Source organism: Strigops habroptila, chromosome 1, assembly GCF_004027225.2.
Source record: "Strigops habroptila isolate Jane chromosome 1, bStrHab1.2.pri, whole genome shotgun sequence".
NCBI lineage: Eukaryota > Metazoa > Chordata > Aves > Psittaciformes > Psittacidae > Strigops > Strigops habroptila.
This window is the reverse complement of record NC_044277.2, coordinates 130,073,834-130,317,626: the sequence shown is the minus strand read 5'-3', so window position 1 is coordinate 130,317,626 and position 243,793 is coordinate 130,073,834. Positions and strand designations below refer to the sequence as shown.

Below are 243,793 nucleotides of genomic sequence, written 5' to 3'. Positions count from 1 at the left end.
CTGTTGTTCGCTATCCAAGATAGCATCTTGACAGCTTTTAACAAAGTGTTTCATAACGCAGACTGCTGGGGACAAGTGAAAGAACCAAACCCACGGTCAGCAGTGGAATACATAAAATACACTTATTTCAGGAGTGTATCGAACAAGAGATCTTTATTCTTTCATATTTTAAAAAGTCTGCATTTCAATTTTGCTGATATTATACAAAATTCCCCCATTTTGTCTTCTACTGAATTCCCTCCTCCTCACCTCATCCCCAAAGCTTCTTATTTCTGCAGACTGAGTGACAACCGCTGGTGCCTCTATAGTGGTTATTGCAATGCAAACCAGTATTTAAATGGCCTGCTTTGGCTAAACGGTTCTTTGTTTGCATGTAACTACTTTCCTCATGTTCCCTCCTAACAAATACTCTCTATATGGCTGGAATATAAAGGCTTGGAAGTACTTGAATGGGTAGTCCATCATGTGTTGCACTGAGGATCAGATACCAGGATACATGAAGAGGCTCTTCCGTGTTTTAGGGTGGTTGTTCAGAGAGGGGCGGAAGACAACCATTTCTCATCTGTCTCCACTTTCCTACAAAAACATTACTTTTGTCTGACTTTCATTTTAAGTCAATATTTACAGTACAGTAGTTAAAATACCCAGTCAGGCCGGGGAACTCATCATTGTAGGCAGACTGCATTTAGGAGCTCCCCCCTAAATTAAACATAAATTAAACCATACATAGAACATTTAATTTGATGGCACCCAGAAAGTGTTACAATAGCCAAAACAATCTGAGTATATTTTTAGTGTGGCAAATCACAGTCAGGTTGAAAGGCAAGCTACAGAGGAAAGCAGTTGGTTCATCTGTTTTGCTTTTACCAACCCAAAAACTATAGAGGCAGTTATCATACGCTTATTTCAGCCAGATTACCTGGGCAAGTGAATTTCTTGCTGTCCTGGTCCAGCTATCCAGTCTAGAGGGCTTGTGGAAGCTCACCCACATGCTGCTAGACAGAAACTAGATGTGGAACATGCCTCAGACCTTACCCTGACATCCTCCAGTTCAGATATAGGCATCAAGTGTTCTCCTATTTCTCAAATCCCAGAAAGAGAAGGGTAAAGACACATTTATGCCACTGCAAACACTGAAGGTGCTTCACTGCCAATCCCAAGAGGGCTCTTTAGTGTGAGCCACCTGCAGAGGCCATCCTGTTGAGATGGATGATGAGCAGTTGGCTTATGAAGCGAGAAATGTTCAGATGCAGGAATGGGAAAAAGGAAGGGAACTTTATGAAGTCTGCACCATTCCATTACCACAGCTGCAGCAGCGAAATACCATCTCAACAGGTTTCTGCCGGGCCTGCTTCACATTGCATTGGACAAAGGAAGATTCACAGTGCCAGCAGCATGGGGGGAAGCTGTGCATGGACCTCCACCTCAACTGGTCACCCATCTTTGGGAGCACATCTCTGCTCAAAGGGCTTATTTTCTCACTGAACTACTAAGTAATCATAAAATAAAGTGCCTAATCTAATATCACCCTCCCTGATTAATAAAGGGACACAGAATCATAAGGTGGTCTTGGTTGGAAGGGACCTTAAACATCATCTAGTTCCAACCCTGTAATGTTCAGTTTTGAATAAAAATTAAAATTCTTAATTGAAGAGTACAGGTTATTGAGAGGAAAATAGAAAAACAGTTTCCATGCCTTTGTGTTCATTTTAATTCCTGCTTGCTCAAGAATGGAAGAATATAATAGAATAGGAAATTGCTTGGAGAAAAAATGCTTAAAAAAAATCATATATTCCCATTTTTCCAGTTCAATTTCTGTAATTTTATTTACTTTCCACCCTTGCTGTTGAGAGAAATCAGCTTTGCTTCCATCGCTTCCACCTTTAGATTTTAGAAGTTGTGGCTGCCCCATCCCTGGCAGTGTTCAAGGCCAGGCTGGACCGGGCTTGGAGCAACCTCGTCTGGTGGAAGGTGTCCCTGCCCGTGGCAGGGAGGTGGAACTAGATGATCGTAAGGTCCTTTTCAACCCAAACTATTCCGTGATTCTGTAAAAGCGTATTCCTCCAGACGAGACTGCTCCTTTCAGACTGATGGCTGTTGCCGTGTGAGGAGCGTGCAGGAAACCACCGACGACGCTGGATGCCGCCGGCGGAACCCCCAGAGGACCACGACCTCACGGGAGCATCCCGACAGCCACTACCCATCCCCAGGCAGGCCACACAGGGTGCCCCGTCCCCATCCCGCCTTTCCCGCCACGGCCGGCCGGCTCCACCCCCCGCTCCTCCTCCATCCTCCATCCTCCTCCTCCTCCCGGGGCAGCGCGGGCGGCTCTGTGCGCCATGGTACGGCGCGGCCGGCGGCGGCGGCGGCGGGCGGCGGTAGCGGTGAGCCGCGGCAAGGTGAGGCGGACCGCCGGTTGTGCGGGGCGGGCGGGCAAGGCCGGGCTGCGGGAGGAGGGCGCCGGCCTGCCCGCTCTCCGCCTTCTCGGGGCAGCGGCGGCCTTTGTCCGCTCCCCGCGCCACCGCGGTACCGGTGAGCGCGGAGGCCCGCGGTCCCGCCGGGCGCCCTCCACGTGGCGCGGCGGCTCCGGGATCGTAGAGCGCCGGGGAGGGTTTGGTGGCCGCCTCTGAGGCGGTGGGGAAGCCTCGGCGGTGGTGAGTCCTGCAGCGTGTCTAGTAAGGGCTGATGGGCCAAGCGTAGCTCGTTGGGGAGGAGCTTTGTTAATTAATTAGTGTGTGTGTGTAAGCGTGGGGGTGTCACTTTAAAATGGCTGATTTTGTTTGAGTTGCCTGAGTATACATGTGTGTTGGAAAGCTGGAGGCTTAGGGCGTGCTTCCAGAGAAGTTGTGTCAGCCCCATCCCTGGCAGTGTTCAAGGCCAGGTTGGATGGGGCTTGGAGCAACCTGGTCTAGTGGAAGGTGTCCCTGCCTGTGGCAGGGGGTTTGGAACTGGGTGATCTTTAAGGCCTCTTCCAACCCAAACCATTCTATGATAATGTCCAACTGTGGTCTGGTCCATGCCTGGTGGCCACTTTGATACATTGGGCAGGTTGTGTGGTTCAAGTCTTGGGAAGTGGTGTGGTGAGTCTTCCAGGTAGTGGAAAGGAGTGAGAAGAATGTCAGCATCTCGGTCAGCTCTTGCTGGTGTAAGGTTAGGGCTTTACATGAGTTTCTGTGGACAGGAGGGTTGTAGTGACACTGAAACATCTGTTAGGACCTCTGTCCTTTCAGGTACTGTGTAAACCTTCCACCTCTGTATGACCTCATGCTCTCCATTGGCAGTGTGGAGATAAGGACACTAAAACTCTTTGGGAGAAATCTGATTGACATGGTACAATAGAAGTGAATGACACTTCTCTGGTGCTGTAATGAGAGGCTCTTACTGTCTGATACTCACCTTTCTGCTGCACAGATAAAATGGTGCACATCATGTCCCTTTTGAGGCTCAGCAAAAGGGAGAAGGACACAGTCTGTTCTCAGTGCTCTCCTGTTTCTCATGGAAGCTTGTTTTTGGCTGAGCAAGGCCTTCACTGGCTCTTGCCCCTCTTTGTGACACACTGGTGAGCAGTGGGGATGTGGTGGCGAAGGTTTCCTTGTCTCTGGAGTCATAGGTCATCTGCTGACTGGTGAACTAACTTGCGAATTTGTGCCTCCATTTAAAGCAATAGCCAAGGAAGTCAGCAGTACAAACTCACTTCGGATCACAAGACCTGCAGTTCCATTTCCCATCCCAGGGTCTAATTTCGCAGGTCCTTGCACAGCAGTTTCAGCACATAGAGCTCATTAAACGGGTGCTGGCTGACAAAGCTTTTGCACCCAGAAAGCCTGGGTGCTAGTAATCCAGACATGAAGGGGGGACACGTTGCCTTCCTGTTGTACAAAAGTGTCTTCCTTGGAACGCCAGGGGCTCCTATAGTAACTAGGCACCACCACAGAGGAAAAGGATGCTCTTGAATTATGCAGAATTAATTCAGAAATAGCTGTTACTACTGTTTGAATCAGTGAGAGATTAGATATCACAAAAGAAGAGACAGTAGCAGCTAACAGCGTGTGGACTGTGTTTGCATGCTGATATTCATGTTATTATCAGTGGTTTTGAAAAGTAGGGGTTAGTTTCCAGGTAGATATTGCTTATGGAAGGTAACATTTTAAGTAACCTGCCATGTGATTATGATAGTTGGGCATTCTTTACTGTAGGATAAGTAGCTTGATGGGTTTTAGCTTACTTAATTATCAGTTTAAATGAAGCATTGTAAAAACCATACTCTTCTGAAAATAGCTGAATTTACTAAAATTTCATGGAGTACTTGTCTTTAGCAGTAAGTTGACTGGGGTGAAAATTACTATAACTTTTCAGAGGGGCAGGTGGAACCACCCTGAAAGTCCCGGGAGTTGTTGCTGTGACAGATTTACAGGCATAGGCAATACCTATATCTTCACCATTGGTGTAATCAAAGTATCCCTGCAAAGACTGTAAAACTGTGTGATTCATTTTATCGCTTGTTCCTTCTCTCTGAACACTCACTTGACTTTCACCCTGCTGCTGCTTGTGCCAGGAATATACTGCTCTGGCCAGAAGGTTTCAGGTTTTTTGCTTTGATGCTGTTGAGAAATTGTGGAGTTCTGGGATCTCCTTGCCTTCCTAGATTGCATTGTTGTCCTTGAGTCTCAGGCTGGCTAGTGCTGACAGTCGTTTTGACTGTGCATCTAGTTGTGTGATTCTTCTGCACTGCAGTATGTGACTTCGCCTCTCTTTGCCTTCCACATCACACATTTGTATGATGTTTAAAATTAAGCTTTCATACAATGTTGTTCGCCTTTTATGATTCCAGTGAAAGACCAGGATCTTGACTTCTAAATAGTTTTGGGTTTTTGGTTTGGCACCTATCAAGCATTCTGTCTGGGGCCCTCTATTCTTGTAGTGCTGCCCATAATTGTCAGCCTTGGAGTGCTTCCCTGTTTGGTTGTTATTTTGGGGCTATGAGTTCCAGTCCCAGTAACCCAGTGATCCAGTTCCAGCTCCTGTAACCCTTGAGTGACATGCCTTGGGCTTACCTCAATACTGAGCCTGGGACAAGCCAAGAGGTTTCCCAGTGTGTGTTGAAGGTGTGACTTTGCACAAGTTTGGTTTGCGTGAGTATGCTTTGGAGAATAAACTGGGATAATTTCAGTTTGAACATTACTGAAATTATCTGTCCTCTGCTTCAAATAGGAATGCCCATGCTTTGTGCAAACTTGAATGAGGGGAACACAGCCCAACTGATTTTTTTTTTTTTTTCCCATGGTAGGAGCAAAAAATAAAGAATTACATCTAACCCTACTTCTTCACACAGTATGTTCTCCGAATACATCGTCAGAGAAGAATATGATAGTGTGACAAATTGGCAATGGAAGTGACATATACAAATACCTCTTAAAAATGTTAAATAGGGTGGACAGTGGTGTAGAAATAACTCTGATGCTTCCCACTGAAGCTGTGGGCATGCACACAGGGAAGCAGTTATCTCCTCACAGCCTGTCAGGGAGCTGCCTTGCGGAAGGTCAAGTTGCATCTGTTTTGGATTTGGTATCAGGAAAGTTGCTTTTTCACTTGAGACACCAGAATTATTCTTGTTGGTGTGGAATGTAAAACAGACCACCTCAGGCTTTTCTTTTTCTTCTTGCCTAACAAAGGGGATGGAATTTGTGGGGATAGCGCTAGGAAAAACATTGGTTTGACTGGGGGGGGACCTCAGGTGCCTTTTTTCTCATCACTCGTGGATGTGTGGGAGCATTGCTGAAACAGGTCTGACATCCCTCCCGGCCTCGTTTTCCATCCGTCACCCTTGGTGCCAGACCTGCAAGCCCCCACAGGCATGCACAGGCTGCTGGCTCCCGGTTCTGCAGGAACAGTAACTCTCCGCCATGCAGCCCAACAAATCCTGGTGCATTCCTGGGTGTATGGGCAGTATTTTGTCAAATTTAGAGATGGGGAAACTGAGAGATGGGGATGTCTTGAACCTTGATCTTCCATTGAGAAACAGGGTTGGTTATTCTTGCAGTTGTTGGATTGTGTGGTGTTTGTAGCAGGGAATGCTTTCCGTTGCTTTTGAAAAGTACCTGGTGGGTGTTTTAAACAAATGTATTTTATGTGCAAAAATAACTGAGCTCAATAGGTATAAAATTTCCTACTTTGACTTTTTCAGCAGCAGTTAATTATTTCCAGCTTTTACCAGATTTTCAGTACTTAGCTTTTGTAACTAGTAACTTCAAAAGGCAGTATTTCTCACATCTCTGCAGCATTTCAGCAGATAACTGTGTCTGAACCCGTGGTCTGTTCAGGTTGAAATGATTTCCCTGAGCAAGCCTGCAATGTTCATAACCTTTCTGCCTTTGTCTCTGGGGGTTTAGTGTCAAAAAGCTCTTCTCTTGAAGTGTCTGCATCTTTAAGATCCCTTCCAACGCAAACCATTCTATTCTGTAATTCTACGATCTTTCAAGTGTTTAAACAGATTAACATTTTGACATTTGTGTTTAGGCAAATACGTGTTTTCTTTCTTGGTGTATGCTACTTTGTTGACAGTGTTAAAGTGCTAGGCTCTTATGCTGATTATAAAGCAGTTTCTGAATGTTGTAATTGAAAGTTAAAAATGCAAGTGTCTGTGGCTTCCAGAACTACACAAGAACAGTGAACAGTGCATCACGGCAGAGGTGTTTGGTGCAAGCTCACCTTTGATGTCTGTCTGTTGATGGCAATGGACCTCTGCTGGGAATAAAGTCAAGGATGCTCTTTTTGAACTCCTGGAGTATGCCCACCTCATATGTCGGGTGTTGTCTGTTGTTAGCCTAAGCCCTTTCAGTGAAATGGAGACTTATCAATGACTGGATGAGATTCTTTGTAGTTGGGCTATGGGGAGCAAGTCATAAACTGAAAAAAATTTTTTAAGTTCTGCAGTAAGTTACTTACATCAGTATCTTAGTGTTTGGGAATGCATAAAGATCAAAAAAGGTCTTCTATTGGGAAAGATTTTTTGGTTTCTTTCTTGGTTTAAAATCTGTAATTACACCCCCATAACGGCTCCTCTGGTGCAGATGTAGAAGTAATAGACAAAGAATAAATTAGTTAGGCATAAAGTAATCACAGCAGTGGCTAACTTGGCTGTACAATAGCACAAGAACTAATGCAGTGGCTCCTGGAAGCACTTTATTCATAGCAGTGAGGTTTGCACCTCCTTGTATGTTTTTCCATTAAAATGCGTAGTGCTTCATTTTTAATGCTGCTCTGGACCGAATGAATTACATCATGGCAAGGGAGGTGGATTCTGGCCATTTGTTTTAAGAGGTGGGGGTAAGGGAATATCCAAAGGGGTTCAAATGTGGACAGCACAACTTCTGCAGTGCATTGGGTTGTGCATTATGCTCTTGCTCAAGCAACAGTAAATCAGTTTTGCATCAGTCTACATCAGCTTTATAAAAGCAGAGCAAGAACAAAATTAAGCCCATGTATGCTCATTAGTGTAGCTTGTTTCAGACAGTGAAGCTTTGGTCAAGGTGCTCTTTGCTCTTTTAATGGGGGTGGAATGTTGTCAGCAACATTATTTTTGGAGCCTCCTTTGGGCCATTTGCCTTGGCATAAATAAATAAAGGATAAAATAATAGTAGAAACAATCATTATACAAGACCCTGTATGAGCAGCCATGGTTGTCTATGATGGCGAATAAGGACAGGCTGCTCTTGTTCTGGACTTCATGTTGGGGATTTTTGCTTGAACGTTTAGGGTTGGAATCTACCTCCTTCAGATGAGGAACTGGCCCCTTTCACCAGGCAGCTCTTGATCTCATGTTCGTGAGAGTTAGTGAGAGGAGTGGGAAATCCATGTGTGGCTTTATCACACAGTAAACAGCAGAAAGGCTTCCTTCGATTAAGAGTAGTGTGTGTGATGTGTATGTGTGGTCCTGGGGATGTAGAAGATAGATGTCTGGGTGCTGTTGAGTGATAATGGACACTTTTCTCCTTGAGCATTTCTGAACGACAGAATGGTTTTGCAGATGATACTGGGATGTGTAAAACCGTGTTCTGAAACTTGGCAAAATGTCTTCCGCCTCCATTTTTAAGGCTGGATCTGTTCATCATGTCCTTCCACACACCAAATCCTAAAAGCAGGCTACGTGGGAGCTGTCTGAAGGTGGAAGGCTTCAGGTAAGCCTCTCCATGTAATGAGCTAGCTTGTTACATAGAGAGGCTTATCTGAAGTGCTTGGTGAAGCATGTTGTCAGAGGGAATGGTTGGATGTGGTGATGCGAGTCTCCTTCTGTGCTGGGATTGGACTTCTTGAACTCTGAAGTTGCGAGCTTGGTCACATCAGAAAGTGCTGCTGTCTGCCTTTGGCAGTGCTTCCTCCTGGTGGGCTACATTGTGGGCTTCTTGCAAACGGGAAATGTTTGTGGTTAAAATAGGTTTTCACTTCTTACCAAGTGTTGTGGAAAAAGCTCTGCAGTGGTACTCACAAAAGAGAATGAGTTGCATTGGTTTTATTTTGGGAGTTGGCTAAGTGTCTGCTAAAATATGTAATGGTACTGTTATTGCATGTAAGGGTAAGGTTTCTTTGTACTTGATTAGCATTTTGTTATATTTGAAGGTGTGTTGCTCACCTCTGAGCCATCATTGCTCTGAAGAGGAGGAACAGTGGTGGGTTTCACTATGGATAAAGGGTGCACTGAGCACATGCTTGCAAAGATGAGACACACACATATTTTTACATCTGAGAAGTACTGTTCCGTAGAGTTATACACCCTGCATATCACGTCCCCTCTCTAGCCCCAAATCTGGAGTCTGTATTTAGGGATTAAAACAGTCTGTACTGAATTTTCCTGGAGTTTATCTAAATGAGGCACAGTTTACACATAGCATATTCTGTGAAACATATTTGCACTTGCATAGGAGTATAAAAATAAGTTGAGCTGTTGCTAATTTGAGTTTTCCTAATAAGTTGGCATGTCTGACTCGTTTCTTCTCTCTTGTTTTGAATCAGAAGGAGATACCCAAGGATGTGGCTGACATTTTTAATGCCCCCAGTGACAGTGAAGATTTTCTGGGGTTCCAAGACGATGCTTCCAGACAGAGATTGTTGTCAGAGGGCACCTATGCTAATCTTGATGCCCTGGAGCCAGGAAAAAAGGTAGGAAGAGATTGCTTTGGCCCAGTTACACTTCCTGGGTGCAGTAGTACCCTGAGCCTGTGTCAAGGCTGTGTGAGCTGTAACTTGCAGCAAAACCCATAATTTGCAGTTCTCATATTAAAAATGAATGTAAACAAACTTGCTATATTTGTCAGTGTTCAGTGATTGCTTTTAAAAACTGTTTCATAATATAAAAAGGAAAAAGAGTTTCATTAGAAGGTGAGTTTAAGTGAAGCAAATAGGAAAGAGGGAATTGTCCTGGGCTGGTATGTTCTCTGGCTATGTACAACACTGGACATGCATGATACTAGAGTATCTAGTATCTACATGATACTAGAGATTTGTGAGTATGCAGACTTCAAGGTATTTCTTCCAGAAATTTATCTCAGTTCTGTTTCTGCACTAAAATCACATTTTAGTGGTGACAACCTGCAGAAACCATCAGCTCCACTTGATGATTGTGAGCTTTGCTGGATCTCTGCTCTCTTAAGGGTGAAGTAGCTTGATCAGCATAATGGTTTGATATTTTTTGTTCTCTGATTTGGTAGCTGGCGGTACCAGCTGAATTCACAAGAAAGGAAGAGGACTGGTGTTCTCAAGAACTGTCTTGGCTGCCATAAAATTTAGATTTTAGCCTTTTAGAAGCTTATAATTACATGCTTGACAGCTATGGGCTAATGTGCTAAAAGATACCTTTGTCAGCAGTGCTTTCAAAAAGGTCCCTCTGTTCCATTAATAACAACATTGAAAAGGTGCTTTTTTCTTTTCTTTTTCCTTTTTCTGAGTCCATCAGTCTACCTGCTGAAGAGGTGCTGAAGACAAGGACGATGACTAGTGTTAGCAAAGGAAACAGAGAGAATGAGGCTTGTAGGAGTATATACTATTTCTGAGCCTTTGTAGGCAAATGGCCTCAGGAGAGTGAAGAAGCCATTTGGGGATAGAGCCACAGTCTGCTATGAAGAAAGACAGTGGCTAAAATGTAGTGAAATGGGCTCTAAATTGCTTCATAGTCTTGTTGCAGATAGCAGTACTAGTAACTTCAGAAAACCAGGAGGTAGCTTGCTCTTGTATTTGTGGCTTTGTGTGGAGCAAGAAGGATCAATGAGGAGAGGTAGTGGTGGTATTTCCACACTTGTGCGGGAGACTCAGCTTCTGCTGCCTGCTCGGGGACAGCTGGCTCCTTACTTCTCTCTGCCTTGGTTTCTCAACTTGTGAGATGGAGATTACAACAATGATCTTTGCTACAGAGTATTTTAAAATCCTCTGATGAAAAATGCTGTGGAACTGTTAGGCACTGTTAGTTTAAAATGTGTTACTGGGAACCCCAGTGAGACTTGTTCCAAATTTATGGCTGGCACTGCAGCCTTCCTTAGCATTCCTGTGTTTCCCTTGGGCTGAGAATTATTTTAAATTCTCCATCAGTTTTAAGTTTAACTCCTTTACCACTAAATGGTACACTAAAAACACATTAAGAGCAAAGCAATGGGAAGTTCAGAAAAATTGGGCAGTTGTTGGGAGAGGAGGCAAGGCAAGCTGCCCTGCTAGGGGGTGAATAGGATCTTAGTGCATCAGGTGTTCCCTTGGATACCGATGTGCAAATGCATTAACAAGTAGCAACCTCTGCATGTCTGCTTTTCCTTAGGGCTTTCTGAAATCCTGTTCCCATAATCTCTACACTTTTGTGGACTTTCAGCCATTTCTCCTATAGTTATCCCTGATGCCTGTTTTACCTTGTGTAGACCATTCTTCATGGGTGTAACAGCATAGCACTAAGTGTGTTATTTTTAGTCACTTTAGCTAACAAACAGTTTATTTCTCCCCTCCCCTTCATTCCTCCCTGGAATTTCATGAAAAACCAGAATGCATAACAACTTCAGTTTCCCTCCAAGAAATGCAATTTAACTTTAAAGTAACTTCCCTATTGTGTTTGTTCCTTTCTCAAGCAGCTGCACTGCAGCTATCAACAAAAGAATAAAGTAATTTTGCTCAGAGAAAACTCATTCCAATTACCCATAATAATTTGTAGGAGATGTTTAAGTGCAAAGAAACAGCATATGCAGTAGCTCCCCCCTCCCATTCCCCTGTTAAGTTTTTCCACTCATGTATTGTATCTGTTTTTCACCAGACATTATCTTAAGGTAAAGAAGGGTGTAATTAAAGTCAGGGAAAGGAGAGAATTGAAAGGAATAATAAAGATATTTAGCAAGTGCATTGTATGAAAGGTCATTTTTGTGTCTCGCATGAGAGGAAGAAATAGCAGAGGAAAACTGGGGAAACAAGTGAGTGTTGCTGACTTTCAAGAGGCAGGTGTGGTGTGAACATGGTTTATGTTCCTACTGGGAACAAGTCTTTTAGGAGACTAACAGGGGCAAGTTGGCAGATGGTCTTCTACTAATTCTGACTGGGAGTATGGAAATACATTACTGATTTAGTAAATGCATTGTGTTTAATCGGTATATAATGTGCGTATCGTGAAGAGTGTTTTAATGAGATCTTAGTTCATTTTTCATGGGCTGAATTCTTACTTCCTAGTCTGTAGGCAGAAATTTGGGATCTGTATACCCTAGAATATGTTTGAATGATAAACTGCACCATTGAAACAGAGTTGAGCAGTTGGAAGGTGGAGGGATGTTAGTCAGGCTGTTCAAAGCTCTGTGGTTTTGTGTTGGCATTTTTGTGTTGTCACTTCACTGATGGTGTACCAGCATAAGAAGGAGCAGACTCCATCTCTGAGAGCCTTGAGTGCTGCTGCGGCAAGCCCAGAGGAGAGGCTTTTTTTTTTTTTTTTTTACTGTGTTTGTGGTTCGTATTTTCTTCCATTTATCCTGGGTTCAGCTGTAACAGTTATTTTTCGCCGCCTTAGTAGCTGGTGCAGTGCTGTGTTTTGGCTTTAGTCTGAGAACAATGGTGATAACACACCGATGTTGTAGTTGTTGCTCAGTAGCACGTACCCTGATGAAGGACTTTTCAGTCCCATGCTCTGCCAGTGAGGAGGAGCACAAGAAGCCTGGAGGAAGTAGAGACAGGACACCTGACCCAAACTGACCAAAGGGGTATTCCATACCACAGCACGTCATGCTCAGTATATAAACTGGGGGAAGTCAACTGGAAGGCCAGATCACTGCTTGGGTCAGGCTGGGTATCAGTCAGCGGGTGGTGAGCAATTGTATTGTGCATCACTGCTGGTTATTGTTGAGTTTTTCCTTCCCTTTTTAGCTTTGTATTCTCTCCCCTTGTTATTTCTCTTATCATTATTATTATTAGTGGTAGTTTTGTATTGTACCTTAGTTATTGGACTGTTCTTATCTCAACCTGTGGGGTTTACCTTCTTTCGATTCTCCTCCCCATACCACCGAGAGTGGGGGGGGAAGAAAGGGGGAAGTGAGTGAACAGCTGTGTGGTGCTGAGCTACTGGCTGGGCTTAAATCACGATACCATTCAAGGCCTGGTTTTTTAGATCCAGAAGAAAACATACAACACAGCATGATAATTTACACGTAAGAAAACTGGTAGTTTATTGTCATTGGGTAGTACTAAGGAAGAGGGGAAAGAGGCAAAGAAGAAGAAAGTTTCCCCTCCAAGAAGCAGCTCAGTTAAAGCCCTGTGCTCAAAATGAGGGGAAAAAAAAAAAAATCCTAAGCTAAATAAATTAGTGCTGAAACTGTATGTCTTCTGCCTTTTTCTTTCGACAGGCTTTGCCTGCAAAGCGCTTTCACTTTGCAGTATATGCCGTCTAGTTGGTACCTTCTTGAACCTCAGAACCTGTTTATTGTGACTGTGAGACTACTGTGTATCTGACTGTCTCTCACAGCTACTGGCTGGTGTTTTTACAGGGAGCTCGATTTCAGTCCAGATACCTCACTGAAGAGCTGCGGAGGATTTTCACGGAAGACACTGACTCTGAAATGGAAACGTTTGAAGGCTTCGCTTCAAGCGAGGTAGATGTGAACAAGAAAGGAGTTCTGGTAAGGCAGTCACCTACGTGTGAATGTATATGTTGATTTCTGTTTTTTTCTGTCTCTTCTGTGTAAACCTCCTGTTCTCGTAGGCGTGTTTCTGATACACTGTGATGTTCTTTCTTCATGCTGAAGAAAAATATGTATTATTTTAAAAGAGATAAAAAGCTTTATTTAGTGTAACATCACATAGTAGAAATGAGAACTTCTTCCCTTGCTTGTAGACTGACTGTGCTGGGAAAGAATATTCCTTTGAAGATGACCATGTCGGTATCAGGCTATTAATATGTAGATTTTGTGTTGGTCTCTGCACAGGGAGAAGTGGCGTACTGTGAACTTTTAAAAATGTGTTGGTTTAGGTGAATTTATGACTGTGCCTTTGAGTGGTGAGGCTGCTGCCTAGAGTTAGTGATTTAAAAATGATGTTCTTTGTGTCACAGCCAATAATGTAACATGGGATTCTTCTTGCCTCTAGGCGGTAGAGTCGGACTTGAGTGATGGAGAACGTGATAATTTACTGGGTAGTGAGGAAGAAGAGGAGGAAGAGGCAAAGAAGAAAGTTTCCCCCAAGAGAAGAAGCTTCGGCCTCCGTGTTGCCTTACAGTTTCCCACCAGAAAGTCATCAGAGAAAAAATTGCCTGAACAGGATTTTTCTAACTTACCTCTAAAAGAAAGTGAATCCCTCACACCTCTTTCAAAAGAAATAAGCTGTAAGCGGTGGGATAAACTAGAGGGCTCTGTTTCAGAGTCTGAAGAAGATATGAAAGAAACACAGGAGGAAAGTTCCAGTGCTCTGCTTAAAAGAGCCATGAATATTAAAGAAAATAAAGCCATGGTAAGACTTAAAAGCAGTGGTTTGTCCTCTGACATTTACATCCTAGTACTTAGCTTCAGCACAGTTGAATGTTGGGGTCCCTGCTCGTGCTATGCTGGGACTTTGGGAAAATCTCATGGTGGTTTGTGTTTGAATTTTGCTACCTGGGAAAACCCTAGAGGAGTGTCAGCACCCAGACATTAACCCCTAGAATAGCCTCAAGTAGGACTAGCCTGCTAAGACCAGAACTGAACCAAGCATTTTGCATGTGGATGTGAACAAAGTTACAGATGCCTGAGCTGTAGTATCGTATTCAGAACATGTCAGAAAACCAGCTGGTCCCTTCAAGTGGTTCATGGTGTCATTTGCACAACAGAGTTTCTACTTTTCATTTGTGTCTGACAGATCTGCTGCAGTTAGTGATTGGAAAGCCAGCTAAAAACTGCTAAGGATGATAAATGTAATTTTTCAGTTGTGTGGGATGTGTTTACAATTATGCTTTGCTATATAAGTACTGAAAGTGTGTGTTCGTGTGTGTGTATGTCCGGAAAAGAGAGTAACTGATCATTCCCTAACACTTTTTTCCTCTATTGTCCAACATGCCACCAGCTCTCTTTAATTATCACGCTGCCGTGCAAATCCAAGTTGATGTTGGGTCCTCAGTGGTTCCTTCAGTTTTACTGTATTCCTGGAAAAGCTACGTCTGCCCAAGTACAAGTACACCTCTTGGGTGTGTAGGCCTCCGTGTAAAAACTTGCTTTAGTTTTGTACCTGTGTTTCTAATCTGTTTTGTATCCTCACTGCTGTTGTGTTGGTCTTGTTGGTCTTCCACTATTCTCACATTCCACTCTTCCTTCTAATTCAACCACTGCAAAATTCATTGGCATCCTGGTTGCAGTACTGTAGTGATGTTGAATAGCTCTTGGTAAATGCCACACTGAAGTATTTACTGAGAAATGCTGTATCCAGCTTTTAATTTCGTAATTGATAGGGTGGTCTCAAAGACAGCTAACAGCCTGGGTCATACCTGCTATTGCTGGTTTTTCAGAAGATAGCCTCATCCTGGCCTTCCAGAAGAGGTCAGTATGTTTTCGGACCTGTTAGCCACTGCTTCTGTTGAAATGTACATGGTGCAGCCTGTACATTTTGTCCTGCTGCAGTGCTTCTTATACTGCATACACCATGCTTAGGAGAACTGCACATGGGGCTTAGCTGTTTTATGACCTTGCAAATGAGCGTGTACCCATGTCGCTGTGTGTATCTGCAGAAAGCAGTGGGTATGTAGCATTACTGGCTGTGGTTTGCAGCGTTTATGAAATCAGCACTAGCTGTCATGATTGAAAAAAGGGATGTTCCTAGTCTTTGCTACTAAGGACCACTGAAAAATGATGAGCAAAGTTTCCGTGCTGCAATGTCATTGCTTAAGGGGACACTCACCCTGGCAAAAAGCACAGGTGTATCAGCAGTCATTCAGAAAAATAGCCCACAGGAAACATACGATGGTCTTTTGGGCAGGGGCACCCTGTCTTCCTGCTCTCCCTCCTGTAATGGAATGTGAATTTCTCATTATCGGTCATAGATGTTGTAACCACGTTGTAATGGTTACAACATGTTTTGCTGTTTTGACAAGACTGGATGTTATTCTAGCTAATTCAAAATCCCAGTAAGAATTAATGGGAGCCGTGAAGTTAGTACTGCCTGCAGAGTTTTGCTTATTCGGGGGTAAATTAACTGCTTTTATGAGCCCCACTTAAAGTGCCTCCAGGAAGGTTTCATGCATTTCATGAAAACTTCTAAACACATGAAACTTCATGTGATTAGATATAATTCAGAGTGTATGTGAGGAGTGGATGAATGGTGTTGCTTATTTGCAAGTTTGCAGTGAGTTTTCAATGTGGCATCACTGTTGATTTCAGCTTGCTCAGCTGCTGGCAGAACTGAATTCTATACCTGAACTGTTCCCAGTGAAAACGCCCACCTCAACTCCTTCGGTAAGTCTCTGCTACTGGCTGGAAGTGACAGTCATTTTGCTAGATTTAGGATTAATATGTTTCCTGATGAAATGCTTTCACCATGTTTGTTTTGGTTTTCTTTGGTTTTGGTCACTTCTTTTGTATAGATTTGCTATTGGTCAGTATTTTAAGTACCAGAGGTTATGTGAGGAAATGGAATTTTGTAAGATAATTTATGAAGAAATATGGAGACCAAGATGAGATGCTTCTTTATCGTTTTTGCCCCAGAAATACTGTTGAGATGCTAGACAAATGGTTGTGTATGTGAGAATAAGGAAGAGTAGTTGCTTTCCTTTGAGTTTAGATCCTGCTTATATCCCTCTTGCAGGGTTTTCTTCTAAAATTCACACTTCCCAGCAGAGCTATGCTGGTGAAATTGAAGCACATCAACATGAACCCAGAATGATACTAATAGTTATTTCAACTGACTTTTCTTGACTAGAAGCAGAGATGTGGGAAAATACGAATATTTAGCTTCTGAAGAACTGTGAGAGCTAGCTTCTACCTTAATATGCCATACATAAAATTTTGGTACCCTTCTGTGATGTTAATTGGAATAGAATTTGACTGTTCTTCTTCTCTTTCTAGAAACAGAAGAAAATCCCAAGGAGGACATTTTCAGAAGGCCAGATAGAACGTCGCATGAACCCAACCAGAAACGCCCGTCCACCAGAAAAGTTTGCCTTGGAAAAATTTACTGTGTCGGCTGTCAAGTTTGCAGAACACTTCAGTAGCTATAGACAACAAAACCTCTTGAAGAAGAGACTCAGTGTGGTATTTGCCAGACTTTGATATCTCCAGTAGTCAGCGATTAGGAAACATTTAAATTGTTGGCCAGCACTTAGAGCAGACATCACATCCTACAGAAAGTTAATGAGAAGCTTTGGCTGGGATTAGCTACAGAAGTTGTTATCTTCAGGCCTTCCTGCCTCGTCTTGCACCCATTAACTGGGCTCTATTTGTGACCTGTGTTGTCCAAACATAACAAGGCAGTTATAAGGTCTATTGTTTATTCATTATTTGAAAATTACTAGAGCCCACAATGTAGAAAGCCTTGGAGTGGCAAGGCAGTGGGGCTGGTGGAGGTGACAAAGGAGATCTTCTCTATCTTCAGACTCAGAGAAAAAATAGCAAAAGAGATAGGAGTTATATAGCTGAACTGAGAATGAATGAAAGGAATTGCACCAACAAACTGCTGATGTACTGGTTAGCTATTCAAGAGTTGTAGGTTTTATTCTTCCCAACTTTCTTAAAATCTGTTTTTTTCCTCCCTTGGCTTATGGTGCTCGTTTGTCTTGGTTATGTTTACTGTATAGCTTTTATGAGGAAGTTTGCATCTGCACAGGCTGGATTCCAGTTCTGCTTATAGGAATGAGTGCTTGACATAGTCGAAGCATTATAGAGGGAACTTGGCTATTAAGAAAAGTGGAGTAGCACTGAATGAAAACCTGGGCTAGTAAATAACTATTTTGGAGAGAACAGATCTAGGCTGATCTAAGGTGAAGGATAAAGGAGGTGTTAAAGAGTGGGATAGGGAGAAATCTAAAGATCAGATGAAACTCATACATGAATAGGAGTCAGAGAGAATGATATTTGGAAGATATAAAAAAAGAGCGCTTAATGGAGGACTCCCTTCTAAATAACAAACAGGATAATAAGAAAGGGCTCGGTATGGCAGGACTAACCTAAAACTTCAATAAAGGTTTTTTGGAGGACATTAGAAATTGTCATTGGAGAAAGCAATTAGAGAGTATGCTGGGAAGTTGAAGGAGCAGAGCAGGGGAAGGCAGAAGGTCATAGTTCCTTCTTTTAAGAGGGGAAGAAATGGAGTATGCATTCCCTGCACATGTCTACTCTAACTCTTCAAAGAAAAGAATGTAGCAGAAAAACATGTTAGGGATTGTAGAAATAGAAGTAGTAATGGTGGGAAGGAAGAACACAGAATGAATACTAAGTGGAGTATAGAAAAGATTAGGGAGGAGAGAGAGAGAAAGAGGTGGTGATGATTTGGAAACTCTATTCCCTGTTCTCACTGTGGTCTATGAGCCACCCCCTCTAGCCTGCATACATAATATAAATGAAAGAATTTGTCACCAAGTGTGGTGACAGAATCTTCATGACACCAAACAAAAGGTGTTGAGATGAGTTTGTTTAGCAGGGGAATTGTGGAGTCCGCAGAAGGAGGAGATCATCAAAATATTCATCTCACCGTCCAGTAGAGGATATTACTGAGGAGGACTTGGACAACATTGCAATCACTGTTAAAGATAAAGTCTATGACAAAGTTCTAGTAAGTGGCTGCTGTTCTTGAGTGTGTCCATGTGCTTAAAATTGAAAGTTCTTAATAGTTCACTGGTGTTTGCTAAAAGGTATGCTTTCCTGCATTGGAGAGAGCAGTTTGGCATTATAATATTACACAAGCACAACTTTGAAAGCTTTGCCAGGCTTCCGTGGGCTTGCCTATGCTGGTTGATATGCCCCGCCAACTTTTTCCTCAGCAAGGAAGTGCTTTCTTTATTGAGCTATTAAGTGGGATTTGCTATAGGTATGAGTCACCACTGATGAAAGTCAGCATCCCTTTGATCTCTCATTCTCACTTAGTATAAACGTGGTGGTGGTGGTTGTACCATTAAATAATAGTGATTCCTGCTGCTCCTTGTACCCCCTGGAAATGACATTTCTGTATGGTTTGGGTAGTTTCCAAAGCTCTTGATGAAACTCGTCCTTCCTTTCTTTCACTGAATTTGGCAATTATTAATTGTCTTAAAGATCTAGATGATCAGCTTGCTATTTTGTGCCTCATTACATTTGCAGAAATGAGTCACAAGGTCATTTTCTGAATAGTATTAGCTCTTTCCTAGATAGAGGAAAGGATCAGAACTGCAACATGAGGTTTGAGTTTGAGATTCCCAGTGCAACTGAGGCCAGGCACTGTAAAATTCCTAGCATCTCTCCAGAGATTTATTATAATAACAGAACTTAATGTTTTTAGTGAGATTTTCGTTGCTGAATCTGACTTCTGTTTGAAGTTTGTGCTTTGCTATCAGCAGATATACTAGCAAAGGTCAGCAGTGAGCATATAAGATGTCTTTTGGACATACATGTTTCTCCTTTCCAACTTCAGGGTAGTACTTGCCACCAGTGTCGACAAAAGACAACTGATACAAAGACAATCTGTCGCAACCACGGCTGTGGTGGGGTAAGGGGACAGTTTTGTGGACCATGTCTTCGAAATCGATATGGGGAAGATGTGAAATCAGCACTGCTTGATCCAGTAAGTATTTGTAGGGCTTGGAAGAAAGTGTAATGAATACAGTTTTGTCAATAAGGAACTTATTGCTCGTGATAAGATGGAGCTCAAAGCTTTTTGCCATGAGAAAATCTGTAGTACTGTTAAAACTGACACTGATCTTGTTGGAGCTCAAGTGGAACGTGCTCGACCTGGGTTACAATCCATCCATCTTCCTGCTTGAAGTTCCATTTGCTTACCAGATAGTGGAGGGAAAGCATGACAGCTTTTAAGAAAAGGAATCTGTCCCCTTTCAGAAAAATGCTAATACATTCCCTTTTTTTAATGCTCTCAGTAATGTGGCATGCAAAGCAGGATACCTAGAAGTCTTAGGGTTGGTTCCCTTTTCTCTGTTGTCCCCCAAGGCTCTGAGCAAGGAGGAAGCGCAGGCTGCTGCTAGAGAATGAGGCATGTGGGTACACAAAGAACTCTCAGCAGAATAAGCCCTCCATGTGCTCAGCTTGTTCTGGGGCCTCCTCTCACCCACGTCTGCTTTAGATCTGGGCTTCTGGGCTGTTCTGAAAGACAGTGGAGAACTAATGGCTCTGATTTACTAGCCCAGTATAGCAATGGCTGCAATTCCGTAATGCAGGCTGTTAGAACCTGCCTCTCTGTTCAGTTGCTGAGCAGCTGGGAGATCCCTGACTTCATGTAGATGCTGGATAATTCAGCCCCAGGAGTCATGCTATACCAGCAGGCAGAGCCAAAGAAACCTGTCACAGGGGGTGCCTGTCTTTTGCTAGGCAGTTTGCAGCAGTCAGCCTAGCATAGGTGAGTTACCATTAGGCATTCCAGATGCCTTTTGTCTGTTTGAAAATCTATACTGAGTACATCAGAGAACCCAAGTCTTCAGAGTTTAGAAGTATTTAAGCAAACTTAATAATTTCTTTAATCCTGCAGAATTTGGAAAATGTTTACAAAGTTGGTTGGCTGGCTGATTGATGGAGGTTTTTAAAACCTCGTGTCTGAGCAATGAGAAGGTGACTATAACCTCTGTAACCTTACTGATGTCTTGCCTTTACTCCCTCTTCCACCCTCACCCCCTTGCAGGCCTGGATCTGTCCCCCTTGTCGTGGGGTGTGCAACTGCAGCTACTGCCGCCGGCGGGATGGGCGCTGTGCCACGGGCATGCTCATCCACTTGGCCAAGTTCTACGGCTACAACAATGTCAAGGAGTACCTAGAAAGGTGAGGGCTGTGCCCCATGGTCATCTCCTTTTAAACTGTTGTAGCCCTTTAAACAATACCTGACTTCTGTGGCCTGGAGGAGATCCTGGACCTGTGCAAAAGAAATTTTTTCGACTTGAAATCAGGTTCATTAAAGTGAGTCATGTTGTCTGTAAACAACTGATTTCCTTAAGAGATTGAAATGCTTTTGCTAATTTGAAATCTGTATTGATTGCTTGGAGCATATAGAAGTGCTATTTTGGAAGTTGTTGTCTTCATCAATGGTAATTGTCCGAAACCTGAGTTTCCTAGAAAGCACTAACACTGTTTTCTCACATTTTCTAGTTTACAGAAGCAACTGGCGAATGACAATTGAGAACTCTGAACTCAAAGTGTGCCTGCAACTGGTTAATATGTTGACAATATTTGACTTCAGAAGGTTATTACTATGTTTTATATAAGATAGAATTGTAGGGTAGAGTATATGCATTTCTTTGTTCAGAACTTTGATTGGTGTGGTCTTATGCAAAAGATCTCTCAGGAAAATGTTTTGGTAGAGAAATCTACATGCACAGACCTATATGTTAAGTGAAGTGAAGTGGCACTCTTGAACTTTGAGTGGTTAATTTTTAATAGAGCTACACAACCACATGATTGAGAACTTGGTCAATTTGAGCAATATTTTTATTTATATAATTGTGCAAGTTTGCAGAAAGGGTGTTTAATAACTACCTGTAAAGCATATCCTGTCTTTAAAGAAACAAAACGCCCTTTGTGTTCCAGCTTGACCCTAAAGATTCAGTTTTCCAACTCTTGTTTTCTGAACCTACTCCTGCACCTGTAGTTTATGGAACTTTCCATGCAAAGGAAGGAAGGGTACTTTTATCTGAATGCCATAATATTTCAGCCAAAGCTGATGCAACCTACCAGTGGGGGGATGATTTTTTTTTTTGTATTCCAAAGTGCAATTAATAACTGAAACATGAAAGTGGAAGAGTGTTTTATAAAAAAAAAAAATAAAAAAATTTAAAGAATTTTAAACATCATCCCAATAAACAAAATGAATTGTTCACTTGCAGTTTTCATGTGATGTATCTGCTGCCTGAACCAACTACCTTACAGCAGTTGGTAATTGGGTAACTGGTTTAAATCACAGAGTTCAGGATTACTTTTTTTAAGTACAATTCATATTTAGATGTTTTTTTCGTATGTACAACCAAACTTTCAAACTTAGTTTAAGTGCAACATGTTTGTATTGCAGTATGGTTATGTTAAAATTCTTGTAAGATACATGTTTCATTTTATGTAGAGAGAATAAAAAGTAATCAAGAGGAGTAATTTGTGAGTTGAACTACACCCAGATGCTGATGTTTCCCATTTACTTTCCATAGCTGGTGTAATGAAGGAATGCTTGCAGATCAGTAATCATTATGTGGAGAAGGACATGAACACAACACTGACAGATGAGAATATAACAGCATAGAGCACACAGAGTGTTATAGGAAAGATTGTGGGTTTAGGAGGCAAATCTGCTCTAGCTGATTATGAAAAATATTTATCTCCTTTTGCTTTAACTACAAGGCAGATTAAGAAGGCAGCATATAGTAGTGAAAGCTTAGTACTAAACTGCCATAAATAAAGCTACTTCTGCTACAGCCCATTTAGGTGGCTTCTCCTTTACTCACTTTTCAGAGCGAAAGTCCAAACATAAGTTGGCCCTCTGCTTTTGGTTTTAGAAACTGGATGTTCATAAACATTCTTAGTTTCACTGCAATCCACTGGAATAGCCCTCACAAAAATGACTGGCAAGTCAATGCCTTGAGCCAGTTCAGCTATGGTCCCCAGCTGGATGTCCCTCCTGATGCCTACAGTAAAGATAGGCACATGGTATACATGGTGTTCTATAGTGCAAGACCAGAATACCTCAGATTCAAAGAGTTGTTTATTGCTAAATACTTGAAGCTATGTTTAAACATACAGATTAAGCGTAGACTGTTTTTGGCCTGTTGTGCGTCATCTCTTTGTGTGAATGTAGAGACGAGTACATAGCTGCTTCTGGGAATGGATGTCTGGTTTCATCAGCATGCCCTTTCATTGAAAGCAGGGACTGGAAACTACTTATATTTGGGACTTCGAGTATGCCTGTGACTGAATGTGCCTGTCAAAGTCAAGTGCTCAGATTTTCTCCTAATGCTTCACTAGTTTATGGTCAAGTATTCCAAGAGGTGGAGAACTACGCTTGGAGTGTTTAGCACATGTTTGATATATCACTATGCAAACAGGTACTTCAGTGTAGTTAAGACAGATGAGTCCTGTGCTGCTGAAGGGCTATGCGCTTTCTGAAAGCTGCTGGGTTTGCTGTGTTTGTGTTTGTTCTTCTAAGAAAGTAGCATATAAAATGTTGCAGATGCTTGTGGATTTTTAGAAGTGTTTATGTAGCAACAGGAAAGTTTGTCTTTGCAAATACCAACACAAACACAGAAACTGCAGCTCACGAAGTTCCTTGATACCTTCCTCATATCCAGAGGAGGAATGAACAGCATTGCCCTTCGAGTGACAGATTCAGGTTACCATTTCAGAAAAGTAACAGTCAAATGCCATGCTTGTCATTGCTCCAGTCTCCCATCCTGATTTTCCGCTTGGGGCTTACCTGCTGTAGTAGCAACTCCCTTCCAAAAAAAGGTGCTTTCTTTTTATTACATTCAGGTCTGGTGAAGCGTATGAGTAATGATGATGTTTCTCTAATTGCTGTGGAGTCATTCACCTTCTGTCTAATTAGCTCTAACTCAGTTGACAGCCTTTCTAAGTTAAAACTAAAATCACATTTTGACTGCGTGCCTTAATTGTCATTCCTAAACTAGGTGCTTCAGTCTCAGCAAACTACAATGTTTATCCTCTGAAAGCTGTTAAAAGAGGGATTGCAGCTCAAAAGATGAACATGATTTCCATTCAGGGACAGCCTACAACCATGTTACAGCTACTGCAATAATTGTCTGCTTGGAAACCTAAATGAAAAATCTACTGTTGTCATACTTATACATCACCCACTTTGGTATATCGATATATCATGCTAAGACAGAGTTCTTTTTTGCTTCTTTGTCTCCCCAGTGGCCTGTAAGTATTATGGCCTAGCAAATGAAAAATTCAGAGTTGTTTAGATCCGTTTATTTAGAACTGACAACTTTCTGCCAAGGTGGAAGAGAAAACAGCAGAAAGATGATTTTTTAAATAGCTTGTTTGTATTTTTGTTTTAACTGCAACTGTGTAGATGGCTTGATCCAGGTTACCAACATCTGGTAACTACTAACCCTATTCTGCACCTCTTAGAGCTGCTGAAAATTTCTAGGTGATCAGTATTGGGGTAAAAACTAAAGTCTCTGGAATAGTCTTCAAGCTTCTGAACCTCAACTAGATTAGAGTTGCTGCTTTACTACAATGCAGACCTTATCATAATGAATAACTATTCCATTTCCAAAAACAACAAAAAGCCCCAAAATTTACCGAAGAACAACAGTAGTGTTAAAAAAGTCACTTGCCTTCAGCCTGAGGTCCAGCTGTTTAAGAGACCTATGGATCTCTGAAAGGAGAACGTTCATCCTCTCACACTCTTGAAGGCAAACAAGGGTGTAGAGGCTCCAGGCAGTAGTGTTCTGCGTGGTTCCGCTATATTAAACTCCTTGGGAAGCATCTCCAGAATATCATCCAGGACATTCTTAACCTGTCCAGACCAATACAAACAGAGCCATTAGAAATCACTGCAAACAACTCATTTTGACTCTTCTACTTTCAAGTCTGATTTCTTCTCCAGGAGAGAGCAAACATCCTATTTTCTTAGGCAGATAAAACCCAGAGATTCTCCCCCACCTTTGCTGTCTCTTTGGCAACAGCATTGAGAGAAATGACTGCAAACCTGTTAACACTTAGCAGCTTCTATTTAGCTTTATATTTTCAAGTAACATCCACCCCCTGTGAGAGACTGATCTGAAATCAGACTCCACTGTCCATTGCCTCAAAGATTGGTATGAGAAGCTGAGATGGAGTTCCACCAATCCATTGTCTCAGAGATGGGTGGGAGGATTTGAGATAAGACTCCAATATCCATTGCCTGGGAGAAGGGTGTGAGGAGCTGAACTGGGACTCCACGGTCCATTGTCTGAGGGATGAGTGGGAAAGAGCTGAGATAAGACTCTTCTGCCCATTACCTCTAGGACTGGTGTGAGGAATTGCTGCCCATTATCCCAAGAATTGTGTGCAGTTCCGAGAGCTGGCTGCGAGACCAGGGAAACTGATCCACCAGGAATGTGTAATACATGACATGAAGAACATTAGCACTCATTATAAAAGGGGGAAAAGGTAATCACAAAGAGGAGCCATTGCCATGAGGATGACTCCAGAAGGACGCCTCCGTGAGAACACTCTCCACTGATGACTACTATGGACCCTGAGGTACACCCTCCATGAGACATCGCCATGAGGGCAACTCTATCAGGACACCTCCAAGGGCACCTTAAGGGGACAACTCCAGAAGGACACCTCCACGAGGACACCCACCTCTGACGACTACTACGGACTCTTGGAGGACACTCTGCTCCAATACCGACTACAAACTCTGAAGGACTCCTACCACCCCTGATGACAACAGATCCCTGGGACAGCACTGGATCCACAGTGGTGGCTCTCTCTCTCTCTCTGCACTCCAAATCCTTGCTTCATTTCCATCCTTTTTCCAATCTGTCCTATCGCTATCCCCTTTATTACAATAATTTCCCTTTCTAATAATAATTGTCTTTTTGTAATAAACCAGCTGATCAATTACGGTACTTGCACTCGTTTGCGTCTTAATTTCACTCTTGGGATTACAAACGAAACAGAGTCTGACACTGGGGTCTTCTCCAATCGGACCCTGACACCCCCAAAGCAAACCAACATGTCAACACTGGGCTTGGGATTACTGCTGTTACAAGGATGAACCCTGTGATTGCCTTGAGTTTCAGTTGTGTGATTAGTATTTTGTATTGCTACAGTACCTAATAGCTTCATCACCCCCTCCACCACCCACAGTCATTACTATCTTGGGCGTTAAGACAAAATACAGTGCAGACACAAGCACACACGTCTCACCCCCAAAAGGAGCCCCTCTCCGTCCCTGCAGGTCTACTCTGGAACTGAGATAGAACATAAATGAAGAACAATTCATAATGGTACTAATGAGCAGGAACAGAAATCACAATGTCAATGCATCTCGGTCTCCATCAACCCTAGCTTTGGCAGAATTAATGATGAATGTGATGTATGTAATTGTCCACGCTCCCTCAAGTGGACGGGAACTGGAAGTGAAAAGCACAAGCTCCCCCTGGGAATTGAAACATTGTTTGGTGTCCTGGTTTCAGACTCAATCTCAAAAAGGGACTCTTGTGGTTTAAGCCCAGCTGGTAGCTCAGCACCACACAGCTGTTCACTCACTCTCCTCCTTTCCTCCCCAGCTGGGATGGGGAGGAGAATCAAAAGAATGTAAATCCCATGGGTTGAGATAAGAACAGTCCAATAACTCAGGTACAATACAAAACTACTACTAATGATAAGGGAAATAACAAAAGGAAAGAATATAAAACTAAAAGGGGAAAGGAAAAAAACAATAAACACAAGTGGTGCACGATGCAATTGCTCACCACTCGCTGACCGATACCCAGCCTGACCCGAGCAGCAATCTGGCCTTCCAGGTGACTCCCCCCAGTTTATATACTGGGCATGATGTGCTGTGGTATGGAATACCCCTTTGGCTAGTTTGGGTCAGGTGTCCTGTCTCTGCTTCCTCCTGGTTTCCCGTGCCCCTCCTCACTGGCAGAACATGAGAGACTGAAAAGTCCTTGATTGGGGTAAGTGCTACTGAGCAACAACTAAAACATAGAATCATAGTATCATAGAATTGTTAGGGTGGGAAAGGACCTTAAGATCATCTAGTTCCAACCCCCCTGCCATGGGCAGGGACATATTGCACTAAACCATGTCATCCAAGGCTCTGTCCAACCTGGCCTCGAACACCATCAGGGATGAAGAATTCACGACTTCCTTGGGCAACCCATTCCAGTGCCTCACCACCCTCACAGTAAAGAACTTCTTCCTTATACCTAATCTAAACTTCCCCTGTTTAAGTTTGAATCCATTACCCCTTGTTCTAGCACTACATAACAAAGAGTTCCTTCCCAGCATCCTTATAGGCCCCCTTCAGATACTGGAAGGCTGCTATGAGGTCTCCATGCAGCCTTCTCATCTCCAGGCTGAACAGCCCCAACTTCGTGTTATCAGCATTGTTCTCAGACTAAAGCTAAAACACAGCATTGCACCAGCTACTAGGAAGGAGAAAAAAATATCTGAAATAGCTGAAACCAGGACATTTGGCTACTTACATGCAGAGCTTTCATATTCCCTCCTGCAAAACGTCCATAATCTGATGGTGGTAAGAGGAAAATAAAGAGTGCCAGAGGAAAAGGAGAGAGTAAACAAAGGGATGGAGAGCTGCAGAATAAGAGTGGCAGTCGTGGGGAAGTTTAACTCTGCTAAGGATGAAGAGCTGAAGGCTTAGTCTCATGATATGCCAGTTTTTGGGGCATGTGGACGTAGTTTCTCGGGTCTACACTCAGAAAGGAAGAAGACAGCAGGCTCTGGTAATAGAACTAGTTGAGATTTCTGATTGCATTTTCCTTTCTTGCTTATCCTTTATTCATTTAATCTATTAAGCACAGCACCAGTGCTGCTCCATGCTTAAAACCCCATATTTGACATTTTTCTGGAATCAATTTGGCTGGGTGTCTGAGATATCTTGTCCATGAACTACAGTGCCTGAATTCACACCGTATGAAGTAACAAAGCTTATCTTTGTGTTAGGGTTGGTCCCTTTAACTCAGCATCTGAGAGCTTATAGGTATTAATGTTACTGTTGTGCTAAACTCCAGCTTTGGTACAAGAGAGGTGCTGAGGCTCTAGATTCACCTTTTCAGACTACCAGAAATGTAAACCCCCCTGAAAACCTCTTCTTCAGCTGCTGCTTGCAAGGGAAGTCTCTTAGAGTAGCCGCATGGCTCCTGCTCAGGAAGGGGCCAGGAAGGGGAGTGGTGGGAGAGCACTGTGCTTGAGCTGCTCTTCCGGGCATGGAGACCTTACACATTGCTACTAGGCTGTGCTGTCAACGTGGCAGAAAGAAGCCAGGACCATGAGCTGGGAGGGACTTCCTACATTTGGCACAAATGTGAAGGAACAGGGAAGCTTCCCAAAGACGATTTATCACATAGGAAATTGGAACAAAACACAGGGGCGAAGACTAGACTCACTAACTCAATCAACCATAATCTGTTTTAGGAAGTTAGTGTTGCTGTACTTGTTCATAAAAGCACATTAAACTCAAAGTAAAAAAGAAACAGTCTGATAACAGGTTAAATTTTCCTCTGGTCCAAATTCCTCTGGTCTAAATTCCTCCCCAGTGCAGTACATTGCAGAGGCTGGCACATAGTCATCACTGCCATTAACACTCAGCTGATCTTTGCTAAGATTTGATGAATCTTTTTGTTTTTTCCTAGAAATGAAGTCTCTTGCTGAAATAATACAGCAAGATATGTGCTCCCTGTGTCATTAACAGCGCTGACAACAGACCAGATGAAGAACTTTACTTTGTCCTCCACATACAGGCCTGATCTGCCCCTACGAATGAATTCATGGGTTGCATTTCCAAAAGAGTTTCGAAGAGGTTATCTATTCAAGTACCCCATCTCAGCATTGGGGTGCCAGCCATATAGTACAGGGCTTTCAGATGGAAGCATTTTATCTGTATATTTATGGTGTCCAACATAATCCAGATTGGGTGGGGCAAAGCCTGGTGCCACAGCCAGTTCCCCTTCAAGCTCTAGTAAAAGAATCAATAATGTTACTGATAATGCTGTCACCAGTTCTTGAAACATTCTTCTGCATCTACAAAGAGATCTGTCTGGAGTCTATGAACATGACATCTATCTGTTCTGATACAGTGGAACAGGGTTACCAAACTACATTTAGCACAGTTACTATTTGCATAATTTTCTGACTTTCCATTTTCTGCAGTATTGAAATACTGTTGCTGCTTCCTTCATGAGGATGCCTGAGTCTATTTTAAGCACTGTCACTACGGAGGCGAGTGTATTTTAAGTACTGAATTTCTGCATCCCTTCAACACACAAGCGAGGATTATGATATCATTTTGCACATGAGAGTTTGAGACACACAAGACAGAGTAACACAGGACACCTCTGGGAGAGGCAGGATTGGAGCCTCAACTCACCTGAACCCCCATCCTAATACATGAACCACAACATTAATGTTATTTCGTGTTGCTAATTAGGGGCTTTACACAACACATTGCATTCATAATAACCTTAAAGAGATCACACGGAGAGACAGGTAGATGAGACAGTGAAGTGGAGTGTGGAAGTGGGATAGCACATGTCAATATATGAGCAATCTCATCTTGTCAGAAACAATGATCCCATTCCACTTCCCACAGAAATGGTGCCAGTTAGAATATTTCTTTATGTGTTGATGTTCCTTCCTTTCACAGTTAGGACATTTCTTTATGTGTTGATGTTCCTTCTTATCTCTTCTGCCTGGCTGTTAACACTCAGGAGCTGGAACAGAAAAGAAAAACAAGCTACTCCACTACATCTCTCCAAATGTAGGAGTCTTGCACAGGGTTTTGCCCTGCTGCTTTTGCCTCAATGAGATAGACAGGGGCAATAATTTGCACAACAAAAAAACATTAAGGTCTCAATCAGCTCAATATTGAACCAAATACTATTAACTGCACCATTCCTACAGAACAGACAGACCCTACCCCTGTCAGGACATTAGAGATAAGTCTCAGGATTTTGGAGCAGCTCAAGAATTAAATAGGTATACAGAGGGCTATGATGAGATGTACTTTTGGTGGGCTGCCCTCCTACTGATAACATCACATTTATTTTCTGGGCTTCCCCAGCTCCTGCACTGTAAGGACTTCCCTGGATTCAAAGTTTCTCTGAACTTATTGTCATAGAGCTGTCTGGGATTTAAACCAGACTTGCAAGTTGTTTTTGCTGGAAAATATTTCTGGCTCTAAGTGGTACTTTTCACAGAAGCTATTTCTTCCTAATGCTGGGTCCACTCTACAGAAGCACAATAAAATTTAACAGCTTCTGGCATTTAGAACAGTCAACAACAAGCTGCTGCTCACAATACCACCAGTAAGCGCTTATTTCTGAAGTCATTTTGGTTCTGCAACCAGCCATTTACCTGCGCCTGAACCTGCATCACTAACCTCACCCTCAATGAGCTATGTCTTAAGATGCCACTTTGAAGTAGTGCCGAGGTGTTGAAAAAAGCCCTGTTATTTACCACAAGTGGAAGATCAATTCTGTCAGACAATCTGTACTTACCAGTCTCTCTGCTGGCACTTAAATTGCGTTTTACTGTATTTGTGGGAGTCATGCACACAGAAGGAGACAGTGGGTTACAGAGGTTCATAGCAGGAACTTGCTGCCCTTCTGTCCTTATGACAGATCCCAGATGAGGTACAGCAAAGCTGACATATAGTGGTTTATTCTAATGCACCTCTTGGAATGAATTTAAGCTAAAAAAACTCATTAGTAAAGCAAACAGGTAAAAGAGAAGGTAATCTCCCAGCAAACACAAAGCGCTGGCACTGATGAAAGGAATTGCTATCCTGTTCGCATTCATTTGGCAGCCATTCAATGAATGATTTTCTGGTTTTGCTGGTAATTCAAGGCTCTAACATTTTCCAATTACGGCAGAAAGCTTGGAAAGATATCTCCCTGTTTAAAATACCAGTGGATCCACGCTCGGGGTTGGGTCCCTAAACTTTCCAAAGGCCATACAAATAGCAGTGATTCTGCTCAGGTTTCACCACCTATACTTATTTTACAATTATTTGAATGAAAGTTCAGGCTTGTGAAGGTTAATGGACTGCCTAAACTGGAAGCAGTAATTCTTTACTTATCTATAGGCTAGAGGCAGAGCCGGAGCCGGCAGGATGAGCTTCCCATCATGGCCCTGCGACCTCAGCTGTCATTTGGAGAAATCAGCCTCCACCGAGGTCAGGAGTACAGTGGTGTTTAGCCTTTCCATCTCCATGGCAACTTACTCTTGGGCATCTTCTTCTGAGCAGTTACTTCCAATTGCCTTCATCTGAGTGTGGCTCTTTGACATATGAAAACCCACTCGTTAGGGACTGAGGAGACACCAGCAAGCTCATCTTGCTCACAACCAAAAGGCAGCTTCAGCCGCATTGCCAAGGGTGAAAAGTGCACTTTCCCCAAGTTAGCCAGACTCTGCAAATGGCCTGCTCACACATAACATGCTAATTTGATTTTTTTTCCTCCTTCTCCCAGATAAGCTTTTTGCCTTCGGATAATGAAAAATAACAAGTCTGGAAAGGGCACTTGAAAAATGTCTTGGTTGTTTTTAGCAAATTGTGTACAATCAGCTCTCTAAAGTGGCTAGTTCAGCAGCTCAGGAGAAGCAGCCAGTTTTTTTTCTTTATTTCTATATATACACACATATGCACACACTTCTTTTTATATACATACACATTTTATATATATGTATGTATATGAAAGTAGATTAAAGTAAGTTTCCATGCAAGACTTTTAAGAACTGAAGTTAAAGCAACATTTTTTTCTTTTTGTATTCTCAAAAATTCTAACATTTGTTTCTGATTAGAAGCAACTTTGGCAATCTTGGACTCATGGATGCTCCACACACAGTGCTGTCCAGGACCAAAACCCAATAGTGAAATTCAAATAATTCAGTATATATCAGCTGGTAATAATCTGACAAAGCTACAGAAACAGATGTGTGAGAGGGTGGTGGAAAATGAGAAACAGTCTTACAAACTGTTTTCCCTATTTTGGAAACAGGAAAATGCGAGGAAATTGATAACATTTCCTTTTTAATACTTTTCTGGAGAAGAAAGCATGCAAACAGTAAACATAAGTTTTGAGGATAGTTCCATTCTGGACTGCTGTAACTGCTGAGTCTATCAGTTATGCTAGTTAAAGTGCACTTCCATAGAAGATACTTTCCTATGCTCACCTAGACCTTTCTAGATGGCAGCAACTTAAAAGAGAATAGTTTTATTAGGAAAATGGAAACTTCAATGTACTTTCCCCCAATGTCATTAAAATAGCTATATAAGCAGTATTACAAAACACTGAATTCAGGTTGCCAAGTAAGGGTGCTTGCAAAAATACTTAAACAAGCAAGATGCTAAGTCACAAACCCGTGCAGACAAAGTCTGCTCATGTTGAATCACTGTGCTCATTGCAAGTTGGAGAATTTATTCCCCCACAGCCAAACAAGACCTTGGTACAGGTGGGGCCACATACAGGAGAAAGCTTGTGCTCTGCTCCACAAGGCTCCAGTTCTGAAAGACAACTTTCTCTTAGGTTGAACATAGTATATACATATTTAAGAGCTTCAGGCATATATGAAAGTTCTTACCACAGGTGGGCTGATGAATTCTTGCAGATATATGCAGACCCTGCGGTCCCAGGCATCAGTGATGTGGCCTCAATACATGATCTCGCCAAAGAGGTAACACAAATATTCCCATGTAACCTACCTGGGGGAATAGAATGCATCATTGAATAAAACAAGTCAGCTTTCTAAAGGACAAACCAAAGCTGCTCAGAATAGATGCTGTTAAGAGAAACAAAAGAAATTGAAATACTGCCTGTCAGAAAGCTTCGTAGTTGTATATTCACATTGCTAGGTTTTGTTTGCTTAGCAAATAACTATATTGAAACACAGATTTCTTTTATTTCAATCCAGTGAGAGGTATCTATAAATATTGCAATAAAAATATGAAGTTTGAGACTAAAATTCAGTAACGGTATAAAGTGTATCATCTGAGCCTTATGTCATGTTTTCTACCTTATCCCTTATAGAAAGCTTTTAAGAGAAAAGTACATTTTCAAAACACTGCATGATATAAAAGAACATAACTCATTAACAAGTGCATGTATTTTCCCAGACAGACCTTTAAAAACATAATCCTCATAAGTGACAGGAAGGTAACCTGCTGTGCCTTTCTTAGAGGAGAAATAAAAAACTTGTATCTGATTGCAGTCTTTTATATCTCCTCACTAGGAAACACTCAGTAACTGAAATTCTACATTATTTGAATCTGGGAAGTATTCAAGAACTTCGGTAAAAATTGAATTAATATTAATCCCATTACTACCACATCGCATAAGCATTATGGTTATTGTAGAACTCTAATCATAATGCCACTGTTATAGCATGTGGTTAACAGTAGTAAAACATTTGATTCGAGGAACTACTGTCTTTCTCTTTTATTTGGCTTCACAGAGTTTGAAGCTTCTTTTTCGCTACCCTTTCGTTTGCAAAATATGTCAGTTTGTGATGAAGCCTTTCCAGACAGGAACCTTTACGCCCCAGGGGCAGTATTTGCCTCCCATCAGTTCAAGTAAAAACTTAATTATAGGCTTTAAATATTGCACGATGTGACAGAACAGAACAAGTAAAATAGTAGCAGCTATTCCAGCCTGCTTGCTACAAGTACATTTCAATTTGAATATGTGAAACTCTAATCCATCTTTCTTTTAAACTGGTTTGAAGAGAATGAAAAAAGAAGAAAAAAAAAAAAGAAAGCCACTGGAATATAATATGCAATGCTGCATGCTGGTGATGGGAAGCCTGAACAGACAATCCGTGTGAAAAATTCCAACAACTTGGATTTAGAATGAAATGTTCTTGCAGTTAGAATAAACCCGCTTTTCTCTTTGTTGGCAACATTTAAAGTTATTCTAATTTCATATATATTTATATCAAGAAATGGCTTTTTCCTTTGTGTTTTAGAAGAGTATATCAATATTCCAACTCAGTACAAGCTCGTTCAGCTGCACACTTCTGGGGCACTGATTACACTGGGATAATCAAAGCTGGTGATATAAAAGAGACATTTTTGCTAGTGTGAGAAAACTGAGGGGGTTGCTTTAGAAATATTTTGGGCTGTCAGGTTTGCATAATTGCCATTGTACTCTCTAGAAAACTGGTCTGTTGAACTCAAAAAACCACTGAGCCATCGCTCAGTGAGTGGATGTGATGAGGATGGAGTTCACATCCCCCTCACAATGTCAATCAATAACTCCATGAACGTGTGTGGGGATCAGAAGGCAGAGGGGAAGAATGGAACAATGAGGCAGGATAAGGCATATTCAGCTGAGGAGACCTTAATTTTCACAGGTGAGTGTGGTGGAGTTTGTCTTAGCAACAGGAAAATGAGTTAAGTCAAACTGAGATGCAAGAAGAGTAAATATTCACAGGGAAGCACCATAAACTGGTACAAGTGATTATGGAGTTAAGGCAATTTCCACTAGCTAGTGGGCTAGCTCAGGTTTCCCAGCTTATGCTTTCTATATCAATCTTTAATTGGCTTAAGCAAAGTTGTCCCAAAGGGATACTCAACTGGGAGATTTTTTTATTTATAAATCTGTATATGATATGTGTGTATATATATGTACACACACAGTCATAAACATGTGTATATACATACAAAGTCACATTTTAAAAACTATAATCTCTCTTCTCCCTCTGGTATCTCTGTTAAAAAAATGCTTATAAAGCCACAGGGTAATGTATCGCTAACCAATGCAATGAGAAGAGCCAATAAGTCCTCCCTGCCATCAGAATCCTCCCTTTCATTAATTAGCAAAATTAATTATCCAGCTTATGAATTCTGGTTTGAAAAGAACAGAGCTTAAAGCAGCAGGATTTATTAGCAAAGAAAAGTAAGGGTTGGAATAAGGTTATTTTATAGACTTGTTTTCTAAATGGGAAGCATTATTAAATCATCACTATAAAATTAAGCAATTATTTCACTATGACACCAAATACGACAGAAAGGAAAAACAGTTTCATGTCCTATTAGCTAAATAAAGGTCAGTAGGGGTAAGAAGAAAAAAGGAAAATTAATTTCTAAGAGTAAATACAAGTTGAGAGATATGGAGAAAACCATGTCATCAAGGGGTGACATTTCCCTCTCTTTTTTTCTTTATAAATATCTCTTAAATTTCTTTAACTACTAGAATGGGAGGATCTACTTAGTACTATCCTATATCATTCAGTAATAAATAATTATTGCCTTTATTTAGGCATTTCATACACAGAAATTACATAAATGACCTCAACTGAGTATTTAAACTATACAAGTGTGAAATATGCTGTAGCTCAGAAATAAAATCACTCATCTACCCTTAACTTTGACTCAAGGGGAACATTATTGAGAAAGTCGCAACAAGGTGGCATCCTTAATACATAATAATGACACATGCAGGAAATGCACCATTATTTATACATGTGACGTGCTGTAAATTGCTTCCATCATCAGAACTAATTGTAGTGATTATTAATGCAGTGTTATGAACTGTCAGAATTGCTGTATGTAATTACATTTGTGCAAATGCTTCATTACCTGCCTAATGAATTTGGCATATATGCACATGTAAACCACTGTTTTTGTTAACATAATGAAGGGCATTTTTTTCCCCCTTAGCTACTGATGTGGAACTGGTTTGACCTATATTACAAAGTTCAAGCATCCAGTGCCAGAAAACCCCACATACCCCTTTGATCTGGTTTATTTTCATACTTGGCAATAGCATCGTATCATGCCAGCCACTTAAATAGGAGTTTCAGAAGAAAGAACTGTCCCCCACTCATTCAGTACAAACAGCTGACTGAGCTGGAATGACCTTGGTGTGTGGTTACCTGACCACTGCTTCTTACCTTCATAGGGGTCTCTAAGTAGTTGCAGAGGACAGCTATATAGATGGCAAGATCTCTAGCACTGAACGGGTTCTTTCCGTTCCAGCCCCAAGGGCCAAACTGCAGTGTTGCAGCAACATGGTGTGAAAATAGTGCGGAGGGAAAAAAAAAGGGCACTTCTAAATTCTCCTTCTCTGGTACACAGTTCAAGGGTATCCTGTTAAGGACAAAAGGAATACATTTATCCAGTTAACAACCAGCAGTGTTATCTATAGCGGTGCCTGCCTCAGCTGCTGAAAGGGAGCACTCATAAGCCTGGAGTTTGAAGGAGAGTGAGAACCAGGTTTCTTAGTGATCAGTGACTATTAGGCAGTATTTTCTGTAGTAATTCCCAGATGCAGAAGTGTTGATGTGTTACCTTTTTATTTCCAAATGCCCCTTAGAAAAGGAGAACCGTTATGCTACTGAAACCAATAAAAATAGAGACTTTAACTAGAACTCTATAAATTACTCAGATAACCACTACAGTTTCCTAGCATAAATCATCCACAGGTTTTATCCTAAGTTGCCAGTTTAACAGGTATTAAAAAGCATACTATTCCTTCAAATTTTACACTGTTTTCCAAAGAGTCATGTTTGAAATTAAAGTTTAATAATGCATTTTTTGCCTCCTTTGCTTGTAGTGGTAGTAGAGAATCTCAGCAAGATGAGATTCTGTGCAGGGCTTCAGGGTTTTTAAATTACCGAGGCAAACTATTTGGCATTTGCCTATAAAACATGCAGAAATTAATTCTCTGTCAGTTTCCTATAGTCTATCTTTTAGTTTCAGAAGTAATTGATGTTACAAAATTACTTTCGATGCCCTTTTAAAAACATAGATCTGGAAGGAACTTCAGAGGGATAAATTCATAGCTATCAAAAGGAAATAGGTCATCCTGAACTGAACAACAGGTAGCAAAGCCTGAATAAAGGTGAAAAGTTTTATGTATGGCAAAAAACCTCCTTAAATCAGAATCCTGAGTTTAACTGTGAAAAATACAACACAAGCTTCTACGCTGGAGAAAACCACAAAACATTCCACCTGGATTAGGCATAGTTTGATTTTCTTATTACACCCCTACCCCTAAAATTAAGATACCTTAACCAGAAACATAGTAATGATATGAAAGACAGTGTCTACACAGAAATTTGCAGTAAGCCACAAACAGTTATGGCTCAAAATAATGGAGGAGAAAAGAGAGTTCTCAAGTATCAAGCTTAGAAATTAGCTAATTAAAATACATACATATATATATAAAAATGAATTTCTTCACCTGAACACAGCCTCCATTGAGACAAGAATATGTATGGACTGACTTTATCAAAAACTTTGTCCAGCTTTTTCAGCTTTCCATTAAAAATATAATAAGGTACAAACCCCATTAAAAATATTATTTTATAAAAAAAGAAGAAAATTGCTGCATTAATAGTTGTCTGTTTAGCTACAAAACCACAGCCATTCTTCCTTTCTCAGAAGTATCTTTCCAGATCACCTCATGCTATCAAAATCTATCAATTTCTAGCCAAGGTAGCTTTGAAACAGCTGTTTTAGTGCACAACTCTTTTTTTCTACATATTGGTTAGCAGAATTCCCTTCAAAATAAACTCTTACCCTTTTCTCTTACCCTAAGCTCTGCCTTCATGTCTCCTATGCTCAAATAAATACATACTAATATATTGCTGAAAGGCTAACGGGTACAGTTACAGTTGCATTTACAATGGTCTGCTTTGCTGAGATGAATAAGCTGACTAGTACAAAAAATAAACTTGAAAATTCTTATCTCCTGCCATTTCTTGATATGTGTTGAAACAGCAAAAGTACCACCATTAGCTTCTAAAGTTTCAGGCCTTGATTTTGAAGCTAAGGAATATATTATAAATTCAGGATTAAGGGATCTCGAGGTGTGGGTGTTAACACATGTCAAGATAAGCATAACGCAGCAGACACCTGGACTCTACTCAAATTCCCTGTAGAAGTGGGACCTAAGACAAAATATGTCCAATGCATAACAGGAGCAAGACTGAAGAACTGCTAGACAAAGAAAAGTGTTTACAGATATCCTGCTACTTAAAAAATACATTTCAAACCACTTCAGACCCTAATAATCTTTAAGGTTCTTAATTTCTGACGACAATGGAAAGTCATTGATAGATCAGAGAAGTGAGTTATAATGGAAAAGTGTCTGCCTCCAAACCACCTACCGGTGAAATATGGGAGTATCAAGAGAAAGGCTTAAAATGTGCCTGGGCTACAGCTGTTTTCACCCCTCCTTTAGCTCACACTTTTATTTGTTAGAGTACTTGCACTTTGACTCAAATTGCAGCTCAGCCATGCAGTTTCACTCTGGCTTTTCACTGCTGTGCCAGAACCTGCTGATTGCACTGGCTTCCATCTCTGTGCAGTGCAAAAGGAATTACGGCTCCATATACCAGCCAAGGAACACGACATGTCAGTCATGCTCTGGCTGCTGCACCACTTTATCAAGAAACCCGCTGAAAAGGTATTCCCAAATTGTTCCTTGACATGTGGAGAAAGGAATAGGGGAATGGAAAGAGAGGGAGACTTTCATATCACACCACATTACATATCAGGCTGGCGGTGCCTACATTTTCATATAGACTATATCCATCCACTGCAAAGTGGAAGTGATTCAAGCTTTAATATAATAACAAAATAACCATTTGATATATCAGATGTCTCAGTTTGAGAAATTATTAAGAGTGACAGAAGAGTTAAACCTGTTACCAAAAAGTTTCAAGCCAGTCTTTCTTCTGTCATTTTACTAACCTCTGTGCCAACTGGTTTTGCTAGGTCTGAAGCCAAAGCAATTTTTAAAGTATTTCCCAGGTCATTCAGAATAGCAGTGTTTTTTTAAAACACCTAATTATACAGCCCCTAGCCTCCAACAAAATGCATGCTAAAATACAACATCTTTTTGCTCCAGGATCTTTTTTTAAACACAAACATGTAGGGTTTTTTGGACCAAACCCCAGAAGACTGAGGCTTGAGAAGCAGTGAGTACATCCAAATCCCTCAAGCTCCAGCTAGCTTAGCACCATTTGGGATTTGGTCCAACAGCTTTATGTAGTCTCCTTTCAGAATTTCCCCAATCCTTCACTACCAAGAATCTTTACAGCAAAACCATCACCTCCCTCCTGTCTCAGAAGCCAGGCATAAAGGGCTGGAAAATGGAGCAGGTCTGTAACACCAGAAGCCTCCCAGGTGTTCCCCATGTATCCCTGTGGCTTCAGACACGCAACATTGCTGACTGAGAGCCTCTGCCATCTCCCATTTTTTTGCCTTGTCCCCAGAGCAGCTGAGAACTCTGAAATTTCCCTAAAAAACATCTCTGTTCTTTCCTTCACAACAACATTTCAGCACTCACTAGCAGAAAAGCAGGGTCATTTTCAGACTGCGTGACTAGCTTACTTGTGCGAAATCTGGTTAAAGAATCCTTCCAGTTTCCCTGTTGACGAAAGGGTCAGTTTGTGCGTGTTTGAACAACACCTAGCAAATCAAGGCCCCTCACTAATCCCTCAGGGATTTTATTTCAGCTGGCGGCAACACTAAGTCTAGCCTATCCCTTCATTTGTTGCAGGCAACTTGGCTGGCAGCCAAATGTCACTGAAGTTAAAATGAGGAGGGAATCACCCTGTTCCCATGACCTCCTTAATATCAAGGCCTGGAACATGCATTTCTTGTTTGGCTTCAGGGCAAAGGGATTGCTACAAATGTCCATTGGCTATTTAGCATAAAGTAGCATTAACAACTGCAGTGCTCCTGTCCACTCCATTGTTGCGCCACAAACCGCAGCTCACCAGGGGATTGCACAGATCTTTGTGTGTGCTGCAGAGTGGGTTCTCAGTCCATACAATGCTGGCCAAAGCTGCGGCTGCTATCTCAGAAAAGCAGCACTCCAGGGTTAATTATACAGCTTCCCAAGGGGCAGTCAGACCCATTTCATTCAAGTCTTCATTATGGCCCAGTCAGTGGAACAGGAGCTCTTAATTATGTGGGGAAAGCGTATGTCTGAGGGCAGTCCTACCTACCCGCCAGAAGCTTTCTGTTGTATCTATCTCTCATGTTCCTCCTGGGAGGGTGAGGAGTGTTCAGCAAAACATGACATACACTTTACTAATATGTTTATCCTGTTTCAGTCAAAAGCAAAAAGGAGCAAGATTACTAGCTGTTTAAAACTTTTGCTCTAATCCACCGCTTGTTTTGTTTGTGTTCTGGGAATATCCCTCCAACTGAGGACAGCCCCTATCTGAAGGGTTGTTTGACACTCACTTGGAAAAGAACCTGATGGTCGTGTCTGGCAGCCTTTCCACATGCCTCCTCTGCAACCATCTCCTGCCCTTGTCCTATAGAGGTGTTAAAATCTTCCAGAGTCTATAGTGAACTCAAGTTTTTTGCCTGTAAAAGAAATAACTGGGGAAGGGTGAGTGACAGAGGGGGAGGAGACAGGAAAATCTGCAAAGCAGAAAGGAAAAAGAATGATAATGCCCCCAATAATTTCACTATCACTTGTGCAATGCATATTACTTCATCTGAAGCACTTCACTAAATCCTTACAACTTCAACAAGCAAAATTGCGAGCTCTCAACAGTGGCCTTATTGCTGGTATTAGAAAAAGCCTGCAGAAATCTGTTCCCTTGGTTTTAAGATAATGAACCTTTTGACATTTTGATAGATGCTCGGCATTGTTACTGAGCTTTAGAAACTCTTACAGGGGGTACAGAGCAATTCCCTTATGAAAAAGAGAGCAACATGTGGTAGATATCACATCAGTTTTTTAACTGATTGGTTCAGTGGGTAAATGCACAAGCCTCTCACCTTGTGAGACCTGAGTTTAAATTGAGCACAGTGAGGTCACAGCCGTATTAACCTGGTATTCTCACTATTGTCTGCGGGGAATAGTAATCCTAAGTATAAAGCCACAGAGCCCTATACAATTGAATATAGTTTGTATAATGACCATTATTTAGTCACAGGGGGCACAAGATTACATGAGCATGGAGAAAATTGCTCTCTGGCCCTCGTCTAGTCAAAAGGTAGAAAACAGTACAAAGGAAACCTGCATTATGCCAAACAGAGGAATACTTGGTCTGAAAATTTCTTCATACTATAGTGCTTATGGCCTTACACTTTTCATCCACCCCATTTACCATGAATATGGGGGAAGGGGAGCAGAAACTTCAGAACTTGAATTTTCTGCTGAAAATAAACTGTGCCCAACTTTCCCCTAGTAATATATGCTCCATTGTAGTGACAGATTACTCCAGAAGACTTTGTTCTGTTTAGTGAAAATACATTCATACACATATATGTGTACAAGCACATACACACAAGTTATAATCACATACCAATTTATCTACATTTCTAGCCTTGCCTGCTGCATTTCACTTTGAAGCTCAACTTTTCTTTCTTTAATGGGAGGACAGTTGAATGATCCTTGCTCCTGAAGCAAATACGAGCCTTAGTGTCTCAATATCTTCAAGTGGGTCTGCTCCTGGAGACAGTATAAATAACACAGGAGTGGCTGGACTACTCTCTTCACAGGATTTTGCTAAGCACATCCTTGTGCTCTCCACATATCTTGAGCCAAGCTTTTCCTCCATACAAAAAGTTCCTGTACATACAAAAAAACATGCACTAAGCACCATTCTCAGAGCAGCTGATAGAGATGGTCGAACAGTCGTTTCATCAAAGAAATTGTCAGGGAAGTGAACTGAAGGCAAGAAGGGGAGGCAGGTGATGAAGCAAGGGAGAAGACAGTCATTCCCACTTCTCTGGGCCATGGGACAGAAAACAGCAACTTCTGAATGAGAGGACTTCTTCAACAATTGATTCCAAAAAGTCATTATGTGCAGGCAATACTGCCACATAAGACCAGGGCAGCTGGGCAGAATACATGTCCAGGACACAAACCCTGCATTCTTAGAAGGCACATATACGGATAAAAGTTGTGATGGTGGAGTGTTTAGGATCAGGTCTATGAGGCCATCACTTGGGATCAAAAGATCAAAACCGTACAACTGGAAAACAGCTGGGAGAAGATCCGTAAATACCACAGCTTGGTATAACAGAATTTTGAGGAAGGGAGACCTGAAAAATTCTCATTCCCTGGGGGGTAGCTACCAGCCCTAATAGCATAATGAGAACTAACACTTAGAAATTATTTTTAAGCTATTAATAGCATAGCTTAGTATATTTCCATTTATTAATGAGCACTTTCCTTGGGATACCTATACGCAACCTAAAAGAAGTCACAAGCATAGCTATCCAAATACAGAGACTCATGTCTCATCACACTACCTGATCATAAACTCCTCATCAGCAGAACAGGCTAAGAACCACACTCACTGATTTCAAATTCTGATAGATCACCCAGATTTATAAGTTATTTGCTTAAGATCTGAGTTTTCTCTGTGATGACACATACAAACCACCCTCACACATACCCGCCTCGAAAGACATGCCCCTCAGATTTCATACCTAAGTGCATATGTCATTCTGTCCAGATGGAGTGCCCTCAGTACAATTAGTTTCTGAAAAGAGCTTTTGTTTGTCCATTCCTGGGGAAGCTTTTTCTTTTCTGGATATCCTGAGTCTACCCACTTCTTTCACCTCTTGGTGGGTCTTTCAGTATCTTTATCTAACCCCCTGAATACATTCATCACTGCCATAGACTGGAAGCATGTTAAGACAAATACAGATGGAGTACCTTCTGTGTGAAGACTGAAATGGGAAGACATATATGGATACTTTTGGGGGTACACAAAAAAGCATAGTTTAACCAATTACAGGGGACTCAGGAATTACCTTAAAACACTTAATTATATATATATACACATACACATAAAAATAATATTATTGATAAGAGTTTACTTTGGTCAGTATCGCCATACTGCCTGCTTGTTAAACATCAAGATACGGCAAACTGGAAACCTCATATGGAACATTTATTATAGTGAGGAGTCATATGAAGATCAAAATTTTATTTTTAGGGAACTGGACAAATGATGGTAAACCAGAATTTCCTCACAATACACAGTACATGATGTCTAACGAAAAATACACGTTTTAAGTGTATCTAAACAAAGTGTTCTTAAGCGACGACAGCTCCTCTTTAAAAGCATCACTAGTTCTACTAAAAATTATGGTGGAATGTATGGCTTTATCCGAAATTGTCTAGCTGTAGCATGCCTCCAGAAATAACATCAGAAAAGATTTAGAACTGAAAAGCAATTTTCTGAACCTACCCTAATGGCACTCCGTGACTGAGTAGTTAAGAAGTCAACAGGACTCTTGTAAGTGTATTCAACTCTGAAGCAAAGAAGGAAATCCAATTCAAGGAGTTCTATCTCTTTACTTCTTAGAAGAATCTTCACAGCATACAAAATCGAGAAAGGTCAACAGATTTGCTTCAGAGCCACTTATGCCTTAAAGTATTCACTGCTCAAAGTATTACTGAGTAGGGAGCTCAAAGCAGTGAGAATTCCCATGGCTGCATTTTTTGAAACTCTGACATAAGAATTTACATCTTTTGAATTATATTTAAATGATATTTTGAAATATTTATTTGAAATATATTGCAAATAGAATTATATTTAGAAATTAGTTACTAAAGGGTGTGACAATTTTTTTTCAGAACCATTCTTACATACACAAAGAGCTGAACTTTCCTTTATTTTTTAAAAATGACACCATGAAAATCAGACACAACCTGTCAGTGAAGACTTTTTTGCAGAAAATATAACTGCATATATATATTATTTATATATACACTAAATACATTCTTATATATAATAATACATCTCCGTACTGAAAGACAAAATCACTCAAATTTTAAGATGAGTTAGCCAATAACAGCAGTTATTTTTCTTTAGCTTGTGGGAATAAACAAACGTAAATATGTAAGTCTTGCACAGTGAAGTTAACCTCAGACAAATTTGGCTACAATTATTTTATGCTAATACTACTGAAAAAGTACAGATTTCTGGATTCCATCTAATTATCTCTACATATCCTTTTTCTGCCTTGGAAGATAGATAGACAGAAGAACAAATAGTGCACAGCTGTTTCTATCACCATTCTAAGCCTCTTCAGACTGCAAGCTGTCACAAAGCTTTAGGAAATTTGCTAATACTGAATAGTTTTGTTGTTGGGTTTTGTTTGGGTTTATTTGGGGGTTGTTTTACACTGAACCAGTTCTAGCACATGAGCAGTATGTATACTGAAGAAAACTCCAGGGTTCTGCAAGTTTTTTTCTAGTTCTTTTATCACTTTAACCATATATAGTGGGAAAAAGACACACCTTTGCCATGATACCATGTATTCTCTCTTCTTTTTGATATAAATACATCCTTCTTCGTCTATCAAAAGCCCCCTCTCTTTCCAACTAAAAACATATTTAATAAACCAGAAGTTTATTGTGCCCTTTACTCTGGTTTCTGCGTGTGCCCTTTACTCTGTAACTGGGATTGAGTTAACTTTTCAGTTGCTTTATAGATTTCCATTCTTTATGATCCATCCCAGTACCACTGCTACAAAAACCCCCAAAATTTAAGCACCACAGTACTACAAAGCTCAGTGGTATGAATAAATCCATCTGTACCATGACGCAGAGAAGTCATCACCAGTTTTCTTCCCCCTGCCTCCTTTTTTCTCTTTTCTCTTCTAGACATTTCTGTCTGCTTTTTACTCCCATTTATACACTGCATAGAGTGATTTAGTTTTTCCTATCCCTGCTCAAATCAGATTCCTCCATATTTTACCTTTTTCCCAAAGTGTTGGTTTCTAGTTTAATTCCTACCGCTACTACTGACCAGCTTTGTGACACAACCTCTTTTGGAGCAAGCTCTTCAGGGTAAAACCTGCCACCCAGTACAACTGAGCCCTGTTTTTTTTTTCCAGGGCATACAGATACTAAAGCTAAAAGGAAAAATAACACTCTGAATGTGATACAGATATGTATTATTTACTGAATTCTTACTTTACATGCCACATCAATTTCAACCCTAAGTATCCAACCAAAAGCAGCTAAGTCATGCCATTTATCCTCAGTGTAGCTTCCTGAAGTCATTGCAGAATTTAAATTAAAAGAATTACATAAAAGCATCTTGGGAATTTCTGCATTTGTTACTGATACTGAAACAGTCACATGGTGTGAGGAACTACACAGCCACAAGGTAACAAGATAACTTGTTTGGGCAGAGGCATCGCCTTCTAGTGAAGAAACAACAAAGCCAGTAAATATCAACATCATCGATCTGAAAATTTTTCCTCACCTGAAAAGGTGTTTGGGCCAAGGAACTGAGCTGATCCTTTTCAAAACATCCCTGGCTTGTGAAAAGAAAGGCTGAACATGTGACAGCTTCTGTCATGTTAGAGAAATGACATTGAATATCCCGATTTTTCAGCCTGCTTAATTTGTGGGAGGCTGCATTGAAGGCCTGAAAATAAGTACAATTATTTTAATTTATTTGAATTCTGCTTTTTTCTTTTTTACTTGTAAGATAAGCTGACTGTAGGCTTCTAAGAAGAGCTGGCATAAGCAGTCTAAAATGCAAAGCACTTCTGCCAAGAGGCTTCTGAGGAAACTTTCCACAAACCAATGGTGAGGGCTGCAAATGGCAATACTCTTCTGCTTCTTTATTTAACTCAGCAGGCAGAACCTCTCACTTAAGCAAGCTGGTAATTTTGCAGTGGGTGATCTCCCTTCCTCATAGCATTAGATTATTTGGTAGATTTGCCACAGTGAATTGTTTATACAGAATCCCTCAAAACTCTTCCTGCCTGACCCTGTGAGATAGCTTAACACAAAGAAGGTAAACTTTGCAAGAACAGTCAGAAAGCACTGCCAGAATGGAGACAAAGATACCCGTAGGAACGTACTGCATTATGGACAAGCAGGAGATCACATCATGTTCTCCCTTCTCAGACACACAGCCCTGAAAATGTAAACATCTAGTACAAGCGATAACTAATATATCAGACATCACTGCTGGAAGCAGAATTCTGTTCTTCACACTTTGAAACCAAATACAGCAAGATGAGTTTTTACCTTCAGTGAAAACTGTTAGATGGGGTTGGAGCTGCCCAGGCTACTACTAACAAAGTAAAGAATGGACACTCTTACAGCTGTCGGTCTGTAGTGCTCTCTTGTCACGTTAGTCTCAGCTTCATTTTCTTTGGCTTCAGCTATCTATAGGATGGCAGTTGTGTTTATATAATGCACCATATTTATCCCATACAATTACCAACATTTTCCTATCCATACAAAAATGCACTTCTTAGTGCGAGGTGTCCCTGCCCATGGCAGGGGGGTTGGAACTAGATGATCTTAAGGTCCTTTCCAACTCTTACCATTCTATGATTCTATGATATACTCTAGAAAACGGACTTTATTTCACAGAGTAGCAAATATTTAAGGTAATCAAGCTTCTTATCTTAGACAAACATTAGAGAACAACTGTTTTCTGCAGCAATATGCTTGTTTACCTGTGAAAATATGGTAATCATATAGGAATACATTTGTTCATATTCCATGCTGATACTTCCTTCTTTTATGAGTACTAACTCAAGCACTTAAGTGAAAAGGAAAAACACCCATGAATATGTGACAACTACATGCCATAGATACGGAACTCTGAAAAAGTGGGTGGACAGCCCTTGCTCTACAGACAGGAATTTGACTATTCCTAGCTTATAGAAATGCTTCATTAAAATAATTACTAACACACATTTTACAGGTGACTTCAAGTGGTTAAAAATAGTTCCATTGTAATTACCTTGTGCTGTATTTCTGCTGCAGTTGACTTTGTTGGTATGAGTTTCTCTACAATTTCACTACAAGCTGCCCTGGGCAGCTGACAAGCTGAGCAGCATGCCATCCTCCAGTTGCCTGAGCTCAGTCTTGAAATGGTTCTGCTGCTTGGCCAGGACTGAGCAGCAGAGGGAATGAAAACACTGCATTTAAACAACCACAGCCAGAAATTCTGTTTTATAGCATTTGTGAGTTATATTTTCTGTTTAATTATATCATTTGATTAAATTTAATTTCTGAAAGAGGCAGTTTATCTTCTGTCCCAATACACTAGAATTAAGGTTCTGAGACACCCAAAGAGAGAAAGTCAAGGTCAATGTGGACCAGGACTCCAGCTCTCTCCTAGCCTCCTTCCTCCTAAGACTGCACAAAAAGGACTGGTCTCTTGACAGACATGGCAAGTCGTAATCTATGTGGCAGCTGAGAAAACCAACAATAGCACAAGGATGGAGAACCCCACTTCATCAGCAAGCAGGGTGGGAAAGCATGGTCATAGTTTGCTTTGCTGGCCTTACCTTCTGACAGTTAAATAGAGTGACTAGTCTTATAGGGAACTCTCCATCAGATGCTGGCCCTCACACCAAACCCCCCTTGATGATACAGGTGCTGTAAGTGTACAACCCCATGTGGAACGACATATAGATGCAGAGGAACATGGACAGCTCGTGTTTCCAAGTATATGGCTTTCAGTCTTCAAGGTGTAATTAAAATCTCTCACCCAGTTTACCTTTGCATGAGGCAGCAGTATGCCAAAGAGATGTAGCAAATCTTTATGGATGAAGTTAGTAAATTACATGTGATAACTGGAAAGACACACTAGAGAAATAGGAAGTGTTCTTATTATTCATTTCACGCTCTTAAGTATTTTTTCATTTTTCAGCCCATAGATCACAATCTGCTCATTGTCCTTTCTATAGCCAGCTATAAGAGTGTTTTTCTTCTTAAGTTGCTATACCTTGGCATGCCTGCAGCAGCCACAGAACTGCACCTCTGCAGGAAAAAATTATGACTTATTAATCAAATGCCCCAGGTCCTAACAGTGCCATTATATCCTCTTATGGACTAGCATGAAATTTTATTCACACTTACCAGCTCAAGATCACTGGAGCACAAAGCAGAGCAGAGGGCTTTAATCCTGCACTGTAAATTAAATGCAATGCATAGAGCAAACCAAGCAGTAGAGAGAAGTATGGGAATAAGATCACGATAAATTTAATTTCTAGCAGAGCTTTAGGTCAAGCCTAGCCCTCTGGGAGCACGAATTTGAGCAAATCAGTAGAAGTACTTTCTACACATTGCAGAATCCGGTCTGTAAAATCTTTCTACTATATGGGTTATTAACAATTAATCCAAACAGGCACATTAATACTAGCCTTAAATCTCAGAAGGGGCAATGGACAGGTCAAAATATAGTCTTTACCTTATGTTTTTCTAAGTAAGTCTGGCCTTTCAGCACTAACAATCTCAGCCAGCAGCTGGTCCTCCAGCCCATCCCTGGTGACAGTGAAATTAATGAGGGTGGTCTAAGCCTGCAGTTCTGGTTTGCAGTGAGGGTTAGCCAGTTTAGTGTGAATGATGAGGTGGAAATTCTTGTCGAATTCATATTCTTTGTCTTTAATCTTGGTGTATCTGGGAAGAAATAAAATGCACATGAATGGGGATCTCAGTGAATAAATAAAACATAAATATATTAGCTTGCAAAAGATGGGCAATGAATGATCTTGGCAACATAGGAAGTGGATGCAACCCAAAATTTAGGTACCTGCAGCTTAAGAAACAAAATGACAATGGTTAAACACACCAAGTTATACGAAGAATACACAAACCATTTCTTAACTGGCATCAGTTCATTTGCATATACAGCAAACACCAGTAGATTATTCACTGCTGTACTGAAGAGTCTGTGGCTTAGGGGAAAACGTCTATCATCATTACTTACCACAAACTTAGGAAAATTTTCAAACAATCCTTAGTGAGATAGCTGTTAGTTCTTACAATCATTTCCTTAAATATAGCTCACTTTTCCATCTTTTGAAATAGCTTAGCAGTAAATTCTAAAAAACTACCCAGTTGCATATATTTATAGCAAACTGGTAGCGAGAAGAGGGAGAAAGGCTGGTGACTGAAATAACAAAAATAATTTTTTAAGTCAATTTGCTAAGTGTTGTGTTCCAAAACAATTATTTGGTGGGCGAAAGAATGAATTATATCAGGTTCACCTTTTATTCACTGAACACAATGCCTTACTCTAGACATGCCATTTCCTGACCCCTTGCCTTCCATGAAAGGTCCAAGCCTGCCCCATACAGCAACACTACTACTGCTGAACTACCAACAGTAATGCTTACTTCTATGGCTCAGCACCTAAATAAATGGAAAGATTGCTTATAGACTGCAGTGTGTGCTACAGTGTGTGGTGTGAGCAGGTGCCACAACTTTCTGTTGTCTACTTGCACAACGAGCAGTATGCCAGTCTTCAGCCATGACCTGCTACACACGAGCGCGAGTACACTATTTTCTGTACAGCAATGGCTTTGAATGTTCTCGCCAAAAAAAGAAGATCCAAACATTAGCAACAAAATTCTGTTTAAAAGAAGTCAGTAGAAGATTTATACAATGGAACATACGTAGACACAAACCCTTTTCACAAAATTCAAATTGATATTAGTTAAATCAATCTTCAAAATGATTGCAATAGTATAGATACTAAACAAAAAAAATGCAATTAATGAAATGCAATTCACATCAGAACATGAGTAAAAGTATTTTTCATACAGATTTTAAGAGTCAGGGACATATACTTCAGCTCTTAACACCCTTGCCTGCTTCTGATATCCCTGTAGCCAGAAGACACAGGCTAAATGAGATGGTATGCTGAAAGCGCTTCTGCATATCACCAAGGATCAGGAAGAAAAGACAGTCACTTATGATATACTACAAGTGAAGTCCTAAAAATAACCTACTATGTGTATTTCCAGGAAACCCATGACTCTACATAACACAGTATGAGGTGTGTATCTTCTATACTACCGCCATGCAAACTACTAGAGATGAGTTTCCCTGGCTTATGCTTGTGTAATTACGAAATAATTTAGCCATACAGTTATGTCCTTCAGATAATACAACCTTTTTCAGTTGGACACGAATTCAGCTTCCAGTTCTGCACATGGATTTCAATTCTGATACTGTGGTCTCTCCACAGCCTTCAAAATAGACTACAGCTGGAGGGGACAACGCAGTAGATCTTGACACACAGAGAGAAATTTTGCTTCGCTTTCAAGACATATGCAGAGAGACAAGAGACAAGTAGAGATCTCACACAGCACAACTTTTTCAGCTTGTTTTGTCAGTGGAAAAACCCTTGCTATAGAAGTCATACTGTATTTCAGAAGGTCTATGTGGCAACATAACAAATTTTAGAGTTCTAGATTCAAGTTCTTTATGGGTTCAATTCGCAGAAGCAATAAATTACCAATTTCTGTGATTATCATCTATGAAAGGCAAAAATTACATAAGGATTCAGTGGCTTTTATTACTGCAGCTGTTCTAGGTTTTCTGTTAATTACAGATCTGGGAAAAATAAATGTTTTGTTATTGCTTTCACATGGTTCAAGGAGTATAAGCAACAACTATAAACACAGAGGTGGGGAAACCCAGTAGAACGGCTTCATTTTTGACCAGTGAAATGTATCTATTTAGAGATTTAGAGGTTAATTCTGGATTCTGAAGAAATGTAGCAGATAAAGGCACTATTTGTGGACCATGATAGAAGGCATATATTAAAAAAAAAAAAAAAAAAAGGTCACCAAAAAAGTTACTAAAGACAAGTTCTACTTTGGTGATTTTTCTTCATAATCTTTATTTCACCAGCAGAAGCAGATAGAATGGACTGAATTAATGCACTATTCTACTCAGCAGAAAACAGAGTCTTTTTCATGTGAGCTCCATCTCCCTGTTATTTAAGAACATACAAAGTAAACTAAAGAAAAATTGTCCTCCACTAGTGGTTTTTTTTTTCCTCCCCCCCCCGTTGAAATTCTTGTAGATCTTGAAATAAAAGGAATCACAAAACACTTTAAAAATCCCGTATACACTTTGAGGAGTAACAGATTTTTAGCAAAAGCAAATAATAAAACCAAATAAATTTCTGAAGCTAACACGAGCACTAAACTCTCAGCTATGAGAAGTCCAGGAATAGTGGAACATCTTGTCTGATCTGTCAAAATTTGAGTTATCAGCACAAAGCTGTGCTTTTCTTTTGCATACTTGCTGCCTAAGGAAACATTGACTGGATCTTTCAAAGATGGGATCTCATGAAGGCAAAAAAATACCGAATATAGGAACATGACTTCATGTCATGAAATGCCACAATAGTTTATGTAAAAACTTAGCAGATACTTTAATGCAACTCAAAATCAAAAGGAGTACCTTTCAAGGCAGATGTTCTCCAAAATATTCAGTGACTCTAAATGGCAGACAGTAGGGAAGCTTCCTGTAGCTAAATGTTTTGGATCGGCTCAGCAAGAAAGAAAAGAAGTGATAAAATTTTGGATAGGAAGAGAAAGGGAAACAATATTTTTCAGTGTGAAGAAAGAGGGATAAACATATTTTCCAAAGGAGCCTTCTTTCAGTTCCTGCTGCTTAAAATTAAAAGCTTCTGGAACCAACTTGCAAAATCCAACAAGTAATGTAGAGAATGAAGTTGAATAAATCGAATGGAAACAAGTGCAGAATGGAGCTGTTACTAGGCAATCTCAGTAGGCAAATGGTGCAAGTTGGTCAAACTAGTTCAGTGAGAAAAGCACTGCCTTAAAGTTGCACAGCTGGCGAGACATTCAAGGCAAGGAAAGCTTCTCCCTGTGGAGAAATTGAGTGAATTGTCTTGCTGTTTCATGAATAATAGTCATGCCTCATAAGAATGGAAACTTGTTCCTACAAGCTACATTTGCACATAAATCAAATTTCAAGGCATCTTAAAGAATCTTGTAATAACCTAATCTCGCAACTGACGAAACATGACTACCACTTTGTGAATGTGCAAAGGATTTGAGCAGGTGTAACAGCTCATGTGAATGCAAATAAAGGCCCTTTGTACAGTGAATTTATTCCTCTATCTGCTTTCTTATGAGTAAAAATGTCATTGATCTGTTATAGTTAACGCTCATATCCAGTGATCTCCAAAACAACTGTGCGGGGGAGACAGGATAGGAAACACACAGATAATCCTCAAATATTAAAGCCTATCATCTGTACCAAACCTATTCAATGGCATCATTCCTCTTAGAGCAGGCAAGGACCAAAACCTAACACCATATAGAATTGGCACCTGTTTACTTTTATGCCTTGATTTGTCTGCTTCAGAAAATCTAAGTACCTGCATTTTGAATCATTTTTGCATACAATGATAATAAGTTGCACTAAAATTTTACTTAGTTTTTGTCTTGTGCCTTTCATGCTTATATAAAACTATGCACTATAACTGATATTTTTGGAAATTATTTTATTTATATTAATTATTAATATAGTAATTAATATATTAAAATATTATTTTATTTTGGAAATTATTTTGGAAATTATTTTGTCTTTTCTCCCTCTTCTTAAAGCAAATATTCTAAAATATCTATCTTAATAAAAATCTTAGTATTTTAAAGCCATTTTGAACACAAGGTCACAATTTAAAGTGTATTAAGACCCACTGAACAGGTTTGCAGCTCCAAAATTAAAATTAAAAAAACCTAAATTTGAACACCCAAACTTGTTAGGCTTCTAAATATATACTAAGGAATTAAACAAATCTGATTTTCAGGTAACAAATACCTGTAGTTCACCCTATGATCACCTATGATTTGAGGAAAACAGAAATTTATACGCATATTCAATGTTCTCTGGAGGTGAGAATTACTTTTGCAGGCTTCATTCAGAAACAATACCAGAATATGGTGTTACACAATACTGAAGAGTCCAACACAAGAACAATTTTGGTAAACAAGGAAGGGGAAAGATACTTTCATGAAGCTGCTTCACAGATCAGTAAGTTCTCTAAGATGCAGGCTAGTAAATTTGCTTTGGAAGAAGTACAAATTGATAAATCTCTCTTGCTATGCTTTCTGTCGATTGATATGATAAGATATATTTTACTTAAAATTAGGATTGTCTGAAGCTCAGTGCATTTAATTATTTGTAATTATCCAGTTGTTGTCAGTATGTGGCCATTTTATGACAGTGGTATCTACTGTGTGGGTCAGGTTCAACTGTATATCTTTTCAAACACAGAATTAATGTACTATTGATGAAACCATTACTAGAACCAAATTAAAGTCTGGGCTGATGTATTGGTCTTCAGGGTGCTGTCAGACATGAAAGGAGTAATTAGTATTCATTACTTCATACTCTGCAACATTCCAATTATTAATGAACTTCAACTGCTGAACTGCACCATATCTATCACTAATATCTTTCTAGTCTTTCTTTATTAGGAAAAAAAATTCAAAGTCCCTCACTCAACTACTAAAATAAACAAATAACAAAAATTAATCCAGAATAAAGAAAACTCTGATTATTTGTTAATAAACGGGTATATATTTTACCAGTGCCCCACAAAGGAGACCTGCCACATCTTCAATGAGTCACAGGATGCTAGGTCATGTAACACCACTTAAAATATTCACCAGAAGAACCTATATTTTAATAGCTTCTATATTTGTGTTTGTGTATATAGCTCTGTTGTGCTACATGGAAACCTTTGTTAAGTAAATGCAAAACTATATTGTTGTGACCCTTGTTCTTTTCAATCCAACTTCTTTTTATCGATTTACAACCGTCTCATGCCTTAAAGAATTGTTACCCCATGCAACTTCTGATCTTTCTTATAAACCAATATAATTCTAATTTTCAGTAAGTTTCTTCAGTACAGATACTAAAAAGGAAGCTACATGGTCTTACTCTGAAATACTTCAAATACCACTACAGAAAAATGTAACAAAAAGGAATCATTTCAAGATGTCACAGTGCAGGGCAAGAGTGCATCTTCCAGGAGTTTCACGTGTGCAAGAAGATTTGAACTGTTGTATATTGCTTAGATTTACTGTGCAGGCACCAAGGCCTGAAATATGGGGGTGGAAGGAGGCAGCAAAAGCTTGGATAATCTGTCCAAAACTAAATATAATTTTTATTTAACCTTTCTTTTGTATTTTCTCTTTTAACAATCTGAAACTGTGCAAGCACTCTAAACACTCTTTGAATAACTTTTGAGATTCATCCAGAAATGCTTCAGGGGTATCTCTGACTTATCAGAATAAACATCATATTTTTCAACATGCAAAATCTAGCTTGTTGATGTGTTACTTGAAAACAGGAATAAAAGAGAGGAACAATTCAGGCTTAAAAATAAATTCACATTTCAGCAGAGACAATATCAAGGCATTTCAGTTCATCAGATGAAACATTTAATGAGGTTTACTCTTATGCAACCACAAATCAATATTATTCTTTAGGTTGACTGCTGCATTGAAGACTCAACAATCACACTGGAAGTTTTCATGAAAAGTGATGGAAAACACCACAGACTGAAATTCTCTTGCACCGAGTACAGGCTCCTTTATTTTTCCTATTATAATCCTGAAAATGTGTATCTAGAGGCTTCTTACTTAGATCTTAGGAAATACTTTTGATATTTTCTAAATTTGACAACAATTTCTAAAAATCTAGGGAAAAAAGGGGTATGGGAATGAAAGATGAGATTCACAGACATCCCCCACAGAAGGTCAGAAAATCACGGTACTCTCCTGTGTACCACCTACCGCTTCTGCCACATCAGTGTCAGAACAGGGAAAACACTAATTCAGCCTTGCGCTACTCAATTCAAATCTGAATTTCCACTCGAACACTCAGATGGAGACCTCTGAGGTGGAGCACACATGGCCATCAGAGCTGTAGCCCTTCCACTGGGAGGGAGAGGTCAGAACAGTCCCTGCACTCAGGTATGTGGAGTACGTGAATGAGAAATGGGTTACGAGAGTTTTCCTGTTAGCAGACTAGGTTTCTGGGTAAAACTACAGAGACAGTAACACCACATCTACATCTGCCTCCATGGATTTGTGAACATTGTCAAATGGACTGGTTTGATGCATGGCATGTTGGCAGCCATACCAATGGAAAGAGTCCCCATCTCTAGCTTGCTTATTTCTGCCCTGTGTTGTTCATTTTTTAAACCAGTTCATTGATCCAGTTTCAGTGTTTCGTGGGGTGGCCCAGAAACCAGTTATGTCAACAAACTGCAAAGTAGAGACACAGTTTTCTTAAGCTGATATTACATCTAGAAAACCCTATATTGTTAAATCTAAATCTAACCTGTCATTTCCAATGCTTTTCCTTTTGCTAAAGATGCCTAACATGGAAAGGAAATAATTTCTTTCTTTTTGAGCCAAGTTATAATATATGCTCCTTCTTGTTTTGTTCCTTTTTTGAAGTAAAATAAAGAAGTAAAGATATTCACTTTGGGTTAAGAAACTTACATGAATGTCTATATTGTATTTAAGCCAAACTTGTGAATTGAGAAGAGAATTTTGTTATCTAATCAGATATAGATACTAACATTTTAATACCTGCTCATCATCAGTTTTCAGCCATTGCATTTTAAAAAGAAACAAATAACTTCATGAAGGGTTGTGAAATAGTAAGCAAAATCTGACAATCAAGGAAATATAGATACAGTTGTCATGGAAAAATTCTGATTACTCAAGTATACTTCCTTTCCCTTTTTAACTGTATGTCTTCCATGCAAGTGACCAAGTATGGGATCAACAGTTTCACCTATGTTTTTGATTAGTACAGTTTCTCCATAAGCCAAAGCTCTTTCAATGGTCTTCAGAAAACTTAACATGAAAAATAAAAAAATAAACTGTCAAATATTAGATAAATGTTAGTCATAGAGAGATTTCTTTTTTTATATGTATATAATAGGAGTTTTCCTAAAAGAACATGGCTAAACCATGCAAAACTGTTCGTAAATAATTTCCCAGTGTTTAGGGTTTGACAATTTTGAGTTCAAAATCTTTCTACCTATGCTTTTGCTAGTCCTCATATTAAACAAAATATATTGCTGGGGCTTTTCTTATAAGCAAATAACAGGATACAGCTCCACAATGAAGACATTGGAATTGACATACAGAAGTTGGGGGAGCACATATACCTTTTAGCTTTTGGGGTTTTTTTTTTCATTTTGTGTTCTCGTGTTATAGCTTTTGGTATGTCCTCATCTAAACTATAAACACTTTCTTGAAGGGTTAGAATCTTGGGAGAACCCTGTCTCAATAGGCACTGAGAAGAGAGTAGATAATAGTGGAAGGATAAGTAAGCAGACAATAGAGTTCACACAGAAGGGTATTTCAGGGTATGAATAAAACATCACAGTTGTTTGTGAGGGTTGGAAAAAAAATAAAAAAAAATCAGAGCAGGTGAGGGAAAAGAGGTCATTCAGAGGAGCAGACAGGTTAAATGATTAACACTTATTTAAAACAATAAGACATTACTCTGACCATTTGCTGTACTGTGTAATCATATGTTATATCTGGAATTCAGTAAAATAAACTTAGATAGCCCTTTGAAATGGAGCAGTTAAATCTTATCTACTTGGCCCCCTGTGTAAAAGTAAACATGAGAAAAGACATGAACAGATTAATTACCTGAAAGCACTATCATTTTACATATAATTCAGTAATAGTAATGAGAATCAAAACTACGTTTGTTCACCAGAAAAGACCTGATACTGGCTTTTACCTTGAATGCCACACATTGGATTGAATCCTTCCCTCTGTAAGGCGCATATGCTGTGTTCTGCTGACTATGCTGTACAGGATAAGTAAGGTCATAGCATCAGGCTTTGCACCTTACCTATTGAAAAAGTGGTTTGCCCCTCACAAGAAACGCACTTCAACTTCCATTTTATTTCTTCCTTTATGCTTGAAAACAGCATTAAAAAATCCTCTTTCAAGCACCATTTTAAATGGGAAATGATGCTATGGATAAATAAGCAGCAGTGTTGTAATATTTCAAGTCTACAAGTGCATTCCAACAAACACCAATCCCTCACAAAAATTAAGGAACTTGGGGGCAGTAAAATATGAAAGTCAATTCTTCAGCTTGCACATACCCTTCCTGTCCTCGACGTACGACTTTAAGGTCAGCTCCATATTTATTCTTTATCCATTTAATTCCCTGTTACTGGGGATCTATCATCAGAGGGCAGCACTCACAGTTTGTTAGGACAGTGGCATTTTCTCCTGACATTCTATCACTGGGCAGCTCCCCGTTACTCCGTGCAGCAATCGTAGCATCATCTGCCAGCATGGCAATCAGGTCCAGATCCTCTGTCACAGGAACAGGAACCTTTGAATCAGAATGGAATATAATCATCCAGCAAGGTTACCAAGTAGCAAGACATGACTCAGTGCAATGCACAGGATAACTGGGCTGATATAAATTAGGCTTTCTAGTCAGCAAAGTAAGGAGGATCCCTGTGGAGTTACAGATGCAAAAGGATATACTAGAAAATGTGATGAGAAACAGTTTATCGTATTTATAACAGATTTGAAAAAAAATGTGATTTCATTTAAGACATTTACTTCATAAAAAGTATTTATAGTTTGGTAAAGTTTCAAAACCACCATATATTGTCAATTTCAGTGTAAACAGCTACTGATATTGTAAATTCAATGCTCATGTATGCTCTTGAGCAGGTATTTCTGGAACCATAAATCAGTATTTATCCACACAAAAATTATAAAACCAGGATTCCCATGGTATCTTATTAATGTAGTTCAGTGATGTGTTAACAAGCTCAAAAGCCAGAGAAAGCAACCTTCTCCAGGGGCAGAGGCAGCCTCAGAGCTCCCTGCATGGCACTAACTGTGGCAATGCTCTCATGTGGGCGCCTGCTCACTAAGGAGGCAGCTGTGATCTCCATGTACACTAGAGCAGCTGCTAGACAGCCACGCTTGCTGGATACTAATTTGTCATAGGCATTTACAAGGAGATGAAATCAAAAAGAAATGGAACATCTGAAATCAGGGCTTTCTGAATGGGTCTGGGTTGGAAGGGAAATACCTAACAACATATAGAGTAAGAGAGAGTGAATACCAAGGATATTCGGAAAAGAAAAATGGTTAGTGGAAGCATGAAATAATCTACACTGGATGATGCCTGGAATTACTGAAGCAAAGGGCAAACCCCCACCAATTTCTTCACAATGTTATCTCAGGCTTCCTTATTTGTGATTTCAGGATTGAATTCTAAACCCATAAAATAAAAACACAGCATCATCAGTATTTAGCCTGAACTACCTTGTACACTATTCAGAAGGGTTTGAAAACTCCTTCATCAAAATTTTCCTTTTCCCTAGACATGCACAGTCCTACGTGCTGGCTTGTACACTGGAGATTCTTTTAAAAATGCTCAATGAAACAAATAAACAAACAAAAAAAAAATCCCCCAAAACATGTAAATCTGGTGGTTATTTATAAAGCAAATCATTACATATATTTAAATTGAGCCAAATTTGCACAATTATTAGCAATAATAAGAATGGCACCATACCTCTAGTGCTGTTTCTGTGGCACAAAGTCATAGTTACCATATTATTACAAAATGCATACCACCTTAAAATTGTCTAACCCCTGATTTTAATCACAGTGCCCAAAATAAACCTAACTTTTTATAACTCCCCTCCACAAGCAAGCGATGTACTTATCTCTCACATGTAACACATTTATCTAAATACCTCAGAAGACTGAAAATATGGTTTATCTCTGGACTGTAAGGCAAGCAATACAATCATTTCCATCAGCTGAAATATTTCCTTGTGGAAAACACTAGCATTGGAGCATTATCAGGGTTTCTAATACATTTTTCACACAGTACAAGAAAAATATTTTAATATATAGATACATCTATTGTCACCATATCTGCACAAAGCTGGTACTTCGTGACATAGAACTACTTGTTCCTTCTAAAGAGGACTATTAATAAATATCTATTTTTAACATCACTATGCAAATGCATTTCTCTCCTCTTTTCCACTCTTCCTCACTTGCAGGAAAACAATCAAAACTTAAACAAGGTATTTTTTATCACTGCTGTTCAGTGAAAGCATTTGAAAAGTAAAAAGTTACAGTATAGATTATTTCTTATTTATAAAAATGTTCAATCCATTTCAGAGGATTCTTAAAAGGGTTAAGAATGACATTTATTTCCAGGGTCTGATTATTGGGAAAAAAAAAATATATATATATATATATACTGGTGTAATTTTTTCTACCTATCAGCATTAGGCTGCAAGGTAGAAGGAGGTTTTTGAGAAAGAACTTCATCTGGAGGCAAAGTTTTGGTGGAAAAGAACAGGGAGATGTTCCAGGCAAAACAAAGCTCTGCAGAAATTAGTGACTGTTAAACTCTCATATAAAGTAAACATCTACAGAAAGACATCCCTGCAGTGCTGAGTGCTGACCTTGAAAAGCTTAGATTTGGCTTTAATGGTATTTCCAGTGTCCTCAGCAACTCAGCTCACCTGCTGTGCCTTAGCCTTGTGAATTAAAACAGGGTAAGAGTAGAATAAACTACATTAATTGTGATATAATGTTGTGATTCGTGGCACATGAGAAATAAGAAACAATTAGGAAGAGATAAGGAGCATTCGCGGCAGTAAAGAGGAAAAGAGCAGTCCAGAGCTTCAAAAGGAAGGATGGAAAAAGCTTTGCAGAGACCACTCTAAGGGTTAGAGCCTCTATAAATTTATTGAGTACTGTCACAGTTTCCTCCATGCACAGAGACATGGGGATTATCATAAGTACATCCTCTTCCTAAAGCTGAAAGGCTAAGCAAAATAGGTGTCTCTATACAGCTTTCACTATTTATAGCATCTGCTGTTACACAGGTGTTACAAAGGACAGAATTTGGCATTGAGAATTAGAAAGGAAAGGTTTTGGTTTTTTTTTTCCAGAGAGAACTTCACCTCTGCCTCCCGTTCCCCTCAAAATGTACCTGTAATCTGAGGGAAGTATGTATGTGTGTGTACATGCACATACATATATTTATATACGTACTGGAAAACAAATACCTGCTAAAAGCCACTTTAAAATACTGTTTTGTACTTCAAATTTTTGAAGGCAGCAATTTTAGCAAACCAGACTCTTCACAGGAGACTCTCATTTTGTACAGTAAATTTTACCTTTTGTGACTTTAGAAAAGGAATCCAGAAATGTTCCATCAGTTCCTGGAGAAACTGTTTTGTGAAGGACCCAAAGATACAAATGCTGCTGTTAATAAGCTGTCACCACATAAAGTTTTGTTTTGTGCTTTGAGGGTTTCAACAGACTGGCTCCAATGTATGTTTTCAGACTGCAAAGGAAAATTAGAAAATGTTATCTCCTGAACAACTTGGAAATGACAGCATGTTTGATGTCTACATTAAAAAACAGAGTACAATAGGAAAGGTACTGTGAGCAGGAGATACCCTTCCTGAGACTGCAAGGCTGGAAACAATCCATACTTTTTGGTACGGTGATTTGAGACCTTTGAAGCTGAAAAAATAGGATGAGGCTCTTCATCAAACATTCTATGATGTCCTTCCCTTGTTTGATTTTTACAGTAATTGGTGCTTTTGTCTCAACCAGATTCAGTATGGCAGACACATGGCAATACTGGCAGTATCTGGCATACTACTGCCAGGTACAGTATGACACTACTGCCTTCTGCAAAGTGCAGTAATTTCCAGCAAGATTCAGGAATGGCAAGGAAACAAGAACATTAAAAGAAAAAAAAAAAAAAAAAAAGGGAGGAAAGGATAAAAAGCTGTTTCAGTCTCAACAAAGATATGATGACTTCTTTTTTTCTCATGCTTTTTTACGAAGGGAAAATACAAGGCAGAAGAGTTGCAAGTTTTTTTAACTCTTATTTGTCTGGCTTGTTCTACCTGCTAGCTACAGAATTTTACTGCATTAAAAGCTGAAATAATTTGGAATTTTGACAGGAGGAAAGAAGAGCATGGTCAAACATACAGGTTGGCCAGAGAAGTTATGGAATTTCCAACCTGGATGATATTCAAAAGCTGACTGAACATGATCCTGGGCAATCTGGTCTAACCAACCCAGTCTGAGCAGTGGTGGTAGACTAGATGATCTCAGAAGGCTCCTTCCAGGCTCAGTGGTTATGTCAAAGTTTAACTCTAGAAATCATTTCCTTCATTTATTATTTTTCCCCATAGAGAGCCCTAATTTCTGGAATCCCCTGTCCACTTGGCAGAGTTCATCTTAACCACACTTGCCCTGGGATATTTTGGATGACTAGTCAGGAGCAGTCTCAGATATTGATGATTTCTTATTAGTAGCTATATGGAAAGCTGCTATTTTATTCCAGTTATGTTTTAAAGACAGTCTATTTCAAACATTGAAATAGTGACTAAGGAATTTCAAGGAAATGAAAGTATCTTCTTTAAAGAAAGTTAATATTAAAATATGGATCAAATCATCATCTTCATTTCAATCAGAATTTATGACGTGATATAAAAACCAAACTAGCAGTATTTGGCACATATTACTTTGATTGTTCTGTGTATACAATTCCCAGCAAAGGAATGAATATATGCTAAATGTATGCTCAAATAGTTTCAACATGGAAAGAAAATAAAAATGAATCATCAGAGTCATCTTCAAACTGATGAAATTTTTGGTGTAAAATTGGAATAGGCTGCCAGAACCCTTCTTCCTTGTTTGTAATGTTTGAAATACTCAGGATAAAATAAAGTTGTTTCACAGTTTGTTCACTTGATCAGGGAAACCTCAGGAAATCATTCTCCAGTGAGCAAAGGGACTGAAGCAAAAAAAGAACCAGTATGAAAGAAGGAAAGCATATTGCTGAACAACTTGTAATCACTGTCCTTTACCCACTGTCCATACAGGCATTTATTTTTCATAGCAATGACAGTAATCAAAACATATTTTTCCAGTCCTTTACATGATGTAATCATAATCTATGACAATCACTGAATAGAATGTGTCCTCCATATTTCAAATAATTACATCTAAAATGCTTGCATTTTACTGGTGCTAGCTGCTTGAGAGCTTAAAAGAATACTCTTAGATGAGCTCATTCTTGAAAGCCTTAAAAATGTATAAAATCAATCTCAAATAACAACTCACTCATTATAAACATAAGTTTCTATGTGTACAAAACCAAAATAACAAAATAATTATTAGATTTGATATTCATGAAGTATTTTCCATCTATATTTTTCAGAAAAATCAGAAATATTTACTGTAATAGTTAAACATCCTATCCTGTAAAGACAGACACAGATAGCAGAAGACTCAAACTTTTCTGTTATAAAATAGGAATATAAAATAACCACTAAGAAAATGGAAGTATCTTTGATTAAAGTACCATGCTTTAAAAAGTTAACATTAAAATGTTTCACAGTGTAAACGCAAGACTTAGTGTGTGAAGGTCACCTAAACCCCAGTTACATTCATAAGAGATGCCCAACAAATGACAAGTAAAGGACTATTCCTGTTGAAAGCTCTAACAGCAATCTTTGTAATGTAGCAGTTTTGTTTTGAAGTATTTTAGATATCCTTTTTTGCCATAGAAGTCATTGGATTTTTCTTTAAACCATTAACTGAAGGCAACAAGACAATAAATCCATTAATTTAAAAGAGGGCTTTTTGATTTATTCATTTCCTCCTTTTGTTGTCACTGACTGGTAAGTCATAAACAATAAAGAGCACCCACCTCATTCTCCAAAATAGCTTTGAAATTTGAAGATTTACTAAACATAGAACGATTGTCTATTTAAATCTTCAGTAATTTTCCCATACCACCCAAGCATCATAAATCACTAGTGACATTGGCTAACAAGGGTTTAAGAGTTGGAACATGCAGTGTAATAAATTTCCAGACAGTTAAAAATCACTATAATTTTATTCTAATGCATTATAGATTGCCTGTAATGTCATCCTGGCTGGGGTGACCCATTTCTAATTTTGAACAGCTGTTCAGCTCGGGAGTTAGTTAATGATTAAATATAAATTGCCTGATTTATTAGTCTGAATGGTTCAGCTTCCAGGTCAATGCTATATAGACAAAATCATCAGTCTTTATGCTTTTCAGAAGTTAACTGTCTCCTGTTCTAGTCAAAAAGAATTCATTCTTAGACGAAAAGACTTGACGTTCTCAATTAATCCTTTAAAATATTTTCCCTCTTAACTTACACAATAAGATCACTAATAAAAACTCAAATCTTGGAGAAAAGCTTCTTTTAACTATGTATAAACCTTCAAATCCAAGACTTGGAGACTACCTATGGAAAGTCACTGTCTTCCACAAGGCTTCCAAAGGCTTTGTAGGCTTGCAGGGTCAGGCCAACAGTGACCATCCTGGGTGTCTTGGGGGAAACAAGAGTTTTCACGCGCAGGTAGCAACACTGACTCCACTGTTTTTCTACCAAAGGAAAGATTATTTACATATTTTACACTTCTGGGCATATTAATTTCAGAATCAAGTATCAAAACCAGATCTATTTTAATTACACTGGTGTTTTTTGATTAGTTATATACTCTTACAATATTTTTTTCCAAACTGATTAAACCTTGATTGCTAGTCTCTGCTGAGAGATTTGCAGAAACAAAGGTATTCACGCTCTGATCTTAGAAAGCAAGGTCACAGGGAATTTATGAAAACCAACTTAAAATATTTATTCACACCACCTTGGGAACTCACAAAGTAGTTTTAATATTCTTTGTGCTTTTTATTTCCTATTATTTACACTTATTTGTCAAGAAGGTATGGTTAGAATTCTGGATGAGGAATTGGGGCAGCACAATTTCGGTAAAGACCTCGGAGAGACTACACAGCAACGCTGTGGCTGACTTGAATGTTTACTGACCATTAAATAGGCATGTGTTAGCTTTAATGATGTTTATCTGAAAAAAGAGCTAATAACCACACTGAAATACATGTAATTTTAACATAAATACATTTCTTATTTAAAAATTAATAGCTTCTGCAAAAGGAAAAACACAAAAGCAAGCAGCAAATATGTCATTGGTGCCTTCCACTTATTTGCAATCCAAAGTGCAACATGCGCAGATGCAGGGCAACTCCAGCCTGACCTAGAGGATTATTCAGTCTTTCTGCTCATTAACTACAGGCTGCCCAGGCTGTCACAATGTGTTCACAGTTGTGTATAAATGTGGTGACTTAGTTATCGAGACTTCTCTCTAGCAATCATGTCAACATCAGTTGCTCAGAAATACGTGATTTTTAGGAAATGCAATTGTGGTGCAGTAAATTTTACTTCCTAAGATTTTGTTATAGGTTTATTTGTCATTTGGTTTGTTTTTTTTTTTTGTTGTGGTTTTTTTTCTTTTTTTTTTCTTTTTTTCTATTTAAACTTTTACTAATTAAGTCATCTTGTTGCTTGTGCCACCTTCCAGCCTTTTTCCCCACACACAATCCTCAAAAAATTAAGTTTAACCTCATGGTCAACAAAACATTTCAAATATTTTAAAACCCACACTAAGATGAAGATTCAGGCAACTTCTTCTTACCTCAAGTCCCCTGATCAACCTGTTGGCCAGCTCAATAGTTTTGTTGGTTTGGTTCACATCATCTTGACATCGGACTTTCTCAAGTGAAGCTGTGAGCTTATACAGATTGCTATCCAGAACCTACTCAGAAAAAGGATTGGTAAATATTATACCTTAAGATTTGTTGGGGTTTTGGTGTTTTATTGTGGGATTTTGGGGGGATTTTTTTTGTTGTGGGGTTTGGGTTTTTTTTTTGGGAGGGGAGGGGTTTGGTTTGGTTTGGTTTTTCTTTGGGGTGTAGATCAAGGGATTTTTTTCTTTGGGGTGGAGGGCAAGGGGGTTTGTTAGGTTTTGGGTTTTTTGGTGGGGGTTTTTTCAATTTTTAATTTAAATACTATTTTAAATAATTTTAATGATAATAGTTGCATAATTGCAGACAGTACCTTTAAGTCTGAAGGATACAAACTTTAGAGGAAAGGTTTCGTTGTACAATATTGTTGTTCTTTCTACAGCTCCTGACACAACATAGCTACGTTAACTAACAACAATTTAGAACAAAATCATCATTAGAATTCGTTACCAAATATCCATTTAAATGGTGGAGATCGTGTGCTTGGAGATAATAATAGGAGGCTAATAATCAAGTGTTTCTGTTTGATGACAATGGTCTATTGCAATGGCCAGATCTGCAGGTCCCAGACAAAAGTGCAAGTTTCTTGTGCTAAGTTCAGTAACAAACATCCTAGAACATAGCAACTATGTCCTGTGCATTCTGGAGCATTTAAAAATGTAACAGAGAAAAAAAAAAAAAAAGGCAAGAACAGAATTGTTATTTTCATTTTGTATAGCAGCCTGGTGGCATAAGAAGGTCCAGTAATTTACTCTTGGGCAGACAAAATGGTTTCACTAATGGCAGAACACAAGCAGATCTCCCATATGATGATCCACACCTTCACCAAATATCTTGAACCACACTTTTATGCACTCTGCTCAAAAAACAGCAACATGACCTCTCTCCGCTTTCAGGGATTTCATACTGAAAATGTACCTCAACTCAGTAGCAGCCACTGCTCATCCCCAGTGAGCTCCTGCAAATTCCCTCTTAGACTGCTAAGACCCTTTATTTTCCTCAGTTTCTATCACTCCTGCCATATAACTGGTAATTCACTGAGCTGCAGCATTTTCTCCAGATTCTCTTAACTGAGCAGTTAGGATGACACGGGATTTTTAGATAAAATAATTTAAAATTGTTTCTGTTAGTGGCTACTTCTCTAAAACAGTTATAAGATGCTTGGAAGAGGAACTATCTTGTTATCATTGTTGAAGATAGAACACTCTTTCTGAAAAAGACTAAGAAATACAGTAATAGTCAAGAATAGTTAGTCAAGAATAATTAGTCAATGAAATGAGGGGTGAGGAGGAATCACAAGTTTCTTCTGCTTGTAAAAATAAAAACTCCGAACCACTATATTTGTTCATCAAAAAGAACCAAAAAGAGGAAAGCCACCCACAGTGTGTTTATGTCAGTTTTCCCTTTTACAAGGAAGGTAAACACATTTTTTCCCTACTCTATCAGAAAAAAAGAGAGACTCCTCTCCAGCTCAGCAAACTAAGAACTAATGAATAAAAAGTGGTTAAAAAAAATCAGATAATCGAGTAATAAAATCTAAGAGATTAACATCTTGAAAAGTACTGTTTTTACAAATAATCAGGTGAGGCAAAAGTTGAATACAAGAACAGGGCTTGAAAGACCATTTTGAAAAAAATATAGGACAAGGCAAGACAACAGAGACTGCAACAAGCAAGTTGCTTGAAAAAGTTTCATTTCTCTAGAATAACTACAGTCCTAAAAACAGTGAGTTTCACTTTAGAACAAAATTCTCCTATTTCAGGTTTAATGAAAAAAATGCAACAGGAGCAAGGAGTGCGTACCTCCACTAAAGCTTGGTGGTTTTGCAGGATCAAAGATTTAGACCTCATCTGCCAAGTTTGGTTCTTGAATTGGTGGTGTGCAATCAAGAAATTAAAATGTAATATATAAATTAAAAACAATAAATGAACTGGCAAAGGAAGGAAAGATGAAATCACAACTTGGAGCTTAATAAAGAAGGTTGGCTTGATTTCTTAGGGACAATGAGGCAGCCAATCCACTTTTTAATGGTGATGGATCATAAATTGAGAGACTAATGAGGACTTCTGCTCAATAAGGGCATCTCACAGAGATGGGCTGTAAGTAATATTTCTTCGGTCTAGCATGCAAGGTGTAAGAAGAATGAACACAAACAGTTCTCTACTCTCTCTCTCTCTCTCTTTTTAAGAGAGACATTTCTAGACACCTCAGATTTGCCTGCATGATAACACAGATCTGACCGTAGTTCAGGTACACTCATCCACCAAAGTCTCAAGTACTAAAGATGGCAAGGACATTCTTCTGCAGTCTGATACCAGTAAGGAATGTCCCAACATCTCTATGGAGTTTTTTTTGGTACACAGTAGTCTCCTTTATCAGACCACTTCCTATCTCATGACTTTTGAATAGGAAAGTTGTCACTACAAAACATGCCATTCCTTTTTGTCATTCTTTCAGAGATGTAACATAAAGTATAAGCCTAGCAACAGGCAGGGTTACATATCGCATTTTATACCCCAGTTCTCTAAATTCTATGGGACAAATCACGTTTCAAATACACTTGTTATTGAGAAAGTTAGTACTAGGGACTATTCTCCACAAATCACAGCAAAGAGCCATTACTCTCCATAGCAAGCCCATTGGACTGTGCCCTTCTATAATCCTTTTCAGGCACAGAATGTATTTTCACTGTATTTAAGTGCTATTATATGTTAATAATAATGTTTGCAATAATAAATAACACAAATTGCACCATATCTACCAAACTTTTTGGCAAATTTTTAGCCTTAACACTAGTAAACATACTACCTTTCCTTCTTTCCTTTTTTTTTTTTTTTTATATTATAGGAATACTTACTGTAATATATACATGTGAATATTTTTAGCAGGTAACCGTAGTCTCTTGAATGATAGAAATCTGATTTAATTTCATTCAAAGTGTCATTTTGAAACAGATTACTGCAGAGGGAACTGCAACTTTGTCTGTGGTGCAGAATTCTTCCTACAAGGAACTAATCATAGCTGAGAGAAAAACTGCTACTAACCACTTCCAGAAAAAATCATGAGGAGATGAAAAGGAAAGTAAATAAATATAAAAAGACAGGACTAGATTCAAAGTTGGAGGCTTACTGAACTGCAAGATCACCTAAAAGAGGAAAAGGTTCCTTGAGATACTGTCAGGCAAGGAACAGATTCATTAGTGATGTTCTCTGAGGAACGCATTAAAAAAATAAAAGATTCCAGGAGCGTCAGAGCTAACTGCTGTGTATTAAAAATAATTTTTAAAAAATAATTTAAAGGCTATTTTTGTCTAAAAAGCAAGTATTTTCACATAATAAACTTACTTCAATATAGACATGTGAAATAAAACATGTAAAATAAAACATGTAAATCTATCTTTTAGTGTAGATACAAGCTTCACTAGGGCAGATGCACTTTGATCTGAACAGGCAACTCCAAGGTCATAAAACTAAGGCTGTGTCATATGGAGACAAAACACCTGCTGTAGCTGCTGACGTGATTTTTGGGGTGGGCAGCAGGGAGGCCAGAGAGGAAGAGAGATGGTGAAAGCTATCTTTGTTTACCCATTAAATCTGCATCTCCTTCAGAACAAGAAAAAAATAGATACTACAGTAGAAGGAAGAAAAACATGAAACTGATGAAATAATGAAATTCTAAGAAAGTATAACTCGCAGATTTCTAAGAGTTTCAGTAAAAGTGAATTTTGCTCATTCTCTTAGATTGTTAACTCAAGGGAAAATTGTGAGAATAATCCCCACATTGTAGATTGGTTTCATTTATTGGCCTTCATTTATTGTTTGATTTCCTAAGTTGTGAGATTTCAGATCTAAATATTACCAACAAAAAAAAGTCTTAACTTAAGTCAAAGCCTTCTAAACCTAATTATTGCCATATATTTCAAACCATTTGAAGCTTTCTTTGCTAAGTAGTGGTAATTAGCTTGCAGCAGAGAAACTCCTTCCACCCACCATCTCCCAAGATACCAAGACATGTCTTTGTTTCAAGAGCACTTTGTGTTGCAGGTGTCCTTTAAATAAATTCTTTATAAACAACAAATAATCCCTCTCAAAAGTTCAAGAGGCACTTGGTGGCAAATGTGGTCTTCAATTCAATCATTAACTGAAAAAGACATTTGTCAGTAAAAGACTGATAGAAATTTCCACTTCTACATGCATGTGTGAAAACATGGGTGTATGTCTTTGGAGGTCTTTCAAAAAATCAAGGAGATCTGATGTAATTTTATGATAAACACACATAAGCACGAGTTTCCAAAGCCCTTTCTGGCATTTACTCCTATATTCCAATAGGTCATTACTCATATAAACGTTCATCTCATACTCCTTGTAAAAATCACAGCCACTTATATCAGTTATCATTTCAGTTTACTAATCTATTCGTTATAACATGCCTAGATGTCTTTGAGAAAATCCAGTAATTTCTGATTAACAGCTTCATGTGCTACCACCCAAACTCTGGAATGTTTTTCAGTAGGTATGTGGGGAAAATAGTGATAATCCCCAATGAAAACATATCTTTAATACTTACACTAGCATGTAATAAAATCAATAAAAATAAAATAACAAAATAAAATAGATACAATAAAATCAAGTGGGTTTAATTAATTAGAGAAAAATGCTTATTAATCAAGCGTACTTACAAGAAGCTTTTTCCTGATGACTTCTTGGTTTTCCGTAGCTGACGTTAATCCATCATTTGCTTGGGCCAGTGCAGAACATTTAGCTCTAGCTCACAATACACCTTGAAAAAGACATACAACATAAGTACATCAGACAAGAAGCTGGTCTCACATTCATTATAAAAAATAAAAATTATGAAAGACTTTCAGATAACACTAGTAGTCTCATTACATGCTCTAGAGCCATCTTTCTATGCAGTAGTGAGACACATGGAGATTTCTTTCATTACTGACCTAAACACTACAGGATATTTGCTTATAGCCTATATAAGGATATCTTAAGCAGAATTGAATGCATCCTTAGTGGGTCTACTCTCCAACTAATTTGTATGCATTACTTTCATAGTTTTAGAATAAAGGTGGAAATCAGACGGAGTTAAGCTTGAATAGGTTTCAACTAAAATTGATTAGATTTTTACTATTTTGTAATTAAATTATAACAGGCTACAATACTAGGATGAATGGAGGAATCCTGTTGCCAGGTGCTCAAGAGAATCACAAGTGATAATCCCGGACTTATGCTCCAGACAGCCATACTCATATGGATGTTTTCAAGTAAAACAAGTACATCTGGAGAATATTTCCCAAATGTTGCATCATAACGACAATTGAAAAATCCTCGACAATCACATCTTTTTTATCACTTTCTACTAAAAATAAATTCACACGTACATACTGTTCAGCACTGAATATTTCCCACTTTATCTGTGGTTTCTGATACCTTCTCCCCAGAACACTAACCTGAGCTTACCAAAATAACAAAAAACTTCAAAATCAGAAATTCCCCTTAACAGGGCTAGTCAAGAGAGAACTGAGATCTATCTATCTTTCTACCTACCTACCTACCTACCTATCTAGCTACCTACCTGCCTACCTACCAACTTACCTATCTTCCTTCATCACTGAACTTTCCTATATTGACACCCAGGCACAGAGACCAACTGCTGCAAAGGATTTTGTATGAACATAATTTGGGTTGAAATCTGGATCCTTCAAGTAATGTTCCTTGACTTTCAGGCAATTCAGAGGAATATGCTCCTTACCACAGCTGATTAAAGCTTGTAAGAAGTCATCAACCTGCAAGGAGACAAGTTGCAATGCATCAACCCTTTTCCATTTCCAAGAATCAGAAACTAACACCTACTTTCATCACAAAAGTAAAATTGGAATGCTTCAGTAGCTTATTGTTTTAGAAATATTATGCAGTACAAAGTAAAGATATTTATCGCAAAAGCCTTAAGTATCCACCCTCACAAACACATTTTGAGATTTTATTACTTGCTTGAGGAATTTGGCAGACATGAGATAAATATTAGGAAATGTTCTCCCTTTAACTTTTTTCCTATTTTTGCAATTAATATATCCCAGTGGCACACAGAAAAGAACAATGCAGGGTCATATCTTATCCCCCTAAATTCAAACTGAAAGAAAATGAAGTTGCATTTTAGTTTCTTTTTCTCTGGCTCTAATTTCTATCTATTCTTTTGCTCTCATCTCTTAGATATTCTATGATGTTCCATTGATCATTACCTTTCCCATAAAGACTTTTGTGGCTTTCCAGCTTTGGTCTTTGGGCACTTTCCCTTCATACTGCAGTAAAACTGTTACTGCAGCAGTAACACGGATTACAGCCATTGCTGGGTTTGTGAAGGCTTTCACTGGAAATATCCTATATGAAAACATTGTACTTAATTTCAGGTTTGGAAATTAAAGAGATAGATACCAATCTAAGCAGATTTGTCACGACACTCAGTTTGGCTTAATGGTGGCTTAGATCAGTGACTTTATATCCACTAGAATCAGTTTTAAGTGAAATCTGAGCACCTCCGCAACTTTCTGCAATGATTTAATTATCTGCTTAAAAGCTATTATGATTTCATTGGTGCAACTCTGACAGGTAGAGTAACCCTGGAGGGTGTTCTGTATCATCTGCAATTGCATATTTGAAAGATTATCATACATATTTTTAAGGATACATTGCTTGGGGCTGGAGTTAGTTATATTTGGTTCATCTTGATCCTTGTACCTCATGCTCATCTCGCAGGCTCATTTCCTGTCAGGACTTGCTTAAACAAAGTCTAATTACAGAGAAAAAGGATATTACAGTGATCAAGATGTTAATACTTGGACCAAACACTACCCATTGGCAGTAACAAGCCTCTGTAAGAATTTAAGATCCTTACAAAATGTCTTTCTACAATTGTTGAGGGCACTTTCTATGCCTACATTTATTATATGGGACACACACAGACACTGCTTGTGGAAAAAATAAAGATTAAAAATCAATATGCATTACATTACAAATGACGAGTTACTAATAAAGTTAAATATTTCCACATCTATTGTGATGTAGCTTTTAGAATGAAATTCCCAATATTTATTGGTTTGCATCTTAGCCACAACGTATTCTTAAAATTAAATAATGCATATACACGGCTCTTGTTTCTATTTTATCTAATATTGTTTGAGACCCATGTTATTGAAATTAGTTTAAAGCAAATACTTTAGAACCAAACAGAGCCAAAGGCTCCTTCTATTAAAGTTTTTAAGGATGTAACCAGATGAACAAGTATTACATTTACAGTACATAGTGCTTCTAACATGACATGGTATTTTCCATTAAAACAAACAGTTAAAGTCGCACAAGTTGCATTAAAGTTCTGTGTCTCTTTATTTTTATGCTTAGTTATTCTTTGCTTACTGATGCCCAAAAAAATAATGCGCCAAGATTTTTTTTTAAGGGAGGAAAAATTAAACAGAGCAGATAGATAAGCAGATAAGCCTTAGAACAGTATTTCTCAAATCTACTTCCCTTCATAATGAGATGGAGGAGCTTTTTATCCCTGTTTCCATAAGTTAAATACCCTTCACCCATATACCTACACCATGCTCTGCATGTTTTCTTCCTTTGAAGGGTGGGTCCCATTTTAAAAGGCAATGGCATATGCATCGCCATCTGTAAACCACTCTGGCTGGCATCATTCAGAGCACATAGATGGCAGTAAAATGCCAGCAGTGTAACTGCCCACTATTTTAAAACCTTTGCAGCATCACATTCATAGTCAGACCCTTGTTGACTACTATATAGATATGTAGTTCTGCCACACTTATGGGGCATCCAGACTGACCCCACTTTTCCTGATGAGTCTCATGTAAAGTGACTTCCACTCTTTGCCTTTTCTTAAGTAAGGCTTCAACCTAAGGCAATACCTCCGAAGTATTTACTGGCTTAATGTTGCAACACTCAAAAAAACTAAAACAACCCTATAAACTCTTAATTTGAAATCTATAGAACAGGAAAGCCAATTTAATTTTTTAAAAGCTGACAAATTTTAATCAATTATGAAGAATAACCACGAATTACTTAGCTGGAAGATGTATTCTCATTTACCAATTTTGTTTTATAACAAAAATTATAGAAGATTAATATTTAGAAACTATAATCACCTTTATGAAATAGTTTTAGATTAATGGTAGCACAAAATGACACTTTCATTTCTGATGAAAACATTTCAGAAGTGCAATAAAGCAATGAACAGGGGAGTACAGTAATCATTAGTGTTATGTGCTGAACTTCATCCCTGAAACAAAGTGGCCCAAAGATGTGATTATCTCATGATAATCATTCTGTGTGTTTCACCTAGTTGCTTAATGAAGTAATTAGAATTGTGTTAAGGGTGTATTTTGATCATCCAAATCCATCAGAAGCATATGGAACAAATACAGGAAAAGCATCACTGAAAAGTGGTTGGTAGGACGTTGAGCTGATGGATCCAATTTGTGCAAGTTTAATTAATTGCACTATTTGGACTTTAACCTTCATAGCAAATTTAAAGTTGGGTATAAGAGATGGATCATCGAAAGTCCATAATTAGCATAATCCAGAGACATGTAAAGGTCCTGATCCGATTTTTGTTTCTGGCAGTGTCAAAAATGACTTTTCCCTCAATGAAATTAGGATGAGACACAAGGTCATTAGAAGAATATTAAATATCACCTAATAATAAGAAGTCTTCGAGAAATAAACCAGAAGAGAATGAAAGACCATTCTGATTGCTCAGACAGTATAGTTTCTCCTGTTTATCAGTATCTGAAAACTGTTTACAAAGTTCTTCACAACTTGAAGTTTCCATCGATCAAAATCAGACATTAACAACTACTAGAAGTCAATTGAAAATTTCTTTCTGCAGTACTGATAAATGACATGATGTACATCATATTTCATAGCAAAATGCCAGAGTTGAAAGAGCCCACCACACTTTAACGGCAGAGGAATTTCATTTTGCAGCATTCCTTACTGGTGTTGTATTTCAAAAACCTTGCTTGTAACAGTAGATTAAAATTTTAGAGTCCAGATGAAATGATGCATTTCTAGTAATTCTGTGGTGAGCACTAATGCATGTAAACTTCTGTTTCCAGCATGGATGTTGATAACTAACGTTAATAGGCTGAAGTGAGAGCAAAAAGAAGGAGTTTCAACACTGATGACACGTGTTATTAGGAATGGTATTATAATCTTAAAATTCAAGGTTTGCACCTTGTGACATTGCAAGATACCGGAATGAACTTCTGTATCAATTGAGCTGTTCAATTTATCTAGAGCCTCAAAGCCTTTACAAATCTGAAGTGCTCAGAGATGACTCTCTGACCTTTACTATCTTACAAATAAGTCTGATTCTCAAGATCCACATCCATTAAATGCTTGAATGAGCTCAACATTTATTGTTCTTTCATCTCATTAAAATAGCTAAAAGGTTGGGAAAAGGCATAATGTAAAGAAAGGTCAAGTGGTAATAACAATGTGAAATGCTGTTACATGTGTAAGTATAATAATTCTTTAGATTTTATACTCCCTGGAGAGGAAGTTGTTCAAAACTGTTCACCTGAAAAGGTTTATTTTGTGCTAAATATAGCTCAACAGCACTAAATGGGGGTATTAGGCTGACCTTTTGCTCCTCAGTGTCTGCAATGGCTCTTTCTTGACTCACTTTCTTGGCTCACTTTCTGAGTCTGAAACTGTATCTTACCAATCAAAGCTTCAGCATCTTGATTTCTCAGTTGCAGTTCTGCCTCTTGAGAAGCAAGTTTGGATTTTAGATTTTCTACCTGCAGGGCAAAAGGTAATGCATTATCTGGGACAAGGGTCATTAGTTGTGGTTCTGGAAAGATTATACCACATGACCCACAAAAAGCTGAACTGAAAATAAAATTCATGTTTTGTGAGTCTCAGTACAAAACGTGTTGTCTTTTCCCTTTTTTATTGACAGATCCTTATTTGCAGCTCATGGAATTTTGCTGACATGAAGAATTTGATAAGAACAGCCTGACTGTTCCCACCAGGGGCCCCACACCTCCCCTGAGATGCTCAGATGTCTCTCCAGCTACTGAGGTTGTGTTTGTAACCAGCGGTGCAACAAGGCCCAGATCAGCACCGAGCAAAGACTCAAATGGAAAAGCAAAAGGACATTATGGAAAATGCTTAGTAATCACTCTGAGCAGGTAATTCCAGCAGAGGTTTGCTGAAAGGTTAAGACAGACTCAGGGACTGATGAACAAAGTCTACCTGACATAGCTGTTTGCTGACATAGCAATTTATTGCCTGCCAGGAGAGAAACCCGTATCAAAATATCCAGTGAAAATATGTAGAGAACTGCATCTTCTCTCTCTGTGGTTCGGCTTTTACTGTGTCACTTGCTTCCCTTCCCACCCTTTTACCGTGGCCTCACTACACTCCTCTTTCCTCCAGACTTTGTCCTTGCTCAAATGGACCTCTCTTTCCAAAGACAGCTGAAGAGCTCAGAGAGCTTCTACATGAAGAAAAAAACAAACCCCAGCTTCCAAAATCAGGTAATTTCAATGAAACACAAAAATGCCACCCCACAACTGATCAGTCTAATTAAAAGGTACTGCAACAACTATTTTATTTGCAATAAATCCAAGATTATTTTATAAAGAATGAAAAGTTGTGACTTTCATAGTTTACCTGAAAAGCTGCTGCCTTCAGCTTCTGCATGACATTCATGAAGTGCTCCATGTATCTGACATCCCCTTACTTTTCTTCTCTAGAATGATCTCATAAAACATTATTTGCTCTAGAAAACTCTTCAGAGTGGTGTAACTGTATCACATAAGGATGATTCATCCACAAAACTATCCCTCAGTCTAATCTAAACATAATTTTGTCAGCATGTAAAAAACATTAACGCAAAATGAGCCTTCCCCAACATTTTTGCATATAAATTAACTAATTCTGCACTGGTATTCATTAAGTCTTCATCACTACAGGAGCTTCAACATACTTTCTTTGTTTGTTTGTTTTAATAAATACTCCTAAATGCTAAAACCAGAGATTAAATCAGTCACTATGCTGCTCACTATGTAGAGTTAATACTATATGGATTTTCTATTTCACCTCTGGAAATCCTGTATAGGTTAAAGAAAATCAATACAGTGGTTACTCTATTCACACTGATCTCCACATACCTCATGTATCATCAAGTTCCTACTCGGAGTGAAGTGCATTTATGCCATTAACTTCAGATTGAACAGAACTGGACTCCATGATTTAGATTTCTGAAGTTGTACACGTCCCTCCTTATCTGTGCTTGTCAAAGTCAGTGATAAACTAACATAAACTGTTACGAGGGCAGGATGCAACCACTGTGGAGTGCTTCTGAACGCTGAGTCTCTACATACCATGAAACGTCAGAAAATCAGTAACGTTTCTGTGCTGAAGAGATCTTCTGTCAGTTTCAAGGGGTATTTGACCAGAAAAGTAGTTATGACTTAACAGAGTTCAGAGTCACTCTGGGCTGTGACAGTTGCCACTATTCCTCATCTGCCACCCAGGCATCAAACCATAAAATATACCCTGAGCTCCAAACGAAGCTCAGCACACTGCAGGAAGAACCCCAGAGCAGCCCTGTGGCCCCAAGGGGCTGAGCTGGGTGCTACACAGCACTGCATGGGGTTTCTCTCTCATCACAGGGAGGAAAACACAGCAGTGAGATTGGAAAACTCCTCACATACTATGTGATAACCAAAACAGGTTAGGCATATTTAAAACACCTCCAGATGGTCATTTAGTCATGTACTTATGAGCAAAACGCAGAGATAAAATACCTGTCTATATCACCTCTCACAGCAAAAAGAAAGGTAGTTCCAGGACTGAAGCTCAAAGGTCCTTTTTCTAATTTTTTTGAAAATTGGATTAACAAATACAAGATACTTCACAACTACTATGAATTAAGAGTATACTTCCCCAGGATAAAGGTAAAATAAGAAACCCCCCAAATTAACTTTTTTTTCTTTTAAAGGACACTGTCTACCTATATTAATAAAATATATGCGTACACATTTCTAAGCAAGAGTACCGTATGCAAAATGGACAGGAAAATACTAAGAAAACCCATTTAACTCCATCACTGTAACTAACTTCCATTTTGTCCTCTATGACTTCTAGCATACTTAAACTTTATAATTTGTGGAGTCACATCTCCCTCATTTTAATGATTATTTATTGCATTCTGTACAAGACAAACTCAGTTCAATTAATCAAGGGAAGCCTAAAAATCAATTAATATGAATTAAATGAGCTACACCAACTCTTAGGAAAGTCACACATAATTTACCAAAGCATTGTCAATAATGCTTAGGGAACTTTGGGAAAATTGCTCATGAGTGGCTGTTAATGCAGTTAAATGTTTTAAACCTACATCATTAATATTACAATCAGGTTGGTGCAGAAAGACTTGCCATTTTTCTCAGTAAGAAACCTCATTATTTTCTTGTGACTTTTAAAAACTAGTTTAGAAGAATACTTATTTCACCTATGATTACAGAACCAGAAATTAAAACAAGAACTAAATAAAGAATGATTTGCATTTAGGGAAAGCAGAAATAAATTGCTTTACAAATTAAAAAAATCAGAACATCATTAGCAGAGGCAAAGCTAGCATAAATCCATTTTACAAAAATGGGTTGTAAAAGCAAGGCTAGTCAGCAGGAATGGACATTTTATGCAGATTTGAGCAGCGCTTGGCTTCCAACTGAAATGTGTTTCAGCCTTTTTCTCCTTTTTCCATTGTTCGCGACACATATACACCCTGCAGTACAGCTCTCCCTAGAGAAAGGCAACCTTCTTACACATGATCCTTATGAGAGGTCTCTACTCAGCAGCCCTGAAAAGCCCTCTAACAACAGTTTCATTTGTAAATCAGTGAGGGAAGAAGTGGGTTCCGGTAGAGCTGGAAGTGGCCCGAGACAACTTGTCTCAATGGGGCAAAATAACTATTGTTATCAAGCTTAACAAAATGGCACAGCATGGGAGACACGCCGAGCCAGAGAGCAGCTGGTTGTAATTCACACTGGTTTTCAGAAAACAGTAATCGTTCCCGAACAGATCTCTTTGAGGACTGGTCTTCCCTGCATTTTCAATTTGTCACTTTCTCTTATGATAAGGTCAGCGGTGACAGCACTTCCTGACATTAACAGCTGTGGCTTTTAAAAGGGTCATTGTGGAACTACTAATTGCAGTAATTTCATTAGCATAAATTATTTATTCTGCCATTCATTTATCTCCAGGTTAGTTTTTATTTTTTTAATACTACATTGTACTTTTCAATATATGCCCATTCAGGGTTGTAGGCAAGGAAATTATTATTGCTAATTTAGCCTTCTTTATTAAAAAAAAAAAAAGGGGGGGCAAACAGAAAAAGCATTGATACAGTAACAAAATCTGATTTAACTGCAGATCACTAGGAAGCATAAAGTAGTTTGAAGCCAATAACGAAGATTAGGCTGGTACAAATCAAAACCATTCAATAGTCCTAAAGACTTCTGAGCAGTAAGCCTATATACAATCTGAAAGAAAATATAAGGGTGAAGTCTGTTTATTCTTAGACAGTCTCTCTATTCTAGGTCTTTCTTGACTGACTTTCAAGCATGCAAAAGAAACCCAATGCAAGTTACAGATAAAGTTTAGACAGGAGTTTTGCCTTCACCCTCCCTGTAACTTTCCTCAGGATGTAAAATAGTCATTACCAAATTGATAAATCTGAACTTTATGAAGTTAAGTTGGGCTAGCTGAAACATGCCAAGCAAGGAGCAAAGACAACCAATGTCACTGAACTTGAATGCATCTTGCAGACAGTTATCAAAACTGAGAATAAAACCAAGCCAGTGTTTGCCTGAAGGAAGAGATAACTGGGAAGTATGGGTGGGTGGGCACTGGGGAGCTCAAAAGGCAAGAGGAGAAGGCAAAAATATTACTTCAGGCTGCTTCTTTGTCATACCACATGTTGGAAAATACTCTGGAGTACAATAAACTAAGAGCATAATGAATTTATCTGTAGTATGCATAAGAGTGTGTGCTGTTTGGTGCTAGGCAGCACAGGAACAGCATACAAGACAGCAGCAGCAAAATACTCAAGAGATGGCAGAGATGTATATAGCTGTTATTTTCAAAAGGGATGGATTAAGCAATCCTGATTCTTTTATTCCATACTTGGTGCTGATATGTGACACCAGCTGAAAGTGAGGGAGATTGTCTATCATGTTGAATTTGAAGACACAGATATTATTTTAAAATACTATAGCTAGTGTTTTGTAACAAATGATGCATAAAGGCACTTTTGTAAATTTGTTAAGCTCAGTATGTGGATTTCGGAACTGCTGCACAGTGTTCTTGTGCTCTTTAAAATCAAGTTTAGCAATCTGAGTACTGAAACAGAAGAGGGCTCTTTTCCTTTCTTTTCTCACAAGAAATACAAGACATCCAAACTGATTAAATTCTGATACCCTCCCTTCAAATATCTCTGAACTCGTCGTCTCTTGTCCTTAGCCCACACATTGACCAATGTCCTTCCAAGTGAAAAGGGGCTCATTTTCAATAGGTATCATAATTAGGCAGGATCACTTGTTCTTTCTGTTCAGATACTTTCATACAGGGCAGAAGGGACATTCACAGCATCCTTCAACACCACACACAGAAGCTGAAGCACATAATCTCCCTGCCGAGCTCAATCTGCCCCCTTCTTTCTCTGGGTAAACTGTATCTCCCCAGAAAAGTGTCTTGGTTTGCAGATAAAGAGATGGAGAATCTAAGACATTCTTCTCACCTCCCACATTCACCATGAACTTTTTATGGTTTTCTCTCATTGTTTAAATCCAGAAACTTTCAATTTTTCATTAAAGCAACGTAGATACAGTGTCATATTTGTATTGAACTTTTAAGAGGAACGAAACAAAGCTCATTAGCTTAACTTCAAGCTCCCCTAATTAAAAACAATCTGTAATATTCCTATACTGTGATGAACAAAGAATCAATTACTCTTTCTGTATTTTTGGAAACAATGAAAAAGGACAATTAAGAACTAAGCATCAACTATGCCAAAATAATCACTCAGTAATAGACCTCGCTCTGCTCATCGTAAGGGACAGCATGATTGCAGTATGTTTCAGAAGTCCAGAAATACATGAGCTCTGGCTAACAAGTTTCCTGTACTAAGAGCAAACGAAAGGCTTTCCTGAAATATCTAAAATGGATCAAGCAAAACGACATATTAACACACCAGCACTAGAGATGAGAGAAGGAAAGGAAGCAGTCTTCCAAAAATCTTCAGTGGAGAGGGGATGGCAGTCTGCAACTAAGATTCCTTTTTCTTCAGGGTGGTCCTTTTTCACCCAGTCCCTCTCATTCTTTTGATAACCTAATACACCTCTGCAGCTTTCCTATCCACCCTCTCTTTACTAACTATTTTTCTGTGGTCATCCTCCGTTCATGTCCCTTTTACTCCTCCTCAGGCTCTTTGCTGTACACCTCTCCTACCTCCCTGGTTCAGTTTTGCTTTTCTTCTGCCTCTTGGTTGAGTGACCCCTTCTCTCCCCTTCTAACACTATGTTATGTTCTCCCATAACACTATCATAGTTTCTCTGTTATTTCAACACCTTTGTCTGGGTTCACTTCTTCCATCACTTTCAAATCTTTCCCCTGCGTCCTTCTACCATTTTTTTTTGCATTCTGTTGTTTTGTATGTTGGTCTTCTCATCAGCTGCAAACGTAGACATGACTCAGGCACCCATTATTGCTTTATGTATGTTGATGACACACGAACCTTAACTCACTGTCAATAAAGCATCATGTTATTTTGTTAGTTGCCATTTATTTCCCTTGCTGGGAACTGAACAGGAAACATATCTACCAGGAGCAGTTGACACCAATGCGAAAAAGAAACTCATCAACAGTTGCTTGGATTGATGAAATCTTTTCTAAATATCTAAAAACCTAATTATATAGGAACATAATACTTAAATTTAAAGAATGTTTAAAAAACCTAAAAAACCAGTTTCAATATTAAAAACCTAATTCTGATGAATAGAAGGAGAAAAACATAATTAGTTAAGGATCTGAAAAAAATAACATATTAAGTCAAAATAAATTCTATTATCTTTTCTCCACATAACCTATCACTTTCTCTTAAATAAATGGGAATCTGTAAGTTGGTATCACGTTAAAAATTAATCCAAGTGGATTTCACACCCCCATAGCTCATCAGACAACAAATAACTGTCCTAATAACACTTCAAGTCTCTTATGACCTGTTAAAATAAAGCAGAAGGAGTGGATGAAAAACATGCAAGGATTTGCAAGCATCTCTCTTTCTCTTGCTTTCCTACAGGAGGCATCCTAATGCCATTGGAGCACAGGGAGGAACCGGCAGCAAGGGAGCCTCTGGAGGAGCCAGAAGAAAGGGGAAGTGTCCATAGGGTACCCTGGAAGCAGCCTCAGACATCACTACAGATTTCCCCTCTCCTTCACCTTCATTTCAGGATAACTCCATTGTATTTTGTATCAGTTTGATACAGGAGGACTGTAATGCTGTATGCTGTAAATGCATCAATCTCTTACACAGAGATTTGCACGGGGACTGGTGCTACCGTTGACTAAAACCAGGTAGTTTAAGCATTGGGCATTCCTTAAATCTCCAGTCTCTCATGATTAAAAACCCCCCATACAAATAAATGGTCCCAGATATAATAGCACTCCAGAATGAAATTACTGCAACTGCAATCACGGAAGGAAAGTAAATCCTTTCTAGATCTATGTGAATTACTCCACCAGCAAATACCTGAGCAGTCTCACTGCCAGCGCGACAGCATTGCCCCATGCTGCGTGGGACAACACAGGCAGCTTGCTAAAACTCTTAGAAGAATATGAGAAAGGAAACTCACTAATGCAAGACTTTTTTCCTGAAAAACCGCAAGTTACACTCCGGATCAATTCGGAAAAAAAGAGAATAATTGCCCAGATATTAAAACTCTAAATGTATTTGCCACGTGGTTACAGGGGAAATTTCCACCTGCTTAGTTGCTGAACAGTGGGAAAGCACTTCTTTAGTTAGCCTGGACTGTGCACTGCAATATTTCAGCCTCATTTGCTACAGTACCAGTGAATATATTTAACTGCATTGAAAAGGGTTAAATAAATTCTGTATCTATAAGAGCCAAAAAAGCCTAGAACTGAAGGATTCTGCTACGAATTACATATGCCTTTTCTTTCCCCTTCACTTCTCTGCCTGTGCTAGACAGCTTCCTAAACTGCTGAAGGATCTGGTCAGAGACATGGCATAAAAATTCAGCTTTAGCAGGGATGAGCTTGAACACCACCGAAGGCAACAAGTATGCAAGGAGGAGTAAAAGCAGCATTGTTCTTTCAGCTTACTCAGTTATTGATCTTTCAATGATCTCCGTTGTTTTCTTAGAAGACTGACGAGCTTGAAACTCTGTACCGTGACCCCCTGAGCTTCCTCAATGAACCTCCTGCTGATGGCGCGCAGCCTCCTGTGGCCACTCATGAAACCAGTCAATTGTGGTGCAGTTAACTATGGCTGGGAACTTCCGAGCAATCTTTCCGAGCGTGGCACTGGTGGGAGAGAAACACAGAATGATCTGTGGAGAGGAGGGAGGGAAAAGGGACAGAAAATAATCACACAGTAAGTTGAGGCAATCAAAGACAGACACGCAGTGAACCATGGCCTTGTGCTGGCCAGTGCACTGTGAGGCTCCAAACCAAATTTGGCAGTTAATAAACTCCACCAGCTACCTTGCGCAAATAGGTTTTACTGCCTTTCCACTCTAGGAACACAGCTTCCTTCCCCTCTGCCCTGGTTTCAGCTAAGATAGAGTTAATTTTCTTCCTAGTAGCTGGTGCAGTGCTGTATTTTGGCTTTAATCTGAGAACAATGCTGATAACACACCTGATGTTTTAGTTGTTGCTCAACAGCACTTACTCTGATCAAGAACTTTTCAGTTTCTCATGCTCTGCCACTGAGGAGGGGCACAAGAAGCTGGGAGGAAGCAGAGACAGGACAAACTAGCCAAAGGTGTATTCCGTAACACAGCACTTCATGCCCAGTATATAAACTGGGGGGAACTACCTGGAAGGGACTGATGAGTATTGGTCAGTGGGTGGTGAGCAATTGTATTGTGCATCATTGCTTATTGGGTTTTTCCTTTCCCCTTTTAGTTTTATATTCCCTCCCCTTGTTATTTCCCTTAACATTATTATTATTATTATTAGTAGTACTATATTGTACTTTAGTTATTAAACTGTTCTTATCTCAACCTATGGGTTTTACGTTCCTTTGATTCTTCTCCCCCTCCTGCCTGGGGAGGGAAGGAGTGGGTGAGCGAGTGGCTGTGTGGTGCTGAGTTACTGGCTGGGTCTAAACCATAACACCCTCTCTCCGCATTACTATCACTCAGTTTGATAGCTATAAAAAATAATGCAGCCACAGGGACTGGCTGGCACACAGCCAGAAGGTGCACATTCAGCTGGTCATGGTGACACAAAACCAGGTCTTCAGTTTCTAGATCTATTCAAGGCACTTCCTGTTGCTTTAATACACACTGCAACCCTGTTAAAAGAACAGGAAGAAAAGGACATCTGGATCTTAGTTTGTATGTGAACTTTTAGGGACTATTTACAAAAGTGGAAAGGGATGTCTGAACAAGGGTAGGCTAAAATCTTCAAAGGAAAATAAATCTGACAGGCTGTTAAAACCAGGCTTACTCAAAGCGACTCATATTCGGGAAGGAAGGGTTATTCTCGTGTCTCAGTTCTATGTGTAGACCTACTTACTGCAGTTAGCACGTGCTCTGGCCATTGTATTTGCTTTTGGTTAATGAGCAAAATGACAGACATCAGGCTGTTAAGGCAGGACTGGAGTCTCTTCTATATACTTCTTTTTAAATGAGCTGTTCTTGATGTACAGGGCTTCTCAAACCATATAGCATCAATATTAGTAATTCCAATAGAAAACATCCAAATGGTATCAGAAGGGTTTATCATATCTCCAACAGCTGCAAAAGTCAGGACAGATCCCAATCAGGCAGCCAGGGAAGTGATAGGTTTATTCTGACTCTAGAGTAATCGAGAATTGCCATTACCTATTAAGAGAAAACTGGATGAAAAAGGAAGAAGAGCAGAAAGTTGAATGAAAAGAAGGAAGAAAAATGGAGTGAAGACAGGAGGTTGACCTGGGACAATACTTCACTGGGCACTGGGCTTTAAAGCAGCCAGAGAGGGAGAAAGTGATGAGAAGATAATCACAGTGGAAAAAGCTTCTGTGGTATCTGGAAAGAAGATTACACAGAAAATGGAAAAGACTTGCCACTTTCTCACAGTTTCTAAAAATACACCTCTACACTGGAAAACACAAGGCAACAATTTCTGCAATTAACCTTTAGTTAGGAGCAAAGATGAGTAAGTTTCAGTAGAACTAAGTCAAAACAAGAAAATCTTTTACCATTATTCAGAAAAGCCTCCTGAAGGGAAACTGTTCCCTGTGACATTTATACATGTTGTAAAGCTGGGATTTCATGCCAAATCACAGGGTAAGGTGTGTGGGGTTTTTTATTCCCATCCTTTTTTAGCAAAATCAATGAGGAAATGGCCTCTGCTCACAAGCACTGGTCAGGCTGTATCTCACAAAAAACTTCTTCCTCATGGCTGCATAAACTGAGTGGGGTTTTGAAATTATTAAAGGCTTCACATCAATGACACCATTTTCAGAAGGGTGTGATATGGCCAAGCGTAACAGCAAGAAAACCCTTCTGCTGGGACCCATTATGGAAAGAGAGAAGGTGAAAGGCATAAGATGTGTGAAAATATCAAAAGACAAAGAAGGAAGACCTGAAAAATGATAAGAAGCAAGCAAGGCAAACAGAACAATGATAGTGTCCTGTGTTGTCCCTATAATTCTCTACTGTAACAGGCATGAAGAGGAATGATGCAGAATAAACTATTAAATGGGGCATAAGAGAGAATAATTTACTGAAAAATTCACTGGTGAGTGAACAATAAATATTTAATAAACTAAAGCCCCCAAGCCCATGTTTTAGACTGCACTGTGAATTAACTGCGTGTTCCATCATTTTTTAGTCCATATACTTGTTTATATTTCTAAATGGAGGGTATCCACCAGTACCTATTCCATTTCAAACATGCTTACCAGCTTCCCAAAGACACAGGATCTCATAGTATATTTTTCCTCTGTCTCGTGGAATCAATGTAAAGGACTATTTCATGTTAAAACAGAGTTTTGAATTGCTGTAGTTATTCTGGTCCCTCTACTGATCTCATCTGTTATCAAATAGACCAAAAAAACCTGCCTTACATGAACCTAAAAATTCTTCTAACCACAGTGATTAGTGGTTCTTCTAACCACAGGTCTAGGAAGTACTTCAGAATGTGTCAGCAAGAGACACCATTGGTTTTAAATCACTTGTGACCTTTGACTCCTGCAAGAATTACAAACAGCAGTGCATGGTCTCATATTTGCAAGAGAGTAATGTTCTCCTCCCTTTTCAAGAATTTAGGTAGAAATGTAGACACCCACACAAAAACGCAATGGAGTCCAGGTTGCCCAGGGATGTTACAGGCCAAACAGCAAGCTAGTCTAAGTCTTCTACAGAGGAAAAGGTCATTTACCTTGAATGTGTTCAGCATGAAGAGGCAAACGGCAGAAATGTCCATGTAGAAATCCATTCTAGTCAAGTGATGAAAACTACACTAAGACTGTACAAAGACCAAAGAAAGGTCTTAGAACTTACAGGAAATTTTTATCAGGCTGATGAGAAAGAAGGGCAAACAGAGAAGAAACAGAATACAAGAACACCAGGATAAATGGTCTCTACCCCAAAACTCTGAATCAGAGATGAAATGCAGCTGAAGAAGAAATGCAGAACTTGCTAGGTCTGTTTCACAATTCTTAAAGACCTTGGGCACTTCTGTGAGTTTTCTTAAATTTCTTCTCTGTTATTGTGATGTAACCTTCAATTAGACACTGTCTCTCCATCTTACTCATGTTACCTCATTTTCTAAGAAAGTTCTATATCCAGTTATAATATCAGTGGCATGGTGAGCAATGTTGATGCGTGGGACACCTCATTTTCTCCTCTCTTTTTCCTCTAGCAGCCACCTTATCAGATCTGCATCCCTGCCATGGTAGCAGCAGTAACAGAGAGCCTAGAGATATCTGTCCCTGTTTCAACATGCTGCTCACAAGTTCCCTTGCTATAGAAGTTGTGCCAAACTGAATCTATCACACCTCCAAAGCTGCAAACCATACACAGTCTTGCTAGAAATTACATCTTCTACACCCTCCTACACTGCTCACATTGCTCATATTTGGACTTAACCCTCTAAGTGCTGGACTGCAAGAAGGGTCCAAATCAAAGTCTTGGGCCATTTGACAAACACAAATAAAAATTCAGTGTTTTCCTTAGTCTTGTACCCTTATTTTACAATCCCTATGTATTAAAAACTTGTTTGGAACGATTAATATTTATCCTCTATTTATATCAATCTTTTGTTAAACTTCAGAAAAGAAGGTGCTTTTTTATCAGGTGTAATTTATTAGGAGTGATTTAAAAGAACTATTTGTATCTATAGGGTACTGAATTAGTTTATATGAACTGCAGGTCCCTGAGAAGATAATGCTGACCTTTCATGATTTTTTTTTACTTTTAACTTTACCGTAGCACCTAAATTCTAGATTTACTAAGTTATACTGAGAACTCATCTGTTCTCTCCTTGCCCTTGGCCACCCCTCAAAAAAAAATTCTTACAGTTTTGAAGTTTACATTATAGTAGTACATTCTAATCTTTATTCTAATCTTGTGCTTATCCAGCACAGTACTACTGGACCTCGCATAGATAACCACAGGACACAAAAAAACCTCTCAACACTTACATAAACAACAAGCAGGGACAGAAGATGAACAGAGTGATGAGTGAAGGCAGATAGGAGAGAAATTGTTGAAGCAACGGTGCATCTAGCAGAGGTAAGCCCTAGTGAAAGTCTTTGCAAGAAGTACCAGGTGCACACTAGTCCTACCTAAACTAATTGGTTGGAAAACCTGACCAAGAAAAAAGAAATATACCAGAGTAAGTATTCTGGACTCAATTGTCCTATTTATACTGTGAACATTCCTAAAAACTGCAAGTTTAAAGTCAGAGGAACTTAGTATTCATGAAATAAAAATGCACCAATCTTTTGCTTGCAAAGCAGACATATTCAAACACATAGCTGTAATTTTACAAGCGCAGATTACAAAGCAGAAGGTAACAGTTGAAAAGAACTGCTATGAAGGCTAAGAACAGAGGGACTAAATGAGACGATGTGCAAAACTGAATTCTAGAAACTTTGCAGGGAATGAAGGAAACAATTAAATCCAATTTAAAAAGTAGCAATAGATAAAATTAGTTACTTACGCACAAACTTTGTAGATTATTGTGTCAGGATGAAGTTTAGAAGAACAATTTCTCAACCTTTTAATTAATTAATTCTTGCAATAGCTAGTTCCAGAGCTTAAATTCAAACACACTGTTTATACTTTCCATTACTTTTCTCTAAAAGACAAAGCTGCAACTGAGTGATTTTTACTATATTGTATTGTTAGGCAGAAAGTTCCAGCAGAGCCCTGGCTATAATATAACATCATGATTAGGTAACTATGTCTTTGTTGATTATTTTTTGTGGACAATAAAAATGTCCACAATAAATAATACTAAATAATAAAGGATACAGCATATGGTGGAAAGGTAGTCATAAAAAGAAGATAACCGGATTCTTGCCATGGCACAATCTTTCTATCTCTTTTAGCTTTAGTGAAGTTTGGTAAAATCACACCAGGCATGGATCTGATGTAGCATATTTTCAAGGTTTATTTGCATTCCCCAACATGCAACTCCCCAACATTATAAGGTGAATCCCCAACATTATAAAGGACCTTGCGTACTGCTTGCTTTGCACACAGAATAATGAAGATGCCATGTGATCTGATATCAAGAGAGCTGTGAGGAAAAATGAGTCATTATTCCTGACTAGATTTGGAACAATCTTGAAGGTCATATTCTGAAAACATTTATCATCTGCCTAGGCCATAAAAGACAATCTAATTTGACAGAGGAAAAAAAAAAAAAAATAGGAAATGCTCTACATAAGAAATGCTTCGTTTCTTGCAAGGCAACTAGGTTATAAACATTACAGTGAGCGTAATTCATATAGTAATACTATATGAATAGTAGATATAAAAATAATAAAAAAATTTAGGAAGTTCTCAAAGGTAGACCCATCCCTTTCTTTGAAAGGGATAGGGATTGTGACAGACTATGGAAGAGTCTTTCATCTGACATTTTTAAGATTTAAATTTGCACAGCTGAATAACTAAGACAATCAGTGTGCAGAAAAAAACTGATATTGTGTGAAATTAATAAAAAGTTACATGTAGCATTCACCACTCCTAAGAACACAAAAAACCCACTTCTCAACTGTCCCACTTGAGCCTCACGCTCACATGAACTCTCAGTACAGATGTGTCTCTTACATATATTTTTCAGCTCAACTGCCTCCTGTTCATCCCAGATATGCAAGCTCTCTAGGTTTACTAAGTGCTTCAAACAGAGCAAGACAGACAACAGTGTATCTTAATACTAATGAACTAAAGATCATCTTGGTACACGGTTGACAACTGGACAGACAGGGCCCATCCCGTTTAAGTGTTAGCACACTCGCTTGCATGGTTCTCCCATGTGAAACTAAGCAGTGCTACAGCAGGAATAAGGAGCTGTACACACCAGGAATCCTTCCTAACCAGCTCTACACCACTGCTATCATTTTCTGAGTAGAGCAAAGGGAAAGCTAAGCAATGTGGGTGCCAACCATATCATGCTACTAGTTCTCAGAACCACAAAACAGACCTCATAAATTTACTAACATAGATGTATCCTTAAAAATCAGCTAAGTACTCAAGAAGAGATGGCTGACTCCCAAATGAGAAGAGCCTGGAGCTTTTCATAGAGGAACAAGAACTCTGTAAGAGCCTGCCAACTGCAGAAGAAGATAGTTTATGTGCTACAGAACATAGAAGTCCTCGATAGCTTCTTTGCTGTCTGACAACGTAACTGAGCCTTCATTTGGTGGAGGGGCAGTAACTGTGTCTGCTGCTCCTGATCCACCAGTTTCCTTGGTGGCAACTTGTTGGTGAGCTCAGAAATTATTTGGGAGGTGAGACTGATCAAGTAATCATAGAATAGTTTGGGTTGGAAAGGACCTTCAAAGGTTATAATTGGTGCAACCCACTGTCTTCAGCTGGCATACTTCCAACTTACACTGACATAAATTTGCACTTACATACTACATGTTCTCAGTACATCAACAGCAGAATTGATTGCAAGTTTCAGACTGAAAGCAAAACCAACACAAAACCAAACAGCTATGGTGATTTGAAGCATACCACTGTGTAGTTTTGGTTCCTGAGCTAGAGATTCCTCATCATAAACAGAACTGCAGGGTATAAGATGATGGGTGAGTGCAAGAAAAATGTGGCTAAATGTAGGATGTTGGGTTTGGGTTTTTTTTAAATGAAATGGAAAAATGAGACTATATCACTTCCCTAAGCTTTAACATTCTGAAACTGTCTAAATTACCCCTTTTGTTCCCTCACATTTTATTAGTCTTTTATTCTTCAAATCTAGGGAAAGGAAGAGGTGATAGGTCACCTAGTCCTAACCAAAAGTCCATACAGATATCTGCCAGTGTGTTAACTCATTAAATTTATGTCTCCTTCAGTACATAATGTCTCTACTTTGCTTCCCTGCAACATGAATAGCTATCTCCTGTTTTTGCCTCCAGAAGTGCTAATTTGCACAGTGGGGGACTGGTGAAATGGTTGCAAAGTAAAAGGCATTTGAAAGCTGGCTTTCAAACAGGCTTTAAAAGGAAAAAAAAAAAAAAAAGAAGAAAAGAAAAAAAAAGAAAAAGAAAAAAGAAAAAAGAAAAAAGAAGAAAAAAGAAAAAAGAAAAAGAGAAAGAAAAGGAAGAGAAAGAGAAAGAGAAAGAGAAAGAGAAAGAGAAAGAGAAAGAGAAAAAGAAAGAAAGAAAAAGAGAAAGAGAAAGAGAAAAAAAGAAAAAAGAAAAAGAAAAAGAAAAAGAAAAAGAAAAAGAAAAAGAAAAAGAAAAAGAAAAAGAAAAAGAAAAAGAAAAAGAAAAAGAAAAAGAAAAAGAAAAAAGAAACAAAGAGAAGAAATTGTTGGGCTAATAAGTAAAACACAAAGAAAAAGAAATGGATAAGAAGAAAATGGAGATATTAGACATCACACTTTTTTCCCCTGTCCTCTCTTAATAAATGTACACAAATGTAATAGTCATGAAACAAACACAAATAGCACTGAATAGAAATAGATATACACAAAGTAAACACCACTACTGACCATGTCACTGAAGTCTGGAAAAGTGAAAACAATACAGAATATGTCTCTCATACAAGTCTCCACTGGCTTTTAAGTTACAGAATAAATTTGTGGAGGGGCTTAAGCGATGGCAACAAAATTAGAGAGGAGGGTACATCGGCAAAACTAAAGCAGGACAGGAAAAAGAGGGAAGATGAGGGGGGAAAAAAGATAAAGTGGTATGTTATAAAGTGTGATCACTTTAACACACAAAGTATGAAGCATACATTTCTTTCAAAACATTCTCTTTCTAAATGGTCAATGCTTTTCAGGCATCTAATTTTCCTATCAGGTACATATATGCTTCAGATGATGTGTAAAACTGAAGCCTGCATAAATGGAAAGTTCCTAGAGATGCCGCTCCGAAACCAGTGTTCCCAGCTTCTGCTTTACAGCTTTCAAGAAAGAACTACAGTCTGCCTCAACAACATTGCCTCTAAAACAGAGTTTGAGAGACACTTGTTGCAATTGTGATATCATGTTAATGTATATTGCTAAACATCTTTCGACCTGAAAACAGCTACATGGATATTTTTATTTTCCCCAGTTTTAAATGGCATAGGAAAAGTAGAAAGAATTAACATTTACTGTGAAATTTCAATTATTTTTTGAAAACATTTAAGAGTTTACTACCCACACAGAATTACTGTATGTGTAATTAAGGAACCTATTTACAATTGCACTAACTACACCACTAACTCCTCATCAGCACCTCACTTCTCTCTCAAATGCACCACTATATTCAAAACACAAGACCATGAATCTAAGACACAGAGCAGCTATGTAAGTTTCCTATGAACAGATAGGAAATCAGCAATAGCCAGATCTAGGAGCAAACCTCGGCGTACACAAAGTCTCCACCTGGAGACAGCTGTTACATGGGTAACATGAGAGAGGCAAATTTGGTGTCACATGTTAACAAGCAAGCATTTCAAGAGGAGTATGCCAACACATGCTGGGTTATGAAATAACTGAACTATGTTATTTTGACCAGCCTCTTGGCCCTGAAAAATAGCTTACTTTTAACTGCAGCTTCACTCGACTCAAGAAGAACCTCCAGCAGCATTCTCTGGTGTCCATCAGGCACAGGGCTCGGACTTCTTTTCTAACTCTCTTTAAAGTTCAAGGAAACCACAGATCATTTGTCATTGAAAAAGATCTTTCGAGAAATGTGTTGGTCTAATCACCTGATGCCAACAAGTCATCAATCAGCACAAGAAAGCGTTCATCTGGAACCTGGGCATCTGTCAGCAAAAACACTGTGGGCATGTTCTTGGCACCCGTCTTGATGTACAAACTGGCAAGATCTCCCTGTAAGGAAAGGAGGTAATCATTCATATTCTGTTAAAACATTGATGCAGAAAAAGCATGAAATGCATGTTAGTCCACTAACAGCAATACATTGCTGAGTTCTCCTTACTTTTTTCAGTTTATTTACACATCGCTAATCTGCTGTATAACATCCAAAGGGAAAAAGAGTTTGCCTCTGTTTTCCATATAAAACACTGAGGTTTTGACATGACCTAGTGGTAAAGATCAAAATAGATTACTAATCAAGGAAATCCCCCTATGAATGCACTAAAAAAAAAGATATTGCAGCCACAAAAGTCCCCATCAAGAACAGCCATAACCGTACCAGTAACATCTGGGAATTGCAGACTGCAGATTGTGAATGTATTTAAGAAAGCTTTCTTTGGATGTTGAAGGGGGGATATGAGCAGGGGGGAAGGCTGAGTAATGCAGAGTAATGCACTGGTGCAGTACTATTTTTGCCATCACACATGGGTGGCCCAGAGAGAGACATGGCATGGGACCATTGTGCTAGCAGTGCTACAAACATGGAATGCTTTTTGGCATGGGATTCCAGAAAAAAACAACTAGTATCAGTTGCACTTGAGTGTAGTCACATTTGAAATACAAAATAAGGCCAATGCTGGGTGATATGAACAACCCCACAACCTAGCAGAAACCAAATGCACAGGCTTGTTAAGAGAGGCTTATAAGTTTGCCCACTTGTAACAGCATGGGACAAAAGGCCACTTGAGCCCCCATCTTACACTGCACTTCATCTACCCAGGAAAGAAGGGCACAAGAAGTTAGACACCATATAAAACACTGAAGAACACACAGCACTTTTCCGACACAGAGCAGCATGTAACTCCTTCTGAAAACTGATGCCTCAGGCTGCACACACTGTGGTGGTGTGGCCATGGCCCCAAGGCTAACAGAAGAGCTTTTTGAGGACAACCATCCACCATATTTGGCCATAAACAGATCTTTATTTAGTGGTGTCTGAGGTTCAGAAACATCACTTGTCCACATGGACTGAAGATGAAGAAAACGTTACCTCCTTCCCTGCTTGCTCACATAGGGTTCAGCCTTGCAGGTCCTGAAGTCTGCAAACCTGGTAAAGCACCTCTCTCAACTATATTCCCTATATTTGCATATGACCAGTTTAAGTGATAAAATGACTCACATGCAATGAGGGCAAAATTTTGCCCTGTGTTCACCCACATCAGTTTTATGCTACTAAATCAATACACATGCAGTGACATCCAAAAATTTGCAACAAATTGCTAACTTTAAATACCACAACTCCAGCTACATCTTTGTAGTGTGTGAAGTAGCTGCCTTGGAAAAAGTGGAGAAACTACCAAAATTCTGTGAAGCATATAAACTAAAATATTTTTGATTACCCATTTTTCAGACATAAAGAAAACAAGAGGTACAGCTGGAAACCAGAGGAACCACAAGGGTTGTTACTGTAAATTAGACTGTTTCACCTGTGATTTTATCAAGCCTGTGCAACAACAAAACAACACATTCTTGAAGTAGTAAACTCGTAGACTCAAATAATATCTATTAGTTTACCCTGAGGTCCTGGATCTTCCTTTGGTGTGATTTGGAAAAGCTCTAGGGAACAGATGTATGCTGTCAGCCTCAACAAGTTTTGTTTACCAGTACCACCTACTCCATCAGAAATCCCTAGGGGCTTCTAGGATATGACTGATCCAGCACCTAATGACAAAAAACTAATAACGTAATACAGACTTCAACAACTATTTTGTCTATTTTTGTTATAATGTGCTCCTGACACTTAAAGGTACATTATCTTCATATCAGCATTTTGTTTTTTTCCAGTAGTTGAGCAACCAGAAAGAAAAGCTGTTTTCCTTTGTCAAATGCTGAAGGTCTGTAGTGACCTCTACAATGACCAGAGCTGCCTGGTTGCTCATTCTTTACACTGAGCTGCTCCAAAGCATCATTCCAAGATCCTGATGGACCCTGACTGGACTCAGAATAAAGACCTAGTTAGCTTAAAGGGAGGTTGACAGGGCCCTAGGAGCACATGACAATTTCACATCTGGCAGTTTGCAACCACGAAGGCAGAAGGATGATGAATCATTTTGTGAAAAATATGCATAAAACTTTAATTTACTCTTAGAATATTTAGCCCAGACTATTTCAGGCTTGCTTTTTTTGCTGCTCATGGAATACATAAAATAATGAGAATCTGGCCCAAAATTAGAAAATATTTATTTGCTGGAATATTCAAATGTAAGCATTGAGGTAATTCAAACTATATTTGAGATATTAAAATAAATCTCTTGCAATTGATATTTTCATCATTTATGCAAGCATCTATAATTACTTTCAGAATTTCATTTTTTACAATCAGATGCAGATTCTAAGGGATTACAGCCTGGTATCAGCAGTCCAGAGGTTAGAGACAGCACGCTGGATCTTTTGCTTCATTTTTTCTTCCATGTATCAATTACAAAAAAAAAAAAAAAAAAAAAAAAAAAAAAAAAAAAAAGCAACTGCCTCATTCTCTTCGTGTCTCACACCACTTTAAAAATCACCCCTGAAAAAGCATTGATGAGAACCTTTTTAAATAAAGAGATAAAGTGTCTAATCTGGTTGCATCTAATAAAGAGGTAGAAGAAACCTGTTCAACCAAAACATTACTGGAAGCCAATTCTCTTTGTTTTACCTCACCGTAGAACTTTGCCAGCCTTTTTTTTCTAATGGCTCCATTGTGAAATCAACATAAAAGGTGCAGAAAAAATGCACAGGATTTAGTTTCACGTACAGTTTTCCAGGACTGCCAAATTGTAGGGCTAAGAAACCCTGCCACTTTGTTTGCTGAATTGAGATACTACTCTCAGTCACTAGACTTCAGAGAGAAGATAAGGGCTTAACAACATTTTCAAGAAAGACCAGGGATACTTGAGAAGGCTTCTGTCTGCAATTCTGATGATTATCACATCAACCTCTAAATCTGCAGAACAAAATCTACAGTCCCTATGAAAGATCCATAAGATTATCTTTGTAATCTAAGCTCTTTTTTAATCCTCTTGGAAACTTCTACATTGGACAGCTTTGTCAAAAGTGCCTTCTCTTATATAGCTCCTTCCTGAATATGTGCAAAGTGAAAAACGATGACACTGAAATCCTAGCCCAACTCAATAAGAAGTAAATATGTTCTGTGTTAAATTATCTGACACTACAAATAATAGAAACTGCTCTAACAAAACTAAGCTTTGCCAGCATGGGCCTCTGTCTCTTTCTGGAAATCACTGATATTATACATGACCAGAACGACTGTATATGCTGAAGAAAGATTACAAATAATGACAAGGAGCAACAATGAAATCTGTACCTCACTTATCCAGCAAAATCTTCATTTTGACTTCTGAAAACTGGCTGGTTTTCTTCCGTGCAGGAAAACAAAGCAAATGCAGTTAATCAGATTTCAAAACAGAAACTGTGATTTTTGGGCCATACTGGATACTAAGATATTGCCTGACATGAAAAAAAAACAAATTACATTAAACTGAGACAGGTAAGACGACATATGAAAAAAATCCATGGAAAAATAAAAACAAAATTAAAAAAAAACCCAAAAAACTAAACCAAACTAAATCAATCATGACACTTAGAAGTCTGGGCTGATTTAGATTTTTAAAAGTACAAGGTTAGGCAGCAAAACAACCAAATCTGCAATGCAGTGGCATAATCAAGCATATGCTTAAGGTATTACTTTTCCTTGTTTTGAATCAATCTAACTTGATAAGCATTTTCCCTTTCTTGGAAATGAAAACTATTTTCTATTTTTTAAAAATCAAACATAGATGTGTTTAATATGTTCATTTTAGTTCACGTTTCTGCTGTGCTTTGTCTGCTGCAAAATGAGTATTCTTTTAAGTGAAGAGTTTTTGAAGGGCAAGTAGAAACGCTTTTGTGGTTCTTGCTAGTTAATTCGTCCTTGATATTGGCACCAACACACATTAATTCCAGAAGAAACTATATATGCACTAGTACTATATAATATGTGACATTATTTTGTCTTCCTTCTGCCATATTTGATATAATGAACAATACTGAGAGTTACTACAATTCAAATTTACAGAAACAAGAAGCATACATAGTAAAACTTAACAGAGAACATCACTGCAAAGGAACATATCAAATTAGGATTGACATTTTAAAAATAAGACAAGACCCACAATTTCTATCACATAATATTTTGTTCAACATTTTCATTGAAATGAAGATATTGCATTCTCACAAAACATTCTGATGATGATAAACAGAGGCTTTTTTAATGAAACTGGCTCCAACCTCAGATGAGTACAACATGGTCAAAGAAAGTTCAAATCAATTTGAGAATGCACACAGCCATCAGAGTTAAAAGCAGACAAAATTGACAGCAAAGATCACCATAGAGTATGAGGTAGCATGCCTTGATTTGCAATATCATAAAATAGATACTGTTTCTGGCTCTCCAGGTGACACAGCTCCAGGTGAAATAAAAAGGAGGCCACTTGAAAAAAAGAAATTAAAAAAAAAGAATATAAATTGAGGTTTTCAGTAGCTGGTACTTTGAGTTCCAATTGCCCAAATCTGAAGACAGAGTCTTGCTTCTTTAAAAGTTAGTGTACGACTGAAGTAGACCAAACAGGTACCATCTTTAAAAAAAACCCAGAACACTGTAAAAGGATAACTCATAAATAATGCAGCCATTCCCTGCTTAAATCAACAAATCCTTCCCAGAACTTCATAGTATAATGCATTCCCTTTCTTTCCATGCATTTACAACAAGTTTTACTCTGTTTTAGAATTCTCAAATGATCATTTAAAATTCCTGAATGGCAAGTTCATTTTTTTCCTATTTGATCTCTTTTGTAAAATGAGGATTTTTAACCTTTGGTTTGATTTTGTTTCTTTTGAAACAATTCAAAAGAAAGAAGCATCAACAATTTTAAACAGTAGGGTCTTTTAAGATCTGAAGCTTGAAATATTTGTGAGGAGACAAAAAGATTCCTGGCTGAAGTAGCATACAGCTCTAGGAAGAAAACAGAAGGACGTTAGCTTTTGCAATTACAAATGTGTTGAACTTCTACGTTTCTGTCTTGTCCTCCAGCTAGTTTGGGTCAGGTGTCCTCTCTGCTTCCTCCTGGCTTCCCGTGCCTCTCCTCACTGGCAGAGCATGAGACTGAAAAGTCCTTGGTCAGAGTAAACGTTACTTAGCAACAACTAAAAACATCGGTGTGTTATCAGAGTTGTTCTCAGGCTAAAGTTGAAAACACAGCATTGCACAAGCTGCTAAGAAGGAGAAAAATGACTGCTACAGCTGAACCCAGGACAATATGTCACTGAATTAGACATGATTGATTTCTCCAAGCTAGAGATGCTTCAGATTTGAGCAGTCACTTCCTTTTCTCCTCTTTACATCTTGTTCCTTAACAAGATATTCAGCTAACACCTGGTATCATTCATTCAGGAGATAAAGTACGACCTAGTGAAATAGTTTATACAATTCAACAGCACCTGCATTTAAATATGCCAGAACAGTACAGATATTATTGCCTCACCTTTGTCACAGTTAAAGTCAGATCACAACGTACATGCCAGTGAAAAGAAAAACCTTCTATGAAAAAAAAGTTTTAAGTGTATGGGTAAAATCCCTGAACACCTGGTGAACAAGCAGGGAACTGAGTAGATACACTCAGCCTCCTCATGCCACTGAAGTATGGCTGGTTTTGTGTGTGGAGTGCCCGCCTATCTGTCTGTGCACCTCCTTTTTACAACATACAGACAGATAACTTCGTATATTTAGCTTTTATTTAAATGCCCAATTCCTTCTCTGCTTTACTCACCAGACCATGCACAATGCATTCTTTGTCTCTCACATTTTATTCATGTCACATAAAAGTGACATGCTTGTATATGAACAAGAATCTAATGTACATTTATAATAATAATGAAATATTTACACAAGATATAGATCCTCCCATAACAGAATCAAACTCGAGTGAGTTGATTAGTTGATCAGTTGATGAAAACTTTATCTTTCCACAGACTTTAATATATTGTACCTGCCAAAAAATTAAATTGTCCTTTGGAGGGTAAGAAGGGAATTTCCTTAATTGCCCAATTCGATTATCCTTCAGTATCATCTGTGGTTTTCTTCTCATGGCAGAGAAAAAGCATTCATTTGAACCAGCATCATAAAGTTTCTGTGGATTTTCTCTGTTGTCTTTACAGGGTGATGACAAGATAAATGGTAATGGCTAAATATCTGGCAAGCTGCAATTTAAGAAATTAATTTCTGTATCTCAGACATCCCTGTTCTCATCAGGTCAACCCATGGGGTCAACATTGAGCAGCTCTATCGGGAGCAGCTGAAGAATACTTTCCTTTCAAGACTTGATAGCCCCTTTTCTTTGTGCTTCTCTTTTCTAAAACTGTTTATAACCTCCAGTAAGAGTATGCTTTTCTGTTTAAGCAACTCACCTTGAAGCTTTCTGTTCTCATGTGGTGTAGAGATCCTATCATGGACCACAACACAGAAAGTAAGCAGATAGAAAGTAAGCTGGAGGGCAAGACAGAAATGTAGAATTTCAAACATTTGCAATCAGATGGTCATAAATTTGGAGAAAAAAAGCCATGACTGCATTTATCGTGCTTTTCTACCACAGAAGGGAAAAAGCTTTTTGCAGAAACTACATGCATATGCAATGTTTGTATTAATTACCCTAAAAATTTTAGATTTTTTTCTTCCTTTAGCTAGGTACATATATACCTGTACTTTTAAACCCCAAATTAGGATTACTCTTTTTTGATCCTTAGCCTTATCTAAACTTTAAATAATGTCCACAATTATAATCTATTACTCCTGTTTTGTTTTTTGTGTTGTGGTGGTGGGTTTGTTTTTTTTTTTTAATACTGCATTACTACAATACAATAAGAAAATGTATTTTGCTAAATCCCATTGTACATAAATGTTTATGCAAGTTTTTTCTCTGTGGCAGTATTCCAGACTTTAGTACTATTGAAAACCCCAAACTTCATGTACCAATATTAGTTTGCATCAAAATTGCCTCCATCAAGTAATATTCTGAAATCTTCCGCTGTTCTAGAGGCAGAGCGGGTGAGTCATATGCCTTGAAGGAATGCTAAATAAAACCTAACACTACAAGCTAATTCCGCCCACTCTAGCAGATACCTCAAAAAAAAGTTATGTGGATACAGATAAAATGGGAGCTTGTAGAAAATATTGTAGATTAGAAGTGATATGATCTGTAAGAAAAATCTTTTAACCTCTAAACTATGGAAAGAACATGGCAATTTAGTGAATAACTATACTTCAACAAGTACAGCTCTTAAGCTCTTCCTTTTGAACTGAGATTTAAATTGCTCATTTGTATAATTGGATGTGAATGCCTCTTTCCTTTAAAAAAAAAAAAAAAAAACAAAAACAAAACACAAAAAACCCCAACAAGTTGATTGTTCCAAACAATTGCTTGGAGTTGTAGCCTAAAAGGCATGAAGGCATTTCAGTGTATCACTTGAATGCATTTTATAGGAAGAAGCATTGGTACGCTGCTGTACAGACACAAAAAACAACAGAAGAGGCAGTCATTTTGACCTAGATGTGACAGTACAAAATCACTCTGTCACAGATCACGGAAAAAAAATGCTGTAAACACAATGGAAAGTGAAAAGAATGTATTTGTTTCTGAGTTGTCACGCAGTTCTTCACCTGTTGTGATTAGTGGAGGGACTTCCTAGCAGAGCATTTAACAAGAGACGCTTGGCTGAAGAGCAGTGGACGGCAGGAAGAGATGCAGAGTCCACTTCTTTGTTCATCTCTTAATGTTTCTTAGAAGAAGCAGCTGATGTTTTACAACACTGACTGAAAATCTGAAGGAATATTACTAACATTTCGCAGCAAATCCTTAAAGGTTCATAAACTCTCAAATTTTATGCCACAGTAGAATTGATATGTGTGATACACTTGCAGAAAAAGCCCCTGTGAAGCTGACTTCACCTATTTGGTTTATTTAAGAGGTATTCTGCAAGAAGATTACACAACCTTTGCTGCCTAAGAGTACCTTTCATCAGCTTTCATTTGCAATGGAAAGTGTTATGCTTTTTTGCTGTAGTGCCTTGGTCATGGTTCCCGCTGCAGTGGCAATCATTAGCTAAAAAATCCCTCTCTGATCAGACGAATACTTGAAAACTTTTTAAGGCTGATTCCCCATGAAAGCAGCTATGACAGTTTACAACAGCTCATGACCTCACTCTGACGCACAGCAGATTTCTTTTCTCCCAATCTCGCCGTTCATTTTAAGGGGAAAAAAGGCGATTAAGTTCTATTAATGCAGGATTCTATGTTAATGTGAATTTGGAAACACTTCAAAGAATAAACTCATGTACAAAGTAGACTGAAAGTGGGATTTTTTTATCTGACCTGAATACAAACGAAATCAACATGAGAAAGAAAAAAACAGCATAAATACTTATTCAATGGAGATTTGTGGGTTTATACTTACATTTTTAAGCATAGCGACAATGTGATCTATCAGCAGCAACGTAGACTGGCTAGAAAATTAAAAAATTTGATCGTAAAAGTAGTTAAATTAAGCATTAAACAAACTTGCATACTTCTAAAGATTTTATCTGAAGAGTTCTTCAATTTAAGGGATTTTTAAAAACTGAGGAATTATTTTCTGTATCTTCTCCCAGACATAGGAGAGGATAAGCCTATTGCCTAGAAACACTGTTTTTTCTACTCTGTCATTTCCAACGAACATGACTGTTTTGCCTTTTGTTAGGAATAAATCACTAAAATATTTAAGACATGCAGTCTCAGAAGTATGAATAAAGATTGCCTGAAATTGAAAGGGAAAAGAAACATCACACGCTTGCACAACACAGTTTAGTTTTAAAAGCAAACAGTGATTTCTGTCTCTGGCTAGGACTGAATTTTAAAAGGCAATGAAACAGGATACACCATTCTCTCAAACATAATTGCTAGAACAAAATGTTCTACTGGTTTATTTTTCACGCAGAATTTTTACTTGAAAATTTGTATCCAATTTTTTTTAGCAGGAAAAATTTGAAATCAGGCTGCAGCTGAAATTCGTTGGTTCCATCTCAACCTCTAAGAATGCCAATCTCCCCAAAACTGACAATGAAACAAAGGATGATGCAACAGGTAGACGGTTTCATTTTTCAGTTAATATTTCCATTTACTTTTACAATCTTTTCCAGCCTATTTTCCCACCTACCCTCCTGAGGAGGACAAGTGAGAAAGCAGGTGGGTGGATGTTCAGCAGTTCACCAAGGCTATCACCCCACACATCCAGCCCAAATATTTTATTTCTTAAAGCTTCTAAATTCAGTTTAAATTTATATAGCTGTGACACCACAGAGACTACTTGGTTTAGACAAGACCTTCCTGAGTATGTCCACAGAATAGCAAGTCTTTTTGAAGGATAGGAAAACAGATGTTACTATGACTCAAAAGATCTTCCCAGTCTATGATGCAATAATGTGCTGCTTCTCATTCTTCAACTCAGGCAAGGTGCTCCTTTACCTATGGATGATGCATGTATAAATTTGTTCCTTCACAAAGGCTTCATCACAACAAAAAAAATCTCACTAAGGGGAATGCATTTTAATGCCTTGCTTATGTCTACATTTCACGGTATAAACCCAATAGGTGATATTAAACATACATCTGTCCAGCCCTTTACAAAATGCTTTAACTTTGGTAGGCTAGACCCTCATATTACTTTTTTGTTGTTTGCCAGGGACTTTAGTATAGAAAAAAACTACAACAGGTAACACTTCCTTAAGTAAATACAGCTTCTCTATGCATGGCAAATGACTCTACACCCAGTCATACACCGTAGGCATTCAATTCCCTCCCATCAAGTTAGCTCATTTACACATGAGCTCTGATTGCTAAAGCAGACAGTACTACAGGCCAACATACCAGATGCACAGGCCATTGCTTTGTGATCCTATCAGTACTAATGAGTAGAAACCTGCATATACATACACACACATGCACATATGCATTTAAATCTGTTTAAATATGTAAGGAGATGTGTGTATATATACCTGTTTTTCAAGCACACTGAGATACTGTGGTCATTTTCATTAACTTTCCTGTTCTCGAGAGAATGCCCCACCAATCCCCAGATACAAGCAAAGACAGAATACATCTCATAGAACTCTCCGAGGCAATCCACTGGCACATTTTCAGGGGTCAGCCAACAATCCAGGAGAGAACAGAATGTCTGCACTGAATAAATATGTGAAGACAGTGACCTGTGAGCCTTACTCCATAGGAAGTTGACAGTGACCTCAGGAAGGTATTTAAAATTTAAGTAGTGAGACTGCAACTCCTTGCTGTGCTTCCTTTTTGTCTAGGAGATACTTTCATAGGCCAAAGGCATGAAGAGGTCTCCTGATAAAATGTATCAAAATACCTTCATTCTATATTAATTAAAGCAAGGTATATGAAGAAGATGACACAGTTCAGACATGTCTATTATGGCAAATTCTTAACACTCATAATCAATAATTAGTTTTCTCCTCTCATATTGACTTATTTAGAAGCAGGCAAACACTCAAAGAGTTTAGAATAACAAGGCATATTACGCAAATTTAAAATGGCAACATATGGATGTGCAGTATCAAATCATTTATATATGAAGCAGAGCTTAGCTCTGTACTTTAATAACATTTAATAATGTAGGGCCTCATTATCAGAGTCTGAGAGTAACTAATGTTAATGAATTTAGTGAGAATTTAATTAGAGAGAGGCAGAATGTTTGTAAAGAGAGATGAAATGGCTAGCCCTAAGCTAAGACATCACTAACAGAAGCAACACAAGAACAGAGATGTCTGGGAATTACGTGCAGTGCCATAAACACACTACATTTCTTCTTCTTACAGTGGACAGCTGCAATATCAAACCTTTGAATCCCTGTAAGTCTCCAAAATAAGGGTCCAGGTTTGGTATATAAGAACCTCTCAATTTCATTTCACATACGTTTCAGAAACATAGTAATTTTAAGCATTTTTACTCCTGCATAAGACTACCTGGTCAGTGGGTGTTTTAGAAATAGTTTCTTACAATATAAATAGTTTCAGGCATAATGCATACCTGAACTCTATTCTCAGGAATAAGGATAACAGTTTTAAATCTTGTTCTGAGTTGCTCTAAGTAAGGAGGCACACGTTAATCAAAGCCTTTTCAGATTGGTATCTCCTTGTTTCTAACCAGCTGGAAACATACCTGCAAAACAAATTGGAAAGAAGCCAATTATTTAACAGAGAGAAGTTGAAAAAATACAAAATTTCTTCCCTCTAGCTTTGAAATGCAAACTTTTGTTGACTTCTGAGAGTTGTTTGTGACTGCCTTTAGTGCAATGCACAAATACAGCAGTGCTGGCTCTAAGTCAAACGTAAGTGCCACCAGCCTTACAACATTTTTATTTGTTCATGCAAAGGTCATCAAGCTGCAGCATTTCTAAGAGCTATTATGGTGGTTGAGCACACTGGCATACGGCTATACTCCTTTTCCTTGACTGCATCCTTTATTCCAGGGAGGGCAGGGGGAGAGGACCTAGATGATAGTTTGCTTCTGCTTTCAGAGGCTGCCCTACCAAAAAGCAGGTGGGAGCAAGGATTTTGTATTTGGTTTATGTTGTTTGACAAGAAACTATTTAAAATACCAGCATATAAATTGTACATAAGACTGAGGATTATGTGACACCCAAATTCAACATAACTTGCATTGCAGATATCTAAAGTAGTACATATAACCCAGTCTGGCTGAAAAGTCTGGCTATATGTAATTGAAGAGAAGGTAACTCTTCTCATCTACTAGTTCCTATCACAACCAAGCCTAAAATTCATTATCATTCTGTTAACTATAGCACATGCTTCAGGTTAGTAGCCATGTGCCTAACTCTATATTCCAAAGGATTAGGCAATTTTATCCCCTGCTCATGTTCACACAGTATTAGTCAAACACAGTTTCAACCAATTATTTACTCATTCACAGCTGTTCTATTTGGACAGTTTGCTGCCTACTGTTTCCATCTCTACACTCCTGTTTGCTGTAAGAGATTGTATTATTGCCTTTTTATGTCCTCACCAGTCCTCTGATCCTCACCACTCTAGGTAGGCAGCTTGTACAGACTCATACTGTTTAATTAAATTCTCCTACTGACAAGATGTCTCTGGGTAATATGTGCACTGAAAGCTTCTCGTCCCAACGGCATACAACTCTAACACAAGTAGTTAGAATTGACTGAAAAGATGACACATAGGAACGCTGCAAAATTGAATTTTGACATGAAACAGCAGTAATGCTGCTTGAAAATAAAAACACCAAGTGACAAATGTTAAAAAGATTAACTTACTAAAATTTGCAAGAACGGTTTTGGATCAACAAATGCGAAAGGAAAAGATCCCATTGGGCTGCTTCAAGCTAACACATTGTGCCTTGACTAAATTAATTCCCTTTTATACATGGAACCCCATATTCTTTAGAAAAAACACTGCTATCCTAATTTGCATGAACCACAGGTATAAAAGAAGTTAGAAGGGCAGTGCTGTGATCTAAAGGAGCAAGAGAAACAAAAAGCCAAGCTGGTGTAAACCCGTGTCCTTAACAGCATCAAAGATGGTGACAGTTATTAAAAAGCTGTAAGAGTACAGTACCCAAGTTATTAACCTCTTGGCACTGCCAAATTTGCCTTACAAAATGCAGACAGTCAAGTTCACTACTTGTATTGGGTTTGTGTAGCAAGGCTTTGGTAGCAGAGAGGGTACAGGATGGCTTCTGTGAGAAGCTGCTTGAAGCTTCCCTCACATCCGATAGAGTCAATACCAGCCAGCTCTAACATGGACCCACTGCTGGCCAAGGCTGAGCCCATCAGCAACGGTGGTAGCGCCTCTGGGATAACATATTTTAAAGGAGAAAAAGTTACTGTGCAAAGGCAATTGCAGCCAGAGTGAAAGAAACAGCCCTGCAGACCTCACACTGAGTGAAGAGGCGGAGGGAAGGAGGTGCTCCAGGTGCTGAAGCAGAGATTCCCCTGCAGCACATGGAGGTCCACGGTGGAGCAGATCTCCACCTGCAGCCCCTGGAGGACCCCACATTGCATCAGGGGGATGCCCAAGGGAGGCTGTGACCCTGTGGGATGCTCGCACTGGAGCAGGGTCATGGCAGGATGTGTGGTCCCATGGAGAGAGGAGCCTGCGCTGGAACAGGTTTGCTGCAGGACTTGTGACCCTGCAGGGGACCCACACTGGAGCAGTCTGTTCCTGAAGGGCTGCACCGTGTAGGGGACCCACACTGGAGCAGTTTGTGAGAACTGCAGCCTCTGGGAAGGATTCATGCTGGAGAAGCTCATGGAGGACTGTGTCCCATGGGAGGGACCCCATGCTGGAGCAGGGGAAGAGTGTGAGGAGTTCTCCCCTGAGCAGGAAGGAGCAGCAGAGACAATGTATGATGAGCTGACCCCCATTCCCTGTCCTGCTGCACCACTCTCAGAGGGAGGAGGTACAGAATTCAGGAGTGAAGTTGAAGGGAGGTGTAGGGGGAAGGTGGTTTAAGATTTGGTTGTATTTCTCATTACTCCACTCTGATTTTGATTGGTAATAAATAATATTAAATTCCCCAAATTGAGTCTGTTTTGCCCATGGCAGCAGTTGCTGAGTGATCTCCCTGTCTCAACCCACAAGCCTTTTGTCATGTTTTTCTCCCCCTTGCCCAGGTGAGGAGGGGGAGTGATAGAGCGGCTTGGTGGGTAGATGACATCCAAACAGGGTCAGCCCACCACACTACTGCTTTGATTAAGCAGCACACATAAGAGGGGAAAATAACTGATGGTGAAATTTTCTGAAATTTTCTGAACTGCGTGTTTGAGAATATACATGGCCACCAACTAACTCATTCCACTATTATCAGAATAAAAACTAGAAGGAAGAACTAATACAAGTAATGGGGTCTATTCCCATTAATCTTCAATAAATATCTTAAAAATGTTAATTAAGATCATGAGATACTCACAGATTCCACCCCCAGGTCCTGGGTGTTCAGATGAAGAATACCACCTCTGAATGCTACTGTAGCTGGGGTTGCAGCTCTTCAATGGTATACCTCAAATAGCAGCCACATTGACAGAGTCACAGGGACATGTTCATTGCTTGTAAGGGTCAGAAGCTAGAAATCATCAGTAAATATTTCAACAAAAGCAAGCTAAGATACACTGGCTAAAAGAACATAATCAGGACAATCATACATTTATTCTAGCCCCACAAAGGAGCAAGGATTATCTGCAACACAATGCACATACACTATTTCTTGAACGTAGCTAAACAAACTTTATTCAAACTTTGCTATAGTTTTTTTACTTCAGAAACACAGAGAAGGACAAATTCAAGAGGTTTTACTTGATCCTGTATGAGTTTTTCCACGGTTTAATTCAAAAGATGGCTAGCTTGCTCTACCAATGTGAGTTCTGCTGAAAGCTGCTAAAAGCAGGAGAGGTAAAGACTCTCTCAGTGTCAATGGAAAGAAACAGAAAATGATTCAGATCAGGAACCCAAACTTAGGTGCTCTGAAATGTCCCTTGGAAAAGCCCCTTTCTGTCCATTAGCTAAAGTTAGGCTATACGGCTAGCCCCAGACAGACACCTTGCTGACTAACCAGAGACTGTGTCACTAAATAAGCTTTCCTGTCTTAAGAACCTAAACATAAAAGAACGAGCCAAACTACAATCACCTTCCTAAGGTTACGTTTGGATTTTAGTTTTATATTTCATTACATTACAGCATTTCAGACAGCCAACCAAATTGGTTTAGCTGAATAATGAATAAGAAGGGAATAAGAAGTCTGAATATTACTGCTAGTTCTTAAATTGACTTATTTAATTTCCTAACACCAACCTTAGTACAGTGATGAGAGGACTTCACCAATGGAAACTTATATCTATTTTACTGAGAGTCTTTCCAAATACCAGTTTCAATAATCTTACGGTGGACATCTTGAATTACATCAACTCATGCACTAGGAGGCACAATCACCCTTACAGTGTACGTAGGTTACTTTAAGACTTTTTGTTGTACAAAGCAAGACATTGTGTATTAAGCAGATACTAAAATATTACTAAGCAATAATAATAAAGTGAAAAACAAAGAAATTATAAGAACAGAAGAAAAACAGGAATGTACGCTGCAAGCTATTCTCAGAAAACAAAAAAAAAAAAAAGAGGAAAATGTGAAAACACGCAGAGGGGAAGTCAATGTCCTTCTCAACTGCTCACCTTGTTATCATCCATAAGAGTGTTGTGTGACTCAGTCCACATAGGATCTATACCCTCATCTAAAACTCACCACTTTAGCCCCTGATGGGTAATATTAGCTTGCTCTCTCAAGAGATGACAGGAGACCTGCAAATTATATTTCACTAGAATCCCACCACTGCAGTGCTTAAATAACAACACTGCACAGCAATTAAAACTTCAGAAGACTTAATGCATCACTGAAACAAGAACCTTTTGTAGCATCAAACCCATGCTTTTTTCTTTTGCTTGCTTATTAGGTGATTATTCAAAGTAAAATGAAAAAATGTTTTCAGTGAACACTTGATGCAGCAAAATGACTGCATTTTATGTAATAATGACCTATTTCTGGTTTGATTACAGGAGAGTATGTCATTAGTCTTAATGATATGAGTGAGAAAGGGGAGGTTTCATGGGTCTGGGGAGAAAATAACTTGCCCTTTAACACAGGGGAATCAGCATTGTTCAGGCTAGTACTTTTCTGCCTACTAGCATCCTGCCCTGCCTTCCCATCCAGATGTTCCACAACCACCAGTGCTATGCACCCACATCTCATTGCATCAGAACACAGAAAAACACAAGAATTCAGTCCAATGCCTTCTCTGAATTCTGTCATTGTCCATTTCTGATAGAGAACAACGCCCCCAGGTCCTAATAAAAACGTTTGCTACTTGCCATCATTCCATTCTTGGATTGCATGGTGTATAAAACCAAATAGTTCATCAGTTGTCGGAACTTTTGGGTTAGGGTCATTCTGCACAGGCTTTTGTTTCATGTTCATGTATGTGTGATGAAGAACTTTCAACACCTGAAGCAGAGGAACAGGCTGCACGTTAGTAACCCAATTTTGATACAATAGGAATCTTCCTTGGCTTTCTTCTGAGCTGTGTCTCTGATTGCAAATCCCTGTGCTCAGTCAACTGTTCACCTTAATTTACTCATTCCTCTGTGCTAGCTTAGTCCCATATTTCCGTTAAGACTAAGGGACTCCCGTTCTGGTATGGCTGTACTCTACAGTTGATTCTAATAGAAAGTGTTACATGGAGAATAAAATCCATGCAGCTGCCAAAATTTAGCAGCAGAAATGGGCAAGCATTATCTATTAGAAGTATTTGTCTAGTGTTTTGGCAATATATTCCACTATTTCTGTGTAGAAGCCTAATTAAACCATCCTGCTTCTTCTTCCAGAAAAAAGTATTACTTAACCGATCTGTCAAACTGAATGCTCATTACATGATGTCACAATTAATTTTCCTTTGGGACATGCAAACAACACAAAATGTAGAATTTGCTTATAACATTTGAGCTTTGCCACTTTGCATCATATGGCTGATGGGACAGCCTGAACAGGGTGTTACTACATTGCAGCCTAAGGCAGAGCAACACACAGAATGTTTTCTGCAAGAGCCATGGCAATTTCTTTACACTTTAAGATAGAAAACATGCTACATAGGTAGGCAGGTACCTCACTCTTTCTAGTCCCTGTATTTCCAACAACACACACAGAGCAACACACTGCCAGTAGCAACTCCAGCTGAACAACCTACCACACAGAAGGGATACACAGTGAGTGCCATTCCTCTCCTGTTGTCCTTCTGATTACAGAGACACAATTATTCACAAAAATTATCTTCCCCTCCACTTTCCTATTCCCTTTAACAGGAAAAAATGAACTTACACCTTCTTTGGCAGATTTGCCTCAGCTCAGCTGATGTTGTATCAAGCAACATTATTTGTCTCCCAGAAAATAGGAAGAGAATTGGCTTAAATTAACGAATGCAGTTACCTCAACGAGAACAAATCGTATTCTGCTAGACAGCCACACAGTCCTGTAGGATTGTGCCAACCCAGGAATAGTGGACAGTCATCACAATTTTGTCATCAATTTAGCAGATAGAATTCCACCCTTAGAACATTTGTGCAACTATAATTTGGCAAAATACAATATCAGTTCACTAAAGTAATATATTTCTGCCAAATAAATAGTTCTGTGAGCCACAGAATGAAAATAGCTTGTCTGTTTATGGATTTCTGTCTTGTCAAAGAGCAGCCACACTGATTTTTCTAAAGTCCATGTTCTTCGGTGCTCATCTTCTGATTCAGCCAGTTAACAGGAATCAAAATACTCTACAGAAGGCCAATTGCAAAGTTCATAATACCTTAAGGTACGGAATCATAGAATGGTTTGGGTTCGAAGGGACCCCAAAGATCATCTAGTTCCAATCCCCCCTGCCATGGGCAGAAACACTTTCCACTAGACCAGGTTGCTCAAAGCCCCATCCAACCTGGCCTTGAACAGCTTATTCTCTTTCACCCTTCTTCCAGGATAATGGAACCAGATAGACAAGAACAGAAAATCCTTTATAAATCCTGAGATCAATCACACTTAACCAGCTTGGTTATTTCAGTTTTCAATATACCTTAACAAACGTAAGAAGCAGACTACCACATACAGCAGATGTGGATGTTCCTTGAAGGAGGATGGGAATATATTGAGTAGTCCAAATAAACATACTTCTTATTTGGTCCGTATACTGACCAGTGTTTCTAAATTTCACCTTTTCGCCCTGTCTGTAATTCAAACTAAAATTAGTGTTTAGATTTAGCTTATAGACAACTAATTCTTAGGAGTATACATGCATACATACATGTGCATGCATGTTCTTAATTTGTATAGCACATTGTGCATTATATTACACAGAAATACCTGAACACACAAAAGTCACATGTAGCCATGTACATTCCAAATCCACACCTTCTTATTTATACATTTTTGCTCCCTTACTCTCCTTATCCCTATAAATAATCACTAACATTTAATTTGCTATGGAGTACAAATGCTTGGTACTGTAAGCAAACGTGCTTGTCACTGTAAACAGCTTTTTTGAACAGGATATGTCTTTCCTTACAGGCATATTTATCATACTGTTGAGCATTACTGCCATGACAAGATGCCTTTGAAATACCAAGACACTGAGGACACCTTATTAATACTGTAACATACTCAAAAATAACCTTCATGTCTAATACAACCCATTTGCAATTATTTTGATTGAAACTCTTAAGGGGAGTAATTAAAGGCAATGAATTCTTTTACTTTGAGAATAAAGCTCTCTTCAGGCTGCAAGTAAAGCTCCAGGGTAGATTGTTTAACCATCTGTTCAAATTGTAGGTTCCTCTTGCTCAGAACATCCAGAGATGGAAACAGGTCACTGATCAGGTCCATGAAAATTGGAATATCATCTGTCACTACTTTAGGCAAATTGAAGTCTCTTAAGGCTTGCATAAGCACCTGGAAAAGGATGGTAAACCACATATTGCAAGAGCATTAAATCTTTCTCTTTTTAGGATTCTGGTTTTATTCAAAGGCAAAATACCAGAAATGGCTCCTACTCTTAGATGCTTTTAGTGAAGATTTTACCTGGTCCTTAGGTCTGTTCTTGTCTCCTTGTTTTTTCTTTCTGAGGAACTAAAGATGCTGAGTATCTGCAATGAAAGTTAATGTCCACGTCTTAGAAATGGTACACCTAGGAAAAGAAGTTAAACATAGATTTGATTAGGGAAACAGGAAATTTAGGAATATACTGAGCTTAATGAGCTTTAGGTAAGCTGGGTTTTCTTTTTTTCAATTTTTTTTTTGTTGTATTGCTGTCTGATGTGTTGTTAAAGAGCAAGCTATCCATCTTTAGAGCAGCCTGCTGTGTGGATTGCCCCAGGTACAAGGAGTTTAAGACACCCAGGCTATTTGCAATGGCACCACCGGACCAGAAGTGTCTTCCTTCACAGCATGTGTACTGGAAGCCATGACAAATCTGTTCTGAAACAGTTTTCATAGGCTAGGATCCTAGTGCCCCAAGGGTATATTGAAAGTCATAAAAGCCCCAACACTGGACCAATATTTTCAGAGCTCTCTGAACTGCTGCATATTTTCCTCAGCAGCCCAGAATTTTTGTCAAAGGGATTTATTTCTCCCATTTCCATTAATAGTAAACCAAATGAGATTTAAAAAGTAAAAAAAAAAAAATCCTAAGAACATTCTAGCTTTTGCTTTATATGTTAATGTTAATATTATTATCATTACTATTATTAATATTGAAGTGGCAAACAATTGTATAAATGATTTTTCTGATTTAAAAAAAGGACTCCAGGACAAAGTAATCATTAGAGTTGAGGAATCCCTGTTTTGGTAAAACAGACAATAGTAACATCTGAAGATATACAAGATTTATATTTATTATCTCTAGAAATATTGTAAGAATGAGCCAGGAAAACTTCAGGACATTTAGAGATTATTTCAAAATTATGCTGGCATAAAAAATAAAGTTGCTATCGCTTTCATAATGGCCCTGCTTGCTAAAGTTTATGGCTTAAAGTTGAAGGGTTTTCTGAGTTCTTATTCCACTAATAAAACCTAATATTCAGAATGTCTTGTAAAAAAATATGCAGTTGGAAATGAGTAAAGAGCATACATACAGGGAAGAAATGACATGCTTTCCAAGTATTGCAAGTTATAGATTTTTATGAATATTATTGTGAATATTAATTCTTTCTAGTATAATAATTATATTATTTAAAAATGCTTTATATCCATTTTTCAAACAGTCCTCCACTGTTTTTACTGGGGAAAATTTAAAGAAACATTAATCCAAATAGTATATTATTTGTTTTTCAGAATAATTGTTACACTGCTGTAAGGTTTTTCTCTTCTCCAACAGACAGTTTTATTTCTAATATAGGTATCCCACAACAGCACAATGTAGTTCAGCCATCATCAGGTATGAAGCAGCAATATACAATCATTTAATGCAAAAAACAACACATTACAAATGTCCCAAGATCAGAGGAAAGGCACTTTCTTCTATATTCATATCTGACAATTTAATAAGGATGGACATGTAATTTAAAGTGTCTTCAAAATAAAAGGTAAGACTATATACACAACCTCACCCTATTATTATACAATCTCCCAGTTACACTGGTACAGAGTATGTGTTAATTAACATGTATCAAACCCAGAAGCACAAAGAGACTCTCACCTGTTTAGAAAGCAACTCCCTGCAGAGAGTATACAAGGTAATAAACTTCCTGGCTAAAAGACATGCATCAATAAACCCCTTAATAGCCAACATAATTTCAGAGAGCAGTTCAATGTCAGGGACAACCATGGCATGGAGTTTGAGGGAGAAAACAAACCCCATAATCCAAAAAGCACAGATTAGTATTTAAACATGATAAGAATAAGTCACTTAAATGAAATGACTGTGTGTGCAAACATTTCTAAAAACAGAGCTCAAGAGAGTCACAATTAAGAGTGTCAGTCAAAGCTAACAAGGACCTTACTTCAAAGCAAAAGGAGCTAATTAGGCACTACTGATTGTTAGTATTCAGTAACATTGCTGCACACAAAGGAGGCAGCCGACAAACGCAGCGCTTGCAAGACAGGTACTACCAAAACTTAGAGCAGGCACCACCTGCGGCAGCGTCACTTGCCACTGACAACTGGAGGACACGGCCAGCAGCTGTACAGGGACTGGAAGTCAAGTGCAACACCCTGCCGTTGCTAAAAATACCATTGTTTTTTAATGGACTTCAATTTTGGGAGGGCTTTAATGCTTTTATATGATGTTATGGTTGCCTTTGCAGGCTTCACCTTTGAACCTTCAGTTAAAACTTTTATAATAGAACCACAGCCATTTTAATGAGATAAATGAGAAAAATCTCCGCTTAAAAAAGTAGCACAAAGCAATAATGCAAAGGCTAAACAATTTCCTCATTAAAAATCACTACTTAAGTTGCATAGTAGCAGAGAAGAGATCTTGAATTTTGTGTTCAGGGCAGCTACAAAACAGCAATTTGTCCTTTAGAGGACTTTTCTTACTACTGACAAATACGAAGATTTCTTTTGTTCCCCATTCATATTTAAATATGACAAAATGCAGACTAGTGGTTTAGTCCAGCACTGCATTTCTCACAGAAAACAGTAACATGGAGTCTAGAAAAAGAGTAAGCACTCCACTGTTAAACTATTTTTAAGTAAACTATTCCCTAAGAAGCGTTTCTTCATACGCTCAAACAAGGGCTGCTGTATGCATTGCAGTCAACTATAAAAAATTATATGCTCTCCTATCTACCATAACCAATACCTTTTATTCAAATAGAACAACTGCTTGCACAATAAATATCAGGCTAGTAGCATTTAATATATCTTCTCTCCCTTGTGAGATTTTATTAAGTGGCAAATATGTGGAGCCAATGCTTTACCAGTTACCTCACACCTTTCCTGTGCATTGTACAATGGATAGAAGCTATTACAGACCTTAGCTACTGAACTGAACTCCTCAGTCCCAAATGCAGCAGATCATACTTTAATTCCAAAGGTTTTTTTTATTTTATGTGGCAACCAATTAAAGGTAACACTTTGGCTCTACGTAGCAAATATATTTTGAAAACAAACTAAACCATAATAGAAAGCACAGCAAATAAAGCAATAATTTTACTTTCATTTTCAGTAGAGATACTGTTAATTAATATTATTTCATACTGCTTGCTCTTCATATCCCTTACACACCCTTGGTGTGCACCAATCCTGCTTTGTCTTGAAGACTTCTTACATGGCAGTTAATGAGAAGGCTTGGTAAAGCAACAGCTAAGTTGTGAAATACTAAAAAACCCACCACCAACAACAAAAACCAGTTATGGGGAAGCAGGATGCATTTCTCAGGGTCTCCTTCCGTTTGCTGAGACCCAACTATGGGGTCTGATTCAGCAACAGCTTTTATAGAGGCCCAGGAATTAAAATCCTAACCTCCTCCTTGTAAACAGATGTTACTTAAGTGCTTGTTACAAATCATTGCAATTTAGGCTCAAAGAAAAAGAAAGCTAATTGCTGCTACTGCCTGGTCCTGCCATCTGAAGCAGGATGTTTGGTTGGCAGGGGGATGAGATGTGTCTGATGAAAGATGAAACAGCTTTTTAACTTTAGCAGACTTTGTATCTTTCTGCAGTGAAATCATGGAGTACGGCGTCAGGAATTCTATGGCTAAAGCAGAAATACTAAAATACACCAAGCTCTTGATGCAGTTTTAATACAGAAGGAAGTGGTACCTGTGTTTCAACCTGCTCACAGAAGCAGCAGTGATGCCTGGTTCTCCTCTAAGTTTCTATCTTTTAAACATCAAAGGGATTTACTGCTCAGAGAAGCAGATCCTAGATATCACATCTATACTTGTGCCTCTTCAGACAGCGTGGCAACGCCTTGCAGCTTGCCCCATTGAACCTGAGTATGCTGAAAAACGAAATCACAGAATAATTTTTTTTCTCAAGTCTTGATTAAATCAGTGAAAAGTGTTAATGCAAGAGCAAGGATTTCAAGCAACTTTTCTTAATCAAGCCATGCACCATCTAAGTCAAAGACCATTACTACATCATTCTAAGTGCAGCTCCAACACTTTGTTGGAATAAATTGGCATCATTTTACTGCCCATCCTGCTGGAGCAACTGCTTGTGGAATTAATTCACTCTCAGAAACACCATTTTGATACAAATTCATCAAGCGCAGCATGCAAAATGCAGTCAGGTCTTTTAAGTTCAAAACTTTATTCCTTGAAATATTAGTGTTAATATCTAAAACAGATATGTTTTTAAAAAAAAGATAATGGGCTGTCCTACAGTGTCCAAAAGCATATTAATTTTTCTTCTTCTCAACAATCACATACTCAATAACTTACTAGGTAAGAGTATACAGCTTCATTTTCAACTGGTAGTTATGAAACATGTATGAATGCTTACATATCTACACCCATGGAAGAATGTGATAACTAGGCACTTTTCAAATGGCCCTTTTACTAGGCTAAGCCAGCTTTAAGGATTCCTATTTATCACAAAACAGTGAATATTCTTGCACATATTTAGGTACGTTCCATGTGTTCAAAGGTACTTTTAAAATTTAAAGTAGATTAAAAAAAATCCAAAACAAGTTATACATTTAATTTCCCTTGTCATTACAGTGTACAGGCAGGCACAACATGAATATTGATTTTTTTTTTTTTCACAGAAATTCTAAAGGAAACAGAAATTGCACTTCACTGCAAAGCAAGGTTAGTAACATAAAGTGGGATAGGTACTGCAAGTGTGGACTTGATATACTAGTATACCATAAATGTTCACTATAACATACTTGCCTGAACAGATCTTTGAGGTTTTCAGGTAGTTCTGTTTGACCTACATATCCTGGGTTCATGGTAATAAATATTGCAACTGATTAATGTAATGTTTTCACCAAGGAAAAAAATCCATTATAAGAAAGGTAATACAAAAATTTTATATATGGATTAGATGTAAACAACTGTATTCTACGAAGCCAGCTATCAGGGGACAGATGACAAAGGTGCAAAGGGCCGGGATCCTGTCCCTCAGAACAGCCAAAAATGAATGTCTAGGAAAGTTTATTAGAGCTGAGCAAACAGAAGCATTTCCCTAGTAGGCACCAGCTTTTAGTAATCCGTGACTGCTCTGGCCAGCGCTGAATTTGGAAGAAAAAAACTGGGCTGCTAGAGCAACAGGGAGTGCCTATGACTGAAGTATGTCTATAGGAGGAATTATCTATTGAGACATGTGAAATAAACGGGACTGGTAGGAATGTCATGGGTTTGAAAAGGCCAGGAGACAACACTAAGTAAAGGAAGCAGAGGAAGGAGAACACAGGACAGTGGAAACACAAGGCACATCTCAAAAGCACTGGGAAAACCTGAAAAGTTGAATCCCACCAAACTTCTCACCCATATGATGCAATGATTTCACATGGTGGGGCTTGAACGAGACCATAGTTTCAACATTGAAGCTTTAATTGGATTCCTGGAGGGCCAGGAGTTCACTTGCTTTTATTGCTACATTTTGAAGAGGAAGTTACTTTAAGGTAGTATATTACACAGGTGATTTAGTATTACCATCTATTCCCTCACTGCACTTACAAATTATTTCAGAGGAACACTGGAAGAAGGCTTTGTTGTTCACTATTTACAGCCTGAAAATGACAACAAAGAAGCACTGCTAAAATACTAATTTCTTTTTCCTGTTCCTAATTGCATCGTGGATAGTCTTTACTCGCACTGTCACCACTGACTTCTACTGAGATGCGATAGAATTCAAAGCTCCTGTTGGATCAAACTTTTATAGGTATTCCCTATAGACTAACATCAAAAGTGAAAGATTTAGCATTTTTTTCTTGAAAGCAACAATTTCCAATGTACTTGACAGGAAAAAGAAACTAAACAACAATTTTGGTACTGTTAGGCAGAACAGCTCTCACCTTGTAAACCATCTGCTCCGAACAGTTGAAGATGTATATCACGCTACCAAAGGCACGGCCAAAATCTTTGGTGATGTGTTTCACCTGTGCTGGTTCTTCCTGCAGGAGCACCAGTCGTTAGGTGGAGAGACCGGGTTAGTGTAATGTAACGCCTTAACATGAGAAAAGTTATTGTTAGCATTGCAAAGAACATCTACAATGTCAGGAGTTTTTTTTCCTCAAGCCTTATGTGTCATAGGAGATTTAGTCTGAGTCCACTTTCTCATTACAATTTAAGGTACTTCTTTCATGTTCATGTAAAATCATGATGTGGCACTATTTGAGAAATGCTTATTTTAGATTTGAAAACCAACCACATCAACACTTTTTAGCAGGAAGGAATAGCTTATCAGTGGTCACACAGGACAGGAAACAAGAGGCTTTAGCTGCTGCTTTTCCAATTTCAAAGACACGAGCCCTCAGAACTGTTCCCTCAGGACTGTTGTGTGCATCTTTCTGAATCACTGATTTTGACAAGAAATTTCAATCTGGAGCCAAAACATTTCCAGAAAAAGGGAAATGTGATGTGAAAACAAAATGTAGTGGTTTGGGACTTTAACACATGAAAAAAAAAAAAATTAAGCTACGCAAGAAAGATTTGTTATTTTAAAATAATGGACACTAAAATCATACCATTACTTAAGTATTCACACCTACATGCACACACATGCTCTAATATATTGTGACTTAATAACCTCATAAAGTAAATGAGGTACGAAAGAACTCTGAACTTCTAAGAAACATTTAACTTTTTATTCAGTGAAACAGATAAAGCAGACACTGTTATTAGTAACAGTCATTACCTGCTAAAGGTGTAATAACTAGCTGAGGGGTATTTCCTAAGTACTCATAAAAGTACTGAAACTGAGCATCACACATGTTGGCAAAACAGTGTTTCTGGGCGTCATCCCATCTACGGCATAGGCATGATAGCCAAGCAAAAGCTCCAGAACTGGTGACCTAAAAAGCCATTGCAGAGCCATTATGCCAGGTAGGAGCTATTCAGATGAAAGAGATGCAACCCATCACAAAGCTACAGCTGTCATCAGTAGGTCTTACACCTCATTCCTAGCCACTTATGACTAATAACTACTACAACCAACTATAAAGGATTAGACACACCTCGAGGCATTTATGCTTTTCTACAGGTGCAAGTGTAATGCAAGATCTTTTTAATAGAGCTGTTACAGCAGAACACATTGCCACTTATTAAGTCAAAACCTCTCCTTACAAATAACACAGTCTTTGCATGGGAGCAGATATTACTTCAACCAGAATGAGTTTCACTTTATCCCTCAAGCCTTGTTTCTTCTTATCTTAATGCCATCTTAGAAATCCATTTCATTTCTGAGGCTTAGGAGTTCGGAAGGAAAATGAGAATTCTTTCCTATTTCAATCTGCATCCAGTGAAATGTTTTCTGCATTCAAACCAGCAACATGTGCCAGCCACCTTAGTTTTAACTGAACAAAATTATACACAGAGTGAGAATTTTTTTGTTTAAATAAACACGCAGAACTGTAATTATGTGCCTTTATAAAGAGTCACCACAGGAGAGGAGTGCCTTGCTCTAGAGCTGCACATGTACGCCTCTAAAAAGAGAGCAAAACACATATCGAACAACTGACGACAGAGTAAGACACAAGAAAAATCCTCAGGATGTCGAAGGATGGTCTGAAATTTAAAGCAAATAATCTCGTTGCTCACAGAAAGCCTACTAGAAGTTTGACACATTCCCAGAAGTAAGATAGAAGTTAACATTTGACTTTTTCCAGATAATTTTTAAATTCAGAAGGCAATAACCCATAAAAATGCAGGCATGGCACACAGCTCTGAAATAGGCTGTCTTCATGATTATACCTATTCCACCTCCACCATCGTGGTGGCCAAAGGCAGATCCAAACTTGGCTTAAGTACTATTAATTCCTGTAAATACCATTAAAACTGTGCATTCAAAATATAGCTGATCCAAATATACATCTTCTGAGGTACAAGTCTTGCTAATACATTTCTGGCATGGACATCTATGGTGTAAATTATTTTCAGTTGATCACCCCAGTAAAGTTCTCCAAGCAGCTAAATGGACTTTATTACTGTTCTAAATAACCTGAGAAGATTTAGGCACCCCTTTAAAATCAGACAGACCACAGCACCATCTACCATTATCGCTACTAAAAATTAGTTCTGCCTACACCATGAATTAAATCACCACAAAAACTGGCTTCTAGTATGTACAAATTCACTGATAATGAACATGAGATGCCAGAAGAAAACCAGGTTTAAACAGACATTTAAACAGCTAAAAAAAATGACAATCTATATGAACACAAATACTGGAAATGGTCAACCAGGTAGTGTAGGAGGAATGGATGGATAGGAAGATGTGCATGAAGCTGAATTGTAAGTTTTTTGGTTCTGATCTCCATAGAGATATGCACCAGACTCTGCAGAAACTGTACTAGTTGCATGAGAACACTTATTAGCAAACTGAAAATAGAACTTAGGAAAGATCAGTGACTTACATTTCAAAAATAGGCAAAGCAATGAAGATCACAAAATAGTATGAATGACTACACAGAATTACACAGCTGACTCTGGAATTTTTCAGGTTTCATATTAATAGGGAAAAAACCCCATACAGCCACTGCATCTAATTCTACGAAGGCAAATATAACTAACCTTATGAGGAAGATATAATTTATTGGGTAGCTGGTGTGAGACAGAACTATGCTTGTACATGTTTTAAAACTCCAGCTTAAAAGTGGATGAGTGAATTAGTGAGACCTCAAACATTACATTTTCTGTATTATTTTTTATAATATACAAAAACATCTACTGGTGCTGGTTTTACTGAGACAGAGTTAAAGGTCCAGAAGGCAATACTCCACGCAAACAAGCTATTTGAGAATTGCAGCCTAAGCCCTGACAGATTTTGAAAATGTTTACAAAAATAAAACCAGTAGGCAATTTCACCAAGTTTCCTATTTTTCTGTATAATCTCATGAAGGATATATCAATAGCAACGTTTTGAATGAAATTATCAAGCATCCTGAAATATCTCTGGCATGTTTCTTTTAACACACCCAAAGCTCCACTTCTTTACGGCAGTGAGCTGCCATCTGCAGAGGTCCACATGATCCTTCCTAGGCCACTCTTTCTACAGTCTGCTACCTAATAGCTTGAGGTAGTCCCTATTAGCTCTTGTATTATGAGAAGCAGCAAACAAAGTTTAACCTTTATACGCCTTCTCAATTACAGGGATAATTTTAGGCATCTCTATCAGATTTCCACCCCCCCTTTAAAGTGTCTTTCCAATTCTGTATTTCGCTTCGGCAGATATTCTAGGTTGGAAAAAAACACCAAAACTACTTAAAGTTTTCACAAAGGAAGAATACCTACACCAGGACAAAAACATTCGAGAGAAGCTGGAGGTAAACAATGGTGAAGCAAAAATCAAATGGCACAAGGTGCCCCTCTGAAGTGTGACTAAAACTAATGATATTAGAAGTAAACTGTTTGGTTTGACACTAACAAACCCAACAGTTTTGGTTTCCTTACACAAATATATGGGTTTAATATATGCATGCGTACTAGTTGCACACTCTGTTCTTGCCACACTGTCATGGCTGATGTTTGGCAGTATCTTTGCTTTTACCTTTTATCTCAGTTCAGAATAATCATTCAGAAAACCCAGAAATTAAGATGTGATAAAAATGCTCACGAGATAACAGAAATCGAAAGCAAAAGGCATTTTTTTTCAGTAGATGCTGATAGCAGTTTATTTACTAAAGGATTAAAATTATTAAATATACCACTCGTATCTTTTTATGAGACCATTTTCACACTGTCCTTATTTTCACAGAATTAAACAAAAAGATAATGTCCATAACTGCTTCTTCTAGCAATCCTCCAGTCCTGATGCCAAGCTTTCTTCCAGCCTATCAGATGCCATTTCTACATCCAAAGCCCACCAGATCTGTGAATCATTAAGTGCAATGGGCTGGGTAGTCAAAGCCGCACTGTTCTCTCTGCTTCTCTTCATAGGCCATTATCACCTCTGTGATGCAGAAACTCACTGTTTTGTATACAGTTTCCTCAAGGTGTTGCAGCTAAGACTCTACCAATACTACCTTTTGAGGAAAAAAACCCAAACATGCCTTAATTTATGCATGTAATATAAATGGTACATTTTATGCTAACAATATGTGTGGTTCTGGGCAACCTGATCTTGTTGAAGATGTCACTGCTCATTGCAGTGGGATTGGACTAGATGGCCTTTGAAGGTCCCTTCCAACCCAAACTATTCTATGATCCTATGAATACAGGAAGCTCATCTCATTAATCTTTACAAAATATTTTCTTTATATCAGAGTTCTTTACAAACTTGCAATGAGAGTGGTGTTTTTACTTCCATTTTCTCTCTCCTACTGCCTCTTCAGTAGGATTTAGATCAGAGGAGCCCTTTCCAGTTACTGAGATAACACAGTGTTTTGTTTTACATATCCACTTGACTTGAACACACAGGCATACTGTCTTAGGACTCCAAATACGAAAATCTGAAGTTTTTCTGTTCACACAGAGTAAGCACAGACAATACAGTCTTTCCCGTGTCTCTGTGCCCTCAAACATAGCTGTATCTTGGAGAAACTATCTCTAAGAGACAAGCTGCATATATTTGTCCATTCAGCCTGAGGTCTCCCTGCTGAGACAATCAATCATTAGAACCACATGCAACATTGATTTTATGCAATGTGAATGCTTATCCATTCAGCACTGTTCTGAAAACAATAAGTTATTGTCTCAGAAGCTGCTGATCTGTTCTTTCTGACCTACCACTACCCTGTTAGCACATGTACTGGCTAGTCAATTAGCAAATATGAGGCTCAAAACCAGCTAAAACTCTGTTCAGCTGATGGGAGGCACAGGAGAGAACCGTAAGTATGAAATGCTGTGTGCTAAAGGACAAGAGAGGGGATCTGAGAGTATAGTGGAAGATGAAATAAAAGGACAGGAGAGGAAGTATAATAAAGCCAATTCAACCATAGGCTTCATCAGTTCTGTGGCTTTGAGCACATTTTTTTTCTTCTTCATTGCTCCTACCCACTTAAGTCTTTACACTTCTTAAAAACAAAACCAAACCAAAACAAAACCCAAAACAAAACAAAAAAGCCCCTTATGTACAAAGGACAGCTAGACAATTTATTAAATTATTAGTTTATTACAGTTTGTGGGGCCACAAAATGTTTTGAAATTTGGAAAAACACAGTTGTAAGGGGGTTTTATTATTATTTTTCCTAAATTTACATTTTTAAAAGCATCACTCCATGCCACTGAAAGTATCTATTTCATCTACATCCCAAAGAGAGCAAAATCCAGAATGAGTATGCACATAACTCAACATACCTGGCCACTGCATCTACACTCAACATGGAACTGAACATATGCCTTTTCTCTTCTGTGCATCCCAAAGGCAGCATTTATAGAACCCTTTACATTCTCACGAAATTTAAGATCAGCAATGTTGTAAAAAAGTTTGGTAAGATGACTGTACCCAAAAATACCAGATGTGTAAGGAAACCATTCACCTTAGATTGCATCAATCACATTAATGCATGTATGTATTAAAGTGAATGACTATCATTCGTTATACATAAGATTTGGTGATTGAGCAAATTTTAACACAGTTCTTAGCAACTAACTAGATAACATTAAATCTTTGCACCAATCTTACAATTGTGTTTCTTATCCTAATGCTTTCAGCACACAGTGCTTCACTTGATCTTAGCAAAAAAGGTGCACTGAATGATCAGTTGATTAGTCAGCATTTTTAAGTTTTAAAGACAATAGAAAAATTAAACCCCATTATTTTCCCTAAGTATTAGAACACTTATGCCAATCGAATGGATAAGAATACTTATGTCATGGCTACACTATCTAACTATTCCATGATAGCTACACAGGAGGTTTTATGGGAAAAGCTGTGGGGAAATGGTCACAGATAAAGTAGTGAATAGTGTAATTAACATTAAATTATGGTCAGTGTCTGAATAGTCTGAAGGATAAAGATAGCTCAATATGAAACTGGGAAGTCTTGAAATAGTGATTAATTATGGCTAATGCTTATTTAATAAATTGTCAATTCAGGTCTAAATGCCACATATAACTACACACCTCTCCAAAGACCATGGAGTTTGAAGATTGTTGTCTACACACCAGCATCTTCTATGTCTGACAACAAGAACAGGAGATTTGTTTGGCTGCTCTTCTTATATGTGGTGTATAGCAATGAGTAAATGAAACAAATCACTGAGATTTAGTTATGTGAAGGAGCTATGAGAGTCTAGCGTCATGCTTGAAAAGGCTCAGTGTTCAAGATTCATAACTCCTCTTTCCTCTTGGAAAGTATTGGGTTGTCTGTTACATCCTTTCATAAAAAGGCTTTGCCTGAGACACACCAATAACTCTAGCACTCAGAGAATTAATGGCCATGGCTGGATAGACACTGAGGCCAGGAGGATCATCTGGCATGTAGATAACACAGTATAAAGCTTCTGAAATACATCAAAAATGCCTGTGCTTTTATACAAATCGATCTCAAAGTGTCAAAAAACCTAGCAGATTGTTGTTCAAGGGAGGAAACCAGAAGGATAGCTACAAAAACATTGCTCATACAATGGTCAGCAGCTCAGTCAGTAACAGCTTAACAGAGCCCATAGATCTTTCAGTCTTACTTATCATCACTACACATAGCATGCCTGAAATTTGATCAGTCCCTGACAGAAGCATAGATTTGATGATCTCATTGACCTTTTCCATTTCTAATTCCTACAAACCTACCATCCAAAAGCCCAAGTAAATGCAAATTGCACATGGCTAAATTTCCAGCCAGACACAGCACAGGATTTGTATCACTTCTCCTCAGAATGATGGTTTCATCTCTCCTTCCTGAACACCTTGTACTTGTTCTAGGGGTGTGTTTGTGTGAAATGTTTACTACCTTCCTTTCACAAAGTGTTCCCATTTGTAAAGTAAATTAACACTCAAGCAGAGGTGCAGTTTTACAATACTATTGCCTCTTTAGATGGAAAAATTGCCTTTCGTAGGCAAAATGAAGTACATTAATATGCAAAGAGGCTCACCTGTTTTGGATGCATTTCTTTTGAAAAGATGTCTAGCAAGTCTACTGAAGAAACAAAATAGAAGTGAGGGAAAGCTGTGCATTTGGTTTCTAAACAGTCAGCCAGAGCTTTTTGACAAAGCCTGAAAAGAAAACAGAGATTATAACATGTGCCTTTAAACACCTTATAGTCAAGAATTTCCTCTAAGTTAAGGAAAAAAAAAAATCAGACCAACAGTAATAAAGAACAATACAATACACTTTTGATTTAAAATAATGATGAATACAGCTGTAAGGAACAGGGAAGATGGCAAACCTGACATGTTTCCTTTCTAGAAGCTGAAAGGGAATATGTTCTTTTTACTTATTCAGACCAAGGAACCCAAAAGAACAGAATTTTACCAGAAAAGTCCCTGAAAAGGTGAGTTTGGCTAAGCAAACTCCTCTTCAACCTTCCAAGGAGTCTAGTCTTAGAAAGTAAGGGACAAGAACAAAATTTCTTACTTGACAGGGCAGATGTTTGCAGATAAATCAAAATAAAAAGTGTCAAGCAGCAGTTGCCAGTGCATGTGAAAGGAAAACAAGGCAAGTAATTACTTTGATTTTAGTAATAAAGAATGAAAAATCCACTTCTGATACGCTCCCAAGTAAGCCTGAAACGCTCATAATAATGTTCATTCAGTAGGTTAGAAACAAGCCAATCAAAGAAATATTTAAACACTCAGTATGGTTTGATTAAAAAAAATATTTAATTACCCACTCTAAATAATTCAAATGCAAGATATAATGGAGAAAACCCACTAACTCTACTAACTTTGAAGTCTCTGTTGATTTCATCAAATCCATTTACATCTTCAGGCAGCTGGCTTCTGATCTCTTCAGAGACAGTGAAAATACTTTCTAGATGAGACCACATGAGTTGAACTTCCATCCAAATAAAAATTACAGAATCTGCCATGTTTAATTTATTTTACCAACCTTTCACTGATTCAGTGAAATATACCGCATAGTTACTTTTCAAAATAATTTACAGCTGAACCTTGCAAAATAAAAACCAGCAAAAAACTGCACTAATCAAAATAATCTATCAGAGGAACTAGAGCTAATAAGAGTTTAAGAATTTCTCCTGTAACTTGTTATTATCATATATCATAAAAGAATCTTTAAACACTGCAAATGGACAGCATATTATTATTAAAAAAACCCAACCAACCAACCAAACAAAAAACAACACATAAAAACCCCAACAAAACCCTAATAAAAGACAAGCTTAGGAAGCTGTAGTCTTGTTGAACTCCTACATGGAGACAGGAAATCTTTTAGAATATATAGTTACATAGCATACAAAGAATTTCCCAGGACTAATATCTGGAGAAAACGTAACTCTCTGCAATAAAGATTCAGGAAAATGTTTTAACTAACCAAGTGTATCAAGGGAGTGAATAATAGTAATATACTAATAATATTTCTATTACTTAAATCCTTACTTGATTCTTGTCTAAAGTTTCAAGAAGCTCTTCATCTGACTTTAATAAAAGAGTGATACTGTGATGCACTTTGTAAGAAAATTCCATGGCAGCCCATGTTTGGCTGATTTCTGCCAAAATCTGGGGACAAGAGTAGTAGTAATAACATCTGTCTATATATATATATATCACATTTCATGTTTTGAGTTGAGAACTTAAATTATTTAATTCAGAGTGATGGTAAACTATACTACAAACAAGAACTTAGTTTCACTAGGCTGTGAATTTTGCTCCCTAGGTAAGTCACATGAAAATACTCACTTCTATCGTTAGTTTCTTGAAACAAAACTCAACCAAGCAAACAGTTTGTTACACACCATTCTGCAAAAACAGAAGGAAAAAAGGGGCAACTCTCACTTTTTAGTACCCAAAACTTTAACAGTGTTATCAGCTACACTTTGGCTTTAATTTCTGCTTTATGAAGCTGGAGTCCCAGAAGGCTTGTCAGAGTAGTATCTTCTGCTACTATAAGCCTGATAAAGGAAAGAGACAGTAGAGAGCAAAATAAGTAAATTAAGAAGAAAAATCAGACATAAGAATATATGTCAAATGAAATGAAGTAAATGAAATTCAAGTTCAAATGAAATCCAAGTAAAAAAAACAATGAAAGAAGTTCTATGCACTCCAGATACTGGATAGACATACTAGATTTGCACCAAAACTGTGACTTTATTCAGCCTAGATGAAGTATTTCTTGATGATGTTAGTGTATTTTTTTTGTTATGCCTTGTCTTGTACTGTGACATATTATGTATCCTAACACTAAAAGGCAAGTTTATTTGCACAGCTGCCACTGAATCTGATGTAAGCTACAGACACAGGATTTGTACACTAGAAATCTTGGGGAGTGGAGGAGGTACATGCCATTTTTGTTACAGTTTTTTAATATATCAGTTAAAAAATCCTTCAAATTTTTAATCGAGGCTTTGAAACAGTCAATCTTCTTTATCTTTTTTTTCTTTTTTTTTTTTTTAGAAATCACAGAAGATTTTGTACCAGGCCTATTTAGGAGCTTTCTGCATTAAAAGTGTGCTTTTATTAAAACTGTACGTGAAAGTTGCTTGGTATATTGGAATAGAAACATTCTGTTATACTCTCTCTGTTTTTCTTTCAGCTTTCCAGTTTTCTCCATGTAAAAAATGATTGAAATTAAATATTTTTAATTTTTTTTTTAATTATTAAAAAAATGTTATCCAAATTTTAAGAATCTAGGAACAAAACCCACTGAGATTCTTCCTGAGAAATAGAAATAATTTTTTTTTGGTTCATACAAACTTATTTGGCTTTACAGCTATATGTTCAAAACATCATACATCTTTCCACCTTCTAGGACCCCTCTCTGGTTTTTTCCCCATTCTATCCACTGTCAGGTCAACAATCTCACTATGTACTAATTCTTAACAAAAATTACTAGTAAGCTGGTATTTCTCATGGCCTTTCTTTCCTTACCTTCCATTTACCTCTGCCCAGCATTTCATTTGTTCGCTATTAAGAAACATTCTCTTTTATTATCCAGGAAATTTTCTAGCTGTGTTGCTTGCTTTTCCTATAAATATGTAATACAAATTATTAGTGCGAAGTATTCTCCTGTCCCAAACAAGCCAAACAACCTTTCAAGCTTAGGGTTTTCAGGCTCAGCAGGGAGACACCCAGGTATGGAGGAACCCTCTAATTAAGCAAGCCACGTCTGCCTTCGGAGAATTAGGTCCTTTTGTCTAGGCAGAGACCACAAATTCACTTGTCAACCCACAAGATGCTTCTGTCTGAAGCCTAAATCTGTTCCACTTATACGCTGAATACTAAGGAACAGTGGCTCGACTACATACCTGACAGTACTGCTGCATCTATATGTAGAGCATGAAAGACCATCACCAGGGTCTCTAGCACAGGACTAGGGAAGATTTTATTGGGGTCACTGGTTTATGAGGCAGATAAAGCAAAAGGTATGGAAATGTACTTTCCAGCATGTCACTTAAAGTAATGGAACGGTATTAACACTGCATTTGCACAGTGATTTTATGATTCCAGTTAGATCAGAGCCATTTATTTTCACAGCCCTGATGATTTAAGTCTAATTTTCTTACTAACTATTATACTGCAGATAAAAGCATCCATAAATTCAATACATTCAAAACCACCACTCAGAGGAGTAAAGGAGATTCATATGCACACCTTAGCATGATGAACATGACACAAGCGATCAGCTCGTGGATAGTGATCAGCATCTTCTCTGTTCCAGGAGCTGGCATATGTGCCACAGTGAATGATGCAAAAGCAGAAGAGTGTAGTTATCTTAAACCTCTCCTTGCTTTTACCATCCCTATCACAGCATGACAACCCACAGTAGCAGAGTTGGCTATGTGGAGTCCCTAATTTTGAAGCAATTTAAGCCAAGACACCTGCTGTAAAGTCTGATTCTTCTCTTAAAACACTACTAATTAGGTATGCAATTCAATTTTTTCCTGAACTAAACAAATCTGTAAACAAGAAGAAACTTTATACCCACTAGGTTCAAGACTTCCTTCTTTTCACACTCTGCTGTGCTATGAACCCCTGCTATTCCTCTAGTGTCCTGCAAACTGTCTGGGACAGGGTTTTTTTGCTTCATATTCCCCTTGCCCATTGGAACTGTTTTCTTCTGGGCTACTGTTAACAAAATATTGCAAATACTTCAACCAGAGAAAGTGCCTTCCCTTTAAAAGAGAGCATCTTCGCTGCAGTTCCCAGCAGTCTGGAGCTATATTGAAAAGAAGATCAGATAAACCCCTGCAAATTCCACCTGTCTCTAAAAATAATGACTGTCATTTGGAGGGGCCTGTCATAAACCCCATTCTCTTTATTCTTTCACATACTGCCTTAACTCAGAGAAAAGACAGCATGGTTTTACCATGTACCTCCACGGAGACTGGAAACCCATCCAAGAGAATAAAGTTGTAGAGGAAAGTCCTCAAAACAAAACATGTTCCAAAACGTTCAGTTTGGGCATGAGTAACAAATCCACTGAAACATCAAAGTGGGTGGGAAGAGTGAGGAAGGGGTGGTACCGAGATGGATAAATTGCAGAAAGGGACAGCTATGGAACCTGCCTTGGCAAACCTTCTGAGCTGTACATCCATCTGTTCCACATTAATCTGTCTCCACTGGGTTTTAGTCCAATCGTCAATGCTGCTCTGAAACAGAAAGTACAGATAAAAGCGTCAACAACTTTTGGTAAAGACAAGCTGCTGCTATATAACAGATAAATGGATGCAGAGGAAAGCCCATCACACAGCACTAGTTCCTGGACCTTATTTTTTTCCAACCCTACACCACCACTACCAAGAATGCACACAAAATATTCCATCTTCTCAAAATTACATATATACATGCATATATATACACATGTATATATATGTGTGTGTGTATATATATATATAAAAAACATACCTCTCTTGAGCTATTAAACACACAGCTATATTCACAGGCAACATACAGGTGCACCTGGGAATTTGGGAGAAACTGTGCTGCACCCCCTCCTGGCAATAGAAATGCTGTGCACAAAATTATGGAAAGAACACCTAGTATGTATATTTTTAACCTTGCCTATGAAAAACCACTTATTGAGGGAAACAGACCTTTACAAGGCTGATTGTCCATACAGGTCTGTACACTGACTTTTCTAGACTCTTGCTTCTAGCTTTTTACAGCTTTCTAATGTACAATCTTCAGTTCGGAAGTGGAATTTTCTGGCTTTCTGAATTTTTACTTAATGATTTTAATGATTCAAGGAAGTTATTGGTATTAAAAAAAGCTCAAAATGAAACTACAATAGTTGTTCTGTTTTGGGATTATCTTGAAATTGGTTAACTTCAGAACAGGGATATTTTTACTCTGCATATGCTATAGCAACTATAATTTCAAAAAAGGAATTTGAAAATCTTCAGTATTTTAAACTTAAAAAAAAAAAATTATAACACTTTTAGGACCAAATTAAAAATACAACATTCAAAATACATTCTAGGTTTATATGTTTAAGTATTTTTTTTAAAATCTTACATTAATATAAACACTAATATCTCAAAGTTTCTTGAGCAACTGTACTTTTTAACTTTATTTGCTTCCTGTCTGAAATAGCTACTTCAAATGGTTTTGCAGATTCCTGCATCAGTGACATTTATTTTTCCAGCATCTCAAGCTCTTCATTTGCCTTTTAGAGGAAAAGAGCACTCAAAGTACAGTTAAAGGGTATATTTAGCTTATCTAAACCTGGCAGTGAAATCTGTGGATACTGTATACATGATAAACTGAGAGCAATTGTTGCAAAGAGGTTAAGAAGCTGCATTTGCATTGTCTCTGAAAGCATCCAAGAGGCATACAAGGTACTCTACATTTGAACCATAAAAAGAAAAGCCACATAGAAAACAGTTAATTTATACTCGTGTAACAAAATCTCCTTTTTAAAGTTCTTTAAATGTTAACAAATTCCCCACACAATGTTTTGAAAAGATAAATTAAATAGTCCACTTCAGACTGCTGTATTCAAGAGCACATTACACCGAGTTTTTAAAGGAACATGAATAAGGAATATGAGCAAGTAATGTCTTTTTTTATATATCGGTGAGTATATGCAACATGGGAAGAGAAACAAGAGAAACCTAGATTTGGTGGTGCTAGAATTAAACCAGCTTCCCCGGGAAAAAAACAAAACAAAACACCAAAACCAACAAGCAACCAACCAATCACAAACCCCAAAACCCAAACCCAACAAAAAAACCCCAAACTAACCAAATAAAAAAACCCCCACAAAACCAAAACACAAACCTCTCCCCAAAACCCCGACCCATAAATATTTTAATATGTAAACCGAAATATCATTTGATTTAGTACTGAAAAATTACAAGCAAATATGTTGTTTACCTTATCAAGATGAGCATACACTTTTCTGCACCAAACTGAAAGGGAGCTTCCATTTTAAATCTTTTCCTGAATTCCATCTGCTTCCCCTGATGAAACACAGGTAATGACACCTGTCACTGATCACATTCTCATAAAAAAAACAGCGATTAAAAAAAAGACTGATCCCAGAATTCAACATACATCAAGTAAAGTGCATTTCTTCTGATAACTGCAACCTGAGATGCCTTAAGAGGAGTTACTTCGTGCTTTAGTGACACATCTCTGTTCTTAATAGCATCACGTTTTTCAGGCAATCCCTATTTAACAGAGTAACATTATCTTGAAGAAAGAAAAATCACAAACAGCAGAAACATACTGCAGTTTGTTTTTTTTATTAACAGTGAGGATACCCCAACATCTGCCGATGAATAAGAAATTACAGTGGAGGATTTATTTAACCATGAACTGTGTTCTATGTCACAGCTTTTACTAGAATTTTTGTCAACTGTAAAATAATTAATTTTATGGATCATTGGTAATCATATACTACTTACACTTAATGAACTCAGTTGTTATACGTATAATCACATAAAACTTCATTCAAAAATAGGTTGGGAATCTTCCACACAGTAAATCAGAGAGCTTCACTCCTGCTGCTTTAACACATTTTCAAATATAACAAGCTGACCTGGAAATAGCTTTCTCATTCTACAAATCTCCATGAACAAAACATTCAATAAACTATATGAAAAAAACAAATAAACAAAATCAAACACATGTAAACAAAAAAACCCAAAACCAAACAACAAACAAAACCAACCAACCAAAAAAAAAAAAACCCAAACGAAAGAAAAAACACCAAATAACCAGCTTATTGAATTCTTACAGGTAAAAAAGACCCCAAGCTTATAGTTATTCCTTTAGTGCATGTAAACATACACACACAAACTCCATTTTGTCTGGCAGTGACAAATCTCTGGAGATACTCCTTAAGCATCCAGCTCCATTTCTTACTAATGTTTAGTGAGCTCATTTTGAAAGGCTTCATATCCACTTTAAATCAACTTCCAAAAATTTTCAAGTTTTCAAAGTTGCTTATCTGAACTTAAAGATTTCATAGCTGTCAATCTAGAGCAGAGGAGAAATAAATGCATATACTCCCCTAATTCTTTACCCCCACTAAATAGCTAATTGCAAGGCTAGTTGATTTTTGACTGCAATTTCAACAGTTTAACAGTTGGAGGCTGTTGAGAGACTTCATCAGTAAGAGGCATCTTTATGGATGCTAAATCACCATCATGGAGAAGCAATTGCTTCATAAACTCAGACTGGTCCTCCAGCCAGGGAGATGCATAGGTAGCAAAAGGTTTTCTCTGCTCCAGGGCTTTGTCAGTAATATTTGCCAGTCTCTCCATAACCTCCTGCCTGATCTCAGACAGATCAGGCATGTTGTCCACGTCATTCCAGCATCAGAACGAAGTTTTGTTATTGCAGTAAGTGAGACAGTAATACCAACTGGTTAAATTTAGATGCAGATGAAAGACTGTAATTACATCCCTTTTCCCTAGAAATTGATTAACAAGAAAAATTACAATTCATTCGGCTGTTGCTATTTTGGGTTTGCATTTTGTTATATGAACACATAAAACCAAACTGAATACATATCCTTCACAAATTATTCAAAGCTGAACTTTTAAGGGACCATATATTATTCTGAAAACCAGTTTAGTGCATAATCCCTTACTTGTCTAAGAGATTGAGTTTCTGCGGTGCAGATTTATAGAATTCAACACGGCACCCAAGACGGAAGCTCACAGCACAAGAACAGAGAGATAAATATTCAGCTAATTTCAATTAGCTTTGCCTGAAGTGGGCAACTTCATTCTGCTGCTCATGGATACTAGACACAGAAGACTGCCTTGATTTTTTTTTTCAGTATCCTAGACTATATATAGCTTTAAATCATGAAAGACTAATCTGCTAATTAGATTTCCAAGTAAGCTTTCCAAGAAGAAAGCTGTCTAGGAAAGGCACAGTGCGGTCCTTTTTGTGCCCATGCATCACTCATTTTCAGAAGCACAGAATGCTTTTCCCATGAAGCTGCATCACAGTGAGAGGAGGGATGCTGGTGTCTTCCACCTTTTCAGCCTTAGCCACTAGTTAGAAGAAGGAAAGAAACAGTTTATCTTATGTTTATACTTTCACAGAAGCCTCAACACAATGCCTTTTTGTTTACTTTGAATTTAATCTCAGATACAAAGGTATTTTAACACCTTTTTGATGACTGGAGTATAAGAAGTATACACGAGACATCTTTTAATTAGTATTCAGCAATTTAAGGGTAGGGATTTAAAGGCTTTTGAAGTCTGGTAACTTAAAGAACCTCTACATTTTACAGGGTAAGAGCTGTCATTATTATACTCTTCTATGTGTCTCTGGGGAAACAATTTACTACTGAAACAGCCTTCCTTACTCCTTATAGTAGAACTCTGTCCTGAGCAGGTATAGGGCAACTAGCTTTCCTGACTGGAAAACAAAGACATCAAAATAAGTAAGGTTTAAGATTTTATGATTTACTCATACCCTAGAATACTACTGTCATTCTATGAAGTCAAAGAGGCACATCATATACAGATTTAGTTACAATTATACATACATACCTTAGGATCAAAATTCACACTCAGGAGGCGATTTTGGGGATTACGCTTAATTACAGGTTGGTCTAAATTAAATTGACTAATTGCATCCACCTGAACTTTTGATTCACAGTAGGTCTGATCAAGGAATTTCAACATGTCCGCGCATTTCTGAGAAATAAAAGCAGCTTCTGGACATTCTAAGACTCTGCAAAATAAAACCCAGACCTAATCAGTTCTATTAGTTTAATGACAGCAATTCACAAACAAATTCTGGTGAAAAGTTTTAGTTCCCCACATTATTCATTTTAAATGAAGTTCTGTGTATGATGCCCATTTTTAAGCTATCCATAGCTTTACCAAATTGAACTAGAAGGAGAAAAGATGCATAAAGCAGGAAGTGAGAACACTGGGAACAATTAAAACTTTGGGAACAAAAGAGGACATACCCCCCTTGCATGTTACTAGCTATGTCAGTGGTCAACGGTCGGAATTGTTGTTGCTCCATAATTTAATTCAGGTGTGCCTAATACGCATACAGGAGTTTTCCATCCTTTGTGCTGCCATATAAAAGCATGTTTGCTGAAGGATGAGGAAAGGAGGCAGAGACGGAGGACAATTTTCAAATAACTTGGATGTCTAGGTGCCCCATGAGTATCTTTGAAATTCTTGTCACCGTAGAACAATAATACTGTTTATGTGGGATATGTTACTCTTGTCCTGAAGCAGAGAAATTCCTGGATTTGTTTGTTATTGACTTATCCAAACAATCATCAAGCAAATCTTACAGTTATTGAAAAACAATTCTGAGAATACTGAGTGCATTTCAATACAGAAACAGGAAGCCTCCAGAATATAGCAGAAAATTTGAACTGTACACATGCACAGCATGGATGTTCAAATTGACTTGAGTAAGAGATCACATTTTGCAGACCACACTTGTTCAGTGATTAGTGATGGCTTATTTAAAGGCTGTTAACTTTCCATTAAATCAGTGGCAATGAACACTTACAGGTGAGACAGAGGCAAGTGCGGGACCAAAATGTCTGTATTTGTTCCTTCAGTTCTTTTGCCTATTTAAGGTTTCCTGAAGTAACTGGTATATTTTTGTTAATTATTTCATTCCCTTCTTCTGCTTGCTTATTAGAACAGAAATTAAGCCATTATGAGCCAACAAGAAAATAATCCTTTATTTTTGCATTGTGTAATACCTTTTAAAGTGTTCATCATGTGTATGTCTGCAGTTACCCAGTTTTTCATTAAACATTTCCACTGAAATATTGTAATTTAGGCTAAGTATCTCCATGACAACAGGTTCTTTTCAAAAGCTTTCAAAGATGGCTAAATGCTTAAAAAGAAAATAAAGAAGAAAAAAAATGAAAACAAACAGCAAAGTAAGCTTTAGAGTTCTCCTTCTGTAATCTCAACTTGAAAACTCATCCAAAATGCTTCTGAAGTATAAGGATTGGAACTGTACCAAGCTATACTGTCAGTATGTGCATATGCTGATAAACAGATCATATGTTTCCAAATATAGTTCGTTCCTTTGTTAAATATGTTAAAAACTGATAATCTCTGAGAAAATATTTTTTTTTAATTGTTATTATTTACAGCTTGCTGCTTGTCTGCTCTGTTGTAGCCACTTGAAAACTAAAGGAAGAAATAAATAGAAGTGCCAGTAGCTAAGTTGGATGCTTGAATGCAATCCAGCATCTTTGGAAAGGCATATCAAATTAACTTTTTTATTTTAGAATCTCATTCTTTTCTAATCCCCTTCCCCCTCAAGTAATGTGTTTTTTGTTTGTTTGCAGGATTTTTTTTAAACACACTGCACAAACCCACACAGAGCACATGACAGGATGAATTACACACACTTCTCTATACCAAAGAAATTCAGATTTAGTTGTGACTGGGTCTGATATGTATTTAAAAATATATATATTTAACATCTTAAGAATCCATTTGAGACAATCTAAGAAGACCGCATTTGGGCCCTGAAAGCTAAGCATCCTTTGGTGCTCTTTGGGATCAGATCCCCCTCAGTCACACCACAAACCATACCATTGCTTTGTTCTGGGTTTCAAGCAATTCCACCCAAATATTAACCAAACACATACCGCACACTACCTACTCAGAAGCATGTAAAACTTGTTCTTGGAAATATGTGGACATTATTCATATATCTTACACTAAATAGCACAAACCTTGGAGCTTCTGACAAACAAATTAGCTATAAGATGACAGCTATTGCTTGATAAAGCTTCTGATTAGTATTGTCAAACCCAGAAGCAAATAGCTTCTGAAGAACCTGGGGAAAAAAATATTTTAGCAATGACAGTAAAAACAGGACAGTAATTGGTGCTTGGTATTCCACTTGTACTTCTTCTGCCAACACTAATCCTGCATACATGAGTAAAAGTGGCTCAAACTTGAAAACTAATACTCATTGATTGTGCTTTATCTGGCACTAAGCTGGAAAGTCAACAAACTTACAATGCAGAATGATTGTTCAGAAGCATGCTATAAAGGTTGCTTTTGTCCTTAGTCAAGTCTCTAAGGAAGGACTCACTGCATCAAAAATGGATCAGCTCAAACCATCTTACAATCTATGTCAGAACAAATATAAGCTGCTAGGTAAAGCACAGCAATTAAAACCGTCATTCAAGCATCTCACCAACATTTACATTTATATACTGAGTATGCAGAGAATCCTCCATAGAGGCAAAGACGAAAACAGGCAAACTTCATACGGACCTGAGAAGGAGTATCTTGAAATCACATCTCCTGCAGACAAGAATGCTTCAGAGCATCCTGCTGTCACAGAAAGAAGAGAAAAAAAAAAAGCAGCAGTAAGTCTCTGCTGCCATTCATTTCTCCTTTCTGAGGCAACTTTGTGCAGGGATTAGCAGGAATTTAGTGTGAACCAAAAGGGATTTTGTCAGGAGCAATGAAATTTAGAAGTACAGTATAATGAGGCCTGACCTTAAGACATGGGATGCTTTGCTATGGATTTTAAAGCAGTACCAGGATTTTACCCCAAAGATATAAACAACTTTGCAAGGTTTCTGCATGAATTAAACATGTGCCATTCATTTAGTTCAATCTGGTTTATGACCATTCTGCTAGGTTTTGTATTACCTAGATTAAGCCACATATTTGCAAGAAAAAATCAGTGTGTGTACATACAGAACATTTCCTACCACATCTAACAGAACAATAAATTTCTATATTCTACTAATTATTACACTATTATTTATATATATTATTTTAATAATAATAACAATTTTTAAAATTGTGTCTGTTTCAGAAAATTTGCCTGTTAAAATAACACCTTACTTATAATACGTGTTCCCTGCACATGCAGTGCTCTCACTCCTTAACACACTGCCAAAAATGCCACATAGCAGGTCCCAGCTCCCGAGGGCCGGCAAAGCTTATATTTACAGGGAGACTGAGCCCACTGCGTGCACCTGAACAAACCCAGTATGGCTGGTGGGTACACAGGTGTCAGAAGCACACGGAAATGGCACTTACCTAGCTAGGAGAACCAGCTGGCCTGAGGATTTTGAGAGGGGGAATGGGTGTAAGTGTAAAACAAAACAAAGGTCATCCAATAGAGAATCAGAACTTCATTTAAATGAAGTTCAGTCAGCAAACAGGTTAGAAGTATGGCTTTAGTGCAGATTATCCCACTTGTGAGAGTGACCTTTTGGATCAGGATGCCAGAGAAGAGAGTCATCATGGGGCACCCATTAAATCTGCTGCTGGGGCTGCATCATCTCCCTGCTGCTGCCTTACCTCCACTGGCTGGGGGCATACCTGTGTTCACCAGCCTCCTCCTTTCACAGGGGATTTAATCAATATCTCCTGCTCCCAAAATCAGTGCTCTGCTCCACAAAGCTGCAGGGTAAAAAGGAAGGAGAAGAAAGGGAGTCTGGCTGCCATTCTGCCAGCCATGCCAAGTGGAGCAGCAAGCAGCTTGACGAGTAGCCTAAGGCCTGAGGTACTCACTGGGCACTGGGACCAGAGGCTGCTCTGAAGGCAGCAAAGCCAACTGCATAAAACTATAGGGTACTTTATTTGAATTAATGTTGAGGAATAAATCCTTCAGAAAATACCACTTTCCAAGTTTACAGATACTTATAGCTATGAATTAACACAAAAATCGTGAAAAGGAGCCCCCAAAAGAAAGGTCTATGAAAAGAACGGTAATAAACATTCTTTCCATTTTATCAGATATACGTACTATAACTGCTAGTGAACATAGTGTTAGGAATTATTTTAGCCACTATTGCAAGACATCATTATACACCAGCATTTTAAAAGCCTATCTTTCAAGTAGAATCTACTGATTTATTATTTACACCAGAACTCTATATGAATTACATCCTAACACTAGGAAAATAAGCTTACAAAAGCAACTGTCAGTTCTGTATATTACATGTCAATAACTAACTTTTTTTCTTTTTTTTTTTTAATTTTGGTAAATGTTGGTGGGGGATTTTGTTTCACTTTATCCAAATTTATTTTATTCACTTAAATTCTGTGGCAAAAGCCATCTCAATGCTCCTCCACATGTGGTACTTCTAAATAATTCAGTCATCTGATCAGGAGAAAGCATACAGAAATATTTTCTTAAGAAAATTAATTTCTGGTTTAAAGAAGTGGTAGACACTTGGATGTCTATCTCATGTCTAGTTCCTTTCAGCACTATAAAACAGCACTATAAAATTCAGAACCTTCAAGTTCATAGACACTTTAAAATAAAAAGGAAATAACAGTTTATATACAGGGTGCAAAATTACCAAGTTACTGTAATCTGAAGGATCATATATTCTCTTTCTGAAAACTTCACAGCCTTCCAGAAACTCTTCATTCATTCTGCAGACCTGCTCACTTAAAATTTCCCCCTTGATTCCACCCTACTCCAGCTTTTTCAGCTTTTGAAATTCCAACATTATCTAGGAAATCTGGAATTTGGAAATGCATTTGGAAACGAATAAAAATTAATTAACGGTATTCCTTTCTAAAAAAACTGCAACAAACCTGATGCTTGAGATGGTTTTTGCCTTATTTAACCTTTTCTCTTCTGGTATGGCAGAATGAGAAGTCAAAATTTGTTTCATTTTAAATAATTAATATGAAAAAGAAGTAGCAAAAAATAATTCCACCAAGGCTTTATCCTGGTGAACTCACATATAGGCTTAAAACACAAGCAGAAATTAGTTGTCCCATAGAACATAAAAATTTAACTCCATTTGAATTCTATCAGATTAAGTTAAAAAAGGCCTAGATAAAAAAGAGTGAGCATTACTAAACACACACTTCATTGTATAAATGCATGATTTACTATCATAACACAAGATGTTGCTATGAAAATTACATATAAAACTTTCTCAGAGGAGTAAAATTGAACCCACTTTAACCTCCTCTGTAACATGTTCCAAATTAATTTCTATGGTCTCTGATTTCATTCCAATGATGTAATTATTTTATACCCCAAAGGGATGAAAATAACAGGTTCCTTGCATATTTAGAAATATTCAACACCTATTCTCTTTGGGAGCAATCCGGTCGTGGGTTCCCCAGGCAGGCTTCTCCTGGACTACAGACCCCTAGGCTCAGTATTAGGATCTACAAAGACTTTGCTCAGCTGCCTCCTCACCCTGATGGGACCTCCTTACACAGGACAGGGCTCCCCGTGGCCCCACCCAATTGTCAAAAACCAAGACTGTCAGCAAGAGACAGTTCATGTGCTGTGGTTGTGTGCAATGCCTCTGGTGGGCACAAGCAACCACGCCTGCAAAACTGTTGGCGCAGGATGCTGTTCCTAGGCACCTACAGCTACCTCCCAGCCAGAACACCTCAGCTTCTCTGCCTGCTGACAGACAGCCAATAGCCATGCGTTGACCCCAAATCCCTTTCAGAGATCGCTCTGGTAGGCACTGTTAGACACTGTAAGACTGGATTTCTTACTCTCTGATGGTCTTTAAAGGGGTGAGATGGAGAGATACACTAGCTAAATAATTGCAGAGCTAAAGTACATAATTTTCCAGCTCAGATCCCAGAAATGAGTCTCTCACTTCCCAGAAGGGCACCCTAACCAGCAGGCAGTCTAGAGTCGTACTGCAACTGCTTCCAGTCTCAGGAAAGCATAAAAAAAGGCTCCAGGAGCTGGAATAAGAAGCTATGACTGCTCCCATCCTACACAATTACCCTAACCACAATATTAGAAAAATATTCTACACTTCTTTCCTGACCTCAGATTTTTCATCTTCTGTTGCTTGTTGGCACAGATTTAAAAGGGAGGTGAAAAGTACTGTGTCTCACACACAGACTAGCCTGAAACACCCTGTTTTTTGTAGCTATAAACAGACAACTCCTTCTCAATTCTTAGGAAAAAAAAAAAAAGAGGCAGGCACCATGCTCAGGAGAAAGTCTCAGCCATGGGTTGCAAAAAAGAGTAGCACTTTAGTCAAGCAACTTTCAAGTCAGTGGGAAGGACCAGATTTAGGAAACACAGATGATAAGTAATACCTCTACATTCAGTAAGCAGTTGAGGAACATATAAAATCTGGAAAACAACATCTCAAATCTGAAATGGTTAAATGGTTAAATTTCTTTGCTACAGGTGAAGTAATTCTCCAATCTGTTTCTGTGACTCGAGAATGAATCCTTAAAGTTTTTTCAGGTAGGTTTAGCAATTTTTACATGCTCCAATACTTCTTCAGTTTCTCCTTTGAAAAGATTTTCTGGTGACAGATACAACCTTTGAATTAAATTATAGATCTTTGGGAATTCAATCTCCCAAAAGAGCTCAATGTATTTTCGCAGTGGTCTCAGGTACAGATCAGTATTTCAGGCTTCTATAAGTGCTGTAAAAATGTAAAAGGGAAAAATGCTACAGTTTAAGAGATTATCACCTCCAAACTAACTTAGCCTCAACAAGGAAAGCAAAATCATCCTTTATTTATTTAAAAGAGAAAGATCTGTAGGTTTTAGGAGTATGTTACAGCAGAAGATTGCTCACAAAACTGCACTGAGGCCCATCAGGTGGCTAGGATGGTTCTCATCTAGGATGCTTAATACTGTTCTATAATGTCTGTTGTTACTCTCAGTGCTGCCAATCAGACTGAGGATAAGCAGGAACGATTGCAGATGACTAAGTCATGGAAATGTGAAATTTCACCTTGGAATGACATTTTAAAAAGTCTGAAGTCTGCAGTAATTTTAAAGAGGTGTATGTTGGACAGGCAAGGTCTGATCACAAAGGGTGAAATTATATCAACTAATACTCCTGACGATCTGGCACCAAGAGGCAAGTGTATCTTGACATTTTGGAAAGGGCTGTGTGCTCCACTGCACCTTCCAGTGTTGTGTTCAATGGCTTGGCATTTTTCAGCAAAGGGGAAAAGGGCTCCATGTTTGCTTCAAGTGGGATGTTTAACACACACTGACAACTTCTTTCCTTTCATAGACTGTAGAAGCTTGTGATGTTTTGCCCTTCAGCAGAAGGCACAATGGGCATGCTCTGAACTGCTGCTTGCATGGGATGAGATGGAAAGGATTCTGACTTGTGCAAGCAGTTTGGTTTGGTCTGGTCTCTGTTCAGTGAAGATAAAGTCTGCTCTTTTACTGCTCAAAACTTTTATTAAAATGCAAGTTTTAGAGCAACGCCAACCTCTACAGGTGACAAGGTCCCAGTTAAGAATGTCTTTCCTTTGCCTGGAAGGTACTCTGCACATCTCTGGCCTCAAAAGTTCAGAAGAGACCTGGAAGTTTTTGCACTCTCTCACTGCGGACTGCTAACCAAAGGCACCTGATGAACTGCAGAAGTTTCAATTCTTTGTTTTAGTCATAAATCAACAGAAAAACTGTTTAAGTATAATTCAGTTATTCGCTAATTCACTATTATTCACAGTTATTCACTATTCACTAATAACTAAAAGTTATTCACTATTCACTAAAAGTTATCACCTCCAGCAAAAAACCAAAATTTTACCCCTGTAATTAAAAATTAAAAATGTAAATGTATGAGTACTTTAAGGTTTTATTTCAAAACTGTAATGGTGATCTTTAACCATTAGTAAAATAGGCAAGACAATACTTCTGCCTGTAAACTGTTCACAGAGCTACTATTTCCTAAAGTGAATAACATTATAAAAGCTTTAATTTTATTATATCCCATTAAAGTTTAATTTCATATACGAAGTAGTATATTAGCTAAATATTATAGTATATTAGCTAAATATTTCTTTATTACTGCCTTATTTTATTTCTTTTAGCAGTGGAATTTATCCATCTACAGATTTACTGCTGCTAAAGTATGCTGAAAAATTATCCTGAAAAAATGCACATACTAATTGATTTTGCTACTGCAGTATCTCTCACCTGGTTGTATGACAAGAAAGTATCCACATGAAGTTTAAACAAACAAACAAAAACACAAAACCAAAACAAAAAGAAAACAAACAACAACAAAAAATGAGCTCAGCACACGAAGGAGCTTGCTGAGCTGTGTGTGCCCCTGCAGCCCTGATGTATCTCACCATTATGACTTCCACTGTTATGTCAAGACAAATTATAGATTATTCTGTAACACACACATATCTTTACACACAGACAAAATATACATCTCATTCACTCTACACTTACCATCTTCTATTTCCTTGAAAATGTCCTGAAAAGCAGAATAATAGCTGCTTTCTTTGGGGTTTAAGATCTTAATAATTTTTTTTAACAACAGGAGTCTGAAGCTATAATTTAACAAAGGAGAAAGAAAGCAATTAAAGATCATGGTTGCCTGTCAAAAGAATAGAAAGGGTAGAAAGAACTCAAGCAACTTACAATTGCACTCATAGAATTAATGAATAAATATGTCTCACATCTTCTAGCAGATAAAGGCTGGTCTATGCCAGCTGAAGTCCATGGAAAGGCCCCAAAAGCTTTCAGTGATGAATGAACTGGGCTCTTCATAATGTTCAATCACCTGGCATTGCAACATCGCTGACAAGCACAGAAGAAGCAGAGCATTAAACATACAGCTACCAACAACATTTCCTATTTCGAAAGTAAATAACCTTGCATAACTTTTATATTAAAAAGAGCATTTCAGTTGTAACAAGCTATGATTATCATAATAAACAATAGCATCAGTTTCATAGCCAAACTTGGTAATTGTTTCCTGAATATAGATTTTGTTCTCAGCCTCATTTTCTTCAAGGTTTGAGAAATGCCATGGGCAGAAATTTAGAAAAGATGGACAAGAACAACAGAATTCCTTACACCTGCATTGCCCTTCATCACTTTCACTATCCTCTAATGTTTACCTCTGTTTTTCTTTGATAACTTATGCAAAGTCTGATTACTCTGGGAAACCACTATAGGCTATTTGCAAAAAAAAAAAAAAAACCAACAAAAAAATCAGTTTGGTGTCTCATTTTTCAGAGCGCATGAGGAAAGGCAAACCAAAAGAAAGAAAGTTCTCTTTGATGTTTACAATAATACCTGAAATCACTTACTTGTTTATTTACATATAAAAGATTGTCTTTTCTTCGGTTCCAGAAGTTCAGCTCAGTTTGCGGGTCTCTATGAAGGCTGTGCAGAAAGGTTCAGCAGAATCCCCATTCACACTATCATGAATCTGATATGACCACCTAATAATTGTTGATTTGATGGCATGTAGCATTGCCCTGGAGTTAGGATCTTGTCTGCAAAATATGAAAAAAAACCCCTGAATTTCAAATCAAGAACTGTACTGTGACAGTACAGAGGTTTTCTTCTGCCTCCCCCTCTCTCCCCTTAGATTTAAGGATGAACATCACTGAAATTTGGAATTTAGTTCTGACCAGAGGAAAACCATAAGAAAAAACCCTGAAGACAGAGATAAAAAGGCTGTTTATGAAGATGCAGGTCACACTTCCAGATGTATTTACTAATCAACACATGGCCAAACACCCCCTCATAAATTATTGGCAGCAGAGTCTTTGAATGGTTCCTTGCAATTATTCCAGAGGTGAAAAATATCCATTTTACTGTTTAATTTTCTAATAAGTAAGTTACATGGTAATTTGGTGTTTGAATGAATGCTGATGGTTAACATAAATAATAGATTTTATGCACTATATTTTTAATACACTTTGCCGGAGTTTACAAAAAGAAGAAATAACAATACACAGCAAAGCATTTTAATAAAATATTAATGGAACATTAAAGTTTACATTCTCCCTTTCACACTCTATTTTGTCCCCTTCGGTCCTTTCATTAAGCTAATTCATCTCAGTTTTAGCTTCATGCTTACTTACACTATTCTGCCTAGCACACCTTCTTCACTGCCATAACATAGAGCAAGGAGCTCACCCTGATAAGAGCCTTCAAATCATTTGTTACTGACAGGATGACAAATCTTCTCTTACCCAACAATTTATTATCAATCATTTCTGTACACAGTCCTAAACTGAAATCAAGCCTTTGATTTACTTGAACTGTGAGTTCTCTGGGAGATAGCTCTTATTATTGCTGCTCTACAGGTAACAGATGCACATCCCAGGGATTACTGCCACACTCCTTTTTGATGCCATCCTTTGAGATTAGTACTAATCTCATCAAAAACAGTAAGATGCCTTTTATGATAAGAGTTCAGTTGACATTAAATGCTCAAGGCAACAGAGAAGTGCAATCTATTAAAAACACAGTTAAAAGGTAATTCAATAGAATAATCCTATTTTGTACTCTGGAAGCATAGCTTCATATGGTTCCATTCTGATGACTCGACAGACAGCTTAAGTCTTGCCTTTGAAATTGATAAACCCAAAATATAAATTCCTAGAAATTCTTGTTTTCATATGACAAAGCAATTAAACTGTTTAAAATCAAATAATTGCACAGAAAATACTTTCAAACACCTTTTAATGCTTGGGAAGAAATATGGGTAATAAAAATATTTGGAACACTAAGCATTTAATTAGTTTCTCATTAATGCAATTCACTACTGGTTTACATCCGAGACTAAAAATCACCAAAACCAGCACACTTTTTTTGCCTCCTCTCCCCCCCCTCCTCCAGTGTTGTATAGGTCACACAATAGTCTTTCCTTATTTATTTCAGCATATATTCGATACAAGTCAGTCCTCAATGCAGCTGTGCAAATGGGAACATGAGTTCTTCCCAGCATTAGTCCTCTCATAATTTGTGGTTTGCTTTTCATGATTTCCACGTGATGCTTCATATCGTGGGAAACACTACCTGGCCGGGAGGTATGGTTTTACTTATTGCTTAGAATAGGCATTAACACCTGGAGGCAGAGGAGGAGGAGTAACATTACAAATCAGTAATAACAGTAGCAACAGTAACTTGGCTATTGGTGACGTACTGCAAACTGCTGCTTTAAATCTGAGAAACTAACTCAAGCCACTTCTCAAACTCATGACTACTTGAATCAAAACCCAACTTTACATTTTCCTTTTCTGTCAACACAAATACGTACTTGAATCTCAGTCAAATTGTACTGTAGGTGGAAATCATGTTTTGGGGCAGTATTACTGCTCGGTCAGTTGAAAAAGAATACTGAGCAGCTTCAGAAACACAGAAGTTTATACCACTTGTATTATTTCTCCCCTCCTTGCTACAGAAAACAGAGACAGATGGGGAGGAGGGGAGAGGGGAACAGGCATAGTTCTGTATCCCCTATACTCAGTATTTTCCTAACAGGAGAAATATATCGTATTAGTAGCACAAACCCCCCTTCCACAGTTTAATAGCCACTAATATATACCACTTATAGCCAGTTTCCTTGCAGGCTGTAGGCCCATGTTGTAAATTGTTTCCTAGAAATAGGCACCTATAATATCCTTTGGAAAGATATTTTTTCTGTGGTGCAAATACGTAATGTTGATTATGAATTTTGTTCCAGTTCACACATTTATTTCATCTTCTTTCACTAACTAAACATTTCCTAACTTCTCTCCACATTGTTTCTTAAACCACGTCACTACAGAGTTCTGTTCAGGAAAGCATGTAGGAACTTTAAGTATGTTACTCTTTATCATGACAAAATTAAGCACATGCCCAAATCGAATCATTTTACTGAATCAGGTCCAAGCCATTGATTAACTAAAACTTCATGTCACCATCCGAAGTGAGCTTCATGAAGGAATGTCTTCATCACTGTATGGACTTCAGTCACTTCATAAGGCTCAAAGTATATTATTGCCAAACATCAAAACTGATTAGTAATCTGAGTTACAGAATTCAGGGAGGTGGACCCTTGCTATGAAATCAATTTCAGGGCCTAGCACAGCTGAAGATGCGCTGCTACATCCACACTGTCTCCCATTCGCTCTTCTTGCTGACAGAGTGATTTACAAACAAGAAGCTGAAAAATAACAGAAGGGAAGCAATAAGGAAAATAGTGATGCAAGTCTGTTCTTGCACAAGTAGTTACAAACTCAAGGTTAAGTTTAAGGGTCCAGTTTTACTTGTTTTGACAGTGAAGACATGAATAGCAGAAGAGCAGCCTCAGCATACCTGTTGCTTTGCAATAATTACTCAACTGTGGCATGTAAGCAAGTGGGCAAAAATACGAGCTAGGGAAGCTAGGATGAGGAGCACAGTGCTTCCATTTATCTGTTTTAACCATCATCCCTCTCCTGAGGCCTAATTTATTAGGCCCTGATAGAGTAACAAATTGTGTTTCTTCAGCACTTTGAAGCTCACATTCCATGCAAGTCCGCAGCAGGGCCTGTGGCATCCTTTTCTCCCCTCCTCAGAAGCCTTCCTAAGATCTGTTGCCCAGGCAGTTCCCATCTTGCTCATGAAAAGGGGATGCCTTTCACTGCTTGCATGCTCCCTAGAGACTCATAAGGCAGACATTAATTTAATGGGCTCATTTGTGTCTTTATGAAGGAAGTTATGCTCCCTTAACATAATAGACCTCTCAAACTGCCCAAACTTCATAAATCTGATAGGGTTTGCTTCAGTATGGAAAAGAGGAACAAGACAGGCATTTTAGGGGGTTCAAACTTAAACAGGGGAAGTTTAGGTTAGCTGTAAGGAAGAAGTTCTTTACTGTGAGGGTGGTGAGGCACTGGAATGGGTTGCCCAAGGAAGTTGTGAATGCTCCATCCCTGGCAGTGTTCAAGGCCAGGTTGGATGGAGCCTTGGGTGACACAGTTTAGTGCGAAGTGTCCCTGCCCATGGCAGGGGGGTTGGAACTAGATGATTTTAAGGTCCTTTCCAACCCTAACTATTCTATGATTCTGCTGTGGAGCACTGAAGTCAGGGTATGAGATGTCACTGGAGTTTAGAGACTAGATTTAAATATCAAGGCTATAAATGAAATTCCTTATGCATATGCTGGGTGAGCACTAAATTCATGCCAAAAATCTATAAACTTCCATTCCCATTTAGTCTTTCTTTTGGAAAAGGTTTTAAAATACGATAACTTTAAAATAAGTTTTTAAGCACTTTCAGCTGAAGAATGGGGTGGGTTTTTTTTCATAATACAGACAAGCAACACACGGAGACCTGAAGTTATGAGATATTTAACTTAAAAACTTTAGCAGGTGGTACTGCTGGGAAGTTTTGGCTTCTCTAGGTAAGTAAACAGTCACAGCAGTGCTACAGATGCCTTTGTGACAATCAAATCCTAAACATTTGTTTCCATAACTTCAAACCAAAGGAGAAGTAATCCCACTCTCATTTTAAGCAGAAATAACCAAGCCAACTGAATGCTTATATCAGGTTTCACAAAAATCAGCTTCCTTAATAAACACAGACCTAGCAATGAACTGTGAACTTAGCTGTCAACTTCCTCTTCTCTTTTCTTTATGCTAGTCACGATTTGCTCTCAGTCTTTTTCTTTTCCTTAATAATCTTTGAGAAAAAAAAAAAACCCTTAACCTTTCCAAACTGCCCAACAGTGGATTTCAGATGCATTCGGGTTGCTGTGCTTGAAATCCTTCCCCTTTGAAGTTGACAGGAGTTTTGTCATGGGCTTCAATCAGGCAGAGATTTCTGTCTCGGTAGGAGAGTTGCGGTTCTATCCCTGCCCCTATTCATAAGCGCTGTCTCTCAAGATCAAACCGCCGAGATAATGACCAGCCTGAAATCTGCTTCTAACAAAGTGCTAAAAAAGACAGGAAGATGAAAACTATTCTTTCTGTCACTGCCATCAGTATTTATCCACAGTATCTGTAGTACTCTGGCATAAGTGGCACACGTTTATTCCCCTCTTGAAACACCAATTTTTCACAGAAATGCAAAAGCAACAACTAAAACTGTTCTGTGAAACCTGTTTGGCTGTCCTGGTCTTAAACTTGGGTTTCCAGAATCCCGACTATGGACGTGAACTCCTATATTGGTCTTTTCATCCATTCAAAATTTGATCCTGGATCTGTAATTACAAAAATTTTCTCAGGCCTAGAGTATTTCCATTTAAAAACATGCTATTTTGATGAGCCAACACTTCGCAACATTTTGGGAAAGAGTCCCAGATAATCAGGGTCAGAACCACAGGCATGACCCAGGGCCTGGAAAGAACAGACAACACCTTTACATCCATGGTGTTGCCTTTTCGTACCAAGCACAGATCCACCATTGGCTTAAAGCAGAGCTTCAAATGCAATTCTAAGGGAATTTTTATAGCAAAGATAGGAGTCTGATCTGTACTTTTTAAGACATTCACTTAGACTCAGCTACACTTCAAAATGAAATAATACATGTTATTCCCAGAACTTTTACAAGACAAAAACAATAAAAAATGCCCCAAACATCCAGCCCTAATACAGTGTCATTACTAAAGCAAGAGGTTTCTATGAAACTTTAAGACATGTACACTAAAAGAAATAGTGCATGTATGAATTTAAATACTTTTGCCCTATTCTTTAAGAAAATCTCATGCAAGTATTTGGTTTTTACAGCTTAATCCTAATAACTCTTCTGAGTTCTGAAACCTTACATTCGAATCTCTTATGACTTACATTTCAGAAGCAGCAAAAAAGTTGGGGAAACTGGTGGAAAACTAAATACTTCTGCTTCTTATTACTTTCTTATGAGCTTTCCTCCTTTATGAGCTGTAAAAGCCTTTAATCATGTGACTTAATAAATACTTTTTACATCATGCAGTCAGCAGAGAGCTGATTTGAGGTGGTGATTCCCTGTGTGCCTATCTGTTGGCATGGTAGCTTCACCATGCCACTGCTCCCAAAGGAGAGGGGGTTACTCATCACTGCCCACAAGGGAAGTGACTCATGCCTCATCTTTCACAGTGACATATACTGGACGTGTCCTATCACTGCACTGGGAATGGCTCTAGAGACCTGAGCATCGGAAAGAATATATATTTCATGCCATAAACAATTCAGATGACAGCAGTCACATCCATTTTACAAAAAGCAACAAAAAGTGTGAGTGATGTGCTACACAAAACTAAGCCTCCGGCAACAAGCTATCTCTGATGATTATATAGGCAGCACTGTTTTTTTAAAGAGGCACTGTTTTCCTTTCGTAAGAGTTACTTTGCATCAGTTGTCTCTGGTGCTAGTTAAAATCTCACCCTTGTATTTGCTGCTTTATTAACAAGTATTTGGCTATAAATACCTCTTCTATGAAACTGACTGTATGCTGGAGCAGTGTTTGAGAAAGCTTCCCAAACTATGGGTCCTTTCTGTTGTTCTCCATTCCAAGGCATTCTGTGGTCTTCCTCCTAGCATAGGTAGCTTTCTGCACCACCTCAGGTGGCACCTGAGGCAAGTAAAATGCAGGCTATCAGTTTGACAACGTCACTGTTGCACTAATGCTGAGGACAAAATGAACAAGACAAGGAGAGCCTCAGCTACCCATCAGAGCTCTCCAACAACCGATGCATCATAAAAGTCAAAATCTCAGCATGTTTTAGTGGGACTGAATGGAGAGAGCATGGTATGCAAATAGGTAAGTTGCAAATCCAAAGAATGTTTTTCAGAACACCTACACAACATGAATATGCATATATGTCCTGGTCTTCCTCCTGAACCTGCTTTGCCAGCTTCCCCATGGATGTACATTGACCTTTTCCAAGCCCCTGAGCTTGAAAATATGACCATGCAAATAATCTTCTGGAAACCATTCCTGGATACCACACTACAACATTTCATCGGTGCCATATTTCAATATGTGTAATTGCATTTAATTGTCTACACTCTGACAAAAGGCTATATATTCTCATCTTCCAGAGAGCCTGTTTTGCGGCTAACAGATAGAGAATCAGGGTCACACCTCCAGATACCAGCAACGCTGCATTTTAGGATGTGAGATGAGATTGCTGCAGACCTAAGTCTGTTCCACTCTATACACATGAATTCTTCAGTCAGTGGAAACCAAAAGAATATTTCAAACAACATAATCTCATCACAAATTATGCATTCATGTCCAAAAATAAACTAACTCTTCAAAATCTTGTTTGCCAGGGCTCTGTATTTCATGGCTTGGCAGCTGTGCAAGTTACTAGGAATTTCACTGCTGGCTCAGAAATACAGAATCTGAATTTTCATTGAAGCAAAATACTTCTAACCTGAAAAAGTTGAAAGTCATAACAGAGAACAGGCTAAACTGTGTGCAGCCTGGGGCCATGCTAACAAGTAAACACTTCACTCCGTCATGCCAACAAGCACATGTAGCATTAAGGGACCCTTCTAGTTAGGTTGTAGTCCACTGAATGATATCAGGCAGTGGGTTAAGAGGGGCTGAGACAGCTCCTCAGCAGAGGAATAACCCTCTTGGAGAAAGTCAGCATGCTCCTGGTGTAGATCACAACTAGAGGTAAGAAATAGGGAGAGTACTGGCCATAGCACAAGCACAACTCCATCAGCAGAAGGAGAGGGGGGAGAAAGAGAGCTATGCTATGCACAAGTAAAGTTTTCACAGATTTTCCAGTTGAGGATACTACATTCATGAAAACAACCCATTTGCCACAAAGCATTTTATCCAGGACCAAGCTTTACACAGTTCTCATATCTCTAGTTCTCAGCACAAATGCCACAGAGCCGGTACAGCAGAGGAAGAAACCAATTACTTTGTCAAAGTAAATGGCACAGAAGATCTTCAAAGCCACATACATTCAAGGGAAGAGAGGGAAGGTGAAGACGGGAGGAAAATCATCACTGTAAAGCATCAGTATTTCTACCCTTTGGTTTTTACCACAAAGTTAAACTATTCTTAAGATGTCTTCAGCATATTTGAGATGAGATACAAGCAGAGCCTCAAGGCGATACAAAGAAGAGTTACACGAACAGTTAATTTTTGTGCCTCCTGGTCAAACCAAGAATTTGGAATCGGCTTGAGGTTTTGTCCACCCCTCCGAAAAAGAGAAAAAAAAAAAAAAAAGAAAAACTCTTTTCTCGGGGCTGAAACTGCATTTCATTGCGAGATGCCATTCTCACTGTCCTCTCTTTAGACGCAAAATAACACAACCCTCTGAATCGAAAAAAACCCCCCACGTATAGAAGAGAAACACAAACCCGCTTCTTCCCCACTCCTCACTCCGCCGGGGGACACACCAAAAACCTTCTAAATATCTGGGAAGAGCCCACCACGAGCTCGCCGCGGTCCCCCGCGGGCCGGCAGCAGGCACCCGCGGCGGCGGCCGGCGCTGCCTCCCGCGGGCAGGGGGTACTCCGCGGCGCCTGGGTCCGTCTCCCGGAGCCGGCGTGAGGGCACCGCTCCGCTGCCCCGCCGCGGCGATTTACTCCTCCCCACCCCGGCGCACACACCCCTCGCCGCCCCGTCCTTACCGCTCACAGCGTCCCGGCTCCGTGGGGACGGCGGTCCCCGTTTCCCCGCCCGCTGCTGCCGTCGCCAGGGGCAGGCGCGGAGTTCGGGGGACGGCGCTGCTCCCTCCGCCGGCTGAGCGGGGCTGGCTCGGCCCGCTGGCCGCTGCGGCAGCCCCGGGGCGGGCGGGGGAGCCCCCGCGGGAGGGCGAGGGAGAAGAACGCAGGCGGCGCGGCCGCATTTGAAGGAATTGGTGAGCTTTTACAGCATCGGGTCCTTATGGAACAGCGCTCGCACATCATCAACATCCCACCACCTCCCGCCGGGAATGTGTGAAATGTGGGTCCCTATCTCAGCATCCCCCATCGCAAATGTTTGCAAACCTGCCCTAAATTAACTGCTTGCTGTCTTCATCAGGGACTGTAGTAACAGGACATTGGGCAATGGGTTCAAACTTAAACAAGGGAGATTTGGGTTACACACCTAAAGAAGAAATTCTTTACTGGGGGAGTGGTGAGGCACTGGCACAGGTTGCCCAACGAAGTTGTAAATGCTCCATCCATGGCAGTGTTCAAGACCAGGTTGGATGGGGCTTTGAGCAACCTGGAAGGTGTCCCTGCCCACGACAGGGCTGTTGGAAGCAGATGATCTTTAAGGTCCCTTCCAACCCAACCGTTCTATGATTCTGCCCGTACTTGCTCCCCAGCATGCTCTGGGGATAGCAGGACAGCCCGTCAGATGGAAGCTCTTAGACTGAAAACAGACTGCAAATGTCACACCACACCCAGCGCCACCACATCCCCTAGGACCCAGCCAACCAGGACAGGGGCTCAGAGGGAAGCGCTGTAGCTACCGAGGTTTCATTTGGGCAGATCTTAGTTAAACTTCAGGTCATGAGAAGAGTAACTGCCTCTTACACACTGGTGCAGGGAGAGTTGCTTTCTGAAGTCACACTCACTGCGTAATAAATATTTCCTACTGCTATTTAAAACTGCTCCTTGGTTTTTGATTTGCTTTTTGCCAAACTAACCCCCGCTGCCGCCAGAAAAAAAAAAAAAAAGAAACAAACCAAAAAAAAAAAAAACCACCCAAACAAAAATCCAGGTCACTAGTGCTTGCCTTCCCAACTTCACAGCTGACAGAGCTGCCTGATTGTGTTTGATTAAGCACAAACAAAATACTGATATTTGCAGAAAATATGTTTTCAACCCAGTGAAAGCAAAAAATCTGTAGATGTTTGGAAAAACATCCATTATGCCAGCTGCAAAGAAAGCCAGTGTCACGTGGGGTGTGATGGGTTTCTCTGGGAGATCACTTACGTTCAGCATTGACAGGCTGTTCATTCCTCAATCAGCCCACCTGCTGGTCAGCCAAACTATAGAGCATCTCTGTAGATGGCCACCCATTTCAGAAAAATATGTGACTAATGCAACAACACCCTTACACAATACGAGGCCATGGGCATTTAGAAGAACTCTGTAATCATGGAACTTCTTCTCAAGACAAACTGGTTGCATCTAGGGAAAACAAAACAGTGACTATGAGTTGAACTCTACTACCAGCATACCCCAAAACCCAATACTGGTAGGTGGGCAAAGCTCTGACTACACAGAGCCCTGCTCTATTGCCTGTAAAGCTCTCTCGGAAGTGGAGCACAAAGAGACAGGTAATGCCTAGTGACAGCAATCCACTAAGCGCCAGGCTGCTGCCCCGCAGACCTTTGGAGCTGGCTTGCCTTCCCACCTTGTGCAAGAAACTGTAGTGCTCCTTCATGAATTTTTCTATCATCCTTCTGTAGGGGACATTACATTTCTTCCCATGGTTTCTTTTCTGTGAGCACCTTTGTTTTTATAGCTTTAGAAAAGGGGATTACTTTCCCCCCTGCAGGGGCCAGCCAGAGCTCAGCACTGTTGCTAGGGCTTGGAGCTTGGCTCTCGCGCCAGTGTCATCCATTTGCTTTTCATGCTTCATTTGATCAACATTCAGCACGTAACCAACTTTTAGAGCACTTTCCATCTCTCAAGGAAACAGCAAAAGAACGCCTTTCTTTCAACTTCTCTTGCTCTTTGGAGCCATCAGTCTGTGCAATATAGCTTCTCACTTCCTTGATCTACTTTTCTGGGATCACAGAAAATTTTCTATTTTCTGTGAAGCAGAGAAAATAGCTGTTCTGGTATAAATGCAGGGGGCTTTCAGGGCTTCCCCACAGACAAACCAACCTGCCTCTTGGGTCACATCCAAAGCTAGCTACAAACTTAAATGGGCACTGGTGGAAAAGTCTTTATCTATCTGTCTATCTACCTACCTACCTATTGAAGGCAAGTAAATTCCCATGTCCTTGGGGCTGAAACCAAGTGCAATATTCTTTAAAGCAAATAAAATCATTCTATCATTAAACAAGGACTAAAAATCCTCAAGATTGACCCTACATATCTTACTGACTTCTTCTGCAGCCTTGGTAACTGACATAAATTGTCCTTGAATTTTATTTGCCTTATTCTTTTCTGATAATCTTTTTGTTTCTTTAAATCTTGTCTCAAATATTCAGCAAAGCAGAAGGTCTTCTAGCTATGCAATTCAGCAAGAGTTTGGTTGAAAACTTAAACATAAATTTTGTCCCTAGCTGTTGCTAGCTGTAGCAGCTGTAGCATAATGAATAACATTCAAGAGGATATGTAGAGTGGATAGTCAAGTCTCTTAGTTGGCCAGTCAGAAGGACAATTAATAGATGATTTGCAGACAAATTCACCAGTAATTTGAAATCATAATCTTAAATCCTGAGGGACATAAAGTGAGAGTCGACTAGATGTGCATAAAATAGATATTGATCCCTAAGGTCTCAGTGAAGTAGTTAAATAGTTTTTGTTCTCCAAAATGAAAAGGTTGGCACCTTCAAAAAGTCATTTTCTGGTCCTTATTATAAAATTCTGTTTGTAGAATCTTTGTGGAAAGTTTTGGCTAGCTAATTTAGCTGATGGATTACATGGGACATCCTGTGAAGTCTATATGAATCCGTTTAAATGGATTATACGGATTACTGTGATACATGAATTTTCATTTCTTCAATATGACAAAAAGGTAATCCCCCAAAATTCCTTCTCCGAACCTATGACACCTTTGAAATCTGCTATAATTTTTCCCAATAAATTTCACTTTTGATTTTACTCACCACATCGTGTCCAACTGGCATGGGTTGGTTGCAATGAATATTTGGCTCAGACAACTTTTTTCACTGCATGTGTTCCTGTATCTTCTCAAGACCAAGGATAATGACTTTTTTTTTCTGCAGACCACATGCAGAACTCAAAGAAATGGAAGAGATCAAATAAAGACAGGATGAAACTTAGCATTTTTGCAGGTAATGCCTCTTTACATATTGGCTTGTTGCCTGCTCTGTTGCTCTCCAGCTCTCTGCTCTTCACACACATGCTACTGGGTGATCAGTCAGCTACTGTCAATCAATTAGATAACAATCTAATACATCTAATAGAGTTCTTCAAAGACTAACAAATTTTATTCTAACAGTGGTAACAGACCACTGTGCTAAACCAAACAGAAGATAGAGGCTATTGAACAGTCATAACTAAAGGAAGAACAAAGGCACAGTCACTCACTGGCTAAATAGCAGCAATAAGTAGCAGAGTGGTTTCTAGGTGATCCACAATGGCAAACTATTTTTGAAAGCCTGAATTATAAAAAGAGAAGGCTATGCAAAGGTTTCAATATTAGTTGCAGAAGAGGCTTCATACATTTAGTTCAACAGAAGTAAAATGTATAAATGTTAATGTAGAAGCATGTATTGGGTTTAATGCAAAAGCCATATTGACCATAATACATCTGAATATTACAAAATTTGAATGTTTTCAGTAAATTCATGTTGGAATACAGTGAAATCAGTTCTGCCACATTTAAAAGTAGGACCTTAAATGTATTGCTATTTCACATCTTAAGCTCCTACCATTTAAACCAGAGTATTTTTATTCCATCAAGGTTACCAACTCGATTTTTGTGTAGTTTCATGCTGCTGTAAGAGAAGAAAAAAACAGAAGGAAATTGAATTTTTTCTGTCTAAGTAGAAAAATATTTCTGGTTTATGACAGCCTGTAAAAAATGATTTCTTGTCTTGATATAAACAGATGGTAACAGATCCAAGATGACTGACATTTACTATGCCCATGCACAACTCCTGGGGGACTCTACTTTTAACCTATTCCACTGTGCCTGTAAATCCTAACAAGGATTTCTACTTTTAAAGAACTTTTAGTAGTGATTCTACTGAGTACTCAGTGACTTCTACTGCTCATCAAGACAGAAAGAAGTTGCCTGCATCATGTGCATGACCAGTGTTATTTCAAGTCAAAAGGAGAAAAAAAAATGTGTATTTGCAAAGGGACAATTCTACCTATCCTCCACTTCCTTCTATCTCAAAACGGGAACTACTACTTTTCCTACTCCTCTATTACAATTTCAGATCCCATTCAGGTTTGTTCCTGGATTTTAGCGTCCTGTTTTGTAATGTAGTCTTTTATATCACTTTTTTTTTTCTGCTAATTGGATATTTTCTCATCCCCCTCATCTCAATCTCAAGTAATTCTTGCCTCCTTCAATTATGTTGACTTCTTTTCCCTTTACCAGCAGCAGTAAGCTTTAATGGTAGCTGTCAATAAACACCGTAAGACTTCAGTGAGAAAAGGTACACCATCCAGAATCCTGTTCATGCTTAAATACCTTTTTTTCCTTTAAATAAAGATTTCTTCCACATCTAGTTATGGAAATTTCCTATTAGGAACTGACAAAAGAAGGTGATGAAAATCTGGCATGCCCAAGTAAAAATTATAACAGGATAAGAGAAAATATTTGCCTAGAAAAATATTAGTTCACTTTGTTCGGCTTTCACTTTCTTGGCTTTCCACTTACCTGTTTAATTTTATGTATTATATCCTTAGATTTATAAAGCTGTAAGCAGAGGATATGTATTTATAAGAGTGAAGTAGAACTAACTGAAAGCAATTAGAAAGAGGATAGTGTTTTATATACTTGTTGATGGACAAACTCAAAAATCTTTCAAGCCACTCCTGAAAGATGCATATGCATCACTTAGGGTACACCCACCTTACCTATCAGCAGTAGTTTTAGTAAATTGAACTATGCAAGTAAATCAATATCTCATGGATTCAGCTACAGTTTTTAAGAGTCTGAATGTGTCTAAGTGTACGGAGAGCAGGCTTCTCTTAATGGTTTTTTTTTTAGTTGTTTTAAAAATCTTCTACAGCTTTGACAAACATGTCAACACCTAAAGGTCAGCCAGCTTTGAGATTGGGTTCTTCCAAGAATTTGTCCCAGGACTTTCCTTTGACATATGCAAAAGTGACACAAAGATATGCATTGAACTTAAATCAACTTAAAAATTAACACTTAACAGAATTTCAGACCAGCAGTACAAACTTTCTTTGAGAAACACCTCTTTCCCTGCAAATTTTATATTCAATTTTAAACTCTACTGTGGGCTATGCTTCCATAATAAGTGGATATGGAACAGAGACCTCATTCAACTGAAATACTTTCCAAAAGAGTTTTCCAATATAAATATTTGAGACGGAGTGCTTCTTTTGTCCAGTCTATGTGTTTCTGTAATGGTTTTAGCAAGAAGCAGGAGATTATTAAAATAAAAAACTATAGCAATTTAGGAATACAATAAGAGAGGTCTTAATGAAAACCTAGGCTAGGAAACAGCATATGGGACAGGTGCGAAAGAGAGGGGGAAAAATCCTAGAAATCCTGTAAAATGAACTCCTGGTAAAGAAAACCCTGAATATTTATGGTCTCCAATTTTAGAACAGAAAGGGTTTCTTCCTATGGGAAACTCTAAAGTTTGACATAATTTATTTTTTTTTTTAAATGAAAACTTCGTGCTAAAAAACATTATTATAAGAAATTATTAAATGGTTCAAGACCAGGCATTTTCCATACAGAAAAGCATAAATGATAGGCAATCTACATAGTATGAATCTCACACTGCACACCCCTGCTCATGTACGTTAAAGAAATGCCTATATTCCTTGATCTGGCCATTTAGAAGTAGATGATTTTCGATCCTTGCTAAAAACAAACAAACCAACCAACCCCAAAACAACAAATAATACCCAACAAACTAGAGTAAAACTAGACAGAAAAATACCTCAGTTGTGCTAGCTGAATGATTCTATGAAACATTCCACTTGAAAAATTCCCAACTACCAGAACCTGTTATAAATCCTCTGCAAGCTATAAATCTTTTATCCAAATGCTTCTGGAAAAGAGAGAAATTCCGTGGCAAATTGAAGGAACCTTCAACGTTTCCATTAATGGTAAATGGGTTATGGAATAGGCACATGGAATGCAATCTCCCACTCCTCGCTGTGATTTACTGTCTAGTTTAGTTGAGGAAAGTGCCTTCAACAACATTCATGTCAGTGGATGACATCACCAATCCAGCTGCTGTTACCAATGCCTAGCCATGTTTAGAGTGAAGCAGTTCCGCTAGAAAAGGTATCTTGCTAACCTCTCCATATAGAAGTTGTTCTAGCAAGCAAAGATAGTGTAAGCTAGCTGTTGGTCACCACAGTTTTTCCATGTGCATTAACAAGTCTCAGGATATCAGGAAATTATGCAAGTAGCTTTGGGGAAAGGAAAAGGAACAGGAAGCAGAGATGTGGAAAGCATGAAGAAGTGAAGGTGATAGCAAGAAGTTCAATATGAATTAAATATTACCATGAATATCACATATAGAAAAATACACCCTCATATTTGCTATCTAGCTGTACATAAAATTAAGCTAATGGAATATAAAATGTAACTTCAGAAAATTACAGCAACAGTACGGAATGTAAACTTGCAGGAGAAATTACTCAATCCAGTGTTGCACTTTATGCTTCAGAGTAGAATGATCACATTTAAAGGACTAAAAGGGTAAAATGCAACATGCATATTTATACTTAATGTCCTTATGTTAGATTTATTACACTTCATGATATTATACACAGTGGCTGTGTAAGCAGAGGACTACTTTTATCAATAATCTAGAAATTGCTTCAAAACCCCATGCTTTTATTAACAATAAAAATGCCAGTGCCACACTACTAAAGAATTGGCCAATAAAGACATATTAGTTGGTCAGATGCAGTTCCTTTGAATTACGACATAGTTTGACTTCAGTTAATAAGTTTGTCTGACATTCGAATCATTGCATTCAAATAGTTTAATGAGACTTAAAATTAAACAGGTATTCATCAAACATGATAGAGATAATTGATTTTAAGTCTCAATTAGGAAAGAGGAAAGATGATTCTGACTTGTAGTACAAGGCTGAAAGCCACAAATTTTAAATTCCACCTTCTTTTGGAAGATGGAATAAGCAAGCAGTCTTGCATGTAGGTGTGGCACTTAAGGACATGGTTTAGTGTTGGACTTGACAGCGTGAGGTTTCGCTTAATGATCTTAAAGGTCTTCTACAATTTAAATGATTCTGTGAGTCTGTATTTATTTCTTCCTTTGTGAAATACTACTACTTGTTCACTGCAAAAGTATGGCAAGGCTTACCATAAAAATTCTTTTAGTATTAGAAAAAAAAATTCGGATATTGTTATAATTAGCAATTTAGTATACCATCATGCTTATTTTAGTACAACACAATGCAGGAGCCCGTTTACATTTCACTAGGAAAAGCTCAATATATTTTCTGAGTTGAAGCCAGTACTTTCACGGTTCCATTTATCTGTTCTATTCATTCACTATCTGCAATACAACTATGACACCTCTATTATTTATCTCCTTCTCAAACTGATTTTTTTCTTTTTCTTTTAGTTTTGTTATTTGTGTGTATGTGTATGTGTGTATACCTACTCCTTACCTTAGAAAAGTTTTTCCTTTGGTATATTCCGGAATAACTGTAACTTCCACTTGCAAGAGCTGAACAAACTGCACAGAACTCACACTGAGCTACGATCTGCTGGTTTAATTCCCTGCTGGGAGTCTGCCAGTTGGGAAATGCTGACCAGCAAGTACAGGTCTTAATTACACACATCCAGAAGCTACTGCCAATCTTTCCCCATTGAGAAGTATTTGCTTTCTAGTGTTCTTGATGAACAGATTATCACTCAAACATAATTTATTGCTGCTTTATATTGTAAGTAATTAAATGAAGAAACCTTTTAAACTCAAGGGAATTTTAATAGGTTACTTGCAAAATGTTATTGCAGGCAACAACTTGTACATGATTTTAGTTCCAAACCCACCAAAAAAATTATACAAATCAGCATTGTAAAAGTGTCAAATTAATGCCTTACAGGCTTTGCTGGCAGAATTAATTTCTAAATTCTAGATGTGGGGAAATGTTACTCTCCTTTTTTTCCTTTTCCATCTTTTTTTTAGAAAAATTTACAAGTGAAATATTACTACAAAACTTTTTTATAAGGAATTTTTGCAAAACATTTACATTTTTACCATCAACTATTTTTCTGTTCCAAAATCATTATGTAGATTTAATACCCTATGCTGCACATCAATTCTTGAGGGATGACAATTCAGTGACATGCATAAAAAAACACCACAAGGCATTAAAATGAAGACTTAAATACAAATATTGTTGCAATAAAACAGTTATAAAATTGAAAAATAGGACCTAAACATCATGCTTACTTAACTTTGACAAATTAACTTTTTCTCCTAGATTACACACTTTTATTACTGCTCTCGTGAAAGAATGTGATAAATAATGACTTAACACCAATTTCTAATGTAATCGGCAACACATACACGAACCTAACCAAAGAAAGTATATTGTAAGAAAAAAAAACTATTCTAACACTGGAGTTCTACCATGGTAAATACACTTTGCACTGATAATTACAATAAAGCAAAATTTTTAACGGTGGCAGAGGGAATGAACAGTGAAATGCCATTAAACAAGATACTACTGCACATCTGTGCCCTATTACTTACAACAGCTATATCCCACTGAGTCAAATAAAGGACATCGAAATTTACGATCCTTTTAAGACAGAAAAGTGGATTCAGAATGGTATGCAGAACAGACTGTCAAAATGTTTCTAATTCCAGCGGTAAAATGTGCACCTGCTAACACAAGTTAATGTACTTGAGACGCTATGAAGCCAACCAGATTGAGATTTTGATACATCTATAATAGGGATTCACTGCAAATTAAAAATTACTTCAGTTTCCTATCTGCATACATGAGTATGCATGAAAAAATTATATATGAAATGGTTGTGCAGAATGCTCGTAACTTCAGCTTACAAAAATTGTTAACTTCTAGGAAACATGGTATTAACATTAGGAAAGTTCTTCTTTGCATAAAGAAATTTATAGCACTGATTGTGAAGCATAATGATAAAATATATATTTGATGTTTCATTTCCTATATAATAAAATTAACAGTTAATACTACCTAATGTTCATCTGTATATTAAATGTAACATCTAATCGATTCCGATGTTTAATTCCAGATACATCAGTTAAGAGTACTTTAAATAAAATATACAAAATAATGTACAAAACCCAACTAAAATTTAAAGACTCTGTTACAAGTCTACAAAAGCTTTAAGAAACTTGAAATTTATAACCACAGTGTAAAATTGTTTTTCTTTAATCTCAAAGCTTTTTTATGTAAACTGAAAGTATAAAATACCCTCAGCTTATTATTTTGCTACAAAGGGCTGGCCTAAAGTGTACACAGTGTAAACAATGATTGGTATTTCTCTTGCTTCAAAAATACAGAAAACACCACAAGATTGATAAAGTGTTCAGATGAAAAGTATATGTTTTGTAAGGGAATGCACAAGGTATCTGTTCTGTCTCTCAAACTAACAGCTACCACACATTCTTCCTTTTGTAATCTGCAGGGGAGAAAAATCTTACCCTTCTTGCACTGTACTTCCTTTAGTTACATAAAAAATATTTTGGTGTATAAATTTTCTTAAAAACTGGTCATGAGAATTATTACCAAATGACTGTATGTGTAAAAGGTTACATTTATGTCTATGGGAACAATTAAAAGTCCTGAGTATGAAATATTTGGCCATCTTTCCTCCTTGTACGAACTGGAGTTTTCACATAGAAAATGCAGTTTGTTTTTCATTTCCTCTATTTTTCTTTTAAACTAGCACATCTGAAAATGTAGCCAAACCTTTGAAATCAAAAGTCGTGTAGTAAAAAGATACCTATATTCCTCTTTCCCCAGTTGGTTTTATGGTTGGAGGCTCAATGTAAGATTTGACAGGTAACAGATATTTATTACCAGCCCACATATTATCCTTTAAAAGAAAATAAAGACAGTAATATTTAGGGGAAAAGAGAGAAAATGTTTACTTTCAATACCTTTTTTTGGTTAAGATGTGATAATTAATTCTTTTCTTTGGCTATTAAGTCAAAGCATAAAGAACTCAGCACATTAACCACAGTATAATAAACTAATATTTACAGAGAGAAGATACTGGAGAATGAGCTACAACACTCAATTGTCTGATTAATTTCCATGAATTCTAACAAAATTAAAACATCCAAATACTTAAAACTGAGTTTTTGTGATTCATTTTACCTACGAGTTAGAAATGGACCATAGATGTTTTAAAATATAATGAAATGAAATACCCAAAATTAACACAAAAATTGCCGTATTCATTTTTCATCCTACATAAAGATACCATCACTTTAGTAAAATCTCACGTTAATCTCTTTCTACGGTTTTATCTTTCCTACTGTATACACTAATTCTACATAACCTTAGCTCTCCAAACAAAGAGAGGAATTAGAACTCACTGATTGTCATTCATACACACTACTATAATGTAGTGGTCAAAATCAATCTGAGGCCCACCTCAGAACCACTCTGCAGCATGTACCATCCAGCTGCTGTTTGAGTAATTCCAAAATTCGAGAAAAGACGGCCAAAAATCGACTGACATGTTCTACGGACTGAGCAAAAACCTAAAATATTTCCACTTCTGTTCAATCTGTATTGTTTTGCTGTGCCTTGTGGGAAAAAGATGCTCTCATGAAAATATTACAAATTTATTTTAAAAACAAAGTACCTTCATCAAATGATACTCATCCCACCCAAGGTCCACCCTGTTTTACATTGATATTATCTGTTTTTATAAACATATTACCATACAATGTTAAAATCGGGGGGTGGAAGTTCATTTAAAACCATTACATGATATACAGACATAACTAAAAAAGTACAGTATGGAAATAATATTCCCCCGTTTATCCAGGACATCAATTTGCGCTGTTTGTATTTTTGAAATTTTAGTCTTTTTGCACCGGTGTACACTTCCCATGCTGACCCTCCAACCTGGAACACTTACGGAAGTCATGACTGAAACTGTGATTTCCTGCTCTGTAATCCACTTTACCAGCCCACATCCATATCCTGAAAGGTATGTAAACTTAAGTGCAGCACTAGGCGTCCATATAAGTGATCCTTTCAGAATTCTTCCATGTTTGTTGAAACATTAGGAGTTGCTGGGTTTGAATCTTGAGAAATGGCAGCAACAGTGACAATTCTTGGAGAACCAAGAACCTCAGTAACTGAAGAGTCCAGTTCTCCTGAGGTAACAATAGCAAGGGCTGTTCCACCACCCTTCTTGTTCTGATGAGTTTTGACATGTTTTGAGAGATGGTCACTTCGCATAAACCTTTTAGAACATTCTGGACACTCAAATCTCTTTTCACCTTTTTTAAAAGAAAAACAAAACCAAAATGTTACTGAAAGAGAGCATTGAACACCACTTGATCATTTGAATTTGACCCTTTTCTAGTCAACATTTGAAGCGTCTTTAAAAGGATACAAAGTTTTCTTCTCTACCTGCCTGATTTCCAGGTGTGTTCTGTTCAGTCACAGGCCTTTGGCAATCTAATCTTCACTACTAAAACGTTCTCAACAAATATTTGCTATGCTGTGATTGTCTGGTGAGAAGTTTGAATTTCAGGTCACCAGAGAATTTTCATAAACTTCCATAAACCTGACAGAGTAGGAGAGATAAAAAGCCCTGAAAGAATGACTTGAAAGCATTTTTTAAGAACACTTTTGTTATTTAGATCTTTTTGTTAGCGAAGAGAATTTGGAAACATGATTCCCAAAGCTCCATGAGGATGTATGAGACCTACATTGACTGATAAATTCAACATACTAAAAAGTCCTGTCACTGTTCAAACGTAGTTAGCACTTAGACTTCAAGTGCTATCTTCTTTTTGTCCTGGGTTCAGCTATAGCAGTCATTTTTCTCCTTCTTAGTAGCTGGTGCAGTGCTGTGTTTTTTAACTTTCAGCCTGGGAACAACGCTGATAACACCGATGTTTTTAGTTGTTGCTAAGTAATGTTTATTCCAACCAAGGACTTTCTCAGTCTCATGCTTTGCCAGGGAGGAGGGGAAGCCGGGAGGAAGCAGAGACAGGACACCTGACCCAAACTAGCCAAAGGGGTATTCCATACCACAGCACGTCATACCCAGTATATAAACCGGGGGGAGTTACCCGGAAGGCCCAGATCACTGCTCGGGTCGGGCTGGGTATCGGTCGGCGGGTGGTGAGCAATTGTATCCTCTCCCCTTGTTATTTCACTAATCGTTATTATCATTGGTGGTAGCAGTAGTGGTTTTGTATTATACCTTAGTTGCGGGACTGCTCTTATCTCAACCCGTGGGAGTTACATTCTTCCCATTCTCCTCCCCATCCCTCCGGGAGCGGGGGGAGGAAGAAGGGGGGGGGGAGTGAGCGAGCGGCTGTGTGGTTCTGAGTTACCGGCTGGGCTCAAACCACGACACTTTTCAAGCTGGGGGAGGAGACAGACACCTTCTTGGGGTTAGAAACAGAAGGTGGTTGATAAAATTTTCAGTTTCTGAAAGGTCCACCTTTTCAATCTGAACTCTTATGAGAACGTGCTTTACCAGTTCTCACTTGGAACTTCAGGAAACTTCCCAAGAAGACCAAATCTGATGTATGGACTAGGTTTAAAAAATTTCTTAAGCATTGAACTAGTCCAAGCGAGGAGACGACAGCCCTGGTCCATGGCCAATCCTACGCGATCAGAGGGCAGGCGCACCTCTCCTATGAAGACAGGCTGAGAGAGTTGGGGTTGTTCAGCCTGGAGAGAAGAAGGCTCAGGGGAGACCTTAGAGCAGCTTCCAGTGCCTAAAGAGGGCTTACAAGAAATCTGGAGAGGGACTTCTTACAAAAGGGCATGTAATGACAGGACAAAGGGGAATGGCTTTAAACTGACAGAGGGGAGATTTAGAGTAGATATTTAGAAAGAAATTCTTCCCTGTGAGAGTGGTGAGGCACTAGCACAGGTTGCCCAGAGAAGCTGTGGCTGCCCCATCCCTGGCAGTGTTCAAGGCCCAGTTGGATGGGGCTTTGAACAACCTGGTCTAGTGGAAAGTGTCCCTGCCCATGGCAGGGGGCTGGAACTAGATGATCTTTGAGGTCCCTTCCAACCAAAACCATTCTATGACACATGCCTGATCTAAATTTACAAAATTTAGATGTACTATTTCATCACAAATAGTACATCAGCTATTTGTGATAAAACAGTCATCTTTTTCTAGTATAGGTACAGAAGAACAGTTTGAATAGATCTCATTTTATCTATTTGATTTTACAGTCAGGTTGATTTGATGAAAACTGAAATCTAACACCTCCTCCATTTTAAAGTTACTTTATTTACATTTAAAAGTAGTTTTCAGAGATCCTTAGAAGTGAGAACTTTGATATCACTATTTAACCATGGCCACTATGATTCAGACTTGCTATACTATGCATACAGAGAGAGCTAACCAACCTGTGTGGGTTCTTCTGTGTCTCTGTAACTCATCACTCCTTGTAAATCTCTTGCCACAAAACATCCAGTTGCATACAAATGGTCTTTCACCAGTATGCCAGCGTAGATGTGCTCGAAGATGAGATGTCTTGCCATAAACTTTTCCACATCCTTCAATATGGCAGATATGTTGTTTCTTTTTTCCTGGCTCATTGCTGCCTCTAAAAAGATCAAATTTAAACAGTTAAGTAATTATACTCTAAAATATTACCAGATATTAAGAACAATATTTTATGCTAATAGAGACAATTATAATCCCCTATCTAAAGAGAAATACATAAACATAATTCCTAATAGAAAACATTAAGAATGTAAGCAGTATAAGAAAAATCTCATGCCCAAATGAGGTGAGGCATGATAAAACGCCTAAATATGTACTGATAGAATTTACATTTACCTTCCTTCTCCCTCTCTGCAATTAGGACATGAGCAGGCAACTCTTCTCAATCTCTTGCCAGGTTGCACTTCCTGGTCAGAAGCTTGTTGAGCTTGTTGTAGCTGCACTTGTGTTATCTGATCAGGACTAACAGCACCAATTGCTGCATTAGCAATGCCACCTACTGCTACAGTAACAGGAGCTATCGTGGCTTGCTGTACTTTTACTCCATCCTGTCCTTGCTGTTGACCTGTAAAATATGAAAGCATGTGTACCTTTTATTAATAATTTCAATATGTGAAATGCACAAATCAACTTTCTACATTTTATAGAACAAAAATCTACCTAAAGTTAAGGGAAGCCACAAAACAAATATTAAATCCAGTCATTTTTCTGAAGCACTACCACAGTACTTAGCTTAGATAGCCTTGTTTAATGTAATTTGTTATTAGAACAGTACAAGACCACAAATTACTGACTGATATTAAGAAACGCGAACTAGTTTAGCATTTCCTTTTTCTCAAAAACTGAGACAAATCAGAAACCATTAAACAAAAATCTTACACAGAAATATTAAATCTATTGCCAAGTAATGTCTCACAAATAACCTTTGAAAACATACCTACATGCAGAAAACTACAATTAGCTAATTATAAAAGTTGCTTTATGGCATATACAGAATTGTCACTTCTACAATCTGTCCTGAATCAACAGAGCCATAAAGGAACTTTCACAAAGACACAGAAATGTTGTAGGACTAGACTTGAACAACCTACCATATCAGAGCTCTGCAGGTGTGTTTCCACAGGATTCTCCACCTGGGATGGTGTAATCCTGGTTATATGTACAAACTAGGGGACAAGAGGCTGGAGAGCAGTCCTGCAGAAAGAGATCTGGGGTTTGGGTTGATGGCAAGTTGAGCATGAATCAACAGTGTGTCCTGGTAGCCAAAAGGGGCCAACGACGTCCTGGGGTGCATCAAGCACAGCATAGCTAGCCAGTTGAGGGATTGTCCCACTCTACACTGTACTGGTGTAGCCCCACCTCAAGTACTGTGTGCAGTTTGGGTGCCTCAATATAAGGACATCAAACTATTAAAAGTGTGTCCAGAGAAGGGTAACCTTTGGTGAAAGGCCTTGAGGGCAAGACTTATAAGGAACAGCTGAGGTCACTTGGCTTGTTCAGTTTGGAGAAGAGAAAGCTGAGGGGTGCCCTCATTGCAGTCTACACCTTCCTCAAGGGGGGCAGCGGAGGGGGAAGTGCTGATCTCCTCTTTCTGGTGACCAGTGATAGGACACATGGAAATGGAATGAAGCTGCATCAGGGAAAGCTCAGGTTGGACACTGGGAAAAGGTTCTTCAACTGGGAGGATGGTTGGTCACTGGAACAGGCTTCTCAGGAAAGCGATCATAGTACCACGCCTGTCAGGGTTCAAGAAGTATCTGGACAACACTCTTAGTCATATGGTTTAGTGTTAGGTGGTCCTGTGAGCAGCAAGGAGTTGGATTCAATGATCCTTATGGGCCCCTTCCAACTTGAGATAACCTATGATTCTATGGTTTGTTTTGCAGAAGAGAGTATGTTTTCAAGAAGACTGGAAAAGCAGCTTAATTGAATCAAATGGAATTCTAACACTGACTTGATGGATTAAGAACTCAATTTCATTGCATAAGTTCACTGATCTCATTTGCTTTTTTGATGAAAGGAAATCAGGATTATTTTGCTTTAATATCAAGACAGTAAAGACTGTTCCAATATAGATAAGAAGTGTAGTTCCTTGAACAGCAGGGCAATATGTTTGTTTAAAAAGTTAGTACCGTACAGTCTAAGAAAATAACGTGACAAACCAAATGTGACGCAGAGATAAGACTTCCAGCCACAGTCTGCCAACACTGAATACTAGTCCTGCCAGTAACACGAATGTGACAAAACATCATTAGATGCTGCCACGTTCAAAAATTCAGTGCCTTCATACAAGTGGGAAATAAGAGTAAACACTACCTACTTACTGAGAGAGTGTAATGACCAACCAGCACTCTTTAGAACAGACCATAATATTTTAAGACTTAAAGAGTGCTCAGTATCAAAACATTAATTTAAAACTTAGAAATCCCCTGGAGGTACCACGATTTAGAGAGATTCATATGGGTTCTCCAACTTCCCAAGCTTCCATAACAGACACCATCTATGGGGATAAGGCTAAGAACACTCTCTGAAGTCTAAACTGCATACCTACCAAATGAGTTCATATACAACATAGCATAGGATAATGACTACTTCATTCACATGATTGCTGAGGAGCAATATATGTTCGGACTGGCTATCTTGTATAATATCATGATAACAGCCATAGATGAAACCTAACACAAACCCCCTAACACCACCACATACATGCAGACAAGTTAGGACCAAAGAACCTGATACACAGAGAACCTCCCTAAACGACTTGACTGTACTCTAACAAGCTGCTGTTGGCTACAGGATATAGAATAAGTATATCTCATGCCTAGGTCAGTACCAGCTTACTTTCACTAGAAGCACTGACCAAATTTTCCCAGTTATCTCTCTTAGTTTCCTCCCAGAACTTGCACCTGATTGGCCTGGGTATGGATAAACATGACTTCCTTGTTTTCTTAAGCAGGCCACAATTATTGACAGATGCTAAGTACTTTTGGTTTTCTGAAAAGAATAATGAACAAACCCAGAAGACTTAATACTTGAATCTCACTTGCTGTTAGACAGATAGATAGTAAAACAAAAACAAACAAACAAACAAACAAACCACCTTTTAGAACTCTGGTATTCACAGCAGAAGAACCATAGAAAAAGAATTACAGGCTTAATCTTGAGTGCAGAGCCTCAATATGTCTAGGGTAGAACAAAGTCTTTCTTTTCATAATAAATTTAGACCCAGTCCATTGTTACTGTTTCCACATTCTAATGAGAAAGAAAAGCACTCGTGAGAATCCTTGAGGAAGAATATGATATGGCAAGGAGAACATTATGGTATAAATTCATATAGTAATATCTAGTACTTGGATGTAACAGTGGCAGAAAAGGACACAAGAGCTTCCCAAGAAAGTACTAGTCCAGGGGCAATTCCTTGCCAGGCTGTTAAGCTGCTGAACTGCTGACTGAGTGCTATGAATAGCCAGAGTCAAAAAAGGCTGATAATTTTTGTTATATCTAATGCTCATCTTAACATGATAATGTGATTGCTTGTGTTTAAAACCAGTTGCAGTTTTTGGTTAGCCAAAGGTAAATAAATTAACAGGAAGAACTTGCTCAGCTTGTCTCCTGCAGAATACAATCCACAATCTGTTAAACATACCCAAGATGCAAACTCCTTTAATTCACAGAGCAGCACTAAAAATGAGGAGCCTACAAGTGGTCACTGTGAAAATTAAAGGTGTAACAGACATTATGGCCACACCTACTGCAGCCTCTTATGCTGGTTTCACTATCAGTCACATTTTCAAGTACATTAATAAGAAATATCCCTTGTCATTACAGTCTGTTAGAGGGATGACCCCAGCCATGTCACAAAGTCCTATTTGAGCAAAAAAGTCCTAGGACTCAAGCAGTCTGCTGTCAGAGTACAGCTGAAGAGCATAATTTTCTCTTAGTTTTCCCCTTCTCTCTGATTTTCTTGAATTGATATTAAAGTTCCAATGCAACTTCCCCCCCAGGCTGCCAGAGCAAGGCTTTCCAAGATGTGAATTAAGGCACATGAGCATTGAGGAGGATGACTCCTTGACTCCTTTTTTTTCCTCAGCCCGTGACTATTGCTAATGAATGTCCAACACACAACTCTTGCTGGATCTGGCCAATCCACATTTATGGAGAAGCCCATTCAGGACTTCTAAAAATCCAATATATTGTCCTGATTTGATGCAAATCAACTTTCAGTCTCTAAGTCATGAGACTATAAATCACACAAGGGTCTTCTGATACTTCTTCACTGCTGACACATACTTTATCTGCTCCAAACTTTCCCATGTGAGGGCCACACGTATGTTGCTGGATAAGATGCACACTACTGAGCTACAACCTTAATCTATTTATTAAATGTAATATAGTGTTATATCTGAGTAAAAGTTCTTCACAATAACTGTAAAGGTGACAATAAAAATACAAAAGAGAAAATGCCACAGTAAGGTTGCTTAGGCAGACAATTACATTATCCATACAGTTTCAGTTAAACAGTATTAAATGACTGCTCTTTAGATGGCATTAGCAAAGGCATTACATTTTCTGATGTGAAGGTTGATTTTCTTCTTTTAATTAATCTCACCAAGTTGTTATTTTAAACTCCTTTCCCTTGGATTCCACTTACTAAATTCAAAACAGAAGGTTCTGAAACTCTCAAAATATCACACAAGTTTCCTTATTTAAAGATCCAGGGTATAATATTCCATAAGCAAATCTCTACTTTTTGAGGTAAAAGAGTAACTGAAGAAAGCACACATCTCTGATAAATATTCTTTGCCAGAGATTTACATAGTTATCAGAAAACATTGAAAAGTTCAGTAATGTGATTCCTGGACTTAATTTTTGTTTTGAACTCCTGAAAGAGCATCACAAGAAGATAGTACACTAGTAATATACAGGAGAGACAGAAATGCATCTATTCTCGTTTTTAAATTGTTAAACAGAAAATTCTTTATTCTTTTTCTTTGAGAGTAAAATGAATGTATTTTAGACCAGCTGAAAAAGATTTTGAAGAAGAATCAGAAAATTTTCACAAGCCAACTGACTGAACATGCCCTGGTCTAAATCTCAACATGAGCCTACTATGGTCTTGAGTTGTATGGGACTTTGTTGTGCGTTTTTTTTGTTTGTTTGTTTTTTTAAAAAAAACCCTATATTCTAAATCCACTATGGATCACTAATGGCTTTAACTTCCACATCATTAATACTTAAGGAAGATAAAGAAATTTCATTATTTCTTAAATCAAGTTTACTGAAGAAAAGATCTAACTCTTGATATGAGTTTGTCAGAAGCAACAGAATTAAATCAGGGCAACTTCTGAAAGTTTATAAAAATTAGGATTTTTCAATAGAATCTAGATATAAATTAGCTTTTTATTTGAAACAAAGCCTGCTTATTCTAAAAACAGGTGGCTAAGATCGTGTTATCCACACAGGAAGAGAATGATCCTCTGACACTTTTTAGATGGAGAAAAAAAGACCCATTAGAAATAATCCAAATGGCTTCTTACTAGGGGTATTGAAACACCATTTAAAGCCTTCTAGAAATTCTGCTACAATCCTGAGATCACTTGACACTGCTGCTTGCTGACATACTCCAAACCACAAGACCTGATATCACTATACTTCACCATTCATAATCAAACCTTTCAGTAACAAGAGCTCTCATGTTTCAACACATTTCAGAAAGAAGTCTAAACAAACCATTACATGAGGGAACAAAGTCACACTTCAGTTCATATATGTTATTCTGTACAAGTTGTCAAAGCAGTCACTGCACATTTATACCTGCTTTTATAAGATAAAAAGTTTTTATTAAGTTCCCATGATTTCTTTAAAAGTGATTTCCTGAAATTGTGAAACATTCTTGATTAACAAAATCATCACTGAACTTTTGTATGTCTGAACTTTACTGTACATGCTGTCAGGTTATAATGTTAAGCTACAATGAAATGTTAGTGTACAAAACACTGATGCAAATTACTCCATTGCATTTCATTTTCTCTCGGATCTAAGTTCTCTCTTTCTTTTGGATAGTGACCACAGCAATTTGACTACAGGACAACATGCAGACAACAAAGCAACCTGATATAGTATTTATTTTGCAAATCAAGTGCAATAAGACTCTCACTCATTGCACTATTGCATATATGATTATGATTAAATATAATTAAGAATAACTTTATAGAAATTTGTAAAGCTTCCCAAATTGAAAAACCTAAGTGATTTTAGTCACTAATCTTTCCCATTTAAGCAGTTAATTAAATGCATTACTTGTTACCATAAGATACAGCATTATCAAGATAAAGGATTGCACATCGTTTGTTCTTTAGCATCACTTCTCAGCTTTCCAATTTTGCATTAAAACTGCATTTTACTAGTTACAACTCATATACACTTTCCCAGTACATGAGTCTGTAATACATACATTCATGCAAGAAAATCCAGCAATTTTAAGTAATTATGATGGAGCCAAATAATACATATATAGACACACATATCTCAATTGTAGGCTTCAAAGCTAATCTGTGAAATAACAATCTCCCATAACACCACCTGGATGATTAAAGAAAGCTAATGCATGGTACCTAGGAAGTACTTTCCTACAGAGTAATTGACCACTGAAGATCACTGAAGGCTTGGCTATCCATTGTAAGTCAAAACAAGTTTCCTTTTACTATACATTGCACCTGCATTCCTATTCCTGTTCACCTGAAGCAACAAGCATGAAAAACTACTCTTTGAGGTAACTGGGGCAGAAAGGGAAGAAAAGGATTTAACGTTAATAATCCACAGAAATCATGGGAGTCAAGGTTTAGAAAAATTAATTTTGGAAGCTAAAGAAAGTGAAGATCGAGAAAAGGACACTTCTAGTTTCTGGTACTTGGTTTCCCATAATAATTTGTTTAGATTTCCTGTTCTTGTGCAACTAGCATTCACCAGTCAAAAAGATAACAGCAAAAAGATGACCACACTAATAACAAGAGTTACCTCTGTAGCATGCACCTACTGCAAAATCTGCGGAACTCTTTGCAAAATAGAGCCAGAGCAGCTAATGTTGCAAAAAAAGAAAATTTGTTCAACTGCATATTCTTAAAATGAAAGAGAAAGTCACAAGTGACGTTCATAATTCAATGTATATTACTGCAGGACAGCTAAGTCAAGTCAATGACAGTCTGCAGAGTTCCAAAGCTCTACAAGCATCAGAGCTGATGCAGCAACTCACCCATTCAACAAATTACTGATGCAAAGCAATGGGGCAAAAGGTTTCTCATCTCCTCTTCCCCTGCATACACCAAGTACAGTCAGCTCACCAACATCCTTTACTCTAATATTCTTTTTCCATAGTGACATACAGCTGATTTATATATTTACACATATTAATTTTATAATTTAAAATACTACATATTTATATTTATTATAACATTTTTATATATCATTTTAATTAATACATAGCCAAGATTAAGAAATTTACAAAAAGTCTGTGGCAATAGTTCATAGTCATATCTTACCATAGAGATAATCTTTTTCCAAACAAAATCTACTAGGGAGGAAGTTTCCTGCTGAAGAATGAAATGCAAATCATATCTTAAAATTAAATATATGTGAAGACAATACTGAGTTTCAGTATTTACACAAAAGACGATACAATTCAGTACTACTCAAGTGGTACACAGACAACTCTGCCCTCTCTTCTAACCCCAAAGCACTGGTTTATAAAGGTTTGTGAAGAAACAATATGTGATAGAGGAAGAATTCCTCAGAACAGAAACTTTACATGGGACTGCATGGGACCCACACATTCTGTAGAGAAGATGAGTTTGGAGTAGAGAAAGGAATTGGATCCATCCAGCTACTATAATAAATTTGGGTCAGCACAGCATTGTGTCCAGATGCTACTACAAGCAGAAAGTTCCCAGTGCAAACTGCAGCATCAACTAGACATCTCTCTTTTCTACCTCCTACAGGAGCATCCCAACAAGTTTCTATCTTTTGCCTGTTGTTGACTTGGACAAGATTTGCAAAACTTGTTATCCTCTCCTCAAAAAGCTTCCTGTATGAAATGTCTCAGTGTGTTCAAAAATTACTAAGCAGCATCCTAATTAGGCTTAACTTCTGTGAAAAACACCATTTAAAAGCATGAGATTTCAGGCAGTAAAAAGTAAGTTTTGGGGATTTTAATACCTTAAAGTGATTTTTTTTCCCCTCTTATGCAAGAATTTTTTCAGCAACACAAAGACAAAACTGCCCCAAAAGTTTAATGAAGGTACTTTAATGACTCTTCAAAAACATAAGCTTTACCCAAGTGCTTTAGGACAACCTGATGTCACTTCAGTACTTTGAGAAAAAAGTTTTCCTAGCTAGTAGTATCTTTCATTGAACTAAAAGCCAGTTTTCTTTTTATTACTTTATAACTTCATTAAACAAAGTAAAGAGCTACCACAAATACAACACACAAAGACCTACACAGAAACAACATGATCAACCCTAGAACTACAGTTTCACAAACTTTAGTCTTCCACAACTGAGTAGAGATTTCGGTCAAAACAAGGCAGTAACTCTGGTTGTTCTGAATGCTGTGCCTTCAAATGGAAAGAAAATATGGTCAATTTATTAGACTTTCTAAAGATTGAGTTAGAATCAGAAAAATAACTTTTTATAGTACTGCTAAGGCAAAAGACCCTTCCAAAAAACTCCTGATTTTCATCATCATTGAAAGAAGTGTCAAAAATAAAAGTGTATTTAGGATGAGTGCTCAAGAACACTTCTTTGCAGATGAACACCAGTAGTACCCTCCATACCGAATCTCAGAGCAAACAGATAACTGAAACCCCAAGTTCCAACTGTGCTGCAGAATGTCAGATGCACTGCATGGAAACTAGTAATACATCTAAGAAATGAGAGTTTTAAGTTTACTGTTATGGAACATCTCCCTCTATCCCATCACCCTGATCCAACTCTCAGGTTATTCTACAGGTCATAGACACAACAGAACATGGTCCAGTTCTTTTTTCCAACTCTTCCCCTTAACTCTGAAATAGGGATAGGACTAGAAAAACACACTTGCTGGTTAGTCTCTACAGTCTGACTAGAGGAGCTCAATACCTGACAAACTGAACCAAAAACCCCCAAAACAACCAACCAAATGCCCGTCTGACACAGTTCTGCCATATAGAAATTAAAATACTGGTCTCAGGAAGTGTGGTTTTTAGCATCTCAGTTCGGTTTCCGCATATTGCCATGGAAATAGTAATAGCCTAATCTTGAAAGGACAGAAGGAGGCTGACATGAAGAAATGCAAGCCAAGTTTCCAGCACTTTGTTTTGGGGGAGTAGAGGGGTGTGTGTGTGTAGGTTTGGTTGCGTTTTGACTACAGTTTAGCTAGCTGGCGTATTTTACACTTGCAGGTTCATCAGTGTCCTTGTAGTAAATACTTTACATTTTGGCTATATGAAATGTTATCTTTATATTGATCAAGAGGAAAGTAAATATGCTTGTATGCACAGGAGGGATAAGTTAACAGGTACATACCTGGAAAATCCTTTCAACAGAAAGGAAGATAGCTGACTTTAAAACTAGATTAAGTTGTATAGCAGCTGATAAGTTATTCACAATTAAAAAAACCCAACAACAACAAAACAACAACAACAAAAAAAAACCACCAAACAACAACAACAAAAAAAAACAACAAAACACAAAAACCCACAAACAAAAAACCAAACCAAAACAACCAAACAAATCACTGGCAAGGTGATTAAAAGTTATCAGGAAAAACAAGATTCATGAAACATTTTAAAAGACCTCTTACAGTAGGATGAAACATGACACACAGCCTATGGGTTGACAGGCTAACCAATACAAAGACTACTTTGTTTATTAAAGATGTAAAAAGTGTAACTTTGTTACAGCCTTCAGCAGGCAAGGACCAAAGCAGCTACGTATTATATTATATATGATTATAGAATCGCAAAAGAAGGACCATATAAACCTCTAAGATCCAAACCCTAAGAAGCTCTGGCATCGTCTTATGTAACAATGTTATCCCTATAAAGCCATAAAGCTTAATCTTCCTTTTTGGTTCAGAACAACTGAAGAGCTTGATGTTTTTGTCAGTTACTTCCTGATGACCAAACAAGACAATCAAGGCCTATATTTCTTAAACTTTAGTATTTTGCTCAAGGGAAAAGCGGTCACATCATCACTTGAAACCATAATCAGAGAAAGTCAGACTTGTACCTACCACATATCTCATGGTTTTTTTAGTAGAAGGATATTAACTGATCATTTATTCTTTACAACAAAATTATAGTCTGCCAATCTAAGTATGCATGCTGGCATAACATGCTTTACCAATGACCAGGTGATCAACGTATATGATTTATCCACTGTCAATATTAAACACCACTGGAAACTCCATTCTTAAGAATGGATGCATACAGAAATCCATATACCTATATAATTATACCCCAAACTAATCTAAAACTAAAAACTATATACCCAAACTCAGCATGTGCTGAGATGCTACTTTACTCAAGAGAATGCGTATGTCCAGAGCTATTGTTTTGGTGAAAGTGTCATGTCACGAGCAAAATATTCATTATAAAAATTGCATTTTCTTATGCAGTCCTGACTACTTCTAAAGCTACTACACTACAGCATATAAACAAAACAACTTTTGTTAACTAAATTATTCATCAAAATCACTGACTGCTCAAAAGTATTGTTTTTCAACAATAACATTTATACTTGAAATTAACATTCCCCTTAGAACATGAGGTCTTATTCCATATATAATTAATTTTTCAATAATCACCATTGCCATTAAACATTTTTAACATATTAAACCAGTATTAATTTATCTTATCTACCAGTACCAAAATGACATGAAGCTTAGTACTCCATAATTTAAGTTACACTGAGGAAACTATTGAGATCAGACTTTTAACATGCTTCTTGCTCCCCCGCTGCCCCAGGTGGTAATGGAATAATGAGAAGGTTGGCTTAGCGTGGATCTAAGCACCATTAATTAAAAATAAAAAATAAAAAACACAAACAGGCTCATGGATATGCGCAGTGTCACTCAGTTTGCTTGCTTGACGTTTTCTGAACATGAAAGTTCAGACAATTCATTTCCTATTCTATGTGCTCTGATTTCTGACAGCAGGGAATGAGAGGGGATGGCAATACCTGATAGTCACAGAGAGTGCACCTGTACTGATGAAACATTTTTAGAAGACCAATACTCTAATAGGGAAACATAGCTTTATTAACATTATTCTTTGAAGACTTAGGAACTTACATTTAATCTAAACTTACAATTTAATTTAATTGAAGTTCATAGGTTTCTAATTAGCCGTTTCTATGCTATTTCACCTAGCAATTCTAAGCAAAGTTGGTACTTGAAATGCTTCCCCTTCCCATTTTATCTACAAGTAATGATGAAGTCAGGCACTGCAACTCACAGGTCAGGCAGAAAAGGCTTGTTTTACTGAGGCATTTTTACCAGTTTATTCTCCATAGGCAATTTAGCTGAACAGGTATACTGCGCATCCCTTACACATCAAGTTCAGGAACTGTATATTGATACTTCATTTTTAAGCTACCATTACCAAGGCAAATGTTTGTTTTCTCTAGCATAGTTTGTTATTAAACTGTTTCTGCCACTGTTTTAAATTCAGTTTGAAAAAAAAATCTCCAAACCAAACCAATTTTGCTGTTAGAAGACTAAATGTTTCTCCTATAATTACTCCAAAGCATTTGAAAGGGATGCCAGTGCTATAATATTTAAAACACTGTGGTTCTGCAACAATTCTCAGCTCAAGGCAACCTGAGAACAGTTGTAAGTGACCTTTCATGACTCTGGAAAAAGTATGCTAAATGTCCATGCTCCCAACTACACCCTCAGAATGCCAAGTAGTACACTAAGAAGTAAAAACCTAGGAAAGACTCCTGCATTTTTTCCTGATTTTGTGGAAAACATCTCAGTGCTTTGTACTTACCTTCTTACTGCAGTTTCCGTAGCTTGCAGCTTGTTTATTTCAAGGTGTTTGCTACAGCTTGCTTGCCAATAAACATCCAGGGAAACACTGGATGTTATTAAAAAGCACCGAACAGGGTCAGAAACACCTTTGACTCTTAAATTCATAAAATGGTTTGGGTTGAAATCATCTACTTCCAACCCCCTTGCCACAGGCAGGGACACCTTCCACTAGACCAGGCTGCTCAAAGCCCCATCCAACCTGGCCTTGAACGCTGCCAGGGGTGAGGCAGTCACAACTTCTCTGGGCAACCTGTGCCAGTGCCTCATCACCCTCATAGGGAAGAATTTCTTCCTTATGTCCAATCTAAACCTACCCTCTTTCAGTTTAAAACTGCTACACATTGTCCTGTGACTACAAGCAGGCCTTGATAAAAAGTCTTTCTTATAAGATCCCTTTGTATATTGAAGCCTGCTATAAGGTCTCCCTGAAGCCTTCTCTTTTCCAGACTGAACAAGCCCAACTCTCTCAGCCTTTCTTCACAGGAGACATGTTCCAGCCCCCAGATCATTTTCATGCCCTCTCTGGACTCACTTTAACATGTCTATCTATTAAAGTGAGCCCATAGCCTATCTTCTACTGGGGACCCCAGAACTGTACACAGCACTACAGATGGAGAGCAGAGAAGGAAAGAATCACATCTCTTGACCTGCTGGCCTCACTTCTTTTTTTGCACCAGAGGATACAATTTGCTTTCTGAGCTGCAAGCACCAGTGCATATCCAATTTTTCATCTACCAATATCCCCAAGTCTTTCTCTGCAGACCTGCTCTCAATCCATTCATCCCCCAGCCTGTGGTGACACTGCGGACTGCCCTGACCCAGGTGCAGGACCTTGCACTTGGCTTTGCTGAACTACAAGGCTTGCATTGTCTCACTTCTCAAGCTTGTCAAGGTCCCTCTGGATGGTGTCCTTTCCCTCAAGCAAATCAAATCAACTGCACCACTCATCTTGGTGTCATCTGCCAACTTGCTGAGGGTGTGCTCAATCCCACTATGCCTATTAATAAAGACATTGAACAGGACTGGTCCCATTACAGACCCCTGAGGGACACCACTGATTAATGATCTCCATTTGGAGACTGAGCTTTTGATGGCAAATCTTTGAAATACACGTATCATAGCAGCCTTCCAGTATCTGAAGGGGGTCTACAAGGATGCTGGGGAGGGACTCTTCCTTAGGGACTGTAGTGGTAGGACAAGGGGTAATGGGTTCAAACTTAAACAGAGGAAGTTTAGATTAGATATAAGGAAGAAGTTCTTTACAGTGAGGGTGGTGAAGCACTGGAATGGGTTGCCCAGGGAGGTTGTGGATGCTCCATCCCTGGCGGTGTTCAAGGCCAGGTTGGATAGAGCCTTGAGCCACGTGGTTTAGGGCAAGGTGTCCCTGTCCATGGCAGGGGGGTTGGAACTAGATGATCTTAAGGTCCTTTCCAACCCTTACGATTCTATGATTCTATGAATGTGGCCATACAGCCAATTCCTTATCCACCAAATAGTTCATCCATAAAACCTGTATCTCTCCAAGGCTATTGTGTGGGACCATGTCAAAGGTCTTACGTAAGTCATCGTAGATGACATACAGCTGTTCTTCCTTTACCTACCAACAGTCGCTCCATCATAGAAGGTTGCTAGATTAGTCAGGCACAATTTGCCCTTTGTGAAGCCATGTTGGCTCTCTAATCCCCTGCCACCTATATGCCTCGACATAGCTTCCAGAACAATCTGTTCCATGATCTGACCAGGCACAGAGATGCAGCTGACTGGTTGGTAGTTCCCAGAGTCCTCCTTTTTACACTTCTTAAAAATGGGCATGATGTTTCCCTTCTTCCAGTCACTACTCCTAACTTACATGCATTTAATTTTATGTATTATTTTATTCCTGCTTAAAGAATTTACGACAGTGTTTCAAACTCCTCTGTAAAGTTTGAAGCAGAATGATAGTAATATCTAAACAATGTCCTCAGTGCCACACAAGCAGAGTAAATAATGAAGAAAAAGGCCTTGAAGACAGGCTGAAGTTAGATGCAGGCAAATGGGAAAAAGCACATGAAAGCAGGAGGTGACCTTGAGATACTGACAAATTGCTTAACTACTAATAGTAATGCAATGCAAGTAGCTAGTCAAAGAGAAAACTGCCTTAGTAAATGACATTACTACAGAATATGAAACAGAAGGGCATTACGTTCTTATTGGGGTGTTTTAAAAACACTTGGTATTGGACTTCATTGTCATTAATAACTGCTTTAGAGTCCACATTGCATCCCTACAAAAGACTTGAAACATTCCAGTTCCAGTACTGCCAGGCAACAGACTGTTCCACTGAACAGAAGTCATTTCTCCAGGTCATTTTGGTGGATAAGCTCCAAATTCCCCAAAATTCAGGCCACATCACCACTCATCTTAAACAAAAGGGCTTGAATTTGAGTTGCAAGTGATGGAATGTGGTGAATTTCACCTAAAGCAACTAACTACACTTGGACAGAATGTACATAAAGTACAGGTAATATTTTTCAATATTTCTAAAATAAGTGTCTCATACACTTTTGTATGGGAAAAGCACCATCATGTAACAAAATTACTTCAAAAAGTACAGTTAGGCTAGATACAAGTATAGGGGTTTTAGTTTGTTGGTTTGGGATTTTATTATGTAAGAAAAAGGGAATTATTCTGAAAAGACATCATCACCATACCCCACTGTCAGCAAAAACAATGAATAAGTTCAGAAAAACCTTGGGAGCTTTTCTGAAGGCTCCAGTAAAAGAAATCCTACAGACAGAACACAAAACTTTTACAGGAAAGCCACTAATACTCAGCATTTCATTACAGTTTAACTGGCTTGCTTTGCCTCACTCCATATTCTTCAGCATCCACAAATGTTCACGTTCTGTCCTAACAAATACACTCCAAGCAAAATGTGTTGAGAGACAAAAAAAAAAAAACCAAACTTAGCCCACCAAAAGGAAATAGCTTTATGAACTATATATTTTTCTTAGAATCTAGTACTAAATAAAACAAGTTCTTTCCACATAATCACTTCTATTGCCATTAACAGATCCAGACAAATAAAACAGCCTGAAAGTAAGCTTTAAAAAGGCAAAGGATACCTTATTTTAAGAAGGGGATGGGAACCAGGGTGGAGACAGGAATCCTTTGAACTTGCATCTACAGCTGTAACAGCAGAAACCTTGAAAAAAGGCAAGGGAACTGTGCAGTACCCACTGGTCCCCAAGCTCAGAGGGGCTAAATTCAGGAAGTCACCAGCTATTAACATTAAAGACTATCCTGTTCCACAGGGAATCATGTATAAAACAAGCCATACAGCACAGAAGAAATACTGACTTTATACAGAACTAGCTTGCTTAAAGGCCATGACTGATCTCATAGCAAGGCAGGTATTTGTAGATCCTTTCATGTCCAAGTAAACAAAACTGCTTTTATATAGCCCATTGTTTGATTAACTCTTAATTAAATAATTGTTTAGAGATCTGTTTTTAAGGCTTAGATACTTAGTTTCCATCTTCTCATCCAGCTTTCTTCTATACATTTAATTACTCCTTCGACTGACACTTTGTATATCTTCCCAGAAAAATGAGACAATCACAGAAATGCAAAGACTGGAATGGACCTGATGATTCCAGAGGTCCAACCCCCTTGCTCAAGCAGAACCATGTCCAGACAGCTTCTGAATATCTTCAAAGATACAGAGTCCACACCCATTCTGGGCAACCCTCTGTCACTGCTTGGTCACTCTCACAGTAAAAAAAGTAATTTTTCCTCTACATCACTTATATTGAATGACTTTTCTCTTAGGCCAAGAAGTGAAAGGATGTCAGAACTTCTCTGCTTTGCCCTGCTTTTTGACCACACACAACATGTAACCCAAAGTGTGATACTTATCAGGAGCAACATTTAAACTTTTAACTGAAAAACACACACAAAAAGGAAAAAAAAAAAAAAAAAAAAAAAAAAGAAAAAAAGACCCAAATGTACTTATTCATCTTGTTTGGTTCACAGTAGAGCCTATACACCTTGGGACCAGAGACTTTAAATAACAAAGGTTATAAAAAGCAGATTAAAATATATATTTACTTGAAGATTTAAATATTTTTCTGCCCAATATGAAATTTATCTCTTTTGGAATTTAGAATCCATTTGACCCAAAAGAAAGAAAAAAATGTCAATCGCAAAATAGTTCTATAATTCTATAACTTAATATTTTCATAATAATTAAGCTAAGAATTTTTGTTATTTGCAGTTAATTATTTGGTGTTCTATTGTTTTACTATTTCATTTACTACTGAAAAACTAAGAAAAGGTACCTAAATCACCCCATTGTAGAAATAAATAGGATAACCAATATTCATGGAACAGAAATACAACACTCATAAAAGAACAGTTATTTCAGACAAGTACTTATTGCAATTCCCACCCAACTCCTGAAACTCAGCTGGCTTGATTGGTTGGGTTTGCCTGAATGACAAAGTAACTTTTTCCCTAGCAAAGTTAGAGCATCTGAATCAATGCATGTGACGAGTCCTTCACACAGTCTTTTCCCTGACACTTCCTGGACATCCTCATAGAGCTCATCTCTAACACCCACTTCTGCTGCTCATTTGTACAAAATAATCCACTTTTGGAGAGTCCAATTAATGTATGAAAGAGTTCACATTGGCAAACTCAAGTACTACAGAAAAAGTAGTCCGCAGATGTTTAAGTAACTGAGCTGTTCTTTTTTTCATGAAGGTTTCCTGTAACCATAATAGCAAAAAGCATTTCAAATAAAAACCAAACAAAAAACCACAAACACAAAAAAATGCAGAAAATCCAAGTAATTTAATAACCCTGATCAAGACAGCAGCAAGAAAAGTTAATATTTTAGCATGTTTGTAATTTTCTACTTCATAATCATTCTTTCCTTGAATACTTAATACAGCATTAAGAACTGCACATCATGTTTTTCACACTCCTTTCCATGCTACCATGTCCCCCATTCCCAAAGGGTAGCAACAGGAAGATTCACAGGAAAGAAGTAGAGATAAATAAGAGAAAGAAATTTTAACCAGTCTCTCACATTCTCAAAGTTTGTTCTTTCTCCACAACCTGAAGCCTTGGGGAACAGAAATAGTACCTTATATAAGAAGGAATGGAGAAAAGGTCAGAGAATTCACTGCTGCTAGCATACAATTAAAAATACTATGGAAACAGCTGTTAAGGCCCACAAAGGGAAGGGGTTGGGGGAGTGGGGTGTATGGAAGTGGAGGGGAATTCAATGGTCACAAAGCTTAAGTTAACATATGAACCCTATATGACTAATGCTTGGCTTCTCCAGGACAATACTTGTGACTCGTTCCCCTACTTTCATACTCAGTTACAAATCTCAATCCCTTTATTTTCCAAGGGACATCACTGCATGTTAGCAGAGGTGCAGTCAAGATAACAGGGCAAGACGATATCCAGAATCTCTTGTTCTAATACCTACTAGTGCATACTAAACATCATTAGTAAACAGGAAAAAAAAGAAAAACCCTGCATGTAGAAAGGTTCTTCCTGCACCCCCAAATCTAGGCAGTTCCCAAAACTGGCTTCCTATGAAGAGTCCCATATCAAGCTAGGGACTTCTGTCTAACAACAGTAGTCAACCAACATCTTCCCATCAAGAAAAATTTTTTCCAAGGCAAACTGCACTGCAAGATGTTTTAGCAGCTAGTCAGCTCCAGCTAACTGAAACTTCTTTTTGAATCATTACGACTAAACACAAGGTCAAGATTTTAATTCTGATTACCCAGATTAACATTTCTGTAACACTCCTTAAGTAAGCTAGGTTTATTGCATCCAACCCAGCTCTTCGTATTTCAACATGTCATCAAGTGCCAAAGAGTACCATAGCAGATCAGATTCTCCCAATGGCAAATTTCCTATTATCAAACCATGTTTGGTCTCCTCAAAAACGTTTCAAATAAGGGGAACAATAATTTGCCCAGTTAAATATTTCTCACCTTACCATATGACTTAAAAAAAAGGCCACAGGTTAAGAGTCAATAGGATACTAATAGTTGTTTATGCAGACTGGACAATAGGTAAACTTCAGGTTTTTTCTTACAGTTTTATACTGAAAAAATTTGTCTATAGTTGGTTGCTGTTAAGACAAGAGTTTATTGTAACTACTACAGAAGGCAACTTTTACTTGTATGAAGTAAAACCAAGCTCATGTAAGCAGTTATCAAACTAGCAGAGAACCCCTAAATCAAGTTTTATCTGAAACATTAAAAGTTTGCAGATTTCATGTAGATTTGCCCTTGTGGGACATTGCAGAGACCTTGCATAGAATTTGCTGTAGAACTAAGCTCTGTTATCCAGCCTAGAGCGTTTTAATAGCTCCTTTCCCAACTATTAGACCAGCATAACCAAAGAGGCATTTCATAATACGTATCAAGAATTCATCAGCAAGTACTGAGGTACAGTTACCAATTGTTTTTATTTTTTTAAAAAGAAGTCACAGGAACTCTGCTGTGCACAAGCATACCTTATCCCACTCAATCTCTTTGTAGAACTCAAACATTTAAGGGAACAACTTTAGGAGCTGGTGCAGAATACAACAAATAGTTTAATACAAACACAATGACACAAGATATCCGAGTTCACACACTGTCACCCATTCTACATCCCCCATGCAGAGATCAGGAATACTGCCTGGTTGGAAAAAGGTTTTTCTTGGTTTTTTTTTTTTTTTTTTTTAAAACATATCAAACCCTCTAACAGTCTCACATTCACTCCTGAAGCCTACAAGTCTCTAGTTAGATGGAGAACAGGATTGTTTAAGGATAGTTTAACAAATACAAGCTGTTCCATTTCAACTGACACAACTAGTAATATTAGCTCAATGTTTAGGAGAAGTGTCAGCTATTTTAAAATCTGAATTTTAGTAATAAGTTATTTCCTCACAGTTAAGGGTTTATTACTTATCACAGAAAATCCGGGGGGGGGGAGGCGGGAATAATTTAAAACTGTCTGGTGTTCTTCCAATAGTTTAAAAAAAACAAACAAACAAAAAGAACCCAACAAAAACCAAACCAGAAAAAACCAAACCAAAACCAAAACCAAAACAAGACTAACAACCAAGCAAAAAAACCCCAAACCCAAAACTTTGTCAGACCACTCACCTGCAACACTGGTAATGGTAACAGGAACTCCTTGAACTTGAACACCTGCAGCACCCAGGTTGGCAACACTTACTGTCTGAAGATTAGGTACGGAAGCAAGCTGGGCAGCACTCAGAGTGATAGGGGTACCAGCAACAGCCACTGGTGCAATCTGGGCAATGGTTGTACCACCACTTGAAGACACAGGGGTAATGGTTAGTTGTTGGGGTAACCCAGCATTTTGAACTTGAAGATTTGAAAGGCTTTGCAGATTCTGAACCTGTACAGTTTGCCAGCTGATCTGCCCTGATGGCGTTAAGGTTGGAGCCCTGATGAGCACCTGAGTTGGACTCACTGCCTGCAGCTGAACATTCTGCAAAGGCTGCTGCTGGATGGTCTGTATAGTCTGCCCTGACTGGAGCTGAAATGACTGTGGAGAAATGGCCTGAATAATCTGCTGTTGAGGCTGCTGGATCTGTATCTGCTGCAGAATAGGCTGTCCTACGATTTGGACCTGCTGAAGGGATCCTGACTGATCCTGGACGTTCTGTAGTCCATTGGATTGAAGCTGACTGGAGCTCTGGGCTTCAGAGTCCGTAGCAGTTGTCTGAGGTTCTTCAGTCGTCTGCTCTGAACTGCTGCCTGCTGTGCTTGTGTATTGGCCTGTTTCTGCAGAGCTTACTAGTGTGTCACTGCTGGTTAGAGATGTTGAGGCAGTGGTTGTAGAGGTGGAAGATGAGGAAGGAGACTCTGGCATTGTACTACCAGAGGCAGAAGTGACAGGTGTAGATGCTAGCTGATTTCCATTGGAAACTCCACTCTCAGAAGACTGGCCAACTTGACCTGAACCTGCTCCAGCTGCCACGTTGTTTATCACTGGCAATGCTAGTGTTACCCCACCAATGTTTATAGGTAATGTTGTTACAACCTGAGCCTGAGTACCAGGAATAGTTTGCAGTTGCAGTGGTATGGAAACACCAGGCCTAATTTGCACTGGTACTGTCTGATTTGCTAGGTTTTGAGCAATAACATTCCCCGAAGCTGTCCTATTTGCAGTTGTGAGGATAGCTTGATTATTCCCTGCAGGAATAAGCTGAATTTGACCCTGTATGTCTTGTAGGCCAGTAGCATTAGATGGATTGACTTGAAGTTGTTGACCTTCTGTTGTCTGGATCTGTGGGATCACTTGGTATTGGACACTACCACTTGGATTTTGTACTTGAATGACTTGGAATTGTCCAGGAGTTGTTGCAGAAGAACTGCTCGATTTGGTTTTTGAAGGAGATGCACTGCCATTGTTACTGCTGGAGGGACTTCCTGCACTTGAGGCAACAGAAGATCCTTGTTGAGCAACATTATTTTCTTTTGAAGCAGAAGGAGCAGCAGCAACAAGCTGCCAAGCATTTCCAGAGAGCTGAGTTGTTACCAATTCTAACTGCTGTGGCTGATTCTGAAGCTGCACCAAACCTTGGTTGGGATCTATAATAATCTGCTGCTGTCCAGATCCTTGATTCTCACCAGGAGTTCCGATTTTGCTGCAGGTGGCTGCTAGCAAAGCAAGAGGTGAAGGCTGAGAATCCTACCCGTAAAGACACAAAACAGAAGAGATTCAGAAGAGCATGAGTACGAACCATCAGAAGCAAGCATTAAAGTTTACACAGGAAGCAGAAAAAAAATGTGCTTCTGCATAGAGACCAATGATACAGCTCTGAACAAGGAAGTACATATTTCTGTAAGTAATCTTTAAACATAAAGCCCCCAATTATCAATGAATATGTGACAGCCAGGACCTCAACTGCATCTCTCAATCCAGTATTTCACTCACACCCACCCCAAAAATTAAAAGAAAATCTTTAAAAATGCTTCTATTACATGGAAAGCAGCTGATTACTGCAGAGTCCAATCAAAAAAACCCCATGTTCAGGCAGTAAAAATAGTGCCCCCAACCAGCTATGTTTCACCCAACCCAAAGAAAGATGCCCTGAGCAGGAAATGCTGTTGGCTGAACATTTCATTTTAAATGCTAATAGTTTAGGCGCTTCCCTATTCGTGTGTGCGTGCTTTACCTGCGAGCCTCCAGATTTCCCTTTTTTATTATTATTGTTGTTATTCTCTGCCTCGGGAGATTTCTCTCCCTCTGTGGGCATAGTTTCCTCCTTCTTTTGATCTGCAAAAATATCAAGTGTAACAGGTTAATTATTCACCTTGATTTATACAATAACAAAACCTACGAGCATATCCTTTTTGGTTCCCAGCTTGTCGCCTTTACCTCTTCATAAAAACAACAGCGCAAATCATTATTACAAAAGAACGAGTCCTAAGAAACGTGGTTTGAAACCCAACCCATGGGGGCTGGAGAGTTAACACCCAGAAAGGGGAGGTTTGGTTTTCTCTCCCAGAGACAGCAGGAAAAAACCACCCACAACCCTCCTCCTCCTCCTGCCCCCTAAAGCATCGACGGCCACTGAGTGGCCGTCGATGCTTTAGGGGGCAGGAGGAGGGTTGTGCATGGGAGGGAAAGAGGGAGGAAAAGAGGAATGAAGGAGGGAGGGATGTGCACAGGAGGGAGGGTTAGCGAAGAAAGAGGGAATGGAGGAGGGAGGCACGGCGGAGGCAAGTCAGAGGGGCAGGCAGTGGAGGACGAGAAGAAAGAGGGCATGCGAGGAAGCGGCGCGGATGGGTGGAGGGGCAACGAGAGAAGAACGGGGTAAGAAGGGGGAGAAGCAGGGAAGAAAAGGGGGAACCCGGGAGGGCGGGATAGAGGGGGGATGAAGGGTGGAGGGAGGAGCAGAGGGAGGGAGGGGTGTGCACAGGAGGGAGAGAGGGAGGGGGTTACATACCGCTCATCCCGCATTAATGCCCCGCTGAGGCGCCGCTCTAGGGGGGAGGAGAAGGAGGAGGAGGAGGCGGAGGGTGGGGTGGGGGTAGCGGGGAGAAGGCCGGTCGCAGCCGGAGCTGGGAGGAGCGGGACGGCCTATTTTTCCACGAATGGCCGCCGCTGGGCTGTGGCGTAGCTGCCTCTCTCTCCGCCCGCCGCCGCCGCCGGCCTCAGCCCGCCGCCTTGACTGACAGCTGCGGGCCGGCCGAGCGGCGAGAGGGAGGGCGGCCGAGCGCCGCCGGGGGCGGGGCCCGCCGGGGCCCAACCGACGCCCACTGAGCAGGAAACCGAGCCCAGCCGCCAGCCTCTCGGCCGCGCCGCTCCGCCTCAGCCCGGCTCCCCACGCCGGAGGCACAGGAGGCGGGGCGGAGGGCGGGACGCGGCGCCCGGTGAGCCCGGCCCCGGCAGGCAGCGGGGCAGGCGCTGGGCCCTCGTCTTCCTCCTCCTCCTCGTCTTCAGGCCGGCCGAGAGGGGGCGTGGCTTCCCAAGCGCGCTCTTCGGGGGCGGAGACGGCGGTTGCGGGCGGCCGCGGCTCTTTGACAGCGCGATGGGGCGGGCGGCGGGGCGGGGCCCGGCCGGAACCGGACCGTACCCCTCTGCCGGGGCCGCCCGCCGCGGATCGAGCCGTGATTGACGGCGCGCGCGCGCCGGCCGCCGGCCAATCCGGGCCAAAGGCGGGCGGGGCCTCGCGAGGCGCCGGCCAACCCGGTGGCGGCGGCCCGCCTCGCGCGCTCGGAACTGACAGCGCGCGGGAAGCCTTGCCGCCGCTGCCCCTCCGGCGCGGCCCCCTCCCGCCCTCCGCGTAGCACCCCCCTAGTTCCCGCGTCGACCGGGGAGGGAGGAGGAGAGACCCCCGGGGAAGCCAGGGCCTATTCCCTCCTCTCTCTCCTTGCCCCGCTCCGCTAGTCCTTTGTAACAGCCTCCCGAGCCAGCCCGCGGCCTGCCCGGAAAGAGGCAGCGGGAAGAGGACCCCGCAGTCCCTTCTACAGCTGCCGGGGATATTGCCCGCAGCCGGGGGCGACGGGGTGGGCACTGGCCTCTTCCTTTCCCATTGGCTCAGCCGCGGCGGGCGGGCCCGAGAGGAACGCCGGGATATGTAGTTCCGAGCCGGTGCCGCGGTGGGGGCGCATGCGCAGAGGGGGTGGGAGGTGGGGGGAGCCCTCCCCGGCAGGTGCCGTTGGCCGCCGTCAGCGGCCTGTGCGGCTGTGTGGGACCGCAGAGGGGAGCGGCGCGGCGGGTGGGGTCGGGTCGGGTCAGGTCAGGTCAGGTCAGTGCTTTGCGTATCCTCCCTTCAGATTTACGGAGCGGGAGCCAGCCCCCAGCAGCCTGTGGTGGGTCAGGCTGGTCGTCCTTGCATTAAAACCAGGTAAATTATAGTGGTTTTCTCCAGTTCTTGTAATGACAGTTCACTAAGGGAGCGGGCTGCAGCGTTGCCCACTCAATTTGACTGGTTTGGAAAGAGCTGGGTAAGATGAAACTGGTTGCGGCTGTGCAAGAAGTGGTGGCATCCAGCTCTGGAGTCCTCCTCTGGAGTCCTCAGTACAGGAAAGGTGTGGACCTGCTGGAGAGGGTCCAGAGAACAGCAACAATAATGATCAGAGGGATGGAGTACCTCTCCTTTGACAGAAGAGATCGGAAGACAAGACAAGACTCTGGGCAGACATTAATGCAGCCTTTCAGTTCTTAAGAGGGGCCTATAAGAAAGATGGGGGAAGACTTTTTAGCAGGGCTTGTTGTGATAGAATGAGGGGTGATTGATAGTATTAAAATAAAAAAGGGGAGATTCAGCCTGGATGTGAGGAAAAAGTTCTTTGCGATGAGGGTGGTGAAACACTGGCACAGATTGCCCAGAGAGGTGGTGGATGCGCCATCCCTGGAGACATTCAAAGCCAGGCTGGATGTGGTTCGAGCAACCTGATCAAGTTGAAGATGTCCCTGCGCATTGCAGGGGGTTGGACTAGATGACCTTTGAAGGTCCCTTCCAACCCAAACTATTCTATGATTCTATGATCTGCAAAAGCTAGTAGTGTGGCAAAGCCTGTTAACGCCATTCGAGTTTGGCAGAAATTTAGTTGTAGTGGTACACCTGTGCAGCTCTGTCAGCTTGCATTTTCTGTTCTACATGCCCGAATTCTTTGTCATCTGAGCATCTACTAACCACAAGTTGGTGACAACAGTGCCAAAGAATTTCTTTACCAGCTGTTCACAGTTTCATCCTTCAAAGGGATGAGGACACCCTCAATCTCCATCCCAAGCCTCCAGCACACCCTCTGGAAGACAGGAAATGCAGACATGCCAAGCTCGTCTGTCATACAGTAAGAAAATGATCAGAAATAAAGGTGGTGCAGGCAGTTACCGGGCATAATACACAGTCAGAATGCACAGGCCACAAGCAGAAAACGACCTTACAAATGCTGAATAAATTTTGCTCAGATAAGCAAATGGTAACACCTCACAGTTTACAGCTCGGACAAATCTCAGTGCTTTCTTCCAGGCACCGCAGGGGAGCAGGAAGATCAGGGCTTCCCCGGAGGGAGGTGGCTGCTGAGGAGATCCCAGCCTGGCAGGGCAGTGCCCTCACAGACAGGGTGCCATCCCCACATCCTAGCAGGGCTGGGGTGGTGATGGGACCTGCTGATGATTCCGTTGGTCATCAGATGAGCAGGAGATGGGGCTGCCTCCACCACAGGGCTGAGTCTGGAGCTAAGGCTGAGCTCTGGTGGAGCTCTGGACCCTGGGCAGTGGACAGGGGTCCTGGGCGAGAGTGGTTAGGGCACCTCAGCCTGCCTGCACGCTCAGGGCTCTGAGAGGCAGAATACGGAGCACCTCCTGAATCAGAGGTTGCATGAAGAATGGACAAGTGTATTAGCAAGGCCACTCTTCATTTTTTAGTGAGACAGATGTTTTAAGTCCTATGGAAGCTTTTAAACTTACACTGGATGCCCATTCGCAGCTGTAGGTATGGTGCTTTTGAAAACCTGGCTCTGGGGTACAAAGAGTAAAAGCTCTGTCTCAACTCAGTGAGTGATTGAAATGACAGATAAAAGATGGTGGTGGTGTAGGTGGTTTCAGTAGGGGCATCATGATTTTTATATATTTTTACCATCCACAGTTACTCCTATGCCACCTACTCTTTCCCAAATTCCAAATGTCACTCTTGCTCAAATTCCTTCTGCCAACTTATGCTTTCTGAGCCTGCCTCTTTCAGCATTGTTCCCACATGAACCAGTACCTACCCTCTGCACCCTGATACTGGTTGTTCTCTGTGGGTTCTCAAAGAAGCCAGCAGAAGTCACCTGTTGAGTTACATGGAAGTAGGATTAGCTCTGAGGATGTATATTTGTTAACACAGGAGTCCCAACTGCTATTGGAATGGACGAAAGAAAGATATCAGAAATAGGGGAAAAAATAAGCAAAAAGTTTTCATCACCGCTTTCTTTCAGACTGAAAACTTTAAAAGTGTGTTGACACCCAGAAAAAGAGCAAAGCATGGAAATGTGTGGGTGAGCAGAGACCCACCGAAATGCGAGGTTCCTGGCAAGGTGTCAGCCATAGTATCACATGAGGGTGGCTGTTTTGAAAAACAGCCCAAACTAAGAAAATCCACTTAGTGCTGAGTCTCTACTGCTTGGCATCTCTCATGGTGTATGTATATTTTGTTTCATTGCAAAGTATTTAGCTCCTTGTTTTTAACATTTGAATTGTGCTTTCTCGGTATCCATATGTGCAGTTTTCGTCTTCTTGTTTATCAGTTTTACATTTTGTTCCTGGTTTTCTGAACTTTTGATGAGATTCTTCACACATTAGTACCCTGATTTTATTTTCTTTATTTTCTCCATCTTTTTCCTCTGTGAAGGTACTTCCCTGGATCTTGCTTTTCCCATTTTTTTTTTTTTTTTAAGCTACATTCTTTCCCGGTTCTAATACCTGCTCTTTTCTCCACCTCAAAAATATTCTTTCACCCAAATTCCCCACCTGCGTCATTTATTTATGTATCTATTTATGTATTTATTTATTTATACTTTTTAAGCTCCCAACCTATTTTGTATCTTCTTTTATATCAGTTCTGGCTCACTCTTTAAGCTGTCCTAATGTTCATTGATTTTTTAGCTAACAGACTGATCTTTTTGACCCTATTTAGGCATTGCTCTACAGAGCACAGTGAGGTTTGTAATGCTGAACAGAGGAACACCTAAATATCTTTATCAAGAAAAGGAAAACAAAGAGGGGGGCGTGAAGAGGGAGGGAGAGGCGTCTGGCTGCATGCTCCAGTTTCATTGGTTACTCTCCCTCCTATCTGCCAGCACTTACATAGGTTGCATGTAGACAGAGATTGACGAGTGGCCAGCAGCTATAAACAGCAGAGACAGTAATGAGACGGTGGCTTCACAAAACTGTAAATCCAGTTGTAGGGTAGCTAGGATTAGATTAAAAATGCTGCTGCCCTCAGGCAAAAGATGCTGAACTAGTATAAGACCGCTCTGTTTGACTGAAAGGCAAGGAGGCTGGTGGGGGTGGTGAGAATATTTAAATAAACAAATGAAGGAATAATTTTTATCTGGCAGGATTATCCAAGATCAGGTGTCAAATAACCTCATTTATGAATGAACCTTCTTTGCCACCCCAAAGGCTCTTTGATAATTCTTTCATGCTCCCTTTCTGCACTTGATGCTGCTTTGTCATGGAACCCAAACGTTTCCAAGAAATCCCTGTATATGCGCAGGTTTGGGTGCATATTTTTTGTCTTTTATTTGAGCCCTTACTGGAATCCAGTGTTTTGTTGTAAACTGTCTTGACTCCAACAACAGCAGCTTTTAAGAATTTCCTGATGGCATAGTGTTACTGATCAGACGGAGCCTGGACCAGAGCCACAGTGGAAATCGTGTTCTTGGCAAGCACACTCCTTAGGCACTGTTCCACATGATCCCAAGTGGACCAAATCAGAGGTATTTAACCTGCTTTGTTTCTGTGGAAAACATTTAACACCACCACCATGGGAACTCAAGGCATGAATTCTTCGGTAGTGTCCTTTCTTTGGAAATGTGTCAGCCTGGGGGACCTCAAACAGTGCAGAACTGGGTTGAGAATCCTGCCTCCAGGAAGGCCAATGGTAAAAATGAATGCTCCAGTTCTGCCTGCCATGGCCCTAACTTGTCCAAACCTAAAACACAAAGCTCCCCTTCCCTTCTGCCACATCTATCCCCATTGCACTTGCTTCTCACTCACCTGAGGTTCTCCTAGGATTTTCTCATGTCATAACTATCTGGTGGCAACCATGAGAAAACAGATATGTCTCAGGCACTGAATCAGTTTATTTATTCCAAACAGAATTTATACAAATAACATGGCTCTAGACAGGGCCCATACATTCCATACCCTGTTACCATATCAACTCTCACCATGAATGACATTGAATCAGACATTATAAAAGTAAACTTCTAGCTTAGGATTGACAAGTGGAATGCACCTGACGTTAATCAAGACATCAGACTTTGTTCCTTGTCACAGTAACAGGTTGCAGATGTGATCCAGGGCTTCAGCGTTTCCAAGGACACAGGATGGACATTAACTTCAGGAAATTCATTGATAGGCTTCCCTGGCTTAGTCAAAGATACGCCTTTTCATCACCCAGAATCACGTCACGCAGCATGAATGTGACTTGTGTCCCTTGAGGGAGTGTACACTTCTGTACACTTTTCTGTGCCTGATCTATTGCAAGTTTCAAAACTAAGAGTCTTGCTCAAAGTCTGATTGATCTCAGGGAACTGCTACTTGTCTCTACTTGTCATTGTTAGGAAGCATTTTTGGCTTCTCTCCTCCTGTACTTAACTTCTGACAGATCTAAGTCTCTGCAGACATTTTCGCTTCTTATTTCTACCAAGCCAGAGGCCCCCCATTGCCAAGTATGTGACATAATCTACCATCATCAATGCTAAATTAAGTAAAGAAGGAAAAAACTTGGGATGTGCACCTTCACAGTTAAGAGATATATACTGTTAAATTTGTGAGAGAAAAATAAAAATGTGGGAAGGCTATGGCTAGAATGAAGACTGGCAGAAGATCAGTGATTTCTTCTTGGAGCTGGACAAGCCTACACATCCAGCTACCATTTGACAGCAACTTAAGCAGTAATTGAAAAGGTCTCTGTGGATATTGCCAGTAGATGATCTCATGAGCTTGGATGTTGGGATGCAGGTACAGTCACCAGTGGCTCTTGATGGGTCAGTCTGTTAATGTGCTGGGAACTTGGGGGATCATAGCCTGCTTCTGTCAGTATGGCTGGGAGAGAGCTGGGACACTCAGACATCATGCAATTTGCTGAATCACCTGACACTGGTTTTGTCTTCTATGATTGTCTACAACAGCTTGCAAAAAAAAAAATTAGTCCTTCCTTTTGATCTCTCAAAAGGTTTGGAGCCCTGAATATGTGGAGAGTATTTTTTTCCCTTCAGTGACCCTGACGCAGCTGAGAAAGTATCTGAGAAAAGCCTACTACCCCTTCTTATCAAAATGTTTGTTTTCATTTCCTAAATAACCTTGCTTGCTGTTTATTTTCCCGTCCCAACATGCAGCCAGACCACTGATATAGTGGAATTATGCTTTGGGTCTCCACATGACTAGTTATCCTCCTCTACTTGTTCAACAACACACACTAATCATTATCTCAGCCAATAATGGCTGAACTTGTCACAGATCTACAGTTAATATTGTACTTCCCATTCTAGAAATCTCTTTTCACTGCTAAGCTGCTCCCTCTGCACTTACAGAACTCTTTTCATAGAGCCAGACATGACACTCAAAGGGATCCTGTCTTTGTCATCAGTGACAATATCTGACTACGCAGAAAATTGTGCGTGATGTAACTCCAGTTTTGCAGTTTCGTTTTATGTGGCCCATTGTGTGCAGGAAACAACGCTTCTGGCTCAGGAAGTCTGCATGCATCTGCACTGGCACTGAAAGCACTGCTGCCGTGCCCAGATATGTGCTTCTTGCTCAGTTCGTCTGGCAAAAATGGAGAGGATGTGATGGAGGGTGTGGTGACAGGTCCGTGGCACTTTATGTGAGTTTTTTTAAATTGTTGGGTACTTCAAAGACAGAAGCATGATCCTTCTCCCATTTTCCCTGCAGTGAAACTGGGCTGGCAGCTTACAAAATAGCAGAGGATGGAAAAGTGGGATGCAGTTCAAGCTAGGATACTAGTTAATGTGCCTATAGTACACGTAAGCATAAGCAGGATTTCCTGTGCTCTGTGTAATTTGCAGTTTCTGATCCAAATTTTGTGCACACTACCTGTGACCCAGTTTGCACAGATCTTGTCTTAATAAACATAAAGAATGCTGCATGAGAGACATGTCAGCAAGACACTGGTCTTTGTTTGAGAAAATCAATGAATATACCCAGAAATTCAAGTCTACTAGTACAGCAGGTATATGGGAGAATGTGAGGTAGAATTTTTACCCCTGAACTCCAGTAGAAAAGACGACTGACAAAACAAGCACATTCCATAATCTCGAGTGTATTTTCTAATCTCAACTCTTCAATATGATACAGTTTTACGCTAATGAAGTTTCTGAGGTGAGAGAACTGAGGCCATGAGCCATAGACTCCATTTTTATCCAGATCCAAGTCTCAGTGCATTGTGTGGCAGAAGAATCACTCTTGTAAAAGAAGTGCACGAAGAAGGGTACAAATGGAAGTAAACTGGTAGCAATAGGTCATTTCAAGTACCCGGGATTAGTGGCCTTACTGCAAAGTAGTTTGCAAGTAGCAAATTCTTGTTACAACAACAGACTGCTTTAAGCAGTAGGTAGCTTTCTGGTGCACAAGAGATTTAGTCCTAAGTAATGAACAAGATCTGATATAAGAAGTAATTACAGCTGACTCCCTCTGTCACAGTAGCCGCAAGATAGTGAAGGTTAGTGTAGTGATCTTAACTGCAGAAAGGGTGTCCGAAGGCATAAAACCATGAAACCAAAGACAAAGTATTTAAGAAAATAAAATCCTTAAAATGATCCTGGTAAATATTTTAGCACACCATAGTAGAAAGGTAAAAACAACAAACATATTGCATTAGATAATTTATTCTAGCAATAAGTAAGCCTACCAAGAATGAATAGCAGCCCCAGTGATGCCAGGAGGATGCATCATGAACAGTGGCAGCTGAATTCTGTAGCTGATTTGTGTATCAGAGGGGTTCTGTGGGGAAACGTAAAAGACAAGTGGCCAGAAATAAATCCAAAAGTAGATAAATGTTTGGAATCAAAGACCTTCAGGCATCGAGAGACACATTAAGCTGTCTTGAGAGAATGGACCAAAGTCAGCAGCAGATCTAACCTCTCTGCAGATGTTACTACTTAAAAGGAGCAGACCACCAGGGCAAGAATGTCTTTTTGCATATCAGAAAGGCAACTCACTGTCAGAAACTGGCATGAAAATATTTACCATTAAATTAAAAAAGCTAATTTGAGTTACAAGTTCATTTCTTTGATACTGTAACATCAGTAGCTAGAATGAAAAAAACTGCAGGAGCTCAAACTGTTTGCCTCTTGCTCCAAGGAATGGAGAATCTTTGATGAGTATTTTTCTAACCTCTTCTTAGAAAGATGAATGGTGGAGATTATACCACACCTCTAGGTGACCTATTTCTGTCTGTAGCTATCCTTGGAGTTAGAAGGTTTTCCTGTCTTAGCCTAAACCTTTCCTGCTGCAATTGAAGCCGGTTAGGTTTTGTCCTGCCCTCTGTGTCATGAAGAACAATCAATGGAATCCCTGCTTATTAGAACCTTCTACATATTGGAAGGTTGTTCTATTACCCCACACTTGCCATCAGCCCTTATTTTTAGAGCAAATATATCGTTTCTCTTTTCCAATCATTCTCCATCTTTTAAACCTCTTTTCTTTTTAACTTCTTTTTGTACTATCCTATTAAACTACATCAAACCAAGACTTCTGTAAGGTGACTTAAGAAAAACAATTAATAACACTGTCTTGCATATGACACATCTATTAAAATGTCTATTAAAAAACCCAGGATGAGTTTTTCTATTTTTGCATAAGCATCATATTGTTGACTCATATTCAATATATGGTTTACTGTAACACCCAGGTCTCTTTCTACAGTGCTGTTACTATTCTCCATTTTGTATTTATGCATTTGATTTTTTCTTGCCTCGGTATAGTACTTGGTACTTGTGTTGCCTGAGTTTCATCTTATTGATTCCGGACCACTTCTCCCATTTATCAAAGTCATTTTGAATTCTATTCCTTCAGTTCCCTTGCAGCCCTTTCTGCTTTGGCATCATGTGTGGTCTCTGTTCCATCAAACAACTCATGAATGAAAATGTAGCATTGTATCAGATCTTGGCTAGACCCCAGCAGTATTCTATGCTATATATCCTTTCTGTTTGAAAACACAATGTATGTAAGTCTTGGAGTATTTTCTGCAAGCAATTGTGTACCTACTCTGTAGCAATTTAGCCCAGAACGAAATAATTCTGTACACTGCCTAAGCGAATATTGATGTAAGATAATGTCCAAAGATTCCCTAAAGTTGATATGCTTCACTTCTACTGCCTCTTTCACTGCAGGCCAGATATTCTGTTAAAGGAGGAAAATACAGCAGGTTTTGTTTGCAACAAATCTTTGCTGGCTGTTTCTTTTTCACTGGCCCTCCAGGTGCTTTTAATGTGGTGGTTTAATAATTTGTCAGAGTATTGTTCTTGATGTTGAAATTATGTTGACTGCTGATTCCTCCTTTCTTTCTGAAGATAATATTATATTGTCCCCTATTCAGACTCGCCGATCTTTCATGAATTCTGGAAGTCAGTGATGGCTATGAGGTGTTATGAGTTTTTTAATTCTAGAACCACTCCAAAGAAAATTTCTGATGTAAATATTTAGGTAATGAGTGAACATAGAAATGACGATTGCTTAACATGAATATTTGATTCTTCGCTTAAGAAGAGATAAATTATGTAAACATTGTTAACGACAAAATTTACAAGACAGAAAAGAATGAAGTTGAATAATGTATCAGAAGGAAAATTCTATGAACAGTGTCTTAGTATTCTTTGTAACATATATATATATAAAAAATCCTTCTAATACTTGTTAATTTTCTTAAACAGAACTAAATTATCATAAAGTTTTGGTTGCTTCCTTGAAGTAAGTCCATGGGCAAAAGGAGTTAAAAAAGTGAACAAAATTTTACAATACAGATAATGAGATATAGAAATACTGAAATACACAATATTTACTTTCAAATGGCACTTTTTATCCCCTTACTCCCAATTGTCCCACTCTTGTTCCTCCCTAAATCAGCCAAACCTCTCCCTTTTCCTGCCTTTTCTTCCTCCCCTAAACATCCCATAGTAAATCCTGTACAATCCCAAACTTCTTTTCTCCTGTATCCTATGATGTATCACACCCCTGGGTAGCTGTCTCCAGGTGATCCAGATGGCTTCTTGCTTGCAGTGCCTTGTCATGACGTTTTTTTCACCTGGACACTGTTGTTAGTGAAATTTACACCTCTCTGGAAAGTACCCATTTGCTGTTGGCCTTGTAAACAAAGCCATTTCCTTTTGATGTTATGGGTTGTGGAAGGTCCAATGATTACCTGAATCTGTTATTTCTTCTGTTTTAAGGAAAAGAAAAAAGTCAACTAACCAGTGAAGAAAATGTACCATTTTACATTGGTCGTGTTTTGGTTTGGTATTTTTAGGCATGGTTGTGAGTTGAATTATGACAGAAATGTAAAAAGTGCTTTCTATTTTATAAAGAGCTTCATGCAGATTGCCAAGATTCACCTCCAAAGTGTTAGAAGTCACATTCTAAATCATAACAAAAGTCTTCTCTTTTCATCAAGTTTTAGTTATTATGTGAGAGAAAAAAAAAGGAAATTGCTTTTGGGTACACCTTGGAATTATGTGATGCTATAAGAAGCTGTTGCAAAGAAATAGGAGAGTTCAAAGCTTTTCTGTTTGGCAAAAGAACATGGCTGTGAACAGCTCTCCATCTGACTTCGAAGAGCACCTTAATTTATAACTCTAAGTTAAAATTTTTATTTTAGAGCCAGTTGCCTGGCATCAAAGACAGCTTTCCTAGGCTGTGAATTTATTACACTTTGCTATCTTGGTAGCTACACGTCACAACAAGCAGCTCACATAAGTGGACAGAACCAGTTTGACACCATGTAGCCCACTCACATTAGTCTTCAGATGAAGAACAGCTAAAGAGCTTTAATGTCAAAGTTTTATCCCCTGTAATGGTAGATAACAACTCCGAACTAGCTAGACGCATCAATAGCATCTTCTACTCTCTAAGCTGAACAGGAAATCTAATTCATCTCGTGGTTTCCTGCTGAAACGCATATTTGCAATGACATATGTATGAGCACTGCAAAATTCAGTTACTAGATAGTGAAAGATATCTTTTGTATTTTGTTTTGTTGGGTTTTTTCCCCACAATGAAATATTAAACTTGACAAAAAAGTGACTAGGCTCAACATAAAATGTGACATAGAAATAATTTCTCTCTTTACCTGCTTGAAAAGTGATAATTAAAAAATAATTAAGAGAAAGATATATAAGGTTTCTGATTTAATGTGTGTATTTTACATATTTAAAAATGGAATATATTCTCCCTGGAGTGAAGTCTGTCCTGAAGCTTCATAAGGGCACCTCACGGCTCTGGAATAAGCACTGCTCTGCTGCCTAGCTGAGGTGACTAAAGAGAGCCAAAGTCTTTGGGTGCCATTAAGCCTCCCTCTATGGAAATGTACACATTCAACCACTAGGGAAAGGTAAGGGCAGAAAACAGCTGGGCAGTGGCTGCTGTAATCATACAGCGGTACAGATGAAAGATTTGGCTCTAAGCAGCTAAACAATTTTGTCAGTTTGACAATAAATTATACTGTAGGTAGAATTTCCTGATCCCCATCCCTATGCTGACACTACCTATTTTCCTGTTTCAAAGAGAGTGAGAATGGGAATGACAGGGATAACCAAAGTCAAACCTGACATATTCTGTTTCATGTGACCAGCATATGCTTTGTGCAAAGTTCCTGCAGAGTCTCTCTAAAGCTGAGATGGCCAGCTATGAACACAACAAAGCAGGAAGCATCTCTGGAAGCAGAAAAATGGTACTCTGGAGCTTGTACCAGTTCGATCCCTTCCACTATCTTGTATCAGAGGACATATTTGAGATTCCTTAGTTTTAAATCTTATTCAAAAATTATTCCCTTGACTAAGGGAATAAAATCTATGCGTTACATCAAAGTGTGTGTGTGGGGCGTGTCATGAGATTGTTTTGGATAGTGTGAGACCTGAGCATGTTGTAAATAGTATGGTATAAGGGGTGGAGAATGTATTGGTTTTGGCTGGGATAGGCCACGTGGGGCAGAGTTAGCTTAAATTATACATAACAAAGAATTAAGCCCAGAATGAGGAGTCTTTCACAAGGACTCTGCATGAGACATGGTATACCAGCAGCAGCAGGATGTGTGGTGGCCTCATAGGGATTTTAAAGCATATAATTTAAATTTCATAGCATATGCGGATAAGCCTACAAATAAGGAATAAGGATGAAATGATTACTGTTACTTCTCAAAACATTTCTGAAAGTTGATCACCTATCTACCATGTTGCTGATACAGATATTTACAAGGAGAGGATGATGCTGCTCTAACTGGTATAACACAGTAACACTCCCTGGAGAGCTACTAAGGCCTGTGAGAATAGGAGGTCCAGTATGCTCTTTGGCCTTGCTCCCAGCCATTTCTGTTGTGCCAGAGGCTGAACTGAGTGATCGGACACTGCTGTTCCGTGGGGTTTATAAGTCTCAAAGTATTCTATAATTTAGAAGCTCATTGGCTGGGCATTTCATACTGTTTAAGAACTTCAGGTCTGAAGTCTACCTTTTTTCTTTTTTTATTTATTTAATTTTTTTTTTTTTTTTTTTTTTAATTACAGACATTTTATTATTTGTTTTCAAGAAAAAAGAGTTCTTGGACAGCCCAGTACCTCCCAGCCACACACACAAGTTAAGGACCACCATTGCCACATCCTACTGTTTGGCTTCTGAGGAGAGGATGCTTGTACTAATAGCTGTGCCTGCAGTCTGGGGAGAGCTTGTCAAGGTTATTGTTAGCCCAAGTGTCTATCTTCTTGTTCACCAGAAGACCCCACAATCTGAAGAAAGCACCAGGAATGTGACCCATCAGCAGATATGGAACACACTCCAGCAAAGAATCACTGGATGTATCACTTTAGCATGAACAAGCCTGTCCTGCCTTCTGATCTTTTTAGCTTATATTTACTACTAGCAAAGGAATGCACTAAAGACAAGAGTCAGCAGTGAGTGAAGGTGATCTCAGCAGCAAAGAAAGCCTTACTCCCTAATCCCTTGCTCCTGCCCTCATCCACATATTCCTGTCCTCTCAAGCACCCATCCTTCCTTGTTCCAGATATGACGGTAGGCAAGCTTTGCTATAAGTTGAACTAAACCACTGCTGACTAAAACTGACTCCCAGAAAGATCGCATTAGCTCTGGAGCTGGCATGCTGTAGGCAGCAGGAGTGAGTGTTAGCATTAGGGCGGAAAAGGCAGGGAGGGAAAGGGTGGGAAAGGCAGGGTGGGAAAGGCAGGGAGCAGTGTGTGCATCAGCTATAGTGGGGTGTTAATTCAGCTTTCTAGAGCTGTGAAACCAACCCCCAAAGCTGAACAGTCTGTCTTGCAATCAAAGGCAGTGAAAATACCTATCAGTAAGGTACTATAAACTGTGGTTAACAGTGTTGCTACAATTACTAATGTAGGCAAAAACTGGAGGTAATGTTATTCAAGTCTTCATTCACTGCAAGTATACCACTGATAATTGAGTAATATGCAGTTGAAATATAATTGGAACACTGAGGAAAGCTTGAACTATCTATAGTATTTAATAATTTAGTAGTAAAAGTGCACTGATTGTAGTATTAATTTTCCTGTTTAATATAATTATTACTTCTGTTAATTAATAATGCAATAGCTTATTTTTGTATAGCACTTTTTTTTTTTGCAAATGTCCCATTTTGCATCAGAATTTAATCAAGCTCTTTCAGTTGTTCATAAAAAATACATACATACATTCTGAACAATTGCTTGAGACTCCACACACTGTAATCTTTTAAGAGCCCTGTAAGACCCATAAAGGGGATCTTCTCTCTAAACCTTTATTCCAGGATGTGTGAGAACTCTGATTTTTTATATTATGCTTACAACACTCTGGTAAAATCAGAGAGGTTTAGTACCCCAGTTCAGCTGGGATATCAAAGCTGGGATACTATATGGGATGTTAAAGTCCATATTCAAAACAGATACTTACTTAAGTGAATGATCCCACTAGCTGACTTGCCTGAAGTGGTAAGAAATCCCTTGTGGAACCTGCACTGAACTTAAACCTGCCAAATCCAAGAGGATCTTTCTTACCACTGGACTTTGTTGTCTCATTGAGATTGCAACAAAGAGTTCATTTAAAGCTGGATTTAGAGTACTTTGTTGGGTGTTCAGAAAGATTTCCAAGTAAGGGAAGTTTTTGGATGGAGATCACAGGAGGGCAGAAAGGATATAAAATAGCTGCTGATGCACATGATGTCTTTTATGACTAAGGAAAATTAAAGCTGTAAAGTTTTTCTAAAAAATATATATACATGACATCAAAACCAAGATTAAATTAAGGAATACTGTGTTATGCTGAAGCCCTGAGAGATCAAAGTCAGGGGAGCAAAGGCATTCTTCTTGAAAAAAAAAGGAAGTACTCCATAGATAACTTAGCATTGCTTTAGAACAAGTTGTTGTTGTTAGTCAGAAAGCCAATGTGGTGACAGCCTCTGCACCTATTTGGAATGTATAGCATGGGGAAAAAAAGTCAGATTTAAGGTTAAATCTAAACCGTGCAAAAATAGGATGCTGTTATCTTTGTCTTATGGGCTTGCTTTGCTATATTAATGTTAAAATACTTACCTGTTTCAGATTATTTATGAATATAATCATAGCTCTAAATTTTGTAGCTTCATTTTATTGAAATTAATTTGGTGATTAGAGGGGGCTTGCATGCATTTTTTGTGGTTAAAAAAGGAAACTTAAAATGGAAATGCATAAAGCATGGAGCAAATATTTTCCAAGCAAATTGTCCCTGGCATGAAAGATTCTAGTTGGGACTTCTAATTTCCTATACTTGCTGTAGATCAGCCTAAAGGAACAACAAAGTTGAATTCCTAACAGGTGACATACATACATACAAAAAATGTAGTAGACAGAATGTGCTTTATTCTGACGTGTCATGTTCTGGGAGTTAAGTATCACTGGTAACAGAATAGGACTTCGGAGCTGTGATCTTTCCCAGGCCTGTATGTGATGTGTAGATACACACATGCATATGTTGACATTGCCCCTTGAGAATGGTCCTAAGGATGACCTCAGAGTCCACTCTCAAGATGCTCAGCAGTGATATCCATTGGTAGCCCACAGAAGTCATCAGACTTTGCATGAACCAGTTTCATGCATAACAAGGTAGAAAGAGGTGAGAAACACCACATTTAAGGCCTCTTGGAAGGCACTTTCAGACTGGTATATAGGTAGATGCCCCGTGGATCTTCAAAATCCTGTAATTATTTGCTACTATTTTTATCTAAGCATTAAGGTTATTAAAGCTGGACAAAATAGACAACATAAACATATGTCTTAACAGAATATAATTTTAACTCAATAAATCTGTTTATATTTTCAAAATGTAATAATTGGCTTTTTATTTTTATTTTTCTTATAAAATTTTATTAATTAAACTGGTTTTATGAAATACAGAGTGTATAGAAATTCAGTATCTAAGTAAGTGTTGTTATTTTACCAAACCTCTAAGTAATGTATTTTCTATTAAAAATATTTTGGGTTTATTTGGTGCTATAATAACAAATTATTCTTTTCAGGATGTTCAGAGTATTTGATTTAATAAGTGAAAACTAGATTTAAATGCTAGAACTGAAGACAGATTGTATTATGTAACCTTGAAACAACAAAAAATTTTAAATACATGAAACTGGTCAGAAAGCAGTAATATATATATATAAAAAAAACCAAACAACCAAAAAACCCAAAAAACCAAAAGCAAAACCAAAACCAAACATGTGCTGCACATATGCAAGGGTTTCTTTTTGTTCTTATGCTCGTCCAGGTTAATACTGTTGCAAAGATTTTACAAATGCAATGTTTTCACTGTATTTTGTCTTTCTTCCTTTCCCTTAGCATTATTCCTGGTAATACTCACACAAGTAAACACTGACACATTTGAAAAACATAATGGATAAATTTTTCCAGGGTGTGTTCCCATAAGCCTCTGGGCTTGTATAACATTTCACTGACCCTTGAGAAGGGGAGTTCTTGTTCCTCCTTGCTCCTTGCAAGTCTCTCTTCCACAAGCACTGTTGTCCACTGCACAATCCTTTCTCCTTCTCTTCTTGCTCTAATACATGTCAGTCCCCTTCCCAAGCCAATTGAACTCATTATTCAAGCAAAATATGCTCTTTTTTTCTGTGCTTGTTCATCTTTACTAAGCTGAACATGTGATAGAGAGGTCCCCAGTGCTAACCTACGTGCTGGGAGCAGGTCCCAGGGAACACAAATTCAGGGAGAGACAAGGTTTCCCTATTCCATGGTGAGGAGTGGTTTCATCAGCTCACCCTGTTTAATGTAACTTCACCCTTCAAGTAGGTTTTTTAGTAAAAAAGAAAATGTTTTTTTTTGCTAGGTCAGTTAGATTGAAGGCAGAGAGCTAGAGTTGCTGCTGGTGGGACTGTAGCTGGTGTGACTTCCAGCAGAATCTGACCATGATTAGACAATCAGAAATGTATTGTGATGATATGACATCTAATATCATACTGAATTAACCAATAAGAAGTTTCAGAAATTGTTTGATCAGCTTTATTCTGAAATTATTTAACTGAAGATGCTGTAGTGAAGACTTTTTACAAGCAATGTCATTTCATTATGTATATATATTTATCTTTATTGAGGCTCTCACACATTTCCAAACACAGGTGAATTTTTAGTTCTCTGAGATTCTGTCAATGTACACACTAACAGCGTCAGCTCTTCACAGCAGCCTAACAAAGTTTTGAGGACTAAGCAAGTCTTCTCCCATCAGTCTCACTACCTACTGAGGGTACAATTCAAAGCACAGTGAGCACCGACCAGGCTGTATCTCTAGTCTCTGGATATTAGTGAAGTAATTACATAGCTGGTGTTCACAACAACTGGGAAAGGAAAATTAAAGAAAGCAGAGCTATTTTTTCAGTTTCTCTGGTTTCTATTCCACATAGACTGACATGGCTTGTTCCTTCCACCACATGTGCTAGAACTGCAGCTCCTCCATCTCCTCCTAAAGCAGCCTCTCATAACCACCCAGGGTGAAGGCCTGTGTAACTGCAGGCAGTGCTAAAGGTCATGCATATGTCAGTGAAAGTATGAAAACAAGCTAAAGCAAAATCAAAAGCTTCCTAGAGAGGTGGTTGATGCCCCATACCTGTCTGTTTAAGAGGCATTTGGAGAGTGCCCTTAATAATATGCTTTAACTTTTGGTCAGCCCTGAAAAGCCCTGCTTTAACTTTTGGTCAGGACTAGATGATCGTTGGACCCTTCCACCTGACAAAGAAATAAAAATTAAATTTTAAAAAAAGCTTTAGTTTAGGGCAGCCGATCGTCTGAGACTCATCAGGGCTTTGCACAATGGGCTGTGTAAAGGGCATCTGCTCTGGTCAGCCCATTGGGCCCCTTCCAGCTATCTTCCCTGCCAACTTCAGAGAAGGAACAAGAAGGGGTTAGGTTTGTGAATAGACAGCTCTTCCAGATCCAAAAGGATTAATTTTGCACTAATGAAGTACTGTCAAAAGAGTACTGCTCTCTTAAAGAAAGGTAACAAGTAACAGTTATTTAAAAAGATATTATGGCTATCAAGAAGTGCAAGTTTCAAGAGATGGTAAGCAGCATCACTTGTGGCTGTCAGTCACCTTAAATATGTATGATTAGGCTTGAAGAGGAAGAATAACAAGTGTGTCTTTTTTTAATTTAAAAAGCTTTTCATCACTGAAAAGATAGGACCCAGTACTCTGGCATTTAACAAGAATTATTCTTCTGTGTGCCAGGTTGAAAGAAAGAGTGAATGAAGAGAGAATGATGAGATCAGAACCCAGATCCTTCTGTTAGCTTATTGAGGTGGAAAAAAGAAGAATGGTTATTATGAAGAAGAGGTAAGTTACAACTATTTCAGATTGCAAACAACATAAAACATGATTTTCTAATGACAGATAGCAAAGCCAACTTACCAATGTTTCCTGGAAATATTATGTTTTCATTTTATGAGGCAGATGCTTCCAAAGAATATCATAAACACTTTTGATTATTTCTTCAGTGGATATGAAATCAACATCTAATCACAAACAGATTGACCCAACCACGTTAAAAAAACACAAGACCCAGTTTCTTCAGCTGCATTCAGTTTCATATTGCACTATTTGCGTAAGGCAAATATGAAGACTTTTCACTTAAAGTAATTATTAATGTTGTCATTTTGGTAGTGCTTCTCTGCTTTATTTAAACTAAGACACACTCTCAAAAGTAGCCTAGATTAGACTAGTCCCAAATTCTGATCACAGCCCAGATATTTGGATAGACTCTGGTTTGCCACGTAAGTAAAGATCTGTTCAGAGTCAGTAGGAGTGTACAGCTTTCTTGTGGCTTCCTCTTGAAACCTGTCTGTACCGATCAGGCCAAATGCACAGCAGCAACAGAAGTCATAGTCATTTGGAGTAATGGTAGGCTTGGGTGGGGAGATGGAGGTGGCAGAAGCTGAAAGGCAAGGAAGTGATCAGGAGAGAATGAGGCACAGAAGGGCTGTGGTGACACAGCCCTGCAAACTCACCAGAGGACTCTTAGTAACATTCTGCCCTTGGGCTCCCCATCTTTCCCTCAGCCAGCCTTTCCTATCCAGCTTTTTGTTTGCCAAAGCTCTTTGTTACCACTGTAAGGAAAGGAAACCTAAACCTATGACTTTAAGTATCCAGAACCAGGGCAGACACCCCCTTGGGAGAATGTGCCCTAACATTTCCATCTGTTTCAGAGTGAAAACAGACATTTCCTGCAGGAACTTCCAGGCAAATGAGGAAAAGAGATTGAAGACAAGTAAACAATGTATTATCCTCCTTTATCTGTCTGGTAGCATAGAAATATCAGAAAATATTTGTAATTTCCATGGTTGCAGGCACAATGTGGCCACAAATGAAAATAACTCCTTTCCAACCATTCAGCTGCAAAATTGTCTCAGCTGAAAAAAGAGCTAATAAGCTGATGGCAAAACAGGAATCATTTGGTCTCCATAAATGTATCATTTTAGCATGGGTACATCCTGGAAAACAGATAATGAACAGTTGCCATCACTGTTTTCATCCAAGTAGAGCAAACCTGGCTCTTGAAACAAGTAAAGATGGTGGTTGGTATCAACCTTAAGTCTGTACCTACCTTTACACAGCACAACTGAATATAAAGCCAATAGGTTTAGCTACTTGGGCCTCTTATTGCTAGTATTTAATATGTGATAAATATTTGTGATAATATCCTGACTAGGATGTGAAAAGATAGGTACATGAAGAGTAGACAATCATCTGTGACTGATTGATTTAATTTACAAAAGCTATTCAAACGTAATTTAAAAAAAACTTAGTAGCAATGGGGTTAATTTCTATAGGAAGTTTGTAAGGAAAGGAAATATTTCTTTTCCTTAAAGTTGCTGCATAAATGTTATCTGTTGTTTGACATCAAATCTAAGATACTTTATAAATTTCTAATGTCTTCTTCAAAGAGTTGCTATCTTCTAGCAGCCTGGATCAAAGATTCTATATTTGACTGTAAAATTAAGAAAGGCAGTTACCAAAACTCATGCACATATCCTTTTCTTTGCTGAAAAATAATCTACTCAGTTTGCCATTATGCTCTTTTGCTGACAAACAGAATCACATTTGGAAGATAATTTACTTCAAAATAGAAACATCGATCCATTACCTAAAATAGACCACATTTTTAGATTCAGTCCTCCTCCCCATTTTAATTTTAGAGTTTATTATTGGTACTAGTGGTTTTAAATAGGTTGGTTTTGTGGCAGAATCCCACATACACGTGACTTCTAGCAAATATAGCTCCTGGCAAAAAATTACAAAAATGAAGACCAGCCTAAAGCTAGTGTGAAAATATCTTCTGTGTACATACACTAAGTGCAAAGAGTGAGTCAGTCCAGAGAGAAATTTTGGGAGAAAGGAAGGCAGATCTGCAAAAAGATGACATTGTAGTCTGTAGAAATCATTTTCTAGCGCATCTGTGGCAGTGACTCAGTAGAAGAGAATGAGCAGCAACCATCACTTATGGCTTCTGGACTTTCATCCTAACCTTGGTTCTAGAAATAGATTGTACTTGCTCTAATACGTACCCAACAGCAGCCATCCCACCTACTCAAGACAGATCATCATTCCAGCACAAATACCAAGAAGGATATGTCATACCCATCATGGGCTAAAACCCTCAATCATTTATTAAAAGCATTTACATTTGTTCACTCCATGGTTCTCCATGTTTGAATTACTATTCTAGTGAGGGAGCTACAAGTATGCACAGCTATTAAGCTCTGTCTGTGGTGGGGACATGAATATTTCTTTTCTCAAATTTTGGTGATTGGCCTATTCAGAAACTGCATTAAGCAAACTAACCAGTTCTGGGTCAGAATTAGCACAGTGAGATTATGAAGCAGTTCAACTGCACATGCAGAACTGGTAGTAGTGGGATGTTAATACACAGATACTGAATTCAGCACTCTAGGTTGTAAGAAACAAATAAAAGCTATTGGTTTCTCCATTAAATCTCATACTCTTTCCTTTTTCTGCCACCCAGCAGCCATTGCTCTGAAGGCAAATGAACAAACTGGCTTCTTTCAGGCTCCAGCAGGAGACAATGACAGCTCTTTCCAACAACCGCCCCTCACAGTCTTAGAGGTCACATTACTAACAGCTCATGCGTTAGCTTCAGTTTAGTCATCTGAATTATTTTGGGTCTTCATTGCGCATCTTAGACTTTACTGTAACTGCTAATTTAATATTATTAAAGCATTTGCCTCCAATATCAATGCAAATATCATCTTGCTGAAGAAGTCTGCCAATGTCAGGTTGACCTATCAACCCCTGGCAGAACCCACTAAGCAGCAGAAAAGGGATAGGAGAATGAGTTAAGGCTGGATAAGCCATAGAAAGGCTTTTCAAAGATAAAGAAGAAAATAAGAAATGGATATGATAAAAATCTGTCACTTTATTTTTTCCAGAAAGTTCACAAAGTGGATGGGAAACAGAAGCAGGACACTGGTAGACATGTCTGAGCACTGTCACTTTCCTTAGCAGCCCGTGGGGGGAATTCTGTGAAGAAACAGGAAGCTGGTCAATGCTACCCATTTTACCCAATCTATCATTCATACAGGGCAAGGAGCAGCAGTGGAGAAGATGAAGTTTACTGAAGGTATGTGTTAGGTCTGCTTTTCAAAAAGCAGGTTGCTGCACAAAAGTCATACAGGTCATTGGAAGATCTATGTCTCCACCTATGGATAGACAGGTGATAAATACTTATGTGAACTGTATAGCAGTCTGGTCTTCAACACTGTTACCTGGTGTCTCTGTATGCGCTAGGGAAAATATGGCCATAGGCTTGTACAGACTAATTTGACAGCTCTAGAGGGTGGTTATTACGCTCCAGGAAATTCTACACAATTAAGACCATCCTGATTTAGTTCGCAAGGTACTTAAGCACAGATCAGTAACTGAGCATCAGACTCCCTTTAGCAACTGAGACTACTATGAAACAGAGCTTTGTGCTTGTTTGGGGTTTTGTTTTGTTTTGTTGTGTTGTGTTGTGTTTTTGTTTGCTTGTTTAGAAACTACTTTTCTGAAGGCAATTTTGAGACATTTTACTGTAAAGTACATGGGATATGATCTAAAACTGAGCTAGGTTACAGAGTTTGTAGTGAAATGCAGTGTTTTGCTCCTTTCAGTCTCATCCCAGCACAGTGATAAGCACCACCAGTTCCCATTAAACTCAATACAACCACAATAGCAGTTGAAACCACTTAGTTAAGAATTGCCCCTCTGAAAGTAGATAAAGGGTAAGCTGTAATACAATGTTCATACACTCTTTAGTACTTAGTAAAACTGTAAATATGGCCTTTTGAAATAATATCTCCTTTCCTGAAGTGTCTGCAGTCCTAGAGACATTATTCAACAGTCTGATAGTAAGAAGTCTTATTAATATGTCTGTAAAAGAAAGGTATACAGGAGGATTTTTAATGCACTTTGCCACAGCAAAATTTACTAGCTGTGTACCTTCATGAGTCACATATGTTGAATACAGTATTTATGATGAGGTTAGGAGCCAAAATATATTAATAAGTAAATGAAAATTACTTATACTGTCTTTTTTGCAATTAATCTCTGGCATAAATCTGGAATGAGCTCCATAGAAATTTCAACACGAAAACCCGAGATTTAAGATTAATAACCTGAAATTGTATACTGCTATTGAATATTAAGTAGAAATATTGTATCTTTAAATATAATTAATTTCATTCCAATTCTGCATACATAAATGATGAATGTGCTGCAGGACGGTATTAAGAAATAAATAAATGTATTAACACATACTGTAGAACTTGGCACAAAATGTTAGCTTTGCTGTAACAACTTTAAGGGGATTGTAACTAAGGGATAAAGTTTGGATCCCTTTAAAAAGAAGTCATCACTATAATTTTTTTATTTTTTTAAAAAATACTTGCAAAAAAGTAGAATCTGTATTTTAAAGCATATCTAATTATTTTCATCCTTGGCTGTCTTTGATCACTCACTTTCTGAATAATGAAAGCACTGCATAGTGAAAGCACTTGTGAGAAGCAAGAAGAGGAAATGTGTGTGGATTCAGCTGGGATAGAGTTAATTTTCTTCCTAGTAGCTGGTGCAGTGCTGTGTTTTGGCTTGTGTCTGAGAACAATGCTGACAATACACCTATGTTTTGGTTGTTGAGTAGCACTTACCCTGATCAAGGACTCTTCAGTCTCATGCTCTGCCAGTGAGGAGGGACACAAGAAGCTGGGAGGAAGCAGAGACAGGACACCTGACCCAAACTATCCAAAGGGGTATTCCATACCACAGCACGTCATGCCCAGTATATAAACTGGGGGGAGTCACCTGGAAGGCCCAGACCACTGCTCGGGTCAGGCTGGGTATCGGTCAGCAGGTGGCGAGCAATTGTATTGTGCATCACTTGTGTTCCTTTGGTTTTATTTCTCCCTGTCTTTTTGTTGTCTCCCTTTTTATTACAATACTATATTTTCTATTATTTATATTATAGATAATGTAATTACATTTTTATTATTTATTATAAATTTTATTTTTTATATTTTATATATGGATGCCCCATCCCTGGCAATGTTCAAGGCCAGGTTGGATGGGACTTTGAGCAACCTGCTCTAGTGGTAGGTGTCCCTGCCCATGGCAGGGGGGGTTGGAACTAGATGAACTTTAAGGTCCCTTCCAATCCAAACCATTCTGTGATTCTATGATACTATGACATTATATTGTATTACGTTATGTTATATTATGTCATGTTATATTTCAATTATTAAACTGTTCTTCTCTGAACCCATGGGTTTTACCTTTTTTTCCGATTCTGCTCCCCATTCCATGAGGGGTGGGGAAGCATGATGAGCAAGCGACTGTGTAGCACTTAGTTGCCAGCTGGAGTTAAACCACAACAGTGTGTCATGCCAGTTGTCCGTATTTTCATGGTTTAAAAAACCCTAAGAGAACAGGAGCCACATTACAGCCTATATTGGTACTTTAAAATGTTATTGTTGAATAAAAATTTGCTCTTGGTTGGCTTTATTTTTCTTGTTCTGTAGGCAAAACCTTACTTTACAACATGTAGTAGATAAGTCCATAATGAGAAAGTCTGCTGAGTTTTTGTTTTCTAAAGTTTAATAAAAGAGTTATTTTTTATTGCTATTTCATACAATTCAAGCTTCATGCCTGTCAAACTGACAGACGAAAACCACAAGCTCACCAACTAATCAGGGGTAGATACCAGTAGTCTCACTTTCCTGACGTGTATCTGCCCCTTCCTGGCAGGTATTTTCCTGTGATGGAGAAGAATGCATGCAACTATGAGCATGTGGTATCATGAAGGACCACTACTTGATAAATATTTTTCATCAATATCATAATTATTCAGTATAGAAACATAATAAAACAGGACTAGAAGGGAGTTCCAAGGTAATCTTACCTGTTTCAACTCCTGAGGCACCAAACTCTTACTGCACAGCTGTTTGTATGAGCTATTTCAGGGCCATCAGTTGGTCAAAGAGAGTTGACCAGAGAAAGGATTTTATCTATAATGCTAGGTGTGTTTCTTGTTGCTGCTTTTGGAGGAGGGGCTTCTCAAAGGACATCTGGGAAGTAAGTGGATATACAGGATGGAAGGAAATGGAACAAGCGGATTTGAAGACAAAGGGATAACAGAGACAGTCAGTCAGTCTGGAAACATCACCTAGGGGCAGCATCATGAGACAGGAGTGGTGAAAGAGTATCACCACAGTAGAAGTGAGAAGGATGAAAATGCATCAGAATGGTGAATCAGCACATACGAGGAATGGAGAAAGAATCGAACATGGCCCTTTATTTTAAGCTATATATTCAAACTGGCATAACCTCCACACTAACTGGAGTGAAAGAGCTTCATCAGAAGTTTAGAGACTAATATAATGCCACCTGCTCATTTGAATGTTGTTGTTTAAAACATAGACGGGAAAGAATTATTTAATTCCCACATACAGTGGTATTGGCAATATTGTTGAAATGCTGATGATGAATAAAGGTATTTATTTATCTACATGAGGATATGAGGAGCTACATGAGGAATCCATAGGATTAAAAATCTGGGATGAAAGCCACTACAGTAACAGGTGGCAACTGTAAGTCAGCATGTGAGGCAACTGACTCATGGGCTGTGTATACATGGAGACAGTAAAGTGTAGGAATAATGTTTTAATTGCCTTCGGTAGCCAATACAGTGTGTTAGTACAGAACAAGCTTTCCTTCTTGTCATGACATTTGGTAAAACAAAACTATTTCTAGGGAACACTGTGGACTATATTTTATTCCCATGAAAGGGTGAAATTCCTGTGTCAGCCTAGAAGATGACAGATAATAACTGTACGTAAAGAAGGATAAAGTTCAAGTTGCCATGTCAACAGGCTGATATCTATGTGGAAATGTAATGGGCTGTTGACAAAACGTCTTCTTCTGGCTTAGTGCTCACCAATGTTCCCCACTGAGGAACTTTTAATCAGTGACAAGAGGATCATGTCAATTGCACCCTGCTGTACGAGAACATACAGGAAGAAATTATTGTACTGTATAGTTTCAGAGTAAAAAGATGTTTAGAGGGGGAGTGCTGCAGAAGAATGACACCAAAGCGCAGAAGAAAAGGAAAACAATTTTCTAAGAAAATCTAGGCTTCACGCTTGTGTCGTTCCTTGTCCAAAGGTAAAGATTTAAATTTTTAGATATGAAACTTTTCACCTCTTACAGTCCCAGGAGAAAGTGGAATTTTGAAGCATTGAGAAGATTTTCTAAGTCTATTGCTCTGCCTGCATTCCACAGACTAGAGAGCCAGTATTTTTTAATAACTAGATGCTCAGAATGAGAAGTCCTTCCTGTGGCTTTGTTTGCAAAGCACAGATATAAGTTGTGCCTGCCCAAGTTTATGTGTGAACATGTGAATGCTGAAAGCTGTAATCCTGGCCTATACTGTGCTTTGGCAAAAGGTGGTTTTGTCAGATGTATAACTATGATACCAAAATATTAAATAAAAAAAAAAAAAAAAAAGTGGGAGGTACTATAGACAGCACCGTCAATTTCAAATACTGTTTTGTATTCTGCAAATACAGAAAGAAATAGAAGTACAAAGAAGTGCCTAGAGAGAAAATTTATTACTGCTAAGAAGAAGAATAGCTATATTCTAAACATAGGTCTTAGTATGTCAAAGAAGAGCCAAATTGATTTTGTAGGTATATCAGAGTAAAAGCCAACAGGAATTAACAGGACATTTTGTATTTTTAAAAAAGGGGGGGGTGGGGTGGGGAAAGGAGTTAAATATGTTAGTTGTCAGGAATCCACTGGTTCCAGAAGCAGAGAAAATATCACAAGACAAGAATAACTGCAAAGATAAATAGAAGTATGCACCTGCTCATCATATACAAAATATTGCAATACCACCCAATACCACCAAGCAAATTAGGTGCATATTTTCCTGTCATGTTTCACCTGTCTCAGAACAGATAATTTTCTGATAGACTAAATATGTCCCAGACTTAACCAATATTCAGGAATCAAGAAAAAGAAAAAAAAGATTCACAAATTAATTTTGTTTATTGAAGGGCTTAGTCCTGTGTTTCTCTGTGAGCTAAATGGTTATATTGAATGCAATGCATTGTCATGTTGACTTGTATGGTTATATTTACCCCTTCAGATCAACACCAACATCTTCAGCAGCATTTAATACAGAATTACTTTATTTTCTGAAGCAGCTGACGCAAAAAGAATATTTACTGGCATAAGACTATATAAAGGTTATAGAAAGTTACGCCATCACTTGTGCAGAATTATGTATGATAATATGCACCTAAGTAAAGATGGGTCCACAGCTTAGAAAAAGAAACATTATTCATGAATATACATCTTAAATCAAGTGATAGAATAAAATATATGAGGGAATAAAGTGAGATTTTTTTGGTGCTCTCTCTTCTGTGTAGATTGTCTTTACAGGGGGGAAAAAATATATCTCTGCCTTCTCTTTGAACTCAGTAAATGCCCTCCAGGTTAGTTATCAAAGAGGAAGGGAACTTCCTTACAGTCATCTTAGTAAAGGAATTATAGAGCTCTCCAAGGGGGTGACATGCTTTTGGGTACCCTAACACCCACATCAATAATATTAAATAGCATTTGCTATTAAAGGGAATCCTGTTACAAATGAATTTCTGGTCTAAAACTCAGATTCCATCTAATCTTTTAGTTGGTTTCATTCCTTTGAGACAGCCTTGAATAGAAGCATTAGGTTTGCTCCAGCTGTATAACATTTCTTTAATACCAGCAACTACAAAGAGGTTTTTGCTCAAGACCTTAGAAAAGGATCTGGAATTTCAGGTATTCTTTTGGAACTTTTTCAAATCTGTTGTTTTCTGGTATTGTGAAGTGTTCTCTTTTTTCTCTACAAATAAAAAAATCTTTTCTGCAGCTGCTTGTAGAGTCCAGTTTTACACCTTGTCTTTCAAATCACTAAGAACCTGTAACTAAATGCCTGTCATGTCCTATCCTTAGTTGACAAGGATCTTTTAAGCATGGGTGTGTGTATTCTCACACTGGAGAACCACAGAGGAGGAATGTTGGAAAGGATGTAAAGTGATTGATATGTATATAATATGCTGATTGATACAGATGTGTGTTTTCATGTGTACTATATTTGTGTATATTATCCACATGGAAGAAGATGGGTTTTTTTCAGTTTTGCCATTTTTATGCTCATTTATTTGAAATGACCTTTTTTGAGAAATGGTAGTTTCATTCTGTGTAAATAGGCAACCATTTGACACCTAATTAGTAAACTGTTTATATTCTGCTCAAAGTTCTTTTTCTTCAGGAATCTTATCTGCTGGAGTATAAGTTGGCTGGCAGGTAGGAGATTAAAAGCTAACTAAATATTCAAGAAAACTGTCAGTTAAAGAAGACAGAACATTAGCTCTTGAGTATTTCCCCCTTATGTTGTGTTTCTCTTTATAACTACAATCACTCTCATGAGAATGCCTAATGCAATTTCAGTGCTATGTGTTGGTGAGGAATAATGCCTCTGATAAAGAATAGCATACATTTGTTTTCTGATTAAGTATTGAGAGTATTGTGCATTCTTGGCTCTGCATAGTTTATTCTTGTAAGTCATTGACAAGCAGGAGACACTTCAACTATCCCAGCTGATCATCACAATGAAACTGTGAGATGAAAAGTGATCTGAATTATACTTTTCAATTTAAAACTGATTGTACATTGCCAAACATGTATGCTAACACACACTCGCTCTCCTCTTTTTAGGACTTTATCAAGTCTTTCCAATATTAAGATTTTTAGTAAAACCACTATCAGGAAAATTGTTTGGGGAAAAGAATCCCCCAAAGTGAAATAGATTACAGGATCCATCATGAGAGACAATTGCACTCATTAATATTTGAAACAAAAGTTTTCACACTCGGATCTACAGTGTTGCTAACAATCCTCAGTGAGGAGACTTGTCTAGTGTAGGTGCCAGGTAAAAATACATCATACTTTCTGTAAAACTGCCCATGTGTGCAGTTGCTATTGTTGCTACAAGAAAGTTGTGTGACCATGACTGAGGGTTTTAAACACTATAAGCAAAAATAAATGGCAGGTAAAGTGTCACTAGGCAGTTCTCAATGGATAAAAGGAGGACTCAAAGACCTTTGTACGCTGCCAAAAGATTTTAAAGTCCTATTTCAGGGTACACTTCAAAAATCCATAAAAACTGGGCCTATCCAAGTCTCCTTAAGTAAACTATTTTCCCGTTGCAGGCAATGAATAACAGGCATGAAGTGTGGCATGTATAGCAAAATGAGAAAAAGAGAACATTCCCTGAGGGCAATTTCACCCATAATTCACCAGCACATATATCTGCCTTGTCTCCAGCTTGACAGGATGGGTACCCATACCTATACCCTACCGCTTTTTTCCCCCTCTGAAAATACTCGCTTTCTTGAAATATATTCTGCTGGATTCTGGAAGTAGTGGGATGCCCCTCGAAGCGATGAGGGCACTCTCCATGGTCCTGCAGAGAAATCGCCGGCCGTGCTCATGACTGCAGCAGGGTTATGGGAAAACACCATTGCTCTGACTCATAAGTAAATGATAGCAGAAAGCAAGAGACTTTCATGCAAAGAGATTTCAACACTATTCCTGCTTTCCTAGTTAGTAAGCAGCATTAGTAATTTAGGGGAACATATGGCTCATTTCTTACCAGTTGTATACTGACTGTTGTAAACAGTTTCTCTCCCTGCAAAAAAACCACTTTATGAGATATGAATTGCATATAAGGAAAACCATCAAAGAGGCTGTAACAAATGAGAACAAATGAAGAAGTGGATATACTCTGCAAGTGTGTGAAACGGGAGTTTGAACTACAATTGGACAATTTAGCAGAGAAAACAAGTTTACCCTCTCCCCCCGATTGAGACAGTGAGCAGAGATTTGGCAATAATGTATGAATTTTCTTCCCTGTACCCCATACTGGAGGCTGTCACTGTATTTCCTCTTTACCCAACAAAAAAAGATATCTAGAAGAACCAGTACTTGGCATATCCCAAGGTGGGTGAGTTCTTTCTCATATGACTGGTGGCTGTGGATGTAAAATTGAGTTGTGGAGAAGTCATTGGCTGTTGCTCTGGAAATGAGCTGAAACCTGCAAAAAGATGGACTCATTTAGGAAAATAGTTACCAAAATAATACCAGGAAAGAAAAGGAGTGGAGAAAATACTCTCTTTCTTGTGCAGCTTTGTTGTGTGTTGTGTTAGGTCTCCAAAGGCAGTCTCTTTTTTCATTTTCTTTTATTTATATTTTCTCAATATAAATTCTATGTCCAGAATACTGTGTTCAGTCTCCTCTTTTGTTGACCTCTGCTCCAATTAACTTTGCTTAGGTTGACCTTTATTCTCATGGTAAGGAAAATCTTAAAAGTAAGAATGTTACAGGTTCATGATGGAAGGTATAAGGTAAGACTGAGATTTGGGTTGAATTTATATATGTAATTTTGAATTGAGCTTACTATCTTTTTTGAGTATATAAGGTGAGTTCTCCAGCTTCTTCCAGGCTAGTGTTTGTGAAAACAATGATAGAAAGACAAAATGAAATACCTGAAAGCCCTTTCTAGCTTGGGACATAAAAAACCATGCAATTCCAAGGAACTTTAAACTTGGAATCCAGTTTTCCCAAAGACATTGCCCTCTTTCGTCTCCCACCAGCAGTTCCTTGAGATTTCCTCTTCAGTATTTGTGCAAGTCTTGAAGAGAGAAGTTGACAAAATAGAGCATGGAGTCACCCTTTGCTTGCATGGTGGTTTTTGGACCTTTGTCACTTGTTATCCAACATTACTTGCTTGAGCCCACTGACAGCCTCTTCAGCATGCTTAATTCTAAGGGTCCCAAATTCCCAAAGGACTGCACCAGGTTCACCAAGTAGATGATTCATATGCCTACTGTTAAGCCTTATGAAAGAGTCATTTACAAATTCTGTCTATGTGAAGTGTTTTATAACTAGAGGAGAATGTGAGGCAATATTTTTAAAGCCTAAACTGTCAGAAATTATAAATGCTGACATACCCTGTGTTGCATAAAGATTTTAACATTTATTTAATGTCATTAATAGCTCAGGAAATAAAAATCAAGCAATTAGTACCTCTAAAAAGAATATGTACATATAAAAGTAAGACTTGCCAACACAGCTGGAAAACTAGAAAGGAGGGTATGAAATTACTTAGCTTTATGCAATCTTTTTATAGCACATTCTGTACCACTGGACAATCATGGTATTTCACAACACAAGTAATAAATCACATCTACCGTAGTGTGTCACACGTAACAGATTAAAGAGGAGAAGTCCTGTTTTCAATCCAATGGTACTTTAAAATCATCATTAGCAGCTATGATCCATTGCTGAGAAACTACTGTCAAATGGTATAATAAATCAATGGGTTAGAAGCTCTCAGTACTCTGCATCCACATCACACTTGCACTTTTCTTCTGTATACTGTATCACTTGTAGATAAATACAGATGGGCCTTTTTATAGAGTTCATTGTCTAGAAACTCCCTCAGTCTTTTGTCACAAAAATCTTTCAGCTTTTGGCCCTTGTTTTCATTTCAACATAATGTGCAGGTTGACTAGCACAAATTATATTCCATGCCCTGCATTAGGAAGGTTAGACCAAATTCCTTTCTGGCAATACAGTACCTGGCAGTAGGACTGCAGAGTGTTTGCCACAGACACGGGGTAATCCAGAATGCTTTCCAAATGTGCAGCTGAATGAGACCACTCCAGACAAATTGAGAGGGAAAACCTGGATGAAGGAGAATCATAGCTTGGTCAGGCAATGCTGGTTCTGCATATTTTTACTATGATTCTTTCAAATGAGACAAACCCACAGAAACTAATTTCTTTCTGCGTACAATATGCTGATTATTCCTTAGACACAAAACATACCCTTACATGAGGTAGCTAACAGGTCCTGAGTACTTAAGAAATGGAACAGAGGACTCAGTCTACAAGGAAAACCAAACCCAAATATATACTACCTGTGTGTTAAAGTAAGTAGAGCCATGTAATGAGTTCCTCTGGTCTTTCAAGGCTTCAATCAACGTTCTAGATGAAGACCAGGGACTCTTTGTCAGATACTACGCTGAATAAACATGTTGGGCAAGATTCAACCCAGTTGACCTGGGTCAACTGATTGCCACATCCAGCAGCATGGACAGCTTCAAATGCTCAGTTATTGTTATAACTTGTTTACAAGTTCAAATGGTCAAAAAATAAAGAAGTGCTAATAACTGAAAATGGCAAGGAGGGAAATTTATTTACCTTTGCTATTTATTTGTATGTTTGTTTGTTTGTTTGTTTGTTTTAGGAGCCACTATACATCCAAATTTGATGGTTCCTTATCACTTCTGGTATATTAGGCAAACTTTCCAAATCATGTGATGAAAATTCTATATAGGACTTCTTTTCAAAGTGACTGTTCTTTTCAATACTAAGCACATCATAAAGTTAACATTCAGAAAATTTTAAAAATAAAATTGAGGATTGTATCTGCTGGTCAACCTGGGACCCTGTATTTTCACTGTTCTAGCGAATTTGCTGCTACCCTTACTGACTGCAGTTAGAAACACTGAGAAATACCTACATGGGTCATTCTTATAACATTTTACATTCTGTTATGATCATTTATCTCTCCTTTAAAGGTCCGTACAGTTGAATTTATGATAGTAAGTCAGATCAGTGGGAAAAAGAATATGAAAAAGAGAAGCTCACACTCTTTTTTCCCCTTATTTTTTAGGACATTTACTAAAATATTACTTCCTATGAAATGTGAGCTAAACATAGCTTGTGATGATGTGCTGTAGGATTAAGAACTTTTTTGTCCTAGATCTTGTTGATCTGAAACTCATTCATGACTTACTTTGCAGTTCGTATGAATTGCAGCTATTCATGTGTATGTATACACATGTAAAATTTCCTTTAAAATAAAATAAACTTTTCTTCTAAAAAAACCCCAACAACATGACTGAGTCCTTTTGCCAAAATAGGCATAGCCTTCAGTGCAAAAGTGTGACAGTGGTGACACTACAGGTCAGAGTATGTAAAGTAATGCTCATTATTCTGCAATTTTTCCCTAAAGACTATGACCTTCAGTGAAAATAAATAACATTTTGAAAGCAAAGGTAATGCAATTATTCATAGACTGGTTTGGATTAGTTGGCAGAAAAGCAAATATTTCAGTTTCAGCTTGAAAATCAAGCCATTATTTAACTTTCAATGTGCAGTTCCCATAGTAAATTCATTTTTAATGGGATGGTGTACCTGGTTTGTGCTTGGTAATTCAGCTATAAGAAATCTGAGCTGTGTCCCATAAATCAATCTGAATGGTATGCCATAAGACTGCAATAAATTTATGAGCTGCCTTAAAAAAACCAGAGCATGTATTAAGTATTTTATGTGTTGTACAGATCACAAGTCAAATATTTGACTCTAGAAATAAAACTGTGGGAGGTTTTAAATGGTAAAATCTCATTCGGGTCACCTGAAATCCTTTGTATTTATTCTATCCCCAGCCTGAAACTGATCCTTGGGATCCCTTTCAGATTTACTGAAAGATCTGGCTGTGAGTCACTTCCAGGGAGTCTTCCTGAAGTGCCTGAAAGATAACATACATTTGTGCTGCTGGAAAATCTTTACTAATGAGAGAGTGCAGCTGTGTATGTGATAACTCTGATTGTCTCTACAGGCCATTCATTTCAAGGATGACAGTAGGGTCTCAGAGTTGTATGACACCGGCCCCTCACAGAGGCTTTTTCTTCTGTATCTTAATGATCAGTATGTGATGCTCATAGTAGTCAGAATGATGCTAAAAGTGCAGAAGCCTAAATAGGTGGAGTAACCTTTTGCTGGCATTTATAACAAGTGATGATGTAAAAATATAGAAAATAAGAACTTATGCAGTTGCTTATGTTCAAAATTATGAAGACTCTTTTAGTACTGTCTACAGACAAACTAGAAATTTACAATCTCTAAGAGATACACAGAGGTTAGGATATTCTAGGTAGTGGTGATGAGACTGCTTCTGTCAGCTCAGGTCCAGCAGAACCAATGCCAAGCCAAACCTCATACACTTGCCCAGACTTAGCACAACTGCTGCTTGGCACCTCCACGCTGTAGTGGCACATTTATTAATTGAGGGTTAGCAGTGGCTCTATGTGTGTGCTTGTGATACTGCTTTCAACGAATACGCCTTCAGCCAGGCTCCTGTGTTGAGGTGTTTGGGCTGGCTCTGCCATTGGCTGGCCAGAGGCTGCACGTGCAGGTGTCTCAGCCTCTCGGTCCTGCAGAGCTGCCAGCCCCCAGTGTGCTGTGCTGGAGCAGTGCAGGGGAGCAGTGAGCTGGCGATAGCGTGGCCAAGTTAGGAAATCTCATGTCTGAAGACTGGCTGGAGCCCTTCCGAATTGCCGCTGGGGAGCTGACAGCAGCATGCATCTGGTGCCAAAGTCTCTAAATTGTCTGAAGCACAGAATTGGTAGCAGCACTAAGTGTGCACATGGAACTGCATCTTTCCTGAGACACCAAGCTGGCTTTGGACAACCACAGTCTCTCCCATGGAAACAGAGGGAATATTATATTAGGTCGCTTTAATGACTAGTTCATGCAAAGCTGAAAATCTAACAGAGCAACCAGTAATGGCATCATTATGCTTTTTCTACCTACAGAAAGTAAAAAAAAAAGATAGAATTTACTAATTCTAAAATCCTGAAGGACATATCAAAAAGGTGGCTTCTCAATTATGTATGCTTGAAATGATAAATCAGATAAAGATGTGCTGCGTTCTACTGAACTTCAAATCCTTTCCTCACGTATATGCATGCCTTGAATTAACTATCTCAGGTTCTGTTTGGGATCATTTTTTAAATGAAATCTAATTTTTATTCAAGCATACTTGGTCCAAACCATAGCAAAAAATAATGTTACCCCTTATTCTGTAAGGAGTTCAAAATATAAAAATTAAAACTATGAATTAGCATATGAATTATTATATGTAACATGAATTACTATGTTAGATATATGGTAATATTCATGTACATACATATCTGATATTATTTTATACCAAAGAAACATTCTGTAAGGGACACATATTGAAATTTTGTTGACTTCATGTTCTTGACAGGTAATATGATGAGCAATACTGGTGGTGTAAGTGACTTCTATATGAATCAGTTTATTCAGGCTGACATATGTGGGCTAGTCTTAAGGGGGAAAGGTATGAACTGAAGTCTTGGATACAAGATAGTTACAGACTCAAACCCCATTACTTGTATTTTCATTGAGTGATTAATGGGCTAATGTTTCAATTTTTAGGATGTAAATGTGTGTCTCTTTTTCAGCATCTGGATATTTGCTCAGTATCAAGATCACTCGGGATTGGTCTGCATGTTCTGTTTCCTACATGTTACTAACCTCCAGATATTTTGAACCTGTTTTTCTCCAGAAAGAAAGAACTTAAAAGACATTAAAATTCATCATTCTTAACTTTTTATGCAAGTTACTGAACATCTGGTTTAAATCATACAGAAAATGTTGACAGGTATTTCAATGAAATGAAATTTCCCCATTAAGAGCTGCAGTTCATTTAGTTATTTCGCACACTGACTAAAATACTAAAAGGCAAAAATCAGAAAATGCACCATTTTTGCTGATGTACACCTGTATTTGCATCATCAGTTTCTGGGAATTAAATACTTTTTCACGGTTTTACATATTTAGAGTTAAAAGAGATTCTAAAAAAGCTTGTTATCTTAGAAATGAGTGATCTAAAGATCGAGAGGAATCTGTTGTGTGGTGTACATTGTAGGTATTCTACTGAGACAACAAAGAGATTAGAACAGAACAGAACAGAAAAGAAATAGAAAAGAAATTGAAAAAGAAATAGAAAAGAAGTATTCCAGCTGGGAGGGACTTCCAATGACCATCTAGTCCAACTACCGCTCGCAACCTTCAGGTAATGAGATTGACTATGTGACTTCATTTACAGAATGCAGAGTCTAAATGTAAAATTCTGCTAGGGGCCACTGCTTGGAGCTGAGTGACTGCATGAATTTGTTTTGAATTTCTGTTACTTTGTGTCCTGGGTTCAGCTATAGCAGTCATTTTTCTCCTTCTTAGTAGCTGCTGCAGTGCTGTGTTTTTTAACTTTCAGCCTGGGAACAACTCTGATAACACCGATGTTTTTAGTTGTTGCTAACTAATGTTTACTCTGACCAAGGATTTTCTCAGTCTCATGCTTTGCCAGTGAGGAGGGGAAGCCGGGAGGAAGCAGAGACAGGACACCTGACCCAAACTGGCCAAAGGGCTATTCCATACCACAGCATGTCATGCCCAGTATATAAACCGGGAGGAGTTACCCAGAAGGCCCAGATCACTGCTCGGGTTGGGCTGGGTATAGGTTGGTGGGTGGTGAGCAATAGTATCCTCTCCCCTTGTTATTGCCCTTATCATTATTATTATTGGTGGTAGCAGTAGTGGTTTTGCATTATACCTTAGTTACTGGACTGCTCTTATCTCAACCCGTGGGAGTTACATTCTTCCGATTCTCCTCCCCATCCCTCCGCGAGCGAGGGGAGAAAGAAGCGGGGGGAGTGAGTGAGCGGCTGCGTGGTTCCGAGTTACCGGCTGGGCTCAAACCGTGACACTTTGGCACAATCATCTGATTTTTGGTCACTTAAGACAGTGAGCAGTTAGGGTTCATGTCTCGCATTTGATAAAAATTAAATATAACCTCACTGATTTTTTAAAAATTAGCATGATCTGGTTCCAAGAAATATACTTTCAATGCTGCAAGAAAGATAATATCAAAGTCAAATGGAAATTGCTATAAGCAGACTGTATCTTCCAGTAGAAAAACAAAGCTTTGTGTGTTTAATGTTAACTTTACCACGCAGACAGGTTGTAAGCAAGACTGACAAAAATAATTTAAAAAAAGAGAATAGATTCAAATGGTTAATGAGACTTTTGTGTTCTCAGCAGCAGTAGTAAGGCACTAGGTGAGATTCAGAAGCCAATCATCCAAACAAGTATAAACCATGCTGTCAACTGTTTTCCATCATCTGTCGCTGTGCATACATCTGCATATATGGTAATGGCAACATAAGGTAAGCAACAGTCTCCTTTCACTGTGGACAACCCTTTGTAGGGCTCTGCTTTCCTGCTAGTAATACACACAGGTGCCCTATAGACAGCCTTTGAGAAAACAGTGAGTTTGGGTGATCAACCAGCCTCTACTAGTATTCCTCCTTCCCCTGCTCTCTCTTCCACATGTCCTTACCCACAGGCAAAAAAGAGAAATTCTAAAAAGGTCTGAGTAAAAGACAAAGCTTTGTCTGATTCATGTACCTAAAGAAGCACAGTCACACCCGTAAGACACATCGCTTCCAGCCTCCACATCTTCTTTACAAAACTGGCAAAAACTTGTCTTCTGTGTGTCCTCTTAGGACTTTTGCTATCTTTAAAATGTAGGTAATCAGCTACACCTCCTGAAGTTCTTTATGGTGGCGAAACCTGTAATTAATGTTTTAAAAAGCCCTGTTTGACAGAAGACAGCAGTATTTCATTTTAATTTCTTCATGTCTTTAAAACAGAATTTTGACAATATTCTGCAGATTTCCTGTCCTATTCCTCTCACTTCAAGAATTTTTTTATAAGTGTGAAAACACTTTTTTTTTTAAAGAAATAGCTAAAACCTGTTACTTTCCTCAGATGTTTTGAAAAGTAGCCAAAGAAGTGCCTCTAAAAGAAAATAGTTTTTAACATCTTTTGCTTTCCTCAGTAACTTGGTGTTTTAATGCCTGTTATGGGCTGCATGCCTCCAATTCCTCAGAAAAGACAGTTCTGAAGGTAAACATATGGATATTGTGAAGAAAAAGTGTTTTTCATGAAGTGTAGCCTTAACATAGCAATATAGATCTAATCTGGCAGAAACAGCAGCAGAAGACATTCTCCAAGACTATGAAAACCCTCTTCTGAAGTCACAGTAGAGCCATTTGGGTGCTTCGATCTCATGTTTCTTAATTCAACAAGTTTGGATTTCTTTTAAACTAACTTTCACTAACTGAATTTCATTAATTTTTGATATATTTACAATTTCTGCTTTTGAAAAATGACCAACTTCTCTTAGCAGCTCCATGCTACCTTACGAACATTTCTCATCAATCCTGTTTCTAAATTAACATGCTTCTGGTGTTCAGTGTATTTTTGAAATTTTAGGAATTCATATTTTTAATGACAAATTTACGAATTTTATAGAGAATGGAAAAATATCGAAGTGAACAGTGAAGTAATCCACCTGAAATGGAATGTGTAAGTATTTTTATTCCTTTTTCTCAGGGAATATGACCAAGCTTATTTGCAAATAGCATAAAAAATACAGTTTTCATAAGTAGGATAAACATATAGAGATTAAGGCCAAAACCTGCTTTTAATATTGTTAGATGGTAAGATTATACTCTCACTGTAAATGCCACCTTAATTCCCACTTAAATAAATGTGTACATTATTGAAGTGCAATTGCCATGGGTTGATTATGGTGGTTGTTTAATCAGGTGGACCTACAGGACTTTATTCTGAGGTACTCTCACATTCCTTTGCTTGTCTCTGGGAGAGGTAAAGATGTTCTGTAAAGAGTGTAAGTTAAATTGGATTCAGTACATCACAATGATGAAAACTCTTTGCAGTTTGCACTCTAGTGTCTTCCTCTGCAAAGGTAGACATCTGCATCAATTCTAATTTCGTGACTTTGCTTATGTTATTTATCTCATCCGGAAGTCTTAGAAATAGTCCATCCAATCCTAGATTTCCTCAGACCACATGTTGAAAACTGAGGCTAGAGTCAGCTGAAACCAGTAAGTAATGAAGATAGGCAGAATGGAATTTGAAACCACTGAGTAATGCAGATACACAGAAAGGAATTCATTAACCGAAGATGAGGTTGGCACACTAAAGTTATACCTTTATTATCAGGCTTAAAACCGTATCTGTATTTTTATGAATGTCCAAAAATGATGTTAATATTTCAGTTCTGCAGCTTTGCCAAAAAAATGCACCTCAAGTATGGGTCTATCAAGTAAGCTATGCAGCGCTATCTTGGTGTTACTTGAAAAATAAGATAGTATTGATGAAGAAAGAAAAGAGCATGCAGTGCATGACAAAACATCCTCTACTGCAGTAACAAGTGTTTTGATGGGGCTATCTAATCCTGCAGCTAAGTCAGACCTATTCTGTGTAATGGAAGAGCTGAAAAAACCACCACATCTTGAGGTAATAGAAATGCAGATACTCTACTTTGGTTTTAGTTTTATCACAATATACATAGACTTGAGATGTTATTGTGTACAGCTGACAGAAGTGTTTCAAATGAAGAACAATAACTGTGTGCGAGTGTGCGAGAGAACTGTGGACACAATAACTGTGTCCATTCTGTGTGCGAGATAAATTAAATGATTTTTCATTGTGTAACTGTCATAGATCTGTCACATGATTTTTTTCCATGCGTGAGGATTGATTGCTGGCAAATTTTGCAAATGTGAAGTGATCTTAATTGCAAAATATCCCATTCATTTCTTTATTTTCAAAGGAAACATGAATATAAATTATTTTTATTTAAACATTATAATTTCCAGGCACAGTAACAAAAAAAGAGGGGGAAAAAAGCCTCTCTTCTATTTCGCTGTCATTAGCAAGGTTCTCACAGCACTTTGCAAGGCTGTGTGAAATAAAACTCACTAAACCAATGTGTTAGGCCCATTATACTATCACTTCTGTATTACAGCTAGGGAAAGTAGGGAGCAGAGCTACCAAGTAGCACTCATGAAGGTCAGAAGAACCAACATCTGCTTCAACTTCCTTGTGTGTTTTATCAGCTCTCCTGTTTTTCAATTAGCTCTCTTCCCCTTTAAAAAACAAAGCAACAAAGCATTGTTGCATAAAGATTATCTACTCTTCCTCAAAATCTGGAGTGAAGAAACCATCTACAGTTGGTAGCAACAATCTAGATGAAGCTTATTGCCATATGAAAAAAAATGGCAGTCTACTGAGCTGTGCAAAGTTTACAAAACTTTTCCTTGTGAAACTGAAAAATACAGATGGAAATATTCAGGTTGCCACTGGCAGATGTTTTGAAGCTGTACTGTATCTTTACAAAACTGTCAGAACTGTTTTGTCAAACATATTTGCCTGCAGTACTCTGACAACTTTAAGGCACAAGATAAGAGGGTGTAGGTTAGACAATGGCATGAAATTAGCTGGAGAATCAGAGAGAGATCATCAACTGAAGTGATTAAATACAAAAAAACCCATTAATTATGTAAAACTGGTTTCCATAATACATTAGATATCTTTGCAGTATTATATGTGTCACATACGAAATACTTGCATAATAAATTAGATTGACTCTTAACTTCTGGATGTCACCTTACTCTGAAAGGAAGAGTAAACAGAATAGCAATAGATGCAGATGTCATCTGGGAGAGCCTTCAGCTCCCCAGGGAGTCAGTGGATTACTCCTAAGAGATCTGCTAGAAATAGTGTTACAATGCAATTATGCAATCGGTGGCTCACAATTGAGCCTGCAACGGTGGGGATAGTGACCATCCTTGAATTGTCTGTAATTTGAAAGAACACAAGTACGTGTTACTGAATCCAAACTCTACTGGCATTAGCTGAACCTCTGGACAAATGTTATGGTGAGACCAAAGTATCAGGTAGATACAAGAAATAAAGCAAAGATTTACCCTGAGAACTGATATCTGTAGATTGGAGGCAGACCTATACCTCAAGGCTGCCATTTCAGTACCCTTTAGGAGAGGAGCTACTGCTGAGCTGTGTAGCGGCCACCACCACCATCTGCCTGCCTGAAAGGACTACCTAGAACCTGCAGGGCTGGTCCATTCATAGCTAGCCATGTGATAACATCTCTGCCTGCTCTCTCTAAAAATGGTCAGAACTCCTTCCTGTATTAAATAAGGACCTTTCTAAGAGGCGGGAGGGAAGTGAGAGGATTAGAGTGGAGGAAAGAGTATTTGATGCATCCAGCCTCTAACCAGGTGCACTGTTGAGTTCCTGAACATAACATAATGTCTAGGTTCACTGGGTTTACATGAAAGACGTTGTCAGGAAGGATCTTTCCCATTTCATCGCTTTGGGGGTGATTAACAGTGCTTGTACTTTCACTGTTGCACCTGCAGGTAGTGAAGAGATGTATTCACAACAGCAAGCAATTTCACAGCATGAGCATTTAGAAGCATTATTTATTACTACTGTTCTAGCTAAAAAGCCTGAGACTGCAAAACAGTAACACATACAAGATCTCATCACTCATTTGTAATTTGCATTTTTCATGGATATAAACCTGGCTGGCTAATTGGGAAGTCATTTGACTTAAGACTTAATACACTTTTACCTTTTGATGGATTCAGCATGAAGAGAATATGTTGTGTTTTCATTACTTAGAGCCAGGAGCAATTTTCAACTTTGTGTCTTCTAGTTTCAAACAAGAGAAAAGAATTATCTGCCAGAGTAACAAATTGTTCTGTATAATTCAGCATACTTCCAGCAGTTGCCATCAATGCTGTGGCTGTTGCTGAGAGCCTGCCATTTCCTGATAATTTTGCTATAAAGAATATAAAATTATACAAAAGCAGTGGTAGTAGAGCAGGGGAAATTCCTCTGTGTTTAAACAGCACAGGTGATGAGCATTGCAATGAAGAAAATGAAACCTCCAGCTGTTGTATTTTCTTTGATCAAGGACTCAAGCTTGAAGGCCCCCTCCAAGCACTGATTTTCTTCTTTTCCAGAGCTGCTCATATTTAAATACACACAAGCAGATTGCTCTTCCTTTTTTGTCCGTAACCCAGAGAAGGGTCAGTTTTGAAACAAGAACACAGATACTAGGCTGGGACAGCAGCTGTTTGACGAAATACTGCCAAGAAGAAATATGACCCAACACACAGCTGCTGACTTGCACAAGGCATGGAGGGTCTCCATCTCTGCAGCTACTGCCAATGGAGGCGTTGGACTCATGTCATCTCCTGTCGTGGCTGACTTGCTGGGTGGAGAGTGACCACAAGTAATTACAGAAAAATAGAGAGGAACATCTGGATGAATCTAGTCTCATCCAGCAACCACTGACGTGATTTGACTTTCTAACAGCTATGACGCTGTAAATAGGTTTACCCCTCTAAATTGCCCTCAAACCAAATCAAACCCATAATTCATTTTCTCCTCCCCCTCCAGAGGGAGAAGAATGCTGTAGCTTATTTTGCCAATTATGTGATCAACATATAACTGTGAAATGCTTTACAAAAATAGTAACCTGATGCACATCTGCAAAGACTGGTAGTAGGATCAGGGGATGGAGTTTGTCATGCGATATTTGTCCAGGCCATACAGAGAATTTCTGCACTCAGCTGTATTAAGCCCATCTTGTTGCTTTGGTTGTGTCTCACTTCCTTCAAGAAACTGAAGTTATTCGGACAGAGAAAAGAAAAATCAGTGCTATGCAATCTACTACTTTACATTCCAGTTTGAGTGGCTGTGCTTTTAATTCTTTATCTCTTATGACCATTTATCACAGGTATCATATTCGATACTACAGTAATATCCCAGCTTCTTCGTACCTTTTACTCCATTTATGCAATGAACAGTACAACCCTTGTAGGAGCTGTGAAAATGTCATACTTATGTTTTAGTAGTCTATGAACGCTTGAGGTCTCTGATATCATTCAAACAGCACACCAGGGATGTTGCCAAGCAGAAACTACCATTTATGTTATAAAATTCATGTTTCTTGGTTGCTTGTCTTTGTTTTCTACACCACCAGATCTCCATTGTGTGCTGTCCTAGCAGCTTTTTCTAGAAATTCTTGCATGCAAAATCCACCTAGTTCAGGCATGTAACTGGAGACTGAAATTTAAGCAATTTGAGGTTAAAAAAGCAGATCTTTTTGGTCAGCATGGAGAGGGAAATGTCTTTGAAGGTTTCCAGAGGGAGGTTTTCCTGAGGAAAAGTTTCCACGGAGGAAATCCTATCCACTTTCTTGAGCATCTGAACTGAAGTTGGTGGAAAGATGGTTAACATCTGAAATACACCATAGATAAACCACATGTGGAATGAATGTTATCCATCTTTCTATGTGACACCGTATACTAGGACCCAGTATGGATCTGGTAAAAAGCCAGCTAAAACGTCAAAGCTGACTTGTGGTTTTGGTAATGACAAAATGTGGAGAAAGTTCTTCCAAGTGGAGACAGACTGTCAAAAAGCTGAAAAGATGGAAGACACCAGTATCTCTCCCCTCACTGTGATGCAGCTCTCAGGGAAAAGCACCTTGTGTTTCTGAAAATAAGTGATGCATGGGTATAAAAAGGACTGCACTGTGCCTTTCCTAGACAGTTTTCTTCTTGGAAAGCTTACTTGGAAATCTAGTTAGCAGATCAGTCTCGCATGGTTTAAAACTATGTATAATCTAGGATACCTAAAAACCAAGGCAGACTTCTGTGTCTGTTAACTTCTGTTCATGTTCCTTACTTATGTACAGCACAAAAAATTATGTATTACAGTAGATAATATATATTGGAAAAAATGCTATGTTTGAGCTGCTCTGTATCACATTTAAAATGATTAATAAAATAGATATTTTAGGGGCAGGTAGATGGAGTACAACTTACAACTAGCTGTTGGCTGTAGAATATTTCACAGCCAAGGCATAGCCTGACAACAAAAATGAGGTTTCATGGAGGTGTGGTTACACCCACACCATCCTCCTTCAGTGTAGTCCCTCTTCTCAGGTAGTAAAGAAGGTCTGCTCCTGCTTCTGATGTGACTCAGAAGAGTGAGTCCTGCTTCTGTTTAATGCTGCCCCAGAGTTCAATCTCTCCATAAAACAAACCTCATCAGTGGTGGATTTGGTTGTATCATATATTCTCAACTCAACAAAAAGTGTTTGTAAAAGCTCCAGTAGTGCAATTGCCACAGGGATGCATCGAGTGAGTCAAGTTGTAGTAGTGACTCATTAAGGATTTTTTATCCTATCATTTCATCAGTTATGTACATTATGTACAGTGGTAAAATATATGATCTTTGAAATGGGAAGAAAAAGTAAAAAAAAAAGAGAATATATTTGTAAAAAAGAATATCCATAAACTATGATATATGAAGAGTAGTTAAACGACGCTACACACAAAAGCAGAGTGCCCTCTTGTGGCTACTGGGACAGACAGAAAACAGGACTATAACAAATATTTTGTGTGTTATGGGAATACTCTGCAATTAGAGTCTTCTATACTGGAAGTGATTTGTACGTACTATTTCCACTATTTCTGAGGGAATTTTTAAAAATTATTCGGGTAAGCCAAAGGAAGCATTTTAAATGTATACACTTCAAAGTATTTTTTTTCTTTCCAAATTCGCAATAAAATACTATATTATTTTTCATGAATATGAGACTTTCCTTTTTAAAAAAATGCAGGGATTATTATCTGGTTACTCTTTTTTTTTTCCTGTATGTTGTTAATTATTATTTTTAAAATTTAGTTTACTTTTCAGTAGTAGTTACCAAAAATGTGTATGAAACTATAGAACCATGAAGATTTCAAAGCAAATAAATGACAATCACTATGAATGTTAACCTATATCGTTAATTTTCCAAAACACACTTGTGTTTTTCTTTTGACATTTATGCTTTTTCTTTTTTCTTCCACAAAATTGTATTTGAGATATTTCATTTCACAACTGAAATGGAAACTGAAATGGGTTTAATCTATGGACCTGACAAAAAGAAGATTATATGCAAAAATAGTATTGATGAATGTACTTTAAAAAAAATGTATTAACATACTCTCAATTTAATAAAACATCAGTTTCATGAAGATATGTTTTAATTATAACACAGGAAAAAAAATCACATTTGGAGAATAAATCTTGCAGGAGGCAAGATAATTGAAGAACAGAGTTTCTGTATCTTTCCTCTTTAATTTCTAGACTTCTGGCTTAGTCTATATGTTTTATATTAGGAAATTAATGTTAATTTACTGTATTTGCTAGCAATTTCTCCTGATTCAAAAGGTGAATGTTCTGTATGCTTTCATAGTTACTAGCATATTTCTGAATACACAGATATTAAACATTAGAAACTGTTTCTTCAACAGTTAATACTGAAGTCCTAACACACTAAAATAAATTAAACTATACAACTCTTCCTTTTTTACTATGTCTTCAAATGGCTGCAGAAGAATGAAAATTGGTCTTCCTTTACTACAAAATAGCACAAAACAATTACTTCTACAAATGAATCATTAACTGTACAATGATACAGACACAAGATAAATTGAACTATTTAATTAACTACCATATTAAGTATACACTACTATTTATCTCAAGATTCACTATGAAGTGTGAGTCTGTTCTCAGCATTTCAGTAAAGTATTTAAGAGGATATGTTATTTCATTCTTAATGCAAATCAATCACTTTCGATGTTGACATCCTCAATCAATTAACATATGAAACAGTCCTAAATATAACAATGCTTGCACTTAGACAACAAATAGATGAGAAATGAAAGAAGATTAAAAAAAAATAAAAAATGAACTATTCTCATCCTCCCATGAATTCCTGCTCAGAAACTGCAATAAAATTTACTGTTTTATCAAGGCTTGCTGGAACTTAGTTTCAAAGAGTCACCAGCAAGCCAGGCCATCAATTTTTCTGCATCATGCAGAGATAAGATGGGAGCTAAAAGCTGCACTCAGCTGTTTTTCTTTTTGGGAGAACATGGTAGGATTAAGTAATCACCATTTACTACACATTTTTGTAGCTCACTGTATTCTGTGGCATTTAGCATCCCTGCACCAAGTTTTTAAAAATACAATTTTTCATTATATTACTAGAAACATGTGTAACTGTGTCTGGGATGGTAAGCACCAATCAACAGACATGTGCATACCCATGCACACGCAGGGAAAGAAAATGCTTTCAACTAGCATTGCCAGGTATGTATCTTTCTAATCAGCAGTATTATGTGTAAATATTTAGTAATGCAGCAGGTTGTGGCTTGGGTTTTTTTTATACTTCTGTATTCTAACACCAGTCTTGAAGTGAACAACTTCACTTTTGCAAAAATAGCTTTTTTTTTTTTAAACTGAAGCATTGGAAAATACGAAACTAACATTTGCTGTGTGAGACCTTTAGTATGTTAAAGGAATACGTTCTCATCAACAGAGGGCACTCTATGGTTTTCAAAGGATCTTAATAGAAGCATAAAAGGGTTGAGCAGGAGATGACTGACTATGGTTTTCGCAGAGCCTTTAATACTGGTCCATCTATAATTTATTGGAAATGCTACTGATTTCCACAATAACATAGAGCACAGCAATGAAAGAGAACCCCATCATTTGATAAAGTCAGATACTAGGATTAAGCCTGTGATGTACACAGTAGGCTCTTAGTTACATCTTTGAAATTGTAAATTATGTGTAAAACTTGTAACGTACTCTTGAGTTAAAAATGAAGTTAGTAGCGGTGAGTTTTGCCCTTGCCGCTTGTTTAAAAATTACGACTTTGAATATCATAAGTGTAGACAGGTCAGACACCATTGCTGTTCCATAGAGGGTATTTCTTCCAGTTCATAAATAGTTTCCTGCCACCAGTCTAACTTGTGCTATTGAATTACTGACTATTTTGTTTTCTGTTGTTCACTTATTTTCAAACCAAAATCATTGCGTTTAAATCTAGAACTGGGAGTTGAATTTCTTAAGAGCAAATTAGGTATTTTTAGCTTGTATGTCTAGAATGCACGGAAGTAGAGTAATCCAATAAAGATGTAACACAACATAATTCATTGATATAATGTAAGACATCACAAATTACTTAAAAGGAAACAGTTTTTCAAATAGAAGCCAAACTGTGAGAACTTGGCAGGAGTACTGCAAACAGAACTATCGTACATTAAAGCAATGTGCCTGCTTTTGTACAAAGTAGACTGATCCCACTAAAAAACCTTAAAACTCAAACTGAGAAAGTGATGCTGCATGCTTGCCCTGAAGAACACAGGAGTTAAGTACCAACATAGTTTTAAGTACGTGCTTTTTGTCTTTAGCAAAACCTGCAGGCGTGCTATCCACATATAAAGGTGGGTGCACATATGGTAAGCAGTACAGGCATCTCTAGCTAGAGGTAAGATGGAAAGGGTTAAGGCAGAGAAAAGTGCAGGAAATCCTCATTTTATCCTTTCACTTATATTAATCCCACCAGGGATTACCGTATATTATGTGTTTGTAATTACAGACAATAAGAGAGCCAGTGAAGAACTGGGCAAAGTTTAGAGGGCAAATTCTTATCTCTTGGCCATGCCTATGAGCATAGGATGAACTGAGGGATTTCAGTGAAGCTGCTGGAAGTGTACATGGATCAGAGCCTAGCCCTCATAAGGAAAAAGGATTCCTTTATTGTAAACCTGATGAGTGGAAGTTAAAAGCTGTTTTCCTCGCTTTAACACTTACATTTGCCAACAGCTGTTTCAACATTTATAAACACAATTCCCACTGGATGCCAAATAACCCTAAATTCATTTCTGCGTAATTTTGAGTAGTGGGCATAAAAATAATCATGTCTGATTAAATCCTTTTATGCTTTCACATCTTACAAATCTATAATAGATATCAAATATTGCAATATATCTAAACAAAAATTTCACAATGAGTTCGAGGCAGGTTATCTTCAGAAGGTTACAAAGCAACAATTTATTAGGTAAGCCAGGCAGTTGTATTTCATAATTTCATTCCAGCTAGAGTCCGCAGTGTCTGGTAAGTGACAGCATGACTTGGGGCAGCATGCTGTAAGAGATTCACTGTCTCCAGTGTCTTATCAGCGGACTGTTTTAACATTATAGATACCCAAAAAGCTGTATAGGAGAAAGGGACCTTCAGAGTACTGCTATAAAATACTTCTTCTCTATAGGATATATTTCCCCCCCCCCGTAAATATAACTGTGGCTAGCAAGTGTTGCTGAATACTGTTTCTGCAGGAAAATGTGTATCATCTGACTTGTTCAAATATGAAGCATGTGGGATGCTAGCAGACACCGTGCTTGTGAGTGTGGAGCTACAGAGACTGAGTTTTGCTTCTTCCCGCTGTGCGTATAATGCCTTTCATCACATAATATTTAACCTCACATGTTCTACCACAGCCCTAGATAACACTTCATTTTAAGTGTGCCAGCATTATTAATTCATTTGGTATGCACTGTAATAGCACTGATCATAATTAACTCATTCTGTAGCCTGGTGAATGTTGTAAGTACTCACATGGAATTCCACTGCAATTCAGTATTAATTAAGGTACCACCTAATTTTCACAGAGAAACAAGAGCGTGTGATCTGTCTCATGAAGTAACTCCCTTAACATCTCAGAGTGGTCCAAATATTTGGAGTGTATGGGTGTTGTGAATATGTTGGATGTATTCCCTCGCTGAGGAAAACTGTGTATACTGAGTGGATAAATTATGCAAGAACAACATTGTCTAAAATACAATACACACGTGCCTAGTCTGTATGTCATTATGTAAATAGTATATTGCACTGCATTTAATAGTGATAAATGTGTTTCTTTCTACTTTACAAAATATGAAAATAGCCAAGATGCCTTTCTAGAACTTAAAACCAAAGCTGTACAAGAAATAGCTTTAAATTGAAAAAAAAATCTTCTTTTAATTCTCTAAAACTATAGTCCACATATACATATTTATATATAGCAGCAGAAGTAATTCTGCCATATCAAATGCCATGTGGTAGCTTAACCAACCTGCGTGCTGCACCGACATTATGAGCTAAATAATCTCCTTTAACTTCAAATAGGCATAAAATTGTCATGCTTTTTTTTTTTTTAGCATGTTGTAAATCTGAAAACTAATACATTGTAAAATAAAAATACATGTTCAATTTCATAGCAACTTAGTGAAGTGCATACACAGCTTGATGGTGTCAGTGCATCCCTTAAACTAAAATTTTCAGGGATTAATATCTATGTTGGGGAAAGTAAGTCTAGGCAAAAATGGGCAAGCAGGGTCTCAGTCTGCAACCTGATTTTCCGTGCTACAATTTCGTGAACATTCTTTCAAAATTAACCACTTTTGCTCATTTTCTAATGATGGAGATGGCAGATATATGTAAAGCATATCTATATATTGTGTATTCACACAAAACCAGATCAACAATATATTTGGGATGTCTGTTTTAGCTTTTTTGATATGTCTATGTTTGTGTGTGAGTGCATCTGAATTTTTCATTTTGTTGTGCCAAGAAACACCTTGGTTATAAAAGGGAAGTTTGAAAACTGAAAGCAATGCCATATGGTTTAGGTTGTTGCCTTATGTCTAAATCATATTCATTAAACTATCAGGCCACAAAGTCCTCTGAATGAATTTCTCAAGAGAAATGAAGGAAAATCAAGTCTACATGAAGGAAACAAGGGAATTAAAAATAAACAGAATTCAGCCATTAAATGTCTTAAAATAATATTGATTTCTTTTACAGTCCGAACCTGTATTGCGGAACACTCTCACCATTGGAAATCAATGGCAAAATTTTAATTGACTTCAAAAGTGCCAGCATATCATCTATGAAATTTCAGGTTGAGAATATGCTATATTTTTTAACCCACTGCTCTGCAAACTGCATCTTGAACAAACACCTACTCTTCTTTAATAAGTAACTATGACTCCCATTACCAGTAACAGGTGTTATTACTAAGCAGAAGAGGAATCCCAATATTATATACAATATTAGTTAGTGAGACAGCAAATATGAGACATTTAGACATAGCATAGTAAGGTTCTTAGAACTTACAGCGTTATAAAAATTTTGGCATGAAAGGCGAATTTTCTTCAGAAACACTGAGGAAATATGACCTTATACTAGCGGAAAAAAATGCAATATGCAGTTTATAGTTTCTTAGATCTGTCTTGGCTACTTTGTGGGGTAACAACCTGCTTCAGAGAATGCAGGCAAAGGTGTTTTATTGCCCATCATGTTCACCTTTGAGTTTTTCAAAATTGTTAAAGACTTGAATTCAGCTCCCTAGTCTGAACAGATGCCTTTCATTCCAAGCTTTCTATTTTCAGAGTTGAGGGTCTTCATTTACTAGAAACACTAAAATTAGTGCCTTACAATCTTTCTGGATTATATAGTCTGAGTTTATTTAGGCAACGACCTCTAAGAGGGAAATTCACTTTGAGAGCCTTGCTGTTGCAATAACCATTTTTTAACGTGTCTGGTGATCATCAATTTCTGATAACTCCCAGAGCAAGAACTTTCAAAACCCATTTGATTGAGTCACTAGGACAGCATATTTCATTTAGTCTTTAATTTCTGTAGTGTTTCTTATGTGGAAGGAGAAATGGATCCTGAATCATGCAGCTCAGCTCCCAGTTTGACCTTCCCAAGGGCCATTTGGATCTTCATCACATGGATGTGGATCTAGTCACCTCGCTGGAAATGCTCTAGGTGTAATCTTCTATGTTGGTGTATTTGGGGTTTTCTTATTTTTTAGGTAAGCAAACCTGTTTCCTTTTCCTCAAAAATCTCTAACTCAAAAAAAGTGAAATATTTTGTTGGTCTCAAGAAGATTCAAAGAAACACTTTAAATATACGAGACTCATATGCTCCTTCTCCACATGTTTTCTGTTATGCAGTGGTACAGCAAAGAGCATCAGAGGGGCATTAGGTATCTCTCCTCCTTTTGCTCCTTGCTTATGAAAAGTAAGCTGGAACAAGAATTACTTAGAAGATGTATTTTGGAAAACATGGCAGAGTACTGGTGCCAATAGGAGAAACCTGTAGTTGGGGCAGAATTAGATACTGCAATCAGAAAATAATACTTTCTCTTCATATTGTAAAATAGATTAATAAGTGAAAGCAAACAATAAGTGCAAAGTTGTAAGAATCAAAATCATGGAAAGAATGTTAAACAGATAGGGTTGGTATGAAAAGAGTAAATAGATTTAGAGAGAGTACCATAGAACTGATTAACCCTGCAAAAATCTCCTACTAAGGTAGTGTTTACTGTAGTGGGCTAGTCCTATATTAATACAACATTTAATTATAATACAACCTCGGTGTCAGCACAAAAGGGGCATTCTTTCAAATTAAATAGAAGGAACATGAAAGCAACAATGTCGTATGCTTTTGCTTCATTTCTGATTTGTTTAGTTTCTTTTTGCTAGTGGAAAGAACTCATTTTTCTTCCAGATAAGCATAGTTGTTTATTACGGTAACAAAAATTAAAATCATAATAACAATAAAAATTATGATACCACAATATAGACTAGAACTCAAGTTCATCAAGAGCATGAACTATCACATCATGTAAGCAGTATCTCAGAAGTTTTTCAGATTAGGGAGAAGTCATATCAATTTGGTCATACCAATTGCCAATTACATATAGATGCAACCAGATATTAATAAGTCATAATAGACTTAGATCATGCGATAATAAAATGTATAACAAAAAATTACACTTGCATATTTTGATTCATATACACAACTTAAATACATTGCTCTCTAAACCAAAAGGAAAATACTATTTAAAATAAATATAATCTTTGAAGAAACCAAGTTAGTGACTGAATGTAAACCACAGTCTCTACCTCATGGATATCCTTTAGCAATCGTAAGGCTTTCTCAATTCCTCTTGACTTAACCGCATGACATCTGAGTGCAGGATAGTGACATATATCAGTAACATCTCTATTGCTCCTGCTTGACTTAGCATCTGATCTCCTCACCCGTGTTAGGTGAGGCAGGTCTCTGAACTCAGATCTTGTCAGATCAGGAAGATTTTCTCGATAAGTTTTCTTGACATTGAAACACTTCAGGGTGCCACTCTGCATGCATAAGGAAATGTATTTCCTATTAGGTGGTGAACTTAGTTCCTTAAGAACCCACATGAAGATGAATTTCTTGATTTTTGTATGCCTGCGACAGTCAAAAGCCTAAGGCTATAGCCTCAGCACACTGCCGGGGAGTGATTTTTACCTTTTAAAAAAACAAATACAGGATTTTTAGGTCTTTATCACATTTTCTTACCAAATTCTAAAGCCTGTCAGTGAAACGTAGGTCAGAGAAAAAAATTGTGACAGAATCACCAAGTAGTTGAGGTTGGAAGAGATGTCTGGAGATTGTCTAGTCCAACCTCCTGCTCCTGTTTAAGCTTCAGCTCCCCAGGAATGTAAGGCCAACACTCAGATGAAATCCTGGTATTTCAAATACCACCCACAATGGAATTTCTCAGAATTGAGGTCATGAGCAGCAGGGCTTTCCCAGCTGTACCGTAAGTCAGAGTGTGTTACACTGGCACTTTAGCTGGGATTTGGAGAATACTTGTGTAGCAGATGTCCTCACTGTCCTGTCAGTGAGTCTTTGCTTGCCTTGGGATGCAATCTCTACGTAGCAAGCTCCTTTTGCAGCGGGCATACAGACCACAGGATCAGCATGTCAGCAGTGAAGAAAACCCTAAACTCTATATAATGAGATCTTTAGATCTTCAGCACCAACTGTTCCACTCCACATAGCCACTCTTCTTGGCCTCACGCTCTTTGATGAGGGTATAGCCTCTAGCGGCTATCTCCATTAATGTTGTTTCCAAGAAGGAATGAATTAAGCTTCTTTCTGTTACAATTAATTTTTTGCGTTGCCTCCTTTAGTTGCTGCATAGGATCAGAACACTAATTGAGCTGAAATACTTGTAGGTAGTTCTTCCACTCTTCCCGCCACATCAGCTGTGACACCAGTGAGTGAGAAAGCTTACAGTTAGCACAATGTTCCAGATGCCACTTTTTCTGAGGACTTGTTATTGAAAAATACTTTGTATGTATTTAACCCTTACACCTTTAAAAGACCAAGGGGAAAATGTCCAATTTTCCTGTAACGTAATAGAAAGGAAGGAGAAAGGGAAACGGATGGTAACCCCTCTGTCCCCGACCCCTCCCAGAAAAGAGGACTATAGGGCATGCTTGATGTGAAGTTCTGAGAACAAATTCATAACCCTGGGACTTGGGCTCAAGCACACTACAAAACACGTGATAAACAAGAGTTGTTTTTTTTTATATATGCTGCTACTGGTGATTACTTTAAATTTAAATGTTTCAAAGATGATTAGAGATTAGCTTTTCACAGGATCCTAGCATGAGATACAGCCAAACATAATGACTAACTGACCCTAGTTAGTCATATGTCCTCTCTTTAGCAAATTACTAATAAATGCTTGTAGGTAGAATGTCAGACAAGATTACTTGTCAGTACCATTAGTAACTATGGATCATCTGTCTTATTTTGTGGTTAGATAAGAAATGTTTTGTCATTTTCAGGAGCCATGCAGAAGTGAATTTCATATTCATGTGCACCGCTTAGCAGAGATAATACAGCAAGTAGCAAATGGATCATCATTTCAGCTTTGAGCTCCTGAGGGTTCATTCATCCATGTTTCTGCAACCAAGTATGCAGTCAGGTGAAATGCATCCTATTCCTATTCTCAATTTCACATGAACTGCCCCATACAAGCCTTAATTCCTCACTTTGTATTGTATTCCTCATTTTTGCAGTATACCATCTTGAACTCTCCATTAATTCAGTCCTTCAGAATCTCCCATCAGAGTGAGTAGGGGGTTGAAAGTTCCCTGTGGTTATTTAGTGGGGCTCTTTAGTGTTGACACAATAAGCAAGGTTTTCAAAATGTCTTTAGATGTGTAAGGAGGCTGTTAGGTACCCACTGGGATTTATAGACATGCCTCAGTGCCACGAAAATATGAGGGAATGACATGCTTAATCTACTTTAGATTTTTTTTAAATCGCATGCAACATATATCTCTGTTTAACTATCAAAACAGGTTTGTATACATTTACACATTGTTCCCAAGTGTCTTGAACTGGCAATGCCTACTGCATACTGGCTCTCCAACATCATCTTGAAAAATATGTCATTAAAACCTAAGTAGCCTTCCCATTAGTAATCTTTAGGTTCACAATACCCCAATTCCTATGTTCTGTCATTTCAAAATGTAAGTGTATATTGCAATGTGCTTTCTTATATTGTTTTTCCAAAGGATGAAACCCATCTTACATTGCTTCTATTACAATTCACTGTCCTTTATATCTATTAAAGAATCGCTTGAAACACCCATCAATAAGAAAATAATAGTTTAAAAAAATGTAGTAAAGTACAATGTAGCAATAACAATAATTAGCATATGCAGTAGTCAAGAATTCCATTAAATTGTATGGTGCTTCAGAAAAGCAAACGTTTAAATAAGTTTAAATCAGAAAACAGGTTTGGGCTTCTGAGAGGTTAGGGGGAAAAGAAAATGTTCAATAGAAGAATAATTTGGAGTAGCTGATGAGATGGTGGGCTGAACAAAACCAAAACAGAACAAAACCGAACCAAAACAAAACAAAAAGTAAGGTGTTCTCCCTTCATAGGAAGCTTATATGAGGACTACAGAGCAGCAGGGCTGCGGTGGTCCTTCAAAGGCAGGGTGACCGTGGAGCAAGTCAGTAAAGAAGTCATGCCTAGTGTGTGATGGAGCTGTGGCTGGAGAATAAGCTGCAGCATTTGGTCTAAAGCAATTATCATGCTGTGCCAGGTCTGGGGATTGATGAACTCTGCTGGTGGTGAACATCAATCTCCAGCCCCCTAAATGACTGCTGGTCCCAAAGTTTGTGAGGTCCTGCATTAGGCAGGGAGCCAGAGCTCGAGGTGCCAGTGGGTGTCTGTGACTCCTCATGCCTGGGAAGAGCAGTCTGAGACTCCCAGGGCACTTTGGCTTCCCAGGAGCAGCCAGCACAACAGCAACGAACTTCTGCCTCCAAACTTGGCAGAGGAGAGCACAGGGCAATGGCCCTCAAACCCATTCTGAGCTCAGACTAAGGGTCAGCTCCTCCTCCTGCATAAGTCAACACTCTATATTATTCCCTGTCATCTCACTGTTAAAGGGGACCCTACAGCTGAGACTAGAGTTTTCTTATTTAAACAAAATGGGGAAAACTGACTTACTAAAAATGTCATTTATTTCAACTTGCCTGCCCAGAGCAGCAGGGACTGAGTTATGTTACATTTGTGAGAAATAACCCCACGAGAAGCTGGTTTTTGGATGATCTCTGTGCATTTTAGTCCTGACTTTGTCTTTCAATCATACTGTGTCTAATTTTACACATGACCGTGTGTAAGGACTGATGCATAAGACATTATCTCAGCTAGCGTGCCAAGGGGGGAACCACACATCCAAGAAGAGACAAGATTTTCTTTGGGATCCCTTCTTGAGTGTCTGCAAGGTGGGTATCTCTCCCGTATCAGCCTTAGGGATGCTATTCATGGTTCTCAACCCATGCAGCAGGCAGCAGGCGAGAGCTGGGATCTTGTTTTGCTTATACTGTCTCTCATTAGTAGCATGTTGGCACTAAGAGATATGATGGTAACTCCTACCTTTACCTATCTGTGCCATACAGAGAGACTTCTTTACCAAATAGGCCACAGAAGGGTTTGGGATACTTTGTACATGTTAATGCTTCCTACTGCTTTTCTGTTGCATTTATTCCTATAAGGACTACTTCAGCACATATACACTGCATAGCATTTTTCATTTACTTGAGATGTGGCTGAATATGCTCGATAAACTTCTGAAATGTCCCTTTACATGTAAAATAATCTTTGCAGCCATCATTAAATGTCTTAGCAATATTTACTACTGCAATCAGGATAAAGCAAATTGATGTTTTTGGCAGAAAAAAAACAGTCTTAAAAAGACTCAGGGTATTGTTGTTTTCCTTGCAAAGTATAAAATTCCTCAAAAATTACATGGTGTCACACAGCCTGCCATAGCTTATAAAAAAATGATGCACTGCCTTTAGTTTTATTAGGAAAATTACACTGTGTTAACTCTTTGTGTCTTCGAGGGCATGTCTCTGCACTGCATAGTAAAGCTCATTTCAGGCAGATCTGTGCCATGTACACAGCACAGGGTAATACTATATGGAGATACTTGCTGTGGAAAGATGGGCTCAGAGCATTTCATTGGCACAGGCAAAGCCTGCAGCTTCTAGAGACACAGACTGCTCCTGTCCTGGGAGGGGGAGAGCTGTGGGTAATGGGAGGACCTGCAGGGGAGACTTCTTGTTGCTGCTGGGGTGATAGAGGCACAGCAGCAGTGAGGGAGGCTGCAAGGATGAAGCACATCTTCTATGCCTTCCTCAGTACCATCAGCAAGCTCAGAGTAACTCTCAATATCGCAAGAAATTGCTTGAGTTATCCATGCTTAATCACCTGATTCACAGGTGATTAAGCATGGACACAATGCTTAAGCACAGCAATGCCTTTTCACCCACAAGCACAGAAGAGATCACTTTGTGAGCCTGGTGTTCAAAATTGGGAACCTAAAGCTAGGCTTCTAAGAAATGTTTGAAAACCTGATCTTCTGAAACTATGCTACTTCAATAACCTAACCCTCCTAACACTCCTCAAATACCTCCATAAAGCAAAACCGTATGAGACAGCAAAGCAGAAAACACATGGCCTGCATGCATCAAATGTCTGTAACTCTTAGAGATTTAATCACATTAGTAAATACCCTCTGTAGATATTTGCCAGTCTTTCCAATAAGTAAAGCATAAAGTCAGATGTTTTGTAGCTGCGCTGTCACAAAGCAATGATTTCCAATCTTTATTACGAAACTGTTTCTTTAACCCTTTCAAGACAATCTCCCCTGTACCCAGGATTTAGTTGGGCAAGTATTCTTTCCCATGTAAAAGACATAGATGATCACTGCCTATTTAAATTCCCATGTTGAAGGTGTCTTCCAGAAAGCATACATGAGAAAGCATGGTGCTAGTTTATTCTCATATCAGTGAACAAGGAAGGAGGAAAGCACAAATGAGGTGTTCCTGCTTAGAGCAAGAAATGTGGTTGCAAAAATCAGTCACTCTTTACACACAAAGGAATGAACTTCTGCTTAAAAGGCCAATGTTGCTTTGAGCATGTAAAAAAGGTGAATTTTAATAGAGGCATGATGTCTGCATCAACTATTTTCTTTTTAGGTATCTCTTTGTGGCAGTATCTGTAGATTCAAGTGCCATTAGTTGAAGTCTAATATTCATGGCGAAGGAGTGTGAGGCAATAAACTGCTGTTTTAAGTGAAAAAAGGTAGTCTGAAAGTGAGGTATTCAGCATGCACATAGTCATGTATTGCAAATGTACTATAGAGTAATGGAAGACATCCTCAGGACCATCCCCTTGGTCCTCAGCGCAGCCCTGGGCAGTGGTAGAGAAATCAGAAATAATAGACACAAAATAGAATGTAACTGAGCGACTCTGGCAAAACTGTCAGACAAACCCCATGTCATTGCAGTGTTCTTCAATCTGCCAGCTTGACCACACAACACCAAGACCTATTCCATACAGAAAAAATAAATAAAAAATATTTTTTAAAAGTGCAAAACTTGCTCAAAATATAAACAGCCCTGAGACTCAAGGACTTCATATCTGTCCTAACCAGTGTATTACAACATATTTCGCAGTTCCTTACAGATTTCATAAATCCGGTACTCACAAGCAGACTTAATACCAGAAACTTAAGGACTAATGTCTTTGGTTCAGTTGGTCCTGAAATTGTCCTGAATTAAGAACCAGAAAACAAGTGCTGCTATATCTCAGCCTCATTTAGTGTCTAATTTTAAACACTGAGTGACTGCACGCTAAAGGCAGACTTGAAAATATCTGAACAAAACTACATCTGTCATTAGATCTCTCTTTGTTAAGGACATGCAGATAGGGAATTCATCTGCTGACAGCAGGAACTTAGTCACCTACTATGAAAAAAAATGAGTGCAGTAAATGTAAACAAATGTCTGGTCTAAGTCATTAGCTAAAGAGGTCATTGTATAAAAAAATGTTAAAATGTGTTATCAAGGAATCACTCAGATTTAAACCAAGCAATTACTGGTAAACATCCAGTGAAAGGCAGAGTAATACTCCTAGTTGTCAGGGACTTCTGGAAGTTCACACCACCCTTCAGTCTATACTTCTATTTCAATACATTTTCAAAGGAATCCTTCATAAGACCTCTAAGAATCATGAAGATGGCTAAAAGTGTAATAGACTGATTTGCAGTTTGTCTCCAACTTTCCCTCCTTCAGGGGATACTTCATTCATTTTCTCAGAATTTCTCTGTAACATTTTGGACTAGGGGTTTAGTTTGGGGATTTATTTTCCTCTCTTTGGCATCTCTAAAGCTGGGTATCTAAGTCTTTCCTTTTCGTCCTTAGCTCTTTTTATAGCCAAGGAGTTGTAAGAGGCACTTCCAGTGGGGATTTACTCCAACCCAAGAAAAATGTCTGAGTTGTGTGAAATAAATTCTTTCTGTGGTCACTGCTCCTCTTTATCTTCTCTAGCTTTAGATGAAACCCGGAAAAACTGGTGTAGACTTCAGCAGCTACCCCTGGGACATCTACAGTCAGATGAGATGAATCTCAGCTTGTAAAAGAAGTATTTCTTTCAGTGCTAGCTGAGATTATTACGCAACATCCTGCTTTCAGGAGCTGGTGGTGTCTGGAAAAAGTAATTAGGAACCAGACAACAAAAGCTGGCTGGTTCTATTTGCATTGTTAATCCCATCATTTCCTGACTGTTACTTTTGATCAACAGCTCTATTTTGATGTTTATTTTGAGAGGTCCAGCATAGTTAGTAGCTGCTATGTTTTTTTCACCTTGATATCACAAGCCCTGAGAAGTTAACATCATCTTTTATCAATATGTAATACCTTGCTGCATGCATTTATTACCATTACATAGTAATTAATAAAACCCAAGAAGTATATTCATGAACGAAATGCATTTTAAACTTTTGTACTACTTTTGTTCAAACACTAAATCATCAGGAATCATTGAGTACTTTGATGCAAACTACCTGCCCACCAGAGATGGTCAGGAAAGGGATCATGCAGAGAGCAGCCCCACCAGCCTGTGCTTGTTTTCTGTTGTGTCAACTGGAAGACGAGGTAGAGGATGGGCCCAGAT

At 38.6% G+C, this 243,793-nt stretch overlaps 3 protein-coding genes and 2 long non-coding RNA genes across 10 annotated transcripts; 2 read left to right on the top strand and 3 right to left on the bottom strand.

The window, feature by feature from the left end:
• The first annotated feature begins 2,323 nt into the window (after positions 1-2,323).
• Positions 2,324-21,728, top strand: CDCA7L (cell division cycle associated 7 like). Of its 3 annotated transcripts, none has more exons than XR_003993647.1 (10): positions 2,324-2,399; positions 9,010-9,156; positions 12,990-13,121; positions 13,588-13,947; positions 15,843-15,917; positions 16,527-16,712; positions 18,094-18,228; positions 19,063-19,212; positions 20,278-20,549; positions 20,739-21,728. XR_003993647.1 is itself a non-coding variant. In XM_030500682.1 (10 exons), the coding sequence occupies exons 1-10, from the start codon at positions 2,340-2,342 to the stop codon at positions 20,767-20,769; spliced, it is 1,410 nt and encodes a 469-aa protein (XP_030356542.1). In that variant the 5' UTR covers positions 2,324-2,339; the 3' UTR covers positions 20,770-21,728. The 3 variants fall into 3 exon arrangements, 2 of the variants coding, with proteins under 2 accessions (XP_030356542.1, XP_030356533.1); XM_030500682.1 differs by having other exon boundaries at positions 18,097-18,228; positions 20,278-20,414; XM_030500673.1 differs by having other exon boundaries at positions 20,278-20,414.
• Positions 21,729-23,985: 2,257 nt separating this feature from the next.
• Positions 23,986-115,480, bottom strand: DNAH11 (dynein axonemal heavy chain 11). The gene is given in 43 exon segments (XM_030484880.1): positions 23,986-24,111; positions 39,532-39,619; positions 39,621-39,663; positions 40,727-40,865; positions 40,867-40,873; positions 41,740-41,933; positions 42,507-42,629; positions 44,535-44,699; positions 45,311-45,451; positions 46,038-46,098; positions 46,100-46,190; positions 47,493-47,695; positions 54,817-54,945; positions 56,223-56,458; positions 59,295-59,368; positions 59,371-59,464; positions 63,670-63,789; positions 68,457-68,539; positions 68,542-68,597; positions 69,418-69,572; positions 70,026-70,153; positions 73,484-73,601; positions 81,284-81,326; positions 81,328-81,443; positions 90,310-90,596; positions 92,161-92,284; positions 99,132-99,180; positions 100,708-100,886; positions 101,759-101,844; positions 101,847-101,890; positions 104,558-104,565; positions 104,687-104,830; positions 105,933-106,053; positions 106,619-106,758; positions 107,416-107,493; positions 109,048-109,242; positions 109,372-109,419; positions 110,987-111,119; positions 114,125-114,241; positions 115,006-115,108; positions 115,111-115,138; positions 115,258-115,330; positions 115,332-115,480. Coding segments are annotated over 43 exon segments (4,809 nt in total). The 5' UTR covers positions 115,451-115,480.
• Positions 115,481-140,358: 24,878 nt separating this feature from the next.
• LOC115614200 lies at positions 140,359-149,276 on the bottom strand. The gene is made up of 3 exons (XR_003993649.1): positions 149,217-149,276; positions 140,970-141,158; positions 140,359-140,454 (listed from the first exon to the last, which is right to left on the bottom strand). It is a non-coding gene; the product is annotated as an uncharacterized LOC115614200 (long non-coding RNA).
• A 7,943-nt stretch (positions 149,277-157,219) lies between these two features.
• Positions 157,220-185,447, bottom strand: SP4 (Sp4 transcription factor). Of its 3 annotated transcripts, none has more exons than XM_030489789.1 (6): positions 185,177-185,447; positions 184,403-184,503; positions 182,358-183,915; positions 163,467-163,695; positions 163,031-163,230; positions 157,220-160,926 (listed from the first exon to the last, which is right to left on the bottom strand). In XM_030489789.1, the coding sequence occupies exons 1-6, from the start codon at positions 185,181-185,183 to the stop codon at positions 160,679-160,681; spliced, it is 2,343 nt and encodes a 780-aa protein (XP_030345649.1). In that variant the 5' UTR covers positions 185,184-185,447; the 3' UTR covers positions 157,220-160,678. The 3 variants fall into 3 exon arrangements, with proteins under 3 accessions (XP_030345649.1, XP_030345656.1, XP_030345665.1); XM_030489796.1 differs by having other exon boundaries at positions 184,403-184,508; positions 185,172-185,424; XM_030489805.1 differs by lacking the exon at positions 185,177-185,447 and adding an exon at positions 184,606-184,718.
• LOC115609489 lies at positions 184,890-208,415 on the top strand. 2 transcript variants are annotated; one of them, XR_003991877.1, is made up of 4 exons: positions 184,890-185,043; positions 198,183-198,684; positions 203,384-203,488; positions 206,599-208,415. It is a non-coding gene; the product is annotated as an uncharacterized LOC115609489 (long non-coding RNA). The 2 variants fall into 2 exon arrangements; XR_003991878.1 differs by lacking the exon at positions 198,183-198,684.
• The last annotated feature ends 35,378 nt before the right edge of the window (positions 208,416-243,793 follow it).

Bases quoted from the DNA above. Each gene is read 5' to 3' on its own strand.
- CDCA7L (XM_030500673.1), top strand. From the start codon at position 2,340: ATGGTACGGCGCGGCCGGCGGCGGCGGCGGCGGGCGGCGGTAGCGGTG. The intron at 13,122-13,587 runs GTAAGGCAGTCA...TCTTGCCTCTAG, and splicing joins TGAACAAGAAAGGAGTTCTG to GCGGTAGAGTCGGACTTGAG. The intron at 20,415-20,738 runs GTGAGGGCTGTG...CACATTTTCTAG, and splicing joins GTCAAGGAGTACCTAGAAAG to TTTACAGAAGCAACTGGCGA.
- SP4 (XM_030489789.1), bottom strand. The intron at 163,696-182,357 runs GTGAGTGGTCTG...CATATTTTACAG, and splicing joins TACCATTACCAGTGTTGCAG to GTCAACAGCAAGGACAGGAT. The intron at 163,231-163,466 runs GTAAATGTAAAT...TGATCTTTTTAG, and splicing joins TGCAGAGAGGGAGAAGGAAG to AGGCAGCAATGAGCCAGGAA.